Source organism: Hemiscyllium ocellatum, chromosome 29 (assembly GCF_020745735.1).
Source record: "Hemiscyllium ocellatum isolate sHemOce1 chromosome 29, sHemOce1.pat.X.cur, whole genome shotgun sequence".
Taxonomy (NCBI): domain Eukaryota; kingdom Metazoa; phylum Chordata; class Chondrichthyes; order Orectolobiformes; family Hemiscylliidae; genus Hemiscyllium; species Hemiscyllium ocellatum.
Window position 1 is genome coordinate 15,349,719 of NC_083429.1, and position 268,480 is coordinate 15,618,198.

The following is a 268,480-nucleotide window of genomic DNA, read 5'->3' on the forward strand; positions in this document are numbered from 1 at the left end:
GGTCAATCCTCAAACTCCTATTCTCCAGTGAAACAAGTCCTAACCTATCTAGCAGCTTCTCATAACGCAAATCTTTCATACCTGGCAACATCTCGATAAATTCCTTATGAACCTTTCCAGCTTAACAATATTCTTCTAATAAGAAGGCGACCAGAACTATAGAGAATATTCTAAAATAAAATTCACCTAGGTCCTTTACAACCTCCACATAACGCCCCAATCCCTATACTCAAAAGTCTGAGAAATGAAGGCAAGTGTGCTAAACACCTCCTTAACCACCCTTACAATATGTGATGCAAACTTCAAAGAATTATGTACCTATTAAACTTCTGAAGTTTGCATAATCACAGTTGCTGTAGGCAGTCCCAGAAAATAGGGAATGAATTCCAGAATTTGACCCACGACACTCATGTAATTGTGATGTATTTCCAAGGAGAAAGTGAGGTCTGCAGATGCTGGAGATCAGAGCTGAAAAATGTGTTGCTGGAAAAGCGCAGCAGGTCAGGCAGCATCCAAGGAGCAGGAGAATTGATGTTTCGGGCATAAGCCCTTCTTCAGGAATGAAGAGGGTGTGCCAAGCAGGCTAAGATAAAAGGTAGGGAGGAGGGACTTGGGGGAGGGGCATTGGGAATGCGATAGGTGGAAGGAGGTCAAGGTGAGGGTGATAGTCCGGAGTGGGGGTGGGGGCGGAGAGGTCGGGAAGACGATTTCAGATCAAGAAGGTGGTGCTGAGTCCAAGGGTTGGGACTGAGATAAGGTGGGGGGAGGAGAAATGAGGAAGCTGGAGAAATCTGTATTCATCCCTTGTGGTTGGAGGGTTCCTAGGCAGAAGATGAGGTGCTCTTCCTCCAGGTGTTGTGTTGCTATGGTCTGACAATGGAGGAGGCCAAGGACCTGCATGTCCTTGTCGGAGTGGGAGGGGGAGTTAAAGTGTTGAGCCACGGGGTGGTTGGGTTGGTTGGTGCAGGTGTCCCAGAGGTGTTCTCTGAAACGTTCCGCAAGTAGGCGGCCTGTCTCCCCAATATAGAGGAGGCCACATTGGGTGCAGCGGATGCAGTAAATGATGTGTGTGGAGGTGCAGGTTAATTTCTGATGGATATGGAAGGATCCCTTGGGGACTTGGAGAGAAGTGAGGAAGGAGGTGTGGGTACAAGTTTTGCATTTCTTGCGGTTGCAGGGGAAGGTGCCAAGAGTGGAGGTTGGGTTGGTGGGGGGTGTGGACCTGACGAAGGAGTCATGGAGGGAGTGGTCTTTCTGGAACGCTGATAGGGGAGGGGAGGGAAAAATATATATTTCTCTCCCCTTCCCATCAACATTCCGGAAAGACCACTCCCTCCCCGACTTGGTCCTTGGCCTCCTCCATCGCCAGACCATGGCAACACGATGCCAGGAGGAAGGGCTTATGCCTGAAACATCAATTCTCCTGCTCCTTGGATGCTGCCTGACCTGTTATTCTTTTCCAGCAACACATTTTTCAGCTGTGATGTATTTCCAAGTCAGGATGTGCATGGAGTGGAATATGTTAGATGCTGGTGTTCTCATATTTTTGTTGCCCTTGCTATAAATGGAAGTTGTCATGAGTTTGTCTAAGAATCATGCATGAATTTCTGCAGTGCATCTTGTAGATGGGCCATACTCTGCTACTGAGTATCAGTGATGGAGGTAGTAAATGTTTGCGGACTCTAACCAGCAGATGGATTTCCCCCAGTTCTCATTGACTCTGGTTTTGCTGTGTCTCCTTAACAGTACACCTGGCCAAATGTCATCAACTGCAGTCATTCTCACCTCATGTCATCATTGTTGCCTGTTGAGCAGTTGCACTCCATTGGTCCTCAGTTTGGGTCTCATTCCAGACAGTAGTGAATTTTTAAATTGTTCTCAGAGAGTAAGGTCTCTCAGAACTTCATACATAACACATCTGTTAAAATTACCTTATTTTAACATCTTGAATTAAATATAGGTTTCTCCAACCTGTTTTCTTAAATTCTAGAAACTTAGCCTTTGTATCTCAGGCACTAATGTGTATGCAGCTGATATTTACGGTCAGATGATCCCAAGATATCTCCTTGGACAGTAAAGTATACCTTTCCTGTGCTTTACATTTTAAAACAACTGTTCATGTGCAAGGTCCCGCCCTCTTTTGCCCAATTTCTTTGCCTCGTCATTTTCTGAAGAACACTGCCCCAGTCTTTTTCTCAAACTTTGATAAGGCCTGTGCAAACTTAAACATTTCTGCACTGGAACTGAAATTGATTCAAATTCTCCAGGGCCTCCATCTGTACCTGGCATATCCTGCTTCAACTGCATCATTTTAAACTGATATTCATGTTCCCTCATTTTATCTTTCTTTTGTGCTTCTAATTTTAATCGTCTCACTTCCATTTTTGACCACTGCACCCCATCCCCCATGTCTAACTCCCCCACTGCCTCCTGCCACCTCCCAGGGAAATGTCATATTTATATCCATCCTATTTAGAATCTAAGAAATTTGAAATAAGATCACTTCTCATTCTTTTAAACTGTCTCCTCTCTTAGTCTCCTCAATCTCTTCACAGGGCAGTCTCAGCATTCCAGCCATCAGCCTGATAAACTTACACTGTACTGTCTCTGTGGCAAATACACCACTTGGCACATCCGACTGTTCATAGAATCATAGAGATGTTCAGCATGAAAACACACCCTTCGGTCCAACTTGTCCATGCCGACTAGATATCCTAAGCTAATCTAGTCCCGTTTGCAAGCATTTAGCCGTTATCCCTCCAAACCCTTCCTATTCATATACCCATCCAAATGCCTCTTAAATGTTGCAGTTGTACCAGCCTCCACCACTCCCTCTGGCAGCTCATTCCATACATGCACCACACTCTGTCTGGAAAAGTTGCCCCTTAGGTCCTTTTTATATCTTTCCCCTGTCACCCTAAACATATGCCCTCTAGCTCTGGACTCCCCCACCCAGGGAAAAGACTTTACCCTATTTACCCTATCCATGCCTCTCATGATTTTATAAACCTCTATGAGGTTACCCCTCAGCCTTTGACGCTCCAGGGAAAACAGTCCCAGTCAGTTCAGCCTCTCCCTATAGCTCAAATCCTCCAAACCTGGCAACATCTTTGTAAATCTTTTCTGAACCCTTTCAAGTTTCACAACATCCTTCCATTAGCAGGGAGACCAAAGTTGCACATAATATTCCAAAAGTGGTCATCAACAACTATTGTTCTTGGACTTTTCATGTGGACGCACTGGTTACAAAGGCCCAACAATGTCTCTTTTTCTTCAGGCAGCTGAGAAAATTTGGCATTGCGGTGAATACACTTGCCAACCTTTACAGGTGTGCCATCAAGAGCATTCTATCGGGATGTATCACTATCTGGTATGGCAACAGTACCATTCAGCCCAGACAATCACAAAGACCAATCTCCCATCTATAGAATCCATCTACCAGGCCGGCTGTCAAGGAAAGCTGCCAACATTCTCAAAGATCCATCTCAACCTGTCAATGCTTTTCTACAACCTCTACCATTGGAGAGAAGGTACAAAAGCCTGAACTCATGCACCAGCAAATTTCAAAAGTTTCTACCCTGCTGTTGTTAGAATACTGAGTGGACTCACATATTCTTAGCATTCTCCTTTAGCTGTGTTTTGTTTTTTGCTGCTATTTCTCTACTATTTACTTACCTATGCTATTTAACTATATGCCTATATTTCTTGCAAGACAAAGCTTTTTATGTGCCTCGGTACACGTGACAATAAATTCAATTTAATTTAATTCAATCCAACTCAATTCAAATTGCCCTCCAACATCCTGTATAGTCACAACATGATCTCCCAACTCCTGTACTCAATACTCTGACTAATAAAGGAAAGCATACCAAATGTCATCTTCACCATCCTATCTACCTGTGACTCCACTTTTAAGGAAATATGAACCTGCGCTCCAAGGTCTCTTTGTTCAGCAACACTCCCCAGGACATTACAATTAAGTGTATAAGTCCTGCTAACATTTGCTCTCCCAAAATGCAGCACCTCGCATTTATCTGAATTAAACTCCATCTGCCACTTCTCAGCCCATTGGTCCACCTGATCAAGATCCCATTGTAATCTGAAGTAACCTTCTTTGCTGTCCACTACACCTCCAATTTTGGTGTCATCTGCAAACTTAACAACATTACCTCCTATGTTCATATCCAAATCATTTATATAAATGATGAAAAGTAGTGGACCCAGCACCGATCATTGTGGCACTCCAATGGTCACAAGCCTCCAGTCTGAAAAACAACCTTCCACCCTCTGTCTTTTACCTTTGAGCCAGTTCCAACCCTGCTAACCAGTCTCCCATGGTGAACCTTGTCGAACACCTTACTGAAGTGCAAATAGATCATGCGCATATTGGCATGATGAGAAGATTGACTAACACGAAACAGCAGATCAGCAGAAACGAGTCATTTTCTGGTTGACAGGGTGTTATGAGTGGTGTGCTACAGGGAACAACGTTGGGACCTCAATTCTTACAATTTACATAAATGATTTGGATGAAGGGACCAAAGGCATACTTGCTAAATTTGCTGATCACACTAATTTGGGTAGGAATGTAAGTTATGGAGGCCATAGGAGGCTATAAAGGAATATTGAGAGGTTTACTGAGTAGTCAAAGATTTGGCAAACAGAATATAATGTGAAAAACATTGAAATTGCCCATTTAGGCAAAAAAGTTTTTTTAAAAAAAGCATATTATCTAAATGGTAAGAGATTGCATAGCGTTAAAATGATAATTGGTAATGGGTTGAAGAGTTATGGAAAAAAGGCAAAAAAATGGGTGTGAGGAGCATATCAGCCATGGAGCAGACTCGATGGGTCAAATGGTCTAATTCTGCACCTATACCTTATGAACATATGGAAAGGGATCTGGGTGAACCAGTGGATGAAACATATAAGGTTTGTATGCTGATACAGCAAGTAATCAGGAAAGCTAATAGAATGTGATCATTTATTGTGAGAATATAACACAAAAGTAGGGAGATTACGCTTCCACTATATATGGCATTGATGAGATCACATCAGGAGGATCATTTTAGTCTTCTTATTTAAGGAAGGATATAAATATGTTAGAAGGGGTTTTGAGATGGTTTTACCCTGATACCTGAAACGGGCAGGGTGTCTCATGAGCAAAGGTTGCAGAAGCCTTTTCTTTTGCACTGAGCTCATCAATCATTAAAGTTTATGGAGACCCCTTCTCCAATAAATTAATTTCCACCACCATTCATGGCTGGATGTGGCAAGATTGCAGAATTTAGATCTGATCTGCTGGCTATGGAATCACTTATCTTCTATCATTTGCAGCTTATGCTGTTTAGTGTGCAAGTAATCTTGTTTAGTAGCTGCATCAGGTTGTCACTTCATGTTTAGGTATGTTGGTGCTGCTCCTGGCATGCCCTCCTGCACTTTCCATTGAAGCAGAGTTGATCCTCTGGCATGGTGGTAATGTTTGAGCAGGTATAGACAGGGCCATGAGGTTGCAGAGTGTGTTGGAATACAATTCTGTTCCTGGTGATGACCTGTTACACCTTATGGAGACTCGATCTTGAGTTGCTAGATCTGTTTTCTTTAAGATATTTTTATTAGAAATTTAACATTTTTACAAGTTTACAAAAATTAAACAAAACTCTCAGATACAAACATTGATATACGATTAAATCAAATATGCAATAGTCAAAATTTAACAAAGGGAAATAAAATACCGAAATAGAAAAAAAACAAAACTCAACTTTCTACTAATCTAACCTATAACTAACCAGACTGTATACTTAAGTCTCTTACATGCTCGGAATGTATTAACATCAAATGTAATAAAACCCATATTCGTGCGGGATTCCTCTCCTAAGGGGCCCCGGAGCAGCCAGGTTTGTAATCTCCATTAAGTAAAAGCCCTTGTTAGGATGGCCGAAATATCTGCATTTATGTAATTCAAGAAGGGCTGCCATATTTTATAAAATAATTCAGTCTTTTGGTGCACCATATTTGTAAGGAAGTCAAGGGGAATACATTCCATAATTAATCTGTGCCAATTTGAAAGTCCAGGGGGGCCCTCAGCCACCCAGTTCACCAAAATATTTTTCCTTGCACAGAAAGAGAGAATAGAAAATAGTCTCTTCCCGTGCATATCCAGGGAGTGAAAGTTCGAAAAGCCCAAAAGGAGAGACATAGGGTCCACTCTAATTTCCGTTCCTAAAATTTCTGTTAGGGTACTTGCTACTTTAGTCCAATATCTACGGATCTTATGACAAGTCCATAGGCAATGTACCAGAGTGCCTACCTCTATTTTGCATTTAGGACACATTGGAGATGCTCCTGCCTTAAATTTTGCCAATCGAGCTGGTGCTATATGGGCCCTATGAAGTATCTTCAGCTGGATAGCCTGAGTTCTGTTACAGATAGTAATTCTTCTAGCATTTTCCCAAATATCATTCCACATTTCTATAGATATTTCTAGTCCCAAATCCTGATCCCATGTTTTAAGCAGATTGTCCATATCTCCCGATACTTCATCATGTAGTAAATGATAAATAGTACTGACGGAGGATACCCCCACTGGTCGTAGGACATTACACTCTCTATCTGATTTATAAAGAGTATCTAATAACGTAGTCTTCTTCTGTATATAATCTCAAATTTGGAAGTATCGAAAGAGGTCTCCATTAGGTAATCCGAATTTCTGACGCAGCTGTTCAAAAGACATCAGGACCCCATCTTTAAATAGGTCCCTTAAACATGAGATACCCCTGGATCTCCAGAGTTTAAAAGTGGCATCTGTAAACCCCGGTTGGAATCCCCATGCTCCTACTATCGGTGCATGGGGGGATGTTTTATGTAAATTACCCTCATTTTGCCGCATTATATTCCAAGCCTTAATTGTGTTTAGTATTATGAGGTTTTTACAGTGATCTGTAATGATTTTCCTCTTGTCTGAAAATAAAAGGTTAATAAGTGGGCATTTTACTTGGGAGGCCTCGATGTCCAGCCAGATTGATTGTGGATCAGACAAGACCCAGTCAGCTATGTAACTTAATAGGGAACTTAACTGATATTTCCTAAAGTCTGGGAAGCCCAGTCCTCCCCTGGTCTGTGGAAGCTGTATCTTCTTCAGCTTAATGAGGGGCCATCTATGATTCCAAATAAAGGAACCCAGCCAGCCATATAATTTACGTAGTGCCAGCCTTGGCAGCATCACCGGACGCATTCTCATAGGATATAGGAGACGGGGCAGGACATTCATTTTAATTAGTGCTATTCTACCCAACCAGGAAATTGGAAGGTCTCCCCATCGCTGGAGGTCCTGTCTTATCCTTTCCAGTAATTGCACAAAATTAGCCCTATACAACTGACCAAATACTGGAGTAATAAAAATACCTAAATATAAGAAACCCTCCAGGGACCAACGAAAGGGAAAAAGGGATCCGTCCACTAAGTGGGGTGTCATAGCCAGGCCACCCATTGGCATAGCCTCCGATTTTGAAAAATTAATTTTATAGCCTGAGAATGCACTAAATGTATTAATAACTTGGATTAGACGAAGTACGGACATCAGAGGATTACTGAGGAATAAAAGAACATCATCTGCATAAAGGGTAATTTTATGTTTACCTGTACCAATCCTCGGGGCCGTTATATTAGGATCAGTCCGTATAGCTTCTGCTAGTGGTTCAATGACTAGCGTAAATAACAATGGCGAGAGAGGACATCCTTGACGGCAGCCCCTACCCACACTGAAGCTATCCGAACCTAATCCATTGGTAACCACAACTGCTTTGGGATCACTATACAATGTTGAGATCCATTTGGTAAACACCTGTCCAATGCCAAACCTTTCCAATGTGTAAAACAAATATGACCATTCAACCCTGTCGAATGCCTTTTCCGCGTCTAATGAAATTACTACTCCTGGTATCTTTCCCTGATGACAGGCTTGAATCATATTCAAAACCCTTCTAATATTATTGGATGATCCACGGCCCTTAATAAATCCTGTCTGATCCTCCTTTATAATATGTGGTAGTACCCTTTCTAGTCTCAGTGCTAACATTTTAGAGAGGATTTTAAAATCTACATTTAGCAAGGATATTGGTCTATATGATGTACAGTCTTCTGGATCTTTTCCTTTTTTAAGGATAAGAGAGATATTTGCCTCTTTCAGCGAAGGCGGGAGACAGCCCTGACTATATGCAAAGTTATACATGTCCATAAGTGGATCAGCCAATATTTCTGTAAATTCTTTATAGAATTCAGCTTGAAAACCATCTGGGCCGAGTGCCTTTCCGCTCTGGAGTTGCCTAATTGAATCAAGTATTTCTTGGACTGTTAGAGGAGCATTTAGGACCGATACCTGTTCCGGAGTTAGACCCGGAAAGGTCAAATTTTTAAAAAATGACTGTCCTCCTAGTCCTATCTTCACAATCCTGCGATTTATATAACTCAGAATAAAATTCTCTAAAGGTCGCATTAATCTTTTTATGATCATGAGTCAGAGTACCTGTACTTCCCTTGATAGACGTAATAGTCTGAGGAGCCTTCTTTTTCTTTACAAGAAATGCTAAGTATCTACCCGGTTTGTCGCCATATTCATATAACCTTTGGTTTGCAAATAATATTTCCCTCTTAGCAGTTTGAGTAAGCGTAGTGTTTAGAGCTGTCCTGAGAGCCGTAATCCTTTGCAATTTTATAATGGAAGGTCTATCAGCGTATGCTGTTTCAGCTGCTTTTAAGCGAGCTTCGAGCAGGCGCTGTTGTTCTCCCTTCAATTTTTTCTGGGTCGCTGAGTAGGAGATGATTAAACCTCATGCATAAGCTTTGATGGTCTCCCACATCATTGATGGATTGCTAGCCGTACCTGAATTAATTTCTAAAGAAGTTTTAAATTCTTGGGAGAAGTACTTTACAAATTTACTATCTTTTATCAGGAAGGGGTCCATACGCCAATGCCGAGCGGATGTCCCATTGTTCCTTGCCTTAGTTTCCATATATACAGCAGCGTGGTCGGAAATCGTTATACTACCTATTTTACAGGATGATATGGAATTTTAAAAAATCGAGGGGGCAAAAAGCATATCAATTCTAGTATGACATTTATGTGGATTAGAGTAGAAAGAAAAATCTCTGCCCTGTGGGTGAAGACATCTCCATACATCTACCAATCCTAATTCTTTATTCAGATCCGCCAGTTGTCTAGATCTGGGAGATACTCCGGCAGCACTCTTGGGAATCCTATCTATTTCCGGATCCATAATACAGTTAAAGTCTCCCCCTATAATTGTATGACATCAAGGCCATCAATTTTGAAAAAGCTTCCGTTATAAATTTAAAGGGGTGTGCCGGGGGGCAGTACAAATTTAAAATCCCATATTCCTCTCCATTTATGAGGGCTTTAATCAAATCATATCGTCCAAATTCATCTTTTATCTGATTTAGGATTTTGAAAGGGAAATTCTTCCAAACAAGAATAACAACTCCCCTGCTTTTTGAGCTAAAAGAAGAAAAAAGGCCTGATCAAATCCACCCTGTCGTAATTTTAAGTGTTCTTTATCCGACAGGTGTGTCTCTTGTAGGAGAGCTATATCAACTCTCTCTTTCTTAAGGTTTGATAATATTTTCTTCCTTTTAACTGGCGAATTACTCCCCCTGACATTCCAGGTGCACCACTTAACCGACTGATCAACCATAATCATCTGGGCAAATCCGAGACCCCTCAGGAGGGGAAACCCTATCTGGAACATCCCGAGCATACAGCATATAAAATTTACAAAAATAAAGGCTTTCAAATACACTCACAACAGTATAATAAAAAACTATTTCTAAATAAAAAAAATATAAAATGTACCTAAGTGGAGATTTTCCCCCTTGTTCCCAGGGAGTGTCACTTCCTCTCCAAAAGTCCATCTTATCCTCTCCCAACCAGTGCCCCACCCTTGACCCAGGTGCTCCTCAATAAAATGAGGAGAATTCAAATATAATACAAAGCTAGAATTAACAGTGAGCACCCCACCCCCGCTCACACCAACACCTGGATATATTTGGGAATGTTAATACCATATATAAATATATAACTATAAAATTACAACCTCAACAAGTAATAATTAAATATAATAATAAAAAATAACAGGGGAGAAACAACTCCGCTCCTAAAGACAGAGGTAAAATAGAATAAGGTAACCACCTCCCCCCACCAACATTAACCAAACGCCCCAACATATATATACATACATACATACCCACATATATACATAAAGTAATAAAAGAAAACAACCCCAAGCAGGGGGGGGAGAAAATCAAATCCCTCTCCCCACCCCCCATGATAATATTAAACAATAAAGTAAGAAAAAAAGAGAGACAAAAAAAAGGGGGGGGATATAGACCAAAGTGGGGGGAAAGGCAAACCAACATCCACTATCTCTTACAGTTTATCTACGAGAGTCCAAGAATTCCTTAGCCTTCTCTGGTGATCCAAAGTTATATATGGATCCTTCGTGGTTAAAGCGTAGCATCGCTGGATAGTGTAGGGAATACTGAATATTTAAGTCCCTTAAACGCTTCTTCACCTCATCGAATGCCTTCCTCTTTCAGACCAGAGCTGGGGAAAAGTCCTGAAATAGTATGATCTTGGATCCTTTATAGATCATGGCTTGGGGGTCTTTTAGATTAGATTAGATTACTTACTTTTCCAAGATTTCTTGAGGCTTCTAGGAGCATCTGCCTCTCCCTATAGCTCTGCAGCTGGAACAGGACCGGGCGTGGGCGCTGGTTTGAGCCGGGCCCACGTATTGCGACCCGGTAGGCCCATTCCACCCTTACCTGGCCTGATCCAGCCTCCAGATTTAAAAGCTGTGGCAGCCACTGCTCCAGGAATGCTGTAAGCTGGCCTTCCTCTTCCCGTTCGGAAAGGCCCAGCAAACGAATATTTTTTCGACGACCGCGATTATCGAGGTCGCCAATATGATTTTCTAAGGTCCGGACTCGCTGCTCGAGAGTCCGGACCTGATCCGCGGCCGATTGAGCTGCAGTCTCAGAGGTCGCGGCCTTTAACTCCGCCCCTCCGACTTGGCGCTTGAGTTCCTGGATGTCTCGGCCGTGCTTCTGCAGCGCGGCCGAGAGTGATTCCCATCGATTTCGGGACTCCTCGATAAATGCGTCGATCTTTGCGTCCAGCTTGGCGATCATCTCCACAAGGCTTGTTACAGTCGGTAAGTCCCCCGGGGCGGCTGCGGACGCCTCTGCTGCAGCTGAAGAGGGAGAAGGTGGGCGAGGGGATCCTGCTTGTTGAGAGCTTCGGGCTCCCTTCCCTTTGGTCATTTTTCACTAAATATTAGACTATTTAAATGTAATACTAAACAACTATTTAAATTTAACAGCTATTATGAATGATTTGGTGAGTGTGGTGGGGGTGGGTGACCCACTTTACCCAAGTCTTGGGAAGAGCACTATAGACTCAGACTTGCTGGGTCGCCGCCATCTTGGATCCCCCGCTAGACCTGTTTTGAAGTCTGTCCCATATAGCATGGTAATAGTGGCACACAACACAATGGAGTTATCCTCAATGTGAAGATTTCATCTCTACAAGGATTGTGTGGCGGTTACTCTTACTGATACTGCCACAGACATGCATCTGTGGCAGGCAGATTGGCAAGGATGAGATCAAGTATGTTTTTCCTCGTTAGTTCCCTCACTGCAGACCCAGTCCAGTAGTTATATCCTTTAGGACTCAACCAGCTCAATGGTGTTACTGCTGCACCACTCTTGGTGGTGGACATTGAAATCCTCCACTTAGAATACTTCTATGTCCTTGCCAGTGTCAGTGTTTCCACCAAGTGATTTTCAACACGGAAGAATACTGATTCAACAACCAAGGAAGGATGGTACATGTTAATCAGCAGGAAGTATCTTTGTCCATGTTTAACCTGATGCTGTGAGATTTCATGGTTTCTGGATGCAATGCAACTCCTTCTCAACTGTGCTGCCACCTCTGCTGGGTCTGTCCTGATGGTCGGACAGGACATATATCCAGTGATGATGGTGTCTGGGACTTAATAAGCAATAATTCCATGAGTATAACAGATTGTAGTTTTACAAGTTTGTGAGATAGATCTCCCATTTTTAGATTTTGCAGGGTTGACAGGACCATACTTGCTGCTATTGGTTCTATTGCCAAGATCGATGCCAGATGTCTGTCCAGTTTCATTCCTGTATTTCCTTTGTAACAATCGATACAACTGAATATTTCACTACTCTTTGTCATTTACATAAATGATTTGGATGCGAGCATAAGAGATACAGTTAGTATGTTTGCAGATGACCCCAAAATTGGAGGTGCAGTGGACAGAGAAGAGAGTTACCTCAGATTACAACAGGATCTGGACCAGATGGGCCAATGGGCTGAGAAGTGGCAGGTGGAGTTTAATTCAGATAAATGCGAGGTGCTGCACTTTGGGAAAGCAAATCTTAGCAGGACTTATACACTTAATGGTAAGGTCCTAGGGAGTGTTGCTGAACAAAGAGGCCTTGGCGTGCAGGTTCATAGCTCCTTGAAAGTGGAGTCGCAGGTAGATAGGATAGTGAAGAAGATGTTTTATTGGTCAGAGTATTGAGTACAGGAGTTGGGAGGTCATTTTGTGGCTGTACAGGACATTGGTTTGGCCACTGTTGGAATATTGTGTGCAATTCTGGTCTCCTTCCTATTGGAAAGATGTTGTGAAATTTGAAAGGGTTCCAAAAAGATTTACAAGGACGTTGGCAGGGCTGGAGGATTTGAGCTATAGAGAGAGGCTAAACAGACTGGGGCTGTTTTCCTTGGACCATCGGAGGCTGAGGGGTGACTTTACAGAGGTTACAAAATTATGAGGGGCATGGATAGGATAAATAGACAATGTCGGGGAGTCCAGAACTAGAGGACATAAGTTTAGGGTGAGAGGGGAAAGATATAAAAGGGACCTAAGGGGCAACTTTTTCACACAGAGGGTGGTAAGTGTATGGAATGAGCTGCCAGAGGATGTGGTGGAGGCTAGTACAATTACAACATTTAAGAGGCATTTGGATGGGTATATGAATAGGAAGGGTTTGTAGGGATATGGGCCGGGTGCTGACAGGTGGGACTTGATTGAGTTGGGATATCTGGTCGGCGTGGACGGGTTGGACTGAAGGGTCTGTTTCCATGCTGTACATCTCCATGACTCTATGACTTGGCCATTTCAGAGAGCAATTGAGAGTCAACCATGTTGCTATGGTTCTGGAGTCACATGTAGACCAGACCAGGTAAGGGTGGCATTTTCCTTCCTAAAATTACATTCATGGACCATTAGCTCACTCGGGTATTTTTTGATATCGTATCAATTGAATTAGCTAAAGACGAGCATCTGTGCTGCAAGAGATACTGTAAACATGTTCCCAAACACAGCCAGATTAGTAATCAAGGAATGTCCCTAATCTCTCCACTTAACACAATTTTCTTGGTCCGTGCCATCAATCTTTTATTCACTGACATCATAACATAAATTAAAAAACCTCTGGATCAATCAATATCCAAACAAGACATGTGAACAGGACTCAAACATTGTCTTAAACTTACTAAATGGTTTAGTGATAAACAAAACGTGATTGGAAGATGCCTGTGACGTAACAGTTGCTGTCATTGAGCTGTTACTGTAGACTGACATGTCATCTATCCTGAACCTGTGTGGTCGCTGCTTCATGGACTAGTTTGAGTTGATATCTTTAAATGTAGGAAAATAATTATTACAACAGTTCCAAATTCATTACAGCTTCCCCAGTACCTATAGATACTTTCAGTTTAACTGCAGTGATAGAGGATATAAACATAGAACACAGATCAATACAGCCAAAGAATAGACCCTTCAGCCGACAACTTTGTACCAAACATGATGCCAAGTTAAACAGATCCCTTCTGTCTGCCGTTGGTCCATATCCCCCATTCCTTGCATATTCATGTGCTTATCTAAAAGTCTCTGAAAGGCCCCAATCATATCTGGCTCCACCATCACCCTTGGTAGCGCATTACAGACTCCTATCACACTCTGTGTATACATCTTGCCCCCTCACAGTTCCTTTGAACTTGCCCTCTCTCACCTTAAATGCATACCTCCTAGTATTAGACATTTCAAATTTGAGAAAAAGATTCTAACCATCAACCCTACCTGTGCATCTCACAATTTATGGATTTCCATCAAGTCTCCCCTCAGCCTCTACCACTCCAGAAAAGACAACCTGGGTTTTTCTAGCCTCTCCCTATAGCTCCTCCCCTCTAATCCTAACCAAATACTTAACTACACCAGCAACCATCCCAACACACACAACAAAGCTGTATCAGAACACTATTCCAATGAGCCACCACACACTGCAGCACAGACGAACTTTGGAAAACAGAGGAGAACCACCTATACAACGTATTCAAGAAGAACGGATACTCAAAAAAATACAGTGCGCAGATTCCTCAAGAACAAACCATGACAAGCAGACCAAACACAGTTAGAAACCCTAACCACCTTACCATACATCAAAGAAGTTTCAGAAATGACAGCCAGATTACTAAGACCCCTCGGAATCCTAGTAGCACACAAACCCACCAACACTCTCAAACAAAAACTAACAAACTTAAAAGACCCAGTATAACCCATGGACAAAACCAACGTCGTCTACAAAATTCCATGCAAGGACTGCCACAAACACTACATAGGACAAACAGGAAGAAAGTTAGCCATCAGGATACACAAACACTAGCTAGCCACAAAAAGACACGGCCCTCTCTCCCTCATAGCCCTACACACAGATGAAAAAAAGTACCATTTCGACTGGGACAACACATCTATCCTGGGACAGGCTAAGCAAAGAAGTGCCAGAGAATTCCTAGAGGCCTGGCATTCCAACCACAATACCATAAACAAACACATCGATCTAGATACCATCTATCAACCCTTCAGAAAACGAAGAGGAAATGATAAACCCCAGGAACCCCATCCAGGAGAAAGCTATAAATAGAAAGCAGGAGACAACAGCTTTGCTTCACTTGGAGGTCGCCACTGATGATATTACCTAGCCAGGTAATGAAACATCTGGATATCAAACCTACAGCTCAGCGAGCAAACCTACACCGAAAACCTCAACCTGAATTACAAACCTTCACAAAACTTGAGGTAACCTTCTTCGCTATTCACTACATTTTCAATTTTGGTATCATCTACAAACTTACTAACTGTATCTCCTATGTTCATATCCAGATCATTTATATAAATGACAAAAAGTAGTGGACCCAGCACTGATCCTTGTGGCACTCCACTGGTCACAAGCCTCCAATCTGAAAAACAACCCTCCACCTCAACCCTCTGTCTTCTACCTTCGAGCCAGTTCTGTATCCAAATGGCTAGTTCTTCCTGTGTTCCATGAGATCTAACACCGCTAATCAGTCTCTCACAGGGAACCTTGTCGAACTCCTTACTGAAGTCCATATAGATCATGTCCAGAGCTCTGCCCTCTTTGTTACTTTTTCAAAAAACTCGATCAAGTTTGTGAGACATGATTTCCCATGCGCAAAGCCAGGTTGACTATCCCTAATCAGTCCTTTCTTTTCAAAATACATGGACATCCTGTCCCTCAGGATTCCCTCCAACAACTCATCTGCGTCTGCGTGGGTTTCCTCTCACAATCCAAAGATGTGAGGGTCAGGTGAATTGGCTATGCTAAATTACCCATGGTGTCAGGGGTAAATATAGAGTAGGGGGTCTGGGTGGGCATTTTACACTTATGCGAGGAACAAGAGAATGATCAAAGAAAGAGTAGGGCTGATCAGGGATAGCATAGGGAATTTGTCTGTGGAGTCTGAGGAGGTAGAGGTAGCCCTAAATGAGATTTTTGCTTCTGTCTTTATGAAAGAAACTAACTTTGTAGTGAATGAAACCTTTGAAGAGCAGGTGTGCATGCTGAAATGGATAGAGATAGAGGAAGCTGATGTGCTGAAAATTTTGTCAAACATTAAGATTGACAAGTTGCCAGGCCCGGACCAGATTTGTTCTCGGCTGCTTTGGGAAACGAGAAATGCAATTGCTTCGCCACTTGCGAAGATCTTTGCATCCTCGCTCTCCACTGGAGTCGTACCTGAGGTCTGGAGAGAGGCAAATGTAATTCCTCTCTTCAGGAAAGAAAATAGGGAAATCCCTGGCAATTACAGACCAGTAAGTCTCACGTCTGTTGTCTGCAAGGTGTTGGAAAGGATTCTGAGGGATAGGATTTATGACCATCTGGAAGAGCATGGCTTGATTAAATGCAGTCAACACGGCTTTGTGAGGGGCAGGTCATGCCTCACAAAACTTATCGAGTTCTTTGAGGATGTGACTAGAAATGTTGATGAGGGTCGAGCTATGGATGTGGTGTATATGGACTTCAGCAAGGCATTTGATAAGGTTCCCCATGGTAGGCTCATTCAGAAGGTCAGGATGAATGGGATTCAGGGGAATTTCGCTGTCTGGATACAGAATTGGCTGGCCAACAGAAGACAGCGAGTGATAGTAGAAGGAAAATATTCTGCCTGGAAGTCTGTGGTGAGTGGTGTTCCACAGGGCTCTGTCCTTGGGACTCTATTGTTTGTAATTTTTATTAATGACTTGGATGAGGGGATTGAAGGATGGGTCAGCAAGTTTGCAGATGACACAAAGGTTGGAGGTATCGTTGACAGTATAGAGGATTGTTGTAGGCTGCAGCGGGACATTGACAGGATGCAGAGATGGGCTGAGAAGTGGCAGATGGAATTCAACCTGGATAAATGCGAGGTGATGCATTTTGGAAGGTCGAATTTGAAAGCTGAGTACAGCATTAAGGATAGGATTCTTGGCAGTGTGGAGGAACAGAGGGATCTTGGGGTGCAGGTACATAGATCCCTTAAAATGGCCACCCAAGTGGACAAGGTTGTTAAGAAAGCAGATGGTGGTTTGGCTTTCATTAACAGGGGGATTGAGTTTAAGAGTCATGAGATCTTGTTGCAGCTCTGTAAAACTTTGGTTAGACCTCATTTGGAATACTGTGTCCGGTTCTGGTCGCCCTATTATAAGAAAGATGTGGATGCTTTGGAGAGGGTTCAGAGGAGGTTTACCAGGATACTGCCTGGACTGGAAGGCTTATCTTATGAGGAGAGGTTGACTGAGCTCGGACTTTTTTCATTGGAGAAAAGGAGGAGAAGAGGGGACCTAATTGAGGTATACAAGATAATGAGAGGCATAGATAGAGTTGATAGCCAGAGACTATTTCCCAGGGCAGAAATGACTAACACGAGGGTCATAGTTTTAAGCTGGTTGGAGGAAAGTATAGAGGGGATGTCAGAGGTGGGTCCTTTACACAGAGTTGAGAAAGCATGGAATGCGTTGCCAGCAGCAGTTGTGGAGGCAGGGTCATTGGGGACATTTAAGAGACTCCTGGACATGTATATGGTCACAGAAATTTGAGGGTGCATACATGAGGATCAGTGGTCTGCACAACATTGTGGGCTGAAGGGCCTGTTCTGTGCTGTACTGTTCTTTGTTCTATTTTTCCCACATTATATATCTTTCATGTCCTTCTCCACAGTCAAACGCTGATACAAAATACATGTTTAGTATTTCCCCCATCTGCTGCGGCTCCAAACAAAGGTCACCTTACTGATCTTTAAGGGGCCATATTTGTTCCCTAGTTACCCTCTTGTCCTTAATGGATTCTCCTTAACCCGATTTGCCAAAGTATCTCATGTCCTCTTTTTGCCCTAATTTCCCTCGTAAGTATACTCCTACTGCCTTTATACTCTTCTAAGGATTCACTCGATCTCTCCTGTGTATACCTAACATATGCTTCCTTCTTTTTCTTAACCAAACTCTCAATTCCTCTAGTCATTCAGCATTCTCTACACCTACCAGCCTTTCCTTTCACCCTAGCAGGAATATACTGTCTCTAGATTCTTGTTATCTCATTTCTGAAGGCTTCCCACTATCCAGCCATCCCTTCATCTGCAAACATCTGCCCCCAATCAATTTTTGAATGTTCTTGCCCAAAACGGTCTAAATTGGTCTTTCTCCAATTTAGAACTTCAACTTTTAGATCTGGTCTATCCTTTTCCATCACTATTTTAAATTTAATAGAATCATGGCTACTGGTCCCAAAGTGCTCCCTTACTGACACCTCAGTCACCTGTCCTGCTTTATTTCCCAAGAGTAGGGCAAGTTTTGCACCTTCTCTAGGAGGTACATCCACATATTGACTCAGAAAATTTTCTCATACACTCTTAATGTCTTCCAATCTCAATTCTATTTTTCCCCATATGCAGTCTCAACTACATCCATAATTCCTCCAAAGCCCTATGTCATTTCCAACTTTCTGGCTCCTCACGCTGATGGTCTTCCAACTTCTCTAAACCTCCATTTAGGTAATTTAGCATGGCCAATTCACCTGACCCGCACACCTTTGGACTGTGGGAGGAAACCGGAGCACCCGGAGGAAACCCACGCAGACACGGAGAGAACGTGCAAACTCCACACAGTCAGTTGCCTGAGTCGGGAATTGAACCCGGGTCTCAGGCGCTGTGAGGCAGCAGTGCTAACCACTGTGCCACCGTGCCGCCCACAAATAGTTCTCTGCTATTTCCTCCATTGAAGACCAACAAGACCCCATACCCCAGCACCACCGCCCCCAACTGTCTGAACATGTTCTGGCACTGAACAACTTTTCCTTTAACTCTACCCACTACATCCAAGGTATCTGTGTGGCCACACCTACCTCTGTCAGTCATGTCATACATTCTTTGTTCTAGTCTTCTGGAGGCACCAACTCATCTATTTGTCTGGCACTGTGAACGCAGTGTCAGTGTCATTTCCTGCTCTTACCCGGAGCCAGAAAGTGTTGTCAATTTTGTTTCCAATTTCAATCCTTCTCATCTTCACTTCATTTATTTTCAAATCTTTCCTTCCCCAAGTTCTCTAACTTCATTGCTGGTGATAGGATATCAACGAATTTTCATGCAAAGCCAGTGTTCTCTCATAGTTATTTCGACTACATTTCTGCACACCCCACTTCCTGCAAGATCTCTATTCCATTCTCTCAATTTTTCTGAAATGCCTTCCTTTTTTTTTCTAACTGAGGAATTTTGTTGTGGTTGACAGTCCTCAAGTGTATCTGTTCCATTTTTCTCTCACCCCTTCTCTACATTCTTGAGGCCATGATGAGCTTGGCCATATCTTCACACTTGACCCTGCCAGCTTCAATATTAAATAGATCGTTCTGTGCCATTTATGCTACCTCTAATGTGAGATTATCAAACACATTAATCTCTGCTGTGCCCAGAGTCCACAGCAACCCCTAGAATGCACGGGCAAACCTATATCCGCCAAGACAGACATAATGGGAATTCGTGCAGGATCTGAGACATTCTGGTCAATCACCCCCATTCCTTCCCACAGTACTTTTCAATGTGGTCTGCGGAGCAATGGTGAGACCAAGCACAACAACTCTGCTCAGTGAGCAATTATAACTTAATCTTCTGGTCACCAGTCATTTTAATTCAGTGTGCAGCCCTCACGCTGATCTCTTGGCCTTCTGCACTCATCCAAGAAGTTCAAAGTAAATTCAAGGAACAACACCTCATCTGATTAGACAACCTGCAGCTTTCCATACTCAACACTGAGTTCAACTATCTCGGTTGGAAATCTCTGCTTGCCTTCCTAAATTATGATTCCCTTCGCTGAGTTTGGGTGTTTTGCTTTTGCTTTCAGCTAAATACTGTTCATTATTCTGCCATTCACACCTCCACCAGACATGTCTTTTATTTCTGCTCCCTTTGACCATGCAGCACCAAAACCTTGTCAGTTAATCTTCCCAGTTTTACCATAGATTTTCCGTGCTTTGTGTTTCTACAGAATAGGGCAACAGACTATGTTTTTAACTAATTATTGATAAAGGTTTGGCAAAATGGCCTTGCTTTTGTATTGCATGCCTCTATTTATAAAGCTCAAAATCTAGAAAAAAATAAAAACAGCTTAATTTCCTGTGGGATAGTCATTTCTTTAAATTATGATGATGTCAGCAGTGACACAAATCTGATAGAAGTAAGGAACAAAGCACCAGATTACAAAAAGCTAATGAAGACAGAGAAATCTTAAAGCACTAAAGAATTGTATTTGATAATCTATTGTGTACACATGTTAATAAAGAAATATTATGGTGCGTTAAGAGTTGAAGAACCTTACACAAGTATGATAAGGAAAAAGCAGCCCCAGGATAGTGTACATGCAGAAACTCAATTTGAAATTCTCCAGATTGATATCTCAGTTTGTGGGGAGCAGTACTGCCGGAAAACATTGGCCACACCTCCATGTTTCTCTGCCCTTGTACCATCTTTGAAGATGCAGCATTTCAATTGTTCTTTCAATTTTACCAGTTTTGGTCAATCCAATTTCTCTAGGTCCTTTGTCACACTTTTGCCTTAATAGCAATCTAATAAACAATCGAGTAATCAAACAATCTAACAGCAGAAAGAGTCTTTCACTCTGATTGTCAAATGGTTTGTTGGATATCCAATTAAATATTACAAAGACTGAGGCCATTGTCTTTGATCTTTGCCACCATAACCACTAGTTCCATCCCCATCAACTGTCAGAGACCAAACCTGACATTTTGTTCATCCAGAACTGGATGCCTGATCATTCAAACTGCTGATTTTATCCTTGGTGACAATGCCTGACTCCACCCTGTATCAGCGCAACTACTTTGTTTGCTATTTACACTGGTGCTTGGTTATGTGCTTGCTGATCACACAGTCTCCTAGTTATGAACACCTCAATTTCAAAATCCTCATCCTTATTTTCATACCTGTTAATAGTGTTGCCTCCTTAATTCAGTAATCTCCTCCAGTCTCAGAAACTTGATTCTTCTGTAGCTGAGAGCTATACTTTGTTTTCTAATGCTTCTGTCAAATGCCCTTAGATTAGTTTATCACATTAAACATTGCACATAAGTATAACTTGCTGTTCATTGGCAGCAGCCAAGGACAAATGAAAGCTATTAAGTACCTCAGTTATGCCCTCTGCGTCCCGAAGATTACCGTTAAGGTTCTTAATCATCCTCACCTTTCCTTGACTATTTTCTTAGATATCATATGTTTGCAGAAGATTTTGTTTTGCAAATCTATTCTCATTTTTTCCAGGCACAGCTCAGTGGCTCAGTGGTTAGCACTACTGCCTCACAGCAAAAGGAAACTGGATACAATTCCAGTCTTGGGTGGAAACAGGCCATTTGGTCCATCACTTCAAAAAGCATCTCACCCAGACCCACAACCCCATAGCTAATCCACCTATCCTACACATCTAAACTGGCAATTTAGCTTGGCCAATCTACCTAACCTTTGTCATTTATCTCAAGAGGGTTGGAATATAGAAGCACCGTTGTGCTAGAGACTTTATAAAGCTCTGATCAGACCCCATTTGGAGTACTGTGTCCAGTTTTGGTGCCCACACCTCAGGAAGGACATATTGGCACTGGAGCATGTCCAGCGGAGATTCACATGGATGATCCCTGGAATAGTAGGTCTAACATACGAGGAACGGCTGAGGATCCTGGGATTGTATTCATTGGAGTTTAGAAGATTAAGGGGGGATCTAATAGAAACTTACAAGATAACACATGGTTTGAAAAGGGTGGACGCTAGGAAATTGTTTCCATTAAGTGAGGAGACTAAGACCCGTGGACACAGCCTTAGAATTAGAGGGGGTAAATTCAGAACAGAAATGCAGAGACATTTCTTCAGCCAGAGAGTGGTGGGCCTGTGGAATTCATTGCCGCAGAGTGCAGTGGAGGCCGGGGCGCTAAATGTCTTCAAGGCAGAGATAGATAAATTCTTGATGTTACAAGGAATTAAGAACTACGGGGAGAATGCGGTAAGTGGAGTTGAAATGCCCATCAGCCATGATTGAATGGCAGAGTGGACTCGATGGGCCGAATGGCCTTACTTCACTCCTATGTCTTATGGTCTAACTTGTACATCTTTGGACTGAGGAAAGTAACCCTCGCAGACATAGGGACAATGTGCAAACTCCACAACTCTACTGACCTTAGTGTCATCCACAAATTTACTAACCTATCCTTCTATGCCCTCATCCAGGTCATTTATAAAAATGACAAACAGCAGTCGACCCAAAACAGATCCTTGCAATACACCACTAGTAACTGAACTCCAGGATGAATATTTCCCATCAACTACCATTCTCTGTCTTCTTTCAGCTAGCCAATTTCTGATCCAAACCACTAAATCACCCGCAATCCCGTGCCTCTGTATTTTATGCAAGAGCCTACTGTGGGGAACCTTATCAAAAGCCTTACTGAAATCCATCAACCACTTTTCCCTCATCCATTTGATTGGTCAGCTTCTCAAAAAATTCAAAAGCTTCGAGAGGCATAACCTACCCTTCTCAAAACCGTGTTAACTATCCCTAATCAACTTATTCATCTCTAGATGATTAGAAATCCTATCTCTTACAAGCCTTTCCCCAGAACCGAAGTAAGGCTCACTGGTTTCTCATTTTCAGGGTGTCTCTACTCCCCTTCATGAACAAGGGAACAACATTTGCTCTCTTCCAGTCTTCTGATGCTAGTCTTCAGTCGGTCTTCTGACTTCCTGTCAGTTCACCTGGCCAGTTTCCAATACAGTTTACTAAACCCAGCTCTCCTCCCTCTAACTAATTTTATTTTAGTTAGAGATTATCTGAACCTTTAAGAAGCTCTACTTAAGCTGCAAGGAGAGTATTGCATCTGAATCCGGTAATCGCGGTCAGAAGGATCGGAGTCTATTTGAGATAGTACAGAAGAAATTTACTTAAAAAGTTCCAAGGCTGAGAGATCTAATGGAGATGTAAAAGTTTATGACATGTTTAGATAAGATAGACAAAGAAGCTGTTCCATTTACTGAAATAAGGACTAAGGGACCATAGAGTCATACAGCATGGAAACAGATCTTTCATTCCAACCAACCTATGTCGAACATAATCCCAAACTAAATTAGTCCCAACTGCTTGGTCTTGGTCCATACCCTTTCAAACCTTTCCTACATTGATGAAAGATTTTCAGTTAGAGATGAAAAGCAGATGTAAAGAACATTTTCTTACTCAGTTCGTGATAATGACCTGGAACTCAATGCCTACAAGGGTGATGGAAATGAAACTAGCAGTGATTTCAAAAAAGAATGCAATTGTCACTGAGAGAACCTTTGATTTCCAAAGGAAACACTGGAGACTGATCCGAGAGCCTTGACCATCAAATGGACAAGGCCAGTGCTTCTACATTTAATGGGTTAAGAATGTTCACATGAGGACCAGGGGACTGCCAGGAAGGTAAATTCCTCTTTTAAAAACTTACCTCGTGAATAAATGGAGTGCACACTGAGCAGGAGCAGACTTGTGAACAGCTGAATAAGTGAGGTAATATATTTGGGTGGATGCTTTACCTAAAACATTACTTAGTTGTGTCTCCCACCCATCCTCCTCCTCTAACCAAAACAAAAGGTTCTGTGCACCGATTCAGTAAGGTTACAGTTTTTTTTCAATAGTCTCTTTGGGAATTCAGAACAGTGGGAATGGACGTTAGGCCAGTTGCACGCTCTTCCTGTAGGATGTGGGAGATAAGGGTCACCATTAGTGTCTCCACGGACTTCATCTGCAAGAAGTGCACCCAATTCCAGCTCCTTAGAAACTGCATTAGGGAACTGGAGCTGGATAAACTTCGGAACATTTGGGAGGCGGATGGGGTTATTGAGAGGAGTTATAGGGAGGTAGTCACACCTCAGGTACTGGAAAAAGATAGATGAGTTACAGTCAGGGGATGGAAAGGGAACAGGCAGACAGCGCAGGGATCCCCTGTAACTGTTTCGCTCAATAACAAGTGTACCGTTTTGGGTACAATTGGGGGGGGGGGGGGGGGGGGGGATGACCTACTAGAGCAAAGCCATTGTGGCCAGGTCTCTGGCACTGAACCTGTCTCTTTGGGCCAGAAGAGAACAGGGAGAATAAAAAAGAGCTAGTGGTAGGAGACTCAATAGTTAGAGGAATGGACAAGAGATTCTGTGGTCACTAACAAGACTCCCAGAAAGTATGTTGCCTGCTAAAGTCTGGAATGGCTCTGATTGAGTCTACAAGATTCTGAACGGGGAGGGTGAGCAGCCAGAAATCATGGTGCATGTTGGCACCAATGACATAGTTTGGAAAAGGGATGAGGATCTAAAAAGTGATTTCAGAGATTTAAGTTGGAAACTAAAAAGCAGGCGCAACAGAGTAGTAAATCTCAGGATTACAAGCAATGTCACGTGCTAGTTAGACGAGGAACAGAGCGCGAGTCCGGCTAAACACGTGGCTGCAGGGCTTCAGATATGTAGATCTTTGGGGTATCCTCTGGGAAAGGTGGGACCTGTACATGAAGGACCAATGTCCTGGATGGGAGATTTGCTACAACACTTGGGAGAGTTTAAACTAGTTTAGCAGGGGAATGGGAACCAGAGCTGCAGATCAGAGGAGAGGGTTGTTGTTGAATGGGCAGAAATAGAATGCAGAGTGTCTGTCAGGAAGGATAAACAGTTGATAGGGCAAAAGGATGGGTTAAAGTGTGTCCGTTTCAATGCAAGGAGTGTTAGGAATAAGAGTGATGAACTTAGAACATGAATCAGTACTTGGAAGTACGATGTTGTGGCCATAACAGAACAATGGATTTCACAGGAGCAGGAACGGTTGCTGGATATGCATGGGTTTTGATCTTTTAAAAATAACAAAGAGGATGGTAAAACAGGAGGGGGAGTAGCATTGTTAATTAGAGAGTGCATCACAGCTTCAGAAAAGGAGTTGTTGAGAAGCGTTTGTCTACTGGCTCAGTACGGGTGGAAATCAGTAACAGGAAAAGAATGGTCACTTTATTGGGGGTTTTCTATAGACCCTCCCCAATAGCAGCAGAGAGATGGAAGAACAGATTGGACAGCAGATCTTGGAAAGGTGCATATGTAACAGTTGTTGTTATGGGTGACTTCAACTTCCCCAATATTGATTAGAATCTCCTTAGTGCAGATGGTCTGGATGGAGCTGTTTTTGTGAGGTGCGTCCAGGAAGGATTCCTGACTCAATATGTAGATAGGCCGACTAGGAGGGAGGTGATATAGGATTTGGTGCTAGGCAACGAGCTAGGCCAGGTGTCAGATTTCTCAGTGGGACAGCATTTCAGAGAAGGATAGGAACAGATAGTGTGGGAAAGTATTTAATTGGGGAGGGGAAATTATACTGCTATTAGACAGGAGCTATGGATTATAAACTGGGAACAATCGTTCTAAAAGAAGTGCACAACAGAGATATGGAGGCTGTTTAAGGAGCACTTGTTGCGAGTGTTGGATAACTTTGTCCCACTGAGGCAGGCAAAGAATGGTAAGGTGAAGGAGCCTTGAATGACAAGAGCAGAGGAGCTTCTCCTAAAGAGGAAGAAGGAAGCTTACTTAAGTTGAGGGAGCAAGGATCTGGCACAGTTTTAGACGATTACGGGATTGTTAGGAAAGAACTCAAAAATGGACTGAGGAGAATTAGGAGGGGCACAAAAAAGCCTTAGGTGTGAAAGATGAAACCCAAAAGCATTCTACAATTACATGAGGAATAAGTCATGACTTGGAGATGCCGGTGTTGGACTGGGGTGTACAAAGTTAAAAATCTCACAACCCCAGGTTATAGTCCAACAGGTTTAATTAGAAGCACACTAGCTTTTGGAGCGACGTATAGTGCAGGCTACAACAAGACATTGACAGGATGCAGAGCTGGGCTGAGAAGGGCAGATGGAGTTCAACCATGACAAATGTGAAGTGATTCATTTTGAAGGTTGAATTTGAATGTTGAATACAGGGTTAATGATAGGATTCTTGGCAGTGTGAAGGAACAGTGGTATCTTGAGGTCATTGTAAATAGATTTCAGTAAGGCATTTGATAAGGTTCCCCAAGGTGGACTCATTCAGAAAGCAGCCTCTCAAGTTGATAGGGTTGTTAAGAAGGCATATGGTGTTTTGGCTTTCGTTGACACAGGGAATTGAGTTTATGAGCTTAGAGGTTTTGTTGCAGCCTAATAAAACCCTGGTTAGACCACACTTGCAATATTGTGCCCAGTTCTGGTTGCCTCAGTATAGGAAGGATGTAAATGCTTTAGAGGGCGCAGAGATGATTTACCAGCATGCTGCCTGGATGGAAGACTTGTCTTATGAACAGAGGTTGACTGAGCTCAGGCTTTTCACACTACAGAGAAGGAGGAAGAGAGATGACTTGATAGAGGTAGACAAAGTAATGAAAGGCATTGATAGAGTAGATAGTCAGAGACTTTTCCCTAGGGCTGTCATGGAGGGTCATAATTTTAAGATGATTGGAGGAAGGTATAGGGCTGATGTCAGAGGCAGGTTCTTTATGCAGAGAGTGGTGGGTGCGTGGAATACACTGCTAGCAAATATTGCTACGTAACGCAGACAGAGACATTAAGGCCATTTAAGCAACTGCTGGACAAGCAGATGGATGGCAGTAAATTTACCTTAGAATAAGATAAGTGCTCAGCACAACATCGTGGGCTGAAGGGCCTGTACTGTTCTATGTTCTATTTCACACATTACGCATCCAATAGGGATGTTCTCTGCTTTGGGGATTTCAATGTTCACTACCAACAATGTCTTGCTGGTACCACAGGCTTTCAGTGCTGAAGTACATCAAAGAGGCATGCAACACGAATCTATTACCCTTCTGTGGAAGGAAGAGAGCATACCAGAAGATCTTAAGAGATTCTGTAATTATGCTAATAGTGAAAAGAACACACAGAATCCAGTGTCCCAGCCTCTGCCTCAAATACTACCTACCCCATTTGTGGCAGAATCTGCAGCTCCAAGGTTGGACTATTCAACCACCGCAGATACTCCATCCCAGCATGAAAGCAAGTCATTCTTGACCCTGACGCCCTGCCCAAAAAGACACCGACTAACTGAACTGCTCATGTCCTAAATGACATGCGCCAGACTTTATTTGCAGGAGGTGGTGGGACATCAAAGTGAGGGAAAATCCTACTTGACCTTGTTCTCATTAATCTAAAATGTATCTGTCTATGATGGTATCAGTTTTCACCTTGAGGATACCCTTTATCGTGTTGTGTGGTACTTATATTAATGGGATGGATTCAAAACAGATCGAACAACTCAAAACTGGGATTCCATCAGAAGCTGTGGGTTTTCAGTAATAGGATTGTAAACAACTGGCTAGGTATTAGAAGCAGAGAGTAAGTGTAAATAGGTCTTTTTTCAGATTGACAAGGTGTTAACTAATCATAATTTATATTTGGATGAAGGAACAGAGGCATGAACGGCAGAATGACAGGTATGATTCTGCTGATTACAGAAAAATTACACAAAATAGTGAATAGGCAAGGTCTTTTCCCCAGGGTAGGGGAGTCCAAAACTAGAGGGCATAGGTTTAAAGTACAGCAGAGAGAAAGGGGCAACCTTTCATGCAGTATGAATGGAATGAGCTGGTACAATTACAGCATTTAAAAGGCATCTATCTGGATAGGTATATGAATAGGAAGGATTTTTAGGGACATGGATCAAATGGGACTAGATTAATTTAGGATAAATGTTTGGCATGGATGAGTTGGACTGAAGGGTCTGTTTCTATGCTGTATAGTTCTATGAGTAGGAAGGTAAGTTGTGAAGACAGCATAAAATGGTTAAAAAAGATATAAAGAAGATGCTGGAGAATTTTAGGCCCAGCAACATCTGTTGAGAGAAAAACAAGGCCAATAGTTGGATTCCAGTAACCCTATATTAATAAAGTAATTGGACTGGATGAGGTGAACTCAAGAATTTTGAAGGCAGGTGAGAAATTGCCGGAAAAAAACACTACTCTTCTCCGGACTCCAAGGAGGTACCACAAGACAGGAGAATTGCAAACATTATGGCCTTGTTCAAACACAGATTGTAAGGTTAATCCTAGCAGTAACAGTGACTTCATGGTGGGGAAACTTTTGGGATAGAATCAAAGGTGACATGGAAAAGGTGAGTTGATTAGGAAGAGGGCTGGATTTCTAAAGGAGAAACTGTGTTTAACTTGAGTAGTGTTTGAAGAGGAAACGGAAAGGTTGATGAGATGGTTGACATGAATTTCCAGAAGGCATTTGATACACAACAGATTCAAGAGGAAAGTTGTAGATCATGATATAAAAGGGATACAAGATTGGCTGAATGGTAGAAAACACCCAGTAATGGTCAATGGGTGTTTTTATAAACACTGGAGGTAGGTTTGTAGTAGAGTTCCTCAGAGTAACTACTGGGACCCTTGGTCTTCCTGTTACATTAATTATCTATATCTAATTGTGAATGGGACAATTTCTAAACTTGCTGATGACATGAGGTGGCACGGTGGCTCAGTGGTTAGCACTGCTGCCTCACAGCACCAGGGACCCGGATTCAAATTCACGTTCTCCCCCTGCCTGTGTGGGTTTCCTCTGGGTGTTCTGGTTTCATCCCACAATCTAAAGATGTGCAAGCCAGGTGAATTGGCCATGCTAAATTGCCCACAGTGTTAGGTTTATTAGTCAGAGGTAAATATAAGCAATAGGTCGCTCTTTGGAGGGTTGGTCTGGACTTGTTGGGCTGAAGGGTCTGTTTCCATACTGTAGAGTATCTAAGCTTGGAAGAACTGTAAACTGATGAGGATGACAATGTGGAACTCCAAAAGAACATTGACAAGTTGGAAGAGTGGGCGGTTAGATGGCAGATGAGATTCAATGCATGAATGTGACAGTTGATGCACTTAGGTTGGAGAAACATAAATGACATTATAAAATAGGGGGCAAAATTCGAGAGGGATTTCAAAAGTGACCTGGGTGCACAGATCATTGAAGGTGACAGTTGGAGAAAGCAGTAAAGCATACAATATCCTTGGTTTTCATAAGAGAGGCGTAGTGTACAAGACCAAGATGATGATATTGAATTTGTGCAATACATTTGTAAGAGCTCAGCTGTAATACTGTGCAGTTGTGGGTGCCATATTACAGGAAAGATGTGAACAGTTTGGAGAGAGTGCAGAAACATTTTATTAGAATGGCTCCAGATATGAGAAACTTCAGCAATGAGGATAGATTGAAGAAGCTGGGACTGAGTGAAGGTAACAGCGAGGAAGTCTGATTGAAGTTTCGAAAACCCTGAGTGGGCTGGATATGATAGGGTGTACTGTTTCCACTTGAAAAAGAAAGCAAGGGGCCATAGATCTAAAGTGATGTGCAAAGTAAGGGTGATGTAACACAGTAGGGCATTGAATGCACTGCCTAGAAATGTGGTAGAGGCAAGTTCAAGTTCAATTAAGGCATTCAAGAGGGCATTGGATACTTTTTGGATTGTAATTGTGTGTCAGGATATGGAGAAATGGCAGGAGATTGCCATTAGATAATAGAGCTATACTGCTGTGGTTCTGTTTGCCGAGCTGGAAGTTTTTGTTGCAAACGTTTCATCCCCTGGCTAGGAGACATCATCAGTGCTTTGGAGCCTCCTGCGAAGCGCTTCTTTGATGTTTCTTCCGGTATTTATAGTGGTCTGTCCTTGCCGCTTCCGGGTGTCAGTTTCACTGAAACAAACTCTAAAGTACTGATGATGTCTCCTAGCCAGGGGACGAAACGTTTGCAACAAAAACTTCCAGCTCGGCGAACAGAACCACAGCAACGAGCACCCCGAGCTACAAATCTTCGCACAAACCTTGAATAGAGCTATACTAGATAATAGAGCTGGTGCAACTATGATGGGCCAAAAAGCCTCCTCCCACACTGTAATACTTGTGATTCTAAATTTTCAGGACCCTGCACCTAGTCCTCCAGAACTTTCTTGATATCACATGGAGTCAATCAAATTGTCTGCAGACTGATATTATTGATGCTGGGGAACTCTGGAGGAAGCTGAAATGGATCATCTTGGCACTTCTGGCTGAAGTTTCGTGAATGCTTCGAACTTTGGTTTTTACGTGGATGTGCTGTTTTGCTTTCAATCTTTCCAACAGTGGGAATAACTTATTTCCATCTACTCTGTCCAGATACCATGATGTTGAACACCCCCATCAGGTCTCCTCTCAGCCTTTCCTTCTCCAAGGAATAGAGAGTTCCAACTTGTTCAACTGACACAGCTGAAGCTCTTTTTACTTGGAATCATTCTGGTGAATCTTTTCTGCACTCTCTTTCATGCTTACACTGTCAGACTGTAGTGTCACAATACTCCAGTTGAAACTAGAGTTTTATATAGGCGTAACACTATCAATAGGACAGAGTATAATAGCAAAAAGATACTATATACTTTATTAATTGTTTTTTCAATTTATCCTATCACCTTCAATTTAGAAGAACTAGGTCCCCCTACTCTGCATCTCCTTGAGAATTACTACCTTTTATTTTTTGTCCTCTCTTCATTATTCTGAAGAAAGTTAATCATCTCACATTGCACTGAATTTCATCTGCCACTTGTCTGCTCATTCCATCAACCAGTTTACATTCTATTGAAGTTCTACACTATTATCCACACAAATAACAATATTTACAAACTTTGTAAAATTCCACAAATTTATTAAATTATGCCTTGTTCACCCAAGGTCTAGGTTATTAATGTATATCAGAAACAATGGACCTAACATCCAGCCCAAATAATTTGACTGCAATCATTTCTCCCGTCTGAAAACTAATCTATGTCAACAATGGCCTTTCCTTCAAATGACAGAAGTGTGGCCATTTGTTGCTACTCAAACACTGAATCAGGCTATGCCTACATCTAGTAGCTTTTCAACCATGTATCACACTTGGTCTGATCAGTAGAAAGTGACAAGCATGCCACAACTGTGACCTCTATCACCAAGAAGAACAAGGCAACAAATTAATCAGATCACCATAATATGCAAGCTCCCCTCCAAGCACACACCATCCGGACTTGCAACTATACATTCATTCATTTAACTCTTGCTGGGTCTACATCCTGGAGCTCCCTTCTGTGGGCATACCTGCACCACATGAAGATTCATTAGCGCCTTTGTGCATATCCAAATATTTGAGCCTCTTTTCAGATAGAATTTCTTCTCAACTCCATTTCAATCCTTCTGCCAATTACTTGAAATTACACCCCCTTATTATTTATTACCCCTTTTAATAAAGGAAATGCATCCTTCCTAATTCTAAGCCCCTCATAATTAAATCTCTTTAGTACGTAACTTCCTTCCTGTATTTCACAAAACAGTTTTCCTTGTATAATGTGGTCCTCTTTGGAGGGAAATTAGCTTCAGAAGCAACAGATGACATCGAAGCAGCAAGTGAATGGCATCACAACCATTTAACACTATATGCATACCACTTTTTAGAGTCATCAGTCAACAATCAATGATTGGTCTACAGTCAATACAGTGTCCTTCCCATTGTTCATGTTGGGAAAAATATTCCTCAATACATTTGCCAACTTCTGTGTTCCTTGCTGAACAACTTTGGAAGAACTAAGTAAATCCAGACTGTAGCTGAAGCAGAAATTGACTCCACTCAAACACAAGAAACATGCTGTTATACCAACTGCACTACTACACATCTCATGGCCCTTCTTTTTCAGTTGCAGGTCCAAATGGTTATTCTGTATTAATGAATATTCACGCCAAATTTATTACAAAAACTCACCTCCCAGGGTGGTTACTTTCATTGCCCTTTTCTGTTTCCCACATAGACTTTGTACAAGTCCTCCTGTAAAAAGGTTCATTGAAATTACAATACATGGGCAACATGTAAGACCTTCAACAAATATCTTATCCAGCTAACAAATCTTGACCAGTCCAAACCAGGTTCCCTCTCCACAGTTGGGAAGGCCAGTTTGTACTTTTACCTATCCAACCAAGTAATTACACAGGTTTCTACCCAGATCTCCTGTAACAGAACCAGGCAAAGTCAGATGTGAGAAAATACAACATGCAAGGGCGTGGCACATTTCTGGAAGTAAAGTTTATTGATGAGTTTGCCCTCAGTAGCCCTGCAAGTTAAAGCTACCACAGTAATACAACTGAAAAATGTGCATATTTTGACAAAACAAATAAGGAATGTGCAGGGGAAACAAGCCACAGGTTTTCAGAACCTCAGAAATTGCGACGTGAATTTACAATTACACAGACGCACAATGAAAAATGGAATGATCACCTCCTGGTCAGCTGCCTATCACAGTGTTAACCATTTAAACATAGATTACAGCAGAAACTCCTGCAGGTTCCATGAGATAAATCAGTACAAATCCCCTTCACATATGGTGCTCCATTAAGTAGAAATCTACAGCCTCTATTTATAGATCTTTGTGACACACAAATAAAACTGATTTACAATAATTTTAAAAAGGAAATAACTATAATTCATCAGGTAATAGACTTTCTTACGATTATACATCATATATATTGTATTACATTTCAAGCCCATTTAAAAGAATGGGAATCTTACAATCTACAGTAATAAGTGTTTTACACTCTGAATTGTGTATGTGAAATGGAGACCTCTAAGATTACAGTTCAGTAGTTGGAAGGTTGGCTGAATGTGTTGCATTTGGCCCGATTTAGCATCTGGTGTTAGATCTGCATCTGCTCCAGATACTTGTAGGTTGGGTTTTCATAACCATGATTTTGCATCTTGTTCAGGTGGCGCTCCTCTGGAGTCAACATGGGGTCAACCTGTAAAACCCAAGAACTTACTTATACAGAATCTATAACTCCACTTTTAGCTGTGGAAACAAACCAGAAGAGTTAAGACTGAAATTCTGAGAGAATAAGACACTCACATACTGGCATCACTAAGTTTTACGACTTTGCTAAATTGGTGTCTGAAGAACTGCTGCTGCACGATGATAAAATGGTTAAGATTACATGCCAATAAATGATTATGAACAGATTATGGTAGATCAAGCAAACACAGAAAGATTTGTAATTGCTTTCGATACAAGACAGAAGTGCTCCTTTCTTTTTTATTCCTACAAAATCAAAGGAACTTTACATCTAACAAGAAGCTTGTGTTTATCAAATTAATTAATTTGACTAGTGCAGCTTCTCAAATGTACCTGTTCCATTGAGCAATGCTATAAAATACACCAGTGAAATTCAGTTCCCTTGAATGGTCACAATACCAAAATGATCCAAAGTGGATTGAAGGTCTTAAATTTGACGTAAATAAGGTTGTGTATGTTCTGTGTACATAAACTAGAAGTGAAAATGGCACAAAGGTAGTTTTGGGACAAGCAGAAAACAATAAACTGCACAGAACTTATAATAGTGAAAGCACAACATCTCAGTTGATCTGGTGGAGCACACTCCCAGTTGGCTTCATAAAAGTGAAGGTCAGAAATGAGCAGGGTTTCCTTCTCTCAGCCTGCTTTCCCTTTCCTATTCTCTTACCTTCTCAACCCTTTCTCTCTTTTGCACAACTTGCCCCCTCCCCCACTCTCAAATATTCTCTCAGTTGGTCACTCTACCTAACCACCAGCATTACAGATCCATTATCAAATATTTCAGATTGAACTGAAAATGGTTAAGTTTCTTTTTTTTCCAAGCGAAACTTAAATACAATCAATTGCCACTCATTGGCAAGGAACAGCCAGTAAATCCCCTCCACCCTGTGGTATGACTCTCATCATCTTCACATCCTCTCCAATGCAAGTGTCTCCCTGGAAGCTTCCTATTTCCAGAGCCATGCTCCAGTCTCTCCACCCGGTTCCAGGCCTCAAGCTGTTTGCTGCTTCGCCAATCACTGATTAATTCCCTCTTATGTTTGCTGCTGCTAAGTTTACTGGTGAACTGACAGCACAAAAAATGGGACAGAAAGGGCTTCTGATTGGAGGAGCAGCACCCTGTACAATCTTCCACTTATACTTAGCTGTGGGGTTAGTTAACTCCGTTGGATTGTCGGCTAGTTTGCGATGCAGAGTAATGCCAACAGGGTGGGTTCAATTCCTGCACCAGCTGAGCTTACGGTGAAGGACACACCTTCTCAGCCTCTCCCCTCACCTGAAGCTTGGTGACATCCTATAACAATCTCCAGTCATGGAGACCTCTCTCGTGAGACATCAGCCCTATGGTCCAGTAAGAGTGGTACAGCAACTTTACTTTTACTTACATGCATTTGAAACTCTGGCTTCAGATTAAAACTCTTTCTTAGATTAGATTAGATTATTTAGTGTGGAAACAGGCCCTTCCGCCCAACAAGTCCACACCCACCCGCCGAAGTGCAACCCACCCAGACTCATTCTTCTACATTTACCCCTTCACCTAACACTACGGGCAATTTAGCGTGGCCAATTCACCTAACCTGATGAACCTAAATTTCCTGATGAAGGGCTTATGCTCGAAACGTCGAATTCCCTATTCCTGAGATGCTGCCTAACCTGCTGTGCTTTAACCAGCAATACATTTTCAGCAATTCACCTAACCTGCACATTTCTGGACTGTGGGAGGAAACCAGAGCACCCGGAGGAAACCCGCGCAGATACGGGGAGAACGTGCAAACTCCACACAGTCAGTCGCAGAAAACAAACTTTCCACTTCAAAAACGCAGTTGGCTCGTTGGTCCAGTGGTGTCTTTGACACTTTGTATCCATGCAGTATGTGAGAGAAGTCCCGGGTTCATATCCCAGATGAAGCAGAGGTTTTCACAGTTAGCTCCCTCTCGTATTGGTTGGTTAGCTCAAATGGTTACAGCGTGGTACTAATCCCCATAGAACATAGAACAACACAGCACACAACAGGCCCTTCGGCCCATGATGTTGTGCTGAACATTTGTCCTAGCTTAAGCACCTATCTATGTACCTATCCAATTGCTGCTTAAAGGTCACCAATGATTCTGACTCTGCCACTCCCACAGGCAGCACATTCCATGCCCCCACCACTCTCTGGATAAAGAACCTATCCCTGACATCCCCTCTATACCTTCCACCTTAAGTTTATAAAACCATAAGACATAGGAGTGGAAGTAAGGCCATTCGGCCCATCGAGTCCACTCCGCCATTCAATCATGGCTGATGGGCATTTCAACTCCACTTACCAGCGTTCTCCCCGTAGCCCTTAATTCCTCAAGACAACAAGAATCTATCAATCTCAGCCTTGAAGACATTTAGCGTCCTGGCCTCCACTGCACTCCGTGGCAATGAATCCCACAGGCCCACCACCCTCTGGCTGAAGAAATGTCTCCGCATTTCTATTCTGAATTGACCCCCTCTAATTCTAAGGCTGTGTCCACGGGTCCTAGTCTCCTCGCCTAATGGAAACAATTTCCTAGCGTCCACACTTTCCAAGCCATATATTATCTTGCACGTCTCTATTAAGTCTCCCCTTAATCTTCCAAACTCCAATGAATATAATCCCAGGATCCTCAGCCGTTCCTCATATGTTAGACCTGCCATTCCAGGGATCATCCGTGTGAATCTCCGCTGGACACGTTCCAGTGCCAGTATGTCCTTCCTGAGGTGTAGGGACCAAAACTGGACACAGTACTCCAAATGGGGCCTAACCAGAGCTTTATAAAGTCTCAGTAGCACATCTCTGCTTTTATATTCCAACCCTCTTGAGATAAGAGACAACATTGCATTCGCTTTCTTAATCACAGACTCAATCTGCATGTTTACCTTTAGAGAATCCTCGACTAGCACTCCCAGATCCCTTTGTACTTTGGCTTTACTAATTTTCTCACCATTTAGAAAGTAGTCTATGCTTTTACTCTTTTTGCCAAAGTGCAAGACCTCACACTTGCTCACGTTAAATTCCATCAGCCATTTCCTGGACCACTCTCCCAACCTGTCTAGATCCTTCTGTAGCCTCTCCACTTCCTCAGTACTACCTGCCTGTCCACCTAACTTCATATCATCGGCAAACTTCACTAGAATGCCCCCACTCCCCTCATCCATATCATTAATATATAATGCGAATAGCTGTGGCCCCAACACTGAACCCTGCGGGACACCGCTCGTCACCGGCTGCCATTCTGAAAAAGAACCTTTTATCCCAACTCTCTGCCTTCTGTTAGACAGCCAATCCTCAATCCATTCCAGCAGCTCACCTCGAACACCATGGGCCCTCACCTTGCTCAGCAGCCTCCCATGTGGCACCTTATCAAAGGCCTTTTGAAAGTTTAGATAGACCACATCCACTGGGTTTCCCTGGTCTACCTACTTGTCACCTCTTCAAAGAATTCCAACAGGTTTGTCAGGCATGACCTCCCCTTACTAAATCCATGTTGACTTGTTCTAATCGGACTCTGCTCTTCCAAGAATTTAGAAACCTCATCCTTAATGATGGATTCTAGAATTTTACCAACAACTGAGGTTAAGCTAATTGGCCTATAATTTTCCATCTTTTGTCTTGATCCTTTCTTGAACAAGGGGGTTACAACAGCCATCTTCCAATCATCCGGGACCTTTCCTGACTCCAGTGACTCTTGAAAGATCTCAACCAATGCCTCTGCTATTTCCTCAGCCACCTCTCTCAGAACTCTAGGGTGTATACCATTGGGGCCAGGAGATTTATCAATTTTAAGACTTTTAAACTTTTCTAGCACTCTCTCTTTCATAACGACAACCATACTCAACTCAGCCCCATGACTCCCTTTAATTGTTGGGATATTACTCACGTCTTCCACTTTGAAAACAGAGGCAAAGTACTTGTTATGTTCTGCTGCTATTTCCTTATCTCCCATCACTAGGCTTCCTGCATCAGTTTGAAGTGGCCCAATGTCTACTTTTGCCTGTCGTTTGTTTCTTATCATTTCTAATATTACTGGCTAGCCTACCTTCATATTTGATCCTCTCATTTCTTATTACACTCTTTGTTATCCTCTGTTTGTTTTTGTATCCTTCCCAATCTTCTGATTTCCCACTGTTCTTAGCCACTTTATAGGATCTCTCTTTTTCTTTAATACATTTCCTGACTTCCTTTGTCAGCCATGGTTGTCTAATCCCTCCCCGGATAATCTTTCTTTTCTTGGGGATGAACCTCTGTACAGTGTCCTCAATTATACCCACAAACTCCTGCCATTTTTGCTCTACTGTCTTCCCGGTTAGCCTCTGCTTCCAGTCTATTTTTGTCAGTTCCTCTCTCATGCCCTCATAATTACCTTTATTTAACTGTAACACCATTACATCTGATTTTGCCTTCTCTCTTTCAAACTCCAGACTGAACTCTACCATATTATGATCGCTACTTCCTAAGGGTTCCCTTACTTTAAGATCTTTTATACAGTCTGGTTCATTGCAAAGCACTAGGTCCAGAATAGCCTGCTTCTTTGTGGGCTCCATGACAAGCTGTTCCAAAAGGCCATCCTGTAAGCACTCCATGAATTCCCTTTCTTTGGATCCACTAGCAACATTATTTACCCAGTCCACCTGCATATTGAAGTCTCCCATGCTCAATGTAACCTTGCCTTTCTGACATGCCTTCTCTATTTCCTGGTACATGTTACGTCCCTGGTCCTGACCACTGTTAGGAGGTCTAGACACATCTCCAATTATGTCCCTTTGTAACACTCTGTTGCACCCGGGGAAAAAGTCTCTGACTGTCTACTCTATCTATCCCCCTGATCATCTTACAAACCTCTTATCAAGTCACCCCTCATCCTTCGCCATTCCAATGAGAAAAGGCCTAGCACTCTCAACCTATCCTCGTACAACCTATTTCCATTCCAGGCAACATTCTGGTAACTCTCCTCTGCACCCTCTCCAAAGCTTCCACATCTTTCCTAAAGTGAGGCGACCAGAACTGCACACAGTACTCCAAATGTGGCCTTACCAAGGTCCTGTACAGCTGCAACATCACCTCACGACTCTTGAATTCAATCCCTCTGCTAATGAACGCTAATAACCCATAGGCCTAGCCACCTGAGTGGCAACTTTCAAAGAGCTATGAACATAGACCCCAAGATCCCTCTGCTCCTCTACCTTACTAAGAACCCGACCATTAACCCTGTATTCTGCATTCTTATTTGTCCGTCCAAAATGGACAACCTCACACTTGACAGGGTTGAATTCCATCTGCCACTTCTCAGCCCAGCTCTGCATCATATCTAAGTCCCTTTGCAGCTGACAATAGCCCTCCTCACTATCCACAACTCCACCAATCTTCGTATCGTCTGCAAATTTACTGACCCACCCTTCGACTCCCTCATTCAAGTCATTAATAAAAATTACAAACAGCAGAGGATCCAGAACTGATCCCTGTGGAATTCCACTTGTAACTGGCCTCCAGGCTGAAAATTTACCATCTACCACCACTCTCTGACTTCGACTGGTTAGCCAGTTCTCTATCCAACTGGCCAAATTTCCCACTATCCCATGCCTCCTGACTTTCCGCATAAGCCTACCATGAGGAACTTTATCAAATGGCTTACTAAAATCCATGTACACTACATCCACTGCTCTACCCTCATCCACATGCTTGGTCACCTCCTCAAAGAATTCAATAAGACTGGTAAGGCAAGACCTACCCTTCACAAATCCGTGCTGGCTGTCCCCAATCAAGCAGTGTCTTTCCAGATACTCATAAATCCTATCCCTCAGTACCCTTTCCATTACTTTGCCTACCACCGAAGAAAGACTAACTGGCCTGTAATTCCCAGGGTTATCCCTATTCCCTTTTTTGAACAGGGGCACAACATTCGCTACTCTCCAATCCCCTGGTACCACCCCCGTTGACAGTGAAGATGAAAAGATCATTGCCAATGGCTCTGCAATTACCTCTCGTTTCCCACATAATCCTAGGATATATCCCGTCAGGCCCGGGGGACTTGTCTATCCTCAAGTTTTTCAAAATGTCCAACACATCTTCCTTCTAACAAGTATCTCCTCTAACTTACCAGTCCGTTTCATACTCTCCTCTTCAACAATACAGTCCCTCTCGTTCGTAAATACTGAAGAAAAGTACTCATTCAAGACCTCTCCTATCTCTTCCGACTCAATACACAGTCTCCCACTACTGTCCTTGATCGGACCTACCCTCATTCTCGTCATTCTCATGTTTCTCACATACGCATAAAAGGCCTTGGGGTTATCCTTGATCCTACCCGTCAAAGACTTTTCATGCCTTCTCTTAGCTCTCCTAATCCCTTTCTTCAGCTCCCTCCTGGCTATCCTGTATCCCTCCAATGCTCTGTCTGAACCTTGTTTCCTCAACCTTATGTAAGCCTCCTTCTTCCTCTTTACGAGACATTCAACCTCCCTCGTCAACCAAAGTTCCCTCACACGACCATCTCTTTCCTGCCTGACAGGTACATACATATCAAGGACACGTCGTATCTGTTCCTTGAATAAGTTCCACATTTCAATGACATCCTTCCCTGACAGCATACGCTCCCAACTTATGCTCCTCAGATCCTGTCTTCCAGCATCGTATTTACCCTTCCCCCAATTGTAAAATCTACCCTGTTGCAAGCACCTATCTCTCTCCATAACTAAGGTGAAAGTCACAGAATTGTGGTCATCATCACCAAAATGCTCACCCACTAACAAGCCCATCACTTGTCCCGGTTCGTTACCGAGTACCAAATCCAATATGGCCTCACCTCTGGTCGGACAATCTACATATTGAGTTAGAAAAGCTTCCTGGACACACTGCACAAACACCACCCCATCCAATCTACTTGATCTAAAGAGCTTCCAATCAATATTTGGGAAGTTGAAGTCGCCCATGACTACTACCCTGTGGCTTCTGCACCTTTCCAAAATCTGTTTCCCAAGCTGTTTCTCCACATCTCTGCTGCTAATGGGGGGCCTATAGTAAACACCCAACAAGGTGACTGATCCTTTCCAATTTCTGACTTCAGACCATACTCCTTCCAAAGGCAGATCCCCCTCGAACTGCCTTTCTGCATCATTATACCATTTCTAATTAGCAACGACATACCCTAATCTGACTGAAACATCTGTAACCAGGAATCTCCAACAACCATTCCTATCCATTTTCTATCCACGTTTCCGTGTTGGCCACAACATCGTAGTACCAATCCATGCCTTACGTTCAACCACCTTATTTCTGATACTCCTTGCATTGAGCCCATCTCCGTGTCCGCAAGTATTCCCTGTCAGTGTTACTTTCTCCACAGCCTCCCTACATTCTTGGACATCCTGAAAAACAGCTAACCTACCTGCTGGACTACAAGTCTGGATCCCATCCCCTGCCAAATTAGTTTAAACCCCCCCCCCCCCCCAACCGAAGAGTGCTAACAAACCTACCCCCCAGGATATTGGTGCCCTTCTGGTTCAGGTGCAACCCGTCCTGCTTGTACAGGTCCCACCTTCCCCAGAATGCAGTCCAATTGTCCAAATACCTGAAGCCCTCCCTCCTACACCATCCTTGCAGCCATGTGTTCAACTGCACTCTCTCCCTATTCCTTGCCTCACTGTCACGTGGCATCGGCAACAACCCAGAGATGACGACTCTGTCCGTCCTAGCTTTTAGCTTCCAGCCTAACTCCCTGAGCTCTTGAATGACCTCCCCACCCCTCTTCTTACCTATGTCGTTGGTGCCAATGTGCACCACGACTTCTGGCTGCACACCCTCCCCCTTAAGGATTCTGAAGACACGGTCCGAGACGTCTCGGACCCTGACACCCGGGAGGCAACAAACCATCCGAGAGTCTCGCCCATGTCCACAGAACCGCCTGTCTGTCCCTCTAACTATAGAGTCTCCTATAACTAGCGCTCTCCTCCTCTCATACTGACCTGGTGTAGCACTGCAGTTTGCAAGTGGCAAGTTTGCACTGCAGGGTCTATGTTTGGCATTGCTTTTGTGCTGCTTGATAGGTCAGTGGTTAGCAGTGCTGCTTCACAGCGCCAGGGACCCGGGTTCGATTCCAGCTTCAGGTGACTGTGTGGAGTTTGTGCATTCTCCCCATGTCTACATGGGTTTCCTCCCACAATCCAAAGATGTGCAGGTTAGGTAAATTGGGCATGCTAAAACTGCCCATAGTGTAGGGTATTGGTCAGGGGTAAATAAAGGGTTTGGGGGGATGGGTCTGGGTGGGTTACTCTATGGAGGGTCGGTATGGACTTGTTGGGCCGAAGGGCCTGTTTCCACACTGTAGGGACTTTAATTCTATGTTTTTACGACCAATGATCCTACTCTGTAATGTCATGTAATTATTTATTTGTTATGAGAACTCTATGAATGAGTTTTAAAGTTATGAGTAAAGTGTAATATACCATGATGTGTCATATGTAGCCCACTGGGAGTAGGTTGGGCTCTTCCCATCTGAAATAACACAAAACCAAGTTTGACTGCTCATCTGTTGAATTTTGTAAAAATTACAAGATGAAAATTTGTAAAGTAAGAATTTGAGAGCCAGAAATTTGAAGACTTAAAGATAACTTTGAAAAATCTGAAATGAAGATATGAAATTGAAATCATCCATGATTATATTGAAAGTTAGAGAGATTGGGAAAAAAGAAACAGAAATAATACAAATGGTGACAGTCATGAGACTCAACAGGTATCCAAAAAGCAAGGGAGAAATTAGAATGAGTGAATGGCATGATGAATAAAGGGCTCAAAAAAGAAAACGGCTTTGCTGAAGGGCACAGAGATCAAAAAAACCTGTGATATCTGTTTACTCAATATTCTGCCATTGGGAACAGATTCTTCTCATACCTTCACTAAAATCACTCCCAACTTTGTACAACTTTATTTGTCCCCTTTAACATCTCTGCTCCAAACAGAAACACTCCACTTTCATTAATGTCTGCACTTCACTGAAGTTCCTCATCCCTGATACCATTCTTGTATATCTCCTCTGCGGCTTTGCTGAGGACTTAACATCCTTCTTGAATATGGTGCCCAGGCTTGGATACAGTATTCCATCAGAGACTTAACCAATGACCAGGTTAGCAAAACTTGTTAGTTGTGGTACTCTATCCTTCACGTCAAGTCAAAGAAACAGATCTTGATGCAAACCTCCTGCATTTTCTCCATATTTCTGCACACCATTATCCAAATAACCATCCAATACCCTTTGAATGCTTCAATTGAAGTTGTCGCCTCCACCACATTTCCAAGCAGTGCATTCTGTACCCTAACAGTTTACTATGAGAAATGGTTTTTGTCACATCATTTTAAATTGATGCCCTCTCGTTTACAAGCAGAAACAGCTTTTCCTTATCTACTTCGTCCAGGCAGCTTATGAATTTAAAAGCCGTAAGCAGGTCCTCTCAGTCATTCCTCTCCAGGGAGAACAGTCTCAACTTCTTCAATGCATACTCTTGGTTGAAGTTTCTCATCCTGGAACCATTCTAGTAAATTGCATTGCACGCTCTCCAATATATTTGCACCTTGTCTATAATGTGGCACCCATAACTGCCCACAAAACTCCAGGTGAGATCATAGAATCCTACAGCACAGAGACAGTCCCTTTCACCCAAACTAGTCCATGTCAACCAAAATATCCATCCCCTCTAACCCCATTTCCCTGCACTTGGCCCATATCCTTCTAATCTTTCCTATTCATGTCCAAATGCCTTTTAAATGTTGTTAATATACCCGACTCAACCACTTCCTCTGGCTGCTCAATCCATATGCATACCATCCTCTATGTAAAAAAGGTGCCCCTCAGGTTTCCTTTTATTCTTTCCTCTCTAACCTCAAACTGATGCCCTTTGGTCTTCAATTCCCCAACCCTGAGTGCATTCACCTTATCCGCGCCTCTCATGATCTTACACGCTTCTTTAGGATCCCCCCTCTAAGCTTTAAAGAAAACAGCTTGTCCAATCTCTCCCTATAACTCAGACCCTTGATTCCTGGCAACATCCTTGTAAATTTCTTCTGCACTCTTTCCAATTTAATAACACCCTTCCTAGAGCAAAGTGACCAAAACTGAACACTACTCCAAGTGTGTTCTGTACAACTGCAACATAATGTCCCAACTTCTATTCTCAATTCCCTGACTGATAAAGGCAAGTGTGCCAAAAGCCTTCTTCACTGCCCTGTCTACCTGTGACTCCACTTCCAGAGAACTGTGAACCTGAACTTCAAGATCCCTCTGTTCCACTACACCCTTTAAAGCCCTGCCATTCACCATAAAACTCCTGATTTGACTTTTCAAGATGCAAGACCTCACACCTTCTCAGCTCACTTCCCCAACTGATCAAGGTCCTGCTGCAATTTCCGAGAACATAGAACACAGAACAATACAGCACAGAACAGGCCCTTCGGCCCACGATGTTGTGCCGAACATCTATCCTAGATTAAGCACCCATCCATGTACCTATCCAATTGCCGCTTAAAGGTCGCCAATGATTCTGACTCTACCATTCCCACGGGCAGCGCATTCCAAGCCCCCACCACTCTCTGGGTAAAGAACCCACCCCTGACATCTCCCCTATACCTTCCACCCTTCACCTTAAATTTATGTCCCCTTGTAACACACTGTTGTACCCAGGGAAAAGGTTTCTGACTGTCTACTCTATCTATTCCTCTGATCATCTTATAAACCTCTATCAAGTCACCCCTCATCCTTCGCCGTTCCAACGAGAAAAGGCCGAGAACTCTCAATCTATCCTCGTACGACCTATTCTCCATTCCAGGCAACATCCTGGTAAATCTTCTCTGCACCCTCTCCAAAGCTTCCATATCTTTCCTAAAGTGAGGCGACCAGAATTGCACACAGTACTCCTAATGTGGCCTAACCAAAGTCCTGTACAGCTGCAACATCACTTCACGACTCTTGAATTCAATCCCTCTGCTAATGAACGCTAATACACCATAGGCCTTCTTACAAGCTCTATCCACCTGAGTGGCAACTTTCAAAGATCTATGTACATGGACCCCAAGATCCCTCTGTTCCTCCACCTGACTAAGAACCCTACTGTTAACCCTGTATTCCGCATTCTTATTTGTTCTTCCAAAATGGACAACCTCACACTTGGCAGGGTTGAACTCCATCTGCCACTCCTCAGCCCAGCTCTGCATCATATCTAAGTCCCTTTGCAGCTGACAATAGCCCTCCTCACTGTCCACAACTCCACCAATCTTCGTATCATCTGCAAATTTACTGACCCACCCTTCGACTCCCTCATCCAAGTCATTAATAAAAATTACAAACAGCAGAGGACCCAGAACTGATCCCTGCGTAACTCCACTCGTAACTGGGCTCCAGGCTGAATATTTACCATCTACCACCACTCTCTGACTTCGACCGGTTAGCCAGTTTTCTATCCAATTGGCCAAATTTCCCTCTATCCCATGCCTCCTGACTTTCCGCATAAGCCTACCATGGGGAACCTTATCAAATGCCTTACTAAAATCCATGTACACTACATCCACTGCTCTACCCTCATCCACGTGCTTGGTCACCTCCTCAAAGAATTCAATAAGACTTGTAAGGCAAGACCTACCCTTCACAAATCCGTGCTGGCTGTCCCCAATCAAGCAGTGTCTTTCCAGATACTCATAAATCCTATCCCTCAGTACCCTTTCCATTACTTTGCCTACCACAGAAGTAAGACTAACTGGCCTGTAATTCCCGGGGTTATCCCTATTCCCTTTTTTGAACAGGGGCACAACATTCGCTACTCTCCAGTCCCCTGGTACCACCCCCGTTGACAGTGAAGACGAAAAGATCATTGCCAACGGTTCTGCAATTTCCTCTCTTGCTTCCCACATAATCCTAGGATATATCCCGTCAGGCCCGGGGGACTTGTCTATCCTCAAGTTGTTCAAAATGTCCAACACATCTTCCTTCCTAACAAGTATCTCTTCTAGCTTACCAGTCCGTTTCACACACTCCTCTTCAACAATCCGGTCCCTCTCGTTCGTAAATACTGAAGAAAAGTACTCATTCAAGACCTCTCCTACCTCTTCCGACTCAATACATAATCTCCCACTACTGTCGTTGATCGGACCTACCCTCGTTCTCGTCATTCTCATGTTTCTCACATACGCATAAAATGCCTTGGGGTTATCCTTGATCCTATCCGCCAAGGATTTTTCATGCCTTCTCTTAGCTCTCCTAATCCCTTTCTTCAGGTCCCTCCTGGCTATCCTGTATCCCTCCACTGCTCTGTCTGAACCCTGTTTCCTCAACCTTATGTAAGCCTCCTTCTTCCCCTTTACTAGACATTCAACCTCCCTCGTCAACCAAGGCTCCCTCACACGGCCATTTCTTTCCTGCCTGACAGGTACATACATGTCAAGGACACGTCGTATCTGCTCCTTGAAAAAGTTCCACATTTCCACCACATCCTTCCCTGACAGCCTATGCTCCCAACTTATGCTCCTCAAATCCTGTCTTACAGCATCGTAATTTCCCTTCCCCCAATTGTAAAATCTACCCTGTTGTGCGCACCTATCTCTCTCCATAACCAAGGTGAAAGTCACAGAATTGTGGTCACCATCACCAAAATGTTCACCCACTAACAAGCCCATCACTTGTCCCGGTTCATTACCGAGTACCAAATCCAATATGGCCTCCCCTCTGGTTGGACAATCTACATACTGAGTTAGAAAAGCTTCCTGGACACACTGCACAAACACCGACCCATCCAATCTACTTGATCTAAAGAGCTTCCAATCAATACTTGGGAAGTTGAAGTCGCCCATGACTACGACCCTGTGGCTTCTGCACCTTTCCAAAATCTGTTTCTCCACATCTCTGCTGCTATTGGGGGGCCTATAGTAAACACCCAACAAGGTGACTGCACCTTTCCTATTTCTGACTTCAGCCCATACTACCTCCAAAGGCAGATCCCCCTCAAACTTCCTTTCTGCAGCCGTTATACCATTTCTAATTAGCAATGCCATCCCCCTCCTTTTTTACCACCCTCCCTAATCTTACTGAAACATCTGTAACCAGGAACCTCCAACAACCATTCCTGTTCCTCATCTATCCACGTTTCCGTGATGGCCACAACATCGTAGTCCCAGGTACCGATCCACGCCTTAAGTTCACCCGCCTTATTTCTGATACTCCTTGCGTTGAAGTATACGCACTTGAGCCCATCTCTGTGTCCGCAAGTATTCCCTGTCAGTGCCCCCTTCTCCACAGCCTCCCTACATTCTTGGACATCCTGACAAACAGCTAGCTTACTTGCTGGACTACAAGTCCGGATCCCATCCCCCTGCCAGATTAAACGCCCCCGAAGAGTGCTAGCAAACCTACCCCCCAGGATATTGGTGCCCTTCTGGTTCAGGTGCAACCCGTCCTGTTTGTATAGGTCCCTCCTTCCCCAGAATGCAGTCCAATTGTCCAAATACCTGAAGCCCTCCCTCCTACACCATCCTTGCAGACACGTGTTCAACTGCACTCTCTCCCTATTCATTGCCTCACTGTCACATGGCACCGGCAACAACCCAGAGATGACGACTCTGTCTGTCCTAGCTTTTAGCTTCCAGCCTAACTCCCTGAGCTCTTGAATGACCTCCCCACCCCTCTTCCTACCTATGTCACTGGTGCCAATGCTTACCACGACTTCTGGCTGCACACCCTCCCCTTTAAGGATTCTGAAGACACGGTCCGAGATGTCTCGGACCCTGGCACCCGGGAGGCAACAAACCATCCGAGAGTCTCGGCCATGTCCACAGAAGCGCCTGTCCGTCCCTCTAACTATAGAGTCTCCTATAACTAGCGCTCTCCTCCTCTCCCCCTTTCCCTTCTGAGTCTCAGAGCCAGACCTCACACCACAGACCCCGTCACTGCAGCTTACACCTGCAAGGCTGTCTCCCCCAACAGTTTCCAAAGCTGCATACTTATTGTTTAGGGGAACGACCACAGGGGAACCCTGCACTGCCTACTTCTTCCCCTTCCCACCTCTAACTGTTACCCAGCTACCTCTGTTCTCCGGCGTAACTATGTCCCTGTAGCTTCTATCAATCACCCTTGCCTTACACCCCACAATACCGCTTATTTTAATGTCATTGTCAAACTTACCAATCATGCCTGACAAGTGAGGTTTAACAAGTGTTTTGTACACATTCATAACCCTCTTGTACTTTATGCCCCTATTAACAAAGCCTAGAACACTGGATGCTCTGTTTACTGTTCTCTTCACCAGTCCTAACATCTTCAATGACCTGTGCATTGATTATCCATCATCTGTGCAATGTGTGCATAGATTATCCTTCTTTAATGATCTGTTGCAGATAAATTATACTGAAAATACAAATCATAGTGAATACAGGGACAAAGAAGAGACAACTGAAAATTTGGAAGTTAAGACTTTGAAGAGATGAACATACAGGAAATGGAGTTTGAAGGAGGAAAAGAGACACGAGTGGGAAGGGATATCAGGAAGTGTTCAGAGATGGCATTAGTCGCAACAAAACAAGTCCACTGGAGCCCAAAGTTTAAATATCTTGTTTATCTTTTCTTAAATTAACATGTCAGGGGTTCAGAATATTATTCCCCTTATTCCCCTGCTTTCACTAACAAATGTTGTTATTTTTGTTTGTTTTCAGGTTCAATTATGAAGAACCCTTCTCAAATAGTTAACATTTCTCCATATTATCTACTTCCAATGTTACTGGTTTTCACTTCGAATTTCTCCAATTGTTTTTTTGCCTCCAATTGTAGGTGGCACAGTGGTTAGCACTGCTGCCTCACAGCGCCGGAGACCCGGGTTCAATTCCTGCCTCAGGCGACGGACTTGTGGAGTTTGCACGTTCTCCCAGTGTCTGCGTGGGTTTCCTCTGTGCGCTCCGGTTCCCTCCCACAGTCCAAACATGTGCAGGTTAGGTGAATTGGCCATGTTAAATTGCCCGTAGTGTTAGGGGCAGGGGTAAGTATAGGAGAATGGATCTGGATGAGTTGCACTTCGGCGGGTCAGTGTGGACTTGTTGGGTCGAAGGGCCTGTTTCCACACTTAAGTAATCTAATCTAATCTAGTGTTGCCTGACAGAATATATACTCACTTGTCTTTATTGACACAAGTAAATGGAGGGAAACATAATTTCTCATACCTGTGCAGCTACCTTAAATATATCAATACAAATGAAATCAGAACTGAATAAATCCAATACTTAAGATATATTTAAAACAAACTACAAACTAGCTTTTTACATGTGAAATATTCTGCCACGTTGTATCACAGAGTTCCTGCCCCATACACAGCTTCCCCCTCAACACACAACTCCAACCACCCACCATGCACAGATAAGTGTAGTGGCTCAGGCAGATCTTTTATATATTGAGTGCAGGACAGTGAGTTAGACTGTGCGTGTGGTACTCTTCCTTTATTTCTGATGTCTTAGACACACAACATTAGGGGTTGATGTGGTGCAAGATGACACAGCCCCAAATGACAGCTTTTGAGTTCGACTTTGCCTGGAGTATACAACAAATTCAGAACCTCACTTAGAGAAACAAAGAAATGGCTGGCTCATAACAAAATAATTCAATGCCAGCCGGGAGCACTTATCAGCAAACATCTTCATGGTAACTCTGATAATGTAATTATTGACTTGGAATTGCTATATGCTGAGTTGCTGGTGAGAGAGTCCATTCCATAATCAGTGGGTACTACGTGGAAAAAGCGTACAATTCAGCATTGGGTACCAGTGTGCATGCACAGAAAGGTTGGGTGAGGAGGGCACATGGGGTTGATCAGTGTAAGTGTGGGGATTGCATGGTGGGTGATTGGAGTTTCTGTTGAGGGGGAAGCTGTGTATGGGCAGGATATTTCACTTCCCAGTGGGAGATTCTTCTGGCATCCTTAACTTTAATCAAAATTAACATACCATCAAAACACAGAGACATGCAATATTAATTCAGCTTACACTCCTCACCTCTACAATGCCATGGCTGATAGTGCCATATTGCCTCTTGCGCAGCATCACCAAGCTGATGACAATTACTGTGGCTACTGCAACTGCGATCACTAACATGCCAATAAGAGCACTGCTACTTAAGCTGAAGCCGTCTTGAATATTCCCATCAGTGTCCTGGAGAAGCACAAACATTTAGCACATTAGTCTATCATGGCTCTCTCCAAATTTCACAAATATTTATTATTTTAGCTATATGCTAGGAGAAAAATAAATGAATGCACACTTTTGATCAAATTAAACAAGAGCATAATTAAAATCAGTTGAAATTGTCAAGAAAGGGTAAGTCAGACTAATAATCATATCCATTATTACAAGTCCTTTTAGCACAAAGACTTTGCATCAGAAGTGTATACTATTTAATTAGTAACAACATTACTTCCTAAAGCAGGTACACCTGGTGGAGTCATTGGGAAAAATGAGTAATGGAAAGAAAACATAAATCAGGTCCCATAATCTGAATCAAATCTCACACAGGGTCTTCTGACCAGGAGATGCTACTCATACCATGTTGTCTTCTCCACTGACACGTTCTGCATTGAAAATCATTTCTTTCACATCAAAACTTTCATCAATCACCTGAGAGGATCAAGAGAACAACAATTAGAGTTAACACTTAGAATTCCCATGAAGCTATTCCTCCTGAGTTGCTAAATTAGCTTCAGGAATCCAAGGAATAGAAGCAGGCCATTATGCCCCTTGAACTTGCTCCACCAATAATCAGATTCCAACTGATCTGTAAAACAACCCATTTAGTCTCCTTATTGACATTATGTTCTGGAATCCACCAACGAAGGGATAGTTTCTAGTTAGGAACATAGCAATAGGAGTAGACCATTCTGTGCTTAAAGCCTGTTCTACTATTCCACAAGATCATGGCTAAACTGTGACCTAACTCCACATATATCTCTTTGGCCCATAACCCATAATATTTTGTTTACAAAACCAACGCAGTTTTAAAATTAACAACTGATCCTGCATCAATTGCCATTGTGGAAGAATGTTCCAAATCTCTACCACTCTGTGTAGAAATGCTTCCCAACATCTCTTCTGAACAGCCTGACCCAAATTCTCAGACTCTTCCCTATCGTTCTAGAAACCCGAAGCAATGCAAGTAGTTTTTTTCTGTTATTATCTGGAAGATTTCAATCAGATCACCCAGAGAGAAAACAGGTTTAAAGTGCATAATTTCTCATCAAACCTTAACCCCTGAAGTCCAGGTATGATTCATGAAAGGCCAATATATCCATCCTAAGGTGTAGTATCCAGATCTGCTCCCAGTTCTCAAGTGGGGTTGAACCAGTATTTTGTACAGCTGCAGTATAACTTCTGCATTATTGTTCTCCAGTCCTCTCGATATGTACAGACCAGCATTCCATTAGCGCTCTTGATTATTTTCTGCACCTTTTTGTGGCATTTTAAAAATCCATAACCCTAAGTCCCCAAATCTCTTTGAACATTCACTATTTATTTTCATACAATCTAGCATGTACCTTGATCTATGCTTTCTTGGCCCAAAATGGATAAACTAACACTAGCTTACATTGTCGATAGGCGTAGTGCCAGAAGACTGGAGGATAGCAAACATTGTTCCCTTGTTTAAGAAGGGGAGTCAAGACAACCTGGTAATTATAGGCCAGTGAGCCTTACATCTGTTGTGGGTAACGTGTTGGAAAGGATTTAAGAGATAGGATTTATAATCATCTGGAAAGGAATAGTTTGATTAAGGGTTGTCAACATGGTTTTGTGAAGGGTAGGTAATTAACCTTATAGAGTTCTTCGAGAAGGTGACAAAACAGGTGGATGAAGGTAAAGTGGTTGATGGGGTGTATATGGACTTCAGTAAGGAGTTTGATAAGGTTCCATACGGTAAGCTATTGTACAAAATACTGAGTTTCAGGATTGAAGGTGATTTAGCGGTTTGGGTCAGAAATTGGCTAGCTAAAAGATGACAGAGGATGGTGGTTGATGGGAAATGTTCATCATGGAAATCAGTTACCAGTGGTGTGCCGCAAGGATCTGTTTTGGGTGCACTGCTGTTTGTCATTTTTATAAATGATCTGGAGGTGGGCATTGAAGGATGGGTTAGCAAATTTGCAGATGACATTAAGGTAAACAGAGTTGTGGATAGTGCTGAAGGACGTTGTGGGTTACAGAGAGACATAGATAAGATGCAAAGCTGGGCTGAGAAATGGCTAATGGAGTTTAATGCAGAAAAGTGCGAGGTATTTCATTTCAGAAGTAGTAACAGGAGGGCAGAGTACTGGGCTATTGGTAAAATTCTTGGCAGTGTAAATGAACAGAGAGATCTCGGCGTCCAGATGCATAAATCCCTGAAGGTTGCCACCCAGGTTGGTAGTGTTGTTAAGAAGGCATATGGTGTACTGGCGGTTATTTGGAGGGGGATTGAGTTTTGGCGCCATGCGGTCATGCTTCAGGTGTACAAGACACTGGTAAGGCCACACATAGAGTAGAGCATACAGTTCTAGTCACTGCATTATAGAAAGGATGTGGACGCTTTGGAAAGGGTTCAGGGGGGATTCATTGGCATGTCGCCTGGTATGGAAGGAAGGTTTTACAAGGAAAGGCTGAGGGAACTGAGGTCATTTTTGTTATAGAGAAGAAGGTTGAGAGGTGACCCAATCGAGATGTATAAAATAATCAGAGCATTAGATAGGGTGGACAGTGAGAGCCTTTTTCCTCGGATGGTGAAGGCTAACACCAGGGAATATAGCTTTAAATTGAGAAGTGTTAGATTTAGGACAGATATCAGGGATAGTTTTTTACTCAGAGAGTAGTAGGGGTGTGGAATGGCCTGCCTACAACAGTAGTAGACTCGCTGACATTAAGGGCATTTAAATTGGCATTGGACATTTACATGGATAATAATGGAACGGTGTAGGTTACATGGGCATCAGATTAATTTCACAGACTGGCACAACATCGATGGCCGAAGGGCCTATACTGCGCTGTAATGTTGTATGAAATCCATCTGCCATAGCTATTTCTATTCATTAAAAGATTATAGGAAAAAGGAATCAACCGTTTAGCCCCATGAGCCTTGTCTGCCATTCGTAGGATTGTGACCAATTGGACATTCCGTATTTCCGCTTTGCTGTGTTTTCCTGTAACTTGATTCCTCTACTGCGTCCTACGCAAGGCCTCTGCCCCATAGCTCAGTGGCAAGGAGTTACAAAGACTCTCAACCCTCAGAAGAAATTCCTCTTTATCTCAGTCTTCAATCGACACCGCTTTTAATATGAGACTATGCCATCTGGTCCTCGACTCTCCCATGTGGGGAAACACCCTCTCAGTATTTACCCTGTCAAGCCCCTTAAGAATCCTGTATGTTTCTATGAAATCAAATTTCATTCTTTTAATCCAGTGAGTCGCGTTCCAACCTATTTAACCTTTGCTCATAAGACAATCCCTCCATACTGGGGATCATGCCAGATAACCTCCTCTGAACTGCCTCTAATAAATAACTGGACTAAAATTGCTCTCAGCACCCCAGATGTGGTCTCAATAGCATCTTGTAAAGTTCAGTAAAACTTCGCTACTCTTATATTCCAACTCTCTTGAAATAAAGGGCAACACCCCTATAAGCCTTCCTGATGATCTGCTGCACCTGTGTGCTAGACTCCTTAATAATCATTATCCCTTTGTAGTTTTATGTTGTCATCTACACTGTCTTAAATGCTGCCTTACTTTGTATCATCAGCAAATCAGATATGTGACTTTCCATGCCAATATCCAAGCCGTTAATAAATAGGAGGAATAATTGAGGCCGTAACATAGATCCTTGAGACACGCTACTGGCCACATCCTGTCAATTTGAGTACATACCCATTATCCCTACTTTTTATCACCTGCCATTCAGCCAAATTCTAAGTCACTGAAAGACTGTTTCCTGCCAACCTCATGATTTCGCATTAGATTAATCATTGCCCCAGTAGTCTATTTCAAACATGCTGTGACTGCTCTCCCGATGGTAATTAGTGAAACAGGCATATGCAGCTTAATGTGGAACGTAATACACTGTGGGAGTACAACTGGTGTTGAGGGAAAGTGGATGGAATTTTTGCTGGGTGGCCCCAGCAGGTGTCAGGTTGATTTCTCAATCTATTGTGATCCATTTGTGCTTGCAGTGGCCCACTGATTAAGGGCCTCTTTATGAGGAAGGGTGAGGTGGTAGAAAATAGGACAAGGTTCTGGTTTTGATGCTGCCAGTTAAGTACAGGGGTTCCAGACACTGGATGGAGGATAGCGAAGGCGGCATTTGGTATGCATGCCCTTCATGGTAGTGCATTGAGAATGGGTTTGGGAGGTCATGTTGTGGCTGTGCAGAACATGGGTTAGGCCACTTTTGGAATACTATATTCAATTCTGATCTCCCTACTATAGGAAGGATGCTGTGAAACTTGAAATGGTTCAGAAAAGATTTAGAAGGATGTTGCCAGGTTGGAGGGCTTAAGCTATAGGAAGAGGTTGAATAGGTTGGGGCTATTTTCCCTGCAGCATCGGTGGTTGAGGGGTGACCTTACAGAGGTTTATAAAATCATGTGGGACATGGATAAGGGAAATAGACAAAGTCTTTTCCCTGGAGTGGGGGAATCCAGAACTAGTGCGCAAAGGTTTAAAGTGAGAATCATAGCATCATACAGTAATATAGCATGGAAACAGGCTCATTCGGCCCAAACTGATCATGGTGCCCACTCAACTCATTCCAATTGCCCGCGTTTGGTCCATATTCCTTGAAAACCCTCCCATCCATGTACCTATCTGAATGTTTTTAAGATGTTGCTATTGTACCTACCTCAACCTCTATCTCTGGCAGCCCATTCTATATATGCACCACTCTCTATGTGAAGAAGTTACACCTTAGATCCTCAAATTTTTCCCTAAACCTATGCCCTCTAATTTTCAATTCCCCATCCCTCGGAAAAAGACTATATGGATTCATCCGTTCTATGCCCCTCATGATTTTATACACCTCAATAAAGTCACCCCTCATTCTCCTACATTCCAAGGAATAAAGTCTTATTCTGGCCAACCTCTCTCAATAACTCAGGCCTCCTGGTCTTGGTAACATCCTTGTAAATCTTCTTTGCACTCGTTCCAGTTTATTTATGTCTTTCCTATAACAGGGTGACCAAAACTGTACACAATACTCCAAGTGCAGCCTCACCAACTTATACAATGGCAACATAACGTCCCAACTCCTATACTCAATGCCTCGACCGATGAAGGCCAGCTGACTAAATGTCTTATTCACCATCCTGCCTACCTGTGTCGCTGCTCTCAACAAACTATGTACTTGTATTCCACAATACTTTTCAGGACCTTACCATTTACTGTATAAGTTCTACCTTGGTTTGACTTTCCAAAGTGCAAACCTCACAGTTATCTCGACTGAATTGCAACTGCCAATCTTCAGTCAACTTCCCCATCTGATCAAGGTCTCTCTGTAATTTTTGATAAGCTTCCTCACTGGCAACTATATCTTCTAATTTTGTATCATCTGCAAACTTACTAATCATGCCTTGTACATTCATATCCAGATCATTTATGTAAATAACAAATACCATAGGTCCCAGCACCAACTCCTGTGGCCTTCAGTCTGTGAAACAACCGTTAACCATCATCTTCTGCTTCCTATCTTTGAGCCAATTTTGAATCCAATTAGCTATTTTCTCTCTGGATACCATGCCTCCCAACTTTCTCGACTAGCCCGCCATGCCGGATCATTTGGGGGGGGGGGGGGGGGGGGGGGGGAGGGATTTAAAAGGGAGACCGGAAACACAGAAGACAGGTGCAGGAGGCGGCCATAAGATAAGAATGCATGGAGTTGCAGGAAATGTACTCGCATGGATAGAGGACTGGTTAACCAATAGAAAGGAGAAATTTGGGATAAATGGGTGTTTTTCTAGTTGGAGATCAGCGGTGAGCAGGGTTCCACAGGGGTTGGTGTTGAACCCGCAACTGTTCACCATATATATAATTGACTTGAATTAGAATTAGAATCACTACACGTGGAAACAGGTCCTTTGGCCCAACAAATCCACACCGACTCTCCAAAGAGTAACCCACCCATACCAATTCTCCTACACTATTATCCTCTATTTACCCCTGACTAACCTACCATCCCTGAACACTATGGACAATTCAGCATGGCCAATGAGCCTAACCTACACACCTTGGGACTTTGGGAGGAAACCCACGCAGACAAGGGAGAATGTGCAAACTCCACACAGCCAGTCACCAGAGAGTGGAATTGAACTCGAGGCCTTGGTGCTGTGAGGCAGCAGTGCTAACCACAGCCACCGTGCCGCCAAGAAGAAACTGAGTGTAACATAACTACGGTTGCTGATGCCACTAAATTGAGTGGAAAGACAAACCGTGCAGAGCATGGAGGGTCTGCAGAGAGATTTAAATAGGTTAATTGAGTGGGCAAAGTCTGGCAGATGGAGTACAATGTTGGTCAATGTGAGGTTATCCACTTTGGAGGTCAGAGTATTATTTCAATGTTGAAAGATTGCAGCATGCTGTTGAGCAGAGGGACATAGGAATGCTAGCACAAGAATTGCTAAAAATTGATGTGCAGGTGCAACAGTTAATGAGTAAGGCAAATTGAATATTGGCTTTCATTGCTAGAGGGACTGAATTTAAGAGCAGGGTGGTTCTGTTCAATTGTACAGGTGTTCGTGAGTATTGTGCACAGTTCTGGTCTTTTGACATATACTGGCTTTGGAGGTGATGCAGAGGAGGTTCACCAGGTTAATTCTGGAAATAAGTGGGTGACCCTATGAAAAGAGGATGAGCCACCTGGGACTGTATACGCTAGAATTTAGAAGAATGAGAGAGGATCTTATAGAAATGTATAAAATTATGAAAGGGACAGATAAGATAGAATAGGGCAAGTTGCTTCCGCTGGTGGGCGAGACTAGGACTAGGGGACATGGCCTCAATATTAGGGGGAGTAGATTTAGGACAGAGAGGAGGAGGAACTGTTGTTCCCAGAATTCTCTGCCCAAGGGAGCAGTAGAGGCAGCTTCATTAAACATATTCAAGACACAGCTAAACAGGTTTTTGCATGGTAGGGAAATTAATAATGCAGGTAGGAGGAGCTGAGACAATAAATAGATCAGCCATGATCTTAATGAATGGTGGAGCAGGCTCAGCTGGCCAAAGGCCTATGCCTGCTTCTATTACTATGATACTACGATTCGGCCATTTGAGCCTGCTCGTCATTCATCATGATCGTATCTGATCGTTCAACTCAGCAGCCTAATCCTGCTTCCTCCTCATAACCTCCCATTCACCCCAAGTGCTATATCTAGCCATCCCTTGAATACATTCAACGTTTTGGCATCATCCAGTTCCTGTGGTAAAGAATTCCACAGGCTCACCACTCTGGGTGAAGAAATGTCCCCTCATCTCCGTCCTAAGTGGTTTAACCCAAATCGTCAGAACCCTGGTTCTGTACTTATCCACCATTAGGAACATCCTCTCTATCTAGTCCTGTTAAAATTTCATAAGTCTCTATGAGATCTCCCTAATTCATCTAAACTCCACGGAAAACAATCCTAACCTAGTCAATCTCCTCATACGTCAGTCCCGCCATCCCTGGAGTCAGCCTGGTTAACCTTTGCTGCTCTTCCTGGAGAGAAACAGCAACCTTGTTCAGAAAAGGAGACCAAAACCGCACACAGTACTTTAGGTATGGCCTCATCCTTTATGACTGGAACAACACATCTCTGCTCCTGTACTTGAAATATTTCACAACTAAGGCCAACATGCATAGAACATAGAACAATACAGCACAGAACAGGCCCTTCAGCCCTCAACGTTGCGCCAAGCTGTGAACCATCTTCAGTTCGTCCCCCTATACTATCCCATCATCATCCATGTGCTTATCCAAGGATTGTTTAAATCTCCCTAACGTGGCTGAGTTGACAACATTAGCAGGTAAAGCATTCCATGCCCTTACCACACTCTGAGTAGAGAACCTGCCTCTAACATCTGTCTTAATCTATCACCCCTCAATTTGAAGTTATGACCCCTCGTACAAGCTGACTTCATCATCCCAGGAAAAAGGACTTTGTCTCCCTTATCTAATCCTCTGATCATCTTGTAAGTCTCTTATTTGGAAAGGCAAGGACTATTTGGGATAGTCAACATGGCTTTGTGCATGGGATATCATATCTCACAAACGTGATTGAGTTTTTTAAAGAAGTAACAAAGAAGATTGATGAGGGCAGAGCAGTAGATGTGATCTATTTGGACATTAGTAAGGCGTTCGACAAGGTTCCCCATGGGAGACTGATTAGCAAGGTTAGATCTCATGGAATACAAGGAGAACTAGCCATTTGGATACAGAACTGGCTCAAAGGTAGAAGACAGAGGGTGGTGGTGGAGAGTTGTTTTTCAGACTGGAGGCCTGTGACCAGTGGAGTGCCACAATGATCCTTGCTGGGCCCTCTACGTTTTGTCATCTACATAAATGATTTGGATGCAAGCATAAGAGGTATAGTTAGCGAGTTTGCAGATGACACCAAAATTGGAGGTGTAGTGGACAGTGAAGAGGGTTACCTCGGATTACAACAGGATTTGGACCAAATGGGTCAATGGGCTGAGAAGTGGCAGATGGAGTTCAATTCAGATAAGTGCGAAGTTCTGCATTTTGGGAAAGCAAATCTTAGCAGGACTTATACACTTAATGGTAAGGTCCTAGGGAGTGTTGCTGAACAGAGAGAGCTTGGAGTGCAGGTTCATAGCTCCTTTAAAGTAGAGTCGCAGGTAGATAGGATAGTGAAGAAAGCATTTGGTATGCTTTCCTTTATTGGTCAGAGTATTGAGTACAGGAGTTGAGAGGTGATGTTGCAGCTGTACAGGACATTGGTTAGGCCACTGTTGGAATATTGCATGCAATTCTGGTCTCCTACCTATTGGATTTGATTACCTACAGTGTGGAAACAGACTCTTCGGCCCAACAAGTCCACACTGACCCGCCGAAGTGCAACCCACCCATACCCCTACACTTACCCCTTCACCCAACACTACAGGCAATTTAGCATGGCCAATTCACCTGACCCGCACATCTTTGTACCGTGGGAGGAAACTGGAGCGCCCGGAGGAAACCCACGCAGACACGGGGAGAACGTGCAAACTCCATACAGTCAGTCGCCTGAGGCGGGAATTGAACCCGGCTCTTAGGCGCTGTGAGGCAGCAGTGCTAACCACTGTGCCGCCCACATGTTGTGAAACTTGAAAGGGTTCAGAAAAGATTTACAAGGATGTTGTCAGGGTTGGAGGATCTGAGCTACAGGGAGAGGCTGAACAGGCTGGGGCTGTTTTCCCTGGAATGTCGGAGGCTGAGGGGTGACCTTATAGAGGTTTACAAAACTATGAGGGGCATGGATAGGATAAATAGGCAAAGTCTTTTCCCTGGGGTCAGGAAGTCCAGAACTTTTTCATGCATATGGTGGTACATGTATGGAATGAGCTGCCAGAGAATGCGGTGGAGGCTGGTACAATTGCAACATTTAAGAGGGATTTGGATGGGTACATGAATAGGAAGGGTTTAGAGGGATATAGGCCAGGTACTGGCAGGTGGGACTAGATTGGGTTGGGATATCTGGTCAGCATGGACGGATTGGTTCGAAGGGTCTGTTTCCATGCTGCACATCTCTATGACTCTGACAGTCGTCCGAGACTGGAATCGAATTGGGTCCCTGACGCTGCGAGGCAGCAGTGCTAACCACTGAGCCACTGTGCCTGTTTCCATACTGTAGGGAATCTAATATAAGGAAATTGACAATATCCCCACTTTCAATCTTTAGTGGACCAACATTGCTCCTGACCACCTACTTTTCATTTATGTAACTATAACATTTCTTGTTGATTTTCATTTTCCTTGCACGTTTCCTTTCATCATCCCTTTTAGTAGTCCTACACAAAATGTTTTGTAGTGCTTTGCTATTCTTTGTATCTTTCCCATTCAGCAGGATCTGCGCTGTGTTTTTGTATGCTTTTCTTTTCGTTTCATGCTGTCCTTTGTCTCAAAGTTATCCATGACTTAATTTTTTCTGTGGTATAAAATGGCTTTGCATTGTATTAAGTGTTTCTTTAAACATCTGTGTTCTTCAGTTGTTTTACCCAATAACAGATTTTCCCAGTTTACTGTGGACACTGTCAGTCTCATCCCATTAAAGTGAGCCTTACCTAAATCCAAATTTCTAGTTGCCGATTCATCCTTGTCATTTTCAAATGCAACACTGAACTCGAGCATATTATGATCAGTATGTGATAACGGTTTGTGCACAATTTGGTTACTAATTAAATCCAACTTTTTCCTCATTCCTAAATCCAGTATTGCTTGTCTCCTTGTTGTATCAAGGACACATTGCTGAACCCCAATCCCCCTCCTCCTCATTCACTCATTTTAATTCCATGTGACCACCCAAGCCAGTTTAAGGTGTGCTTCAGCTTGGCATCAGGTAGGCAACACATCATGCAGGACTCTCAATCCTGCTTACAAAGGATGCTATCTGTACCCCTAATTATCAAGTCACCTATCAGTACCACTTATCTTTTTGCTCTCCTCACTTCAATGGCCTCCTGTACCCATTCAACTTCTCTCATCATTTTAATTAAACAATTAGATAACCCCATAATCTTTTATACAAGAGAACATAAAAATCAGTAGCAATAGCAGAGTTTATAGATCTCATTTCATCCCACTACATAGTTTGAAGTCTACTTCGACATTCCTCACCATTTACTGTTAGAGGTTAACTGTACATATAAAGGCTGACATTTTTCAAGCATTCTGTCTGGAAAACCTACTTTTCATTGCAACTTTGTAACTTAAAAACTGTCAGTAATAAGAGGCTACACGAGAGAATAGGTGACCTCGGTGAACTTGCAGCTGGAATCCTTTGTCTAAAAATAGGCCTGGCTGTTAGAGATTAAAAGGAGGCCGAGATTGTTTTGTTGTGAAGGAGTTGCAAAATATTCACATTTGGAAAGGAAGGCAGCATGTTGACAGTCTGAGAAAGGTGGCGAGAGTGTCAGATTGTAAAGATTGATGCTTTAAAACACCCATTTACTTCCAACATAGAACAAAGTGTATCTAAAGAGTAGCTAGTCAGCATTTTCATCAGGATTGAAGGCCAATGTGATTCATGATGACATGTTGTTGGGTCAATATCCTGGAACTCTTTCTGTAACTGCAGTTTTTGAGCAACATAAAATGTTTCTGCAAGTACAAGTTCACCCCACAAACTTATATATGGATGTGGGTGGATATGCGCGCGCGGTGGGGTATGAGTATGTGTGTGAGTGAGTGTAAAGGGGCGGAGGTCTGTTAGAGGGTACGTGTGTGGGTACGAGTGTGGGAGTGTATAAGTGAGTGTATGAGCAGGATAGGAGTGTGCGTGTGAGACACACAAATACACCCATGCTGATACACTCCCCAACACACACCCTCTCTCTCAGACTGATACCCCTTTACATTCACACACATACTCTCAGAAATACTTATCAACCCCCTTGGCACACATCCGTCCACATGCACACACACATTTGTGAAGTGAATTTGTACTTGCAAAATTACATTTTATTTTTCTCAAAAACTGCACGAGTCCATGTAAGCTTCTGTAAATCCCTTTTCATACATAGAATCAGTGAGAACATGGGGGCACAGACAGCTTCACACAAGGCATACCTTCAATGCATTATCTGGGCCGACATGGCACCTTATGTTAGTTCACTTGAGAATGTAACTTTAGACGAGTTCTGGGATTTACAGAAGAAAGAACTGAAACCAACATGGTCATTCTAAAAGATGAGAGACTTAACAAACAATCCAGGTCTTTTTCAATTTATAGCGTCAGTTACATCATACTGTTAACTTTTGCTATAAATTCTGTGTCTTACAATCTTATGCTCCACAACCACCTGACAAAGGAACAGTGCTCTGAAAGCTAGTGCTTCCAAATAAGCCTGTTGGACTATAACTGGTGTTGGGTGATTTTTAACTAAAATATTTGAAGTTCTGTATCCATTGCCTTTTGAGGAAGGGAATTCCCAAGATTCAAGGATTTCCCCAGCTTGCACTATAGGAATAATCACCAGGAAGTTATACTCAATTTGGAAGAAAATTGTCAAGTTAGAAATTACCAGGCTGGGAAAAGAGTAAAAATCCTTGGGAACAAAGAACCTGGGAAAATTGAATGAATACTTAAGAGAGACTACAAAGTTCAGCTGCAGTGTGGGTTTTTTGGGTGTCCATTTTTTAAAAAGATCAACCTTTGGCCATGACATGCTGAGGGAGGCCTTCTGTCTCAGAAGTAGGGATGGTATCACTGCACCACAATACCCAAAATTTTCAGTTGCCTGAAGAGGGGAAACCTCTGTTCTGTAAAGCTTATGTAGAGAGCAAAAACAGTGCTGAGTCAAAATGGATCTTAGCCTGTTTGTTACAGTGTCTTAAAATATGAAATGTTGTCATTTAATTTTTTTAAGTATCATTGGGAGTTTGAATTTATCTTCTTTAAAGTTACCAGTGTCTAAGGGGAACATAACAATCTACTGACCTTCACTACATTAAATCAGCACATATAATACAAATGCCATATGTCGTCAGTCTACCCTGTTTAAAGAGCTGAAAAAGGAACACAGGGCAACAAAGACCAGCATGTGTATCTGAACGATACAAATCAAAACATACAACTCAGTCCACTTTCCTGTAAGCAAACAAAACCACACAGACTAGAAGAAAGATTTTCGTAAACATGGTCCATACCACATTTCCATTAACATTGTTCTCGCTGCTACCAATTGCATTCTCATCAGGCATCAGTCCTTCAGGATCAATCATCCCAGAACCTGTTCAGAAAATAGATACTGTTACTATGTGTACACATGAATTGTGAGAAAGATTATGTAGTACTGAACACACAAAAAATTACAAACGTAGCTGCAAAACAGATTCTAACAGGCTGCAGCACATTTCCAAACTAAAATCCAAGATAATGGGAATGGATAATGGGAACCACATCACAGAGAAGTGGTTACAGGGAGGTCAGGACTGGCAGTTAAACATCCAAGGATTTTCAACTTCTCGAAAAGACAGGGAGGCGGGCAGAGGGGGTGGGGTTGCCATGTTAGTTAAGAACAAAATTAAATCTATGGCACTGAATGACATAGCGTCGGATGATGTGGAGTCTGTGTGGGTGGAATTGAGGAACCACAAAGGCAAAAAAACCATAATGGGAATTATGTACAGACCTCCTAACAGCGATCAGGACCAGGGGTGCAATATGTACCGGGAAATAGAGAAGGCATGTCAGAAAGGCAAGGTCACGGTGATCATGGGAGACTTCAAATATGCAGAGGGACTGGGTAAATAATGTTGCCAGTGGATCCAAAGAAAGGGAATTCATGGGGAATGCTTACAGGATGGCCTTTTTGAACAGTTGTCATGGAGCCCACAAGGGAGCAGGCTATTCTGGACCTCGTGCTATGTAATGAACCAGACTTTATAAAAAAAAACTTAAAGTAAGGGAACACTTAGGAAGCAGCGATCATAATGTGGTAGAGTTCAGTTTGCAGTTTGAAAGAGGGAAGGCAAAATCGGATGTAATGGTGTTATAGTTAAATAAAGGTAATTATGAGGGCATGAGAGAGGAACTGACGAAAATAGACTGGAAGCAGAGCCTAGCGGGGAAGACATTAGAGTAAAAATGGCAGGAGCTTGCGGGTATAATGGCTTGTGTACAGTGGTTCATCCCCAAGAAAAGAAAGATTATTCGGGGAGGGATTAGACAACCATGGCTGACAAAGGAAGTCAGGAATGTATTAAAGAAAAAGAGAGATCCTAGAAAGTGACCAAGAACACTGGGAAATCAGAAGTTTGGGAAGGCTACAAAAACAAACAGAGGATAACAAAGAGAGAAATAAGGAAGGAGAGGATCAAATATGAAGGTAGGCTAGCCAGTAATATTAGAAATGATAGTAAAAGTTTCTTTCAATACATAAGAAACAAATGACAGGCAAAAGTAGGCATTGGGCCACTTCAAACTGATGCTGGAAGCCTAGTGATGGGAGATAAAGAAATAGCTGCAGAACTTAATAAGTACTTTGTGTCAGTATTCACAGTGGAAGTCAGGAGTAATATCCCAACAATTAAAGGGAGTCATGGGGCTGAGTTGAGTATGGTTGCCATTACAAAAGAGAAAGTGCTAGAAAAGCTAAAAGGTCTTAAAATTGATAAATCTCCTGACCCCGATGGGCTACATCCTAGAGTTCTGAGAGAGGTGGCTGAGAAAATAGCGGAGGCGTTGGTTGAGATCTTTCAAAAGTCACTGGAGTCAGGGAAAGTCCCGCAAGTTTGGAAGATCGCTGTTGTAACCCCCTTGTACAAGAAAGGATCAAGACAAAAGATGGAAAATTATAGGCCAATTAGCCTAACTTCGGTTGATGGTAAAATTCCAGAATCCATCATTAAAGGAGGAGGTTTCTAAATTCTTGGAAGAGCAGGGTCGGATTAGAACAAGTCAACATGGATTTAGTAAGGGGAGGTCGTGCCTGACAAACCTGTTGGAATTCTTTGAAGAGGTGACAAGTAGGTAGACCAGGGAAACCCAGTGGATGTGGTCTATCTAGACTTCCAAAAGGCCTTTGATAAGGTGCCACACGGAAGGCTGCTGAGCAAGGTGACGGCCCATGGTGTTCGAGGTGAGCTACTGGTATGGATTGAGGATTAGCTGTCTGACAGAAGGCAGAGAGTTGGGATAAAAGGTTCTTTTTTGGAATGGCAGCCAGTGACAAACGGTGTCCCGCAGGGTTCAGTGTTGGGTCCTCAGCTGTTCACGTTATATATTAATGATCTGGATGAAGGGACTGGGGGCATTCTAGCGAAGTTTGCCGATGATACAAAGTTAGGTGGGCAGGCAGGTAGTACTGAAGAAGTGGGGAGGCTGCAGAAGGATCTAGACAGTTTGGGAGATTGAATTCCATCAGCCATTTCCTGGACCAATGTGAGCAAACGCGAGGTCTTGCAATTTGGAAAAAAAGAATACAAGTATGGACTACTTTCTAAACGGTGAGAAAATTCATAAAGCCAAAGTACAAAGGGATCTGGGAATGCTAGTCGAGGATTCTCTAAAGGTAAACATACGGGTTGAGTCCGTGATTAAGAAAGCGAATGCAATGTTGTCATTTATCTCAAGAAGGTTGGAATATAAAAGCACTGTTGTGCTACTGAGACTTTATAAAGCTCTGGTTAGGCCCCATTTGGAGTACTGTGTCCAGTTTTGGTCCCCACACCTCAGGTAGGACATACTCTGCACTGGAGCGTGTCCAACAGAGGTTCACACAGATGATCCCTGGAATGGTAGGTCTAACATACAAGGAACGACTGAGGATCCTGGGATTGTATTCACTGGAGTTTACAAGATTAAGGGGAGATCTAATTGAAACTTTCAAGATAATACATGGCTTGGAAAGGGTGGACGCGAGGAAATGGTTTCCGTTAGGCGAGGAGACTAGGACCCGCGGACACAGCCTTAGAATTAGAGGGGGTAAATTCAGAACAGAAATGCGGAGACATTTCTTCAGCCAAAGAGTGGTGGGCCTGTGGAATTCATTGCCGCAGAGTGCACTGGAGGCCGGGACACTAAATGTCTTCAAGGCAGAGATTGATAAATTCTTGATGTCACAAGGAATTAAGAGCTACGGGGAGAATGCGGGTAATTGGAGTTGAAATGCCAATCAGCCATGATCGAATGGCCTTACTTCCATTCCTATGTCTTATGGTCTTATGGACATAACCCTCACTTCTGTCATTATCGGTCACCTTTGGAGACCTGCATTTAAAATAAGTGATGGAGATCTCACTTCAACAGAGCTACCAACAGAAGTTTTAAAAACAAGCGGATTCCAATGTCCTTAAGGGACATGTCTGAGCATGATAACTTCAGTGTGGAAATGATACAAACAGTGGGGAATTTCAATAAAACTAAAAAGGGCAGCCAATGAACAGGTTAGAATCATGAAATAGAATGTCAAGTCAAATTTGAGAGAGATTGTAATTATATTACAGGTTTTAAGACAATAAATAAATGAAACTAATTTGCACTGGTGGTCAATTGATGGCAAGTGCAATATAAAGATTGCCATTCTCTGGGTTATTAAAGCAGGGAATTGTTTACAAGAGTTCCCAAAATTTTTAATAGGCAGTTAAAAAGGATTTGGACAATAAGGGAAATGTGATTCAGATTCACAATTCAGGCTCAAATCCTGATATATTGGGACCAATGGCCTCTTCCTATTCTCTAAATCTTATTGAAGTCCCTCAAGGTAATGATAAATCTACAAAGCTTTCTACTTGCCTGATATGAAGCATACTATCTCCCAAAGGGATGCTGTCGTGGCCTAAGTTATGCCAATATAGACATGCTCATAACTCAAAACAAAAAGGTGCAGTATATGAAGCTTCTATCAAGTGTCCAGCCAGGAGCACCCTCTCCATGGATCACCAGAATTTACAGTTCATTGAAGCAGAGTCCTCGGGTCATAACAGACCAAATTCTGCAGTATTTTGGAGCACTGCAACCTTCATATTGAGTGATCAGTCTTTTCCAGTGAGCCCACTTGATTCTACTAGCTATTTGAATCACATTTTTTGTTCTACTAGAATAGTAAGTACAAATTAGGATTAATTAAGACTCTTGCACTGGTGGTAATCTTACAATCAAACCAAAAACACAGACAAGTCTCTAAGTTTATTACAAATCTTGGGCCTGTAGGGCAAGGATCAGAATTATCAGCCTCCTGCTCAAGCACTGACTTAATTTTCAGGACTTGCTAAAACAAATGACTGACAGTTTATCAATTCAATATCAGCATCAGGATTCCAAGAGGATTAGAGAAAAGCAGGATATTGTAAAGGATGATTTGAGAATTAGGACAGAACACATCAACAACTTTAGAACAGCAGCCAGCTGCCTGAGCCAAATGCTTGGGTTCACACTGCATTTACACTGAAAACAGCCAGTGATTGATGGCTTTTTAACCAAAAGCAATAGATTATGATGTGATTCGTAAATCTGGCAGTGGCTTTGATCATGGACTGGAAAAGTTAACAACATTCCATCATTCAGGGAACACAAACATTCCAGATATAAACTTCAAACAAGACACAATAACTAACCATTGTAACAGGATAGCATGCAGATCAGTGCAGTGCCAAAGTGGACCAGAATTACTGATGGGAGTAACAACATTATTATGAAATGCTAAAATAAAATGAACAACTGCAGATGCTGGAGATCTGAATCAAACAAAAACAGAAATTGCTGGAGAAGCACAGGTGGTCTGGCAGCATATGTGAAGGTAAAACAGACTTACCCTTTTGAGCTCAGTGGCACTTTTTTTTAGAACTGAGTCTGAAGAAGTGTCATTGGACTCAAAATATCAACTCTGTGTTCCTCAGATGCTGCTAGACCTGTTGTGTTTTTCCAGCAATTTCTGTGGTGTTTGCTACATATGATATGCAGCGACTGAGGTGGGAAGGGGATCGCAATCAGGACAGATGTCTGAGGAAAAAGCACGGGTCTGTGAAGCGACATCTGGAACAATCTCAAACCAACCTTTCTTAGCTGCTGACCATGAGTCCGACACTGTGCCTGGCAGCGTAGAAATTGAGAGAAATCAGATAATGCAAAAATTAAGAAATAATGATCAGGACTGATTTAAATCCCCACTTATATTTGCAAAAATTCACTACTCTACAAAGAGTCCAAACACGCTGTGTGTTAGTGATTTCCTTTCATCAAACACCAGATGTAGAGACAGTGGTAATGTCACTGAACTAGTAATCCAGAACCCAACCAATGCTTTGGAGACACGGGTTTGAATCTCACAATTGCAGATCGCGGATTTTTGATTCAATAAATATCTGGAATTAAAAGCTAGCTTTTGATGACCACATAACCATTGTCATGAACACCCATTTGGCACAGAGGTCTTTTAAATGATAATGTGTATGCCATCCTTACCTCAACAGGCCGACATGAAATTCCAGACCGCAGGCAACTGGGTGAGTTTTAACCACCTATTGAAATAGCGTAGCAAGCCACTCAAATGTATCAAACCATTACAAAATCTAAACAAAGGAATGAAGCTGGACAGACCAAACAACTTAGGATAAGAGACTAGAAATGATGACAACAAACATAGCCCATATCCTCCTCATTGCCATCTGAGGATTCGTGCCAAAACTGGGTCAGCTATTTTACAAACTATTCAAATAAAAGCCTAACACAGACATTCTGAATCACAGGAATAAGAAATCCCACAGCTAATGGATCAGACATGAATTCTGTAGTCCTGCCAATCCAGTCATTAATGGTGATGGACAATTAAACAACTAACAGGAGATTGAAGGCTTCACAAATTTCCCCCACTTGCAATGATGTAGAGCTCAGCAAGAGTGCAAAAGGAAAGACAGAAACATTTACATCCACTTTCAGCCAGAAGTGCCAAGTAGCCGATTCACCTCAGCCCTCTTCCCCACATCCCCAGCATCACAAATGCCAGTCTTCAGCCAATTTGATTATTTTGATATTATTTGTCACAATAATATGGCTTTAAGAGGTTATCTTGCCCTGTTTTCTTTTTGAGAAGGGTTTTAAGGAGGACGTGGCGAATTGTCAATCAGAGCCACTGTGGTAAACAACTTGACAGGTCCTGTTTTTTTTTAGCAGTCGGAATAACAGTAGCAGCCTGAATGGGTGTAGTCAAGCTCCCACAGAACCAGGATTTCAGTTTACTTTTTAAATTTTATTCAGTGACAGTTGTTGTTAGGGTCTTGAAGATACAGAAGCTGTTTTTTCCTCCCTCTCCATATCTGAATTGAATTAGAATTAGCCTTTATTGTCACATGCACTTGAATGAGTGCAGTGAAAAGCTTGTAATGTTGCTATTTTGGCACCACCTTAGGTAGAGGATACCAAGGTGCAGAGTACTTAAGTACGTGTTACAGACTTGAGAGAGAATCATAAATGTTCAGCATAAGAATAAAGAATAAAGATATTTTCTTTTTAAAAGTACATGAATTTTAGTCCTTTTATCAAGTCCATGCCAGCCTTCAGACCACCTGGGCCAAGTCTCTTGAACACACTGGGCTTCAAATCTTCAGGCTTTGCTTCCAGTCCTCAAGGGCCTTGCTGCTCCTGCAGAGGCCTCTGCTCCACTTGTCTCCTGGACTCACCATCCTCAAGTTAGCCTGGCCTGGGACTCGTCTCTGAGATAGATCATAATCTTCAGTCTCCACCATTTGCCTCCAGCAAGTTAAAGTTAAAACAGAGAAAAAAAGAAAAAGATGCTCCAGCTGGAGCCGCTTCCTCTGCCACCATCTTGAATCCAAGATTCAGTAATACAGCTAAATTACAGCCAAAAGCTGGGTGTTCTTTCCTGTATGTGAAACGATCTGTTTTCTGAATGAGCTTTTAGCCCAAGGGTGTGTTTATGGGATATTGCTCTCAGTAACAGTTAATCAATAATAGCTATTGTATCTATTATTCTGTTAAGTTTTCCGATATAGTATTGGAAAATGAGCCTCATTCCAATTCCTTCTTTTGTTGAATTTTAACTGTCGTGGATGAATAAAGTGTGTTTTGCTTTAAACCTGTTTATTTGACCAATTGAATTGCATCTGAAATGCAACCTTACATTTACCTTTAAAATAAAGGTAAGGTCTAGATTATCTTCTGAATATTTTGAGGGGGTTTTGTTTGGTCTATAACGCGTTAACTGGCTGGATACTATAAAAGGTTATGAGCCCTGACAATTTTCTGGGAATACCACTAAAGATTTATGCTCCAGATAAGCTGGACCAGATAAGTTGGTCCAATATAGTTACATGGAAATAGTGAGGACTGCAGATTTTAACACTGGCACTTATCTGAATGTGTAAAACTGCCCAGGTATGTCTTGTCCACAATAGGTAGTACAAATCCAATCTGGCCAATTACAGCATTATCAGCCTACAGTGATGGAAAGAATCATCAACAGTATTATCAAGTATCAACGGAATAACCTACGCACTAATTCTCAGTTTGGGTTCCATCAAAACCACTCAGCTCCCAACTCATTATAGCCTTGGTCTGAATATGGTCAAGAGAGCTAAACTCTGAAGGTAAACAGAATTGACTGCTCTTCACATCAAGGCAATATTTAACAAAGTGAGGTATCAAGATGCCTGTGAAAAACTGGAGTAAACAGAATTACGTGGAAAGCTCTCTGAAGGTTGGATTCATACCTAGGGCAAAAGAAGGTGGTTGTGATTGCTGTAGACCAATCATCGCAGCTCTAGGATATCACTATGGAAGGTCCTCATGATAGCATATGAGACCGAACCATCTTCAGTGGCTTCATCAATGATATTCACTCCATCATAAGGCCAGAAGAAAGATGTTTACTGATGATTACACAATAGTCAGCATCATTTATGACTCCTCAGACAGTGAAGCAGTCATAGAGGTGTACAGCATGAAAACAGATCTTTCAGTTCAACTTGTCCATGCTGACCATATGTCCTAAATGAATCTGGTCCCATTTGCCAGTAGTTGGCCCATATTCCTCTGAACTCTTCTTATTCTTATAACAATCCAATGTCTTTCAAATGTTGTAATTGTACCAGCCTCAACCACTTCCTCCAGCAGCTCATTACACACATGCAACACGCTTTGCAAGAGTAAGTTGTCCCTTAGATCCCTTTTAAATCTTTCCCCTCTCACCCTACACCTACGCCTAGTTCTGGACTCCTCAATCCAGGGAAAAGACCTCGTCTACATACCATATCCATTCCCTTATGATTTTATGAACCTCTATAAGGTCACCCCTCAGACTCCAACACTGAAAGGAAAACAATTCCAGCCTACTCAGCCTCTTCCTATAGCTCAAACCCTCCAACCCTGGCAACATCCTTGTAAATCTTTTCTGAACACTTTCAGTTTTACAACATCTTCCTGCAAGGTTTGTGAAGGTTTGTAGATCAGGTTTAGGGTGTAGGTTTGCTCGCTGAGCTGTAGGTTTGATATCTAGTCGTTTCATTACCTGGCTAGGTAACATCATCAGTGGCGACCTCCAAGTGAAGTGAAGCTGTTGTCTCCTGCTTTCTATTTATATCTTTCTCCTGGATGGGGTTCCTGGGGTTTATCATTTCTTCTTCGTTTTCTGAGAGGTTGATAGATGGTATCTAGATCTATGTGTTTGTTTATGGCATTGTGGTTGGAGTGCCAGGCCTCTAGGAATTCTCTGGCATGTCTTTGCTTAGCCTGTCCCAGGATAGATGTGTTGTCCCAGTCGAAATGGTACTTTTTTTCATCTGTGCGTAGGGCTACAAGGGAGAGAGGGTCGTGTCCTTTTGTGGCTAGCTAGTGTTCGTGTATCCTGGTGGCTAACTTTCTTCCTGTTTGTCCTACGTAGTGTTTGTGGCAGTCCATGCATGGAATTTTGTAGACAACGTTGGTTTTGTCCATGGGTTGTACAGGGTCTTTTAAGTTTGTTAGTTTTTGTTTGAGAGTGTTGGTGGGTTTGTGTGCTACTAGGATTCCGAGGGGCCTTAGTAGTCTGGCTGTCATTTCTGAAACTTCTTTGATGTATGGTAAGGTGGTTAGGTTTCTGGCTGTGTTTGGTCTGCTAGTCGTGGTTTGTTCTTGAGGAATCTGCGCACTGTATTTTTTGAGTATCCATTCTTCTTGAATACGTTGTATAGGTGGTTCTCCTCTGTTTTCCGAAGTTCGTCTGTGCTGCAGTTCGTTGGAATAGTGTTCTGATACAGCTTTGTTTGTGTGTGCTGGGATGGTTGCCGGTGTAGTTAAGTATTTGGTCAGTGTTTGTCGGTTTTCTGTACACGCAGGTTTGTAGTTCTCCGTTGTCCTTTCTTTCGACTGTGACGTCCAGGAATGCGAGTTTGTTGTCGGTTTCTTCCTCCTTGGTGAACTTTATGCCTGTGAGGGTGCTTTTGATGATGGTAAATGTCTCTTCTATCTTGTTTCGTTTTGTGATGACAAAGGTGTCATCTACGTAGCGGACCCAGATTTTTGGTTTGATGGTTGGTAGGGCTGTTTGTTCTAGTCTTTGCAAAGTAATGTGAGCAAACCTACACCCTAAACATCTTCCTAGAGGAGGGCGACCAGAATTGCACACAATATTCTAAAGTGGCTAACCAATATCCTGTTCAGCCGCAACACGACCTCTCATGTCCGTAAGACAACAAGACTTGAACAACATTCAGGTTTGGACTTGGAGCAAGTAAAACTTGTGCCAGGCAATGACCAAAAAGGGAAACTAACTGTCATCTCATGGTGTTCAATGGCATTACCAACACTGAATAGCCCATCATCAACATTCACTGACCAGTCATATATATATAGTGTAGCTACAAAAGCAGGTTACATATTAGGAAGACTGCACAAGCAACTTACCTCCTGACTCCCCAAATTCCACCCACCATCCATAAAGCACAGGACAGGAGTGTGATGAAATACTGTCCACTTACCTAGATGCAAGCAACTTCAACGACACTCAAGGAAGCTGACAACGGCTCTATGACTCTATAACATCAAGAATAAAGTAGCCAGTTCAACTGGCACAAAAACCACCATTCACTCCCTTCACCATGGAGGCATGGGGCAGCAGCATGCATCATCTACAAGATGCACTGCAGTACCTTACAACCCCTGACCTCTCTCATCTAGAAGGATAAGGGAAGCCGATGCACTATCATCTGGAAATACAATCACCGGAAAGCCTGCATCCTGACTTTGAACTATACTAATGTTCTGTCATTTATGCTGCTTCAAAATCCTGGAACTCCCTTTTATAAAATTTCTGTGGGTACACTTATATCAGAAAGACTGCAGTGATGCAATAAGAGATGGGGAATAATTGCTAGCATAGCCAGTAACATCCACACCCCATGAGCAAATAAGACCATGACCTTTAGGCTATTTACAGTTCATCCAGCGAGTCGTGCATCACAGAAACCACAGACCATGCTGATCATGGAAATGCTGTGTTGAAAAGTTAACAAATGGTAGGGAAATGCAAATTAATTAAAATTAACTTTATATTCTGAAAAAGAGAAACGCATGCTTGTCAAAATAGGCTCAAAGGAAATTAGTTATTACACATGATCTGACTGGAGTTGCTTCAAATTGATATACAAATCCTGAAAGGGAAAGGTACATTATCTACAGTCATTAATTATAAACATATAGTGATAAAATATTATTAGCTAAACTCCACAAAAATGGAAAATGTTTCTTACAATGAAATATATTGTTAGTTGAAACATAATCCATTAGAAGTGAAAACCACTTTATGTCTGGTTCTCAAGAAGCCCTTGAGTTAGTCAAATACAATATAAAAAATCTGACCAGTAGTTGAGTTTATCGCACCAGCTTGGCAGTTTCCTTTTAGGTGCTCTCTTATCCAATGTAGACAGGGTTCCAACAATCTCAACTTGTTTCATGTGGGCCTTAGAAACTGAGAGTTTCAGCCCAATCAACAGAAAATCCAACTTCGAGATCCCGTGGAGCTGGAATGATGGTGTACTACATTGTACCACAATATGTATCAATTCTCTCCTATTTAAACAGGTTTGCTCTCTAGAGTTAAGAACAATTTGTTTGTGTATAGTGAATAATCAGATGTCATGGGGAAGGCTCAAGCCTCTCTAGTTTGCCTGTTGAGACGACAGAAGAATATGGAATAATCTCAATGTACTGGTTTCTACAGTGCTTTGGCACTGGACAGGTTAGAGATTAGATTACTTACAGCGTGGAAACAGGCCCTTCGGCCCAATAAGTCCACACTGACCTGCCGAAGCGCAACCCACCCAGACCCATTCCCCTACATTTACCCCTTTACCTAACACTACGGACAATTCAGCATGGCCAATTCACCTAACCTGCACATCAGCCCCAAATGACTGTGGGACGAAACCGGAGCACCCGGAGGAAACCCACGCAGACACGGGGAGAATGTGCAAACTCCGCACAGTCAGTTGCCTGAGGTGGGAATTGAACCCGGGTCTCTGGCGCTGTGAGGCAACAGTGCTAACCACTGTGCCACCGTGCCGCCCACAGATGCGAGAATAATGTTCTCTATGTTGGGGAAGTCCAGATCTGGGGTCACAGTCTAAGAATAAGGGGGTAAGTGAGGAAGAATTTCTTCACTCAGACAATTGTGAACCTGTGGAATTCTTCCCCACAGGAAACTGTTGGGGTCAGTTCATTAAATATATTCAAGAACGGGCTGGACATGGCCCTTGCAGCTGAAGGGATCAAGGGGTTTGGGGAGAGGGCAGCAATAGGAAACAAATTGTACAATCAGCCATGAATATATTGAGCAGTTGTGCAGGCTCAGAGGGCTGAATGGTTACTGGAGCATTTATTTTCTCAGTTTATACTGAGATGTGGACTCCTGCACATACAATCCAATACGGTACCTACCTTTCTTTGGGGAATTTGCAAATGCTGACAAATTATTGCCAGGTTTAGCCACATAACAGCTATCAGAAAGAGAGCCATTCAGTCAACAGTATATTAGGTCTTTTCTGCTTTAAAAAAAATTGCTTCTTTTCTTAGAAGCTGAATGGCCAGACAGTTTGGGAATTGAACCCTATGCTGAATCACCATTGGAAGATTTTACCCCCTGCCATTAATTGTCACTGATGTCAATCACTTTTAACCTGCAGCTTTCAAGAGCTTACAACACGATAGATTATTTTAGTTAAAGATTCTATTAGTTCCAGGTTGGAAAGGGTTCAAATAATTGACACAAAATAATGACTGGGATGATACTGGCTGGAGAGACATGGAAGCAATCCTCAGGATGAAGAAAGTCAGTAAGGACAACAGCAAGAATTCCATTCAATATTATATGTACACGAGGGATGTAAATCACTCATTTACCTTTTAAAGCTTGTTACCATATAAGGTGAAATACCATGAATCTATGAATGAGTCAATGAAGGGTTTAGTCTGATTATTAAGCTCAATCTAAACAGAGTAATTTGAGAACAGATGGCAATGTGGGCACAACAACCAAGGAGCATTGAGGTGATGAGAGAGGAAAGAGAGAAAGCAAAGAGTAAAAGTGTGAGTGTGTGGAGGAGGCAGTTTCATGAGAGAGACAGAGAGGGGGAAGGGGGAGAGGGAGAGGAAGAGTGACATGGACAATGAGGACTGGCACATACTGACCAGTGAAATGTTTTATATACAAAATATCCCATTCTCCCCATCCCAGATTTTAGGATGGATCATTATCTCCCCTGCTCTGTCACTACCTGCAAATTACCTTAAGAACTCTAATCTAAACTACAAAGTGAGCTGCATTTTTAACAAACGCTTTAAATTCTTGACCATACTTTGAAAAATCTCTCTCATAAGGTTAGATGCCTTTGTTTAAGTTTTATTACAAAAAAGTCGATTTCTTAATCGTTTTAATCAACAACCAAATAATTTTGCATTCACATACCTTGGACATCAGTGATAGCTGGCATTGTCTTAACCTGAATAGGTCGGAATGGTTTGCCGTCAACGAATGGTGCTTCGACAGAATCAAAGGCAGTTTGACTTTCTGAGCTGGAAGCAAGCTGATCCACACTGAAATGTTGCTCCTGCAGTAGCTCATCTAGGGAAAGTGCATTTCACATTTTCACATTTTGCTGAGACAAAGCAAACTCTCAGAATAAATTCACTACACAAAAACGAAACAGCAGCTGAATTACAAATAAGTTGCAAACATTCACAATAATAATCTCATCTATCCCCTGGATTGTCTTAAGCTTTCTTCACCATCCATACATTATTCTCAAGCAGCAAGGAGCCCAATGTTGCACAGTTACAGCTGTCTGGTCCTGCATTATTGGGCTACTGACTTAGATTTCGTATGAGAGTGAGGACTGTAGCTGCTGGAGATCAGAGTCGAGAGTGTGGTGCTGGAAGAGCACAGCAAATCTTCCTGCTGAGGCTCATTCCTGATGATGGGCTGTCATCCGAAACATCGATTCTCCTGCTCCTCGGATGCTGCTTGACCTGCTGTACTTTTCCAGCACCACACTCTTGACTTAGATTAGGTGCCAATTCAATTTACTTACTTTGAGCAAGCGTTTGTAAAGTCATTGAAGACTAAGACTTCAAAATGTGGGTACAGAATATAAGTTAGAAACATGCAGATCATAAGAAATTGGAAGAATAGGCTGTTCGGCTCCTCAAGTCTGCTCTGCCATTCGATAGGATCGTGTCCCTGAACAGGCTGGGGCTTTTTTCCGTGGAGCGTCGGAGGCTGAGGGGTGACCTTATAGAGGTTTACAAAATTATGAGGGGCATGGATAGGATAAATAGACAAAGTCCTTTCCCTGGGGTGGGGGAAATCCAGAACTAGAGGGCATCAGTTTAGGGTGAGAGGGGAAAGATATAAAAGAGACTTAAGGGGCAATTTTTTCATGGAGAGGGTGGTACACATATGGAATGAGCTGCCAGAGTAAGTGGTGAAAAGGCTAGTACAATTGCAACATTTAAAAGGCATTTGGATGGGGATATGAATAGGAAGGCTTTGGAGGGATATGGGCTGGGTGCTGGCAGGTGGGACTAGATTGGGTTAGGATATTAGATTAGAGTACTTACAGTGTGGAAACAGGCCCTTCAGCCCAACCAGTCCACACCGACCCGCCGAGGCGCAACCCACCCATTCCCCTACATTTACCCCTTATCTAACACTATGGGTAATTTAGCATGGCCAATTCACCTAACCTGCACATCTTTGGACTGTGGGAGGAAACCGGAGTACCCGGAGGAAACCCACGCAGACACGGGGAGAATGTGCAAACTCCACACAGTCAGTCACCTGAGGCGGGAATTGAACCCGGGTCTCTGATGCTGTGAGGCAGCAGTGCTAACCACTGTGCCGCGGTCGGCATGGGCGGATTGCACTGATGTGTCTGTTTCCGTGCTGTACATCTCTATGACACTATGACTGATCTGACATTCTTCATACCCACTGTCCTGCCTTTTCCCATAACCCATGACTTCGCCTGCTAATCAATCAATAATCTATCCATCTCAGCTTTAAATGTACATAATGACTGTGCCCCACAGCTCAGTGGCAAGGACTTCCAAAGACTCTCAACTCTCAGCGAAGAAATTTGTCTTTAATGCAGTCTTAAATTGGCACTCTTTACTGAGGGTATGCCCAATGGTTCTATAGACTCTTCCATGAGGGGGAACATCCTCTTAGCATTTACTCTAAGAATCTGAGTTTCAATGAGACCACCTCCCGCTCTTCTAAATCCAGTGAGTAGATTCCCAAACCGTTCAGCTTTTCCTCATTTCTCAAGACTAGTAAACCTTCTCTCAACTACTTCCACAAAATTTCTAAACAACTATATTTTCTTAGGTAGGGAGACCAAAACTGCTCCAAGTCCTCCCAATATGGTTTCAACAGCACTTTGTACAGTTGCAGTGAGACTTGTCAACTCTTTTGCTCCAACCATTTTGAAATAAGAGCTAAAATTCCATTAGCCTTCCTGAATACCTGCTGCACCCATGTGCTAGCTTTCTGTGTTTCATGCACAAGTAACTCCATATCCCATTATGTTGCAGCTTTCTACAGCTTTTCTCCATTTAAATAACATTCTTTTGTTGTTCTTCCAAAATGAATAACTTTACATTTTCCTTCATGATAATCTGTTTGGCAACATTTTGCCAACTTACTTAAGGCGCAGGTCAGGCAGCATCAAAGAAACAGGAGAATTGACGTTTCGGGCATAAGCCCTTCTTCAGGAAGAGCTTATGCCCGAAACGTCGATTCTCCTATTCCTTTAATGCTGCCTGACCTGCTGTGCTTTTCCAGCAACACATTTTTAAGCTCTGATCTCCAGCCCTCACTTTCTCCTAATTTACTTAAGACCCCTCCCACCCAGATTATAATCTGTTCCACCCTCTTCCATTGGACAGAGGAATACCACTCTTTTTAGTATCCCTCTCGCAATATGCCTTTCCACCTGTTTTTGTCATCTGCAAATTTAGTGACAGTACATTTGCTTCCTGCCTCCAAGTCATTAATATATGCTGTTAACAGTTGTGGTCCCTGCACTGATCCCCATGGAACCCCGCTATTTCCAGGTTGCCAACCTGCCGAAGAATCCTTTAACCCACTAACTGTTTCATGCTCTTTAGCCATTTTGTTATCCATGCCAATATACTATCTCCAACATCATGGGCTTAATGATTTAACATTTTTGAGAGACATCTTGTCAAATTCCTCCTGGAAGTCTAAATATATCTACGGGTTCCCCTCTTGATTTGATTTACTATTGTAATGTGAAAATCATACCTTACATAAGTATATCAGGGAAATAAAACAGAATGTAGAACGGTGTTACAGTTACAGAAAAGTTGCAGAGAAAGATCAATTCTAATATGACAGATCTGTTCATAACTTGGATAACAATGGGGAAAGAGGCTGCTTTTGATCACAAACAAAAACAGAAATTGCTAGGAAATCTCAGCAGGTCTGGAAGCATCTATGGAGAGAAATCAACATTAATGTTTCAGATCAAGTGACCCTTCCTCGGAACTATTTCTGAGGAAAGATCACTCGACCCGAATCGTTAACTCTGATTGCTCACCACAGATACTGCCAGACCAGCTGAGCTTTCCTAGCAATTTCTGTTTTTGTTTGTGAGTAAAAAGGAATCTGACGTAGGTGTCCTTGTTATCCAGACATTCCTGGGATGAGTATAGGGTCGGGGAGATGGTGAATCTATTGCGGCGTAACGTGGATTGCAGTGGAACGAGACAATCTGGCAGGCTGGAATTGGTGTGTGCCATTACTAATGCCTTGGAGCACTTAATAATGATAGATGTCACTAATGATGCCTCACAAGCCTTACTGAATTATTTAAGGATATCACAAAGGATATGACACTGATGAAGGTAGAGCAGTGGATGTGGTGTATATGGATTTTAGCAAGGCATTTAATAAGTTACCCCACTGTCGGCTCATTAAGAGGCATGGGATACAGGGAAATATGGCAGTCCAGATACAGAACTAGAAGATAAAGGATGGTAGTAGATGACAAATATTCAGCCTGGAGCTGGGTGACCAGTGGTGTTCCGCAGGGATCTATTCTGCTCTTTGCGATTTTTATAAATGACTTGGGCAAGGAAGTGGAAGGGTGGGGTTAGTAAGTTTGCCAATGACATGAATGTTTGTGGAGTTGTGGATAATGTGGAGGGCTGTTGTAGGTTGCAATGGGACATTGACAGGATGCAGAACTGGGCTGAGAAGTGGCAGATGGAGTTCAACCTGGAAAAGTGTGAAGTGATTCATTTTGGAAGGTCAAATTTGAATGCAGAATACAGGGTTAAAGAAAGGATTCTTGGGCAGTGTGGAGAAACAGAGGGATCTTGCAATCCACAACCATAGATTCCTCAAAGTTGCCACCCAAGTCGACAGGGTTGTTAACAGGTGTGCTGTCTTTTATTAGCAGGGGTATTGAGTTTAAGACCTGTGAGGTTATCCTGCACTCTATAAAACCCTGATTAGACCATACTTGGAAAATTATATTCAGTTCAGTCATTATGAGGTGGCTGTGGAAACTTTAGAGAGAATGCAGAAGAGATTTACTAGGATGCTGCCCGGACCAGAGAGCATGTCTTGTAAAGAAAGCTTAAGGGAGCTAGAGCTTTTCTCATTGGAGCGAAGGAGGATGAGAGCTAACTTGATAGAGGTGTACAAGATGTTGAGAGGCATAGACAGAGTGGATATCCAGAGACCTTTTCGCAAGGTGGAAATGGCTATCACGACGGGGGATAACTTTAAGATGATTAGACGAAGGTTTAGGGGAGATGTCAGAGGTAGGTTCTTTACACAGAGAGTGGTGGGCGTGTGGAAAGCACTGCCGGCAGTGGTAGTGGATTCAGATACATTAGGGACTCTAGAATAGGAGCATGGATGAAAGGAAAATATAGGGTATGCAGGTTAGTGTGAGTTTAGAGGAGGATAAAGGCTTGGCACAACATAGAGGGCTGAAAGGCCTGTATTGTGCTATACTGTTCTATGCTCAATGTCCTATGTACTCCCGAAACATCGATTCTCCTGCTCATCAGATGCTGACTGTTCTACTGTGTTTTGCCAGTGCCACACTTTATCGATTGCATCTGCAGTCCATACTACTCCCTTTCATGAAGCCATGCTGAATATGCTTTATTATTTTCCAAATGTTCTGCTATTATTTCTTTAATAATCGATTGCAAAATGTTTCTAACAATAGATAATATGCTAATCGGACTATACTTAGCATATTTTTGCATCCCTTCCTTTTAGAATAGGGGTGTCACATTGTCAGTTTTCCAATCCTCTAGTACACTGAATTATTCTGTTACACCGCTCAAATATTCCAAAAATCTGCAATTAAAATGGAGGATTGAGGATATACTCTGAAGTTGTAAAACTCAATATGGAGTCACAGAGGTCTGTCTATTGGTCTGTGCTAGTTTAAAACAACCACCTAACTATTCTATTCCTATTTATCAGTACTTGGTCCATAGCCTTGTATATCTTGGCATCTAAATACTACTTATCCGTTGAGTGTTTCTTTGACCACCCTTACAGGCATTGAGTTTCAGATTTCTGCTGTCGTCTGGGTATTTTTTTCTGACATCCCCTCTAAACCTCCTGCCCCTTACATCAAATCTATGCCCCCGGTCAATGATTTCCTCAACCAAGGAGAAATGTTCCTTCCTGTCTTTGCAGTCTGTGTCCCTCAATTTTATATATCTCAATCATGTCCTCTCCCTTCCCCTCTGCTCCAAGGAAAATAACTTCAGTCTGTCTAATCTTCCTTCATAACCTAAATCCAAGCAACATCCTGGTAAATTTCTTCTGCGCCCTCTGCAGTGTGATTTCACCCCTTCTATAACATGGATTCCAGAACTGCACACAATACTCTACTTACAGAGAGGTTACGGCCTAGTGGTATTATTGCTGGACCCAGAAAAACTCCAGGGACCTGGGTTCAAATCCTTCCACAGCAAATGGTGGAATTCAAATCCAACAAAAATCTGGAAATAGAGTCCATTGATAACCATGAAACCACTGATGATAGTGTTACAAAGTCAAAAGAGTGTATGATCACTTAAAAAGAGGGATGCCTTTTCTGAGCTAAGAGATTGAGCACATGTGCCTGTGATTAGCTAACAAGTGCAGAGAGTGCTGAAAATTGGTAAAATGTAACAATCAGCTTGGGATTGTGTTTTGATGTTAAGGCAATCCGTTTTGAATTTAAGTAACGTGCCCAGGATACCAAAAACCATTTGAATTTGATTGGACTGACAACTGCAGATCAATGACAGGGTACGAGTCTGGGTGATAGAGAAAGGGAGGGCATTTGAAAATTAGTCACAAAAATCATCTAAATGCTCTCAAATAAACCTCTCAGAAGGCATCACTTATAAAATTTATACAAAGACACTCGCAATAAAAAACAAATATCATAGAAGACGACCCAGGGAGAAAAGAGCAGAATTGGAAGGATGGAAGGAAGATAGCACAAGAGACTATATGAGTAAATCCTATCCCAAAGAATATTCTCCAACAATGTTCCTTTTTTTAAGGCCTGTGAACAATGTTGGCTAACCTCCACTTCTCTGGGTCCTTGCCTGAGACGAAAGAGTAGACAAAGATTTCATACAAGGCTCCAACAATTTCCTCAGCTGCCTCCCTCAGCATTCTGGGGTAGATCCCATTGGGTCGAGGAGACTTACCTACTTTAATGCTTTTTAAAACACACAGCACTTGCTTCTTTTTTTACACTGACACGCCTTCAGACATCAACATCCCCTCCTGAGACACACCATACTCTATGCCCTTCTCCTTTGTGAATTATGGACGCAAAGTATTTGTTAAGGACCACACCCATTTCCTCCGGCTGCATGCATAATTTTCCTTTGTCATTGAGTGGACCAAACCTTTCTCCAGCCACCCTCTTGCTCCATATATGTGTGTATAAAATGCATTTTCCTTCATCCAGTTTTCAAAGACATTTCGTGGCCCCTTTTAGCTCTCCTAATTTCTTGTTTCTTGAGTTTCTTCTTACTATCTTTGTATTCCCTGTCTCTCTTCAGTTTCTCAAACCTTTCTGTATGATTCCTTTCTCTTTTTGACTAAGCTCTCATTCAAGGCTTCCAAATCTTGCCATCATGATCTTTCATTGCCACAGGAGCACAATGGTCCTGAACTTTGATCAACTGGCCTTTGAAAGACTTCCACATGCCAGTGGATTTATCCTCCAGCAGCTGCCCCAGTTTACATTCTCCAGTTTCTGCCTCACATTGTGGTAGTTAGCCATTCTCCAATTTAGTACTTTCACTTGAGGACTACTTATGGAGTAAATTATGTACACTGTTTCCAAAATACTCTCCCATCAAAGTTCCAATCATCTGGCCAGGCTCATTCCCTAATGCCAGGTCTAGTATACTCCTCTTTGAGTTGGACTATTTACATTTTGTTTTAAAAAACCATCCTGGACATACCTAACAAATCTGCTCCCATCCAAGCCCCTGGCACTGAGTCCCAGTCAATACAAGGAAAGTTAAATTCAACCACCATAACAACCCTGTTGTTTTCACATTTTTCCATAATTTATCCACATACCTATTCCTCGATCACCTGCAGGCTACTGGTAGGCCTGTTGTGCAATCCCCTCAAAGTGATTGCACACTTGCTTTTCTGAGTTCTATCCAGGACCCTCACTGGATGAGCCCCCAAAATGTGTCCTTCCTCAGTACAGCTGAGATATTCTCCTTAATCAGTAATGTAACTCCTCCATCTCTTTTATATCTCTCTCCATCTCACCTGAAACTTTTAAAACTCAGAATGCAACCTTGTCCTTCTCTCAAGCAAGTCTCTGTAATAGCTACAAAACCATAAATATATGTGCTAATCCAGGCTCCAAATTCATCTGCCTTTTCTTTCATACCTCTTTCATTAAAACAAACATACCTCAGACTGTCAATCCAGCTGTGTTCAGTAATCCTCGTAGTCTTACTGGCCTTGGTCTCAGACTTCCCAGTCATTTTACTGCTTCACCTACTGCTCTTGTTCCTGCTCCCCACCATCCCTAGTTTAAACCCTCCTGAGTGCACTTGCAAACCTTCTCACCAGGATATTGTTGCCCTTTCCGTTTAGGTGCAAGCTGTCCTTTTTGTATAGGACCCACCTGCCCCAATGATCCACATTTCTGAAGCCCTCCCTCCTACATCAGCTGTTTGACCACATATTCAACTGTACTATCGTCCTATTCCTAGTCCCTCTGGCACATGGCACATGAAATAATGTTGAGATTACAACTCTCGAGATCCTGTTTTTCAACTTCCAACCAAACTCTTTGAACTCACTTTCTATGACATCATCCCTCTTTCCTGCCTATGTCGTTGGGTCCAATGGATCATCCAATCGGCACTCCTGGCTGAACATTGTTGCAAATGCTTTAGTTTTATCTTTTGTACAGATGCGCTTGGCACTTTCATTATTAAGGATGGGAATATTTGTGTGGCACCCTTCTCCAATGAGTTGTGAATTGTCCACCACCATTCATGACTGGACGTGGCTGGACTGCAGAGCTTGCATCTGATCCTTTGCTTTGTCCATCACTTGCTGCTCATGCTGTTTGGCATACAAGTAGTCTTGTTTGGTAGACTCACCAGTTGACACTTCATTTTTAGGTTTGCTGAGCACTGCTCCTGACGTGCCCTCCTGCAATGTCCATTGAACCAGGGCTGATCACATAGCTTCATGGCAATTGCTGAGTGAAGGATATGCCAGGCCATGAGGTCGCAGATTGTGTCAGAGTATAGTTCTGCTGTTGATGGCCAACAGTGCCTCATGGATGCCCAGTTTTGTGTTCAAAATCTATCCCATTTAACACGGTGGTAGTACCACACAACCCAACACAACGGAGGATATTTCAATGTTGGGCGGGACTTCATCTCCATAAGGACTGTGTGGAGTTCATTCTTACTTATACTGTCAGGGACAGAAGCATCTGCAGCAGGCATACTGGTAAGGATAAGGTCAAATATGCTTTTCCTTCATTACCTGCCACCAACCTAGTCTAGCAATAGACAATAGGTGCAGGAGTAGGCCATTCTGCCCTTCGAGCTAGCACCACTATTCATTATGATCATGGCTGATCATCCTCAATCAGTATCCTGTTTCTACTTTATTCCCATAACCCTTGATTCCACTATCCTTAAGAGCTCTATCCTTTAGGAACCTACCAGTTTGATCAGCAGTGCTGTTGCCAAACCATTCTTGGTGACAGACATTTAAATCCCCCAACCCCCGCAGTACATTTTGTGCACCCTTAGTGCTTCCTCCAAATGTTTCAGTTATAAGGTGGAGTTGAAAAGGTTGGGATTTTTTCCTGGAGTGTAGGAGTCTGAGGGGTGACCTGATAAAGGTCTATAAAATCATGAAAGGCATATATAAGGCAGATAGACAATACCCGTTCCAAATGATAGGGACTCCAAAACTAAAAAATATAGGGTTAAGTTGAGAGGGGAGAGATTCAAAAGGGGCAATTTTTACACACAGACGGTGGTGAATGTCTGGAATGGGCTGCCAGAGATTGTGGTGGAGAATCCGAACTAGATGAAGAGACTTGAGAAACTTGGATTGTTTTTTTCTGGAGTGGCAGAGGCTAATGGGAGACATGACAGAAGTCTATAAAATTATGACATGCATAAATAGGGTTGACAGTTTGAATATTTTCCCCTCAGATTTGCAATGTCTAAAACTAGGGAGAATGTATTTAAGACGAGAGGGGAAAGTTCAAAAGAGATGTAATGGGCAAGTGTATGAAACGCATTGCCAGGGGTGGTGATGGAGGCAATTACGATAAGGATATTGAAGGAACTTTTAGATAAGCACATAATTATACAAGGATTGGAGGGATATGGACCAAGAGCAGGCAGAAGGGATTAGTTTAATTTGGCATCATGTTTGGCCCAACGTTTCGGGCCAGAGGTCCCATTACTGTGCCGTCCTGTTCCATGTATCTCATCATATGCCTCTGCAATGTTCTTTACTGCTTGGGAGACATTACAGGACTCGTAAAATTCCTTTCAATTTTTACCTCTGTGTCAGATGCCTTACTAGCTTAAGAAAATGCCCAAGGAGGTCATAGGCCTTAAAGGAAGCAATGATACTCTGTTCCACAGGCTGAGGTACAGAGGTTGTGTTGGGTGACAAGAACACAACCTTAACATTGGGGTAAAAATTATTCAGCTATGTACAGCGCCCAACATTATCGAGGATGAATAAAGTCTTGGAGATTCTTGGAAACAGTGTTTCTCCTCCTCAGGTACAACATGATGCCAGAACCAAAAAAGGCTCATAACCATCCCTAATGTTTTTACTGGACTTCCTTATGACTGGAAACAACTTTCCAGATTACCTTCAAAGCCCTCTGGTTTTCAGCATGCCTTAAGCTTGCAATCACCACTATATTATCGCTGAGCAATGAGGTCAACCAATCTTTCGCCCTTTGGCCCAAACTGTTCCACGCTGACCAAAGTACCTGGCCTCACGAACCCCATTTCCCTGCACTTGGCCCATATCCTTCTAATCCTTTCCTATCCATATATTTGTCCAAATACCTTTTAAACAGTATTAATGTACCTGCCTCAGTCAATTCTGCTGGCAGCTCATTCCACATGTATGTCACCCCCCATGTAAAACATTTGCCCTTCGGGTTCCCTTTTTTTTCACCTCTAACCTTAAACTGATGCCCTCTAGCCCTCGATTCCCCAACCCGGCTAAAAGACTGAGTGCATTCACCCTAACCATGCCTCTCATGATGTTCCAATGTGACTTCACATCCATAGCAGTCTGCTTGGCTCTAAAATGACCAAGAAAACCACTCAGTTGTGTCAAATTGCTGAATGTACAAACTAGGAGCAGAAGTCCTTCTTTCAAGCCACCTCTACCATTTAATAAGATCAGGGCTCATCTGTTTGTATTCCCAATTCCACATTCTCATCTAAGCCTGAGACTATTGATCCCTTGCCCAACAACAATCTATCTCCAACTGAAAAATATTCAATCATCCTGCTTTCATTGTCTTGAGGTAAAACATTCCATAGTTGTACAACTCAAAATTTTTGCCATTATCTCAGACCCAAGGGTTACCCTAAAACAGTGCCCTCTCATCCTGGACACACCCACAAGTGTAGACATCCTGTCCACATGCATCCTATCAAGACCATTTGGAACCTTATTAACTTTGTTCAAATCACTATATTCTATATTCCACTGAAAATAAGCCCAGCCTGTTCACCTTTTCCTGATAAGCCAATCTGTTCATATCAGATATTCTGAATTGTTTCCATTTAAATTTTTCCCTAAATAGAGTGATAGAGATGTACAGCATGGAAACAGAGTCTTCGGTCCAACCCGTCTATGCCGACCAGATAACCCAACCAAATCTAGTCCCACCTGTCAACACCCAGCCCATATCCCTCCAAACCCTTCCTATTCATCTACCCATCCAAATGCCTCTTAAATGTTGCAATTGTACCAGCCTCCACCACTTACTCTGGCAGCTCATTCCATACATGTACCACCCTCTGCATGAAAAAGTTGCCCCTTAGCTCTCTTGTATATCTTTCTTCTCTCACCCTAAACCTATGCCCTTTAGTTTTGGACTCCCCAGCCCCAGGGAAAAGACTTTGCCTATTTATCCTATCCATGCCCCTCATAATTTTGTAAACCTCTATAAGGTCACCCCTCAACCTCTGATGCTCCAGGAAAACAGCCCCAGCCTGTTCAGCCTCTCCCTGGCAATATCCTTGTAAATCTTTTCTGAACCCTTTCAAGTTTCACAACATCTTTCCAAAAGGAAGGAGATAGGAACTGCACACAATATTCCAACAGTGGCCTAACCAATGTTCTGTACAGCTGCAACATGGCCTCCCAACTCCTGTACTCAATACTCTGACCAATAAAGGAAAGCATACCAAATGCCTTCTTCACTATCCTATCTACCTGCGACTCCACTTTCAAGAACCTGCACTCCAAGGTCTCTTTGTTCAGCAACACTCCCTAGGACCTTACCATTAAGTGTATAAGTCCTGCTAAGATTTGCTTTCCCAAAATGCAGCACCTTGCATTTATCTGAATGAAACTCCACCTCCCACTTCTCAGCCCATTGGCCCACCTGGTCCAGACCCTGTTGTAATCTGAGGTAACCCTCTTCGCTGTCCACTACACCCCCAATTTTGGTGTCATCTGCAAACTTACTAACTGTACCTCTTATGCTTGCATCCAAATCATTTATGTAAATGACAAAAAGTAGAGGGCCCAGCAGCGATCCTTGTGGCACTCCATAGGTCACAGCCCTCCAAACTGAAAACAACCCCCCACCACCACCCTCTGTCTTCTACCTTTGAGCCAGTTCTGTATCCAAATGGCTCTTTCTCCCTGTATTCCATGAGATCTCACCTTGCTAATCAGTCTCCCACGGGGAACCATGTTGAACACCTTACTGAAGTCCACATAGATCAATCTCTGCTCTCATCAATCTTTTTGTTATGTCTTCAAAAAATTCAATCAAGTTTGTGAGACATGATTTCCCACACAAAGCCATGCTGACTATCCCGAATCAGTCCTTGCCTTTCCAAGTACATGTACATCCTATCCCTCAGGATTCCCTCCAACAACTTGCCCACCACCGAGGTCAAGCTCACCGGTCTATAGTTCCCTGGCTTGTCTTTACTGCCTTTCTTAAACAGTGGCACCATGTTTGCCAACCTCCAGTCTTCCAGCAACTCACCTGTGACTATCGATGATACAAATATCTCAGCAAGAGGCCCAGCAATCACTTCTCTAGCTTACCACAGAGTTCTCAGCTACACCTGATCAGGTCCTGGGGATTTATCCACCTTTAACCGTTTCAAGACATCCAGCATTTTCTCCTCTGTAATCTGGACATTTTGCAAGATGTCACCATCTATTGCCCTACAGTCTTGCACCTTCTCTAGTAGGTACATCCACATACTGAATCAGAAAATTGTCTTGTCCACCCTTAAGAAATTCCTCTCCATCTAAACCTTTAACACTATGGCGGTCCCAGTCGATGTTTGGAAAGTTAAAATCCCCTACCATAACCACCCCATTAATTCTTACAGATAGCGGAGATCTCCTTACAAGTTTGTTTCTCAATTTCCCTCTGACTATTGGGAGGTCTATAATACAATCCCAAAAAGGTGATCATCCCTTTCTTATTTCTCAGTTCCACCCAAATAACTTCCCGGGATGTATTTCCGGGAATATCCTCCCTCAGCACAGCTGTAATGCTATCTCTTATCAAAAAGGCCACTCCCCCATCTCTTTTGTCGCCCTTTCTATCCTTCCTGGAGCATTTGTATCCTGGAACATTAAGCTGCCAGTCCTGCCCATCCCTGAGCCATGTTTCCATAATTGCTCTGATATCCCAGATTCCTAACCCAGCCCTGAGTTCATCTGCCTTCCCTGTTAGGACCCTTGCATTGAAATAAATGCAGTTTAATTTATTAGTCCTACCTTGTCCCTGCCTGCCCTGACTGTATGACTCACTTCTGTTCTCAGCCATACCCGTCTCAGATCGATCTCGTTCCTCACTATCTCCCTGGGTCCCCTCGCCCCCCCACCTTACTAGTTTAAATCCTCCCAAGCAGTTCTAGCAAGTTTCCCTGCCAGTATATTAGTCCCCTTCCAATTTAGGTGCAATCCGTCCTTCTTGTACAGGTCACTTCTACCCCAAAAGAGATGCCAATGATCCAAAAATGTGAATCCTTCTCCCATACACCAGCTCCTCAGCCATGATTCATCTGCTCTATCCTCCTATTATGAGTCTGAAAGTGTATACAATATTTGAGCTGTCCCATCTAGCTGAAGCATGACATTTTTACTTTTGTGTTCAATTCCTCTTGTGATAATGCAGTATTCCATTAGCCTTCTAAATCACTTTATGTACCTGCACATTAACTTTTGGTGACTCATGCACTAGAACATTTCAAAGCACAAGCAATTCTGCAGTTACGCTCTGTTATAAACAACAGAACTTTTTTATTCTTCCTGGTAAATTGAACAACTTCATACTTCTCACATACTCCTTCTGCTGGATTTTTGCCCACTTTTCCTTTTTTCTTTCAGTTTGCATCTTTGTTGTGTTATTCTACAACATTCTTTTTGTCATAAACCAAAAGTTAAGCTCAGAAACTGAGTCCAATTCCAGCACAGCATCTCACTCTAGTAAGGATATCAAGATCTTTGGAAGGGTACAGTGCCCATTTACAAGAGTGACAGTAATGATGAGGGTTGTCATAATTTTGACATTGATATTAAATTTTCCTATCTGCTTGAAGTAGGTAATTTACAAATAACTGAGGACTCTCATCATTGTTTTGCTTGATTAAGGAGAAACTGCTTCCAGTGACTGAAGAAACATTAACCAATGGAGACAGATTTCAGAAAATGTATGAAGTGATTTACATTCATTTGAAATGTTCTGCCTCAAAGGTATGTGGAGGCAGAATCAATACTAACTGTCTGAGGGGAACAGGATAATTGACAAGGAAATAGCAGACCTAAATTTCCAAATGGTAAAATGACTTGTTTCTTGTTGTTTCAAAGCACAAAGATAATTATAGGCTAAGAATGTGAATGAATTTAACAAGTGTACACGTATTGGTATTTCAATCACCCTCAGTTTTTGTCTTTTGAAGATCAAATCTTAATCAACTTGAAGATGCATAGAACCATAAGGTAGAGTTACACAGCAGTCTTGCTGGCTGACAACAGTTATTTTCACTAATTATTATTTTCACTAATATTCAATTAGTGTGAAAATGAATCCTATTAAATGGTAATATATAAATACCCATGGATATAAGATTTGCTGTTAATTTGCTGTACTTTCCCAATACAGACATCTTAATACCATCCTATTATTACTTGCTGAAATCCATCATCATGGAGAAAAGGGAGCTCTGCCTAACTCTAAAGGTTTTCACAGGTGAACCTTGGGAGATTCATTAAAGTTGTCACAAAATTTCCCTTCATAAAGGGGCAAAAAAAGGCTGAGGTTTCCAGTTAGAAGCTGGCAAATAGCAAATCACAACAGGAGATTATGGGTAGTCACATGGATCAAAGTTCAAGGCTACCAATTAAAATGTTACGGATTAGTTCTCAGTTCAGTGAGGCACCTCCTTTAGTTTCGAAACTACCAAAAAGTGTTGCAATAGCTATAAGAAACAACTAAGACTGTGTCAAGACTGGTGCCCACCAGTACCAATCTGTATTGAGAGAGTAATTGAAATATTTTTCTACACTGTAAGCATTCCCAAGCTATCAAACAAAAACAGATGATTATGCTGCAGGCCTTGTACCCACCAATCTCATCTTGGATTTCCTCAGCAACAAATGGCACCTGGTAAAGCAGAGACAGGCTCTGGTTCATCCGCTCCTCAATAACACGGAGGTGGGTCACCACCTAGACGTGAAAGACAATCATATTAAGCTTTTCAAAATTTGCTTGCACATGCTAACAATCATGAAATCCAAATACAGATAGTTCTCAGAGAAAGGGCGGCACGGTGGCACAGTGGTTAGCACTGCTGCCTCACAGCGCCTGAAGACCCGGGTTCAATTCCCGACTCAGGCGACTGACTGTGTGGAGTTTGCACGTTCTCCCCGTGTCTGCGTGGGTTTCCTCCGGGTGCTCCGGTTTCCTCCCACAGTCCAAAGATGTGCGGGTCAGGTGAATTGGCCATGCTAAATTGCCCGTAGTGTTAGGTAAGGGGTAATGTAGGGGTATGGGTGGGGTTTCGCTTCGGCGGGTCGGTGTGGACTTGTTGGGCCGAAGGGCCTGTTTCCACACTGTAAGTCTAATCTAATCTAAAAAAAAAGCATGATTTGACTATAATGTCACTGAAGAATTAGGTAACGGTATTTTCGAGAATGCTTACCTGTTTGCAAAAGCGCAATTTCAGAGGAGATTGTTTCACATGCTCCATTCTGTGTGTGTGCTGATGACAATGCCCAAGTCTCTATGCCATTCTGTGCATGCGCAAATATCAGCGTCAAAGTCTCCATGCGTCTCTGCACACGCGCCAATGCCAGCACCAAAGTGCCCGTGCCATTTTGCACATTTGAGGATATCGGCGTCAAAGTCTTAAAGCCGTTCTGCACATGCGCCGATGTCAGCACCAAAGTCTCTGTGCTGTTCTGTATATGCGCCAATGTCAGTGACAAAGTCTCCATGCCATTCTGTGCATGCACTGATGTCTCTGCGCCACTCTGCACATGCAACCTTGTCAGCACCATAGTCTCTGTGTCATTCTGTGCATGCGCCATCAGCGCCATAGCATCTGTGCCATTCTACGCATGCGCCAATGTCAGCAATAAAGTCTCCGTACCATTCTACACATACACTGATGTCAGATGCTGAAAATTTAACAGCTTCATCTCAAAAAATTAAACTAATGGATATTCATTGCTCTCCCTCTGAGACAAGAATATTCTTATTTAATTCCTGTACATTTCCTGCAGGGCTGCATTACTCTTGTACATGCCATTTGTCTTTCTAAAGTGTTCTTGTATCTGCATATCACACAAGCTGAACCAACCCACAAGGAACAGTCTGAAGGCAATCAACCACAACTATCCACTTCTGCAATCACAAGTGAACCTGAAAGTCATGATGATGGCAACTCTCTGCCCCACATTAACAATATTTTTCCATTGTCATGTGTTAAATATATATTTGTTTCGTTAACAAATATGACATAAACCTTCATTCAGACTATGCTATAATTTGTGTTGGGCTTTTGGGTGATTTTTGAGTGATTGTGTCATATTTTCTGGGTCTATCCTCACTTTTCCCATAGGCCCATTATTTTTATTAAGCAATTTTGTATTAAGTATGGTTTCATTGGAATGCAACTACAGTGACATAGGAGAAATTCCTGTATAATCAATCACAGCATCAAAATAGTTTCAGTTTTCACTGTGATTGGCTCACTTTCATCTTTAAGTCAGACAGTGTGGATTCAAGTTCCACTTCACACATGAGACAAATCTAGAACAAAGTGCCAGCATTGTAATTGCTGTCCTGGTGGTGTCATCCTTTAGATAATTTCATGAATACTGGAGAGATCTGCATGTGTTCAAGCTAAAATATCTCTTAACATCCACAACCAAAGATGAATGCTATTTGTCTCACTCTCGTGTGTTCCATCTTGCAAATTGTTCTGGTAATAGAACAGTTGCTGCGTCTTGAAATACAATATTGATGTGAAGTCATAGACACGTTGTCAGATTAAAATTCCCATTTATCACTTTAACGAGCTCCTGCTAAGCTTACACAAGACACTTGCTAGGCCTCAGCTGGAACTGCTCTTTTGTTCTGGGCACACATTAAGAGGATATCAACTAGTTGGAAAGTACACAGAAAAGGTTTACAAGAATGGCTCCTGGATAAGAATAGCTTTGAGGTTGGAAGTACTCCCTTTGATGAGTGGAAGCTTAAGAGATCAGATAAAAGTTCTCAAAATCATGAGAGGTTTGGATAGAGTAGATAAGGGTAGGGAGAAAGTGTTCCTGCTTATAAAAGGATCAAGAACAAGAGGGCACAGAATTCAAGTATCACAGTATTAAAGGGTCAAATGAGATGAGCAAAAATACCCTTTCATGTAATGAGTGGTTTAGGTCTGGATGGCAGATTCACTTGAGGCATTCAAGTGGGTATTGGATGATTATCTGGATAGAAATAATGTGCAACAGGTCTGGGGAAAGACAGGAGATTAGTACCAAGATAAAATGCTCAAAGAATCAGCGCTGACACAAAAACAAAACAATGGGCAGAATGGCCTCCTTCTGAGAATATTACTGTATATTTCCAGGTTTACTTTAAAAAAACATATTTAACCTTGCATTTATTTAACTATATTTAATTTGAAAATCGGAAACTATTCCGGCCTCAGGATAGCTTGCATTTGAAGCCTGTGGCTCAGGAGCATCCTAGAGAGAAACCTGACACTGAGCAGAAAAAATTTCCTTGCCAGTTGGTAACAGCAGCATTTAATCTGTGTTTCATAACATTTTACTCACTTGTGATTTCATCTGTGCTGCTTTCTCTGGATCTACAGCCATGACATGCTGATAGTGTCGAAGAGTGTGCTGCCGATCTTTCTGCTCTGCTCGGATATAGCGCTTCAGGGCCTGCAGGATCCGATGAGGCTACAAACGAAGAAATTTAAAAACATGAGTGTCCATCAGAAGGCCAGGATTGAAATGTTGAAATGCCGACATTAACAAATTCTATTCTTCAACAGAATTCCCATTTTTCTTTTTTGTGTTTACTTTCTACGCCTCTAAAGACCAGAAGACATAGGAGCAGAAAATAGGCCATTCAGCCCATCGAAACTGCTCCGCCATTCAATCATGGCTGAGAAGTTTCTCAAACCCATCGTCCTGCTTTCTCCCCTTAACCCTTGATACACAAGAACCTATTCTCAGTCTTAAATATACTCAACGACCTCCAGTGGTACCACAGCCTTCAGCGGTTATGAATTCCACAGATTCACCATTCTCTGGCTAAAAAAGTTTCTCATCGCCATTCTAAAAGGTCTTCCCTTTAAAGGTGCCCTGAGGTCCTAGTATTTCCTAACAATGGAAACATCTTCCCAACATCTACTCTGTCCAGGCCATTCAGTATTCTATATGTTTCAATTAGATACCCCCTCAACCTTCTAAACTTCATCGAGTATTGACCTAGAATTCTCAAACATTCTTCTTACATTAAGCTTTTCATTCCTGGGATCATTCTCATGAACCTTCTCTGAACACACTCCAGGGCTAGTACATCTGTCCTGAGATACGGGGCCCAAAACTGCGCACAACATTCCAAAAATAGTCTGACCAGAACCTTTTCCAGCCTCAGAAGTACATTCCTGCTTTTATATTCAAGTCCTCTCAAAATAAATACAATCATTGCATCTGCCTTCCTTACTAATGACTGCAGTTTACCTGGAGAGAATCCTTGACTAGAACTCCCAGGTCTCTTTGCACTTCAGACTTTTGAATTTTCTCCCCATTTACAAAATAATTTATGCCTTTATTCTTCCTACTAAAGCGCATTATCTTATTTGGAAAACTGTCAACTTTAACTTCTCCAAGCGATCACGAAACACTACTGGCCTGAGACACATCATGTTTCTCGTTCCACAAATTCTGCCTCATCTGCTGAGTACTTGCAGCAGCTTGTCTGATTTTAGCTTTCCAACATAAGTATAGTTTTGAATTTAATAAAGTTATCTGCAACTGATCAAATGCCAGCTCACACTCTGAGCAGCAAAGCAAATAACTCTCAACCTCACATCTCTGGACCTCTGGCTCAGTTTTGGAGCATTTGCCTCCACTATGAGGCCAAGTTGTTGAATGTAGTTAAGAATGAGATAGGTTTTTAAGGGAATCAAGGGTTATGGGGAGGAAGGAGGAGATGGTGTTGAGAAACATATTAGCCACGATCAAATGACGGAGCAGACTCAATGGGCCAAATGGCCTAACTCTGCTCCTAACTCTACAATGTTACCATAATAATGAGCTCCATTTCACAGTTTGGTCTTTTCACTAACTACTCAACATGAAGTCAGGATGCTTTCCAATCCCTACATCAATCACTGTTTTATTTTGTCACTGATTTTATGGAAGGAACAGAGGTAAATCTGAAGTCAAAATATAAATCAGTGTTCAGCACAGTGCACAGGAAGAATGGGAAGTTGACAAGGAGAATGAAATCAGATTTTGCTCAAAGAGGGACAAACAGATCATTAAAAAAAATGAAGTAAAGATATCAAAGAAGAGGAAGCAATAGAGATTACAGCGAACACGGGAGTAACTGCAAAGATAAAATAGAAAAGCAAGGCAATGAGAGAAGTAACAAGGGAGGGAGAAAGGATAAGAGATGGGGAAGAAAACAAAGCCAGGTGGAAAATGGAAGACAATATTTTTTTCAAAGAACTTTGCAAATTCATGTGTCTTGGGTAAGGTGGAAACAAGTATCAGCAAATAGGCACAATTTTCACAACTGACAACTGTAGGAAGCAGTGTACACCATGCTATCACTCCTAGATCAAATCAAAGATCTGAATGAACAAACAGTGGAACAAGGCCCAATCTGCAGCACTAAGATCATTATTTATAACCATGTTATCACTTGTCTCTTGCTGCCATGCTCAGCCTATAGCTGTAGACATCCTACACCAGGATTAGATATATGCCCCAAGCTCTTTTTCATGGCCAGGAATTGGAAGAGACCTTTACTCAGAATGACTTGGAAAGTATGACACAAGTATTTCAACCAAGAATTCTTGATCTTTTGCATTTTGATGTGATCATAATATTCAAAAGCTGAATTTTAATGGTAAAATCACCTACAACAGTACAGCCACAGGATTATTTGGAGCTATTTCCCTGGTTGATACCAAATTAGAGCAGTCAATTCTGGGTATTCTAAAGGCGCCTTCTGAATGAGGTATAGCTGAAAATCCTAACCATTTTGTCGATTGGAGCATGCATTAACAGCAATATTATTTAGACATTAGAAATTAGATAGCTGCTCTCCTGATGATACCTGAATTGCCAACTGTCCTTCATCTGGGAACAGGCACTCCAGATAGAGGTCTTTCTTACTTTTAAGACATGCAAAATTAATTTATTATTCCTCAGAAGTCATCAACTCGAACTCATTACAAGTACAAGTGCATGGGAAACTGTGGTTACCCAGCCTTGCTGGCTTATTTTATTTCACACAAGAAAGATTGTGTATGAGAAAGGGAGGGATTCATTAGATCTAAGTTATGAGCATGAAATAGCCAAACCAATACCTCCCACATTCAATAAGATTTCAGATAATCAGACTGTGCCTGCAACTTCACATTCAAAATTACCCAAATGCATCAACTCCCTTGTTAGTCAAGAATCTACCTCTGCCTTAAAAATGTACAATCAACCTGCCTCACTACATACTGAGGAAGAGATCAGAAACCCTCTGACCCTCAAAGAAAACAAATCCTGCCTAATAATGGGAGACCACTTATGTTTTAACTGTGGCTTCTTGTTCCAGCAAGGGAAAGCAACTTATCAGAGTCCAACCTGTCAAGTTCCTTCAAAATGTTGTATGTTGCAATAAGATCACAACACATTCTTCTCAACTCCAATGGATGAGGTCCAGCTGTCCAGGAGGAAAGACATTACCCCCATCCCAGATTTCAATTCAGTAACTTTCTCTGAACTGTTTCAAACCAATTTACATCCATTCTTATATAAGGATACAAAAACTGAAAACAGTACTACAGATGTAGTTTTAGCAATGCTGTTAGGCACCTGCAGCAAACATTCCTATTGACATATTCCATTCCCCCAAACATATCATTTCCCCTTTCTGTTATATGCTTTACCTGCATACTAATTTTCTGCAATTCAAATGTAGCTCAGTTCTGCAATCTCTCTCCATTTAAATAGCATATTGCTGCCAGTTTCTCCCTGCCAAAGTAGACAAGCTCAATTTCCAATACTGTACTCCAGCTGCCAAAGTAATCTATCTGTATCGCTTTATAGAACATAGAACATAGAAAAGTACAGCACAGAACAGGCCCTTTGGCCTACAACGTTGTGCCAAGATTTAATCCCAATGTAAAATACAGTAACTTAACCTACGCACCCCTCAACTCACTGCTTTCTATGTGCATGTCCAGCAGTCGCTTAAATGTCCCCAAGGACTTTGCTTGCACCACCACAGCTGGCAACGCATTCCATGCATTCATAACTTTCTTATAAGGAACCAACCTCTGACGTCTCCTTTATATTTTCATCCTAATATCTTCAAACTATGACATCTCGTACCAGTCCATCCTGCCTTGGGGAAAAGTCTGGCTATTGATTCTATCTATTCCTCTCATTATTTTGTACACCTCGATCAGGTCTCCTCTCTTTCTCCTTCTCTCCAGAGAGATAAGTCCAAGCTTATTCAACCTTTCTTCATATGGCAAGCCCTCCAGTCCAGGCAGCATCCTGGTAAACCTTCTTTGCACCCTCTCCAAAGCCTCTGTATCTTTCCTATTGTAGGGTGACCAGAAGTGGACATAATATTCCAAGTGTGATCTCACCAGGGACTAGTAGAGCTGTAGCAAAACCTCACGGCTCTCAAACTCGATCCCCCTGTTAATAACCATATGCTTTCTGAACAACCCTATCCACTTGGGTGTCAACTTTGAGGGATCTATGTAAATGCACACCTAGATCCCTCTGTTCCTCCACACTGCCAAGAATCCTGTCTTTAATCCTATATTCAGCATTCGAGTTCCACCTTCCAAAATGCATCACTTTGCATTTATCCAGATTGAACTCCACCTGCCATTTCTCAGCCCAGCTCTGCATCCTGTCCATGTTGCGCTGCAGCCTGTAGTAGCTCTCTATACTATCGAGGACACCTCTAACCTTTGCGTCATCTGCAAATTTACTTAACCATCCCTCAACCTCCTCATCAAAGTCATTTATAAAAACTACAAAGAGCAGAGTCCCAAGAATAGAGCCCAGCAGGACCCCACTCAACAATGACCTCCAGGCAGAATACTTTCCACCTACAACTACTCTCTATTTTTTGTCAGTCAATTCTGAATCCAGATAGCCAAATCTCCCTGTATCCCATACCTCCTGGCTTTATGAGTGAGCCTACCATGGGGAACCCTATCCAATGCCTTGCTAAAGTCCATATACACCACATCTACTGTTTGACCATCATCGACCTGTCTTGACACCTCCTCAAAAGAACTCAATGAAGATTTGTGAGGCATGACCTGCCCCTCACAAAGCCATGCTGACTGCCTTTACTTACACTACGCTTTGTCAAACAGTCATAAATCCTATCTCTCGGAGTTCTTTCCAAAACTTTACTGACCACAAACGTAAGACTGACTGGTCTGTAATTGCCAGGGAATTCCTTATTACCCTTCTTGAAAAGAGGAACAACATTCGCCTCCTCCCAATCCGCCGATAAGACTCCCGTGGACAGCGAGGAGGCAAAGATCTTCGCCAGTGGCTTAGCAACCTTCTTTCTCGCTTCCCGGAGCAGCCTTGGATAAATCTGGTCTGGCCCTGGAGACTTATCAATCTTAATGTTTTCCAAAATTTCTAGTACATCGACTTCATCAATCTTGATCTGGTCAAGACTGTATCCCAGCTCCTCTAAGTTTTCATTTACAACAAGTTCCACTTTCCTTGGTGAAAACCGAAGTAAAAAACTCATTTAGGGCTTCCCCCATCTGCTCAGACTCCACGCTCCATGCTCTTATTCCTCGCGTACGAGTAAAATGCCTTTAGGTTCTCCCTAATCCTTCTTGCCAAGCCTTTTTCATGCCCCCTCCTGGCTCTCTTCAATCCATTTCTGAGCTCCTTTCTAGCAAGCCTGAAATCCTCTAAAGCTGTGCTAGATCTTGCTTCCTCCACCTTACGTAAGCTGCCTTCTTTCTTTTGATGAGAAGTTCCTCTGTTCTCGCCATCCAAGGTTCCTTAATCTTATCCCTTCTTAACTGTCTCAGAGGAACAAATTTGTGCATCACTTGCAGCAAATGCTCCTTAAATAGTCTCCAATATCTGTTGTGCCCAGTGGAACAATTGCTCCCAGTCTGTACTTCCCAACTCCTGTTAGATAGAGTCATAATTTCCTTTTCCCCAATAAAATATCTTCCCTCGGTAACTGCTTCTTTCATTCTCCAAGGCTATGCTAAATGTGAGGCAGTCGTGATCGCTTTCACCAAAGTGCTCTCCCATCGCAAGATCTGACAACTGTCCTGGCTTGTTGCTGAGCCCCAAATTCAAAATGGCCTCTCCCCTCATCAGTCTATCTACATACTGGGTAAGGTATTCCTGATGAAGGGCTTTTGCCCGAAACGTCGATTTTACTGCTCCTCGGATGCTGCCTGAACTGCTGTGCTTTTCCAACACCAATCTAATCTAGACTGTGGTTTCCAGCATCTGTAGTCATTGTTTTTACCTACATACTGAGTAAGGAAACCTTCCTGAACACATCTGACAAAAATGGCTCCATCCAAACCACCTGCACTTAGGACGTTCCAGTCGATATTGGGAAAGTTGAAATCACCCATAACAACCATCCTGCATGGTCCCATTCAAGCAAGCTTTGCAGACACATTATGGGCGTTTCAACCTAGTTTCCCTTTTACTTTTGTAAGACCAGAAAATTTACAACAATGCAATCAGTTCCTTCATCTGAATTATACATATCTATTTTATTCTTTGGTGGGATGTGGGTGTTACTGGCTGGTCCTAGTTCTTTTGAGAAGGTGCTGGTGAGCTGCCTTCTTAAACTGCCGCAGTCCATACGCCATAGGTAGATTTGCAATGCTGTTAGGGAGGGAATTCCAGACTGACCCAACCTAAGGTAATGCTATTTAAGGATCTTTGGCAAATTTATACAGTCCACCTTGGAGACAGTACACACTGTTGCTACTGAGTGTTGGTGGTAGATGCAGTGGAGACTTCAGGACATGGTTCCATTCAAGTGAGCTGTTTTGTGCCAGATGGTGTCAAGCTTCTTGACGGTTATTGGAGCTGCACCAATTTAGAAACTGGGTGACATTCCAACTTGTGTCTTGTAGATGATGGACAGGCTTCGGGGAGTAACGAGGTGAATACTTGCTAAAGTACTCATAGTTTATGAGCTGGTCGTGTAGCTACTGTGTTTATGTTGCAAGTCCATACGCTCATAGAAAGGCCAATAAGATGTTGATAGGGGGGAATTCAGTGACAGTAATGCCAATGAATTCTGTTACTTTTGAGTCGTAAATTCGTTCTTCGAGCCAGTGTGGTTATCTGCAGATGTTTCATCGCCTGGCCAGGTGACATGTATTCGTTACAGAGAAGGATAGGCCTGGTCTACAAATTAAAGTTCTCAACTGGGGCAAGGTGAATTTCGATGCTATTAGGCAGAAACTTTCTAAAGTTGATTGCGGGAGGCTGTTCGCAAGTGAGGGGATGTCTGGCAAGTGGGAGGCTTTCAAAAGTGCAATAATGAGAGATCAGGGCCAGAATGTTCCTGTCAGTATGCAGGCTAAGGCTGGCAGGAGCAGGGAACACTAGATGGCAGATACTGAGGCTCTTATCAAGAAAAAGGTGGCAGGTATCAGGTATAGACAGCTGAAGTCAAATCAATCCCTCGAGTATACGAGGTATAGCAGTACACTTAAGGAAATCAGGGAGATAAAAAGTAGACATGAAAAGCTTTGGCAGATTGGGTAAAAGAGAATCCAAAGAGAGATTCTACAATTCCATTAAGGGTAAAAGAGTAACTTGGGAGAGAATAAGGCCTCTTAAAAATCAACAAGGTTATCTATGTTTGGAGTCACAAGATATGGGTGAGAGCCTAAACGAATATTTCTTGTCAGTATTTACCAACGAGAAAGACTTGAAAGCTAAGGAACCCACGGAAATAAGTAGTAATGTCTTGGAAAGCATTCACATTACAGCAGAGGAGGAGCTGGAGGTTTTAAAATGAATAAAGGTAGATAAATCCCCAGGACCTGATAAAGTTGGAGGCTGAGGTATAACCTTAGAGGTTGATAAAATCACAAGGGTATGGATAGGGTGAATTGCCAAGGTATTTTTCTCCAGGATAGTGGCATCCAAAACTAGAGGGCACAGGTTTAAGGTGAGAGAAGGGACCTGAGGGACAACGTTTTCACACAGAGGGTGATGTATGTATGGAATAGGCCAACAGAGAGGAGGCTGGTATAAGTACAACATTTAAAAAGCATCTGATTGTGTACACGAATAGGAAGCGTTTAGAGTGAAATGAGCCAAATGCTGGCAATTGGGACTACATTAGTTGAGGATATCTGGTTGGCATGGATGAGTTGGACCAAAGTGTTTGTTTCTGTACTGTACAGCCCTATGAGTCTATGAAGAGTATCCCAGGAGATTGTGGAAAGCTAGGGAAGATTTTGCGGGGTCGCTAATTTGCATCAACAGTTACAGGTCAGGTGCTGGAATATTGGAGGGTGGCTAATTTTGTGTCATTATTAAAGAAAGGTTGCAAGGGAAAAACTAAAGACCAGTGAGCTTAATGTCAGTGGTGGGTAAGTTGTAGGGAGCAATTCTGAGAGACAGGATCCAGATGCATTTGGAAAGGTAAGATTGATTACGGGTAGTCAGCATGGCTTTGTGCCTGAGAAACAGTCTCAAAAATTTGAATTTTTGAAGAGGTAACCAAGATAGATAGATGAAGGCAGAGTGGTAGACAATTTCAACAAGGAATTCAGCAAGGCCTTCAAAAAGGTTCCACATAGTTCTATTAATTTTTAAATAGTTATGGAGAGGAACAAAACTGGTCCACAGGTTTAAGTTCTAAATTGGGGCAAGGAGAATTTTGATGGAATTAGACAGAAGCTTGTAGAAATTGATTAAAGTCATTTGTAGGCAGGCAAAGGGACCTCCGGCAAGCCTTTATAAGTAAGATAGCTAGAGTTCAAGGTCTATATGTTCCTGTGAAGGTGAAAAGCAAGGTTGACAGGAATAGAGAACCCTGGATAGCAAGAGATATTGAGGCTTTGACCAGAAAAGAGGAGAAGGTATGGCTCAGGTACAGACAGCTGGGATCATGGGAATTCCTGGAGGTATACAGGATTTTACAGGAGAGGGAAATCAGGAGGGTGATAAGGGGGCACGAGATAGTCTTGGCTGAGAAGATTAGGGTGAATCCCAAGAGGTTCTTTAAGTATATCAAAGGAAAAAGAATAGGACCCTTCAAGGCCAAAGTAAACATGTACGTATAGAGCTGCAAGAGATGGGTGAGATCTTCAATGAATATGTATCCTCTGTGTTTACTATGAAGAAAGACATAAAGACTTGGAGAGGATATTGGTGATATCTTGGGGACAGTCCATATTGCAGTTGAGGTGGTGTTGGATGTATTAGAATTTATGAAGGTGGATAAATCGCCTGGTCCTGAGCAGACATATCCAGCAGCACTGCAAGAGGCCAGAGAAGAAATTGCGGGGGCTCCAGCTGATATTTTTGCATCATCGTTAGCCACGAGTGAGTTCCTAGAAGATTGGAGGGTAGCGAACGTTTTGTCCTTACTCAAGAAGAGCTGCACAGAAAAACCTGGAAACTATAGACCAGTAAGCCTAACTTATGTGGCAGGTATGTTAGTTAAGAATATTCTGAGAGATAAGACATACATGCATTTGGAAAGACAGGGTTGATGAGGAACAATTAGCATGGCTTTGTGGGTCAGAGATCACGCTTCACAAATTCTTTAGAGTTCTCTGATGAAGTGACTAGGAAGGTTGACGAAGAAAGGGCGGTAGACGTGGTCTGTATGGATTTCAGTAAGACCTTTGATAAGGTTCGACTTCATACGCTGCTCTTGAAGGTTAGGTCACATGGAATCCAGGGAGACCTGGTAAATTGGGTACAAAATTGGCTTGATGGTGAAAAGCAGAGGGTAACAGTGGAAGGATGCTTGTCCGACTGGAGGAATGTGACTCAGTGGAGTGCCTCAGGGATCGGTGCTGGGTCCATTACTGTTTGTAATCTATAATGATTTGGATGAGCATGTAAGTTTGCAGATGACACTAAAGTAAGCAGTATTGGGCCAGTGAGGAATATTATCAGAAATTGCAGCAAGTGCTGGGCGGCACGATGGCTCAGTGCTTAGCACTGCAGCCTCACAGCAGCAGGGTCCCAGGTTCGATTCCAGCCTCAGTTAACTGTCTATGTGGTGTTTGCACATTCTCCGTGTCTGCGTGGGTTTCCTCTCACAATCCAAAGATGTGCGAGTCAGGTGAATTGGCCATGCTAAATTGCCCATAGTGGTGGGTGCATTAGTCAGAGGGCAATGGATCTGGGTGGGTTACTCTTCAGAGAGTCGGTGTGGACTGGTTAGGCCGAAGGGCCTGTTTTCACACTGTAGGAATCTATTTGGGGAAGTGGGCTGAGAAACGGCAAATAAAGTTTAATAAGTGTGAGGTCTTGTATTTTGGAAAGTCAAATCAAGGTAGGAGATTCATGGCCAATGAGAGCGCCTTAAGAGTGTGGTGGAACAAAGGGCCCTTCGAGTTCAGGTGCACAGTTCTCTGAAACTGGAGCCACAGGTAGACGGGAAAGTGAAGACAACTTTCAGCACACTGGCCTTCATCAGTCAGGGCACTGAGTACAGAAGTTGGGAAGTTATGTTGTAGTTATATAGGACATTGGTGAAGCCATACTTGGAGTATGGTTTTTCAGTTTCAGTCACCTTGCGATAGGAATGATGTTATTAAATTGGAAAGAGTGCAAAAAAAATTTACAAGAACTTGAGGGCCTGAGTTATCAGGAGAGGTTGGACAAGCAAGGATTTTGTTTCTTTAGAACGCAGGAGACTAAGGGGGGATCCCATAGAAGCGCACAAGATCATGCAAGGGTAAGGCCGATCAGGCATAGTGGAGGGAACTTGCACCTGGAGTTGGAGAAAGTAGGGAAGACCCTTAATGAATACTTTGCTGATAGGGATCTTGATGTTTCTGAAGACAGCGGAGAACAGACTGATATGTGAGAACAGGTTGATGTTAGGAAGGACAATTTGCTGAAAATTTTGAAAAACATAAGGACAGATAAATTCCCTGGGTCAGACAAGATGTACACTAGGTTACTACAGGAAGCAAGAGAAGAGATTGCTGCATCTTTGGCGATGATCTTTGTGTCCTCACTGTCTACTTGGATACTGCCAGATGGTTGGAGGGTGGCAAACGTTATTCCCTTGTTCAAGGAAATAGGGATAATCCTAGGAATTACAGACCTTAAGTCAGTGGTGGGCAAAGTATTGGAGAGGATTCTGAGATACAGGATTTATGATTATGTGGAAAATCGTAGTTGGACTAGAGATAGTCAACATGGCTTTGAGAGGGGCACATCATGCCTCACAAACCACACTGAATTCTTTGAGGATGTGACAAAACACTATGATGAAGGTAGAGCAGTGGATATGGTGTACATGGATTTTAGCAAGACGCTGGATAAGGTTCCCCATGGGAGGCTCATACAGAAAGTAAGGAGGCATGAGATACAGGGAAATGTATTTGTCTGGATACAGAACTGGCTGGCCCAAATTCGACAGAGGGTGGTGGTAGATGGAAAGTATTCAGCCTGGAGCTCAGTGACTAGTGGTGTTCTGCAGGTATCAGTACAGTGTTCTCTGCCCTTTGTGATTTTTATAAATGACTTAGATGAAGAAGTGGAAGGGTGGGTTAGTATGTTTGCCGATGACATGAAGGTTGGTGAAGTTGTGGGTAATGTGGAGGGCTGTTGCAGGTTGCAACAATGCATTGAGAAGATGCAGAACTGGGCTGATAATTGGCAGATGGAGTTCAATCTGGAGAAGTGTGACGTCATTCACTTTTGAAGGTCAAATTTGAATGCAGAATACAGGGTCAAAGGCAGGATTCGTAGCAGTGTGGAGGAGCAGCGGGATCTTCGGATCCATGCCCACAGATCCCTTAAAGTTGCCTTCCAAGTTGACAGAGTTGTTAAGGAGGACTGGTTTTTTGGCTTTCATTAGCTGGGGGATTGAGTTTAAGAGCTACAAGGTTATGCTGCAGCTCTATAGAGTCCTGGTTAGACCACACATGGGATATTGCATTCTGTTCTGGTCACCTCATTATAGGAAAAATGTGGAAGCTTTCGAGAGGATGCAAAGGAGATTTAGCAGGATGCTGCCTGGACTGGAGGACATGTCTTATAAAGAAAGGTTGAAGGAGCTAGGGCCTTTCTCACTGGATTAAAGGAGGGGGAGAAATGACTTGATACATGTGTACAAGATAATAAGAGGCATAGATAGAGTGGATAGCCAGAGACTTTTTACCAGAGTGGAAATGTCTATCACAATGGGGCATAATGTTAAGGTAATTTGAAGAAGGTTTAAGTGAGATGTCAGAGGTAGGTTCTTTACATAGAGTGTGGTGGGTGTGTGGAATGCACTGTCAGCAGTGGTAGTAGAGTCGACATTTAAGCAACTCTTGGATAGGCACATGGAAGTACGTATAATGAAGTGTATGTCGGGGAGTTTGATCTTAGAGTAGGATACAAGATCGGCACAACATTGAGGGCCAAAGGGTCTGTACTGTGCTGTACTGTCCTATTTTGTATGAGAGGAATGGTGTGATTGCACTCAAGTCTGTTTCTGAGGGTTGGGGAATTGAGGACTAAAGGGCACCTGCTTAAAGTTAGAGAGAAAAGAATACAAGGGAACCTGCAGGACCATTTCTACACACAGAGGCTAATATGCATATGGAATGAGCTGCCAGCAAAAGTGGTTGAGACAGGTACATTCAAACATTTAAAAGGCCCTTTCGCCCAAACTGGTCCAAAATGTCCATCAACGCCAACCCCATTTCCGTGCACTTGGTCCATATCCTTCTAATCCTTTCCTATCCTTGAATTTGTCCAAATGCCTTTTAAATGTTTTGTAATGCACTTGCCTCAATCACTTCCTCTGGCAGCTCATTCCAGTTGCATTCCATCCTCTAAAAAATTTGCCCCTCAGGTTTCTTTTTATTCTTTACTGACCAACCTTAATCTGATGCCCTCTAGTCCTACATTCCTCAAGCCTGGGAAAAAGATGGAGTGCATTCACCTATCCACGCCTCTCGTGGTCTCACACACCTCTATAAGGTCCCCCCCCAGTCTCCTAAGCGCGAAAGAAAAAAGTCCTCGCTTGTCCGGTCTCTCCCCATAACTCGGACCGTTGAGTCCTGGCAACATCCTTGTAAATTTCTTCTGCACTCTTTCCAATTTAAAAACATCCTTCTTATAGCAAGGTAATCAAACCTGAACAGAATACTCCAAATGCAGCTTCACCAATGTGCTGTATAAGTGCAACATAACATAGGGTTCAGTGACCCTTCTACAGAACTATCATGAAAAAGAGTCAGTGAGCCTGAAATGTTAACCCTGTTGCCTGTCCATGGATGCTGCCGGACCTGCTGAGAATTTCAAGCACTTTCTGCTTTTGTTTCAATTTTACTCATTGACGGGTATAATAGAATCCCTACAGTATGGAAAAAGGTCATTCAGCTCAACAAGTCCACACTGACCCTCCGAAGAGTAACCCACCCAGGTCCATACCCTATTACTCTACATTTACCCCTAACTAATGCACCTTACCTGCTCATCTTTGGATTGGGGGAGGAAACCAGAGCATCTGGAGGAAACCCATGCAGACACGGGGAGAATGTGCAAACTTCACACAGACAGTCGCCAGAGGCTGGAATTGAACCGGGTCCCTGATACTGAGAGGTAGCAGTACTAACCACTTAGCCACTGTGCCACCCCAGGATGCTTGTGGGGTAGCTGCAATAGAACAGCTTGGCTAAGGTGTGACCAATTCTGAAGAAGAGGTCTTCAGCAAAATCGCTGGAGTATCGTCAGGTGCCATAGCCTTTGCAATATCCAGTACCTCCAACCATTTTTTTTAACGTCACATGGAGTGAGTTCAATTGACTGAATTCTGTCCTGTGATTCTAGGGATGTCAGGAAGTGGAGATCGAACCAACGGATCTGGCTGAAGATTGTGATGAATGCTTCTGCTTTAACATTTGCACTGATGTATTAGTCTCTTTCTCATTGAGGATGGGCATATTTGTTCATTGTCCACCATCATTCATGACTGGATGTAGCAGAAATGCACAATTAAGATCTGATCATTTTACTTTCCTCACTCATGGATCATGGGCCTCACTGCATTTATGGGCCAGTATTTGTTGCCTATCCTTAGCCACTCTTGAGAAGGTGGTGGTAAGTTGTCTTCTTGAACCCACTGCAGTACAAGTGCTGCAGGTAGACTCACAATGTTCTTTGAGAGGCAATTCCAGGATTTTGACCCAGCTACAATGAAGGAACGGTCATATATTTCCAACTCAGAATGGTGACAGGTTTGGATAAGAACTTGCAGCCCTTGACTTTCTAGATCAAAGTTGTCATGGGTTTAGAAAGTGCTGTCTAAAGATCTGTGCTGATTTTCTGCAGTTCATCATAGGTAATACACAATACCACTATTAGTGTAAGCTGTGAGAACGCTGTCTATAAATTGCTGCTTATGCTGTTTGTCACGCAACCACTTTCACCAGGTTGACTCTTCATCTTTAGGTATACTTTGAATTGCTCCTTCATTGTCCACTGAACCGGAGAATACACCTGGTTTGATGGTAACGGTTGCATAGTGATAATGCAAGGCCAATAAGTTGAAGATTGTCTACTGCTATTGATGGCCCACAGCCTCACATGGATGCCCATTCGTGACGTGAGACATCTTTTCAAAGTCTGTCCCATTTAGCATTGTGACAGTGCCACACAATACCATGAAGGGTATTAGCAATGAAGGTGCGACTTTTGTGTCCACAAGGACAGTGCGGCAGTCACTCTTACTGATACTGTCACGGACAGATGAATCCGCAGTAGGGGACAGAGATTTGAATCTTATCATGCAAATGGCGGAATTTGAACTGAATTTTTAAAATATCTTGAATTAAGAATTTAATGATGAAAATGGTGTATCAATAGTTGTAAAAAATCACCCAGTTCACTAATATCCTTCAAGGAAGGAAGTCTGCCATCCTCATATCATCCAGCTGACAACCCATAGCAATATACTTGACTCAAGTGAAATCCCACAACTCACTCTGAAATCTCCTAGCAAGCCACTTAGTTGTATTAATTGTTACAAAGTCTGAACAAAGAAATGAACCCAGAAGGACCAACTAGCATTGGATATGACAACAGCAAAAACAGTCCTGAAAACGCTGCAAATTCCACCTCAGTAACACCTGGGAGCTAGTGGGAGAGTTGTCTCTCACAACAGCCGACAGCCTGACAGTCAAATGCGTGGAAAAGTATCTTACAGACAATGTCCCAGGCACCACCATTAATATCCCTGGATGCATGCAGGACAGTCCCAGAAGTGGCAGCACAGCAGCAAACAGTCCAAAGAAGTTGCTCTGTGAATCCTCAACATTGACTCCAGATCCCATGAAGTCTCATGACATCAGGTTAAACATGGGCAAGGAAATCTCCTGCTGATTACCACCGACTCCTCCATGTTGAACAACAATTTTTAGGAGCATTGAGGGTGGCAATGGTGCAAAATGTACTCTGGGCAGGGGACTTTAATATCCATCACAAAAAATGGCTCAGCAGCAGTACTACTGTGGGGTCTTAAAGGACATAGCTGCTAGACAATACTGATCAATAACTGATGTCCCAACATTGATTCCTGAAGTACATTATTTACCACAGCCTGCCATCCCAAAAATTAACCTTAATGCTTCACCTGCTTCTGATTAGCTAATCAGCCCTCTATCCATAATACACAACCCCAAGACCTTGAGCTCTTATTTGCACAGCATTCTTTGATATGGCACTTTGTCAAAAGCCTATTAGAAATCTAAGAATGCTACATCCACTGGTTCCCTTTAATTATGTTGTCTGTTATTTCCTCATTGAACATATTCTTACAAACTCTCTATCAAGAACTAAAAGCAATGAGTACTTACACGTGGTGGATCTGCCTGTAATGCAGAGAGGTAGTTCTCCAAAGCAACACGACGACGATCATTGAGCAAAGCTTCTACACGAGCAAGATGTGTCTCAACCAATTGCAACTTCTCAGTGGCTGCCTCTTCCTCTAGAGCCTCAACCATACTCTGGAAATGCTGAGCAGTAAGAAAAGCTCATTAGCACATTGTATAGCATGCCCAATTCCTATCAAAGATCTATTTACTTCTCCAGAGTAGCAGTCAGGTACATTTACTAATATAAATATCAAACTATATCAAACTTGACAGTGGACAAGGAAGAACACACAGTTAATAGTTTAATGGTTATATCAGTTGTAGTTCAATAACACTGATATTAAAAGATTCTGCTTAAATTCTCACTTCAGAGAATCCACTAAGCTGACAGTCTAGAGCAGTACTGAAACAGTCACTATTGAAGGGTGATGTCTTTCAGCTGAGATGATAACCGAGCTCCACCTTCCCTTGCAGGTGGATGTAAAATTCCACAGCATTATTTCAAAGATGACAAGGGGAAGCTTCCTCCAGCGTCCTGGCGATGTCTATTCTTCAACCAACATCACTACACCAGATATTCATTGTATAATTGCTAGCAATGGAACACTGTGTGGCAAACTGGCCGTTACATGTATTGACTTATACTGGGACATGCTTTCATTCTATGTAAATGAACCATTGGTTCCTTCAGAGATGTCTTGGTCTGAATGAAGATGGGAGGAAGTAAACAGTTTATTCAGATATGTACATGGATGTAAAAGAACTCACACACAAAGAAAAAAACTAAGATTTTAGCTGTCCAGTGTGAATGTCCTATATTCAACATTGTAATCATAGGACCAATGTGTCATCATATATACAAATAACACACTGTAGCCACTTCTGCCCCCTTTGTGATCATAACATAAGAGCAGTAGACCTTAAGCTATTTCTCCATTTAATGAGATCAGCATTGATCCAAGATCTAAATTAATATATCTTAACACTGTTGGTTAACAAAAAGCTGTCATCTTGATTTAAAACTTAAAATTAATCAACATCAATTGGCATTTTCAAAAAATGTTCAAAATTGAAATCACCTTTTCTTGTGAAATTAGTAATTCCTAATTTCATTCTCAAACGATCAAATAGGAAAGTGAGAATTTAGTGTTAGACCAGACAAAAATTCATCTTCCAGTAGACAGTTTCTGTCCATCTACCCTAACTTTTGCCCATAATATCTTGAAGGCTGCAATATTTGAAAGCTTTAAATCTTAACTTAACCTGCAAAATTCATGAAATACAATGCTAGTTTTTCCATGCTTTTGTTGGACGTTAACTCTTGAGTTTAGCTACCATTCTGATAGTGTGTCTAACTTTAGTAACAATGCACCATCTGTATAAAATGTTTTCGAATTACTAGAGTTCTAGTATATCCAAAGTAGTAAAAGTATGCTATTTATGACTTTGGACAGTGAGAAGGGAGAAGACAGAAGAAAGAAAAGCAGTTGATAAAAATTTTTTTCTCAGGACATGGGCATTACTAGCACGGCCAAAATCACTGGCCCTTGAGAAAACAGCAATGAGCTATCTCCTTGAACGACTGCAATCCATGGGTTGCAGGGACACCTATAGTGCTCTTAGGAAGAGAGTTCCACAAATTTGAACCAACGACAGCAAAGCAATGTTGATACATTTCCCGATCAGGATGGTGTGTAATTTGGAAGGGAAGTTGTCTGTGGTGGTATTCACATACATCTGCTGTCTTTGACCTTCCAGCTGGGGGAGGCTGCAGGTTTGAAAGATGCTGTTGGAGAGGCCTTGGTAAGTTATTATAATGCATCTTGCAAATGACGTACACTACTACTGCTCTGTAATGACGAAGGAATGACCATTCAAAGTTGTGATGGAGTGTCAATCGAGTGGTCTTGTTTGTCTTGCATGGTACCAAACCTGAAATGCTGTAGGAACTGCACCAGGCAAACTGATGACATTTCATTACATTTGTGGCTGCGTGTTGAAAATGGTTGACAGACTGCGGGGATAGGTGGTGAGTTACTTACTAGTGGATTGCTAGCCTTTGATCTGGTTTTGTATCCACAGGTATGTATATGGCTGGTCCAGTTCAGTTTCTGTTTAATGGTAACCCCTCAGAATGTTGTACATGGGGGAGTTCAGCAATAGTTAGATTCCCTCTTTTTGCAGATGGTCATTGCCTGGCAAATGATTCAGAGGAGATTCACCTGGATGATGTCTGAGATGAAAAGTCTGAGTTATGAGAAGACAATGGACGGACTGGCTTTGTTTTCTTAGGAGAAGAGGAAGTTGAGGGGAGAATCTAATTGAAGTATACAAAATAATGAGAGGCTTGGACAGAGTAGACTGTGAGAATCTCTGTCCCATGGCAGACATGCCAAAGACCAGAGGGCATAACGGTAGCATGAGGAATAAGTGGTTTAAAGATCTGAGGAAAACGTTTTATCAGCCAGGTGGTAGAAATGTGGAATGTGCTGCTGAAAGTGTGTTGGAGGCAAGTATTCTCATAACTTTTAAGTAGTACCTGGATGAGTTCTTACAATGCCAGGGCATTATAAGATACGAACTAAGTGTAGGTGGATGAAGGTAAAGCCGTTAATGTGGTATTTATGGATTTCAGTAAGGTGTTTGATAAGGTGCCTCATGGTAGGCTATTGCACAAAATATGGAGGCATGGGATTGAGGGTGATTTAGCGGTTCGGATCAGAAATTGACTAGCTGAAAGAAGACAAAGGATGGTGATTGATTGGAAATGTTCATCCTGGACTTCAGTTCCTCGTAGTGTAACGCAAGGATCTGTTTTGGGGCCACTGCATTTGTCATTTTTATAAACGACTTGGATGAGGGCGTAGAAGATGGGTTAGTAAATATGCAGACGACACCAAGGTCAGTACAGTTGTAGATAGTGCTGAAGGATGTTGGTTACAGAGGGACATTGATAAGCTGCAGAGCTGGGCTGAGAGATGGCAAATGCAGTTTAATGCAGAAAAGTGAGAGGTGATTGACTTTGGAATGAGTAACAGGAATGCAGAGTAATGAGCGAATGGCAAGATTCTTGGTAATGTAGATGAGCAGAAAGATCTTGGTGTCAATTTATATAGATCCCTGAAAGTTGCCACCCAGGTCGATAGGGTTGTTAAGAAGGCATATGGTGTATTTGTTTTTATTAGCAGAGAGATCGAGATTTGGAACCAAAAGATTACGCTGCAGCTGTACAAAACTCTAGTGCAGCAGAGTATTGTGTGCAGTTCTGGTCACCGCATTATAGAAAGGATGTGGAAGTACTGGAAATGGTTCAGAGGAGATTTACTAGGATGTTGCCTGGTATGGAGGGAAGGCGTTACGAGGAAAGGCCGAGGCACAGGAGGCTGTTTTAATTGCGGGGGGGGGGGGGGGGGGGGGGGGGGGGGGTTGAGTGCTGACTTAATTGAGACATATAAAATAATCAGACGGTTAGATAGAGTGGACAGTGACAGCTTTTTTCCTCAGATAGTGATGACTAGCACAAGGGGATATAGCTTCAAATTGAGGGCTGATAGAATAGGACAGATGTTAGAGGTAGTTTCTTTACTCAGAATAGTAGAGGCATGGAACGCACTGCCTACAGCAGTTGTAGATTTGCCAACTTTACAGACATTCAAATAGTCATTGGATAGGCATATGGTTGAGAATGGAATAGTGTAGGTTAGATGGGCTTCAGATTGGTTTCACAAGGCGGGGCAATATCGAGGGCCAAAGGGCCGGTACTGTGCTGCACTGCAATGTTCTATAGACGGTAAACATTATAGCTAGACCTTGTAAGGCTGAATATAAAAACTCTCTCAACACACGCGTAAAAGTTTGCAACTATTAGTATTATGGACCAGACCAAACCCCCTCAAAATATACCAAGAAGGTAGACCCTAATGTTTTCCTTATTTTAAAGCCAGATGATGCGTTCCAGACACAATTCAATTGGTCAAGCTACCAGTCTTTCAGCGAAACACACTTTATTCCTAAACTATAGCTAAAATACAAAAGAAAGAAGAAATTGAAGATGCTACCTCGTAGGGTGATGAAACGTCTGGAAAAAACCTTCCAGCTCAGCGAGCAAACCTACATCCAGAACCTCAACCTGAGCTACAAATCTTCTCGACACTTGCTAATGGCATCATGGTTGGCACCAATGCAGTAGGCCAAAGGTCTTGTTCCTGCACTGGGCGTACTGTTCTAATTTCTATGACACTTGCAGCAATTCTGAGAACACTTGCCCCCACCCTGTTTCCAATAAGGAATTCTATTCCATTCCAACAATGGCAGAACCTATATTTCTGCTTGAACTATATCTTAATTTCCTGAAATTGTGCCTCCAATTTGGTTAATCATGTTCACTATGTTGTGGGCGGCACAGTGGCACAGTGGTTAGCACTACTGTTTCACAGCGCCAGAGACCCGGGTTCAATTCCCGACTCAGGCGACTGACTGTGTGGAGGTTGCACGTTCTGCCTGTGTCTGCGTGGGTTTCCTCCGGGTGCTCCGGTTTCCTCCCACAGTCCAAAAATGTGCGGGTCAGGTGAATTGGCCATGCTAAATTGCCCGTAATGTTAGTTAAGGGGTAAATATAGGGGTATGGGTGGGTTGCGCTTCGGCGGGTCGGTGTGGACTTGTTGGGCCGAAGGGCCTGTTTCCACACTGTAAGTAATCTAGTCTACATTTCCTGCAATTATTTTTGATACCCTTTCTGTCCAAGCACATAAATATCTAGTTAAACTCATCCGTGCCAGTGAGAATTTCCTCCTAAAATTACAACTTTCACCACCTGGTAAAACAAGGGCAGCGGATGCATAGGAATATTACCACCTTCAAGTTCTCACTCCAAGATGCACATCATCCTGATTTCAAAATATTTCTTTATTCCTTCAAGACTTCTGTATTCTGGATACACAAAAGATCCATAAGCACATGACAGTTCAGGAGTATCTTTACTATGTGGACTGTAGAAATTCAAAAGGTGGCTCCATTACGATCTTGTCAAATGTACCTATGGATAGTCAATGAGTTCCAACTTCACCTAAGTCCACATTTCTCCTCTTCAGTCCTAAAACGTTAACTTTTATCCTTAAAAGGCTCTCGCTCTGGACTCCTCCACCATTGGAAATATCTGCGTGCTTGTAACCTGTTGGAATTTTATAGATTTCTGAGATCCCTCCTTGTTTTTCAAAACTCCAGTGAATATAATCCTCAGTGATTCAATCTCTCCTCATACATCAGTCCTGCTATCACAGGAAATAGTTTAGTAAACCTTTACTGAACTTGCTTCAGAGCAAAAACATTCTTCCTCAGATGAGACCAAAACTGCATACAATATTCCATGTGTGGTCTCACCAAAATCTTGTACAATTACAGAAGTGAGAAACCTTTTTTCTGTGCTCCAGCCCACTCACTACGAAGGCCAACACAGGGCTTGCCTACTTGACTGTCTGCTACAACTGTGTTACTTTCAGCCACTGATACACGTGGACATAAATGTCTCATTAAGCATTCTCCTCTCTCAATTTATAGCCTTTCAAATAATAATCTGCCTTCCTACTTTTGCTATCAAAGTGGATAACCTCACATTTAACTAAAACAAACTGCTTCTGCCACTCACTCAGCCTGTCCAAATCACACTGCAACATCCCTGTCATTCTCACAGCTCATTCTTCATCCAGCTTGAGGTCATTTTCAAATTTTGATATGTTAGACATAGTTCCCTCATTTCAATCATATACATGGCATAAGAGTAGCTGGGGTCTTTGTACCAATCTTTGCAGTACCCTACTAATCGCTGTTTGCCATTAGAAAAAGACCCAGTTATTCCTCCACTTTGCTTCCTGCCTGCTGAGGTATATTCTATCCATCTTAATACACTGGCACCAATCTCATGTGCTTTAACTTTACATATTAATTTCTTATGTGGGACTACGTCAAAAGCCTTCTGAGGGACTATGTCAAAAGCCTTCTGAAAGTCCAAATAAACTGCATCCACTGGCTGCTCTGATCAATGAAAGATATGAGAGTTCAAAGAAAGTATATTCCTGTTAAGACAAGGCTGGTAAGTGTAGGGAATGATGAGAGAAATTGAGATTTTGGTCAAGAATAAGAAGGTATATGTCAGGTGTAGACAGCAGGAATTAAGTGAATCCTGAGAAAAGTATTTGCCTTACACTCAAGAGGGAAATCAGGAGGGCACAAAGAGGATATGGGATAACTTTGACAAATAGGATTAAGGAAAATCCAAAGGGATTCTACAAATACATTAAGGACTAATGAGTAACTAGGGAGAGAATAGGGCCCTTTAAAGATCAGCAAGGCCACCTACGCGTGGAACCGTAGGAGATGGGGGAGATAGTTAATGAGTATTTTGCATCAGTATTTATTGTGGAGATGGATGTGAAAGATAGACAACATGGAGAAATAAATGGGGACATCTTGAAAAATGTCCTTATTACAGATGTGGTGGTGGTGGACAACTTAAAATGCATAAAGGTGGATAAATCCCCAGGACCTGATGAGGTGTACCCTAGCACTCTGGGGGAAGCTAGGAAAGTGATTGCTGGGTCCCTTGCTGAGGTATTTGCATCAACAGCCACAGATGAAGTGCCAGAAAACTGGAGGTTGGCTAATATGGTGTCACTATTTAAGAAACATGGTAAGGAAAAGCCAGGAAACTATAGAATGGTGAGTTTGACATCGGTGGTGGGCAAGTTGTTGGAGGGAATCCTGAGAGAAAAAGTTTACATGTATTTGGAAATGCAAGGACTGATTAGGGATTTGTGTGGAAAATTGTGTTTCACTAACTTGATTTGAGTTTTTTTAAGAAGTAATGCAGAAAATTAATGAAGGTTGAATGGTAGACATGATCTATATGGACTTCATGGTAGACTGGTTAGTAAAGTTAGATCACATGGGATACAGAAGAAATTAGTCATTTCGATATGGAACTGGCTCAGAGTGTGGCGGTGGAGGGTTGCTTTTCAGACAGGAGGCCTGGGGCCAACGGTGTGCCACAAGGATTGGTGCTGGGTCCACTGCTTTTCTTCATTTATTTAAATGATGTGGATGTGAACATAGGAAGCATTGTTAGTAAGTTTGCTGAAAACACCCAAATTGGAGGTGTAGTGGATACCGAAGAATACCTCAGAACAACAGGATCTTGATCAGATGGACCAATGGCCGGTGAGTGGTAGATGGGAGTTTAATTAAGGTAAATGTGAGGAGCTGCATTCTGGTAAGGCAAATCATGGCAGGATTGATAACACTTAATGGGTAAGGTCCTGGAGGAGTGCTGCTTAAGAGACCTTAGGTTGCAGGTTCATAGTTCCTTCTAAGTGGAGTCCCAACTGACAGGATAGTGAAGGGAGTAATTGGTATGCTTCCCTTTATTGGTCAGTGGATTGAATATAGGAGTTGGAAGGTCATGTTGTGGTTATACAGGACATGGATGAGGCCATTTTTGGAATACTGCCTGCAATTCTGGTCTCCCTGCTCTAGGAAGGATGCTGCGAAACATGAAAGGGTTCAGAAAAGATTTACAAGGATGTCGCCAGGATTGGAGGATTTGAGCTACAGGAAAAGCTGAATAGGCTGGGTCTATTTTCCCAACAGCATCAGAGGCCAAGGGGTGACCTTACAGAAATGTATAACCTCATCAGAAGCACAGATAGGGTGAATAGCCAAAATCTTTTCCATGGGGTGAGGAAGTTCAAAATAGAGGGCATAGGTTTAAGGTGAGAAAGGCAAGATTCAAAAGGGACCTGAGGAGCAACATTGTTATGCAGAGGATGGTGCATGTATGGAATAAGCTGCCAGTGAAACTTACAACATTTAAAAGACATCTGGATGGAGTTACGAATAGGAAGGGTTTAGAGGGATATGGCCCAAATGTTGGAAAATGGGACTAGATTTATGCAGGATATCTGGTCAGCAAGGACGAGTTGGACCAAAGGGTCTGTTTCTATGCTATATAGCTCGATGACTTTATCTACTAGATTCATCCTCAAAGAATTTCAGATTTGTCAAGCATGATTTATTTTTGTAAATCCATGCTATGTCTGATTCTACCACTATTTCTAATTGCCCTACTAGAAAATATAACATCTTCCCCATTATTGGCGCAACTGGTGGATAATTCCCTGCTTTCTCCCTATTTCTCTGTTTAAATAGTGAAATTACATTACCTACCCTCCAATCTGTGGACTATTCCAGAGTTTAAAGAATCTTGGACAATAACCACCAATGTACCCAGTATTTCTAGGGCCATTTATTTTTAAAATAAGCTCTCTCCAATACAGATCATCAGGACCTGGGGATTTATCAGTATTCAATCCAAAGTTGAAAATCCCACTGGTCATGAATGCAAAGGTTTCCTTCAAACAGATATTAAGGATTCTTGGAGCATCCTTGTTCAGAGAACGAGAACAGCAAACTTTCATGTGAAAATGATATGGGATATAATTCACTTTAAAATGTGTTACTACCAGTTCAATAAAATATAAACTGTTTGTCAAGTAACTATTTATATTAAATATTTGCTGTTCTTACTATGTAGAATTCCAGACCAAGAATTCGAGCTTCCAAGATAAATGGTCACATGGTAATGTGCTCATACCTGAACCAAGAGCTGTCTCTCTGCTTTTGGCAGGTTCTTCGCTTGTCGTTCAGCTTCTTCCCACTCCTCTCTCACCTAAAAAAAAAGACAAAGTCAGTCAGCTAATAACCTCACATTTACCCACATTATACTGCTTCTGCCCACTCCCTCAGGCTGTCCAAATCACACTGCAACATCTGAGTCATTCTCACAGCTCACTCTTCCACCCAGCTTTGTCTCATCTGCTAATTTTGAGATGTTGGATTTAGTTCCCACATCTCAAGCATTAACACAGATTGAGGATATCTGGTGTCCCTGTACCAATCACTGCAGTACCCTACTAGTCACTGCCTACCATTCCTGCACTTGGCTTCCTGTCCGCTGACCTTTCTTTTCCATCTCAATATACCGGCCACACTCACATATGCTTTAATTTTACATATTAATCTGATGTGGGACTTCTGAAAGACCAAATAAACCACACCCACTGGCTTCCCCGAGAGCCTGGGGAGATGTGCTGAACAAAGAAACCTTGAAGTGGGGTTTATAGTTCCTTGAAAGTAGAGTTGTAGGTTGACAGGATAGTGGAGGTGGTGTTTGGCATGCTTTCCTTTATTGGTCAGTGCATTGAGTAAAGGAATTGGAAGGCAATGTTGCAGCTGTACAGGACATTACTGATGCCACTTTCGGAATGATGGGTTCAGTTCTGGTCTCCCTGCTATTGGATGGATCTTGTGAAACTTGAGAAAAGATTTACAAGAATGTTGCCAGGATTGAGCTATTGGGAGAGGCTGAATAGGCTGGGGCTATTTTCCCTAGTGTCAGAGGCCGAGGGGTGACCTTACAGAAAGTAACAACACCATAAAGTGAATAGCCAAGATCCTTTCCCCAGTGTGGGGAGTTCAAAACTAGAGGGCATAGATTTAAAGGTGAAAGGGGCAGGATTTCAAAGGGATCAGAGGGTTAACATTTGCACTGAGGGTGGTGCGTGTATGGAATGAGCTGCCAGTGGAAGTGGTGGAGGCTGGAGGCTGGAACAATTATAACATTTCAAAGGCATCTGGATGTGTATATGAATAGGAAGGATTTAGTGGGATGTGGACCAAATGCTGGCAAATGGGATTAGATTTGTTTAGGATATCTGGTTTTCATGGACAAGTTAGACCGAAGGGTCTATTTCCATGCTATATACTCTATGACACACCAACAATCCCTGCCAAAAGACCCAATCTTAGAGGACTCAAAGACCACAGCACCTGCAGGGTTATCCAGTGGCCCTGAAATGACATCCCCCATTACAGTGACAATGCTGGAAACATCTGCTACATACACAGCTATCAGTAAACTATTATCGTTTAAAACAGAAAATGCTGGAATACTGAGCACATTAGACTGTATTTAAAAAAAAGTCATCAACCTGAAATGTTGTTTTTCTGCATAGTTTCAGATTTCCATCTTTAATATTTTACTTTTGTCCACCTGAAATATTGCGCGGTTATAGCATGGAAGATTTTGACAAGATGATTGAGGTTGATTAGGAGCCTGTTTACCTTCTAAGAGGGGGCCTTGAGTATAAACACAAGTGCAGATTGGTTGGACCAAATGGTTTGGTTCTAAAATCTATATTTTTTGAAATCCAAGTAATCGCTCAATACTACCACTCAAAAAAAAACTCCTACAGACAGCAGTAAGATACCATTTACAAGTCTCAGATTTACAACTGTATTCATCCTAGTATAGTCAAACCTCATTGGTAGGGAAACTGAATGCAAATTCAAGAAAAAAAATTGGAATTAAGAGTCTAATGATGACCATGAGTCCATGGTTGATGGTCAGTAAAATTCACCTGATGTCGTTTCGGGAAGGAAACTGCCATCCTTACCTGGTCTACATGCAACTTCAGACCCACAGCAATGCGGGATAACTGCTCTCTGGACAAATAGGGATAGATAATAATTGCTGGTCCAGCCTGTGATAGCCTCATCCCATGAATGAGTATAATAAAAACTATTGAAAGCAATTTTGATACCTCTTAGTCACCTCTGCTGAGAAAACAAATCCAGCTATTGCTTCTCATAACCGAGACTTTCCACCCCAATCAACATCTTGGTGAATCTCCTCTGCGCCATCTCCTGTGCAATCACATTCCTCTGATAGTGTGGTTACCAGAACTGTATATTGCATACCATCTGAGGCCTAACCAATGCTCTGTAAAGTTGCCACAAGGTCCTTGCTCCTATATTCCATAATACAGCTAATGAAGAAGGCATGCCTTCTTCACCATCCTGCTGACCTGTGGCGATAATTTCAAGGATCTATGGACTTAACCATTTATCTGTTCCTCCCTTTGTTCCTTAGTATTCCCTCAATTGACCTCAAATTTACCAGGATTAAATTCCATCTGTCATTGCTATGCCCAGTTTACCAGCTGATCAATATCAGGCTCTCGCCTGACACTATCCTCCTTGCAATCAACAATATCAATCTTCAGTTCATCTGCAAACTTATTAACTATACCTCCAATATTCAGATCCCAGTCACTAATATATGTATTAGGATCCCAGCACCAATCTGCAATGTTGTTTAGGGAAAATTAGATGGAATTCTAAAAGTTATATTCTCAGAATGCTTGCATTTAAGTTGAAGTGCATACAGATGGAGGACACTGATTCAATGACTCCTTCAGCATATATAAAAAACCTATGTCAGAGGCTGTCACTTGTTCATTTAGTTTAATTTGATTTGATTTGGCTTATTTGATTCCAAAAGGAGTATAAAGGAAGACTGGGCTCTTGTCAATGTCCTGACGTCAAGGTCAGGTGGTTTTGGTTGAAGTCCTCCTTGTTCCAGAGGCGTATAACAACATCTCTGAACAGGATGAAGCTGAAGGGAAAATATTTATAAAGCGACAAACAAGGCCAGAATGGAGTCAGGAGCTTTTTCCAAGTAACATTTCATTGTGAATAAATCTATTCAAAATAAAGGTTGGCTTCAGCTAATGCCCTTCACCATAGAACACAGAACAGTACAGGCTCTTTGGCCCTCTATGTTGTGCCAGGCTTTTATCCTATTCTAAGGTCAGACCTTCATACCCTTCATTGTACTAACTTCCATGTGGCCATCCAAGAATTGCTTAAATGTCCCTACTGTTTCCGACAAATGAGGAACACAACAACACTATCTTAGGTTGATAGACCAAGAAGGCTGATCAGAATGTTCCATGCAGCTTCCTGGCTAAATTTCATTTCAGCAAAAAGTTAAGACAACATGTGCGCCTAATACCTTATCCATGCGGTCACGATGTCTGACCTCGAGTTGCTGTTTTGCCTTTGCGAAACGTGCATGTTCATTTTCATCTGCGGGTGTTTCAAAATAAACATCCACTTCATCTGCCGGTTGAGGAGTTGAGAGAACTATAAAACAGAGAATTAGTCAGCTTTTGAGCCTGTGCACATTCAAACTTAGACAATGCATACCCTGAATAATACAACAAATCCTGTAAGATGCTTCCAACGATCCGTTGCGTCAATTTACTAAAGTTTTGCGGCTAGCTTAGAAAAATTAGCTTAGTGCCAACCAGGTAGGGACAGTGACTCAAAATGAGGCATGCACATTGTTACAATCCTTGTAGACATGGCTAAGCTTTTAAAAATCAAAAATTTCAGATTTTAAGACACTCACTTTAGCAACCAAACTAAATGCAACACTGACTAAACACTACTTTAGTACATAAGTTATACTTTAAAATACAGAACAGAATTCTCCTCTATTGCTTCTTACCTAACCAGAAAACCTGCTTCATCAGGTAAACTGTACTGTCACTCAAGTGGTCATTTGATTTTCCTGTACACAATCCAAAGTGATCCCCAGCTCTCGAGGACTCACTTGCCTTCCTTCCATAGTTTTGGAACTTATGACTCGAAATATTTTTCACAGTATGGGTTTTCCTAGCCATTCTCCCTTCAGCGCAACTAGGCAAATTTAAAATCATTGCAAATTTGGTATTTTCGATCAGAGGGCAAGGCCTCACCTCTGATTTGGGTTGATTAATTACAGATACCTTTTAACTGCTCTTTTTCTTCGAGATCCCCAGCAAACTATGCCCAAAGTTCACAGATATCTTCAAGACCTTTCCCTATTCAAAGCCCGTCTCTTCACAGCAAGACATATCACATGGGCCTTGTATCAAAGTAGAAATGTGAACTGGCTTGCCTCAATAGCTCAATTCTCTTTTATCTTGGTAAAAGAGGGACAACTTAAAAGCATAAAAGTTTACAACCCAACATTCTCACACTTGCCTGGGACTTTGGAAAGGAACAACTGTAAACACAGGTGATTCCCCACCACCGTCCCAGCAAAACAACCATGGCCTCCCCTAAATCTTTAGGCTGCGCATGGTTCAAGCACCATCTCTAGGTGGCGCAAAGAGCACTCCTGCCCAAAAAGGATTTAAATTTAAATGATGGCTGCAATAAATTGAAATTCTTCAAGTAAAAGAAAAATTCTAAACACCAGAATTTTATTCTTTAAGTTATTTAGGTTGATTCCTGGAGTGCAATTTTTAAAAACAAGATTACCAACTCCATAGTTTAGCAGAAAAGCCAGAGTAGCATTATTTACAGAGGCTCCAAGGTGTATTAAATCATTAATGCAAATATTAAAAAGTAGGAAAAACAATCACCAAAGGGGAACTAAAAAGTGAGGGGGACCAGCTGGTGATGCTGCCTGCAACATGAACTGAACTGAGGGGAGAACCGGGATGAAAGGCAGGAGAAAGCAGCCAAAGGGATTACTAGTTGTTCTAAAAAAAGAACATGAAAGCTCCTAAAAGTGTTTTTAAAAGTAATAATATGAGAATTTGGGGACATTCCCCTAGAATGAATGGTAATGGCATCAAGATCAGGGAACCCTAGATGTCAATTGATATCAATAGTTTGATAAAAGGAAAACATGGGAGCAAACATTAGATACAGAGCATTAAAAACAGGTGAGGCCCTTCAGTAGTATAGTGTGTGCGTGGGGAAGTGCTGAAACAAGGCAAAGAAGGCAAAGAAGGGCCACAAATGCCTTTACCAGATAAGATTAGGGTGAACCCCAAGGCATTTTATATGAAGAGCAAGAGGATCATCAGGAATAGAATGGGGACTATGAGAGAACAAAGGGGCAATTTGAGTGTGGAGCGAGAGAATGTGGATAAGATTTTAAATGAGTATTTCTGATCAACATAGGAGAAACATAGTAACAGGAGATTTTAATTATGATGGTGAGGTTCTGAAGTGTGTTAAGATTAAAATGGAGGAGGTATAAGATGTTTTAGTGGGCATTAAGGTGCATAAATCCCCAGGACCTGATGAAAGGTATTCCAGGCTGTTATGGAAGGAAAAGATGATTGCTGGGGCCCCGACAGAGATATTTTGTTCAAGATAGCAACATGGATAGGCCAGGTAATTACGGACCATTAGTCTGACGTCAGTGGTAAGTAACTTATTTGAAAAAATTCTGAGGGACTGGATTAATCAACAATTGGAACAATAGGTAACAAGAACAGCAATTGCTGGAAACACAGCAAATCTAGCAGCATTTGTGGTGAGAAAACAGATTTAATGTTGTGTCCAGTGATCTTTCTTCAGAACATTTCTGAAGAAGGATCACTAGATCTAACATTTTAACTCTCTTTTTCTCCACAGATGCTGTCAGACCTGTTCACTTTTTCCAGCAACTGAAGTTTTTGTTTCTGATTTCCAGCATCTGCAATTCTTTGACTTTCTTGGAAAGGCAGGGATTGAACTGGGATAAGCATGGATTTGTTGGAAAGAGAACCTATCTGACTAATTTATTTGAGTTTTTTTGAAAGGGGACAAAATATATTGCTAAGGGTTGTGCAGTTGATGTGGCTTCAGTGAGGCCTTTGATAAGGATCCACATGGGAAGCTGACCCAAAAGCTCCAAGGCAAGTTGGCAAATTGGGTCAAAAACTGGCTACACACAGGAGACAAAGGGTGACAGTGCAGGGTTATTTTTGAGATTGTAAAGTCGTGACCAGTAACGTACTACAGAGATCTCTGCTTGTTATTAATGATTTAGATTTGAACGTAGAAGGCATAATTAGTAAGTTTGCAGATGACACAAAAATTGGTGATGTTGTTGATGTTCAGGAGCTGATGTAATTTGGAAGGTCCATTAAGGAAAAGATCAATGAACATCCCTCAGCAGTACTGCAGAATAAAGGGATCTCGGTGTACAAGTCAGTAGATCTCTAATATGGAATGCTTGCTTTCATGACTAGGGGCACAGAATATAGGAGCAGGGAAGTCTACTTGCACCTTATAGAGCATTGGTTAGGTTACAAATGGAATACGGTGTGCAGCTTTGGTCGCCATACTATCAGAAGGATATGACTGCACTGGAGAGGATGCAAAGGAGATTCACCAGGACATTCTGAGGAAAGGTCACTCGACCCGGAACATTAATTCTGATTTCTCTCCACAGATGCTGCCAAATCTGTTCAACTTTTCCAGCGATCTCTATTTTTGTTCCTGATTTACAGCATCCATAGTTCTTTGGATTTTTATTTTTGCTTCACTGGGATGTTGCCTGGGATGGATAACTTCAGTTATGAGAAGAGTATGAGGGGTTGTTTTCCCTGGAGCACAGGAAACTGAGGGGGGATCCAACTGAGATACACATAAATTATGACAGGCATAAAAAGGGTAGACTGAGAATCTTTTCCCCATGGGCAACATGTCTAAGATCAGAGGGCATGAGTTTAAAGGGAGAGGAGTAAGTGGTTCAGAGGGGATCAGAGGAAACATTTTTTCACCCAAGTGGTAGAAATATCAAACATGCTTACTGAGGGGGTGGTCGAAGCAGGTACTCTCAACATTTAAACAGCATCTGTATGAGCACTTAAAAATGCCAGGGCATAATAAATTATGGACCAAGTGCATATAAATGGGATTAGTGCAGCTTTGTGTTTGTTAACTGGCATACACATGGTGGGCTATAGAGCCTACTTCTATGCTGTATGACTCAATTACTCTATGAAAGTAAGGTAGGGTGGTATGCACATGCCACTGTGCATGGACATGATGATACCTGCAGTCCAGACACATCCTTAAGCCTGCTGGGGTCCAATGTCACCAACTCCATCTAGTTCCCATTTTGGCTTGGGAGTAATAACTCCATAATCTTTAATAGCCATCTCACCCAGGCCTGTTGTTGAAAAGAGTTCAGACCAAGTCCTATAATCCCCTTTATTTAAAGGAAGTCTTGAAACAATATTACAAAACCTCAACTGTGACAAGGGCAAAGTCATCATACTTCATTATTTTTGATGTGGGACATAGTAATAGGGAAATTCTGTCAAAAATGTCCTTGTCATTCAAGTATTCGTCATTAGCCTACCTTCGAGAACAAACGAATTATGCTCTTGTGAATCCCAGAGACGACAATGCCAAATACATGCAAATTCTCACTGTTAAAGCACTAGGTCATAGCTTTATCTACTTGGATACTTGCAGTCAAGATAAGTTGCTGTTGTTACTGGAGGTGTCATTCACTAGTAAGAATGATGCTAAACTTGAGAAAATATTCAGCACAGTTGTAAAATTGTTAACAGTGTACACGATATATTATCCAGTGAAATAAAACTTAGGATGTTGGCTCCACATGGCAAAGCCAGTCTTTATAGACCAGCCCTAAATGGTCGACATGATGATGGTAGGCCTTTTTGTTGAAGTAGAGAACACAGCTAACTGACTTGTTCTTCAGAGGGCAATGAAGAATCAACTAGGAATGTAGAAACAAGTAGCCAAATCAACCAAGAATGGGTTTCTTTTCCTGAATAACAATACCTTTGATTACTGTTTATTATCAGAATTTTTTAAAACCCGAATTCAATTTCTTAAACTGCCAGAACTGGATTTCAACAGTGCCTTGCAGTTATAGCCTCATGGTATAGTTGGAAAGAATGTGCAAGGACCATGAATCTGGATGCTTGCATACATCAATCTTCAAAGTGCAAAGGCAAATTGAGGGCAACTTAGCAAAGTACAGAGGATCTTGGGCATTACAAATAGAGGCACTGAGTATAAAAGTTGGCACGTTTCACAAATAAAGCTTTGTTGCACCTCAACAAGAGAATTATATCCAATTCTGTCATCACATTTTCTTTTCCTTGGTGCCCAGAAGATTGAAGGGATATTGAATAATGATTACAAAATTGTGACAAGGTTTGATAAAGTTAGCAAAATAAACATTCTATCAGCTGATGGTACAAGGACTGCAAAGACACTGATTGAAGAATTTGATAAAAAAAAGCACGGAACTGTAATGAAGAGCACTTTTAAAAAAAAATTCATATCTTGGAACTCACTACAAAGAGGGTTGTGGGAGCAGACTTGATGAATGAGCTCTCAAGAAAATTCCTCTGACCTGGGCAAGAGTTTCGCCTTTTCAGTGATTGCCACCAGTATTGACTAAACAAGAAGCATACAGCAGCACTCAAAATATATGAGTGTGACAGGGCAAATCAGGCTCTGAAAACAACACCCCTCCACAACTTACCTCCATTGTCTATGACTAAGCCAATTTTAGATCTATCTTGACAAGTTACTATGGATCCTATGTGTCTTAATCTTCTGGACCAGCCTACCACGAGGAACCTTGTCAAATGCTTTACTGAAGTCCACGTAGGCAACATTCACTGCCCTACTTTCATCAATTATCTTTGTCAATTCTTCAATAAGAAACTCAATAAAATTTGTGAGATAAGCTCTTCTCGACAAAGTCATGCTGACTATTTTCAAAAACAGACTCTTGCTTCTAACTTTTGCCAATTTAAAGCCTGTGGGATCTGTGAGATTAATGTTTTCTTTGTGTTTTATGGCTTTAAATAACAGAAGTGATAATTGAGGATATTGATGAATTAATAGAATCACAGAATCCCTCCAGTGTGGAAGCAGGCCATTTGGTCCATTGAGTGTACACCAACACTCCAAAGACCATCCCACCCAGACCCAACCCTGCATTTCCCATGGCTAGTCCACCTAGCTTGCACATCCCTGGATACTCTGGACAATTTAGCATGGCCAATCCACTTAACCTACACATCTTTGGACTTTGGGAAGAAAACCATGCAGACATGGAGAATACACAAACACGACAGTCACCTGATGGTAGAATCGAAACAAGGTCCCTTGCATGGAGGCAGCAGTGCTAATCACCGAGCCATCATGCCACCCATTATAATTCTTCTAAGAAATTAGTAGATCAGCACAAATACAGAAGGCAACATTAATTGAGTGAATCAATGAATTCATGAGCAAATGAGAATGAGAAAGGAGCCACTGAAAATCAAAAACAGCCCCTGAAATCAAAAGGTTTCCTTCAGAAAAAATCTCAAGTCGAATCCAGGGTGGGGGAATTTTGTCCTCTGCTGTCCAATAAACGGCTCAGTGAATTTATCCAGTTACATCATACAAATTAGGTTCCATCTACACTTTTAGCTCAACTCGTAGATTTGCCACATTGATCAGATTCATGAAAGGGGAAATATAGGCTTGAAATGCTGATTGTTACATCCTAACCTGTGACCTGCAAATTGAGCTCAATGATGGGCAATTTCAATGCTCAATGCAAGACATGATAAGGGTTGGCTTATAAGATAACAATAAACATCAGCAGTTTCCCCAGGTATCACGTCAGAAAAGGAGAAAACTTGATGGAGACGAGACGAAACGAAAAAGATATACACTGGCAGGCAGCTGAATCAGTAAATAACACCTCTCACGTCAACCAAAATACTCTGCTCAGACTTGGTGTCAGTGGTGAATCATATCCTGTAGGCACTGATAAAATAGAAGAAATAAGACAGGCTATAGTGAGTGAAAGCTGAAGGATATGAAACTGTTACGTTCTATCTTGGCAAATAATTAAAGTTTAAAATCATATCAAATACCTGAAACTTGAACAAGGAGCTCGAGCTCCACATACTGTGAATTTTCCACCCAGAAGGACAACTGCATATTTTTACACTGACTCAGAACAACATATGCCTCTCCACACTTACCTTGGATTTTCAAAAGTTGTTGATCAGACATAACACTTGACAGCAAAGCTGATTACATACATAGACTGAATGACAGAAAGGCATCATAGGAAAGGTGTGAAAATTGCCCAAGGAAATTATCACCAGGGGTTTCAGATCTGGAAGGATGCAGACCTACAAAAGGGTGACAGCAAAGCCCAAGACGGAGAATTAAAGTTTTATATCACTAGGCAAAGAGTACTGCAGATGCTGGAGATTAGAATCGAAAGTGTAGTGCTGGAAAAGCACAGCAGGTCAGGCTGCATTCGAGCAGCAGGAATATTGACATTTCAGGCAAAAGCCATTCATCAGGAATGAAAAGTCGATTTTTCTGCTCTTCAGATGCTGCCTGACCTGCTGTGCTTTTCCAGCACCACACTCTAGACTTTTAAATCACAAGGACTAGTGAGGTACAAGGTAAACTGGTTGATTGGTCAGGAAAGAGCGATACTAAGCAGGTAGGCTGCTGCAGCAAGAAGCTGACTTACTCATTTGTTTACATACAGCCATACAGTATTCCTCGGACTCAAAATTGTTTCTGTTGCCTCCACAACCTCCATAGGTGAACCGAAAACATTTCTTCTCGTTGACGTTGAAATACCAGCGAGGCATCATGGCCCGACAGGGACCAGTCACAGCCTCCTGAGAGCAGACAACTGTGTGGAGGAGATAGGACACAGCATCAGAGAGGACTTATAGGCAGACTAATCCTGGGACAAATTCTACAGGCAAAGCAATGAGGCACACTAAGTTAAATAACAAAGAACACAGTAACAACCTTGGGAAAGCAGATCATTAAAGACCATGTCTCAGGAGCAAATTTAACAAAGTACAGTGCAATATTCACACTCATTCAGATGCAGCTAGCACAAATTAGCACGCTGCTCTGAAACCATAGTAGTTGCAGTAAACTGTTTAACCTTTGATGGTTATTTCAAAGAAATTTGCAATCTTAATACAGAAGCTCACACAAACTCATGGTGACTGAAGCAGAAAACGCAAGCATCCCATTGTGTCTTTTACCTCATGGTCAACTCAAATCTTGGCCCTGTACAAGTAAGTTATGGCAGCTCTGAACCAATGTACTCTGTAACAACATTTTTCACAGGTCTCTTATCATCAAGAACTTGAATTCCCACAGCATCTTTACACAGTAAAATGTCCCAAGGCACTTCAGAATTGGAAACTGGTACTAGTACAGGTTTGAAAGAGCTTAAGGAATGAGCAAGACAGGAGGGTAAATAATTTTTAAAAACAAATTGCAGAGTTCAAAATCTGAACAGCTGAAGGCACACCTGCCAATAATAATGGGATTAAAATCGTGGAAACATAAGACACCCAAATCATTATAGTTACTACAATCGGAAACAGCAAGACTTTGGAGGGATTTAAAACTAAATTGTTGTCAAATCAGGAGCCAAATAGGTGAGGAGTTCGATAAGTGCACTGCACTTGGAAAGATCTAGGACATGGACAAGTGGAAGTTGAAATGACAAAGCTGCTCTGTGACTGAAAGCAAGCCATTTGATAAATATGTCTCCAATTTTGTAAACAGTCCTGTTCAGCCTCAGTCTATTTCCAGGGAGAGGGATGCAATCAGTGGAAGAAAATGGCACAGATCTTATAATCAGTAGCATAGTGGAAACTTTTCCCCTCAATTAAAGGTTGTTTCCAATAGGAGGAGGACTGGGGAACTAGGGCCAGGGTATAAATAGAGCTAGAATGGCTGGGAGACTCAGATGTGACAAAGGGTTGGTCCAGAAATGTATTTCTGTTGATTGAAACAAAACCACACCACATAAAAAGGGACATACATTCTGTACAATCAGTCCGTGTTTTTGTGTGTTCTGATAGAACCACCAGGTGGGTTGCTCCGGACCCTATTCTAGAATAGCACCACTTCTAGATCCATGTGGTACTGGCTGTTCACAACTATTGAAACAGCAAGAACCAAGCATTATTTTCAAGCTTTCCACTATTTTGTTGGAAGAAAGTTAGGTCATCAATCATTGGACATCAGACATGCATTATGATCACAGTCATGCAGGAAGTCATTTATGAGATAAGGGTTGTTTAAGTTTTCCGGCAAGAGCAGATAGCCCACTGGAAGGCTTCAAACTTGGAATTTCAGCAAAGGTAAGCAAGGATTTCAAAATCAACCATATTATCAAGGGTTTTGGATAAAGCAGATGAAGCAGACATGAACCATGACAAATTGAACAGATTAAAATGTAAAATTCTGATAGCAACTATCAATTAACAGTTAACTTCCATATTTCATACCATAGGTATAGGGGCAGAATTAGACGATATGATCTATAAAGTCTGCTATGCCATCCAATCAAGGCTGATATGTTTCTAAACCCCACTCCCTTGCCTTCTAACCGTAACCCTTGATTCCTTTGAACAAAAGCCTATCTCTGTCTTAAATACTTGAAATGACTTGGCCTTCACAGCTCTCTGCAGCAATAAATTCTACAGATTAACTATACCCCACCCCCTGCCTTTCTCACCAGCTGTACCATTGTATCCTGCACTCTGTCCTGTGACCCTGATGCACTTGTTCAGTATGCTCTGCCTGTAAAGTGGGTAAGACAACACTTTTCACTGTACCTTGGTACACATGACAGTAATAAATCAAATCAGGTGGGATACAGATCAAATGGAAATAAAAAAGAGCAGGGCAAGGGAAGAATGAAGAAGTCGGAATGTCTAAGACTTCTGGAAACAGAGATCAGGGTCAAGTATGAACCATACTAGTTCATTGCATCAAAAAATCCTACTCAGAAACCCATTATTGCCTCATGATTAAGATGTGAAAAGTAACTCACATGCAGATTAATTCTCAGATTAAAAACAAACAACGATACAGGCAAACTAGAACAAAGGCCAGGAATATTAATAGTCAAATTGGTTTGTTAATTGTTAGCAATTCTAGACAACAGATTAAACAATTAAAAGTGCAAAAACTATGTTTTATAGGTTAGTTTCTAGGTTACAAACATCCACATCATCCAGCCTGCATTTGACCACACCCATTTGGGCCCTGGGTGCACAACCTACCTCATTCCCAAAAAAACACCACAAAAACTATCTGTATTCCCAATTGTTCACTGGACAATCCACAGAGAGCACTGACAAAGGTCATGCTTGACCCCACAGAGAGAGAAGTAATCAAAGACAGAATGACCTCGCAGACAGCACTGACCAAGGACAGCTTGACTCCACAGACAGCTCTGACCGAGGACAGCGCGAGCCCATGGGACAGGGGCGATACAGTTTACATGGTCCATGTGTGTGCCAATGACACAGGCAGAACTAGGCAAGTGGTTCTGCAAAGTAGATAACATTTAGCACAAGAGAGACAGATGATTTTTCTTCAGGAAACCAGAGTGTGGAAACAGTTTGGTTAGAGAAGAAAGAGCGCTGACAGGCAACATCATGACCCTTCAGGTCATCAAAATGACCCACAGACATCCAACAGGAAACAGAGAGAGAGAACAGCCAGGATATATTACGCAAGATGTCACAATGAACTCAGAAGCCAACAGAGGACCAAAGTCACGTATACAGATCCTGACCCCATGAACCAGATATAGTATTATACAACTAACTTTTTTTACAATATGCATTTTCAATTAAAGGCCTGAACATTGATGCAATTATCTACAATTGCACATTTAACCTAAATCACCCAATGTTTCTAAATTTATTCCATGAAAACCATTCTAGATTTAACCAAGGAAACAAATCTTTAGCTGGTGAGTATGTGCATCATTCTTCTTTAACATTCAGTTGATACAAACTAAGCATTTCATCAACTGAAATCACTGTACATGGATCAGGAACAGTCCCACAGATTCCACATACAGAAACTCTAAAACTCTGAATGGCACCCAAATTCTCTTCAACTTGTGCAATGGAGTGTAACCTCAAATGTTTTTTATTAACAGAAATCTAATCTAAGCTTAGAATTAAAGACACTGACAAGTAGAATTAACTTGTGCCTATCGGTCAGTTCGATGTATTGTCTAAGACTGTTATCATTAAATCTCATTCAGAAAATATGAAGACATTGGTAAATTTCAAAAAAGACTTTGTCCATTGAAGACAGAGTCACCATGATCAGGAAACAGAGCACTGAGGCTGGGGCACACACAGAGCTTGTACATGTTCCTGGCCTCAGGTGCTTTAGTTTTGCTACAGCACCTTTGACTGTAGGCATTAAGTTTGCACAGCTTACTTCCAAAGGAGTGAGCTGGAATTTTCTGCCTCAACCTCAAAAAAAAACTGCGGAGCGTAAGCTCCAGGTTTCAAAGCCTGAACAGTAGTTTGATTGCTGTGTATACCTTGTTTGGCTTACATGACCCACAGCAATGTGGTTGACTTTTGACTGCCCTCTGGACAATGAAGGATGGCAACAAATAACTGCATGGTCAGTGATGTCCTCATCCTGTGAATGAATTAATAAGTGAAAAAAAGTCTGAGATACTGGGGCACACCATGTGAGACTGAGATTTACATGGATAGCAGGCTCAGAGGAGTGGTCACATCACAGCTGAGGGATCTGAAGGCAAGAAGGGAATGAGTGACCATCAGGCAAAGAGAAACAGGCAGATAGTACATGAGACCCCTGGAGTCCCGTTCACAAAACCGTTTTCCATTTTGGAAGCTTATGAGAGCACTGATTCCTCGAAGGATTGCGGACAGAACCAGGTATCTGGCACCACAAGCAGCCTGACTATACAAGGAGGAATGAATAAGAAAGCAGGAGTAATAGTGATGGGGGATTCATTAGTTTGGGGAACAGGAAATGTTTCTTATGGCCGCCAATGTGACTCCAGGATAATGTGTTATCGCCCTGATGCCAGGATGTCATCAACTGGCTGCACAGCATCCTGAAGGGAGAGGGTGATAAGATTAAGGCTATGGTGCACATTGGTAATAGAGAGTTCAAGGGATGGGGTTTTGCATCAAGAGTTCAGGTAGCTAAGCAGTAGACTAAAATGCAACACCTCAAAAGTTGCAATCTCAGAATTATGCATGATACCATGTGCCAGCAAGTACAAAAACAGGAGAATAGAAAGATGAATTCATGGTTCAAGAGATAGTGCAGGATGGACAGTTTTCAATTCTTGGATCTTTGGAGTTGTTTCTGGGAATGTGGAACCACAACAAACGACCCAGGCCTTAACTTTTCTAGTTGTCTTGAGGGGTAAAGTGGATATTCCAGGAATGATGCAGCTGGCCCAACCACTTGGTTTTAAACAAAATAGAATTTATTTACAGACTAATGAAATACTAAATAAAAAAACAACTGAATTTAGAATAGCATAACCTATCTGAAAACCCAAATCGACTCTATCACAACTAAATAATGGTGCTGTACCAAAGACTTGTAACATCCCTATAAACATTCCCTTGGCAAAAAATAAAGGTAAAAATTAAATACAGGTTCTTCCGAGAGAGATGTCAGATAGAGAGGATTAACATAGAACTGCTGCTCTGGGTTCCCAGTTAAAATGTGACCAGCAGGTGAAAACAAAACAACTTGCTAAAACCAAATCAAACCAAACCAAACCAAACCCTTGAACTGGGGGAACAGGCCACTCCTCTTTCATTGTTCAAATGTTTAAAAAAAACACTTAAAAGCTTTTCAATAGATATTTCCAGACATATCGGAACCTTTGCCTTTATGATACTTCTGAAGAAAAAAAAATAAGGTCAGACTAATCTTGTTAAAACAGCAGCACAGTCATATGTTCCCCTTAAAGAAAACCTATCAATACCAAAGATGGCTTTATTTCAAAAACCTTTAAATTGTCAGTACACTACAATACACATATACATTACATTGACTATAAATATGTAAACATGTAATACCACATTCTATTTCAGTTCGTTTACTCCTGCCATCAAATGCCTCCATTTCTCATCCAATTCTTGATAATGTGTCAGCAATCACATTTTCTTGTCCTGCCACATGCACAATTTTCAAATTGAATGGTGGTGACAAGAAGCTCCATCTAAACAGTCTGGAATTTTTGTCCTTAAATTTCTCCATAAACTTGGGTTACGATCAGTGCATATGATTGTTTCAGACACGTGACTGGCAACATAAATGTTTAAATGTTGTAACGCCAACACTAAGCTCAAAGCTGCCTTCTCAACTGCCGAATATTTCTGATGAATGTTCAAGTTCCTGGAGAAAATTATCGATGGGTTTTTCTATCTTCTCGCCGTCTTCCTACAAGAGCACAGAACCGACACCCACATAACTCTGATTGATAGCTACCTTGAATGACTCTTCATAATTAGGTGTGGCTAACACTGCAACAGTGGATTACACAGCTTTCAGACCGCCAAATACCTTCTGACAGTCCATTGTCCACTAAAACTCCTTGCCTTTCTTTAGTAATTCTGGGAGTGAAGCAGCCAAACTGCTAAAATTTGGTCTGAATTTCTGATAAGACCCACTCAATCCCAGGAATCGCAGTACTGCGCTTTTTGTGAATGGTAAGGGAAACTCTCCAATTACTTTTGCTTTTATATTTTGTGGGGCCATTTGTCCATGTCCAATAACATGGACCAGGAAGGTGACTTGGGCTTTGGCAAATTCACCAAGGTGCCCCTGATCGAACAATTTTCATAAATGTGGCAAATACTCCTTCCCTGTGTGACTACAAATCACCAGGTCATCAATATAAACTACACAAATGAGTAATTGGGCAATGACCTTATTGGTTAGTCTTTGCAATGTGCTGGCGAATCTTTCACACCAAACAGCATGACTTTAAACTGATATGTTACGAAAGTCAATATTGTCTGTGTTCTTTCGGTCAAAAGTAGCTTCCAGTATCCTCTGAGCAAGTCCAACTTCGAAAAATAAGATGCGTGTCCCACCTTTTCAACACAAATGTGGAATTGGATATGCATCAGTCTTTATAACTGCACCAACTTTGTAATAATGCACACATAACCACTGGGTACCATCTAGTTTTGGTATATTTACTATGGGTGAGCTCCAGTCATTGTAACTCATTTCAATTGTGTTATCTTGGAGCACGCATTCAATCTCCTTTTGAAACCGTGCCAACTTTAGAGGGTTATGCCTGTAAAGATGTTGCTTAACCAGAACAGCATTTCCTATATCTACATCATGCATAACTAGGTTAGTATATCCCAGTTTATATCCACATATCTTCCCATGCGACTGCAATAACTCTTTCAGGTCATTTTGATTTTCCTCTGGAAGGTAACTCAGCAATTTATCCCAATTTTGGACAATTTCCTCACTGACCAATTTCATTTGAGAAATGTCCAATTCAGAATCTCTGAACTTGGTTCTTCCCTCTGTATTGTAACCAATAACACAGTTTCCTTTGGCTTTCCTTCCTTGTCAAAATACCTTTTGAGCATATTCATATGATACACTCAGATTTCTCTCTGTCTGGAGTCCTGATCATAGAGTTCACCTCACTCACTTTCCTTTCGACTTGATAAGGTCCACTAAACCTTGCTTTTCAAGGTTCACCTATCACTGTAAGTAACACTAACACCTTATCTCCAATAGCAAAATTATGGGTTTTTGACTTGTCTGCTTCCTGTTTCATTGTATACTGTGATACTTTCAAATGCTGTCTAGCCAATTTCCCTCCTTTATTTATTCATTCTCAAAAATTTGACACAAAGTCCAAATATGTGCTCGCTGAATTCTGACTTATCAATTTCTATTTAATCAATTTTAGCCATCCTCTCACTTCACGCCCAAAACCTAACTCAACCTGAATAATTTGGTTGATTCATTTGGTGCTTCTCCAATGGCAAAAAGTACAAACAGAATTCCTTTGTCCCAATCATCTGGGAAGTCTGAACTATAAGCCCTCAACAAGGTCTTTAATGTCTGATGCCATCTTTCAAGCACTCCCTGCAACTCTGGATGGTAGGCAGTAGATTTGACTCATTTTATTCCTGAGATATCCATAATCCCTTGAATAGTTATGATGTCAAGTTTGACCTTCGATCTGATTGTGGGTAGTGCTTATCTAGTGAAAAATTTGAGTAATTCCTCAACAACCCTTTTAGCTGTGATATTGCGAAATGGAACAGCCTCTGGAAATAATTTACAAATAATGATCCCCACTCTTTGCTTTAGGTAGGTGACCTACTCATTCAGTTAAGACTCTTGCAAAAGGTTCCTCAAATGCAGGAATAGGTATGAAAGGTGCAGATTTTATTACTGCCTATAGGTTTCCAATTACTTGACATATATGGCATGTCTGGCAAAATTCAACTACATCCTTGTGCAGTCCAGACCAGTAAAGATGTTTTTATATTTTGGGTTTTTCTTACCCCTAAATAACCCACTACGGGTAGCTCGTGTGCTATCCTCAACAACTTTCTATAACTCAATGGCAATACGACTTATAGAGTCATAGAGATATATAGCATGGAAACAGACCCTTCGGTCCAACCCGTCCATGCTGACCAGATATCCCAACCCATTCTAGTCCCACCTGCCAGCACCCGGCCCATATCCCTCCAAACCCTTCCTATTCATATACCCACCCAAATGCCTCTTAAATGTTGCAATTGTACCAGCCTCCAGCATTTCCCTCTGGCAGCTCTTTCCATAAACGTACTACCCTCTGCGTGAAAAAGTTGCCTCTTAGGTCTCTTGTATATCTTTCCCCTCTCACCCTAAACCTATGCCCTTTAGTTCTGGACTTCCCGACCCCAGGGAAAAGACTTTGTCTATTTATCCTATCCATGCCCCTCATAATTTTGTAAACCTCTATAAAGGTCACCCTCAGCCTCCGACGCTCCAAGGAAAACAGCCCTAGTCTGTTCAGCCTCTCCTTGTAGCTCAGACCCTCCAACCCTGGCAATATTCTTGTAAATCTTTCCTGAACCCTTTCAAGTTTCACAACATCTTGATGAACTGCTGCCCATTTCTCATCTGCATGAATGTGTGATGGTCTCCATTTCCTCATTAAGATATCATTTTTAAGACAGTAGCATTCTGGGACACATTCAGATTCTTTTTCTGTGTATACCTTGTGATACAATTGCTTTAATTTCTCATCTCTCTGCTGTAACTCAGTTAATTCTTTTGAACTAAAAATTTCCACTTTGTCATCCATTTGCTCCTAGTTGTTTCAACCATTTGATCAAATAGGAATTCTGATAATTCCATTTCAACTTTCCTACCTGTCTTCTTTGATCTCTTTGTGACCTTGTTACCATAGTCAGGATAAGCTTCCTGTAATTTCAGTTGCCTGAGTTTCCAGTCTTTTCAACCACAGTAGGCAGCACTCCCACTTGTGATCCAGTTACATTATTACCAAGGACAAATTATATTTCTGGAGCTGAGAATCTGTCCAGTACTCCTATCATGACTTCTCCACTCTTCACTGGACACTCTCATTTCATTCTTGTCCCACCATGATTTCCCATTACTAGAACTTCTCTTGGCAATAGTCCTTCAGAGGTTCATATCTCATCTTTCAACATCAAAGATTGTGTGAGGATCTTGTATGCTCTCAAATGGCAGTGCAGTGGCTCAGTGGTTAGCACTGCTGCCTTACAGCAGCAGGGACCCAGGTTCAATTCCCACCTTGGGTGACTGGAGCTTTTCAATTTTTCTTTCTCCTTCAAGGGTTTCCTTTTTACCCTGAGCAAAGTTATTCTTATGATCTTCACCAAAATCTATGTTTCCCTTTCCATGTGAGAATTCTTCTTTTCCCCAATTTCTATCCCTCATGGATTGGAATTGATTATGGAACCAAACTTGGATTTGTGAATAAACTCATAACCAACAGCCATTTCAGCTGCAAATCATGCCGTTTTAACTCTCTGCTCTTCCACGAGTTCTCACTACCTCAGGAAGTGAATTTTTGAACTCCTCCAAAATAATCATCTCTCTACGAGTGTCAAAGGTTTGTTCTCTTTCTAATGCCCTTATCCACCTACCAAAATTACTTTGTTTGATCCTTTGAAACTTTTTGTAGGTTTGCCTGGGGGCCCTCCTTAGATTCCTGAAACATCTGTAAGCTTCTAGCACAAGCTCATAGACAATTAAGATGGCTTTCTTCACCTCTTCATATGACCCAGATCCCTCCTCTGATACTGATGCAAAAACAAAGACCAAAAGAAAATTACAGCACATGAACAGGCACTTCAGCCCTCCAAGCCTGCACTTGGAGGGTATCATACCTGCCTCTACTACCTCCATTGGTAATGCATTCCAGGCACCTATCACTTCTTGCATACAGAACTTTCCACACATATCTCCCTTAACCCTTTCCCCGTCACCTTGAACTCATGGCCCCTAGTAATTGTCCCCCACTCTTCCTGTCCATACCTCTCATGAGTTTGTAGACTTCAATCATGTCCCACCCCAAACCTCCATCTTTCTAATAAAAATAATCCTAATCTACTCAACCTGTCTTCATAGCTAGCACCTGCCATACCAGGTAACATCCTGGTGAACCTCCTTTGCACCCTCTCCAATGCATCCACATCCTTTTAGTAATGTGGCAACCAGAATTGTACATAGTATTCCAAATGTGGCTGAACCAAAGTCTTATACAACTTCAACATTACTTGTCAACTCTTGTGCGCAATACCCCATCCAATGAAAGAAAACATGCCATATGCCTTTTTGACCACCCTATCAACTGACATTGCCAAATTCAGAATACAATGGACCTAAACCCCCAGATCTCCCTGTATATCAATTTTTTGGTTGTATCAACAAAAGCATACGGTCACTGCATTTGTTTAGCAAGCTTTTCAAATAAGACATAAAAAAGGCTTCCACACCCTCCTTATTAAATATAGGCAATGTTTGAACAGATTTAAACAGATCGCCGCCAGATCTTTGGCTACTCGCTTCCTTCAGAAACTTACCTTCAGCCTTCATCGCCATTCTTTGAAGCAGTCTTTTTTCAGTCTAAGTGCCAATTTATGAAGTTTAACCTCCCTCTCTTTCTTCCTTTTCTCTCACTGTTGTCCTGCTAAAGTAATTCTGTCCTTTCCTTTGTTTTGCTAGGGCCTTTCATTTCTTTTCCTCTTTCTTTTGTCTCCAACTCAAGCTGCTTCATTGTCAATTGTATTTTGACCATCTCCAAAGAAACTGATGGTGTTGCCAGCAAATTTAAATGCTGATTATTACTGTAAAATCTCTCCTTTCATCACGGAAGAGACAGCTCCAATTCCAGCTTGATTGCAATTTCAGCAGCTTTTCCTTGTTCACCTTTTGTAAAACTCACAAAGTTACTTCTTCCACACCCAGAAAATTCCTAGTGACTGAAAGAGCCATTACCAGACCAAGCACTATTTACACCAACTAAATTCAACACCTAGAACAAAAGACACTAACACCTACCACCCGCTGCCTTTTGAGTTCAGCAATCCTAATCCCAAGCATAACCTGGCATGCTGCATACAAAACTGGCTTAGAGGAAGGTGACAAAGGACAGTGGTAGAAGGCAGTTTGCTTGACTCAAGGTAAGCAACCCTGGCATACCAAAGTCGTCAGTGCTGGGTCACTTATTGCTCACAATATATATAAATGATGTAGATGATAACGTGGGGGGGGGGGGGGGGGGGGAAGAGAACATGATAACTTAAGTCAGCAGATAACAAGAAGATTGATTCTGAGTTTGACAGGGTGGAGGGAGGTCTTCAATTCTCGGACACCACTTCAACATCAATTCTAGAACAAGCCAAACCAAGACACACACAAGAATTCCTAGAAGCATGGCATTCCAACCAAAACTCTATCAACAAACACATCAGTTAGATCTCCATCTACCACCCCCTGAGAAAAATAACAGGAAACTATATCACAGGAAATGACATCGCCCCAGGAAATGATGTCACCAACCCAAAGAAACCCAAACATATAAATAGAATGCAGGAATTATCAGCAGTGCTTCGCCTGGAGGTCCACTGAAGATGTTATCTTGTACAGTGCTTAAACGTCTGAAAATGAACCTTCCAGCTCAGCGAGCAAACCTACATTCAAAATTTATGCCAGTTTTAGAAGTCTATAACTGAGGATGAGATTACCATGTAAAGTAAAAGTAAACTAATTGAAAACATTCAACGCTCCACGAAGTTCCCTTCTGTTCACCGTATACGTTATTCACTTAGATATAGACTGAAAGGGAGTTGTGGTGAGATTGACACATGATACAAATATCAAAGATGTATTGGAGTAATCAGAACCACAGTTTATCTTGACCTTTCTCGCTCGCACATGCATAACATATCCACTGAAAAAGAGTAGAAATTGCAAAGAATCGGGTTTCCTCCGTTTGTTAATTTTTTTTAATAGGTGCAAATTGTACTGGACGGCACATAAGCACCTATTTTACATTTTGATCCAACTGCATTTACATGTCTACCAATGCAAACATTTCAGCCTTCCCTAAATATATTTTATTACACAATGAGTAATCAATTACCTTTCACATCACTGACAACGTCTTTTTTGTACAGTTCCTCCTCACTGCTTTCCTCCTCCCAATCTTCATTGTACTCATCTTCTTCAGAGTAGACATAATTCAGGTCATCATTTTCCTCCTCCTCAAAAGCCATTTTCTCAACTTCAGCAGACTCCTCTTTGCTAAAGAATTAAGCATTGAAACGTTAAAAGGATGTCTCCCCCATTAGAAAATATTAGCATTGAGAGATTACTTATTCAACCGTATTTACACATCTCAAAATTGACAGCTTTCAACAAACCAAGGGAACAATTTCAATGAAACAATGCTGCTACCCATAGGACACTGCCTAACAGATTTTAACTCAAAAATTGCCAGATTAATGCAATTGTCACATCTACACAAGGACAAAGGACTGGAGTCCCAGAACAGAGATAAACTGCTCAATCTCCATCCCAGTTTTCCCATTCCTTACTCCACAAAATTTCAAAAACAAAATCAATCTCAGAAAGATCCTTTTTCCATACGAGATGATGATCTCCACCAATGGCTAGTATGCAACTTGACTGCTGCAGAAAACTACTACCTATACAATATATAACACTGTACTCCAATTTGATATGTTGTGAGATAGATATTTTAACAATAAGGCACTTGATAAGTGAATAGCATAACTTAACAGAGATTCTTAACAGGTGTGGGTGCCAGGGGGAAGAGAAGAAAACAGAGTTTGGCCAAGGAACAGTTGCCAAGATTGAGAGTAATGGAATGCAAACCATTAGGACATTTTTGACGTTTTGTCAACTTCTGGTACCTGTGCGATATGGGCATGCCATATTTGATAGACTCAGGTTGTCAGTTTGCTGTCTTGAGCTGGTGGATTTGTTCTTTGTCACCACACTAGGCAACATCAGTGAGTCTCCGATGAAGCATTGTCCCACTTGCTATTTATGGGTCTTGGTTTGCTGTGGTGGGTGATAACATTTCCAGTTCTGTTTTGGACAGGTTACTAAATGAGGCCCAAATCTATGTTTGTTAATGGAGCTCCGGTTTGAATGCTAGGCCTCTAGAGTTCGGCTTGTCCCAGGATGGATGTAGTATCCAAGTTGACTGGGTCCCTCTTGGTCTGCATGTCTGGATACACACTAGCCACCAGGATGCATGAGCACCAACTAGTCACCAAAAGATATGACCAACAATCACTGGAATCCAAACATACAGATAAAGAGAGACACCAGTCCAACTGGGACAATACATCCATCCTGGGACTGGATGAGATGCTCTTCAGAGAATCAGTGTGCAGTTGATGAGCCAAACAGCCTGCTTCCACACAATAGGGATTCTATGATCATCAAGTAAGTTGCAGAAGTAAGCCATTTGGCCAATCGAGTCTGTCCAGCCAATAAATGAGATCATAGCTAATCTGATAATTTTCAACTCGACTTTCCTGGCTTTTCTCCATAACTCTTGATTTCTTTAGTGATTAAAAATTAACCATTCTAACCTTGCACATCCTCTACATCCCAGTCTCTACAGCCAAAACGAAGTACTGGAAAAACTCAGCATGTCTGGCAGCATCTGTGGAGAGAACAAATGAGTTCAGTTCTGAAGAAAGGTCTCTGGCCCCAAAGAAGATATTCTGCTTTCTCTCCACAGATGCTGCTAGATCTATTGTCTAGTGTGTGCAGACTGGTGGACTAGCCATGGGAAATACAGGGTTCATGGTTACAGGGATAAAGTAGGGCATAGTCAATGTGGAATGCTGTTCAGAGGGTTGGTGTGGACTGGATGGGCTGAATGTCCTGCTTCTGCACTATAGGGGTTCTATGATTCTATAAGATTAACCTTGAGAACCTTCACTGGTTATGCCTCCAATGCCAGTATATCTTTTGTTAAATAAGGAGACCAAAACTGTTCATTGTATTCCAGATGTGGTCTGACTAGGGGCCTTGTATAATTTTAGCAAGGCCTCCCTCTTTTTATACTCCATTTCCTTTGAAATAGTGGCCAACATTACAACTGACTTCCCTATTACCTGAACTTGTATGCAAGCTTTTTGCAATTCGTGATACATTAAGTATCTGTTGTAGCCCGTTCAATCATGTTAGCAATCAAGCAGCTGTTAAGGACTGTAGTAGCTTTTTCAGTGAAGATTCAGTTGGACTGCATATTATGTGGTATAAGGTAAAGGGTTTAAACTGCTAGTCTACATCAGTATTCACCATACAAGACCATGTTTGGTTATCAAAAAAATTATTAGGTCGATGGTCCAAGTCAATGGGCATCTGATCCTCATCAGAACAGTATTAAATCTGATCACACTGCTGGGCTTACAACATATGTTAGTTTGTGCTCCAAGAAATGGAAGCTGTGCTGTTACAGTCTTTCAGCTCTTCTATGTAATACTTCGTTTGGTCTGGAATTTTTCCGTTGGTTTGGAGGCAAGTTTGTGTGAAACTTGGCTGTTGTTAAAGGACCTACTGATCAAGGTTCAGGATCAGTATGGTCCAGTTAAGCGGAAGAACAAGCGTGGCAAGGCATGGGACCCTTGGATAACAAGGGAGGTTGTGAATTTAGTCAAAAGTTAAAAAAAGTGTACGTAAGAGTTCAAGAAGCTAAAATCTGACAAGGTAGGTGAGAAACAAAGAAAACAAGAAAGAACTCAAGCAGGGAATTAAGGAGAGCAAGAAGGGCCAGCAAATGACCATGACAAATAGGGTTAAACAGAATCTCAAAGCATTAAAAACAAGAGGATAACTAGGGACAAGGTAGGGCCACTCAAGGATAAAGGAGGGAACTTGTGCTTAGAAACAGAGAATGTCAGCAAGATCCTAAACGAGTACTCTGCATTAGTTTTCACCCTGGAAAAGGATATGGAGGATAGAGAGATTAGTGTGGAGCAAGCTACTATGTTGGCACATCAGTGGTTGGGAAACTATTGGACAGAAATCTTAGGGATAGGATTTACTTGCATTTGGACATTCAGAATGACTTTCTGCTGGGCAGGACACATCTTGCTAACTTGTTTGAACTTTGAGGAGGTGAAGGTGATGATCGACAAGAGTAGAGCAATGCAGTCTACATGGACATTAGTGAAGCTGTTATGCAAGTTCCTCATGGTAGACTCATCCAGAAGATTAAGATGCACTGGACCTACAGTGATGTGGCTGCGTGGATTGAGAAGTGGCTTGCTCATACAAGACAGAGGGTTTCTGGCTAGAGGTCCGTGACGAAGGACGGTCCACAGGGATCCATGCTGGGACCTCTGCTGCTTGTGATAAATGACTTAGATAAAAATGTAGATGTGTGGATTAATGAGTTTGCAGATGACACAAAGATCAGAAGAGTTGTGGACAGTGTAGAAGACTGTTATCAGGACATAAATCAGTTGCAGATATGGGCAGAGAAAAAGCAGTTGGAGTTTAATCTGGGTATGTGGTGCTGCACTTTGGAAGATCAAATGCTAAGAAAAAGTATACTGTTAGTGCCTGGGCCCTCAACAGCACTGATACATAGATGGATCAAGTCCCTGAAAATGGCAATGCAAATAAATCAAGTGGTAAAAGTATGTGGTATGCTTGCCTTCATTGGTCAGGGAATTGAGTGCAAGAGTCACGATGTCATGTTGCAGCTTTATAAGACTTTCATTAGACCATACAATATTGCGTTCAATTCTGATCGCCACGTTAGGAGGAGGATATGGCAGCTTTGGAGAGGATGCAGAAGAGGTTGACTAGGATGCTGCCTGGATTAGAAAAAATTGGGTTGTTTTCTATAAAATTATGAAATGCATAGATAGGGTTGACTGTCAGAATCTTTTTTTCCCCAAGAGCTGAAATGTCTAGGAGTCATGCATTTAAGGTTAGAGGGGGATGTTCACAGGAGATATGAGGGGCAGGTTTTATCACACAAAGGGGTAGGAGTCTAGAACGTACTGCCAAGAATGGTGGTGGAGGCAGATACGTTACTGGTGTTAAGGGACTTTTAAGCAAATGAAAATGCAAGGATTGGTGAGATATTGACCGAGGGCAGGCAGAAAGGATTAGTTTAATTTGGCGTCACGTTCAGCATAACACCGTGGGCCAAAGGACCCGTTCCTGTGCTGTACTGCACTGTTCTATGTTCAATGATATTTAGAAGACCAGCAAGCTGGAATTAGCAGATTGTATGTCTGGTTGGTTTCATAGTTGTTGCAAATAAGCTGCTAAAGGTCAATGAGATGTGGAATAGCCAAAGTAGAGAAAGGATCCTGAAGAAGCGCCAAAGCTTCTAGAATAGTACATGCTCATCAAATTGGTTGAACTGATGAAATATTTTATTACAGAGGAACCTCGATTATCCGAGTATCGAATTATCCGGCAAGATCGCAAGGTCCCGACATTTAGCTAAACTATGCTATCCAGCATTTGATTAACCTAATGAAATACTGTCTGCCCGCGTCCTTCGGATAACCGACGCTCCTCTGTAATTAGTGGATTTTAATCATTTGCTTGGGAAATCAAAATTTGCGGTATCAAAGAGGTTTAGGCACAGAAGCATATTAATCAAATCCTGCTAGATTAGCTGTCAAGCTTTGACTGTCTTAAGTAATTCCAAACATACAGCATATCATTAATGATGTTTTACAGGGACTGTCGGTGAGGCTACTGCATTTCACCATCAATGATCTGGATTAAGGTATTGAGCTAGCTGGCTGGTAGGACACAGATGATGTTAAAAATTCTATAGATTTATGACCAGAGAGGACAAACCAAATCTTTGGCAAATTTAGATGTGGTGAGGGAAGTGAATCTGCAAGGATTGTTGAGTGGGATGTGTATGTGTAATATATGAAAGTGTATGTCCACAACCAGTACTCAGATGAGAACATAGAAAAGTAACAGGTCCTTTGGCCACGATGTTGTGCCGAGATTTAAGCCTAATGTAAAATATAGTAACTTAACCCACGCATCCCTCAACTCACTGCTATTCATGTGCACGTCCAGCAGTCGCTTAAATGTCCCCAATGGCTCTGCTTCCACCATCACCGCTGGCAACGCATTCCATGCACTCACAACTCTCTGCGTAAAGATTCTTACTCTCACACAATTTTGCTTTTCTATGTACTGCCATATCAATTAATGGCAAAACAAAAATGTTGTACAGTTCTTACGCGGTTCTTCAGAATTTAGGTCACATTTGAAACTGTGCCCAGTTTTAGTTTGTTACCATGTGAATCGTTAATATGCTAATAATTAAGAAACTGGTTGAAAAGCCCTTAACAGTTGAGAAAAACCGAACTTTTTATTCCAGAATATTCCAGTGATTTCAATGAGGTCTTCAAAATAATTAGTTAGTTAATTAGTGACCCATATGAACAGATCAACAAGAGTTAGAGGGGTTAGGAGACAAAGATTAGTTATATAAATCAGAACCAGACAGCAGAAGCTGTTTCTTCTTCAAGAGTGTTGACCTATGAAATATGGATATCCTGAGTTGAGCCACCCAAGTATGGCTATCATTACTGGAAACAGAATACATGCTGTTGGGCAACGTTTCTCAGTCACTGTTGGTCACCTGAGCCTGTGCTGTTGGTCACCTGAAACAGGTTTGATCACCTCTGGGCTTAACCAAGGAATTTCTTAAATATTCCTTCCTGTTCATTGCAGGCCAGTTTTGACATCTCTCAGGAGATTGTTTAATGCTTGCCTGAATTTTTGGGAGACAGTAGCTGGAGCAGGGAGATGGAAGGAAGGTGAGGATCATGTGTACACAAATTGCTCCAGAACAATGAAGAGTCGGATGAATTAGCAGACCTTGTACTGCTGTTGTGATACTCTGAACTTGCACCAAAGTTCTCTTTGCTTAGATTAATGGCATGTACCCTACAGGAAGTCTGCATGTATCTCATAACTGACGATCTCTTGACATCTGGCCTTGTTATCTGTTTGGTTTGGTATCCTGTGAAGATACACCACTGCCAGATACCACTCAAAAGAAGGATAAAGGGGTAGCTGATATTGTATTCATTAGAAAAGATAGGACATGATGCAGGATAGCTCCGCATCTGCTGATCCTAATTCTGCAAAGTGAATCTCATGTCTGCTTGACTGGCTACAAATAGAACAACCAACAAGCTCTTACTTCAAGTTTTAACTGGCAAAACCATTCACAATTAACAGATCCTGATATGTACCCCTTTGGATATTTTTCACCTGAGCCTGTGCTGTTTGAATGCAGGAAGTCCCAAGATAATGTCAACTTTTTCACGCAGTGTTAGTTTACTCTCTTGGGTGGCATGGTGGAACAGTGGTTAGCACTGCTGCCTCACAGCACCAGGGATCCAGGTTTGATTCAAGCCCTGAATGACTGTGTGGAATTTACATGCTCTCCCGTGTCTGTGTGGGTTTTCTCCGTGTGCTCAGATTTCCTCCCACACTCCACAGATGTGCAAGTTAGTTGGATTGGCCATGCTAAATTGTCTTTAGTGTCTAGGGATATTCAGGCTAGGTGGGTCAGGCATGGGGAATGTGGGGTCTGGGTTTGGAGGGTTTTCGCAGACTCGATGGGCCAACTGGCCTCTTTCTGCATGATGGGGATTCTATGATTCTATATTACAGATCTTCTATCATTTTCATTAACCGTGGGTAACCAAAAGCAAGGTACAAAACAGACACCAACATGCACCTGTACAATCCTAAATGAAAATAATTGAAGAGTACTTCCTGCCAATCCCAAGGCTCCCATCAAGCTTGCATTCAAGATCTTAACTACAAGAACAGGCACGGTATGACTTGTAATATAATCAGATTGTTACTTTTAATTACTCTTGAATTAAAAACCTTTAAAATTGAATGTAAGAATTGTGCTTATAGCCAGTCTTATAACCTGAAAACAACCAACAGTCAGAAAGTCCATAAACCCAACAGCTTTATATTAGTATTGGTGTAATGAATTGTGGAACAATTGAGATAATTACCCCAATGAAAAATATTGAAGGTAAACCAGCATGGTTTCAGAAGGGGATACTTTCACTTGATTTTTTGACAAATATACAAATACAATTGGAATCTGAAAGCAGTAGTGAACACCCCAGTAATGCAGATGACATTCCAGGGTAGAAATCAATAGTGACTAATTGTGTAAAGTCTCTGAGTCTACCTAATCTCCTCTAAAACTATCTTTTTATTTTCCAAAGTGCTAGCACTACCTGACTCCAGGAATTTCATCCTCTTCATCTTCATCCAGATTCTGAAGGTCAGGCTTTTCAGAGCTCACATCATCAATTTTGTTTTGAGGGCAGCAAACATACTCAGTGCCACGAAACCTATCGATGCCACATGGAAGTAACATTCCATAGCTGTGAAGATTCATAGACGCAGCAGCACAAGCCTGAAACACAACAGCAGCAAGATATTCACACTTCAGGTTCAGGAACCACTTGAAATTACAAATACTTGGTAATAATTCAAACAGTCAAATCATCAAAATATGAACAAAACAGAAAATACTGGCACTAGCATAGCAGAGAGGATATCAGTTGAAGTTAATAATGTTTAGTCACCTGAATTTTGGTGAATTATATGCTGCACATAGCACATGGATCCCAGCATATATATAAAGTATAAATCAGTCCTTAGAGAGACTACCACTGGTACTGCTGTTTACAATTACTGCCATTTAAGTACAGAACAGCTCAATTTGATGTGGGCCCCACAGTTATAGTGAACCAGAGTTAAAATGGCAGTGTCTGTAAGGGAATATGCTTGAATGATCAGCATCTAACAACCTGTCAAAATACAGAATCTGAGCCGTCACATTGTATATGATCACTTCATCAGTGTGCCCCCAACTGAGGTTAATGCTGTCAGGAAAGGAATTTAGAATCCTTACAGTGTGGAAACAGGCCATTCGGCCAAAGTCCACACCAACCTTCTGAACAGTAACCCACCCAGACCCATTCCCCACCCTATATTTGCCCCAGACTAATGCACCTAACCGACATATCCGTGAACATTATGGGCAATTTAACATGGCCAATTTACCTGACCTACGCATCTTTGAATTGTAGAAGGAAACTGGAGCACCGGGAGGAAACTCACGCAGACATGGAGAACATGCAAACTCCACACAGATTCCCAAGGCTGGAATTGAACCCGGGTCCCTGGCGCTGACAGGCAGCAGTGCTAACCATTGAACCCATGAAAGAGGGAACAAATGAAAGAGCAAGCACAGAAAAATCAAACCAACAGACCACACACATGACCACAAACATACCCTTAAACCAATCTGCGCTCAACAAATGAAATTCAAATCGGTTGGGCCTGTTCAATTTCATGGGGGGAACAATGTCAGCATGCCCTGCACAGAAACTTTTAGTTTGCTATGTGGCTGCACAGTTGAGAGGGAATATTGCTGTCCATTTCACAACCTGTACTTCGGCCCTTATCTGGTATATTGAAAGGTAAGATTCCCTAAGTATGACTATGTCAGATTGCTATTTGACCAGTCTGTGGGTTATTTCTCCCAACTCAAGCACAAGCCCTCAGGACTTGCAGGGTTGAGGGGGCTGATTCATTGTTGTCATTTAAAGTGCCTTGGTTGATATTAAATTTTCATCCAGTTTCATCCCCTTGAATAAAACTGTGATGCATGCTGAATTTTTGAGTGCCATAAGTGCCGATTTCAGAAGGAGATTAAGAGTCAGTCACGTAGCTGCAAGTCTGGAGTCCACAATTGATGACGGCAAGTGATATTACCATCCAGGTAATTTTCTGGAGACTCAGGTTCAAGTAATGGAATTTAAATTCAATTAAAAAAAGTCCAATCCATTGTCAAAACAAATCCATGGTCAATTCCCAGAAATAAACAATCTGGTTCATTAATATCCTTTCAGGAAAATAAATTGTCATCCTTACTTGGTCTGGCCTACATGTTACTGCAGACTCAGTGCAACGTGGCTGACTTTTAACTACCCTCTGGAAAATTAGAGATCAGCAATACATGCTGATTACTGATGCCCTCATCCTGTGAAAGAACTTCCAACAAGTTACACATAGGCCATACTAGTAAGGATGGCGGTTTCCTTCCCAAAAGGATAACAGTGAACCAAATGTGCTTTTGACACAATGCCAATAAGGATAAAAACAGCTCACAAGAACTTCTTACTATTAACATCCACCTCAGATCTTTTATTTAATCACAAACACTATGCATTTTTACACTAAGAAGAAATTTAGGCCAAATTAGATCAAAGGCCTTCAAACCTTGAAGTAGAAATGAAAACCTTCCAATTTCAATTAAGTTTTGCAAGATTTTAGCTCCCACCTGAATGCAAACCAGACGCTTCAATTAAGCTAAGACCTTCCTGACAAACAGACATAAATCCTAATAAATCTTAAGTTTACAGCAAAGCACTCAATCCAGCAAACTTTCACCTGACATCCTACCACCAGAGGAAAAGGCAGAAGAAAGGCCCAGACGTTAGACTTCATATTTAGATTTGCAATCCAACATGTACACTTCCTGCATGATAATGGGAAAAGGAGGAGCTTAACCTCTACACGGAGGTACAATCTGCAATTACAATTCCCACAATTTTAGGCTGGGTTGAATTCTAATTTCACCATCTGGTTTGAATCCCACCATGACAAAGTCCCCAGAACATTAGACAAAAACCAAAAGAACTGTGGATGCTGGAAATCTGAAAAAAAACCTTCAGGAAAATCTTGGGTCTGGCAGCATCTGTGGAGAGACGCTGCAAGACCTGCTGAGACTTACCAACAATTTCTGTTTTTCTGCCCAGAACATTAGCCTAGGTTCTAGATTACTAGTCCAGTGACATTACACCACTTGCATCATCTCCCCTTATCTGGTCATTCCCTCTTCTCTTGAATGGCCTGCTTGCACCAAAGAGATTATGGCTGCTCTAGTAACCATAAGATCCAATTGCCTGCCTTTCCCCATAACCTCTGGTTCCCTTGCTGATTAAAATCTATCTCATTCTTGAATACACTTAACTACACAACATCAACAGCCCTTTGTGGTAAAGAATTTCACAAAATCTCTACCTTGAGAAGAAATTCCTCTTCACAGAATCATACTGCACAGAAATGGGCCATTTGGCCCACCATGTCTATCTTGACAAACCAGTACCGAACTATACGAATTCCATTTACCTGTTCTTGGATCAGAACCTACTATGCTCGAGCATAATAAGTACTCATCCAAATTCTTGTTAGATATTGCAAGCATACTGCAAATGTGTTGCTGGTCAAAGCACAGCAGGCCAGGCAGCATCTCAGGAATAGAGAATTCGACGTTTCGAGCATAAGCCCGATGATTCCTGATGAGGGGCTTATGCTCGAAACGTCGAATTCTCTATTCCTGAGATGCTGCCTGGCCTGCTGTGCTTTGACCAGCAACACATTTGCAGCTGTGATCTCCAGCATCTGCAGACCTCATTTTTTACTATTGCAAGCATACTGCCTCCACAACCCACTCAGACAACGCATTTTACATTTCTACCATAATTACATCTCTGTTTGAAAAGTTTGACCCCTTATTCTGGTCCTACAGTATCCCACAAGGAGAACAACTTTATAATATCTACCTGATCAAGTCCTCTAAGAATCTTGTATAGCTCAATAAGCTTCATTCTTCTAAACCCCAAATGAATATAGACACAACTGACTCAAATTAAAAAATACACAGCTGCAGATTCTAGAAATCTAAAACAAAAGCAGAAATTCTGGGAGAAACTCAGCATGTCTGGAGGGAAAACAAATTTGGCATTATAGAAATTGGGAGATAATTTTGTGGCTGCACTGGACATTTTATTTGGCCACTTTTGGACTATTGCATTAAACTCTAACCTCCTTGCTGTAGGAAAGGTGTTGTGAAACTTGATTTACAAGAATGTTGCCAGGGTTGGAGGGTTTGAGCTAGGGAGAGGCTTAATAGGTCTGGGGCTTATAAAAGTTTACAATATAATGAGGGGCATAGATAGGGCAAATAGCAAGATAGATGAGTCCAAAACTAGTTTTTCACTTCCTTAGCTCTCGAGATTCTGAATACCTATTACAAATCTTTTCTCAACCTTTTAAGGAAAAGAAGTTCCTGAGTATTCCTTCAAATTACCTTAATCTGCGGAACCATTCTCGTGAAGTTCTTCTGCACTCCTCAAATGCCTCCACATCTTTTGTCAAGTGTGATATCCAGAACTGGATGCATGTTGCAACTCAGATTAAAGCAGTATTTTACACAAGTTAAACAAAACCTTGCGCTTTTGTGTCCATTGATTAAGCCTAGAATATCAAGTGGGTATATAAATCGAGGACCCTTTGCTCCTGCATTCCCTTTGGAATTATACCCTTTACTTTCTCTCTGCCTAAACAAATCGCTTCAAACCTGAAGTGCATCCCAGGACTTTGTGGGAGGCAAAGGAGGAAATCGCAGGGTCCCTTGCTGAGATATTTCTATCATAAACAGCCATGAGAGAAGCGCCCAAAGACTGAAGTGTGGTTGATGTTGCGTCATTATTTAACAAAGGCTGCAGGGGAGTGCCTGGGACCTACAGGCAGGTGAGCCCTAACATCTACAATGGGTAAGTTGTTACAGCAGATGCTGACAGACAGGATCTACGCACACTTGGAGAAGTGCAAGATCACATCTGAGATAGTTAACATGGCTGTGTGTGCAGGAAATCATGTCTCACGAGTTGACTGAATTTTTTGAAGGGGTGACCAAGAATGTTGTACTAGCTGTTGTCTATATGGACTTTGATGGGGAAGTGTTGGTGTTGGACTGGAGTGAACAAAGTCAAAATCGTTGTGTGATTTTTGACTACATGGACTTTCGCAAGGCCTTTGACAAGGTACATTGGTAGGTTGTTGAGTAGCATTAAATCTCACAGGGTCCAGGGAGAGCTAGCCAGTTGGTAGCTTGAAGGTAGAATACGGAGGACAGTGGTCGAGGGTTGTTGTTCAAACTGCGGTGTACCACAGGAATTGGTGGTGGGTCCGTTGTATTTTGTCATTTATATGGGAATTTAGGAGGTATGGTTAGTAAGTTTGCTGATGACACTTGGTGATCTGAGTTGAGAACTGAATTGATCAGAGTTCAGTTCCAGTTAAGAGGAGGGACAAGAATAGCAAGGGACCCTTGGATAAAACAGGAGGTTGTGAATTTAGTCAAAAAGGAAAAAAAAAATCTGCTGGGGTTCCCTGAAAGGAAACTTACAAAGGGATATAGGAGACAATAAGAGGAGCAATATAAAGGGAAAGCAGCTGGTTAAGAATACAATTGGCCCACTGAAGGTTGAGAGTGGGGATATTGTCAATGACCATGGGTAAAAGGAAGACATTAACAGTCAGAAGCTGGGACAGCACGGTGGCTCAGTGGTTAGCACTGCTGCCTCATAGCACCAGGGTCCCAGATTCGATCCCAGCCTGGGTGACTGTCTGTGTGGAGTTTGCACATTGTCTGCCTGGGTTTCCTCCGGATGCTCCGGTTTTCTCCCACAGTCCAAAGACTGTGAACTGACCATGCGAAATTGTCCAGTGTTACGTGCATTAGTGTATCACGGGAGTAGGTTACTCTTCGGAGGGTCGGTGTGGACTTGTTGGGCTGAAGGGCCTGTTTCCATACAGCAGGGAATCTAATCTAATCTAATCATACTGAACAACTATTTTGCTTCAGAATTCACAGCAGAAAATGAGGATAGTTTGCTGGAAGTACTAAAGAAATTAACAGAGGATCAGAGACACAGCCTAAATAAAATTATCTTAAGTACATCAAAAATAATGAGGATATTAATGGAACTGAAGAGTGACAAGTCCCTAGAATTTGACAGTTTCCATCCATAATTATTAAAGGGTGTTAGATAGTACATTGCCAATGCCCCAACCATAATCTTTCAGGGTTCTTTGGATTCAAGAGTTCTGGATTGGAAATTTGCTCATGTCATTCCACTCTTTAAGGGGGACAGAAAGAGCCCAGGGAAGTGCAAACCAATTAGCCTATCACATTTGAGGTGGAGAATTGTTGGAAGTCTATAATCAAAGACAGGATAACTGATCACCTCAAAAAAATTTCAATTAATCAGGGAGAGTCGACATGAAATTCATGAAGATCGGTCATGCCTGGCAAAACTCAGTTTTTGTTTCGAAGAGTGAAAAATGCGGTTGACAGATGTTGTTTATCCGGACTTGCAGATTTTTCATCAAGTCTTACTGGGGAGGCTGATAGTTAAGGTGGAAACCCTTCGAATGGAGGGAAAATTACTGATAATGGTAGGAAACAGGTGTTGGAATAACGTGTAAGTACTCAAATTGACAGGACGTGACTAGTGGTGTCCTGAAGGGATGTGTGTTGGGTCCTCAATTATTCAAAACAATCATTGACTGAGATAGCAGCATAAACAGGCAAATTTCTAAATTTGCTGATGAACACAAAATTGGGCAGCGTTTCAGACCATACTCATAGAAGCCCTACAGTGTGGAAACAGGCCATTCGGCCCAACAAGTCAACACCAATCCTTCGAAGTATAACCCACATAGACATATTCTCCTCCCCTATTACTTTACATTTATCCCTCACTAATGCACCTAACCTACACGTCCCTGAACACTGTGGGGCAATTTAGCATGGCCAATTCACTAAACCTGAAGTTATGCTGCAGTTATACAAAATCCTAGTTATACCTCAGGTGGAAGACTGGGCACCACATCTTAGGAAGGATATTTTGATGCTGGAGGAAGTTCATGAGTTAAATTTGGGGATAGCTTATACAAATTATGCCTTTACTTCTTTGAATTTAGAAGGTTAAGGGAGTGATCTAATCAGGATTTTCAGGATTTTAATAAGAAAAAGCAGGGTAGATAAAGATAAATCATTTCCACTGGTTGAAGATTCTTGAACCAAGAGGCACTGCCTAAGAATCAGGGCTATGCCATTCAGGATATATATTTAAAAACACTTCTACAGGCCAAAAGGAGTGGAGATTTGGAATTCTCTTCCTCAACGGTGGTGAACATAGAATACAGAACATTAAACACAGTACAGATCCTTCAGACCTCAATGTTGCGTCGACCATTTGAAGCCCATTTAACCTACACTATTCCATTTAGTCCATGTCTATCCAATGACAGTTAAATGCCCTTAAAGTTGGCGAATCTATTACTGTTGCAGGCACACCCTACTAATCGGAGTAAAGAAACTACCACTGGCATCTGTCCTATATTTATCGCCCCCTCAATTTAAAGCTATGCCCACTCGTGTTATCATCACCATATGAGGAAAAAGGCTCTCACTGTTCATTCTATATAACCTTCGGATCATCTTGCATGTCTCAATTAAATCACCTCTCAACTTTCTCTATAACAAACACTCACGTCCCTCAGCCTTTCCTTGTAAGACCTTCCCTCCATTCCAGGCAACATCCTAGTAAATCTCCTCCGATTCCTTTCCAAAGCTTCCACACCCTTCCTATCATGCAGTGACTAGAACTGAATGCAATACTCCACGTGCAACTGTACCAGAGTTTTGTATAGTTGCAGCATGACTTCATGGTTCCGAAACTCAGTCCCTCTACTAATAAAAGCCAACATACTGTATGCCTTCTTAACAACCCTGTCAACCTGGGTGGCAACTTTCATCAATGTACATGGACCCACAGATCCCTCTGCTCATCTACACCACAAGAATCTTACCATTTGACCAATACTCTTCACTCCTGTTGCTGCTTCCAAAGTGAATCACCTCACACTTTTTCTCATTAAACTCCATTTGCCACCTCTCAGCCCAGCTCTGCAGCTTATCTATGTCCTACTGTAACCTACAGCATCCTTCTGCACCATCCACAACTTTACTGACCTTAGTGTCTACTGCAAATTTAATAACCCATCCTTCTACACCCTGACCCAGGTTGTTTATAAAAATGACAAACAGAAATGGACTCAAAACAGATCCTTGCAGTATACCACTAGCAACTGAACTCAAGGATGAACATTTCTCACCATCCACCACCCTCTGCATTCTTTCAGCTAGCCAATTTCTGACTCAAACTGCTAAATCACTATCAATCCCATGCCTCTTTATTTTGTGCTTTAGCCTATCGTGGGAAAGCTTATCAAACGCCTTATTGAAATCCACATCAACCACTTTCCCTTCATCTGCCTGTTTGGTCACCTTCTCAAAGAAGTAAGGTTTGTGTACCCTTCACAACACCGTGTTGACTATCTCTAATCAGCTTATTCCTTTCTAGATGATTATGTACCCTCTCTCTTATAGTCTTTTCCAATATTTTACCCACAACCGAAATAATGCTCACTGGTCTATAATTACCAGGGTTGTCTCTACTCCCCTTCTTGAACAAGGGAACAACATTTCCTATTTTCCACTCTTTTGGCACTGTTCCTGAAGACAATGACGACAAAGATCAAAGTCAAAGGCTTGGCAATGTCCTCCCTGGCTTCCCAGACAATCCTAGGATAAATCCCCTTCCGGCCCAGAGGACGTATCTATTTTTACTCTTTCCAGAATTGCTAACACCACCTCCTTGTGAACCTCAATCCCAGCTAGTCTAGTAGCCTGTACCTCAGCATTCTCCTCGACCACATTGTCTTTTTTATTGTGAATACTGACGAAAAAAATTCATTCAGCACTTCCCCCATCTCCTCTGACTCCATGCACAACTTCCCACTACTGTCCTTGATCGGCCCTAATCTTACTGTTATCATTCTTTTATTCCTGATACACCTGGTAGAAAGCTTTGGGGTTTTCCTTGATCCTACCTGCCAGCGACTTTTCATGTCCCTTCCTGGCTCTTCCTAACTCTTTCTTTCGGTCTTTCCTGGCTACCTTGTAACTCTCAAGCGCCCTAACTGAGCCTGCATGTCTCATCCTCACAAGCCTCCCTCTTCCTCTTGACGAAAATTCAATTTCTTCAGTAAACTACAGCTACCTCACTCGACCACTTCCTCCCTGCCTGACAGCTACATATTGTCAAGGACACACAGTAGCTGTTCCTTGAATAAGCTCCACATTTCAATTGTGCCCATCTCCTGCAGTTTCCTTCCCAACCTATGCATCCTAAATCTTGCCTAATCGCATTGTAATTGCCTTTCCCCACTATAACTCTTGCCCTGCAGTATATACCTATCCCTTTCCATTACTACAGTAAATATAACCGAATTGCGATCACTATCACCAAAGTGTTCATTTATCTCCAAATCTAACATCTGACCAGGTTCATTATCCAGTACCGAATCTAATGTGGCCTTGTCCCTTGTTGGCCTGTCTCCATACTGTGTCAGAAAACCATCCTGCACACACTGGACAAAAACTGACCCATCTAAAGTACTGGAACTGCAGTATTCCCAGTCAATATTTGGAAAGCTAAAGGCCCCCATAACAACTACCTTGTCACCCTCGTTCCTTTCGAGAATCATCTTTGCTATCATTTCCTCGAAATCTCTGGAACTATTTGGAGGCCTATAGAAAACTCCCAACAGGATGATCTCTCCTTTCCTGTTTCTAACCTCAGCCCATTTTACCTCAGTAGATGAGCCCTCAAACGCCCTTTCTGCCTCTGGAATACTGTCCTGGACTAACAATGCCACACCTCTCCCTCTTTTACCACCTTCCCTGTTCTTACTGAAACATTTAAATCCCGGAAGTTGCAACAACCATTCCTGTCCCTGTTCCACCCATGGCCATAACATCGAAATCCCAGGTACCAACCCGTGCTGCAAGTTCACCTACCTTGCTTGCTGGTGCCTTCTTGCAAATTTAAAATCTTACTTAAGACCTCGCTACTCTCAACCTCCTGTATACTCGTATAACAATTTGGATTCCCATACCCCGACTGGATTCATTTAAATCCACCCGGAGAGCATTAGCAAATTTCTCCGAGGATATTGGTAACCCTCTGGTTCAGGTGAAGACCATCCTGTTTATAGAGGTCCCACCTTCCCCAGAAAGAGCCCCAATTATTCAGGAATCCGAAACTCTCTCTCCTGCACCATCCCTGTAGCCACGTATTGAACTCCTCTTTTTCCCTATTCCTCGTGTTTCTCACACATGGCACAGGCAACAATCCAGAAATCACAACTCTTTGTCCTAGCTCTAAGCTTCCACCCTAGTTCCCTGAATTTCTGCCTTAAATCTCCATCTCTCTTCCTTCCTAGGTCGTTGGTGCCTACGGCTTGGGACTGCTCCCCCTCCCCCTCAAGCATTTCGAAAACACAATCAGAGACATCACGAACCCTGAAGCTGGGAGGGAACACACGATCTTGTTCCCACAGTACCTATCTTTCCCCCTAACTGTGGAGTCCCTCATGACTAATGGTCTGCGCCCCTTCCCCCTTCCCTTCTGAGCAACAGGAACACACTCTGTGCCAGAGACCTGTGCACCATTGCTTACCCCTGGTAAGTCACCCCCCCACCCCTCCAAGTGCATCCAAATGGTACACTTGTTGAGGGGAATGGCCACAGGGGATCCCGGCACTGCCGGCCAATTCCTTTTCCGTCCCCTGACAGTAACCCATCTACCTTCTTATTGTACCTGAGGTGTGACCATCTCCCTGTAACTTCTCTCAATAACCGCCTCCTGAATGCTCCGAAGTTCATCCAGCTTCATTTCCGGTTCCCTAACATAGTTTTCGAGAAGCTGCAGTTGGGGGCACTTCTCACAGATGCAATCAGCAGGGACACTGGTGGTGGAACTTACCTCCCACATTCTGCAGGAGGAACATTCAACTGCCCTAACCCCCATTCCCATTATTCTAAGTTCCCAACGAGACTACTGAAAACTTTAAAAAAAATAAAAAACTAGCCCACTTACCAATCTGGTGCACAGAACCATTGTTTTGGTTAGACGCGGATGGTGGATGGGACACACGATTTGAGGACTGTTTTAGGTAAAGCATCCACCCAAATATAAAGCTTCACTTACCCAGCAGTCCCATGTCTGCTCCCACTCAGCGTGCGCTCCGCCTATACACGGGGTAAGTTTATATACTTTAAACTTACCTTCCCATTGAGCCACTGGTCCTCACTGTCACTCCTCCCACTTCAACTGCCGCTGAAAAAATGAGGACCATTGAACCCCCAAGGTAAGTTTATATACTTAAAGTTACCTTCCTGTTGGGCCTCTGGTCTGCGCTGTCGTTCCTCCCACTTGAATTGCCATCGAAAAGTGAATATTAACTCAATTGTTTAGTTTAAATCGGAGATAGAAAACTTTTTTATTAAGGGTATCAAGAGATGTGGGCCCAAAGCCATAAATCAGTCATGATCTTTTTACATTCAACATGGTGGCGACTGGGTCTGCCTTGATTTAAAAGTCGCAGCGTTATGAAACATTTTCAGTCTAGGTCTGATATTTAGGTTAGAACCAGCCCAATACTAATTGTCATGAGTTATTTTACCACAATATTTTCACCTCTGGTGTACATCAGAGGTTGAAATACAGGATAAAACTATAATTAGTTATCAACAGCCAGGCTCGTTCTTAAGATAAATTCACAGAAAACAGAAGGACTGAAGTTGCAGAGAGCACCAATTGTTGACAAAAATTATTCTTTAAACAATGAGTAGTGTAAACATTCCTAAAATGGCACACAAAATAAAATAGTGCAACAGATGATCAGCTACAGCATTGGCATATTTACCAAGTCTGTGTATCTGAGAGGCAACACATGTTTGGTAGCACTCAGGATATCCCCAGGTAGTTCGTTCTTACCGTTTTGGCAACGCTCTGCCAGTGCTGGTGACTTCGACAGTCGTCCACTTGTTCTTTGTGGAAGAAATGACATTTTTCCGGTACCAATAGCACATCACTTACAAACTCACCAACTGTCAAAGAAACAAAATTGAAACAGTTGTTATTCCCAAAATTCCAAACCCATCAGTGGATACTTAGATAGTTTTTTGATCAATATGATAACAATCATATGAAATTTTGTCAGAGACTTCAACCATTCATGTTCAACTTTTGTTTGAGGTATTTTCAGGAAAGGTGGTGGCAAAGTGATAATGTCACAAGACAAGCAAATCTCAGGCTCGTGTTTCAGAGACAGAAATTCAAATCCACCACAGCAGATAGTGAAATTTCAATTCAACAAAAATCTGGAATAAAAAGCTCATTTAATATAAATCATGTAACCATGTGCAATTATGTTCTTTAAAAAAGGGTATCTATCTTCCTTACTTATGCTCTGCCTTACATGTGACTCCGAATCCACAACAATATGTTGACGCTTAGCTGTCCTCCAGGCAATTAGGGATGTGCAATAGATGCTGGCGATTATGATAACCAGTGACACTATAGACAGAGGAGATGGATTTACCTGGATGGGTGCATCTCCAACAACGCAAGAAGCTTGACACCATTCAAGGATAATGCAAACTATTCAGATCATTCATCCACAAACATCTACTCTGGCCACCAATGATTCGTAGCAGCAGTGTGTACCATCTACAAGATGCACTGCAGATATTCAAAAAAGATCCTCAAGCAGCACCTTCCACAATAATGATAACATACATGGGAGCACCACCACCTGTCAGTTCACTTTCAAGTGACTCACCACTCTGATATTAAAGTATATCACCATTCCTTCATTTTGATGGGTCAAAATCCTGGAATTGTGGGTCTACCATCAGCACATGGACTGCAGTGGTTCAATAAGGCAGCCATCATGAGTTAGAGTCATAGAGGTGTACAGCATGGAAACAGACCCTTCGGTCCAACTTGCCCATTCCGACCAGATATCCCAAACCAATCTAGTTCCACCTGCCAGCACACAGCCCATATCCCTCTAAACCTTTCCTATTCACATACCCATCCAGATGTCTTTTAAATGCTGCAATCGTACTCGCCTCCACCACTTCCTCTGGCAGCTCATTCCATACATGTACCACCCAGTCCGTGAAAAAATTGCCCAAGGTCTCTTTTATATCTTTCTGCTCCCACCTGAAATCTATGCCCTCTAGTTCTGGCCTCTCCCAACCCAGGCAAGAGACTTTGTTGATTTATCCTATCTATGCCGCCCCCCCCCATGATTTTATAAACCTCAATAAGGTCGCCCCTTAGCGTGTGACACTCCAGGGTAATCAGCCCTAGCCTATTCAAACTCTCCCTATAGCTCAAATTCTCCAACCCTGGCAACATCCTTGTACATCTTTTCTGAACCCTTTCAAGTTTCACAACATCTTTCCAAAAGGAAGGAGACAAGAACTGCACGCAGTATTCCAACAGTAGCCTAACCAACATGACTTCCCAATTCCTGTACTCAATACTCTGACCAAAAAAGGAAAGCAAACTTCTTCACTTCCTCCTCCTCAGATGTTGCCTGACATGCTGTGCTTTTCCAGCACCACTCTGATCTAAACTCTAGATTCTAGCATCTGCAGTCCACACTTTTGCCTCCTTCACTATCCTATATACCAGCGACTCCACTTTCAAGGAGCTATGAACCTGCACTCCAAGGTCTCTTTGTTCAGCAACACTCCCGAGGACCTTACCATTAAGTGTATAAGTCCTGCTAAGATTTGCTTTCCCAAAATGCAGCACCTTGCATTTATCTGAATTAAACTCCATCTGCCACTTCTCAGCCCATTGGCCCATCTGATCAAGATCCCGTTGTGATCTGAGGTAACCTTCTTCACTGTCCACTATACCTCCAATTTAGTGTCATCTGCAAACTTACTAACTGTACCGCTTATGCTCACATCCAAATCACTTCTATAAATGATGATAAGTCGTGGATTCAACACTGATCCTTGTGGCACTCCACTGGTCACAGGCCTCCAGTCTGAAAAACAATCCTCCACCACCACCCTGTCTTCTATCTTTGAGCCACTTGTGTTCAAATGGCTAGTCCTCCCTGTAGTCCATGAGATCCAATCTTGCTAACCAGTCTCCCATGGGAACCTCGTCGAACGCCTTACTGAAGTCGATATAGAGCACATGCATTGCTCTGCCCTCATCAATCCTCTTTGTTACTTCTTCAAAAAACTCAATCAAGTTTGTGAGATATGTTTTCTCACGCACCAAGCCATGTTGACTATCCCTGATCAGTCCTTGCCTTTCCAAATACATTTACATCCTGCACCTCTGGATTCCCTCCAACAACTTGTCCACCACTGAGGTCAGGCTCACCAGTCTATAGTTCCCTGACTTGTCCTTAGTTTGGGAAACTAAGCCAGCATTTGTCCCATATCCCCCTCAACATTTTCTGTTCATTTTCTAACTATCCAAATTTCTTTTAAATGTTTCTAACTGTGCCTGCATCTACCACTTCCTCAGCAGCTCATTCCACATAAAAACCACCCTCTGTGTAAAAAACAAAAGCTGCCTCTCATGTCCCAAGTAAGTCTTTCTCCTCTCACCTTAAAAATATGTCCCCTGGTTTTGAACTCCCCCAATGTAGTGAAAAGATATTTGCTGTTTATTCTATCTATGCCCTTTATGATTTTATAAACCTTGAAAAAGTTACTGCTCAACCTCCTATGGAAGGTGTGCAAGATAAGGAGAAAGTGAGGACTGCAGATGCTGGAGACCAGAGTTGAAAAGTATGGTGCTGGAAAAGTGCAGCAGGCACAAGATAAGGAAATTGCACTAAATTTGATAGAATCCTGGAAAGTACTGATGATCAGAGGAGTCTTGGTATTAAGATTCCTGAAAGCAGCAGAACAGATAGGCTAGACAAGGGATTGAAGAAGGCATACAGGATACTTGCCTTTATTAGCAAGTGGAATACAAGGGCAGGGAGGTTATGCTGGATCTGCATAAAATGCTGTTTTACTAGAGTACTGACAGATACTGCTCATACATTCTATGAAAGATTTCATTGCACTAGAGAGGGTGCAGAAGAGATTTATCAGCATGCTGCCTGGTCTGGTGGGTCTTGGTTTGGATAAAGACAGGATAGGCTTGTGTTCTTTTCCTTGGAGCAGCAGCAAGTTGAAAAGGGACTTGAAAAAAAGTCTAAGTTTGAGATTAAGAGTAGATGAGCTATTAACCAGGTATCAATTTACAGTAAGAGGTTTGTAGGCTAAGACTGAAGTTAGGGAGGAGGTTTTTCACTCTGAAATTAGTGGGAGTCTGAAAAGTTGGTCAAGCCAGAAATTCTTCGAACATTTAAGCAGTATTTATATATTCTCTTGCATCATTTTTAACTGTGATTTATCAACAGTTAAACCTAACATATTTACAATACAATGCAATAAAATTACTCATTTATCCTCACTGATTGTTTTTCTTTAATTCAATCATGAATTGTTGGTCATCCCTAATTGTCTTCGAGAAGATGAACTGCTTTATTGAATCGCTGTCATCCATGTGCCAAAAGTAGACCCAGAGTGCTGTTAGGAAGAGAATTCCACAACTCTGACCCAATAGCATTCAGGGAATAGCAACGTGTATCCAAGTCACTCTGGTGAGTGGCTTGGAGGAGAATTTGCAGATTTGCACTCCCATCTATCTGCTGTGTTCTTCTAGGCGGTAGTGGTTGTTGGTTTGGAAGTTGTGGTTGAAAGAATTTTGGTAAACTTTTGCAATGCATTTTGCCAATGATACACACTGCTGGTAGCATCAGTGACGGTGGGAGAATATCTCGTTGAACGCAGCAACAATCAAATGCATTGCTGCGTATTGTCTTGTCAGTTTGTTTCCACATTTTTAAACCATTCCAGCATACAGATGAACCTCGATTATCTGAATGAGATGGGTGGACACTATTTCGTTCGGATAATTGATTACTTGGTTAATTGATTCAATGCCTTTCCTCTGGGACTCAGGGTTTTCTGTTAAGTCCGCTCCCTGGTCAAGAGACGAAGCAGCAGCGCACCATGAGCGAGCCCCTGCTGCACTGTCTGCCATCACCTCCATGCGCCCCCCCATACACGATCCAACAGCGCGCCCCCCATACACAATCCAACAGCGCCCCCCACCCTCCTCCAAACCCCATCCAACACAGCCCCCACTGCGCCAACACCGCCATCCCGCCCCCACCCTGCCAACACCCTGCCCGTCTGCCACCAACACCCAAACAAACCCGTCCAACACCATCCCCGCCCACCTGCCCCACACCGTCCCCGCCTGTCTGTCCCCGCCCCCCGCCCAAAGACACCCCGTCCACCTGCCGCACCCCGCCCAACAACAAGCCCCCTCCCGTACACCTGCCCCCACCCCGCCCAACAACAACCCCCCCACCCAACGGCGACCCCTTAGTGTGTTACTTCTTCCTTGGGATGAATAACTGCTGTGCCTCCCAAATCATTCCCAGAAATTCCTGCACTGTCTTTCTGCTAGACTCCTTTCCCAATCAACTCCGGCCAGCTCCTCTCTCATGCCTTTGCAGTTACCTTTACTCAATTATAATACTGTTACATCTGATTCCAGCTCTTCCTGCTCGAACTGCAGGGTGAATTCTAATCATATAATGGCCCTTGCCCAATAGGGGTTCATTCACTTTAAACTTCCTAATCAAGTCTGTCTCATTACACATCATCAGATCCAGAACTGACTATTCCCCAGTGTGCTCTACCATATGCTGCTCCCAAAAAAACTTAGACATTCCATAAATTCCTTTCCTTGAGATCCACTACCAATCTGATTTTCCAGTCCATCTGTGTCTATGTGGAGTTCGCATATTCCCCCAGTGTCTATGTGGTTTTCTTTCGGGTGCTCCGGTTTCCCCTCTCAATCCAAAAATGCACAGGCTAGGTGAATTATCCATGCTAAGTTGCCCATAGTGTTAGGTATATTAGTCAGGGGTAAATGTAGGGGAAATGAGTCTGGGTGGGTTACTCTTCGGAGGGTCAGTGTGGACTTGTTGGGCAGAAGGACCTATTTCCACACTGTAGGGAATCTAATCTCATCTAAATCAAGAACACACAAGTTTAGATCTCAGCAAGGTTATATTATCAAGAGTTCCTGGAGAATTAATTAACTGCACGTATGCTGTATGGTCACAATGATTAGTGAAAAGACGAAGTCGTTTCCACAACTGCCTTGTGTATAAATCTTTACCCTTAACGTATATCATGCCATCTTGGGAAAATAAAATCCCTCGTCAGACCTTGACCATCCAGGGTAGAGTGTATGGTTCTGGAAAAGAACAGCAGGTTAGGCAGCATCCAGGAGCAGAAGAATAGACATTTCAGGCAAGAGCCTTTTATCAGGAATGAGGCTTGCTAGCCAAGGGGGCTGAGAGATAAAGTAGGAAGGTGAGTGGGGCGGGGGGGGCGGCGTAGAAGGTAGCTGACAGTGTGATAGGTAGAATGAGGTGGGGTATTGGTGATGGGTCGGGGATGAGGGTGGAGCGGATAGTTGGAAAGGAAGATGGACAGGTGCCTATCTTGACTATCCAGATCTGCCCCTCAGAATCCTCTCCAACCACTTGCCTACCACTGTTTTCAGGTTCACTGGCCTGTAGTTCCCTGGCTTGTCTTTGCGACATTTCTTAAACAATGGAACAATATGAGCCATCCTCCAGTCTTCCAGAACTTCACCAGTGGCTAAAGATGAACCAAAAATCTCTGCAAGGACCTTTGCAATATCATCCCTTGCCTCCCACACCTGAGGATGGACTTAATCAGGCCCAGGGGAGTTTTGCACCTCAAGCTCCTTAAGGCTTCAAACACCACCTCTCTGATCATATGTATTCAGTCCAAAACATCCTCACTTGTTTCCCTTATTTCTTTAACATCCATGACTCTCTCCTCAACATACACAGAGGAGAAATATTCATTACAAATCTCCATCTCCTATGGCTCCACATATAGATGGCAATGCTGATCTTTAAGGGGACCAGTTCTCTTCTTAGCCACCCATTTAACTCATAATTTAGCTGTAGAACCTCTTGGGATTATCTTTAACCTCATTTGACAGACCCATCTCATGCCCTCTTTTTGCTCTTCTGATTTCCCTCTTAAATGTGCTCCCATATTTATTATAGTAATATCAGGATTCACTGGAGCCCAATTGCTTAAAACTGACATATGCCGCCACCTTTTTCCTGACCAGAGCCTTAATGTCCTGCGTACTGTCCCTAAACTCTTGATATCACATGTTTAAAAGCCTCTCATTTGCAATCATTCCTTTTCCTCCAAACAAACTCACCCAATCGACCTCTGCTGGATCCTCCCTCATGGCCCAAAACTTTGCCCTGATCCAGTTTAGCACCTTAACTTGTGGATCTGTCCTATCTACATTCATAACTATGCTAAAACTAAGAGAGTTATGGTCACTAGACCCAAAGTGCTTTCCGATTGACACTTCAGTCACTTGCCCGACCTTGTTTCCTAAGAGGAGGTCCAGTGTTGCACCCACCCGAATAGGGCCCTCTCGATATTGATTTAGGAAACTTCCCTGGACACATTCGACAAATTATGGTCCCATTTAGGCCTTGTACACTCTAAGTGACCAATCAATACAGGGGAAATTAAAATCTCCAACCAATACTACTCCAGTATTCCTACAGGTATCTGCACACTCCCTACACATCTGCTCCTCTAGTACCCACTGGCTAGTTGGAGGTGTATAATACAGTCCCCAACAAAGTGATCATATCTTCTTCTTGCTTCTAAGTTCTAACCATATGTTAAGTCGCCAGTTCAGCCCTTCACTCAACTATATTTCTCTGATAGTGGATAATGAGTTAAACTGGAAAAAGCACAGCAGGTCAAGCAGCATCAGAGGAGGAGAGGAGTCTATGTTTCAGGTCAGAACCTTCCATCAGGACTAGGTTTCTGTGATGGCAATAATATCATACATACTTCCATGCGTCAATCCATGCCATTAGCTTATCAGTCTTGCAGACTGCATGCCTACCCTTAAAGATTTTTCAGCCTTGCCTTATTCACTTGACAGTGAACATAGGTGAACAGCTGAATAGGCTGGGTTTTTTTTCTACCTTAGAGCATCGGAGGCTGAGAGGTGAACTTATAGAAGTTTATAAAAATATGAGGGGCATGCAGAGGGTGAATAGTCAAGGTCTTTTTCTTCAGGTGGGGGAGTCCAAATCTAGGACATAGGTTTCAGGTGAGACAGGAAAGAATTAAAAAGGCTCTGAGGGGTACTTTTTCATGCAGTATGTGTATGGAATGAGCTGCCAGAGCAACTTGTGGAGGCAGACACAATTATAACATTTATAAGACACCTGGATGGGTATATGAATAGGCAGGATTCAGAGGGAAATGGGCCAAATACTGCCAATGAGCCTGGTCAGATTGGGATTTCTGGCCTGCATGGACAAGTTGGACTGAAATGTCTGTTTCCATACTGTATGATTGTATGACTCAAAGCATTTCTATCGTCTACAAGGCACAAACTAGAAGTGCGATAGAAAACACTCCCGTTGCCTGGAAGAATGCAGTTTCAACATGACTGAAGCACCTCAACACCAACCACACTAAAGTAGTCCACTTGACCAGCAACCACGTGAACACATATTCCTTCTAGTGCCTGCAGTGCACATCAGTGACAAAACTCACTGCAACAACTTGCAAAGACTTCTTTGAAAACACCTTCCAAACTCTCAATCTCTAGACAGACAAGGGAGCAGGGCTACCAGAACACTGACATCTGCAAGATTCTTTCAAAATCAGAAAAATCTTCACTTGGAAATTACTTCATTGTTCCTTCATTGTCACAAAGGCAAATCTCTGGAAATTCTTCCATACACTACAGTCGACGTACCTTCGTCACACAGCCCAGAGGCTTACTATCATATCTTATCACTACTTTCTCAGTTAAGACAATTAGGATGCGTGATAAACGTTAACATAGCAAACAATATCCATATTCCATTGATGAATTAAAATAGGAATTGCAGACTGACACAGGCCCCGATTGAATTAATATCTTATTGTGCAAAGTAATCTCAACATTTTCCTACATCAATCCAATAAACCAATCTGATTCCATTTCCTCACAAACCAGCGTCCTCTATCTAAATAGTACAAATCACAGAGTCATTGAGATGGACAGCATGGAAACAGACCCTGCATGCCAACCAGATATCCCAACCCAATCTAGTCCCACCTATCAGCACCCAGTCCATATCCCTCCAAATCCTTCCTTTTAATATACCTATCCAAATGACTTTTAAATGTTGCAATTGTATCAGCCTCCACCACTTCCTCTGGCAGATCATTCCATACACGTGAAAAAGTTACCCGAGGTCTCTTTTATATCTTTCCCCTCTCACCCTAAACCTATGCCCTCTAATTCTGGACTCCCCCATCCCAGGGAAAACACTTTGTCTATTTATCCTATCCATGCCCCTCATGTTGCCTTTGTGATTTGGTACTTCTGCACCTTTTGCCCTAATGAACCCAAGATGAAAAGCTTAAACAGCATTTTGGTTTGTGCTAACAAGCATCTGTTATACACGCATAATGCTAACTTTCATGTGCAGAAAGTCCACTAAATTGGTACAAACGAAGTAAATTCTTTCACTGCAGCAACCTTTGCAGATTCACTTTTAAGAATGTGTGAAGAGATAAAAACAATTTCAAGGCTGCTATCCATTATGTTACGTTTTGGTTCATAGTAACACCTTACTTACCCAGACATTTAACAGGAATCACCATATGAGTGTGACCTCGACACCGTTTCTTTCCCACTTTACACCAGTTATCAATGCTGACTGGTTTATTTGCTTCCACCACATTAGTAATTTGAAGCTCTGAATAAACCTAAGAAAAAGTAAACAACATTAAATTTATTAACATTTTGATGATATTCTTGGAACAGAACAACTCATGTGCAATTTGATCAGAGGCACCACATTACATGAGACAAGGGAGACAGTGGTCCACCAAGATGTCCAATGTTAAAATTGTGGGTTTTGTCTTAAACCTGCAATGACTGATGCTTCCAGTCAGGTTGCGCCTCAGTAAAAACAGAATTAATTTCTGGCAACACTTCATTCCCAGGCTCACCTCTCGACAGTACTGCAGAAACTCTTCTTTGGTTTCTAGACAGCTTTTGGTTCCCGAAGGATCAGGTTCCCATTTTCCAGTCTGAATGTTGACATGCATATTCATCTTCCCACAGAACATAGCAATTTGCGGTTCTGCAACTGCAAATCCAGCTCCAGTATTGGCTGCCAATGCCTGAAACATAAAGGGAAGTAATCAATCATCCCACCATGATTTTTCACTCAGGAACTCCCTTCCCTTTTCAAACCTTTTCAAGCATTAGAAGTTGTTATTCCAACTGCAACAGCAAAATATAAACCAGGCTCTGAGTTTTCACCATGGCATTCCACCTCACAATTCAGAATCCAGGATTACAATTAAATAAATATCAGACATTTATCCCATAGTACCCTATATATCACCATCAGGCTTATTTTAATTTTGTCTTTTACCAAAATGTCATCCCATGACCAATCAATCTTATTCAATACCAACCTCACTTCACTTTATGATCATATGAGGTTCCATTGTACCTGTCACCATAACAGAAGCTGATTTAACTGCTGAATTGTATTCTGTGTTTTTGTAAAGGGTCTCTCTGATGAGTAAATATTTCACCATTTATCAGCTTGGATCATCCTAAGAATATGAAAAGCATAATCCCCATTTTATCAAAGCAATAAACACAGATGTTTACCACTATAACATAACCATTAGATGACATTTATAGTTTATGATTGCTTTTAACTAATTGTCCTGTAAATTCCTGCACAATCAGCACGTGAAATCATCCAACATTCTTTCAAAATCATCTGCCTTCAGAATACCACAAGATTTCAAAAGAGGGATGCAGGGCACCAATGGAGAATAAAGAAGATAGTCACCAAAGGCAGCTGAAACTGCAGATCTGAAATCATTACATTTAATCCATGCTCTAAGACCTCTCTGACTATATAGTCAGCTATCATATCCAATCTTTTCACCACTATATATCAATTCATTGCAGTGTCTAGCATGTCTGAAGTGGAAAACATATTTCATTTTAATTAAGAGTGTTGAAAAATGTCTCAGCTGCTGCTTAAAATTGAGCTTTGGCAGGAAGTATTGTGTTGAATGCTCAGTAAACAAGCACCACCCATGCTGTGCCCAACTAGGTGGGGCTCTCTAGTCTAAATATAACTGGAAGTGCCTCATTACTGCTGAACTTGAGACCAACAGATAAGAAATTGATGCCAACTGTTTTACTGCATCTAAGTGCAGGGACATTAGATCAAAATTGTAATTACTTTTGAAGTAAATAAAAATGTACAAGCTCTCTTTCCTTCTCCCTCATTAGCTGCTCTTCCCAACCACCTCAGGTCTTGCACCAAATTAGCATGAGACATTTCCCATGTTGCAATCTCCAGCATTTTTTCAGAGTTACTCTTTACATATCTTAGACAGTTGAACATTTTCACTGGGTTGATCTCCAATCCATCACTGAAGTCCCGTGACAGTTTCCCAGCACAGCGCAGTGGTCTTCCAACAATATGTTGGAAGTTTCTAGGCCTGGCTTGGCCTCAGTGTGGTCTCCAGGCAATTCCAGAGCGCTCTCTTGGCCTCATGATTGATCCATGAGGTGAAGACTGGCGCACTCTGGAACCAAGGTCCAGTGCAAACTGGAGCCTAGGTGCCAGTATGGTCTAGGTTGGAAGACTCCTGTTCTTATCTTTTATTTCTGCATTGATGGTCTTGTTATTTCTCTATTTTCTAAGATCTTGTAACTGAAGAAGTTGTACCTAGGTACCACTGTACCTAAGATGGCGCTGTAAGTGATGACTCATAAATTTTTCACTTACTCATTTGAGCACAGTTAAAAGTCAGACAACACCAGGCTATAGTAAAACAGATTTATTTGGAAGCACTAACTTTCAGAACGCTGCTCCTTCATCAGGTGGATGTGGAGAATAAGATCGTAAGACACAGAATTTATAGCAAAAGTTTAGTGTGATGTAACTGAAATTACATATTGAAAAAAACCTGGATTGGTTGTTAAGTCTCTCACCTTTTAGAACGAACGTTGGTTTCAGTTCTTTCATGTGTAAATCCTAGAACATTTAAAAGTTACATTCTCAAGTGAATTTTAACAATTGGTGTCATATCAGCCCAAATAATACACTGAAGGTGAGAGCTGCCGTGTGAGATTGTGTCACAATGGTCAGACTGATTCTAATCGGAAAAATAGATTTACAGAATCTTACATGGATTCATGCAGTTTTTGAGCAAAGCAACATGTAATTCTGCAAATACAAATTCACCCCACAAACTTATACTTGCGCGTGTGTGTGTGTGTGTGTGTGTGTGTGTGTGTGTGTATGTGAGTGTGGTTGAGGGTATGCAGTGGTTCTGAGTGTGTGTGTGTATATGTATGAGAGTGTAAAGGGGTATAATTCTGTGAGAGGGTGCATGTGAGTGGGGGAGTGTACGTCTGAGCGTCTGAAAAAGGATCTGCGTAAGTGTGTGTCTATCTGCCTGCCTGTGTGTGAGCAGAGTGAATGGGCACACCTCCACTTCCTCACCTTTAAACAATCACCAAACCTCAAACAGATCATTGCTTGCAGCAAACTGCCCAGCTTTCAGAACAACTCCATACAACCCTGTCACGGTAGACACTGCAAGACATGCCAGAGTGTTGACATGAATAGCACCATTATGCGTGGGGACACCTCCCACCACGTATGTGGCAGGTACTCGTGCCACTCAGCTAACGTTGTCTATCTCATACACTGCAGGCAAGGATGCCCTGAGGCATGGTACATTGGGGAGACCAAGCAGAGGCTACAGCAACAGATGATTTTTGGCCATTTTGGATTTGGTGCATGGCAATGAGCCAAGACAGGTGTCAGATCTCGCGGTGGGAGAATATTTTGGTGACAGTGATCACAACTGCCTAACATTTAACATAGCCTTAGAAAGGGGGAAAGGAGCAATTACCGAGGGAAGATATTTAACTGGGGAAAAGGAAATGATGATGTTATCAGACAGGAGTTGAAAAGTACAACTGTTCCACAGAAAGGGCAGAGCAGACATGTGGAGACTGTTCAAGGAGCAGTCGTTGCGAGTGATGCATACATATATTCCTCGGAGACAGGTAAGAAGTGATAAGATTAAGGAACCTTGGATGACTAGAACAGAGGAGCTTCTCATCAAAAGGAATAAGGCAGTTTACGTAAGCTGGAGGAAGCAAGGATTTGGCACAGCTTTAGAGGATTACAGGCTTGCTAAAAAGGAGCTCAGAAATGGACTGAAGAGAGCGGGGGGGGGGGGGCGCACAAAAAAGGTTTGGCAAGAAGGATTAGGAAGAACCCAAAGGCGTTTTACTCATACGTGAGGAATAAGAGAATGATCAGGGAGAAGGTAGGGCCGATCAAGGATAGCGTAGGGAACTTGTGCGTGGAATCTGAGCAGATAGGGGAAGCCCTAAAATGAGCATTTTGCTTCAGTTTTCTCGAAGGAAAGGGACCTGGTTGTGAATGAGAACTTTGCGGAGCTGGGATACAGGCTTGACCAGATCAAGATTGATGAAGATGATGTGCTGGAAAGTCTGGAAAACATTAAGATTGATAAGTCCCCAGGGCCAGACCAGATTTATCCAAGGCTGCTTCGGGAAGCAAGCAAGGAGGTTGCTAAGCCACTTATGAAGATCTTTGCCTCCTCACGCTCCACAGGAGTCAAACCGGAGGATTGGACGGAAAAGGGTAACAGGGAAATCCCTGGCAATTACAGATCAGTCAGTCTTACGTCTGTGATCAGCAAAGTTTTGGAAAGGATTCTGAGGGATAGGATCTATGACTATTTGGAAAAGCATACCGTGATTAATGGCAGTCAGCATGGCTTTGTGAGGGGCAAGTCATGCCTCACAAATCTTATTGAGTTATTCAAGGAGGTGACAAGGCAGGTCAATGAAGGTTGAGCAGTGGATGTGGTGTGTATGGACTTCAGCAAGGCATTTGATAAGGTTCCCCATGGAAGGGTCATTCATAAAGTCAGGAGGTATGGAATACAGGAGATTTGGCTACCTGGATTCAGAATTGACTGACTGACAGAGGGCAGAGAGTGGTTGTAGATGGAAAGTATTCTGCCTGGAGGTCAGTGTTGAGTGGGGTCCCGCAGGGCTCTATTCTTGGGCCTTTGAATAGAAAAGGGGTGCGTAGGTGAAGTTATTATTTTTTACATTAGGATTAAACTTCGGCACAACATCGTGGGGCTAAGGGCCTTTTCTATTCTTTGAATTTTTATAAATGACTTGGATGAGGAGGTTGAGGGGTGGGTTAGTAAATTTGCAGATGACACAAAGGTCGGAGGTGTTGTCGATAGTATCGAGGCCTATTGCAGGCTGCAGCGCGACAGACAGGGTGCAGAGCTGGATTGAGAAATGACAGATGGAGTTCAACCTGGAAAAATGCGAAGTGATGCACTTTGGAAGGTCGAATTCGAATGCTGAATATAGGATTAAAGACAGGATTCTTGGCAGTGTGGATGAACAGAGGGATCTGGGTGTGCAAGTACATAGATCCCTCAAAGTTGCCACTTAAGTGGATAGAGTTGTTAAGAAAGCATATGGTGGTTTGGCTTTCATTAATGGGGGATCAAGTTTAGGAGCCACGAGGTTTTGCTACAGCTCTACAAGTCCTTGGTGAGACCACTCTTGGAATATTGTGTCCAGTTCTGGTCATCCTACTATAGGAAAGATACAGAGGCTTTGGAGAGGGTGCAAAGGTGGTTTACCAGGATGCTGCCTGGATCGGAGGGCTTGCCTAATGAAGAAAGGTTGAATAAGCTTGGACTTTTCTCACTGGAGAGGAGGAAGAGATCAAGGTGTACAAAATAATGAGAGAAATACATAGAGTCAATAGCCAGAGACTTTTCCCCAGGGCAGGATTGAAGGGTACGAAGGGTCATAGTTTTTAGATATTAGGGGAAAGGTATAGAGGAGATGTCAGAGGTAGGCTCTTTATGCAGCAAGTTGTGAATGCATAGAATGCATCGCCAGCAGTGGTGGTGGAAGCAGAGTCATTAGGGACATTTAAGCAACTGCTGGACAGGCACACAGAGAACAGTGAGTTGAGGGGTGCGTAGGTTAAGTTATTATTTTTTACATTAGGATTAAACCTCGGCACAACATCGTGGGGCTAATGGCCTTTTCTGTGCTGTACTTTTCTATGTTCTTTGTTCTATGAATGGACACCACAACAATCAACAGACAGGTGTGTTCCCTCCCAGTCGGAGAACACTTCAGCTGTCCAGGACATTCGACCTCGGACCTTCATGCAACCGTCCTCCAAGGCGGACTTCGGGACAGGCAACAATGAAAAGTGGGTAAAAACAAGGACTGCAGATGCTGGAAACCAGAGACTAGATTAGAGTGGTGCTGGAAAAGCACAGCAGATCAGGCAGCATTCAAAGAGCATGAAAATCAAATTTTCGGGCAAAAGGCCTTCATCAGGAATTGAGGTAGGATGCAGGTACCATGGGGATGACCTCAACCTGGACCTTGGGTTCATGTCACACTACAGGTGACCCCATTGCACTATACACACACTGACAGACTCGCACACACAGTCCTACACACACACTCCTACAGACCCTCTCTCATACGCTCACACATACACTCCCACATGCACCCTCTCACAGACTTTGCACTCACACACACACTCTCATAAACAACTCCCCTCCCCTTTAATTTTGTAAACCACGAAGATCACCCCTTAGCCTCTGACGCTCCAAGAAAACAGCCCCAGCCTGTTCAGACTCTTCCTATAGCTCAAATCCTCCAACCCTGGCAATAGCAGAGCGGCACGGTGGTTAGCACTGCCGCCTCACAATGCCAGGGACCCGGGTTCAATTCTCGCCTTGGGCAACGGTGTGTGGAGTTTGCACATTCTCCCCATGTCTGCGTGGGTTTCCACCAGGTACTCCCGTTTCCTCCCACAATCCAAAGATGTGCAGGTTAGGTGAATTGGCCATGCTAAATTACCCGTAGTGTTAGGTGCATTAGTCAGGAGTGAAAGTAGAGAAATGGGTCTGGGTGGGCTGCTCTTCAGAGGGTCGGTGTGGACTTGTTGGGCCGAAGGGCCTGTTTTCACATTGTCAGGAATCTAATCTAATCTAATCTAATCCTTTTACATCTTTTCTGAACCCTTTCAAGTGTCACAACATCTTTCTGATAGGAAGGAGACAAGAAATGCATGCAATATTCCAACAGTGGCCTAACCAATGTCCTGGACAGCCATACCATGACCTCCCAACTCCTGTACTCAATACTCTGACCAATAAAAGAAAGCATACCAAACACCCTCTTCACTATCCTATCTATCTGCGACTCCACTTTCAAGGAGCTGTGAACCTGCACTCCAAGGTCTTTTTGTTCAGCAGCACTAATATGAAAGCTGTCAGGAAAAAGATTTCAAAAATCTGGAACAGCAAGAAAACAAGAAAAGGTTTCCTGTGCTTCAGCAATTGAAGAGGCAGTTCCAGTTCAGATTTGAATCTCAAACAGTCATGGGAAACAAATGCAGAATATATTAAAATAAGTTCTCCACACTGAAACTTCCCAAATAAAACAGTTGGAATTAGTGGCAACTTTGGTAGAGATCGACATTCTCTGAATTTGCGATACGAAGGTCTTAAATTATTAACCATAACTGAAACAGCTCAGCCTCAAGTTCTATATTATCTAAAATCTTAACAAAACATCAAACTCGAAATGCATTCTTTTTGTGAACACTCTGTATTACAAACACAGCAAAGATATTTTAATACAATACTCTTATTGGACTAAAGCATGACCACTGACCCAACTTTTTTTTCAACAGGTATTGTAGAATTTCAAACAAATGAGGGGCTCAAGGCAGTCAATTATTTTTAAGCTGACAAGTTTGATAATTTTAAAAAGGACATAATGATATACAATTTCAATGTGAAAACAAAATCTGCCTCATCACATAGCCCACAAAACACACTGAATTGAGATCCTGATTCAAACAAATTACTTACAGGGATTTTCTGAAGCAGGATTTTAACAAACCAAATCTTTTAAGTATCAAACACTGCACCACTTGTCTTATTTACCAAGAAAAGGTCAAGTTTTGCTCTTTTTCTAGTGGGAACATTTGTACATTGATAAAGAAAATTTTCTTTAACAAATTCTTCACCAACCAAACCTTTAACTCTGTGGCAGAATCAGTCAATGTTTGGAAAATTAAAATCACCAACTATAACAACGTTTTTATTCTTACATGTATCGGAGATTGCTTTAACAATTTCCCACTGACTATTCAGAGGTCAATAGTACTCAATACGCCATTTATTGTCATGTGTATCTTGTTACAAAATGTGAAGTGTTATCTTGGGTATGAATTTAGTGAAGAAGGGCTCATGCCCGAAACGTCGATTCTCTTGCTCCTTGGACGCTGCCTGACCTGCTGCGCTTTTCCAGCAACACATTTTTCAGCTCTGATCTCAAGCATCTGCAGTCCTCACCTTTTCCTATGAATTTAGTGAACAACTTCTCATCCAAGTATATCTTTTCTGAATGTGGAGACCAAACTGAACACAGTATTCAAGTTGCATTCTCACTAAACCTCTCTATGCCAAAGTCTTTGCAACCAGGGACAACATGCTCCTTGCCTTCCTCCAGTGCCACGATCCGGCACCATCTTAAAACACACCAAAATAAACCAAAAAATAGAATATAAAGGCAGAAAAATGAAGAATTAAAGAAAAAGTGTCCAACTTTAGCCCTTCTTGTTAACTGCTCAGTCATGGGCCATAGGCCTGATGGTCAGGCAGAAGTCTACTTTGTCATGCCGCCACTCTTCAGCACCATTTCGCCTCCCCCAACACCCTCACCACTAAGAATCCTTGATGGGCCTCAGCAATGCAGATGTCATTGACGCTACCAGGTTCTGCACTAGCCCAAACTAGACTACACTGCCATGAGTTAATTTTGGGGCCATCACGCCGATGCAGCTGCAGATGCCGCTGGGTTTTATACTCACGCACGGCTCCATGACACCTAATTCAAAGCAGACGCTGCTGGGAACCCAAACTTTCCTCCGCCACAGCAGCTCCCACAAGTCGGCACTAGGACCACCTCATCAATGTACAAGTTGCCATGCACCCAAACCTGCCTCCGCCATGACTGCCATGAATCCATGCTACTGAGCCTGTACACCACAATAACCGAGCTCTTCATTAAGAGGTAAGTAAAATGAAATAAAAGAGAGAAGGTAGGAAATAAAACAAGACAACAAAGACAAAAGTAACAAAAAGAAAAGTGGACAGAGCAGAGAATCATAGAGATGTACAGAATGGAAACAGACCCTTCGGTCCAACCCATCCATGTCGACCAGATATCCCAACCCAATCTAGTCCCACCTGCCAGCACCCGGTCCATATCCCTCCAAGCCCTTCCTATTCATAATGTTGCAATTGTACCAGACTCCACCACATCCTCTGGCAGCTCATTCCATACACGTGCCACCCTCAGTGAAAAAGTTGCCCCTTAGATCTCTTTTATATCTTTCCCCTCTCACCCTAAATCTATGCCCTCGAGTTCTGAACACCCCAACCCCAGGGAAAAACCTTTGTCTATTTATCCTATCCATACCCTCATAATTTTGTAAACCTCAAAAAGGTCACCCCTCAGTCTCTGACGCTCCAGGGAAAACAGCCCCAACCTGTTCAGCCTCTCCCTGTAGCTCAGACCCTACAACCTTGGCAACATCCTTGTAAATCTTTTCTGAACCCTTTCATGTTTCACAACATCTTTCCGCTAGGAAGGAGACCAGAATTGCAAGCAATATTCCAACAATGGCCTAACCAATGTCCTGTACAGCCACAACATGACCTCCCAACTCCTGTACTCAATACTCTTGACCAATAAAGGAAAGCATACCAAACGCCTTCTTCAATATCCTATCTACCTGCGACTCCACTTTACCAAGGAGTTATGAACCTGCACTCCAAGGTCTCTTTGTTCAGCAACACTCCCTAGGACCTTACCATTAAGTGTATAAGTCCTGCTAAGGTTTGCTTTCCCAAAATGCAGCACCTTGCATTTATCTGAATTAAACACCATCTGCCACTTCTCAGTCCATTGGCCCATCTGGTCCAGATCCTGTGGTAATCTGAGGTAACCCTCTTTGCTGTACACTACACCTCCAATTTTGGCATCATCTGCAAACTTACTATCTGTACCTCTTATGCTCACTTCCAAATCATTTATGTAAATGACAAAAAGTAGAGGGCCTAGCACTGATCCCTGTGGCACTCCACTGGTCACAGGCCTCCAGTCTGAAAAACAACCCTCCACCACCACCCTCTGTCTACAGAACCTTTGAACGAGTTCTGTATCCAAATGGCTAGTTCTCCCTGTGTTCCATGAGATCTAATCTTGCTAATCAGTCTCCCATGGGGAGACTTGTTGAACACCTTACTGAAGTCCATATAGATCACATCTACTGCTCTGCCCTCATCAATCTTCTTTGTTACTTCTTCAAAAAACTCAATCAAGTTTGTGAGACATGATTTCCCACACACAAAGCCATGCTGACTATCCCAAATCAGTCGTTGCCTTTCCAAATACATGTACATTCTGTCCCTCAGGCTTCCCTCCAATAACTTGCCCACCACCAAGGTCAGGCTCACCGGTCTATAGTTCCCTGGCGTGTCTTTACCGCTCTTCTTAAACATTTGCCAACCTCCAGTCTTCTGACACTTCCCCTGTGACTATCGACGATACAAAGATCTCAGCAAGAGGCCCAGCAATCACTTCTCTAGCTTCCCACAAAGTTCCAAGTACACCTGATCAGGTCCTGGGGATTTATCCACTTTTAACCATTTCAAGACATCCAGCACTTCCTCCTCTGTAATCTGGACATTTTGCAAGATTCCACCATCTATTCCCCTACAGTTTATATCTTACATATCCTTTTCCACAGTAAATATTGATGAAAAATATTCGTTTAGTATCTCCCCCATTTTCAGCGGCTCTTGCTGATCTTTGAGGGGCCCTATTCTTTCCCTAGTTACACTTCTGTCCTTAATATATTTGTAAAATTTGGATTCTCCTTAAAGCTATTTCATGTCCCGGTTTTGCCCTCCTGATTTCCCTCTTAAGTAGACTCCTACTTTCTTTATACTCTTCTAAGGATTCACTCGATCTATCCTGTCTATACCTGACATATGCTTCCTTCTTTTTCTTAACCAAACCCTCAATTTCTTTAGTCATCCAGCATTCCCTATACCTACCAGCCTTCCTTTTCACCCTGACAGGAATATACTTTCTCTGGATTCTTGTTATCTCATCTCTGAAGGCTTCCCATTTTCCAGCCATCCCTTTACCTGCGAACATCTGCCTCCAATCAGCTTTCGAAAGTTCTTGCCTAATACCATCAAAATTGGTCTTTCTCCAATTCAGGACTTCAACTTTTAGATCTGGTCTATTCTTTTCCATCACAGACAAGTCTTGGGCTTAGAAAGCTCTATCCTCCATCATCTTACCAGCAATGAATGGTAATTCGTTCACTGTTGCTAGGGCAAAATCCTGTGATTCCCTCCTTCGTGGCATTGTTGGTCCACCTACAGCACTGGACTGCAATGGTTCAAGGAAGCTCACTACCACCTTCTCAAGGGCAACTGGGGATGGGTAATAAATGCGACAAGCCAGCTATCCCAAATTCCATTAAAAAGTTGGCTAACACTGAGCATCTTAGCTATGAAGAGAGGGTGGATAAGATGAAGGTATTTTCTTTGGAGCAGAGAAGGTTGAAGGAGTACTGAGAGAGCTGTATAGGATTGTGAGGGGCATGGACAAGGTGTATAGAGAGCAACTGTTCCCCACAGCTGAAGTGTCAATAACAAGGGGACATAATTTTAAGATGGAAGACAGAAGTTGCTGAGGGGACTCAAGGAAAGAAAAATTTCACCCCAAAGACAGTAGGTGCACAGCCTGGGGACAATATTTGAGGTGGGTAATCTCATTACCTTCAAAAAGTACTTGGATGAGCGCTTGAAATGTCATAACTTTCAAGATTATGGGCCAAGTGATGGAAAGTGGAAACTTGTATAAATTTAGTGCATTTTTGGCAGTACAGGCTTGATGGGTCTCTTTTGTCACATATGTTTCAAAACTGAAAAGTAAAGTTCGATACTTTTAACATCTGTAACAATCCACTCTTTGAAGCAATCAGACTGCTCACTTATGACTATTCACTTTGAGCTACAGAAGTTGATTTGCAGACATCAATTATTGCATCATTAGGAGGGCACTCACGCTTTCAGTTACTACTTAGCTATGCAGCTATTAACTTAATGGGTTATTAACGTGCAAATGTAGCAACTTTATGAAAATCACAGGAAGGTTAAGGATGAGATGAAACTTTTGTTAAGCTAATGGTGAGATAAATTAAATCAATCACCAACTTATAACAATTCAAAATTCATTAATATTTCTGCCTTGCTACAAGAAGCAGGCTGAACTGCTCAGCTTTTAACTGAATGTTGTTCACATCATTTTACATAGTCTTTATAAACATGAAATTATGCGGGTCTGAGGTTTTAAACTCGCCCCAAGATGACCTGCCCCTTCTTTATGTAGGCCTAACATGGGAACTGCACAGACATGTACAGTGACATTGATGTGAAACAGCTGTGTAATGTGAATGCACAACAACACAAGTAGGAGCAGTATTGGACCACATGGCCAATTAAATCTATTCCACGAAATCAATCCATCATTGGTTCATATTCAGCTTCAACTTTACTTTCTTTTCCGCTCCCTTTCTTTGATTCTCTAAAAGACCAATAAAACAAAGGCTTTCAATGGTGGAGACTCCACAATCCTCTGGGAGAGCATGTTCCAAAGATTCACATTCCTGAGTCAAGTCATTTCTCATATCAGTCCAAAATGATCAGCTCCTTATCATGAGACCATACTCCACTTTTACATTCTTTCAGCGCATGCAATCTCTCAGCATCTACCCTGTCAAGCCTCTTTAGAATTTGAATGTTTCAATGAGGTTGCATTATTTTGAATTCAAGAGAATTTGCTCAGTCTATCATAGGTGAATACCTTCATCTCGGGTACCAATTTAGTAAACAACCTCTCATTCAAGTATATCTTCTCTTAATGTGGGGATTAGAGTGTGCACAGGATTCAAACTCTGGCTTCACCATAATTTTATATGCCAATTTCCTTGCACCAGGGACAACATGCTATTTGCCTTCCTAATTGCTAGCTGTACCAGCATGCTAGCTTTCTGTACTTCTTTCATGAGAACACCCAAATCTCTTTGAACATCATGCACAAGTTTCATACGTTTCAAAAAATATTACTTTCCTATCACGTGAATAACTTTGTACTGCCCTATGTTATATACACTATCTGCAATCTTGTTGCCCAGTGTCATGACAATCTATTTGTGTCCTCCCTACAATTTAACTTTCCATCTAGCTTTGTATCATCAGCACATTAAGACTGCTTTCTGACTTTTCATTAAGTTATTAATGTAGATTGCATTTGGCTTTAAACCTCAGCACTGACCCTATTAGCACTTCACAATTCACTGCCTACCAGCCTGAAAATGCCCCATTTATGCCCACTCTTTGCTTCCTATTTGTTAAACAATTTTCAACTCCATGAGCCTTATTTTATCTATTAACCCTTCATATGGTATCTTTGCAAATACCTTTTGGATATTCAGATATACATTTAACAATTGCTCATTAGCTTACTAGCTTCATCCTCAAAAAATTCCAACAAGTTTGTCAAGCAGGATTTTCCTCAGGTCATGTTGACTTGTCACACTATAGTTTTCTCAGTGCACTGTTAAGATTTTCTTAAGGATAAATTTCAGCATTTTCCCAAAAATTGATATTACATAACTGGCCTCTAGTTCCAGTTGTCTCTCTCCTTCCTTTCTTGAAAAAAGATGCATCTCTCAACATCTAATCTGATAGAATATTTTTGAATTTAAGGAGTTTTAGAAAATCATAGCCAATGTATCCACAATCTCCACAGTTGTCTCATAACTAACCCTGGGTTTAGGCCATCAACCCATCAGATCTTGCAGTGTTTGAATTGGAGAGCAATGTTAATACAAAACAAAGCTCTGCAGGGCCAACATTAAAAAGGGATCCTGAACTGGGAGAACAGGCCACACCCTTTCACTGTATAAGTTTTTCAAAAAATACTTGAAAGCCTTTTTAGTATCTATAGCTATAATTAAATTGCCCCTAAAATCCCATACAGACCAGACACATTGGAACCTCTGGATTTACAACCTCTTTCTTGAAAAAAGGACAAAATAACCCTGTCAAAGAAGCAGCATCATCACACTATCCATGCCGAAATCAATACAAACAGGAAAAGACATTATTTCTACTGTAATAAAAAACGCAAGTCAGTTGAATGGATAGGTTCAGAATCTGATGTCTGGGAATGAAAAGGACTCAACTTGTTCCAAAATTTCCATCTGATGAACAATTCAAAGCTCCATTTGTGAGGTTGACTGTTGGAAATACTCAAGAGTCAAAACTAAGTAGTCTTCTCCTTTCCGATTTCATTTGATCATAATTACGCTGTTTACCTATTGCAAACAATGTAATTAATATCCAAGTATTCTAAATGCAGCCAATGTTGGGAAAATGTTTTCCATTGTCAGGAGAAACAAGGACCTGAGGGCACAGCCTTCGAGTAAAGGGAAGAGCTTTTAGAATGGAGATAAGCGAGAGAGTTGTGAATCTGTGGAATTCATTGCCACAGAAGACTGTGGAGGCCAGGTCATTGAGTACATTTAAAATAGAGATAAGTTCTTGATTGTCATGGGATTCAAAGGGAGAAAGCATGGAAGTGGAGTTGAAAACTCTATCAGCCATGATTGAATATGGAGCAGTGTCGATAGGAGCAGAAATTAGGCCATGCGACCTATGTCTTATGGTTTTATTGACTGTGCAGGAGGAAGCACATGCAGGATGAATAAAGCAAAACCCAAAGGTGTTTACAGAAAAAAACTATAATGAGCAAGCAGAAAACTTGGGAAACAGTAGGACATGTTAGGGACCATTGAGGTAATCTGTGCATGGCCCCAGAAAACGTGGGCAATGAATATTTTGCAGTTGCCTTCACAATAGAAAAACACGGTGCACCTAACTAAATCAGGGTGGAGGCCTGCAATATCAGAAGAAATGAACATGGAGTACAAGGAGGTACCAGCAGATTTAATCCTGTTAAAAGGGGATAAATCCATAATGTCAAATGAAATGTATTTCAGGCTGTTGATAGAGGCAAAGGAGAAACTTTCAAGTCCCCTGGCTATAATTTTGAGATCCTCTCTGGGCACAGGTAAGGTTCCAGAGGAGTGGTTCTAGGGTTAACATTATCTTCTTAACATTGGTGGTGAGAAAGGTATTCAATTTCTGAGGAACCTACTATATCTGCACTTGGATAGACATGAAGTTATCAGGTGGTGAGCACAGGGTTGTTGTGTTTAATTGATCAAATGTTTTTGAAGAGGTTACAGGAGTATTGATAGGGGTGACACATTTGATCGGCCCCACAGACTTCAGCATGGTTCTTATTTTTTTAACCAGTCTGACAATTAAGGGTCCTTGGGGTTGAAGGCAAAATGACATAGGTTTAAAATTGAGAAAGAGGTAGGAAGCATAGAGTGCTGGCAGAGATGTCTCTGTGACGAGAGATTTGTAACCGGTAGAGTTTTGCAGGGCTCCATGCTGGGTCGCTTGCTGTTTGTGGTGCAGATTAATGAGTCGATAAAGTGTAGCACTGGAAAAGCACAGTCGGTCAGGGAGCATCTGAGGAGCAAGAGAGTTGATCTTTCAGGGTTCACCCTTCTCCAGTCCTTATCGATTCATTCTTTTCCATCTTCTGCAGTCCTTAATATCTCCTACTGCATAGTAACAATTTGGACTTAAAAATGGGGTATTATCAAGAAGCTGATGGATGAGTCAAAAATAGTTTGGGAAATTAATGAGAACATCATCAGATTTTGTCAGCTAGGCAGAGCGATGGCAAACAGAATTCAATATGGAATAGTGTGAGGTAATGCACTAACAGAACCACCTAAGACCAATGAGCCTTCCTTTGGTCGAAAAGAAGTCCAACCAAGGTTACAGAGCAGATTCAAACAATTACCAATCAAATTTAATAAAATGACATTATTGACAGCAACTTCGCCCAATGATATTTCCTGGGAATCAACCTTGCTTTACACATCCAAGCTTCTTTATCTCCTCCTGCACCTGCACTTGCAAGGTTAGGTAGGGTGGCTAGTAATGTCTTGTCTTGTCTAGTTATTTCTATGCTGTAAAGGAAGCATTGTCTGCTCCGCACCTGCATGCATAGGAAGGGAATAGAAGGACATAAATCCTGTAAGAGAAGACAGTTTTAATATAGAAAGGAAAAATGTATCAGCGCATTGGGTTGGAAGATGCTGTTAACATGCTATATTGTCCTTTATCCCCTCTACTGGCCTCAACAACCACGACTATGTGCTAGATATGATTCCAATCTGCAGAAAATTCTCCCTGATTTCCCTTTTGCTAGCACTCCTTAATGTCACCTGATGTCACACCCAGTCAAAGATGTTCTGATGTCAATGGCCACCACACCTCACCTCTGGAATTCAGCTCTTTTGTCAATATTTGAACCAAGGCTTAGGAGGTCAGGAGCCGAATCGCCCTGGCAGAATCCAAACTAGACAGCAGTGAACAGATACTTTGCCAAGTGGCTGCGCTTGCGAGCATTATTGATAACACCTTCCATCGCTTTATAATCGATCAAGAGTCGATTAATAGGGCAGCAGTTGGCCGGGTTGGATTGACCTGCTTTTTGTGTACAGGAGATAGCTGGACAATTTTCCACATTGTTGGGTAGATGTCAGTGCTGTAGCTATACTAGAATAGCTTGTTGAAGGGCATGACAAGCTCTGGAACACAGGTCATCAGTACTATTGCTGGAATGTTGTCAAGGTTTATAGCCTTTGCAATATCCAATGCCTCCATCTGTTTCTCCAGCTCACATGAAGTGAATTAGCTGAGGACTGGCATGTGTTGCTGGGGATATCTGGGGAGATCGAAATGGATCATTCACCGGCACTTCTGGCTGAGGATTGGGATGAACACTTCATCCTTTTTTTTTGTGCTGATGTACCGGGCTCTTCTATCACTGAGGAAACAGGTACTTGTGGAGCCTTCTCCTCCTCCACTGAGAGTTGTTTAATTGTCCACTTTTCTTCACGACTACATAGTTTAAATCTAGTCTGTTGGTTTTAGGATTACTTAGCTCTATCTTTCACTTACTGCTTATGCTGTTTGGCCTCATTTTTAGGTATGAATCATAGATTCCCTACAGTGTGCAAACAGGCCATTCGGTTAAGGCCACACCAACCCTCCAAAGAGCACCCCACGCAAACCGATTCCCCTACCTTATTATTATACATTTTCCCCGACTAATGCACCTAACCTACATATCCCTGAACACTTTGGGCTATTTGGCATGGATTCTGGATTAGAGGTGCTGGAAGAGCACAGCAGTTCAGGTAGCATCCGAGGAATGGTCAATTCACTTAACCCGCACACCTTTGGATTGTGGGAGCAAACTGGAGCACACAGAAGAAACCCACACAGACAGTTGCCGGAGGCTGGAATCAAACCTGGGTCCCTGGTGCTGTAAGGCAGCAGTGCTAACCACTGAGCCACTGTGCTGCCCTTCATACATAGTGCTACTCCTGACATGCCTATAGCATTTTTGGATTTCCAGTCTTGAATTTCTAGATGAGCTGGAAATCTAGCTGGAAATCATCCAGTCCCTGTACACCTCCATCCCCCATCACGAAGGACTCAAAGCCCTCCGCTTCTTCCTTTCCCGCCGAACCAACCAGTACCCTTCCACTGACACCCTCCTTCAACTGACTGAACTGGTCCTCACCCTGAATAACTTCTCTTTTCAATCCTCCCACTTCCTCCAAACTAAAGGAGTTGCCATGGGCACCCGCATGGGCCCCAGCTATGCCTGTCTCTTTGTAGGATATGTGGAACAGTCCATCTTCCGCAGCTACACTGGCACCACCCCCCACCTTTTCCTCCGCGACATCGATGACTGTATCGGCACTGCCTCATGCTCCCACGAGGAGGTTGAACAGTTCATCAACTTTACCAACACCTTCCATCCCGACCTCAAATTCACCTGGACTGTCTCAGACTCCTCCCTCCCCTTCCTAGACCTTTCCATTTCTATCTCGGGCAACCGACTCAGCACAGACATCTACTATAAACCGACTGACTCCCACAGCTACCTGGACTACACCTCCTCCCACCCTGCCCCCTGTAAAAACGCCATCCCATATTCCCAATTCCTTCGTCTACGCCGCATTTGCTCCCAGGAGGACCAGTTCCAATACCGTACAGCCCAGATGGCCTCCTTCTTCAAGGACCGCAGATTCCCCCCAGACGTGATCGACGATGCCCTCCACCATATCTCCTCCACTTCCCGCTCCTCCGCCCTTGAGCCCTGCCCCTCCAACCGCCACCAAGACAGAACCCCACTGGTTCTCACCTACCACCCCACCAACCTCCGTATACAGCGTATCATCCGCCGTCATTTCCGCCACCTCCAAATGGACCCCACCACTAGGGATATATTTTCCTCCCCTCCCCTATCAGCGTTCCGCAAAGACCACTCCCTTCGTGACTCCCTCGTCAGGTCCACACCCCCCACCAACCCAACCTCCACTCCCAGCACCTTCCCCTGCAACCGCAGGAAATGTAAAACTTGCGCCCACACCTCCTCCCTTACTTCTCTCCAAGGCCCCAAGGGATCCTTCCATATCCGCCACAAATTCACCTGCACCTCCTCACACATCATCTATTGCATCCGCTGCACCCGATGTGGCCTCCTCTATATTGGGGAGATGGGCCGCCTACTTGCAGAACGCTTCAGGGAACACCTCTGGGACTCCCGGACCAACCAACCCAACCACCCCGTGGCTCAACACTTTAACTCACCCTCCCACTCCACCGAGGACATGCAGGTCCTTGGACTCCTCCATCGCCAGAACATAACAACACGACGGTTGGAGGAAGAGCGCCTCATCTTCCGCCTGGGAACCCTCCAATCACAAGGAATGAACTCAGATTTCTCTAGTTTCCTCATTTCCCCTCCCCCCACCTTGTCTCAGTCGGTTCCCTCAACTCAGCACCGCCCTCCTAACCTGCAATCTTCTTCCTGACCTCTCCGCCCCCACCCCACTCCGGCCTATCACCCTCACCTTGACCTCCTTCCACCTATCACATCTCCTTCGCCCCTCCCCCAAGTCCCTCCTCCCTACCTTTTATCTTAGCCTGCCTGGCACACTCTCCTCATTCCTGATGAAGGGCTCTGGCCCGAAACATCGAATTTCCTGTTCCTTGGATGCTGCCTAATCTGCTGTGCTTTAACCAGCAACACATTTTCAGAGCTGGAAATCTATCCTATTTCACACATTAATAGTGCCACACTCTTGTTGGCTCCCTCACCACCTGTCGCAGACCCAGTCCAGCAGGAATGTCCTTTAGGACCCAACCAACTCAATCAGTAGTGCTGCTGGTAAGTCACCCAAAAAATATTCTTCCACAGTATATTCTGCATGCTTACAACCATCAGTACTTTCTCCAAGTGTTGCTCAACACAGAGGAACATTAATTCATAGTTGAGGTAGATTGGAATGAGGTTGCTGATTGTTTCTTGCTCATGGTTGACTGATGTCATATTGCAGCTGTATAAAACTTTAGTTAGATTTCATTTGGAGTATCATGTACTGTACTGATCATCACAGAGGATAAATGTGGAGACTTTGGAGAGGATGTAAAAGAAGTTTACAAGGATGTTGCCTGGATTGAAGTGTATTAGCCGTATAGAGCAGTTGGACAAACTTGAATTGTTTTTGCTGCAGCATCAGAGGCAGAGGGATGACCTGATACAAGTGTACAAAATGATGAGAGGCACAGATAGATTGAATAGTCAGGAGTCATTTTTGTTCCCAGAAATATAAAATACTAGATGGCATAGGTTTAAAGCGAGAGGGGAAAAGCTTAAAGGAGATGCGCAAGGCAAGACTTTTTAAACAAGGGGCGGTAGATGCCTGGTTTGTGCTGTCAGGAAAGGTGACAGAAGCAGGATGTGAAAGCAAAGTTTAGGAGGCATTTAAACATACATGAACAGACAAGAAATAAAGGGATACAGACCACGTGCAGATTAGTTTCGAATGGCATTGTGGTCAGAGCAGACATGGTGGGCCAAAGGACCTGCTCCTCTGCTGTACCATTCTATGCTTTAACAGAAGACCTCTGGCACAGGTTGCTTCTTGTGTGGTGTACCAAGCTATTGCATTTTATTCATTCCAAATAGAACTGGAACTGTTTCACTTCGAGCACTGCATACAATTCTGGTCACCACATTACAAGGAGGAATGTGGTGGTTTTGGAGAGGGTGCTGACGAGATTTAAAGGGATGCTGCTGGGATTAGTGAGTATGATCTATAAGGACAGGCTAGAAAAATTCAATTTTTTCCTCTGGAACAGCAGAGGCTAAGGGGAGACTTGATAGAAGTCTATAAAATTGAGATGTTTCGAGAGGGTTGAAGGTCAGAATCTCCCCCCACCCCCAGAGTTAAAATGTCTCAAGGTAGGGGCATGCAGTTAAGGTGGGATGGGGAGGGAGTTCAAAGGAGATGTGAGGGGCAAGTTTTTTTTAAAACCCTGAGTATAGATGCCTGGAATGCACTCCCAGCGGTGGTGGTGGAGGCAGATACAATAGGGGTATTTAAGAGATTTTTAGATAAGCAGGTGAATATGTAAGGAATGGAGCGATATGGACCAAAGGCAGGCAGAACGAATTAGTTTAATTTGGCATAATGTTCGGCACAACACAGTGGCTGTAGCTCCCCTTCCTGTGCTGCACTGTTGTGTGTTCTAATTGAGGTAGACATCATCATTCACAAAAGACAGATGACTCAGTGATGGAGTGAATGCTTGGATTAATTTTGATCATCTTCATGGATCAGTGAAGAATTTTTCCATTACCTCACCCCCACCATGCAAAAACAGACCTGACTTTAATAGCTTTTTTTGCCCCTTCATACATAAATATTCAATTCCCCTTCCTGGTCCCATTATTTCAGAAAGTTCAGTGTAGATAGGAACTTGCTTTATGAAAATATTGCTCATCACTCTGATAGTTCTTTTGCCAATTATAGTAAACATAGATGCTAGTTACCAAACAATGCATCTGAGCCCAAAGGGATCAGTGCTGACGCCTCAACTATTTACAACCTAAATTAATGACTTGGATGATGGAACTAAATGTATGGTTACTAAATTAGCTGGTGACATCAAGGTAGATTAAACAATAAGTTGCCAGAGACAGTAAAAAGTCTGTAAAGTGTTATAAACAGTGAAGTATAATGTGGGAAACTATGAACTTGTCCACTTTATTACAAATAAAACAGCATATTATTTAACTGAAGACAGACTACATGGCATGGAGAAAATTTAGAGAATCAGGAGGATCTGGGTGGCCTGGTACATCAATTATAAAAGGTTATAGTCAGTACAGCATGTGATTAGGAAGGCAAATAGAATACTGGTGTTTATTGCAAGAGGAATGGATTTTAGAACTCGCAGAATTAGAACTGTACAGATCTTGGAGAGAGAGAGAGAGGCAGAGACAATTTTGGCCTCTTTATTTGAAAGAGAAAGTTAATTGTATTAGCAATTTAGAGAAGGTTCATTCAACTTATGACTGGAAAGAATGGCTTTCTCACGAAGAAACATTCAACTGATTGGGCCATTAACCATTTGAGTTTAGATGAGAGTGATTTTATTGAAAAAAAAGATCCTGAGGGGTGAATACTGGGAGGCTGCTTCCTTTTGGGGGAAAACTAAGAGGGGGTAGAGTTTAAAAGTAAGGGGTTTTAAGGTGAAATGAAAGAGAAACCTTTTTCAGGTCAACATGTGTAATTCGCTTTACAGAAAGCAGTGCAAACAGCTCAGTCAATTTATTCAAAGTAGAATTAAATTTTCAGTGAACAAGGGGGTATTGGTGTCGCCAATTTCCTAAGGTTCAACTAACAAATGCTAGTATCTACTAAAGTGAACACATACAGATTTTAAAGAACTGACATATGAACATTTCCTGTACTTATGAACAGCTATTTTATGCTGTCCTGAACTGTTTTCCAACTTGCGTACAAATCAACTTGTGGGCGGACTCACGAAGGGAACCTGTTGATAATCAGTAACTGCCTGTAAAGGGGAGTTCTGGTTGGTCTGGATCAGACATGTAAGTGAAGCTGATCTACCACCAGATTAGCCATGGTCCTGTTGAACGGTGAAGCAGACTTTAAGGACTCCTCCTATTACATCTCAGGATTACTGTGCATGTATCTCTAAGAAGTGAATGCTGCATTTACGCGAGTTATGTGGAGGCAATTCTTGTGCATGCGAGCAAGTGAAACTCTTAGTTCTGCTGGAAAAAAAAGCAAGGTGACCAAAACAAAAGTTGAAACTCATTGTAGCTGCAAGCCCAGTCACATTCCAGGCCTTGGTCAACATTATTCTGCACTCAATTGCAAGAATATAAATGCTTAAACAAATGCCTTTCTTGTCCAAGTGCCTTTTCACTTGGATGCTTTCACATGACACCAAAATTGAAGTTCACTGCCCAGATAGAAACACACTGTTCACCATGGAGGAGAAAGTGAGGACTGCAGATGCTGGAGATCAGAGCTTAAAAATGTGTTGCTGGAAAAGCGCAGCAGGTCAGGCAGCAAAGGAGAAGGAGAATCGACATTTTGGGCATAAGCCCTTCTTCAGGAATGAGGAGGGTGTGCCAAGCAGGCTAAGATAAAAGGTAGGGAGGAGGGACTTGGGAAAGGGGCGCTGGGAATGTGATAGGTGGAAGGAGGTTAAGGTGAGGGTGATAGGTCGGAGAGGTCGGGAAGAAGAGCAAGTGTAGCTGCGGAAGGTGGACTGTAGCACATATCCAACGAAGAGGCAGGCATAGCTAGGGCCCATTCGGGTGCCCATGGCTACTCCTTTGGTTTGGAGGAAGTGGGAGGATTGGAAGGAGAAGTTGTTCAGAGTGAGGACCAGTTCAGTCAGTCGAAGGAGTGTGTCCATGGAAGGGTACTGGTTGGTTCGGCGGGAAAGGAAGAAACGGAGGGCTTGGAGGCCTTCATGATGGGGATGGAGGTGTATAGGGACTGGATGCCCATGGTGAAGATAAGGGGCTGGGGGCCTGGGAAGCGAAAATCATGGAGGAAGTGGAGGGCGTGGGTGGTGTCCCAAACGTAGGTGGGGAGTCATTGGACTAAGGGGGACAGGGCTGTGTCAAGGTATGCAGAAATGAGTTCGGTGGGGCAGGAGCAGGCTGAGACAATGCGTCGGCCGTGGCAGTCAGGTTTGTGGATTTTGGGCAGGAGGTAGAAACGGGCGGTGCGGGGTTGAGGGACTATGAGGTCAGAGGCGGTGGATCGGAGATCCCGAGGTGATGAGGTTGTGGATGGTCTGGGAGATGATGGTTTGGTGGTGGGAGATGGGGTCATGGTCAAGGGGGCAGTAGGAGGAGGTGTCCGCGAGCTGGTGTTTAGCCTCAGCAATATAAAGATCGGTGTGCCAAACTACCACCGCGCCTCCCTTGTCTGCCGGTTTGATTGCGAGGTTGGGGGTTGGAGCGGAGGCTGAATGTTCCGAGGGTGAGAGTTTGAAGTGGGTGGGAGGGGTGGAGAGGTTGAGGCAGTCAATGTCACGGCGGCAGTTGGCTATGAAGAGATTGAGGGCAGGTAAGAGGCCAGCACGGGGTGTCCAGGTTGATGGGGTGAGTTCGAGGCGGGAGAAGGGGTCGTCAGAGGGTGGGCAGAAGTCTTGGTTGGAGAAGTAGGCGCAGAGGCGAAGGAGGCAGAAGAATTGTTCAACATCTCGCCGTGTGTTGAATTCATTAATCCGGGAGTGTTGGGGGATGAAGGTGAGGCCTCTGCTGAGGACTGATCTTTCATCCTCAGAGTTGGGGAGGTCTGGTGGGATGGTGAAAATACGGCAGGGCGGGGAGCTAGGACCTGGTGTGGGGCTGGAGCTGGGAGTGGGGGCGGGGTTAGGCACGGGGGCAGAGATCAGCACGGGGGCGGAGATCCTCATAAATTTCTGCGTCTCTTGTTTCAGTGGTGAAATTATTACAGTATCTTGAATATTAAATAGACAAGTATTGGATATACGGGTTTTTAAAAGTTGCGATGAAAAGCTAAGAAGCTTGATTCCATCAGAATCAGTAGTCTAACTGATCAAGTTTTAATTTTTAAATTGAAAATTTTCAAGATTATGAGAGAAGAGCGCAAATAGATGATATATTTATGGAAGAAGGTTCAACTTCCAGATACACTTCATAAATCATGTAAGAAAGACCATGGACACAGATGTGAAATAAAATACTTTTGCCTAAAGAGATTAAAGGTAGAAAGTCTAACTTGTGCCCCTGACAGCAGAGAAAGGTGCAGCCATTCCAATTGTTGACAGCATTGAGGATCATCCTGCATTTGATTTTCTAAGATAGTGAAATAATAGCTTTTCAGCATTTAAACTTATTTCTGCCAAAGTTGTCCACAAAATTCAAAAAAGTGGGGGTCAGAAGTGAGTTGACTTTCAGCCTGGGGTTTCCTCCTTTCAGCCTGCTTTTGATACTTTATTCCTTTCCCCTAACTAAATAACCCTCGCCTCACCATTATCCCTCACATCCTATCCCTTTGACTTTTCCAGAATAATCGAGAGGGCTTTGTGCTCCAAAATTCACTAACCTTTAATTCTCATCAGGGAAATGAATGACCATTAAAACCAAAACTGCTTCAGAAAGATGTTGACAGTGGACTGACTCTGAGGTCACGGGCGGCACGGTGGCACAGTGGTTAGCGCTGCTGCCTCACAGCGCCTGAGATCCGGGTTCAATTCCCGACTCAGGCGACAGACTGTGTGGAGTTTGCACGTTCTCCCCGTGTCTGCGTGGGTTTCCTCCGGGTGCTCCGGTTTCCTCCCACAGTCCAAAGATGTGCGGGTTAGGTGAATTGGCCATGCTAAATTGCCCATAGTGTTAGGTAAGGGGTAAATGTAGGGGTATGAGTGGGTTGCGCTTCGGCGGGTCGGTGCGGACTTGTTGGGCCGAAGGGCCTGTTTCCACACTGTAAGTAATCTAATCTAAAAAAGGTCACTGAGTTTACTGCAAGAACTTGGACATACGAACAAGCAGCACGATGGCACAGCAGTTAGCACTGTTGCCTCACAGTGCCAGAGACCCGGGTTCAATTCCCGCCTCAAGTGCCTGACTCTGTGGCGATTGCACATTGTCCCCGTGTCTGCTGAGGTTTCGTCAGGGTGCTCCGGTTTCCTCCCACAGTCTAAAAATGTGCAGGTTAGGTGAATTGGCTATGCTAAATTGCCCATAGTGTGAGGGTGAAGGGGTGAAATGTAGGGGAATGGGTCTGGGTGGGTTATGCTTCGGCGGGTCGGTGTGGACTTGTTGGGCCGAAAGGCCTGTTTCCACACTAAGTAGTCTAATCTAAAAAAAAGCCACCAACCCACTGGGGCAATGTGAGTGTTGCCAATTATTACCAGTGACTCAATGGGGCTGGGGGCCAGCAACTCCAGTGACTTACCTTCACAGGCAGATGCCATTCCCCTTCTCACCACCTTCCAATGGCAGCCCAGAAGCAGCTCCTGCCCACTTCAAACTCAGCAACCTGGACTGGTTTTCACTAGCTAGTAAAGACAAGCTGCTCAATCTGGCCCTTGTAGTCGTCCTCAGCATCAAGTGTCATGGCCATTCAGAACAATGCAAGAAGCTGACTCTCAGCCCATACATGGCCAATAGCTCCTCTTCTACAAGAAGAGCAAAGAAGGCTGGCAGAACTCTATGCAGCATTGCCTGTCCCAGAATGAAAATAAAATAACTGCAGATGCTGGAGATCTGAAACAAAACAAACTAAGAAATCAGCAAGTCTGGCAGAGTTTGTGGAGAGAAAGCAAAGTTAATGCTTCAAGTCCAATAATCCTTCTTCAAAAACAAAATCAAATTGCTGGAAAAGCTCAGGTCTGGCAGCATGTGCAGAGAAATCAGAGTTAACATTATGCGTCCTCCTTCAAAGCCTGCTCCTGAGCAACTGCTTCAAGGTGAGGAAAATGCAGATGAGAGGCCCACCTCCCGTCAATCTCCTCCTTTTCTCCTGAGAAATACAGTGGTTGCTGGAGATCTGAAAAGAAAGTTCAAAGTCTCATATTCCCAGACCCCGCCTCCAATCACCTCATCCCATCTCCAAATTTCAGGCTGCTTACTGTTTCTCTCAGTCACTGTTTCTCACTGCATTTTCTACTGATTGGCTCACAGTAAATGTTCAACAGTAGCAAGGGCCTGTGACTGAAGAAGCAGATCTTTGCAAAGTTTGAGTGAGCTGTAAACCAAAACAGACATTGGGTGCATGAAATACTTTGGCAGGGTGTATTTAGCAGCAGGCCAGACGACAGGTACCCCTCTCCAGAATTAAAACTCTCTACCCGTCTTCTCCATTGGTACTCTATCCCAGTGCACAAACATAATGAATTGTGTCCTCCATTATAATTCGCTCTGTTTTTACTTGTGCTCATAACTTCTATTCTAGCATTACTGTTCTAATGTTCAGAGCTTCAGCCATCTTCTCAACATTATGGGATGCTCAGGCAGAAAAAGCACCAAAATATTTCACATTTAAATTCTAAATCACTTCACGCTATTTCAACTCAATCTCAATTTCAAAGGTTTTTTTCTAAACATGCTCAACTTCATCAAGACTGCTCCCTGAAAAGTTTGTCTCACCTGAATGCAGTAAAACACAGGTAAACCACAGTACTAAATGGGATTGAACAGTGTTTGGTGCACTAAACCAAGGTTAAGCATATAAAATTACATCTGATGTACTTGAATAAAGTCAGACGTCCCATGACACCAGGCTATAGTCCAACAGGCGTATCAGAAATTACAAGCTTTTAGAGTGCTATTCCTTTGTCAAGACTTTACCTGACGAAGGAGCAGCATTCTAAAAGCTTGTAATTTCAAATAAACCTGTTGGATTATAACCTAGCATCGTGTGACTTCTGACTTTGTCCACTCCTGACACCTCCACAACATACTTAAATAAAGCAGAGTGATTGGATGTAACAAATACCCAGGTGATGTGTTCTGTTCCTTGAAGTTAACTATCAAAAGCAAGGCAATTTTTTTTTCCCTGAATCAGTTCTGAACAATCAACAAACCTTAAATGCACATCACTTCAACGGTGAAAGTATCTGTTATTCAATTGATGTTCCAAACATTACCGAAGATCATAAACAGTTTTTTAAAAATATAGATGGGGTGGAAGGCTGCTTTTCAGACTGGAGGCCCATGACCAGTGGTGTATCACAAGAATCGGTGCTGGGTCCACTGCTGTTTATCATTTACATAAATGATTTGAATGTGAACATAAGAGATAGGGTTAGTAAGTTTGCAGATGACACCAAACTTGGAAGTGTCGTGGACAACGAAGGAGGTTACCTTGGAGTACAACGAGATCTTGACCAGATGGGCCAATAGGCCGAGTAGCGGCAGATGGACTTTGATTTCAATAAATGTGAGGTACAGCATTTTGCAAAGGCAAATCAGGGCAGGACTTATACACTTTATGGAAAGCATAACTCAACAAAGAGACCTTGGAGTGCAGGCTAAAAGATCCTTGAAAGTGGAGTCACAGACAGGTAGAATATTGAATTAAGGCGTTTGATATGCTTGCCTTTATTGGTCCGTTCACTGAGTATATGAGTTAGGAGGTCATGTTATGGCTGCACAAAAGATTGGTTGAGCCATTTCTGGAATATTCCGGGTAGTCTGGTCTCCCTGCTGATGTTGTGAAACTTGAAAGGATTCAGAACAGATTTACAAGGATGTAGCTAGATTGGAGGGCTTGTGCTCAAGGGAGAGACTGAATAGACAGGGGCTATTTTCCTTGGAGCTTCAGAGGCTAAACGGAATCTTTTCCCTGGGGTGGAGGAGTGCAAAACTAGAGGGCACAGGCTTAAGGTCAGAGGAGAAAGATTTAAAATGGATACAAGGTCCATGTATGGAGTGAGCTGCCAGAGAAAGTGATGGAAGCTGATACAATTACAACACTTAAAAGGCATCTGGATACATATATGAATAGGAAGGGTTTAGAGGGATATGGGCCAAATAGAATCATAGAGTTGAGGATCTGGAACCTGAATACAGGCTGAGGTAACTAGTTGTTGTCAGGAACAACCACGTAATATATACTCTTACTAACTTAGGTGGAAATAAAATGTCTTAATGCAAATAACATAACAAAATGGCTTCTAGGCTGTAAACTGACAATTCTGCATAAAGCTGCATAAAATGGCTTTTAACCCTGCCAAAGCTGCACAATTGACTTAACCACAGTCTGTCTCAACAAAGATTAACTTCCTTTACAGCACAGAAATAATTAGACTAGATCACTGGCCATCCGAACTGACCTTTAAGCGCAGGTGCAAAAATTTGATTCAGTAAGGTTTAGTAAGGAATTGGAGTCCCTTGTGAAAGGGAAGAAGGCGGCATATGTAAAGATGAGGCGTGAAGGTTCAGTAGGGGCGATTGAGAGTTATAAGGTAGCCAGGAAGGAGCTAAAGAGGGAGCTAAGAGAAGCGAGAAGGGGACATGAAAAGTCTTTAGCTGGTAGGATTAGGGAAAACCCAAAGGCTTTCTATAGGTATGTCAAGAATAAAAGGATGACTAGGGTAGGTATCGGTCCAGTCAAGGATAGTAGTGGGAAGTTGTGTGTGGAGGCGGAGGAGATTGGAGAGACATTAAATCAGTACTTTTCATCAGTATTCACTCAGGAACAGGACACTGTTGCTGATGTGAATATGGAATCACAAATAATTAGAATGGATGCCCTGGAAATATGCAGGGAAGAGGTTTTGGGAATATTGGAAAGGATGAATATAGATAAGTCTCCTGGGCCTGATGGCATTTACCCTAGGATCCTATGGGAAGCTAGGGAGGAGATAGCAGAGCCATTGGCCTGGATTTTTATGTCGTCATTGTCAACGGGAATAGTACCAGAGGACTGGAGGATAGCGAATGTGGTCCCATTGTTCAAGAAAGGGAGTAGGGATAGCCCTAGTAACTATAGGCCAGTGAGTCTGACTTCAGTGGTGGGCAAAGTCTTAGAGAGAATGGTAAGGGATAAGATTTATGAACATCTGGGTAGGAATAACGTGATCAGGGATAGCCAGCATGGTTTTGTGAAGGGCAGGTCGTGCCTCACAAACCTTATTGAGTTCTTTGAGCAGGTGACTAAGGAAGTGGACGAGGGTAAAGCAGTAGATGTTGTGTATATGGATTTTAGTAAGGCGTTCGATAAGGTTCCCCATGGTAGGCTAATGCTAAAACTACGGAGGTATGGCATTGAGGATACATTAGAGGTTTGGATTAGGAATTGGCTGGCTGGAAGGAGACAGAGGGTAGTAGTTGATGGATTATGTTCATCTTGGAGCGCAGTTACTAGCGGTGTACCACAAGGATCTGTTTTGGGACCATTGCTTTTTGTTATCTTTATAAATGATCTAGAGGAAGGACTTGAAAGCTGGGTAAGCAAGATTGCGGATGACACAAAAGTCGGTGGAGTTGTGGATAGTGAGGAAGGAAGTGGTAGGTTACAGCGGGATATAGATAAGTTGCAGAGCTGGGCGGAAATGTGGCAAATGGAATTCAATGTAGCTAAGTGCGAAGTCGTTCACTTTGGTAGGAATAACAAGATGATGGATTACTGGGCTAATGGTAGGCTACTTGGTAGTGTGGATGAGCAGAGGGATCTTGGTGTCCATGTACACAGATCTCTGAAAGTTGCCACCCAGGTAAATAGTGCTGTGAGGAAGGCATATGGTGTACTGGGCTTTATTGGCAGAGGAATTGAGTTCCGGAGTCCTGAGGTCATGTTGCAGTTGTATATGACTCTGGTGAGGCCTCATCTGGAGTATTGTGTGCAGTTTTGGTCGCCATACTATAGGAAGGATGTGGAAGCTTTAGAACGAGTGCAGAGGAGGTTTACCAGGATATGGCCTGGAATGGTAGGAAAATCTTATGAGGAAAGGCTGAGGCACTTGGGGCTGTTCTCATTGGAGAAGAGAAGGTTTAGGGGAGATCTGATAGAAGTGTATAAGATGATTAGGGGTTTAGATAGGGTAGATAATAAGAACCTTCTACCGCTAATGGAGTCAGGTGTTACTAGGGGACATAGCTTTAAATTAAGGGGTGGTAGGTATAGGACAGATGTTAGGGGTAGATTCTTCACACAGCGGGTTGTGAGTTCATGGAATGCCCTGCCCGTATCAGTGGTGAACTCTCCTTCTTTATGGTCATTTAAGCGGGCATTGGATAGGCATTTGGAAGTTATTGGGCTAGTATAGGTTAGGTAGGATTCGGTCGGCGCAACATCGAGGGCCGAAGGGCCTGTACTGCGCTGTATCCTTCTATGTTCTATGTTCTATGAGATAAGAAGGGCTTAAGTTTTTGAAAACAAAGTTGGTTCCCAGGAAATATAATTGGGTTGAGTTGCTGTCAATTAAACCATTCCATTAATTAATTGGTAATTATGTACAATTATGGCCTGGACCTCTCTAAGTATAAAAACGTCTTTGTTTTAAGCAGTTCCTCTGAGGAACACTGAAGTGTTTAACCTCTGTTTTTGGATGATCCTGTGCCCGAGCGTGAGTGAGAGAGTGTGAATTCTTCCAGAAAAAGACCGAGTGTTAGTGTTTATTGACTGATTGCGGAACAGAGAGAACCCCCCACCCCCAAAACAACATCCTTCCGATAGAAAGGTGACCAGAGTTGCACACAATATTCCAAACATGGCCTAACCGATGTCCTGTACAGCCGCAACATGACCTCCCAACTCCTGTATTCAATATTCTGACCAATAAAGGAAAGCATACCAAACGCCTTCCTCACTATCCTATCTACCTGCGACTCCACTTTCAAGGAGCCAGAGCCTGCACTCCAAGGTATTCTTGTTCAGCAACACTCCAGAGGACCTTATCTTACCATTCAAGTGTATAAGTCCTGCTAAGGTTTGCTTTCCCAAAATGCAGCACCTCACATTTATCTAAATTAAACTCCATCTGCCACTTCTCAGTCCATTGGCCCATCTGATCAAGATCCCGTTGTAATCTGAAGTAATCTTCTTTGCGGCACACTGCATCTTCAATTTTGGTATCATCTCCAAACTTGCTAACTGTATCTCTTATGCTCGCACCCAAATCATTTATATAAATGACGAAAAACCAGCACTCCACTGGTTACAGGCTTCCAGTCTGAAAAACAACCCTGCACACCACCCTCTCTCTTCTATCTTTGAGAGAGTTCTGTATTCAAATGGCTAGTTCTCCCTGAATTCCAAGATGTCTAACCTTGCTAACCAGTCTCCCATAGTAAGGCATTTAAAATGACAAGGTTCCCTGAGGTCCATACAGATCACGTCCACTGCTCTGCCCTCATCAATCCTTTTGTTGCTTCTTCAAAAATCTCAATCAAATTTGTGAGATGTTTTTTCACGCACAAAACAATGTTGACTATCCCTAATCAGTCCTTACCTTTCCAAATGTGCGTACCTGTCCCTCAGGATTCCCTCCAACAAGTCCACCACTGACATCATGTTCACTGGTCAATAGTTTCCTGGTTTGTCCTTATCACCCTTCTGAAACAATGGCACCACATTAGCCAACCTCCAGTCTTCTGGCACCTCACCTGTGACTATCGATGATACAAATATCTCAGTAAGGGGCCCAGCAATCACTTCCTGGCTTCCCACAAAGTTCTAGGGTACACTTGATCAGGTCCCGGGGATTACAGGAAGTGGTGGAGGCTGGTACAATTGCAACATTTAAGAGGCATTTGGATGGGTATATGAATAGGAAGGGTTTGGAGGGATATGGGCCGGATGCTGGCAGGTGGGACTAGATTGGGTTGGGATATCTGGTCGACATGGATGGGTTGGACTAAAGGGTCCGTTTCCATGCTGTACATCTCTATGACTCTAGATGTCCAGCACTTCCTCCTTTTTAATATGGACATTTTTCAAGATGTCACCATCTATTTCCCCACATTCTATATCTTCCATGTACTTTTCCACAGTAAACACTGATGCAAAATACTAGTTTAATATCTCCGTCTCCTGTGGTTTCACACAAAGGCCGCCTTGCTGATCTTTGAAGGGTCCTATTCTCTCCCTCCCTTTTGTCCTTAATATATTTGTAAATTCCCTTTGGATTCTCTTTAACTTGCTTTACCAAAGGTATCTCGTGTTCCCTTTTTGCCCTCCTGATTCCCTCATAGGTATACTCCTACTTCTTTTATACTTTCCTAAGGATTAATTTGATTTATTTTATGTATATCTAATATATGCTTCCTTCTTTTTCTTAACCAAACCCTCAGTTTCTCAAGTCATCCAGCATTCCCTACACCTACCAGCCTTTCCTTTCACCCTAACAGGAATGTATTGTCTCTAATCTCTCGTTATCTCATTTATGAAGGCTTCCCATTTTTCAGCCATCCCTTTACCTGTGAACATTTGCCTCCAATCAGCTAATACCAGCTTGCCTAATACCATCAAGATTGGCCTTCCTCCAATTCAGAACTTTAACTTTTAAATCTGGTCTACCCTTTTCCATTACTATTTTAAAATGAATGGAAAAATGGTCGCTGGCCCCAAAGTACTCCCGCACTGACACCTCAGTCACCTGCCCTGCCTTATTTCCCAAGAGTAGGTCAAGTTTTGCACTTTCTTTAAGAGGTACATCCACATACTGAGTCAGAAAATTTTCTTGAACACAAAAATTCTTCTCCATCTAAATCCTTAACACTATGGCAGTCTCAGTCTATGTTTGGAAAGTTAAAATCCCCTACCATAACCACCTTATTATTCTTACAGATAACAGAGATCTCCTTACAACTTTGTTTCTCAAATTCCCTCTAACTATTAGGGGGTATAAAATACAATCCCAATAAGGTGATCATTCCTTTCATCCTGTTCAGCCCAAATAACCTCCCTGGATGTATTTCTGGGAATGTCCTAACTCAGTACAGCTGTAATGCCATCCTGATCAAAAACGCCACACCCCCTCCTCTCTTGCATCCCTTTCTGTCCTTCCTGTAGCACTTGTATCCTGGAACATGAAGCTGCCAGTCCTGTCGATCTCCGAGGCACTTTTCTGTAATTGCTATGATATCCCAATCCTTAACCATGCCCTGAGTTCATCTGTCTTCCCTGTTAGGCTTCTTGCATTGAAATAAATGCAGTTTACTTAATCAGCCCTACCTTGTTCTCTGCTTTGTCTCTGACTGTTTGACTTGCTTTTTTCTCAACTGAATCAGTCTCAGGTTGATCTCTTTCCTCACTAGAATTCTCAGTAATACGTAAACTCTCCTTAAACTTCCACATCTGACAAGAGCAGCATATTACTCTATTAAAGGCCATTTTTGCTTCATCCAATCTACAGACCCAGAAAATAGCACCATCTTATTGCTCTAAAAAAAAACTGCTCCAGGATAAAAATATAAACCAGAAGTATTAAGTTAAGTTTAATCAAGAGACATACCTCAATAAAACATATAATCAAGAAAAAACTAACTCTGCTCACACCTGCAGACTTTCTGGAGGCCACACTTAAAAATATTCACTTATCTGTTTCTGTGCTGTGACCTCTCCCTAACAGGTTCCTCCATGGTTAGTTGCGAATTTCACTGTTTGTTAATTTTCCCAGATGCACTCCAATGTCCAGCGATACATGAATTCAAACAGCAAAGGCAATAACGGTGCAGGTACAATGCTGTGTCAGTTAGTAGTGTGGGTTTCTTTTTCTTTCTCTCTCTCCTGCACCGGTGCTGCCTTTGTCTGTACCTCTCCTTTTTACAAGTGCTGTCATTTTGACTTTTTTCTTCAAAGTTCCAAAACAATACAACAGCATATAAAACAGTAATTGCTGCTCCTGAAATTTGAGGAAATCACCTCCAACACCTAAAATACCTCAAAAAAGCAGCCAGAAATTCTTCCCGTCCTCCATCTTGGATTACCCAGAATGCTGGCAAAAGGGATTAGATTTATATAGAATGTCTGGTTGGCATGGACGAGTTAGACGGAGGGGTCGGCTTCTGTGCTGTATACCTCCATGATACTATGACCCGGTGACTCTATGATTGTTCACTGAAAGACCTCAGCCTATCACTGACCTATACCCTTCTTTCTCAAGTCTGATCTATGTCCCCACCTGGAAGGCAGCTATCAGTCAGAGAAGATGCAAAGGAGATTTACTAGATTGATTTCTGGGCTTGAGACTTGAGTTTAGATGATAGATTGGATAGACTAAACTGTTTTTCTCTTGGAGCAGAGGAAATTGAGAAAGAACATGATTAAGATGCATAAATTTATGATGAGCACTAAGAAGATAGACATCAACTTTTCCCCTTGATGGAGGGATCGATGACCAGGGGCACAGTTTTGAAATCTGGGGCAGGAGATTTAGGAGGGACTTGAAGAGAGAACAGTGACAATCTGAAACTGTCTGAGGGGGTAGCTATACATTGAAGACATTGAAGAAATATTTAAATATGCACTTGTGATGCAAGATAAACAAGGTTAATGGGCCAAATGCTGGAAAATAAGGTAAGAATAGTTGGGTGGTTGTTTTTGACCGCAACAGTGTAAAGGGCCAAAAAGTCTTTATCGGTGCTGTGGAGCTATATGACTCAATCACAAGACTACACTGCAATAGTTATCTTCATAACAAATCCGCTCAGTGCCTATCCTATTTGAGAATGTGGATAGGGTATAAGCAGGTAAGCAAACCGTTAAGTTCTGTGTTTTGTGAAACAAGAGGTTCAGCTGAGCATGACTCAGATCAGGTAAGAACTTAGTTAACAATGGGATGCTGCAGGTAAGGGTAATAGGTTAACAAGACGGAATAGTTGTTATTATGTAGAGCCATTTAACAAAATTGCAAGGTCAGCTAACAAGGGGAAAGGTATTCATTGTATAAATCCAGTTAACATGGTTAAGAACATTCACGACATAAGAGTAAAGGGCTTGGTCTCTGCTACTGATACTCTGATTGTAATGGTCACCCAATTAATATCTATGTTGCCTTATCTGGATGCTCCTCCTGTAAAATGACTATGTAGTTAATTGAGAAACTGTTATGCAAGAGAAGATCGTGACCTCATGCCTTTGTGCATGTGGTCACGATTGTACTCTCTCCTTCAGGAACCAGAATAAAAACGAAGGAGGTAAAACTAGTGTCTCTGAACGTTTTGTTTCGACTGAGGGGGTAACGGGATGATATATTAAGCTATTTCAGAATCTTATGTTTCAATAAAATAAAAGTATATTCTAAACTCCAGTGAGTCTTTAAAAAAAACAGTCATCCAGTATATAAACTGCAAGAACTCAATGTGGGCAGATGCAATGCAAAGGAACATACACAGAAGCCAATGTCCTGATCAGTTAGGTCAACTGCAAGAAAATTAATGAACAGAACATAGGAAAAACAGGCAGATTAACAGAATATAACAGAATAACAATATATAACAGAATTATAACAGAAACTCCCTTTCTCAAAATTTGATGGGAGCAGAGTCTGAACATTTTTTAAACTATTCAAAATAGCCAACGTAATACCTCAGCCAACTTAATAAAGCAAAACACCAGGAATGAGAATACATCAGAATACTTAGCCATACAGCCATAGAGATGCACAGTATGGAAACAGATCCTTTGATTCAACCCATCCATGCCGACCAGATATCCCAACCCAATCTAGTCTTACCTGCCAGCACCCGGCCCATATCCCTCAATTTAAAATCCTCACCCTTGATTTAATTCCTGGCTGTGATCATCCCTAGCTCGCTGCATCACACACCCTTTGAGACCTCGACAACCCCATTCTGTTCGAGACTCCCAACGATCTGTTAGTTCATTACTTCACATGTGTGGCTGTTTCTACAGTTGCCAAAGCAACAAGGTCTGAAATTTGCAGCCAAAACTTCACTTTAAGAGATTCCTCAAAACCTCCTTGTTTGGCAATGCTTTTGGTCACCTGACCTAATATCATCCTTCTGTGGCCTTATGTCTAAAATTCCCAATAATATTTTTGTGAAACTATAAGCATGATAATAAACTACGAACTGTTCTTGATTTGGACACTATCTTCAAATCGTCACTGTTGCTGAATGAATAATCTGTAATGGCTCTTACCCAACCACAAGCACCTTCACCACACAAACTGTAGCTGTACAAGAAAGTCAAACAACACCCTCTCCACAGGCAACAGGGCTTTGGCATTAATCACTGGTATCGTATCCTTCGCTCCTCTTCGGTAATGTGTAGAGACAAACTTCAGAGGGAATGGAACAACCCATTTTTCACTCAGTTTGGTCAATATTTTGAATTCTGGACCTTGGAGGGCTCTGGCATCACTAAGCATGGTCAACATTCACGAAGTGTGGAATTATGGGACATAGTGCAGGGAAAGGTGCATCAAGGTAGATGATCAGCCACAATTAATGGAATAGCTGAGCAGGCTAAGTGCACTGAATGGTCTATCCCTGTTCTTATGTACCATCTGCTCAGCTCTTCAAGAACCAGCAGACTGTTCCAGATGAGCTGTATCCCAAGCTGATATTATTTTGTTATAAAGCAGACATAGAATCACCCGCCCGAGAACGAAAACTAAACACCCAAAGAGGAGCACCTCGCCCTGTAATCTGTGAAAAGAATGCAAAAAGTAAAGTAATCTGCTTTCTCAGCAACTTCCAGTGGTTAAATAAACCCCTGGCACTCACTTTAAAATCAACATGTAACAATTTACTTGTCTAACTCTAACAGTGAACAACTTAACTAAACTATTAACAAACCAAATAAATCTCTTCTAACTATTAATTATTCCCGAATATAACAATATTCTAATAATATGCTGTTCCAATAATTACAAGAACTACGCATAACAAAAACAGAATTTAGTCTTTCGAAATCACAGCCAGGTTGTCTCTCTTCCAGAATGTTCCTGCCTTCTCCGTCCATTCTTCTGTCAGGAATCCCTGTTCAGTCATTGGTACCATTGTTATTTAGCTGACATTTTCTCTCTGACATAGGTGAGATTGTGAGAACCAGAGATTCTCTCTTGAGAACTGAGGGCCATTAGCTATGCTGGATGGCAACTTATACTGGGGTCTTTGTTCAACCATTCCCTTTTATACCCTTGATGACATATCGTTATTTCTTATTTTTTCTTGGTCATTTGTTGTCAAAACTAGATTTAAATTCAATAGGTTTATGGTATCTAAGTGCCTGGTTGAAATTGATTGGCTAAATTCAAAAGCCTGATGTCTTTGTAAAATCACATGTTGGGCCTACGAACTGTACTGCCTTTCAATGTAAATGCTTCAATTCGGTCTTCGTGTACTTGCAACTTTCAAGCTAAGACTCATAGACATCCATTTTAAATCACTAAGCGCAGGAAAAACACCATCTTTTAAAAAGGGACCACGCAATCCTTTCCCCATTTTACAAACACCAAATTCTAACTTCCTGCCGCCCGATCTATAATTGCTCTGGGAATGTGGAAAGCAGGGAGGGAAAGAGATAAGTTCTGAGTTTTGTGAAACAAGAGGTTCAGCTGAGCATGACTCACATCTGGTAAGAACTTACAGTTAACAATGGGATGCTGCAGCTGAGGGTAACGGGTTAACAGGTGGAAAAACAGTCATTATGTAGAGCCATTTAACAATATTGCAAGCGTTCAGTATGTGAGGTCAGTTTAACAAGGTGAAAAGGATCCATCATGTGAAGCCAGTCATTCATTGCGTAACAGCAGATGGCTTAATCTTTACTATTGACACTCGCTGATTGTAACCGTCACCTAATTAATATGTACGTTGCCTTACTGGATGCTCTTCCCTGTAAAATGACTATATAGTTTATTAAGAAACTGCTATTCCAGAAAAGACTATGAACTCATGTCTCTGTGCACATGGGCAATCATTCTCTCTGCCTCCAGGGCCTAGAATAAAGATGGAGGTAGTAAAACTATACTGTCTCTCTGAGCATTTTGCTTTGATTGAGGGGGGGAATGGGATGACAGTTCTAGCGTACTTAGCAACAGTTTATATCAATTTTAACAAGGACTTTGACAAGGTCCTACATGGGAAACTGAAAGGAGGTAGGGAAACTTGGCAGGTTGAATCCAAAATTAGCTTAGTGACAGGAGACAGGGGGTGGTGGTTGGAGGCTGTTTGTGTGATTGGAACAGAGATCAATACGGGGTCCCTTTTTTGTGATATTTTTATAAACTTTTTTTTATCTGTAGATGAGAATGTGGGAAATGACAAAGAAAGCTGGGAGCAAGTGCTGCCAGATCTGAATATTTGCAGCATTTTCTGTTTTTGTTTCATATTACTACAAAAGATGTGCAGGAAATTCGTGAGGCCACTTTTGGAACACTACATTCAATTCTGGTCTCCCTGCTACAGGAAGGATGTTGTCAAACTTGCTAGGGTTCAGAAAAGATTTACAAGGATGTTGCCAGGCTTGGAGGGTTTCAGCTAGAGGGAGATGCTGAATAGGCTGGGACTATTTTCCCTAGGGCTTCCGAGGCCGAGAGGTGGCGCTCTAGACGCTCATAAAATCGACAGGGTGAATAGCCAAGGTCGTTTCCCCGGGGTAGCGCAGTCCAAAACTAGAGGGCAAGGTTTAAGGTGACAGGGGAAAAATTCAAAAGGGGCGTAAAGGGCAACTTTTTCATGCAGAGGGTGGTGTGTGTATGGAATGAGCTGCCAGAGGAAGTGGTGGAGGCTGCTACATTTGTAGCATTTAAAAGGCATCTGGATGGGTCCATGAATAATGAGTGGCATGGTGGCACAGTGGTTAGCACTGCTGCCTCACAGCACCAGAGACCCGGGTTCAATTCTCCCTTTGTCTGCGTGGGTTTCCTCCGGGTGCTCCAATTTCCTCCCACAATCCAAAAATGTGCAGGTTAGGTGAACTGGCCACGCAAAATTGTCCGTAGTGTTAGGTGAAGGGGTAAATCTAGGGGGATAGATAGGTTGCGCTTCAGCGGGTTGATGCGGACTTGTTTGGCCGAAGGGCCTGTTTCCACACTGTAAGTAATCTAATCTAATAGGAAGGGTATAGAGGGGTATGGGTTAAATGCTGGCAAATGGGGCTAGATTAATTTAGAGTATGAGGAAGAAAAAGAAGTTAAACCCAAGGATACAGGAAAGAAATACAAGAAAACTAATGAGCCAACAGAACTGAGATTGAAATGAGATCTTGAAGTGGTTGCTCACAAAGGAGAAAAGCAGACACAAGATGAAGTGATACAACACTTGCCTGTTAACAAGAATGACCAAATAGTTCGAGCTTTGGAAAATAATCTACAAGAATGTTCAAGAGCATACATTTGAGAATGAATTTGATGTTGAGTGGATAGAAGATTCAGGCAATAGGTAACAAGAACCAACAACTAGAAATCACAGCAGGAGACAGACACAATCAGGGTCAAGGCTAACACAATTGAAGTAAGTACCACACAAAATCAAAGTAGGATCTTGGGTTTGTTGTAAAGTTCGTAAAGGCATAGGAAAATCCATCAGACCATATAAGAGATTAGATTAGATTACTTACAGTGTGGAAACAGGCCCTTCGACCCAACAAATCCACACCGACCCGCCGAAGCGCAACCCACCCATACCCCTACATATACCCCTTACCTAACACTACGGGCAATTTAGCATGGCCAATTCACCTGACCCGCACATCTTTGGACTGTGGGAGGAAACCGGAGCACCCGGAGGAAACCCACGCAGACACGGGGAGAACGTGCAAACTCCACGTTATACTATAGATTATACTAGCAAACAGTTTCCAGGCACTTCTCAAAGTTGCAATTGGACTCAAGGTCCCTACAATAAACTCAGGTAGGACTGCAGAGAAAATAACTGCTTGCGAGTTAGAGACTAGAAGTGTGTAATTTTTTGATCAGGAAAAATGTGTCAGAAGATTACACTCAATAGTGAACTGGCTATTGGGAGCTAGAACATTATATACTCGGGAAAGGTTAGATAATAGAAACATAGAAGATAGGTAGTAGGTCTTTCACCCTGTTTCACCATTCAATATGGTCATGGCTGATCATCCAATTCTGTACCCTGCTCCCAGTTTCACCCTATACCCTTTGATTCCTTCAGCCCTGAAAACAGTACCTAACTCCTTCTGAAAATATGTCACATTTGGACCTCAATTGCCTTCTGTCTCAGAAAGGTCCACAAGCTCACTACTCTGGATGAAGAAATATCTCATTCTCAATGATCTATCCCCAAACTGAACATAGAACATAGAAAAATACAGCGCAGTACAGGCCCTTCAGCCCTCGATGTTGCGCCGACCGAAGCCTACCTAACCTACACTAGCCCAATAACCTCCATATGCTTATCCAATGCCCGCTTAAATGACCATAAAGAGGGAGAGTCCACCACTGCTCCTGGCAGGGCATTCCATGAACTCACCACCTCTTTGTCATAGGGAACAATGGTCCTGCGAGTAGCCTAAGCAAATCCTGTTAGATAGTGTATTGAAGGGAACACATAGAAGGCTCTTGAGTAGTAAGATGTCTGAAGCTGCGTGTGATGATACCTTGGCTTTAAGAAGTGTGTTTTGTCCTGGTTGTGTTTAGAAAGAGCTTGGGAAATAGGTGCCAAGCAATCTATGAGAAGATAAATAACTTATGAAGCTTTGGTGTTTTTTTAATTCTTCAAGTTGGAACAATAGAAGCAGCCTGAATGGATGTGGTTGAGCTCCCACAGAACCAAGGATTTCAGGTTTAGCTTTCAACAGTTGCTGTTAAGGTCATGAAGAGGTAAAAGCCATTTTCACTTTTCTTGTTTGCAGCCACAAGGAGGTTCTCTTGTGGCTTTGGGAGTTGCACATAAGACCATATGTGTTCTGAATCTGCCTTTTGCCAAGGCTGTGTATATTCGAATAGTTAATTAGTAATAGTGCATCTATTATTAGGTTAAGTTTTCCGATAGAGTTGTTATTCCAATTCCTTTTTTCTTTTATTGTATGTTATCTATCACCAAATTGTTATTAAAGTAGACAGTGAAGGAGGTTATCTCAGATTATAAAGAGACCTTCAGATAAGATGATTGGCTTAGCAGTGACAGATAGTGCTTAATCTAGATAAATGCAAGATGCTGCATTTTGGTAAAGCACATCAAGGTAGGATTTAAACACTTAATGGCAAGACCCTACGGAGTGCTGCCAATCAGAGAGACCAGGTGCAGGTTCCTTCAAAATGGAGTCTCAGGAAGATAAGATGAAGGTGGTATCTAGCTTGAAAGTGGCGTCACAGGTAGATAGTGATGGTGGCATTTGGTATACTTGCCTTTATTGATTAGTGCATTGAGAGGTCATGCTGTGGCTGTACAGGTCATTTGGTTTGGTTACTTTTGGAATACTGTGTTCAGTTCTGGTCTCCCTGCTATAGGAAGGAAGTTGTGACACTTGAAAGGGTTCAGAAAAGATTTACAAGGATGTTGCCACAGTTGTAAGGTTTGAGCTGTAGGGAAAGGCTACATAGGCTGGAGCTACATACCCTGGAGCCTCAGAGGCAGAGGGGTAATCTTACGTAAGTTTCTAAAATCACGAGGAGCATGAAAAGTCAAGATCGTTTCCCCAGGGTAGGGGAGTCCAAAGCTGGAGGGCAAGGTTTAAGATTAGAGGAGAAAGATTTAAAAGACACCCAAGGGGCAACATTTTCACAGAGGTACGTGAATGAAATGAACTGCCAGAGGAAGTGGAGGAGACTACTACAATCACAACACTTAAAATGCACCAGGATGAGTATATGAGTAAGAAGGGTTTAGGGGGATATGGGCCAAATGCTTACAAATGGTACTAGCTTAATTTAAGATACCTGGTTGGTATGGACTAGTTGGACCAAAGGGTCTGTTTTCATGCTGTACATCTCCATTACTCTATGATCATGACTCTAATAAAGTGTGCTTTGCTTTAAATCGGGCAGTTTAACCAGTCAAATTATATCTGGAATGCAACACTTTATTTCAAAAGTAAATGTAAGATAAAGTTAGGGTCCAGACTATCATCTTAATATATTGTGAGGGAGTTTGATCTTGTCCATAACAAACTGGGAGCACTCGTCGGGATCAAAATCTCTAATGCCAGGTTGAGTTTAGAATTATTGGACTCAAAGGTGGCGAGTGCTATGTGTTAGTATCTTTTATTCCAGGTATTGAAATCGGATGGGTTAAACTGGGGGTGCCTTGTGCAGTCATGGCTGTTTCAGTCACCAAATGTTTCCTGGGAGTTTAAGAGGTCACTTTGGTAGTTTTATGAAAAGCACGCAAAGCAAAGCTGATGGACTCGGCAAAGAATTTGGAGCTGTCGGAGTCTGAGAGAAAAGGAGAAAATAATTCCAGCAATCGCACATTTCTAATTGCCTGGAATGTCATTGAAATCTTTGGAAATGGCAGCATTTGTGTAATTGTTTTTTTTGGGGGGGGTGGAATGGGGGGGAGGAAGGGAGAAGCTGGAGTGGAGTGATGGGGTGAAAGGATGTTCATAGTTCAAATTAAGAGACCAAAATGTGAGAAAGGTAGAACAATTGTGTGTCTAACTTCCAGACTGGAAAGAAACAGGTGAGTTGGGGGTGTGGAGGGACATAGTGACAGAGAATCTAATGAGCAAAGCTAAAAGAAAGGGAAGGAATGGGTTCATAACTTTAAGATGTTGAACTCAGTATTAAGCACGGAAGATTGTAAATTGCCTAGTTTGAAGATAAGATACTGCTCCTCCAGTTTGTGTTGTGATTCACTGGAACACAGAAACATCTTGAAGATAAACCAGTGGGCATGCCAGCAGGATGCTGTGTTAAAATGACCAGCTACAGGAAGGTTGGAGTCATCTTGCACATGGACCAGAGGTGTTCTGCAAAGCAGTCATCCAGACTACGTTTCATTTTTCCAATGTAGAGTGGGCCACATTGGGTGCAACAAATGCAATACACAAGGTTTGGAGCAGGTACAGTTGAAATGCTGCTTTACCTTGAAAGACTGTTCAAGCCCATAGATAGTGAGCAGGGAGGTGAAGGTGCACGTGTTGCATCTTCTGCAGTTAGATGATAAGATGCCACGGGATAGTGTTGGTAATCGAGAAATGGATTAGTGTGTCCTGGAGGGAACAATCCCTGTGAAATGCAGACTGATGAGTGAGGGGAAGATGTATTTGGTGGTGGTGTTCTGTGGGGTTGTCTGAAATGGGAGAAAGTGATCCTTTGAATGCCTCAGCTGGTGAGGTAAAAAGTGAGAACAAGGGGGACCCAATCACACTCTCAGAGTATTGGAAAGGGGCAAGGGCAGAGCACGGATGATACATTGGATGTGGTTGATGGCCCTGTCAATCACATTAGGCAGGAAATTAGAGTTATCGAAGGAGGAAACCAGATCAGCAGCACTGTTCTGGAAGGTGGCATCGTCTGAACAGATACGACATAGGCAAAAGAACTGGGAAAATGGGATGGAATCCCTGCAGAACATGGGGTGGGAATAGCTGTCATGAAGATAACTGTGGGAGTTAATGGCAGTGAACAGGTTATTTCCCAAAATGGAGACAGCGATATCAAGGAAACGAAGGTAAGTGTCAGAAATGGACGATGTGAACATTAACGATGGGTGGAAACTGGAGGCAATATAAACAAATTTGTCAAAGTCCTGGCAGGAGCATGAAGCGGCACTGAAACAGTCATTGATATACCGAAAAAGATAAATAGGGGAGGGGGTTAGTGCAGCACTGGAACAAGAATTGTTCCACATACCTCAAAGAGGCAGGCATAACTGGGACCATGCAGATACCCACAGCCACTCTTCTAACTTGGCTGAAGTGAGATGAATTAAAGGAGAAATTGTTCAGTCAAGTTCAGCCAAGTGAAGGAGAGCGGTGGTGTGTGGGAATTGTTCAGGCCTCTGATCGAGGAAGAAACTGAGAGCACTCAGACCATCCTGGTGGGAAATGGAAGTGTAAAGGGATTGGAGAGCCATGGTGCACAGCAGGCAGTTAGGGCCAGGGAACTACAAATTGTCAACATGGCAGAGTGCATCAGAGGAATCGCAGATGTAGGTGGGCAAGGTCTGGACAAGTGGAGGGAGAATGGAGTCAAGGTAGGAGGAAATGAGCTCAGTGGGAAGGAACAGGTTAATACAACAGGCCTCCAGGAGCAGTCTGGTTTGTCAGTTTTGGGCAGGAAGTAAGAGCAGGCTCTGGATTAGTGGTGCTGGAAGAGCACAGCAGTTCAGGCAGCATCCAACGAGCAGTGAAATCGACGTTTTGGGCAAAAGCCCTATTCCTGATGAGGGGCTTTTGCCCGAAATGTCAATTTCGCTGCTCGTTGGATGCTGCCTGAACTGCTGTGCTCTTCCAGCACCACTAATCCAGAATCTGGTTTCCAGCATTTGCAGTCATTGTTTTTACCCAGTAAGAGCAGACTACCTGGGGTTGGGAGACTATAAGGTTGGAGGCAGTGGGGAAAAAGGTCTCCCCAGATAATGAGGCCGGTGACAGTCCTGGCAACAATGGCTTGCTGTTCGGATGTGGGGTCATGGTCCAGGGAAGGGAGGAAGAAGTGTCCGAGTGTTGGTGTTCAGTCTCGACAAGGTAAAGGTCAGTGCAGCAGACTATAACGGCACCTTTGTCAAGGGGCACGGCATGTGTGTGCGTGCGTGCGCGCATGGTGGGAGAGCTGAGAGCGAAGTGCAGCAATTTCAGAAGGGGACAGGTTACAGTGGGTGGGGAGAGCAGAGAAATTAAGACAGCCGCTGTCACATTGGCAGTTTTCAGCGAAGAGATCGAGGATAGGTAAAAGGCCAGAGGAAAGGATCCAAGTGGAGGATGAATACTGGAAATAGGTGAACATCTGAATGTCTTTGGCTAGAAAATCAAAGATGCCTCCCCCACCAAATATCCTGCGATCTTATTAGCTGTTTGTTCAATAACCTTTGGATATACTGAAACAAGACATCATATTAACTCTCCTTCAGTCTCAAAATTGGCAAACACAACCCTTATAGAACAAGCTGGGGGTTCCTGCAGGAACTAGGTTCAAAATTAACGGCTTCAAATACTTAGCATAAAAACTATCAATTAACTGGCAAGAACTAACAATAAAATTTGCTGCATTGCACAAACCAATGCAGACAAGTCTGAATTCCAAACTGAATGTTTACCATTCTGTGTGAACTGAAGTTTTTAATTGTTTATGTACCTTTATAGTAATGCTGAATCCCATTTGAAACATTTTCCATTACCACACTCCCCCTTGTAACACCCCTTTCACTTCTTTTCTTCAGTCTGGGAAGGACAGACTCACCCCTGCAAAGTGCCAAGGGACACTGCTTATGTTAAGGTAGGATGGAAACATGAGCTGTGGTAAATCATTACCTTGAAAGCAATGCAGTTAAGTACTATAAAAAGATTGATTGCCTTTGAACAACAAGCATTGTGCTGAAGGGCACACTTTAAACAACTGAACCAAAGAAAACAACCCAGCACTAAGCAACAGAAGCCAAGTCAACATAAGACATGAAAGGTAACGAAAACATAGGACACTTACCAGGTTAGCCTCCAAAGTTTCCTACGAGACATATTTTACCCGTCACAGAATACCAGAAGAGCAACAAAAACTGTTATAGACTCTAAGAGACATGTACAATCAACCACCTGGATGTCATATGTCTTTAGACCATCCCATGAATATAACAAATTTTCAAGAGTTCATATCAGCTAATCAAATGAACTGAATTTAGTTATTCAGTAAGAATATAAAACTGCCAGTAAAAAATAGAATTGTTCAAAAAGCAGTCTCCATTCCACTCTAATAAATAAATGTCAATGCACCCACATAAAACTTAGGTTGTTGATTTATATTCCATCTCAGGATTCTTTCCAAAAGGTTTCAGTTTCTGATAAAGTCATTCAAGTCAAAGGTCACAATCCAATTAGCAAATTAACAATGACTTTCATCTTCCATCCATCCCCACCTACACACTCAGTCCTGCTGCACCTCCACACACACCTCTACTATGCGCAAACCTCAACCAACTCTCATCATGTTGTGACAACTTTATTTTTAAATCAGTCACTCATCAACACCATGTAAAGAACTGGGAGCAGTCTTTCACTTTTATACCCTCCGAAAACCCTTGATAGTTTTCTACTCAATCTTCTTTGCTTCAATATCACAAGTATGCCTTCATAATTATCATGTTCCAACCTTATAATCATCCGGCTGAATCTAAGCTGGAGGTTATCGATGTTCTTTATGCCCTGGAGTGGTCAAAACTGTGCAAAGCTCAAATTGCACGTCACAATTGTGATGAACTTGACAACTTTATGTCCTTTTACATATCTTTTATAAGGACATATAGGTATTTAAGCACAATTTTCTAAACTTCACAAAATTACCATTGCTCCAAAGAACTTAATACTGCCTGCTAAAATAAATATATCATCGAGTTACAAATTCAAAAACTGATCTGGCATCAAATACCACTTTTTAACTCACTCATGAGATGTGGCTGTCACGGGTTAGGCCAGCATTTACTGCCCATATCTAATTGCCCTTGAGAAGGTGGTGAGTCACCTTCTTGTACTACTACGGTCCATGGGAGGGTAGGAACACCCAAGCTGCAATTCAGAAAGGAGTGCCAGATTTTGACCCAGTGACAGTTAGATAGTTCCAAATCAAGATGGAGAGTGGCTTGGAGGGGAAGCAGGTAGTGTGTTCCCAATTGTCTTTTGTGGAAGGCAGTCCCAAATTCCAACCACCCTGTTGTATTGAAATTTCATGTTTCATTCTTCAAAAGAGTGCAATCCAAACAATAGCACAAATAGATGAGAATGCAAGAAGGGGGAAGGGCAGAAAGGCAATTGTCATAGGACATTCCATAGGTAAGGGGCAGACAGATACTTCTGCAACTGTCATCATACCATAAAAGGTGCACTGACTCCCGGATGTTAGAATAAATTCCATAATGGAGTGAAACTGAGCTGGAAACTGTGTACATACTGGTGTCAATGACAGAGAGGGGACAAGTATTGAAGACTTATGGTCAGATTTTCAAGAACTCACGAGGAATCATAGAATTGCTATAATGTGGAAACAGGCCATTCAGTCCACACTGACTGTCCAAAAAGCATTCCCACCCAGGCCCCCCACCACCCTATCGCTGTTATCTTGCACTTCCCATGGCTATTCCACCTAGTCTGCACTTCCCAGGACTCTATGGGCAATTTAGCATGGTCAATCCACCTAATGTGCACATATTTGGACTGCATAAGTAGGTATAAAGTACAGCCTTGAAGGTAGTAATCTGTAAATTACTCTCAATGCCTGTACCAGCTGAAGTAGAAACAAGATGATAAGACGGGTCAATATGGTTTAAGTCTTGGCACAAGAGGACTTTAGACTCTTGGGACAGGGGGACCAATTGGGACAGGAAGCAACAAGTCAAACAGGACCAACTACACTTGAATTACATTGGAGTCAATGTTCTTGCAGAAAGGATCACTGGTCCACTTTGGGAGAGGTTAAAATAAATTGGTTGGGCATAAACATACAGAAGTAGAATCAAATCCATAAACAGAGTTGAATAGTACCAAAGATCCATTTGAGACAGGAGACTAAGAAGAGTTAAAGAAAAATGTAAGGAAGATTACAATGCATTGATGAAAGCATTGCAAAAGTGTAGAAAACAAAGATGACAAACTGTAAGCACAAACAGGAGAAAGTCAGTATTGCAGGTGCTGGATATCAGAGTTGAGAGTGTGGTACTGGAAGAGCACAAATCAGGCAGCATCTGAGGAGCAAGAGAATCGACATTTCAGGCATAAGCGCTTCATCAGAAATCCTGCTGTGCTTTTCCAGCACTACACTCTCAACTGTAAGCACAAATAGTCATGTGGGAATATCATATAGTGATAATAATGAGGAAAGCATAGCTTAAAAATGGAGCAAATGTTGAGGAAAGATAGAAGATAAAGATCAATTGCAGAACTGATTAGGAAACACACTGTAATGCTGTAATGAGAGAATGTGTATCAGGAGTTAAACACTAAATCCTTTTGGTTAAAGCTAGAAGCACGAGGTACATTCTACAGTAAGAAAGAGATAGATTTGCAAGAGATATAGACCATGATAGTGGGGCTTTAATCATTCGAATTTTGATTGGGATGATATCGTGAAGCATAGGGAGAGGAAAAAAATTTTGAAATCTGCTTGGAAGAGGTTCTTTGATTAGTAAGTGTTAGCCGGTAACTTTTTAAAGTATATTTGTTCAACAGATTTGGATTCACTAGCTTGGCCAGCATTTATTGTCTAATCCCTAATTGCCCTTGAATTGTGTGCCTTGCTACACCATTTCACAAACAGTTAAGGATAAACCACACAGCTGGAGATCTGCAGTCACATGCAGACCACAACAACTAAGGACTGCAGGTTTTCTTTCCTGAAGGACACTGGTGAACCAGATAGGTATTTCAACAATCGACTATGGTTACACGGTCACCACTAGATTAATTTTTAATTCCAGATATTTTTGTTTGAATGGAATTAAAATTTCATCAACCACAAGAATGGGATTCCAACCCATGACCCAAAAATATTAATGTGGGACTCTGGATAACTCGTCTGATATTAATACTATCCCACCATCTTCTGCCATATGAAGGAGTCAAGAGGGCGAAGTGTCAGTGGAGGAATGCTTAGGTAATAATGATCATAAGATTTAGATTAGAAATAGACAAAGTATGATGTGAAGGTGGTTAATAATGTAATTTTTGTAAATTTGGGTGTTAAAGTAGACAGAACCTGCCTAGCTTTTAACTTCAATTTGTATTTCTAGATTGCGCATTCAGAATGGAAGCACTTCATTTCATTTTGGAGTTCTCAGAGTGAAAGGTATGTGCAAAGGTATTTATTTGCATTTAAATAAACATTTTTGAAAAATCTTGAGGTGAAATATTTCAATGCGTTAGAAAAGCAAAGGTATAGGCTGCCCGAAGGTATTTGATAAAATGTCACACAATAGATTTTTTAAGCAAGTTAACAGACCGTGGAATCAAAGAGATCGTTGCAAAATAAATAAAGTTGACTGAGTAACCGTTAACAAAAATAGGGTGAACAGATGTTTTTCAGATTGAAGGGAAGTTTAAAGTAAAGTTCCATGGATATTAATTTTAGGATCTCTGTTCTTCTTGATATATTAATGACCCAAGACTTTAGAGTACGGTAATTTGCAGTTGATATGAAATTTGGAACTATGAATTATAAGGGTAGTGCAGAACTTCAAAAGGACAGATAAATTGAAGAAATGGGTGGACAAGTAACAGATAAAGTGTGGAGCGATTCCTTTTGACAAAAAAACAACATAATGCCATAAAAAGAGCCAATTCCATAAAATTAATGCCCAAAGAATAGAAAGATCACGTAGTTTGAATGAAAAATTGACTTAAGAACAGAAACTCGCGAGTTGTAGTAAATAGCTATTTTTCAGACTGGAGGATGGCTAATGGTATTATTTTCCAAACTTCAGGACTTGGACCATTGTTTTTTTTTTAAAAATCTGGAATTTGGAATTCAGTGTTACATTTCAAAATGCATCCATGACACCAGACTTGGAGTGGCAAACTGAGGATGACAATGAATTGCCTGCAACAGGGGTTATGCTTGCAAAATAAGCAGTTTTTTTTTAAACAGACAGAAGCACAAAGTGATGCACTTTGGTGGAAGGGACAGGGAGATTCAATATAGGCTAAAAGACACAGTTCAAAGTGTATAGAAAGAGAATGTTTGTTATCAGTGAAAGAGACAACAGATTTCCAGAAGGTAGTGATGCAGCTCCCATTATATGGTGGAAGAACTGGGGTACACAGATCCAAAAATTTGGGCAAGAGATCCAGGAGAAATCCAAGGAAGAAACTTTTGTGCAGCAAGTGGAAAACACACTGCCTTTGAGTGTGGTAGAAATAGTTTATGTAATCAAAACAAAAATTGGATGGACTCCTGAAAGAAATAAATCTGTATAACTACAGGGATTCAGCAGGGGAGTCAGACTTACTGAGGTGTTCCATGGAAAGACAACATAGGCTTAATGGACCAAATTGTCTCCTTTCAGTAATACAATAATAAAAGCTGAGGACTGCAGATGCTGGAAACAAGAGTTGAGATTAGAGTGGTGATGGAAAAGCACAGCAGGTCAGGCAGCATTCGATGAGCAGGAAAATCGCCGTTTCGGGCAAAGGCCATTCATCAGGATTTTCCTGCTCCTCGGATGCTGCCTGACCTGCTGTGCGCATCCAGCACCACTCTAATAATAAAAGATGAACTCAGGTCCTTTAACCAAGATTCTCCAACAACTTGCTATCCTTTTAATACCACGAAATCTTTATTTATACACTATTATCTCCGAACACTAGATTTTGGGAAATATAAATTCAGGTTATATAAAGTTTAGGGGTGGCACGGTAGCTCAGTGGTTAGCACTGCTGCCTCATAGCGCCGGGGACCAGGGTTCGATTTGAGCCTTGGGTGACTGTCTGCATGGAGTTTGCACATTCTCCCAGTGTCTGCGTGAGTTTCCTCCAGGTGCTCCAGTTTCCTCCCACAGTCCAAAGATTTGCAGGTCAGGTGAATTGGCCATGATAAATTGCCCATAGTGATAGCTGCATCAGTAGGGAATAGGGGAATGGGTCTGAGTGAGTTACTCTCCAGAAGGTCGGTTTGAACTTGTTGGGCCGAACCTGTTTCCGCACTGTAGGGAAACTAATCTAATCCAAACGTCTCCTCGTAACTTAAGGCTTGGAGCCAACCAACATTCTCATTCATCTACTCTATCCTCCTTCCAAAGCTAGAATGTCCCTCAGGTGGGTTCCCAGAACCGCTTACAGTGCTCCACTTAATTAATTCCTTGCATAGCTGAGACATAACATCCACTAACTTGTATTTGCAACTTCTAGATATAGAAGTCTGCTGGTTCAATGGAAGTGATGTCTGAGCCAGAAGGTTTGGGTTCAACTGTGACGTGCTGTGGAGACATGATCAAATAGAATCATTAAAAAAACTTAAAGGTAGGCAATATATCAGCCTTTTTGATTATGTTTGAGACCATACCACCTTTTCATTAACAGTATCTTGAAATTGTTTACTGCAGAGGGACTAAGGCCTGCATCGCTGTCCATAATAACATAACCACATACACATGGACTTGTAAATCTCTTTCAACCCTCATTGTTGAGCCTTAGACATTACAATACAGATCCAATCTGTGTTCTTCCCTGCTTTTATCCGACAATTTTATTTCCTTGATTTTTCCAATCAATTTCCTATTGAAATCACTGATTTTTTCTGCCACTCTCAGACAGCATGTTCCAGGTCATTACCACTCAGCGTGAAAATCTTCTTCCCTCCTTAATCTTTTGCTTAAATCCTTAAAGCTGTGTCCATTAGCCATTGTCAAAGTAGCTAATAACAACAGCTTTTGCGTGCTGATTTTCGATACCTTAATCAAATCTCACTTTCATCTCCTTTACTACAAAAACAACGATGCCAACTTTCTCATTCAATATATCACCCTCTTCACCTCAAATGAACATGTCTACCTTAAAGAAAATCCTGATCTGTCGACATGCCTGTAGGCAGATTCCCTTTTACATTCCAAAGAGTTACACTTCACTCAAAATGTTAACTCTCAATGCTCTTTGCTGAAACTGTGTTGCTGGAAAAGTGCAGGTCAGGCAGCATTCAAGGAGCAGGAGAATCGCCTGAAACGTCGATTCTCCTGCTCCTTGGATGCTGCCTGACCTGCTGTGCTTTTCCAGCAACACATTTTCAGCTCTGATGTCCAGCATCTGCAGTCCTCACTTTCTCCTCTCAATGTTCTTTTTCAATTTACTGTATTTGTCCTCTTTCTGGCTCAAAGAATTCTCCAGAAATACATTATCCACTTTTGTTATTTCATCATATTATCTATCTCCCCAAATTATCTAAGGAGCCTTGATTTTGGTTGTTTTACTGGAGTATACCTCGCCTAAACATGAGACATCACCTTTGAAGATGACCCACTGTTCGTTATTACTTTTCCTGTCAATCTTTTGTTCCATTTTAGCTTAGCTACATATCCTGACATCCCATGAAGGTTGGTTCTATTTCAATTCCAAATTGGAATATCTGCCTCTCTATCTTTCAAAGTCGTAATTTTTAAGTGAACAGTTGAGTACTCAGTGCAGCTCCCTATTGCATACCATTACCTCTATTTGGCAAAGTACCTGTGCATTATCCTTACTCATTTATTTTCTGTCAATCAATTTATTAATGCTTTGTCCTGAACTGTATGAAATTTAATATCACATAAGTCAGTTGGAACTTTGACATTCTTTCTCGAAGTCCATATAAACAACCATAGACATTTACGTGATCAGTGCTTTAGTCACTCCTCGAAATGTTCAATCAGGTTCAAGTATTGCCTACCCTTTGACATGACATGCAGACACTTTTTGGTCTACTGAAATCCCTGTGTTCAGTGACTTTATTTAATTATAGATTTGAGCAGTTTCTCTGACAAACAGATGTTTTGAGAGAGAAGTAAAAAAAAATAGATATTTTCACTGTGATTAAGGTAGGTCATCTGAAATTGCATTGTTAGTGGTTTAGAAGCAGCACTTGAAGGATGGATGTGGGCAAACAGGTTAAGCATGTAAGTAAGCACAGTGGAAGCTAAAAAGCTATAAAAGGTACAACACAACCAGGGATTCACTGAGAAGAAAGCGCAAGATCTCAAAAACTTTACTTGCAAGGGTAAGATTTACTCATGTATGTCAGGAGTAAGTAAAAAAAATTAAGATTTTAAAAGATATGGGAGCAAATCAATCTTTGGTGAGAGATTAAATATGTAATTTATAGAACATTACCGTGCAGTATAGGCCCTTCAACCTACTGACCTATGTAACCAATCTGAAGCCCATTTAATTTACACTGTTCCATTTTTGTCCATATGTCAATCAATTGACCATTCAAATGCCCTGAAAGTTGGCGAGTCTACTACTGTTGCAGGCAAGGCGTTCTATGCCCCTACTACTCTGAATAAAGAAACTACCTTTGACATCTCTCCTTTATCTATCACCCTTCAATTTAAAGCTATGCCCCTTCGTGCTAGCCATCACCATCCGAGGAAAAAGGCTCTCACTGTCCACCTTATCTAGCCCTCTGATTTTCTTATACATCTCGATTAAGTTACCTCTCAAACTTCTTCTAATGAAAACAGATTCAGGTCCCTCCAGCCTTTCCTCATAAGGCCTTCCCTCCATACCAGGCAACATCCTAATAAATCTCCTCTGAACCCTTTCCAAAGCTTCCACATCCTTCCTATTATGCAGTGAACAGAACTGTACGCAGTACTCTAAATGAGTCCGCACCAGTGTTTTGTACAGCTGCAGCATGACTTCATGGTTCCGAAACTCAATCCCTCTACTAGTAAAAGCTAACATAACTTCTTACAGCCCTATCAAACTGGGTGGCAACCTTCAGGAATCTAAGTAAATGGACCCCGAGATGCCTCTGCTCATTGCCCAGTATTCTGTATTTCTGTTGTTCCTCCCAAAGTGAATCACCTCACACTTTTCCATTTGCCACTTCTCAGCCCAGCTATGCAGTTTATCTATGTCACTCCGTAGCTTACGGTATCCTTTTATACTAACCACAAGTTTACCAACCTTAGCGTCATCAGCAAATTTACTAACTCATCCTTCTCCAGGTAGTTTATAAAAATGACAAACAGCAGTGGCTCCGAAACTCAATCCCTCTACTAGTAAAAGCTAACATAACTTCTAACGTTAACTGCCAGATCCTGGCAGTATACCACTAGTAACTGAACTTCAGGATGAACAATTCCCATCAACCACCACCCCCGTCTTCTTTCAGCTAGCCAATTTCTGATCCAAACCGCTAAATCACCCTCAATCCCATGCCTCTGTATTTTGTGCAAAGCTTATTGTGGGCAACCTTATCAAATGCCTTACTGAAATCCATAAATGCCACAACAACCACTTTCCCCTCGTCCAGCTGCTTGGTTACCTTTTCAAAGAACTCAAGATGGTTTCAGAGGCACAACCTACCCTCCACAAAACTGCGTTGACTATCCCTAACCAACTTATTCTTTTCTAGATTATAAATCCTGTCTCCTATAACCCTTTACAACACTTTATCCACAACCAAAGTAAGGCTCACTGGTCTATAATTACCAGGGTTACCTCTGTTCCCCTTCTTGAACAAGGGGACAACATTTGCTATCCTCCAGTCCCCTGCGACTATTCCTGTAGACAATGACAACTTAAAGATCAGGACTACTGCCAGAAAAAGTGGTAATGCATGGAATTCATGTTAAGAAGAGCAGTGTTCCATTATATAAGGTAACGTTGGAGAATCCAGTGAAAAATAGTGAAGTAGTGGTGGAGTAATAAAGAAATTCTCAGTTCCAGAAATACCGTTTATCCTTGATAATTATATAGCTGGATCACAGATGAGAGTGATGCCTATTGTGATTGAAAAGCTAGTGGAAAATCAGACAAATGACGTGTTACAGGAAGTGCATCCTGGAATTTTTCCTGACTGTGTGATAACAAAGCTATAAGTGTAAACAGGAGGAGAAATCAAAGAATAAGGACAAGGAAGTTGAAGTTCAATGATCAGAAACTACATTTGATCAAATGGTTGAGATACAAGCAACAACAGGTGGCTGATAAAGTGGATTTTCAGAGAAATTATTTGAATTACAACAGAAAGATGAAACACTAAAGCTATTATATAAAAAGGCACAGATACAGAAAAATCTGAGTGTACCCCAAATCATCATTATTTTCAAAGCAAAATCTTGATGTACAAATGGAAACCATCACATATTCAGGCAGAGGAGAAATGGACAGAAGTTCATCAAGACAATAATGACACTCTGGGATATACTCAGATTTTTCTGTGCTTATGCTAATTTATACAACTGCTTTAGTGTTTCATCTTTCTGTTGTTCACCTGCAGATTAGAGAAAGGAAGTGTTGTAGGTAGCACATGAATTATTGGGAGGTTGTCATTTGGGAGAACGGAAAACTCAAGCCAAAACACAAAAACATTTTTCTTGACCTGGACTGTACAAGGATGTAGTTAACTTTTGCCAGCTATGTCACACATGTCAGGTAATTGGAAAACTTCAGGCAGTGATAAAACCAGTGATAATACCTATTCCCACATTGGAGGAACCTTTTAAAAGGGCCTTATTGCGTAGGACCTCTATCGAAAACAAAAAGTGGAAATCAATATTTGTTGACCATAATGGATGTGTCTACATTTCCAGAGGCCATCCATTACGCAAGATCATGGCTAAAAGAAGTGTAGGAGAGTAACTCAATTTTTTTTTTGGAAACCAGTTACGGACTATCCAATTGAAATACAATTGGATCAAGGGTCAAATTTTACATCAAAATTATTCAAGGAATTATGGAAAGCTTAAGAATAAAATAATTCAAATCCACTGCATACCATCCAGAATTGCAAGGAGCACCACAACAATGACATCAAACTTTAAAGATTATGTTGACAGCTTATAGTCAAGATTATGCAGAGGACTGGGTCTAATGAATTCCATTTGTACTTCTTGCAACTGGGGATGTACCTAATGAATGAACTAAATTCAGTCCATTTGAACTAGTTTTTAGGGATGAGGTGAGAGGTCTAATGAAACTAATTAAGGACAAGTTGATGAGTCAGAATTCAGACACCACATATTTGGACCATGTGTCAAATTTTAGGGCAAGATTAAATAGAACGGGTGAGTTGGCTAGACTTAAAAGTAGCATAACATGTGGTGACACAGGAAGCAAGACAAAACAAAACAAAGATTCATAATTTTCCCAGTGGAGATAAACTTTTGTCGCAGTTACAGAGGTAATGAATCTTTAAAAGGCAAGGCAAGGTTTAGTGGGCTTTATCAAATCAAAGGGAAATTGAGTAAGGTGAATTATTCGGTAACAGCACCAGATAGAATGGAATCTCACTGTGTTGTCATGTGAAAATGCTCAAAAGGTATTTTGATTTGGATGAAAAGCAAAAGGAGAATATGTTACTGGTTACAATCCAGAGTAAAGAACTAAGTTCGGATGATTCTGAATTGGACTTTCCTCAAATTAAATTGGACAATGAGGAAGTTCTCAAAAATTAAGATAAATTACCGAGTTACCTTGCAGAGAAAAATCGAAATAACCCGAGAGTAATTACAATCAACATATGTGGGAATAAGCTGGGAAGTACTAATATAATTATGCATGGTGCAGATATAGGAAATACTGCTTAGATGGAGCCATTCTGTTTGAAAATTATACACATGGCAAGACAAGAGAAAGTAGTTGCTGACACATTGTCACGACTTTGATGAATAAAGACAGGGGCATTTGGTGGCGGGAAAGAAATAGACTCAAATGGACTGCAGTTGTGAATGTTTGCATGTTTAGAGTCAATATGTATGCATTGCAATGTATAACAGCATAAGGCTGAAGAATTTTAGAAGTAAAGCCATCTTTGCAAATAGATTTTCTTTTTTTTAAAAAGGGTGAAGTGCGACATGGTGGCACAGTGGTTACACTGCTGCCTCACAGCGCCAGAGACCTGGGTTCAATTCCCGCCTCAGGCGACTGACTGTGTGGAGTTTGCACGTTCTCCCAGTGTCTGCGTGGGTTTCCTCCGGGTGCTTCGGTTTCCTCCCACAGTCCAAAGATGTGCGGGTCAGGTGAATTGGCCGTGCTAAATTGCCCGTAGTGTTAGATAAGGGGTAAATGTAGGGGTATGGGTGGGTTGCGCTTCGGCGGGGCGGTATGGACTTGTTGGGCCGAAGAGCCTGTTTCCACACTGTAAATAATCTAATCTAATCTAATACTAGGGCTTTAAGAGGCTCATTTTGTCTTTTTTTTTAAGAAACGTTGAGACAGAGGTTGTCAGCAGTCTGCTCAAACCCAATGAAATTGTGACCTTGATTTTTTTTCTTTTAGAGCTCAAGGGTGGGGTGGTCAAGCTCCCACAGAACCAAGATTCAGCTTTCTGCAATTGCTGGGGTCTTGAAACTGGATTTGAAAGCTCTTATTCCTCTGTTACAGCTAAAAGCTGGGGCTCTCATTCTGCTGCTAGAATTACATGTGACAATCTATTTTACTAAATTTGCCATAGCTAAGGGTGTGTTTATGGGATGTTACTATGTTGGAACAGTTAATTAGTAATAGATTATATTATTTAGTTAAGCATTTCAATAAGAGTTACAGTTAAGTCAATTCTTTCCTTTCATTTTTTGCATCTGTATTTTAACTGTAATGTAAAAATTAAATGTTTTGCTCAGAATAGTCTGACCAATCGAATCACATCTGGTACATAAGCACCCTAAATGTATCTTTAAAATAAGAAAAAGTCAGGGTCTATGCTAATATCTCAAAATATTTTGAGGCTGCTTGGTCTGGTCCATAACAGAATGCAGAATTTGAAAAACCAAGTGGCCTTGCTTTTGATTCACTTGTGGGACATGGACACGGCTGGCTGGCCAGCATTGCATTGCCTAACGCTAACTGCCTTCTTCAACTCCTGTAGTCCATGAGCAGTAGGTTGACCCGCAATATTCCTAGGGAGGGAATGCCAGGATTCTAAACTAATAGTAAAGGAACAGTGATATATTTCCAAGTCAGGGTAGTGAGTGGTTTAGAGGGGAAGTTGCAAGTGGTGGCGTTCCCATGTATAAGCTGCCCTTGTCCTTCTAGATGGAACTGGTCGTGGTTTCAGATGACGCTGTCTAAGGATCTCCAGTGAATGAGTGCAGTGATTCAACAGCTTCAGCATCAGCTTCTCAGAGGCAATTAAGAATCTGCAATAAATGTGGCCCAACCAGTGAAGCATGCATCTCCTGGATGAGATTATATTCACATATAATGAATACTAAACATGCCTTGGTTGAAGTAGTTGGCTCAACATTAACTATGATTTAGAAGCCAACTCACCTTGTTGAGAACCAGTTTATTCACCTCTGTCTTTATAAATAAAGAAGCTGAGACATTGGTTTATTTCCAAATCTCAGACAGATTAAAACATTGTGACCACAGCACAACTAGATCCCTGTTGACCTCTTTCAATCGGCTCGAGTGTAGCTGTCCAGGCTCCAGTTACTTATTTACTTGGCGTTCTAATTATTTTCTGAACTAACTCTGCTTAGAATTCAACATTTTTTGTCATGTCTGTAGCCAGGTGGATATCTGTACTTCCATTTTTAAGGCAGTTTACAAATGCTGTATACTTGAAATAACCCTACCTCCTTATTCTCCACAATACTAATCTTCCATTTTGTGGCCATATATCAAACTGAACTATAATGTAACCTAGGAAACAAAAGGTCTTTGCACATACTGGCCTCTGTAATCCTGCGAATGCAATCACCTGCTTTAAAGGATATGACATGGCTTATCATGCGAACATAATGCAGCATAAATGTAAACCAACAAACTGGCTTAATTTACATCAAGTACAAAAACAGAGGACTACAATTTTCAAAGCGAAACAAGCTAACTTTCTACTTTACAATACATAGGCAGTTCTGCCCCCACTTAAAATGAACATTTATGTAAGATAACTGTTCAACACACTCAGCCTGTTACCAGTGTGCATATGTATGACAGACGGCACGGTGGCACAGTGGTTAGCACTGCTGCCTTACAGCGCCAGAGACCCGGGTTCAATTCCCGACTCAGGCGACTGACTGTGTGGAGTTTGCACGTTCTCCCCGTGTCTGCGTGGGTTTCCTCCCACAGTCCAAAGATGTGCGGGTCAGGTGAATTGGCCATGCTAAATTGCCCGTAGTGTTAGGTAAGGGGTAAATGTAGGGGTATGGGTGGGTTGCACTTCGGTGGGTTGGTGTGGACTTGTTGGGCCGAAGGGCCTGTTTCCACACTGTAAGTAATCTAAAACCTGTAAGGACAAAAGCTGAACTCCAAACACTTACACAGCTCATAAGAGCCAAAAGACAGCAAACTATCTACTTTGAACATAGAACAGTACAGCAGTGACAGTCCTTCAACCCACCACATCTGCACCAACCACAATGAATTCTAAACTAATCCCATCGGTCTGCACACAGTCTATATCTGTATATTCCCTGTCTGCCTGTGTGGAGAAAGTGAGGTCTGCAGATGCTGGAGATCAGAGCTGAAAATGTGTTGCTGGAAAAGCACAGCAGGTCAGGCAGCATCCAAGGAGCAGGAGATTCGACGTTTCGGGCATAAGCCCTTCTTCTGAAGAAGAGCTTATGCCCGAAACGTCGAATCTCCTGCTCCATGGATGCTGTCTGCCTGTGTGTCTATCTCAACTCATCTTAAATGTTGCTATCATATTTGCTTCTACCATCTTCCCTGGTAGTATGATCCGGTCACCTATTACCCTGTGTAAAACATCTTGCCTTTAAACTCTTCCAACCCCCAACCCAAACCAATCCCCACAACCTCCCATCACAACCACATCAACCCCCAGCCCACACACCCATCCCACCCCCACCCACAACCCCTTCACCTTACCCCTCCCAACACCATACTCCACACCGAGTTTTGAAAAGATTTGTTGCTCAGGTTGACGTTCTGGATGTGTGCTGCTCGTTGAGCTGCAAGGTTCATTTTCAGACGTTTCGTCACAATACTAGGTAACATCTTCAGTGAGCCTCGGGATGAAGCACTGGCGGTGTAGTCCACTTTCTATCTATATTTGGGTTTTGTTGGGAACCCAAGGAAACCCAAACATAAAATAGAAAGCGGGTACACCAGTGCTTCATCCGGAGGCTCGCTGAAGATGTTACCTGGTATGGTTACGAAATGTGTGAAAATGAACCTTCCAGCTCAGCAAGCAAACTTACTCCATCCCACCCCACGCCCCCAACCCTTTCACCCACTCCTCCTCTCCCCCACGCCACCTTAAACCTATGGCCCCTAATCATAGAGATGTACAGCACAGAAACAGACCCTTCAGTTCAACTCATCCATGCCAACCAGGTATTCTAAATTAATCTAGTCCCCGAATAGGAAGGGTTTGGAGGGATATGGGCCGGGTGCTGGCAGGTAGGACTAGATTGGGTTGGGATATCTGGACCGAAGGGTCTGTTTCCATGCTGTACATCTCTATGACTTGGCTCATATCCCTCCAAACTCTTCCTATTCATATACCCATCCAGATGTCTTTTAAATGTTACAATTGTACCAGCCTCCACCACTTCCTCTGGCAGCTCATTCCATACACATACCACCCTCTGCGTGAAAATGTTCCCACTTAGGCTCCTTTTAAATCTTTCCCCACTCAACCTAAACCTGTGACCTTTAGCTCTGGACTCCCCCCAACCCAGGGAAAATACCTTGTCTATTTACCCTATTCATGCCTATGATTTTATAAACCTCTATAAGATTACCTGTCAGCCTTCCACGCTCCAGGGACATCAGCCTCAGCCTATTCAACCTCTCTCTATAGTTCAAATCCTCCAACCCTGGCAACACCCTTGTAGATCTCTTCTGAACCCCTTCAAGTTTCAAAACATCCTTCTTATAGGAGGCAGACCAGAACTGCACACAATATTCCAAAAGCAGCCGAACCAATATTTTATATATTTACACCCTGGGGAAAAGTCTCCAACTGTCCACCCTATCTATGCCTCTCATTGGGTTATACATTAGTTTATCATTCTTCTTACAGGTCATCCTTTAGCCTCTGACACTCCAACAAAAACAATCCAACAATCCTTTCCCTATAGCTAATACCCTCCTACTCAGACAACATCCTGGTAAATTTCTTTTGCACTCTTTCCAAAGCCTCCACATCCTTCCTATGGTGTGGTGATCAGAACTGTACACAATATTCCAAATGTGACCTAACTGAAGTTTTATACAGCTGCAACATTACTTGCCAACTTGTTTACTCAGTGTCCCCAATTGATGAAGGCAAGCATGCTGTCCGCCTTACCACCTTATCCACTTGAGTTGCCACTTTCAGGCAGCTAAGGACTTCCACTCCATTCAGTGTATACTTTCCACTTGTACCTTCCAAAATACATCACTACACATTTGTCCAATTGAGTTCATTTGTTGTTTCTCTGCCCAACTTTCTAACTATTCTATCTCCTGCTGTATCCTTTGACAATCTTCCTTGCTACCCATAGCTCCACCAAGTTTCATATTGTCTGCAAACGTACTATTCAGACCACCCACATTTCCATCTTAATCATTCATATATATTACGAACAACAATGGTCCCAGTATTGATCCTTGTGGAACATCACTGGTCACATGCCTCCAGTCGGAAAACCACACCTCCACAAAGACCCTCCAACTTCTCTCAGTAAGCCAATTTTGTATCCAACTTATCAACTCACCGTGGATTCCATGTAATTTAATCTTCTGGACCTACCATATTGAACCTTGCCAAATGCTTTTGTAAGTTCTGTTGGCTAAATCCACTGCCCTACCCTCATTAATCAGCTTCACCATTCCATCAACAAATTTGGGTTGCAAGTTGCATCATCCAGTTGGCACTATCTTCTTTGCCTTTATTCCAAGCCACGGAGAGAGAGCAATCACTATGTACACAAAGACATGAGTTCTCAATCTTCTCTCGGACAGCAGATTCTTAAGGAATTATATAGTCACTTACAGGAGCAACATCCAAATAATGTAACACCTATATTGATTGGGTGACTGTTACAATCGGTGAGCATCAACAGTAAAGACCGAGCCATCTGGCATTACACAATGGAAGTTCTTTACCTCATTAAACCACTACCCTTGCCTCCCTCACCTCATTGTTTACTGCAAATTCTTATCTGGTCAAAGTCATGCAGGTTGAGCCTTTGTCAAGCAACCCTAAACTTAACTCTTTCCCTACCTGCTCATATCTTATACACTTTGTCTGTTGATGGCCAGAAAAGTTTCTCAATTATCTACCATTTAAACTATTTGACCCATAGCAACTTCCCATTGTTTAAAAATTCCAAGAGAAGGCAGAAATTATGTCTCATGACTATCCAACTTCCAGTAACAAATATGGCATACCAACAGTCACATTGTCATTCCATGCTTTCCTTTTTCAGTTTCAAAAAAGTTTTAATCTCTTTCTCCACAGAAAGCAACACTGTGATGCACTACAGAAACTTACTCATGCGTGGTGGCACAGTGGTTAGCACTGCTGCCTCACAATGCCAGAGATTCGGGTTCAATTCCCGCCTCAGGCAACTGTGTGTGGAGTTTGCACATTCTCCCTGTGCCCCTGTGTGGGTTTCCTCCGGGTGCTCCGGTTTCCAACCACAGTCCAAAAATGTGCAGGTTAGGTGAATTGGCCATGCTAAATTGCCCGTAGTGTTAGGTGAAGGGGCAAATGCAGGGAAATGGGTCTGGGTGGGTTGCTCTTCAGAAGGTCAGTATGGACTTATTGGGCTGAAGGGCCTGTTTATCTATCTATCTGAAGGTTTCCCAATCCTGATTCATTTACCAGCTTGTTAAATTTACTGGCCAGTTAACTTGGTCTACATTGCCACCATTAATCGTTGAACTCGGGCTTTATTCAGGCCAATACCTTTATCTTGGACTCTACGTTTTTCTATTCTTACAGTGAACTCAACCATATCATTGTTGCTGTTACTTAGCTGCTCTCCAACTAACATTAGCTATTTATTCCACTTGATTTCCCAGAAATCAATCAAGCAAGCCTTGTTGGAACGCAAAACAAGGCTCTTGGAAGCATTTCCTGGAGGCATGAAACAAATTTTGAGTATATAACCGATTTTGATTCAAGCTAATTATACCCCAAATTCATTAAAACCAATTCTTATCGTCCTGTTTCTCTTGAATCTCTTTAAACTGCTGAAAAATGTGCTGTATTCGCTCATCTCCATCATAAAGTGGTGCATCATCAAGAATTATATGACTAAACACTGGCAAAAGGAATAACAATGGCAAAGCTTCTTGTCTCTCATTCATCAGGATTCATACAGAAACCAAACTTAGAAAGAGGACACTAAATTATGCAAAGTATGAATGTGAAGGTTGGACCATGGTTGACATAGAGATGCACAGAACTGTAACTGCTCATCTTATTTAGCTCAAAAACTCATGCCAGGCAGGTTGACTTGGCCAGGATGCTGCCATAGGGAATACAGCAGGGATTGCCAGTGTCCATGACACTTTCTTTCATGAAAAAGGTGCAATATATAGATGGGCTTATGTTTGCCAGAGGGCCCTGTGTGTTTATATGTAGTTTTCATCATGTGCAAATGAATTTCACATACTGCTGAAGTGTTGATCTTAAATCTATTTCAAATGTAGTTCTTAGCAGGGTCAAAGCATTTAGTAATTAGTATTTTGTATACATTGCCGAATAACACAATCATACCTCATGTTTGACGCAGTATTGAGGTGCGCAAGCACAGGCTGTTTGTAACAGCATGCTGATCACTACAAAGATGTATTAAAAGATATAGTCTGCTAGTTGTATAGATTCCTTTTTCTCTTCTGTAAGTCTTCTGTTAATGCAATTTTGTATTAACTCTACAATGGAAACTTTTCCTGCAAATTGTTTTATTTTCTTTATCCATCTTTCTTTCAAGCATTAGAACCGTGAAAGCTTCATTTGTAATTATCTATCAATCCAAGTAACTCTAAATACCAAACTACACCCATCTACAGTTATTCATAGAACACACTCAGTGGGGGAGCACTTTGGGACCAACGACCATAATTCCATTAGATTTAAAATAGTGATGGAAAAGGATAGACCAGAACTAAAAGTTGAAGTTCTAAATTGGAGAAAGGTCAATTTTAGGAAAGAACTTTCAAAAGCTAACTGGGGGCAGATGTTCGCAGGTAAAGGGACAGCTGGAAAATGGGAAGCCTTCAGAAATGAGATAGCAAGAATCCAGAGAAGTATATTCCTGTTGGGGTGAAAGGAAAGGCTGTAGGTATAGGGAATGCTGGATGACTAAAGAAATTGAGGGTTTGGTTAAGAAAAAGAAGGAAGCATATGTTAGAAATAGACAGGATAGATCGAGTGAATCCTTAGGAGAGTGTAAAGGCAGTAGGAGTATACTTAAGAGGAAAATCAGGAGGGCAAAAGGGGGACATGAAATTGCTTTGGCAAATAGAATTAAGAAGAATCCAAAGAATTTTACAAATACATTAAGGACAAAAGAGGGAGAGAATAGGGTTCCTCAAAGATCAGCAAGGCGGCCTTTGTGTGGAGCCAAAGAAAATGGGGGAGATACTAAACGAGTATTTTGCCATCAGTATTTAACGTGGAAAAGAATATGGAAGATTTAGAAAGTAGGGAAATAAATGGTGACACCTTGCAAAATGTCCATATTACTGTGGAAGAAGTGCTGGGTGGCTTGAAACGCATAAAGGTGGATAAATCCCCAGGACCAGATCAGGTGTACCCTAGAACTCTGTGGGAAGTTAGGGAAGTGATTGGTGGGCTTCTTGCTGAGATATTTGTATCAATTGTCACAGATGAGGTGCCAGAAGACTGGAGGTTGGCTAACGCGGCGCCTCTGTTTAAGAAAGATAGTAAGGACAAACCAGGAAACTATAGACCAGTGAGCTTGACGTCAGTGGTGAGCAAGTTGCTGATGGGAATCCTGAGGGACAGGATGTACATGTATTTGGAAAGGCAAGGACTGATTAGGGATAGTCAACATGGCCTTGTGCATGGGAAATCATGTCTCGCAAACTTGATTGAGTTTTTTGAAGTAACAAAGAGGATTGATGAGGGCAGAGTGGTAAATGTGATCTATACAGACTTTAGTAAGGTGTTCAACAAGATTCACCATGGGAGACCAGTTAGCAAGGTTAGATCTCACAGAATACAGGGAGAACTAGCCATTTGGATACAGAACTGGCTCAAAGGTAGAAGACAGAGGGTGGTGATGGAGGGTTGCTTTTCAGACTGGAGGCCTTTGACCAGTGGAGTGCCACAAGGATCAGTGCTGGGTCCCTATACGTTTTGGAGAAAGTGAGGACTGCAGATGCTGGAGATCATAGCTGAAAATGTGTTGCTGGAAAAGCGCAGCAGGTCAGGCAGCATCCAAGGAGCAGGAAAATCGATGTTTCGGGCATGAACCCTTCTTCAGGAATCCTGAAACGGCGATTCTCCTGCTCCTTGGATGTTGCCTGACCTGCTGCGCTTTCCCTATACTTTTTTTATTTATATAAATGATTTGGATGCGAACATAAGAGGTATAGATAGTAAGTTTGCAGATGACACCAAAATTGGAGGTGTAGTGGACAGCAAAGCAAGTTACCTTAGATTACAATAGGATCTTGATCAGATAGGCCAATGGGACGAGAAGGTTAATGCAGATAAATGTGAGGTGCTGCACTTTGGGAAAGCAAATCTTTGCAGGACTTATACACTTAATGGTAAGGTCCTAGGGAGTGTTGCTGAACAAAGAGACCTTCGAGTGCAAGTTCAAAGCTCCTTGAAAGTGGAGTCGCAGGTAGATGGGATAGTGAAGAAGGCGTTTGGTATGCTTTCCTTTATTGGTCAGAGTATTGAGTACGGGAGTTGGGACGTCATGTTGCGGCTGTACAGGACATTGGTTCGGCCACTGTTGGAATATTGCGTGCAATTCTGGTCTTCCTATCAGAAAGATGTTGTGAAACTTGAAAGGGTTCAGAAAAGATTTACAAGAATGTTGCCAGGCTTGGGGGATTTGAGCTGTAGGGAGAGGCTGGACAGGCTGGGGCTGTTTTCCCTGCAGCATCGATGGTTGAGGGATGACCTTATAGAGGTTTACAAAATTATGAATTGGAGATGCCGGTGTTGGACTGGGGTGTTCAAAGTTAAAAATCACAACACCAGGTTATAGTCCAACAGGTTTAAATGGAAGCATACTAGCTTTCGGAGCACTGCTCCTTCATCAGGTGATTGTGGAGGACACAATTGTAAGGCACAGAATTTATAGCAAAAACTTACAGTGTGATAGAACTGAAATTATACATTGAAAAATACCTTGATTGTCTGTTGAGTGTTTCATCTGTTCGAATACCATGATAGTTTCACTTCTTTCATGTGTAAATCACAAAAACTTTTTTTTTAATTTGCATTCTCAGGTTAACTGTAACAATTGATGTTAGCTAGACAATATGTTGAAGGTGATAGCCCCCTGTGTTCTCTGTCTAAACAATAGACAAGCAAGGGATATGGACCAGGTGCTGACAGGTGGGTCTAGATTGCATTGGGTTATCTGGTCACATGCACGGGTTGGACCAAAGGGTCTGTTTCCATGCTGTACATCTCTATGACTCTATGACACAATGTAGAACAGTACAGCACAGCACAGAAACAGGCCATTTGGCCTATGATGTTGTGCTGAACATGGCACCAAATTAAACTCACCCCTTCTGCCTGCCTTTAGCCTATATCCCTCCAATCCTTGTATATTCTTATGCTTATCAGAAAGTTCCTGAAATGCCCTGCATATCTCCCTCCATCACCATCCCTAGCATTCTAGACTCCTGCCGTTCTGTGTAAAAAAAACTACCCCTCACAGTTCCTTTGATCTTTCCCCATCTCACCTTAATGAATGCCTCCTAGTATTAGACATTTCAACTCCAGGAAAAAGACGCTGACTCTCAGCCCTATCAATGCATCTCAATTTTATAGACTTCTGTCAAGTTTTCCCTCAGCCTCCGCCTCTCAAGAGAAAACAATGTGAGTTTTTTTAACCCCTCCTTCTAGCTCATATCCTCTCATCCAGGCAGAACTCTAGGGCAGCACGGTAGTTCAGTGGTTAGCACCACTGCCTCACAGTGCCAGGGACCCGGGTTCGATTGCAGCCTCGGGCAACCCCGGAACCTGCAACAACCATTCCTGCCCTTGCTCTATCCATGTCTCCGAAATGAAGTCCCAGGTACCATGCTGTAAGTTCACCCACCTTATTCCAGATGCTCCTGGCACTGAAGTAAACACACTTCAAACCACCTTCCTGTGACCTCAAAATCTTATTCACGACCTCACTCTTCTCAACCTCCTGTACATTGCAGCTACAATTCAGGTTCTCATCCCCTTCTGAATTAGTGTAAACCCACCCGAAAAGCATTATCAAATGCACCCCACCCTCCCCCCCACCAGCACCAAAGGATATTAGAACCCCTCTGGTTCAGGTGTAGACCATCCCATTTGAAGACGTACCACCTAGCCCAGAATGAGCCCCAAATTATATAGGTACCTCAATGCCTCCCTCCTGCACCATCCCTGTAGCCATGGGTTCAATTGCTCTCTCTCCCTACTTCTCGTCTCGCGAGCAGGTGAACATGGGTAACAACCCAGAGATAACATTATCCATAACTCCACCAGTCTTTGTGTTGTCTGCAAACTTACTAACCTACTCATCTACATTTTCTTCTGAGTCATTTATATATATCACAAACAGCAAAAGGTCCCACCACAGATCCCTGCAAACCACTAGCTATGGACTTTCAGTCTAAAAAACATTCTCCCACCACTATCCTCCATCTTCTATGGATGAATCAATTCTGAAACCACATGGCCAAATCACTGTGGATTCCATCCATCTTAATCTTCTGGATGACTCTACATGAAGGACCTTGTTGAAAGCTTACTAAAATTAACGTAAACAACATCCACTGCTCTACCTTCATCATTACATTCTTGAAAACTTCCATCAGGTTTGTAAGACATGACCTGCCCTACAACAAGGCCATGCTGACCATCCCTAATCAGGCCATGTTTTTCCACATGCACATAAATCCTATTCCTAAGAACTCTCTCCAACAGCTTCCCAACCACCAATGTGAGACTCAACGGTCTATAGTTTCCTGAATTATCCCTAAATTCCTTGAACAAAGGAACAACATTAGCTTCTCCTCCAGGAGCTCTCCAGTGGCTAGCAGGGATATAAAAATTCATGCTTCCAATTCCAATTGGGCGGCACGGTGGCACAGTGGTTAGCACTGCTGCCTCACAGCGCCTGAGACCCGGGTTCAATTCCCGACTCAGGGGACTGACTGTGTGGAGTTTGCACATTCTCCTCGTGTCTGCGTGGGTTTCCTCCGGGTGCTCCGGTTTCCTCCCACAGTCCAAAGATGTGCGGGTCAGGTGAATTGGCCATGCTAAATTGCCTGTAGTGTTAGGTGAAGGGGTAAATGTAAGGGTATGGGTGGGTTGCGCTTCGGCGGGTCGGTGTGGACTTGTTGGGCTGAAGGGCCTGTTTCCACACTATAAGTAATCTAATCTAATCAAAAGTAATCTAATCTAATCTACTTTTTCAACATAATAGCACAGATGTAAAAGCAAGAAGGTTGTATTAAACTTGTGTGAACACGGATTCCTTCACAACTAGAATGCAGTGCCCAATTCTGGGAAGATAATGAAGAATTAGAAGGGTGTTTAAAAAAAACCACCAGAATGGTTGCAAGAGTAAGAATCTTCAATTATGTCAACAGAAGTTGAAATTCTTTTCCACTGAGAAGGTTGAGAGGAGATTTAATAGACATATTCAAAATGAGGGTTCTGAACAGAGTGCATCAGAAAAAATTCCCATTGATGCAAAAATTAAGGACATGAAGGCACAGATGTAAAGTTGGTGGTAAATAAATCAATGGTAATATGAGAAAAATCTTTTTCATATAATGAGTGGTTAGAATATAGGATGCACTGTGTGTGTGTGGTGGAAACAGATTCAACGTGGCATGTAAGATAAAATTGGATCATAATCTTGAAAGGAAAAACGTGTAGGGCTTTGATGAGAAAGCAGACCAGGGGCATGAGGTAAATTGCTCCTATGGAAAACAGGTACAGGTATGACCTAATGACTGCTGTCTCTGCCTTAACCTCAATTGTCACAACCATTTTTTGGCCAACTTAATTCTTTTAAATTCTCCTTCCCTCAAATCTGTAATCTATTGTTTCATTAATTTTGTTTCTGCTCTCTGATACTGCATTAATGTCAACCCTACCTGAAAGACAATGCTCTCAGCCCTTTTTCAATTATCACACATCGCCCTTGGTACCCCATTTTTCGGAAGGCAGATTTCCTTCCCCATTTCACTATTTGTGTATTGATGAATGTGTATGCCCAAAATCATCATTCCAGAGATCCTGCTTCTAAAATTTCCTTTGCAGGAAATTAATTCTATTTCATCCCATGTCTTTGGTTTATTTCAGCATGAGTGGCTATGGAATTATTTTGAGTTAGTGCTTAAGGCAGAAAAAGTCACCATTCTGGATGAGATGAAAGAGGTTTCAAAGGAATTGGAACTGAGAAATGTTGGAATGAGTTGGAATGACTTACTACAATGACTTATAGTAAAAATTAAATGATCACCTGTGACCTCTCAGTTCACCCCTCAAAATATTTTACACTGCTACTTCGTATCACTTATCCTGGGACGTGAGGTGGATTACACCATGTCAAAAATTCCTATCTATTTCATACACAAACTTGCACTTCTTCACTCCTCTTTTGAAACTACTTATTCTATAGTTTTGCATTTGGTTGCTCCCCTCTATGGGTCATTGTTGCAGAAATTCAGCACTCATGGGATTTATGTTCTGCCACCTCTTCCTAACCCTAGCTTGTGCTAAGGAGGGGTACATGACATGATGTGTAAGCTGAATCTAGGTTTGCAATGTCATATGACAATGCACATGAAATCATCTGTATTTGTAAAAACAAATTTGTTTGAATTATCTATGCTTGAATTTTCCAATCTGATCAGAATAACTGTCCATTCACACTTTAACATGCTGTGAATTGCACGGAGTTCTTTAAAATGTATGAGATTTTGAATTATGATCAGCCAACTCTCACGAGTGTCAACACGTCTACTATTTACTATTTTATAATATGGAAATATGTATAAGCTGTAATAAAAACTTAAGCCATTTACTCCTACCAGAGTTGGTGTTTACCATTCATGAGTAAATAGTTCCAACACATTGATCCAGCTCAACTGCATATCCTTCCAAATCCCTTTAATCAAACATTGAATGGTGATATTGATTCTGCCTTCACCATGAACCTAACAAACAAATTCCACAGTCTCAAAAGAATTTATCCTCCCCATTCTACCATCCCTATTTTAAAGTTATCACAAATTAGCCCTGTAGTCTTGAGCCCTGAAAAAGCTTCCATAATTTTCAATACTAGTCTCACCCTGTAATTTGTTCAAATTAATTAAGGTCAATTTTTCCTAGTCTTCATTTTTGCTCAAGCCAAGTAAATGAAAAATGTGCTTGAAAACCTTAGTGTACTCCTTCTAGCTTGAAGCCCTGGGCTTTGTTCAGCAATTGAACCGAGCTTGTGTTATAATATTTAAGTGTACAGATCTTTCAAGAATATAAATCATGAGTATGCTTGGGAGACCACTGCTAGTGGTGCATTATTGCTACTAAGTACATGGTACCACGCTGTGTAAAAACACAGAAAGACAGTCCAATATCCAGTACTGTACCACGCTTATCAAGTCAGGGTACAAATCAGTCTTCTTGTCCTTGTTTTCAAAATAGTATGACACTCCCCAATATTGTTTTTCATTTGGTAATTTGATTTTATGAGCCATTGCTGAGTTAATTTTCAACAACTGGAGGCATCATGCTAAATCCTATTGTGTCTCCTCTCACTCAAAATTGCATAGCTCCCTGAATGGACCAATGAATAAGTGGTGGAGATTCTGGGTGACAGGTTTCACATTTTCTTTATGGAGTGGACGAGTGTCCCATTTACTACTTTCAAAAGTTATAAAGAGTATTCCTTTGAGTCAAGGTTTAACATTAATACCATACACTGTGAAACAATCAAACAAATTTCAAGTACGTCTCCAGCTTCACAAACATCTATACTTGAAAGTTGTTGGGTATGTTCTATAAAGGAAACCAACAAGATAACTTCACAACATTAGAAAGCTTTTAAAAAGTAGCGATCTCCAAAACTGCTCACAACAACCTTGCAGCTACTATCACATGCAGACAAAACAAACTAAATTACCTTGTAGGCTGTCTTTTGATCTTTTTGTAATGCATCACACAATATACTGTGTCATTAAACAACAGCACAGCAATTTAATCTAATACAAAATCCAAACTTTAACACTTTTAGAGCATGCAATGGGTACATTTGGTGAATTTCTCCTTTGTAAACCTGCCTCTCAGCCAAGATGTTTGATCTGATTGTTAAAGACCAATGCTTTTTGCAACATACATTCATATTAGTCAGGGTCACATATCAACATTTAACCTGCGTAGACATTCTTACACTATTCTGACTATTTTGGTATTGAAGAAATTAAAGTTTGTCCTTCACTGTGTTGCCCAGTAGCAAATGCAGGACATGGAAATAAGTGCAAGCAACAACTTGAAAACAATACTTTGCCAACTCATCAGCATTTCACTTCAAAGTTGCAAATGCCCCAAGTTACGTTTACCCCATCCTCTTCCAAAATCTCTTCATCAGTTCCTTTGCCTTCATCTATTTGAATATTAAAACTTCTGTCTCTTCAGCAAACACTCAAAATGAATTTCACAGCAGCCTCAACATTAAAATGTAGCCAGTGGAAAGCACACATCTGCTAAACAGGCATCCACTCTGCTGACTTTTTAAGTCAAAAGGTTTGATCCTACAGATGTTGGAAATTTGAAATTAAAACAGAAAATGCTGGAAATACTTAGCAGGTTCGTGTTTTAGGCTGATACTTTTCATCAGAATAATTCTGAAGACATGCCATCAATGTTTCTCTCTCCACAAGATGCTGCCTGAGATGAGTATTTTGCTTTTACACAAACCTTTAAGTCTGAAAACTTTTAATCTGAAATCAAAAACTAAATATACTAATATGAATGCTATAAAAGCCAACTAATAACAAATAGATGTTTGATGTGATCCAGATTCAAGGTTTCCATCAGTGGCCATTTGTACTAGGTTACTCCATGGGTTAAAGGCTCGACTGTGACTAATAGACTTCATCTCAAATATTCCAAAATGCTGACTTGCAAAAAGACATACCAGCAGCTGTAAACTTATGTTTTTCCAAAAAGATATGGTTAACAAAAGTGAAGAAACGTAGTAGCAGCTAATGTTTGTTTCTCAAACACAAGTAAGATTTTCAGTAGAGTTTGCCCTGGGACAATGTTAGGATCCTTGCTCTTCCACATGTGTTCATGTAACAAAATAGACCTTGTTGTACAGGGCAATTTCAACTTTTGTGGGTCATCAAAACTTAAGTATTGGTGTAAATTTGCTCGCTGAGCTGGAAGGTTCTTTCCAGACATTTCACCATTCTACTAGGTAACATCTTTAGTGGGCCTCAGGCAAAGCACTGCTGATAATTCCTGTTTTCTATTTATATGTTTGGGTTTCTTTGGGTTGGTGATGTCATTTCCTGTGAAGTCATTTCCTGTTCTTTTTCTAGAGGGTAGTACTTGGGGTCTTCAAAGGGACACATTTGAAAACCGGTGGAACGGAGAGCACAAGGCAGGTGAAATTTGATGCAGATAAACATGAAATTAATCTTTTGGTCAGATGAACCTGGAGAACAATACAAAGGGAGTGGAGAAGGGGTACCTGGGTGGAGATGTAAATAAATTACTGAAGTTGTAAGGGTAGGTTGAGTGGGTTAATAATGCATCTTGAGCTTGATCAATAAAGATACAGTTTTTTTAAAAAGGGAAGTTATGTTTAAGCCTGTATGAAACACTGGAGCATTGTACTCCATTCTGGGCATCCAAGAAGAAAGAAGTGAGCATCCAGAAAAGATTCAGAAAAATAACTTTAGGGTTGAAGAACCTCAGTCATATTAATAGGAGTTTTGCATGGAGAGAGATGGCTGAGGAGAGATTTGGTAAGGTATTCAAAATAGTGAATGGTCTGGGCAGAGTGGATACAGAAAACTGCTCCCCATGGTAAAAAGATCAAGAACCAGCAAGAACAGATTTAAGGTACTTTACAAATGAAGCAACATGAAAAAAAATATTTCTATGCTGTCAGTGCTTAGGATCTCAAATGCACTGTCTGAGAATGTGGAGACAGGGTCAATTGAGGAACTGAAATGAAACTAAATTACCTGAAAAGACATAATGCACTGTTTGGGGAGAAAGTGTAATCCAGTTGAATGAGGTGAATTGTTCCTTTAGAGAGCCAGAAAATTAGAAGAGCCTAAAGCGTTTTATGCTGTAATGAGTGGTTGTCCGGAAGTACAACTCACCTATTAATATATGCACGCAATGTTGTGAAGGTGAAAGGAGAGCAGAGAAAGCAGTGAAACAGCAGTGTGCCAAGTGCACCAAGTAACAGCCGCACCGCTGCATCATTGCCAGCTGGCACACCTGTATTTATACATCATGCAAAGTACACGCTTACAAGTCATTTTTTTCAGAAACGGTTTCAGATATTTGGTGATGTGTTTGATTAATAGCCTGCATTAACGGTGATGCCTGGAAAAAACGATTGCTCGCTCTAGCACATAGTGCAAGATCATCACTTGGAAATGACTATCCTTTTTCCTCAGAGGCAATCTTATTTGAGGAGGCTCCTCTGCAGACACAAAGATACGACTCAGGTCAATGAAAATAAAGGAAATGCTCTCCAACGACATCAAGCGAGAAAAGAAAGGAGCGCGACCATTTGCAAACGTTCAACAGCCCAGGACTTCGTTGCCAAAACAGTGTATAAGCAACATACGAACTGAATCACTGCTTAAACATTAAGCTGCACAGAATTAGGCAAAACAAAACATGAGCGATGTTCCAACAGAAACAAGCCCCGAGCCTGGCCAGGGATCAGTATGAGCTGCAGTACAGGCTCAGCGGCAATTTACTGGACACAAATCGGAAAAGGCCGTTTCCGACCGCAGCGAGACCCGGGGCTGGGATAGAGCTACACACCCAGCCCGGGAGCTCCGTGACCGCATTACCCTCCAGCCAGGGAGACCTAACCCGGACACCCCCGCCCCACCCCTCACCCCCCCATTCCCGATAACCGGGGCTAGCTCTGTTTACCGGGACACCCTTCATCCCCCCCCCCCCATTCCCGATAATCGGGACACCCTCACCACCCCCCCCCCCCATTCCCGATAATCGGGACACCCTCACCACCCCCCCCCCATTCCCGATAACCGGGGCTAGCTCTGTTTACCGGGACACCCTTCATCCCCCCCCCCCCATTCCCGATAATCGGGACACCCTCACCACCCCCCCCCCCCATTCCCGATAATCGGGACACCCTCACCACCCCCCCCCCCATTCCCGATAATCGGGACACCCTCACCCCCCCCCCCCCATTCCCGATAACCGGGACACCCTCACCACCCCCCCCCCATTCCCGATAATCGGGACACCCTCACCACCCCCCCCCCATTCCCGATAACCGGGACACCCTCACCACCCCCCCCCCCCCATTCCCGATAATCGGGACACCCTCACCACCCCCCCCCCATTCCCGATAACCGGGACACCCTTCCTCCCCCCACCCCATTCCCGATAACCGGGACACCCTCACCACCCACCCCCCCCATTCCCGATAACCGGGACACCCTTCATCCCCCCACCCCATTCCCGATAACCGGGACACCCTCACCACCCCCCCCCCATTCCCGATAACCGGGACACCCCGATAACCGAGACACCCTCTCTTCCCCCTCCCCCCCCCCCATTCCCGATAACTGAGGCACCCTTCCCACCCCCCTACTCCGGGCCAAGGTACCGCCCGTCGCGGCCCAGGGATTGGGGAGGGGGGCAGAGGGTTTGAGGCCTAGCGCAGCCCTGGCCTGGGGAAGGGGATTTTTCGGGAAATCCCGGCGATGGGAGACGGCCTTCAGTACCGCTGTCTGTAGGGACACTCCTTACCTCAACATAGGCGCCCTGGGCGGACACCGCCGCCAGCAACAACAAGGAGATCACCGCCGAGGCAGCCATCACCGTCCCTGTCCTGACCGCACTCCGCCCGTCTGACTGGACTGCGCGCTCCCGACCCGCCAGCGCGACACCGCCCACTGCGCGCTCCCGACCCGCCAGCGCGACACCGCCCACTGCGCGCTCCCGACCCGCCAGCGCGACGCCGCACACTGCGCGCTCCCGACCCGCCAGCGCGACACCGCCCACTGCGCGCTCCCGACCAGCCAGCGCGATACCTCCCACTGCGCGCTCCCGACCCGCCAGCGCGACACCGCCCACTGCGCGCTCCCGACCCGCCAGCGCAACCCTGGCCTGCACACAATCCTCGTAACTTGCATACACACCCAGTCCTGCGTGCAATCCTCCTCACACATACACACAGATCCCGTTATAGAGTCATACAGCACGGAAAAAAACCCTTCAATCCGACCAGTCCTCACTGAATATAATCCCCAACTGAATTCATCCCACCAACCTGCTCCTGGCCCATATCCCTTCAAAGGTTTCCTGTTCATGTATGCAACCACATTCCTTCTCCCACAAACACACATCTTGCCCTGGACACAATCCTGCTCTCCCACACACACACCCTGTCCTGCATACAACCATGCTCACATACAACACACCCTGTCCTGCACAAAATCCTGCTCATACACCCACATCCTATAGTGGACACAATCATTTTTTCACACACAATCCCAATCCTGCACACAATTTTGCTCTCACACACACACAACCAGTCCTGCACACAATCTTGCTCTCACACACACCATCCTGCATACAATCCTACTGACACACGTACATGTGCACACACTATCCTACACACAATCCTATTCACTTACACACACCCACATCCTATGAACAATCCTTCTCACATACACACACACAAACACACACACTGCCCTTCACACAATCCTGCTCACACAGACACAATCTTGCACACAAATTGTTCTGCACACACACACACACACTGTCCAGCAAACAATGCTGCACTGACATACATACCCTGCCCTGCACACTATCCTGCTCACATAGTCACCCCCCCCGGTTCTAAGAACAATCCTTCCCTCCATACCAGGCAACATCCCAGTAAATCTCCTCTGAACCCTTTCTAAAGCTTCCACATCCTTCCTATAGTGTAGTGACCAGAACCTACTCAATTCTCCAAATGCAGCCGCATCAGAGTTTTGCAAAGCTGCAGCATGACCTTGTGGCTCTGAAACTCAGTCCCTCTACCAATAAAAGCTAACACACTGTGTGCCTTTTTAACAGCCCTATCAACCTGGGTGGCAACTTTCAGGGAACTATGTACATGGACAGAGATATCTCTGCTCATCTACACTGCCAAGAATCTTACTATTAGCCCAGTACTGTTTATTCCTGTTGCTGCTTCCAAAGTGAATCACCCCACACTTCTCTGCATTAAACTCCATTTGCCACCTCTCAGCCCAGCTCTGCAGCTTATCTATGTCCCTCTGTAACCAACAATATACTTCAGCACTATCCACAACTCCACAGACCTTTGTGTCATCTGCAAATTTACTAACCCATCCTTCTACACCCTTATCTAGATCATTTATAAAAATGACAAGCAGCAGTGGCCTCAAAACAGATCCTTGCAGTATTCCACTAGTAACTGAACTCAAGGATGAACATTTCCCATCAAACACCACCCTCTCATCCAAACTACTAAATCACCCTCAATCGCATGCCTCCGTATTTTGTGCAACAGCCTACCATGGGGAACCATATCAAACGCCTTACTGAAATCCATATACACCACGAAGGAGAAAGTGAGGACTGCAGATGCTGGAGATCAGAGCTGAAAATGTGTTGCTGGAAAAGCGCAGCAGGTCAGGCAGCATCTAAGGAGCAGGAGAATCGACGTTTCAGGCATGAGCCCTTCTTCATGCCCGAAACATCGATTCTCCTGCTCCTTGGATGCTGCCTGACCTGCTGCGCTTTTCCAGCAACACATTTTCGGCTCCATATACACCACATCAACTACTTTACCCTCATCCACCTGTTTAGTCACCATCTCAAAGAACTCAATAAGGCTTGTGAGGCACAACCTACTGTTCGCAAAACTATGTTGCCTATTCCTTATTCAACTTATAATCAACTTATTCCTCTCTAGATGATTATAAATCCTATCTGTTACAACATTTTCCAATGCTTTACCCACAACTGATGTAAGACTCACTGGTCTATGAGTTCTAACATTGTCTCTACTCCCCTTTTTTGAACAAGGGGACAACAAAGTGTTCTGGCACTATTTCTGTAGACAATGATGCCTTAAAGATCAAAGATCAAAGCCAAAGGCTCTGCAATCTCTTCCCTGGCTTTCCAGAGAATCCTAGGATAAATCCCATCTGACCCATGTGATTTATCTATTTTCATATTTTCCAGAATTGTTAACACCTCCTCCTTGTGAACCTCAATCCTGCCTAGTCCAGTAGCTCGTATCTCAATATTCTCCTTGACAACATTGTCTTTTTCTAGTGTGAATACTGATGAAAAATCTTCATTTAGCGCTTCCTTGATCTCCTTAGACTCCACGCACAGCTTCCCACTGCTATCCTTACACATACACCCTGTCCTGCAGTCAATCCTGAACACAGACAAACACACCCTATACTGCTCACACACACACACCCTGTCCTGCACAAAATCCTGCTTACACACACAAAACATCTTGTCCTGCACACAATCCTACCCCTACCCCACACACACACACCCTGTCCTGCACCTAATCTTGTACACACACAAACACACTCTGTCCTGCACACACGCCTACCCACACGCATGCACATCCTGTCCTGCACACAATCCTGCCCTCACACAAATACCCACACACAGCCTGTCCTGCACATGATCCTGTTCATATACACACACCCTGTCCTGCACACAATCATGCACACACACACACACACACATATGTCCTGCACACAACCCTGCTTACATACACACAACCTGTCCTGGACTCAATCCAGCATGCAATCCTTCTCTAAAACACACCACCCTGTCCTTCAAACAATCCTGCTCACTCACATACATACCATCTGCTATACACAATCCTGCTCACATTTGCAACAATCCTGCTCACACACACACAATCCTGGTCATTCTCTCTCCCTCTCTCTCTGTGTCTCTCACTTACTCACACACACACATTCTATCCTAGACACAAACCTACCCATGCACATCCATCCTGTCTTACACACAATCCTGCTCTCACACACACACACTGTTTTGCACACTGTCCTGCTCACATGCACACACCCTGCCCTTCACACAATCCTGCTCATACACACACATACACACACACACTCTGTCCTGCACACAATCCTGCTCTCACACACACAGTTTTGCACACTACCCTGCTCACATGCGCAGACCCTGCCCTTCACACAATCCTGCTCATACACACACATACACATACACACACCCTGTCCTGCACACAAAACTGCTCTCACACCCTATCATGCACACAATCCTGCTCACACACACTGTTTTGTACACTGTCCTGCTCACATGCATACACTCTGTCCTTCACACAATTTGGTGTATACACACATACACACACACAAACACACGGCAGTTCAGTGGTTAACACTGCTGCCTCACAGTGCCAGGGACCCAGGTTCAATTCCAGCCTCAGGCAATTGTCTATATGGAGTTGGCACGTTTTCCCTGTGTCTGTGTGGGTTTCCTCCGGATGCTCCGGTTTCCTCCCACAGTCCAAAGATGTGCAGGCCAGGTGATTTGGCCATTCTAAATTGCCCATAGTGTTAGGTGCATTAGTCAGAGGGAAATGGGTTTGGGCGGATTACTCTTTGGAGGGTTGGTGTGGACTTGTTGGGCCAAAGAGATTGTTTCCATACTGCAGGTAATCTAATCTAACAACCTGTCCTGCACACGGTCCTGCTCTCACACACACAAATCGCATTCTGCACACAGTCCTGCTCTTTACACAGATCCCATCCTGTACATAATCCTGCTTACATGCATGCACACACTCTGTCCTGCACACAACACTGCTTTTACACACACAACCTGTCCTGCATACATACCTGCCACGCACAGACAGCCTGTCCTGCAAACAATCCTGCTCACTCACATACACACCGTCTTCTGCAAACAGTCCTGCTTACACATCCACACAACCATCCTGCACACAAATCTGGTCACACGCGCACACATTCTGTCCTGCAAACAATCCTGCTCTCAACCATATACACCCTGTCTTGTACACAATCCTGCTCACACATACAGCACACCTTGTCATGGCACACAATCCTGCACACATGCACATTCAGTCCTGTACACAATCTGACTCTATCACACACACATCCTGTTCTGCAGGTAAACCTACTCTGTCTCAACACACACACACACACACATGCTATCCTGCAAACAATGCTGCTCACACATGCACACAAACTGTGCTGCACACAATCCTGCTTACACACACACTTGGCCTGCACACAATAGTTCTCATATACACACACACACACACACACACACACCCTGTTCTACACACAGTCTTGCTCACACACATGCCCTATCCTGCACATAATTCTCCCCATAAACACATCCTGTCCTGCACAGAATTCCTGCTCACCCACACACACACCCCAGTCCTGCAACCTTTCATTCCTGATGAAGGGCTTTTGCCTGAAATGTCGATTTTCCTGGTCTCGGATGCTGCCTGACCTGCTGTGCTTTTCCAGCATCACTCTAATCTTCACACAATCATGCTTACACACAACTTGTCCTGCACACAATCCTGTTCACACACACTTCTTGTCCTGCACACAAACTTGTTCACTGAGCCCGCACGTTGTGCTCAGTGCTGCTCACACACGCACACACACTGTGCTGCACACAATCCAGCTCTCTCACACACACACACACGCACACACACATGCACCACACACACCCTAACCTGCAAACAATGCTGCTCACACATGCAACACACACACGCACGTGCACACACATACACACGCTATCCTGCAAACAATGCTGCTTACACACACACAACTTGTCCTGCACACCACCCAGCTCACACACATGCACACCCTGTCATAGAATTATACAGCACAGACATACTCCCTCCAGTCCAGCCAGTCCTTTTCAAGCATAATCCCAAATTAAGACCCAACAGTCTGCTTCTGGCCAAAATCCCTCCAAACATTTCTTGTTCATGTTATGATGAAGGTGTAGAGGTGTACTGTACCTATAAGAGAGTTGAATGACTTAGCAAGCCCACAGAATGTTGGAGAATTTACAATGTAACATTTGGTCTAGCAGCTGGAAGTACCTGGTTTGCTATGAGACAAAAACAAATTCAAATTGAGAAGTACCTGTTTGGAGAAAGAGTTTGCACAGGGAAAAAGATTGACACCGAACTGGAGAGCAAATCTGCAGAGGAAGGTACCAATAGAAGATTTGACACTTGGCTGGTTTTAAAATTTGAATTTTTCTGTAAATCTTAATTGGGGTTTTTATCGGACTAATATTGTAGATGGGAAGATAAAAGATAGGTTTAGATAAATGTGTTGTAAATAGTTATTTGTTAATTATTCTCTGTTAGACTTCAAAAAATTAAAGTTGTTAATTTTTACTTTAAATAGTGACTTTTGGGACAGTTCTTTGCCTCTCAAATTTTCACAGATTACAGCACAGGGTGAATCTTTTCCATGTATCAGGTTTAAATTAGCAGAGGGGATTTACCCTGTGTCATAATAGATTTGGAGGCTCATCATCAGGATTTGAACCAGTTTAGACAGATTTGAATAGATTTGGGTGTACGAAAAATCCCAGCAGATTTAAACACTTGCAGGTTAGTGTCCTAGATCTTTAAATAAAATATAGGTGAGACAATTTGTTTAATTTTGGTGACTCGTGGTTGATTAAATTAAAAGTGAGAAAAATGGCTCTTAAAATTGCTAAAGAGGTTCTGGGATTTGAAGATGACTCTCAAATTTGCCAAGAAAGTTTAGAAGAAAAAGTCCATGCTTTTAGAATTAGCAAATAAGTTAGATTTGGGTTTAACCAAGAACAAAAGTAAAGCTGAAATTGTAAGGGAATTATTCAAACACTTAAGTGTATCACAGAAACAGATAACTGCAGTAGAAGTAGAAAAGCTTAAATTACAATTGAGGAAGATGGAGTTAGAAGATAAACAAAGGGAGAGAGAAAGAGAAAGAAGAGGAGAGGGAGTGAGATGAAGAGAGAAAGAGAAAGAGAAAAGAGAGAGAAAGAAAAGAAAAAGAAAAAAGGTTCTTGGCTGAGCAAAGAAAGAGACAGAAGAAAGGGAGAGGCAACGAGAATTTGAACTTGAGAAGTTGTGACTTAGTCAGCAAAGTCAAGTTAACAGGATAGAGATTCAAAGAGAAGATAGTGATATATACAAATATGTCAAAACTCTGCTACATTCATATGAGAAAAATGTTGAAACATTCTTTATTTCATTTGAAAAATTGGCTAGGCAGATGGCACAGTCCAAGAGTTTATGTGTCATGCTAGTTCAGACAAAACTTGTTGGCAGAGCTAGTGAGGTATTTGCCACACTGTCTGATGAGGGGTCAAGAGATTATGAAGAAGTTAAACAGGCTATTTTGAGTGCTTATGAATTGGTACCAGAAGCATGTAGAAACACAAAGAAGGAACCAGGTCAGACTTACGTTGAGTTCAAAATAATTAAAAATAGTCATTTTGATAAATGTGTGTGTGCTATAAAAATAGACTGTAGATTCTGAGATTATTCTGGTGGAGGTATTTAAAAACTCACTTCCAGAGACATGGAGGAACATAAAATTCAGGAAGTGAGAAGGGCAGCAGAATTAGCAGAGGCGTAAGACAAGATTCTGGCCAGAATTCTTGCCAGAATCTCTCTTCTCTCTTTCTCTCTCCCTCTCTTCTCTCCCTAACTCCCTCTCTTCTCTCTGTCTTTCTCTTTCTCTCTCCCTTTGTTTATCTTCTAACTCCATTTTCCTCAATTGTATTTCTAGAAGTTGGGAGAAGGAGAGATCCTACACTATGAAACCGAGAATAGAGAACACTAGTAAGAATTTATCACAGGATAAAAAAGAAGCCCAAAGAGGAAAGGAAGTGAAAGGCCTCGGGTGTTTCCACTGTGATAAAGTGGGACATGTGAAGTTACAGTGGTTAAAGAAAGGCACTGTGGGAAAAGATGTGGTAAAAGAAGCTAAGCCAGTGGCATTAGTGAAGGTAGTAAAGGAGACCCCAAGAAGAGCTGAGGAGCTGCAGGGGTGTGCACAACCTAGGCAGGGGCTGGGTATGGATTCTGTAGGTAAAGTTTACTCAGAAAGAACAGGGGGAGAATGACAAGAAATTATAATTTTGAGAGATACAGGATCTAACCAGTTGCTGATAGTAAAGGATGAGCGAATATGCACTTTTTCTGATCTGTTACCGGACAGTGTGGTAATTTGTGGGATAGATGTACAGAGATTTAGTGTTCCCCAATAGAAGATCAGGTTGGAGTGCCAACTCAACACTGGGAAAGTAACAGTGGGAGTGATGACAACGTGTCAGTTCCAGGAATACAGTTTGTTCTTGGGAACAAATTAGCAGGGATCCAAGGCAGGAGCGACACCCCTTGTTGTGGAGAAGTCAAAGGAAAACCAAGGAACTGAGGAGTTAAAAGAAAAAGAAAAGTGCCCTGGAATTTTTCCAGACTGTGTTGTAAAAAGATCCCACTATCATAAGTCACAGCAAGAAGCAAAAACTAAAAATGAGTTGAGGTTCACTTAGCGGACACCCTGTTTGACGTAATGGTGCAGGAGAAACCTAAACAGGCAGGGGGTAAGGCAAAAGTGTTTTGTCCTGAAAGGCTAAGGGATTTACAAAAGAAATACCAGACAATAAAAGATATATATATTGATGCATACTCAAAAAAGGAGTCAAAACGTATTCCTGAGGGTTATTAAAGAGTTATAGAGATGTGTACAGCATGGAAACAGACCCTTTGGTCCAACTTGTCCATGCCAACCAGATATCCCAACCCAATCTAGTCCCACCTGACAGCACCCAGCCCATATCACTCCAAACCCTTCCTATTCATGTCTTTTAAATGTTGTAATTGTACTAGCCTCCACCACTTCCTCTGGGCAACTCATTCCATACGTGTACCACCCTCTGTGTGAAAAAGTTGCCCCTTAGGTCTCTTTTATACCTTTCCCCCTCACCCTAAACCTATGCCCTGTAGTTCTGGACTCCTCCACCCCAGGGAAAAGACTTTGTCTATTTATCTTATCCATGTCCCTCATAATTTTGTAAACCTCTATATAAGGTCACCCCTGAGCCTCTGACACTCTAGGGAAAACAGCCCTGGCCTATTCAACCTTTCCCTATAGCTCAAATCCTCCAAACCTTGCAACATCCTTGTAAACCTTTTCTGAACCCTTTCAAGTGTCACAATGTCTTTCAATTGGAAGGAGACCAGAATTGCACGCAATATTCCAACAGTGGCTTAACCAATGTCCTGTACAGCCTCAACATGACCTCACAACTCCTGTACTCAATACTCTGACCAATAAAAGAAAGCATACCAAACGCCTTCTTCACCATCCTATCTACCTGTGACTCCACTTTCAAGGAGATATGAATCTGCATTCCAAGGTTTCTTTGTTCAGCAGCACTCCCTAGGCCCTTACCATTAAGTGTGTAAGTCCTGCTATGATTTGCATTCCCAAAATGCAGCACCTCACATTTATCTGAATTAAACTCCATCTGCCACTTCTCAGCCCATTGGCCCATCTGATCAAAATCCCGTCATAATCTGAAGTAACCTTCTTCACTGTCCACTACACCTCCAATTTTAGGGTCATCTACAAACTTACTAACTATACCTCTTATGCTGACTTCCAAATCATTAATATAAATGATGAAAAGTAGTGGACCCAGCACCAATCCTTGTGGCACACCACTGGTCACAGGCCTCCAGTCTGAAAAATAACCCTCTACCACCACCCTCTGTCTTCTACCTTTGAGCCAGTTCTGTATCCAAATGGCAAGTTCTCCCTGTATTCCATGAGATCTAACCTTGCTAACCAGTCTCCCATGGGGAACTTTGTCGAATGCCATACTGAAGTCCATATAGATCACATCTACTGCTCCGCCCTCATCAATCTGCTTAGTTACTTCTTCAAAAAACTCAATCAAGTTTGTGAGACATGATTTCCCACGCATAAAGCCATGTTGACTATCCCTAATTAGTCCTTGCCTTTCCAAATACATGTACATCTTGTCCCTCAGGATTCCCTCCAACAACCTGTCCACCACTGCCATCAGGCTCACTGGTCTATAGTTCCCTGACTTGTCCTTACCACCTTTCTTAAACAGATTCTATCTTAAAGATAGAATCCTAAGACAACAATCGCGATCAAGGCAGGTTAGTGCAGAACTGCACCAGATTGCATTACCTGTAGCATACAGATAGGAAGTGTTACGGGTAGCACATGAATTACCAGTAGGAGGTCACCTCGGTGTAAGGAAGACTCAGGTGAAGGTATAAAAGCATTTCTACTGGAATGCACAAGGACGTAGTTAACTTTTGCCGAATGTGTCATACATGCCAAATGGTTGGTAAACCACAGGCGTTAGTAAAACCAGCACCTTCATTGCCAATTCCCGCATTCAAAGAACCTTTCATGTGGGTTATGATTGACTGCATAGGTCCCCTTCCTAAAACTAAAAGTGTGAGCCAGTACTTGCTGACTATAATGGATGTCTACCAGATTACTGGAAGTAATTCCATTACAGAGTATTACGGCAAAAAGGGTGGGTTGAGGAATTAGTAACTTTTTTCACACGTTATGGGCTACCTAGAGCGATTCAGTCAAACCAAGGGTCTACTTTTATTACTAGGCTGTTTAAGGAAGTCATGGGTAGCTTAGGGATATAGCACTTTAAGTCAAGTATATGCCATCCTGAATTCAAGAGAGCTTTGGAAAGGTGGCATTAGACCCTCAAGTCCATTTTAAGAGTGTACTTTCAGGATTACATGAATGATTGGGATAATCCCATTCATATTGTTTGTCATCAGAGATGCACCAAATGAATCTACTCAATTTACTCCCTTGGAATTAATATTCAAACATGAAGTAAGGGGGCCTTTGAAATTACTTAAAGAGAAATTAACAGGACCAAAGTCAAAGCTCTCACACTTGGATTATGTATCTGAGAGAGGGAGAGATTAAATCGGGTAGGTGAGTTAGCTAAACAGCACCTGAAGAGGGCACAACATAGAATGAAGCAAGTGGCAGATAAAATCACTAACGTTCGGACATTTTCCTGTTGGGATGACATATTAATATTGTTACCAGTAGTAGGAGATCCCTTCAAAGCCAGGTTTTGTGGTTTCTATCAAATTGAGAAAAAGTTGAGTCAGGTATACTATCTGGTAAAGATGCCAGATAGGAAAAAACTGTATTGGGTTTGTCATGTGAATATGTTGAAAACTTATTGTAATGCAGAAAGGGTACAGGAGAAACAGGTGTTAGTTACTGCCCCACAGAATGAGGTATCAAATCCAGATGTTGTGGAGTTTGACATGTCTCAAAATACATTAAACAATGAGGATGTCCTTGAGGGGTGGGATGCATTAGTGAACTATCTGTCTCAGGAGCAAAGAACCCAGTTGAAAAGTTTGTTACAGCAGTATGAGAACATATGCAGGATTAAGATGGGGAGGACTAATGCTATTGTGCATGAGGTAGAAACAGGAATGCTGTTCCAATAAAACAACATCCCTATAGGTTTAATCCTTTCAAACCCACACAGGTCCAGAAGGATGTGGTTGCAATGCTCAACAAAGATATTAGCAAACCAAGTCAGAGTGAGTGGAATTCGCCGATTATGTTAGTTCCCAAACCTGATGGGACTCAATGATTTTGTGTGGACTATCAGAAGGTCAATACCATAACAAAATCAGACTCATACCCAATACCAAGAGTGGAGGACTCTATAGAGAAAGTTGGACAAGCCGGTTACATCACCAATTTAGAGATGTAATCGGCTCTTCACTGAGCTCTTCAAACAATTAAGAGAAGCAAAACTGGGATTAAACTTAAAGAAAACAGATATTGCGAAGACAGAGGTGACATTCTTGGGACATAACATTGGTCATGGAAGGTTGACTCCAAATAATAGATTAGAGTGGTACTGGAAATGCACAGCAGGTCAGGCAGCATCCAAGGAGCAGGAAAATTGACGTTTCGGGCAAAAGCCCTTCATCAGGAACGAGGCAGGGAGCATCCAGGGTGGAGAGATAAATGGGAGGGGGTGGGGGCAGGGCTGGGGAGATGGTAGATAGAGTGCAATAGGTGGATGGAGGTGAGGATGAGGGTAATAGGTCGGAGGGGAGGGTGGAACGGATAGGTTGGAAGGAAGATTGGCTGGTAGGATAGGTCATGAGGATGATGCTAAGTTGGCAGATTGGAACTGGGGTAAGGTGGGGGAGGGGAAATGAGGAAACTGATGAAGTCCATATTGATGCCCTAGAGTTGAAGTGTTCTGAGGTGGAAGATGAGGCGTTCTTCCTCCAGGCAGTGGGTGGTGAGAGAATGGCGGTGGAGGATGCCCAGGACCTGTATGTCTTCAGCAGAGTGGGAGGGGGAGTTGAAATGTTCAGCCATGGGGCAATGGGGTTGATTGGTGTGGGTGTCCCAGAGATGTTCCCTAAAGCGCCCTGTGAGAAGGCCTCCAGTCTCCCCAATGTAAAGGAATCCACATCGGGAGCAACGGCTGCAATAAATGACATTTATGGAAGTGTAGGTGAAACTTTGATGGATGTGGAATGCTCCTTTGGGGCCTTCGATGGAGATGAGGTGAGGTGAGGTGAGGTGAGGTGGGGAGGTGTGGGCGCAGGTTTTGCAATTCCTGTGGTTGCAGGGAAAGGTGCCAGGAGGGGAGGGTAGGTTTTTGGGGGGTGTGGACCTGACCAGGACATCACGGAGGAATTTCCACAACCAACCTCAAAGAAAGAGTTGCTTTGATTTTTGGGACTAAACAGATTCTACTGGAAGTTTGTTCCAAATTTCACCAGTGTAGTGGCACTGCTAACAGATTTACTGAAGAACACAAAATTTTGGTGGATAGAACAATGCCAGGAGGCATTTGACAATTGAAAAGTTGTATTAACCACCGCACTAGTTTTAGCTACACCAAAGTTTTTGAAACCCTTCAAGGTTGCAATCAATGTTAGTGATATAGGAGTTGGAGCTGTTACTGCTACATGAAGATGATAGTGGAATTGAACAGCCAATTGGCTACTTTTCCAAGAAACTCAACAACCACCAGAGGAAATACTCTACCATTGAATAGGAATTATTGAGTTTGGTATTGGCCTTATAAGATTTTAATGTTTATGTCATGAACAATGATGAACACAGATCACAATTCTTTACATTCTTGGAACGATTTAAATACAAGAAACTGAGACTATTTCATTGGAGTCTTATGTTACAGACTTTTAATTTACAAATTGTACATGTTGCAGGTCATAAAAATGTGATAGCTGATGAAACATCTTTGCAATAAAAGACAAAAGATGATTCAGGGAGATCTTCTACCAAAATAAGAAGGATACCAGAGACAATAGCTACTGTATGCCTTTGAAATTAAGTTGATGTAATTTTTAATATGGGTTTTTATTGGAACAGTATATTGTTGTAGAGTTGGAGGCAGATAACAAGCAGTTAAGAGAAAGGGGTGGCTTAGAGTTGTGAATGGTTGTTGTTTAATGTTCACTTTTGGAGTTAAGGAATAAATTGATATTATTTTTCTTTAATAGTGGAATTTGGGAGTTCTCTGTCACTCATACTTTAACAGATTATGAGGCGAGTGAGCTTTTCTGAGTGTTTAGTTTAATTAACAGAAGGGTTCATCACCATGTTGCAGCAATACATATATCCTGGTGTGTTTTGTGTTTCTTGTGTGTTGCTTCCAGTGATGATGATCCTGATGAAGTAGACCTTGATTATGTTCCCTCTGGTCATAGTTGTTTTGGGGAGAAAATCAAGGTTGTTTCTTTAATTATTCTTGTCTAATATCTGAATAGTTTCAGACAGTTGTAATGCACATGCCCTAACTCTCCCCCACTTTTTTTGTTAAGAAATGGGAACTCCATATGGGATATTAATTCAGGTTTCGAAGCCTGGTAAGGTTTCAACCTTGGTTTCTAGTGGTAGGAGATTGTAGTTTTAAAATGGCTTGACCATGGAGTGGTCAGAAAAGATTGAAATGAAGTGGTCAAATGTGAAGACAGAGTGGTTATTGTGATATGTGAAGATGAAGATGAGACAGTCATTGTGACCATGGGCAGAATATGGAGATTATATCCAATGAATGACGAAAGGAAAACTGAAGAATTGTAACATGGTTAATCAGATCAGTGCTTACAGGAATAAGAGTTGGTCCCACTGGGACCATGGAGACGTGTGAAATGTGTGAGTTTGGACCATCAGAAACAGTTGCATCTTGCCTTGGATGGCTGTCAAGATCTGTTTCATCACCTAGATTAATGAATTACTGCATTCGTTAAATAGGCAGCCAACAGAGACGCATCAGTTTGTCATGAATTCTTTGTCTCTGGCTGCTTGATAATATTGTATCTTCCTGATTCCTGTGTCTGTGTCCCGTTATTCCCTCTAGTGGTGATGCAGAGTATTGGACGTTTTCATCTGACGGTCTGGGGGTCCCTTAGGAACTGAAGCTGCAGTTGGTGGTCCCTGTGGCTGTGAGTGTGACCCTGCATGGGTTCTACGTTCTTACACTGTGCCCGCAGTGGTCGCACTGTGCTGGCTATCGTTGTTCCCTTGCTGTGCCCCTCTGTCTCTTCCTGTGGCTGTGTAAGGTAGAACTGGGTTCCTATCCCCCTCTTCCTTCATTCCTCTACACCAGACTCTGGTTAGAAGTTCAGAAAGAAAATATTTTCTCTCCTTTCTCTGATTTACTCTTGTTTAGTTCATGGGATTCTTTCTCCCACACCGAAGACATTTTCCTCAGAATCCAAGCCTCCTTGTGGGTTGGCTCTGCGAGATCGAAGTTCACACATGCCTTCCTGCTCTCTTCAGTGGCATGGGAATCTAAATCCAAGATGACTTAGCTGGATTGGCCTCGGATAACTGACCCCTGATAGTCAGGTGTTCTCCCTTCTTTTGCCTATACTTATTAACCCAGCTATGGGATCTACTTTATTGTACCCAACAGCCATTAGGATTGTCTTCTTTATATCACCTAAGGGACATTCCCCTACATTTAGCAGGGCTAAGGTTGCAGACTACACTGACTGGCTCAGACGCATTGCTATTAGTTTTACTTTCTCTCTCATCTAACTCATGTAAAACCCTTTGTTATCTGACGCTTTTGAAAAGTACAAATGGATCAGCTAATGGCTCAAAATCATAGAATCACAGAAATCCTACAGGTTGGAAACAGGGCTTTTGGCCCCAACAAGTCCACATTGGCCCTTTGAAGAGTAACACACCCAGACCCATTCCCCTATATTTACTCCTGATCTAATGCATCTGACCTACACTTCCATGAACACTATGAGCAATTTAACAAGGCCAATTCACCTAACCTGCAAATCTTTGAACTATGGGAGGAAACCAGAGCACCAGATGAAACCCACGCAGACACAGGGAGAATGTGTAAACTCCACACAGACAGTCACCCGAGGCTGGAATCAAACCCAGGTCCCTGGAGCTGTGAGGTAACAGTGCTAACCACTGAACCACCATGCCTCCCTTTTTATTGGAATCGTTTTAGTGCTTTCCGCTAATTGTTTCACCGTAAATAGAGTGGTGTATGTTATTGCTGGGGCTTTGGTGTTCTGGATCCATCTTTCAGTTGTAATTGGGTTCATTGCGACAAGGGGCGTTGAAGGAGTTGACTCCTCTGGGAAGGGTGGGGACGGAACCTAATCTTCCACGCACATGGCGTACTGCTCAGCCCAGTCTACCTCCTGTCCTTTTTCCTTCCTCTTTAACTTCCCCATATGTGCACATTATTCCATTGCAGATTGAGACTTGGGCTTCTAACTGTCCAATCTCCCACAGACACTTCATGTGGTCTATAGCTGCCTATTTCTGCTCCTTATGTGCCTGATGTATTACCCTTACTGCTGCTTGTACATCTGCACATTTACTTCTTAACTGATTCACTTAATTCTCAGTAGCCTGATCCTGTTTCATCATTACAGCAAAATTCTGCCCATATGGCCCACTTTCTTAATAATATATTGCCTTAGCTTTATTTCCATATGGGACAACCATATACTCTGGTGCCTTTCTCTGCCATTCTCAATTAAACTAAGGGGTACTGGGGGGGTTGGAGTCAACTCAAGGTATGGCTTTTGCTATGTTCTGGACCTAATCCCACTGGGTCTCTGCCAACTTTCAAAGTTTTTTCAGCTGAGCGTACGATTTTTCCTATGTTCTCGTCCTAACCTTTCAATGTTTTTCTTTCCTATCCCACTAAGGATCTCGCTCTCTTTCTGTTCTCTCTCTCAGACACATACACACACGAAACAGTTGTTTGCTTGATCAGGAGTAAACACTTGTTGATTTTAGCATTTAAAGAACAGTTCAATGTAGACCTTTCTATTCCCTTGAATGCCTGGCCTCGTGTGGGACAGCTGTCCTCTAAATAACTGGCTCAGACAATGTACAACCTGGTCAGATGTTGGTTAAGGAGGAAGTGCCAGATCTTCCTGCCTACGAAGGTAGAATTTACTCACATAGGCCAGAAGCAGCAGGCAAACAGGTTACAATATTGAGATATACAGGATAATCTCAATCTGTGATGTTGAAAGATGTGTACCTCTGAAGGACTATTGCCAGAAAAGGTGTTAGTAACGGGAATTCATGGTGAGACAAGAAGCACTCAAATATGTAAAGTGATGTTAGAGTGTTCATTGAAGAGTGGAGAATTTAGGGGTACTCCAAGCTCCAAGAAAACAATTTGTCCATGCTAACGGTACAGCTGATACAACAGTAGGAGTGCTGCCTACGGTGGTAGGCAAGATCTCACAGATTTTGGTTCCACAGGATTTGATCTCGGAGTGACAAGAATAATAATAAGAACGGAGCAAGGGATAAACTGTGAAACTACAGGACTGTTTAGTCCAACCTTGGTGTGGGGCAACTATTGGAAGCAATTCTGAGGGACAGAATTAATCTGCATTTGGAGAGGCAGGAATTAATCAAGAACAGAAAGCATGGTTTACTTAAGGTAAAGTGACCAGGTGTGTTGGGGAAGGTAATGCTCTAATCCACTCTACTTGGATTTTAGCAAGGCTTTTGATAAGGTCCCACATGAGACACTCAAGCAAAGATAAGAGCCCATGGGATCCAAGGAAATTTGGCAAATTGGATCCACAATTGGCTGAGTGGCAGGAAGTAGAGGGTGATGGTTGAAGGGTGTTTTTCTGACTGGAGGTCTATGTCCAGTGTGGTCCCACAGGAGTCAGTGTTAAGGCTCTTGTTGTTTGGGGTTTATGTAAGTGATTTTGACTTGATTGTGGGAGAGTTGATCAGACAATACAAAAAATGGTAATTAGTGAGGATAGCTTTTTTTTATATAGATATTTTTATTGGGAATTTAACATTTTGACAAATTTACAAAAATAAGCAGAATTTTCAAGCACAAACATTAATATAAAAATAGATCTTAAATATATAATCATCAAAATTCAACTAATCCACAATCATCCAGAGTGTATAGTTGAGTCGCTTACATCCTTCAAATAAGAGAAAATGTTCTCTAATACACTCATACCAGTATGATAAAAAGGAAGCTATTTCCAAACAATAAGAACAAACAAAAAAAAATTAAACATGTTTGAATGGAGATCTTCCCCCTTGTTCTCAGGGGGCCTTACTACCTTTCCAACGTTCCACCATATCCTCTCCCAAACAGTGTCCCACCCTCGACCCGGGCGCTCCTTAATAGGATTTAGATATAATACCGAGCGAGAGTTAACAGTGAGCGCCGCACCCCCACCCCTCCCCACCCATACCTGAGTATATCTAATAGCATCAATGCCACGTACAAACACACATAACTATAAAATTACAACTCCAACAGATTACAGTTAAGTATAATAACATAGCAAGGAAGACAACCCCGCTCCCAGAGGCAAAAGTAAAGTAGAATAAAGTATCCATTTCTCCCCACGGAGTGTGGGAGAGGCAAGCCAACATAAATTGTCTCTTACGATTTATTTAACCGAGTCTAAAAGTTTCTTGGCCTCTTCCGATGATCTAAAATTATACTCGGATCCTTCGTGGGTAAAGCATAACGTCGCTGGGTAGCGTAAGGTGTATTGAATATCTAAGTCCCTTAAACATTTCTTCACCTCATCAAACGCCTTCCTTCTTCGTGCCAAAGCCGGGGAGAAGTCCTGAAATAACATAATCTTGGATCCTTCATGAATCATAGCTTTAGGATCCTTTCCGAGCTTTCTGGAGGCATCCAGGAGTATCTGCCTCTCCCTATAACTCTGCAGCCGGAACAGGACCGGGCGTGGGTGCTGGTTTGGGCCAGATCCGCGTGCTGCGACCCGGTAGGCCCACTCCACCCTTACCCGGTCAGTTTCAGCCCGCAGGTTTAAAAGCTGGGGCAGCCATCGCTCCAGAAATGCTGCTAACTGTCCTTTCCCTTCTTGCTCTTGAAGGCCCAGCAACCGGATATTTTTTCTCCGATTTCTGTTGTCAATATCATCCATGTAGATTTCAAAGGCCCGGACTCTCTGCTCCAGAGCTGGCACCTGTTCTGCAGCTGTTTGTGCTGCAGCCTCGGAGGTCGTGGCCTTTAGCTCCGCCCCCTCCACTCGGCCCTGCAGCTCCTCCATGGTTTGGTCCCTTTGATTTACTCATTATCCACTCAGTATTAGACTATTTAAATATAATATTCAGCAGCTAATTAAGATTAAAGAAATTTTTTGGGTGGTTTGGCAAGTGTGGTGGGGGCAGGAAACCCACTTTACCCAGGTTTTGGGAAGGGCTCTGTAGACTCAGACTTGCTGAGTCGCCGCCATCTTGGATCTCCAGTGAGGATAGCTTCAGACTGCAAGAGGTATCGAGAGCTTGTCAGGTTCACTGGTTAGTGGCTAACAAGGCATATGGTATACTTGTCTTTATTTGTTGAGGCAAAGAATTTAAGAGCAGGAAGGTTATGCTGGAACTCTATGAAACTTTACTTAGGCCATAGTTAAAGTATTGTGTGCATTCTGGAATCTACTTTATAGGTGAATGCAAAGGAGAATTTGAGGATATTACCTGGGCTGGAGAGTTTGATTATGAAGTGAGATTGGACAGATTGGGATTGTTTTGCCTCGAGGAGATTGAGAAGGGTGATTGAAAATGTATAAGATTTTGAGGGGCATAAATCATAGAACCACTGACTACAGAAGAGAACTTTTGGATCATTGAGACTGTGCTGCCAAAAATATACTGTTATGTACACAAGTTCCACTTTCCCCAAAAGACCCAGGCTCCAGGCTCCACCTCTACCAGGTTGCTGTGGGAGACAAGGGAAAACATTACAGGGATCTGACACAAACTTTCTAATCGTCTTTGGCAAAAAGTTAGGCACCAGAGGGCTGGAGGACAGCTATTGCATTCCACTTTAAAAGAAGGGTAGTAGAGATAGACAAGGGAACATTCTCTCTCTACATCTACATTAAGTATCTCTCTTTCACTCTCTCTCCTCTCCTCTCCTGGGTCTGTCTTATTCTTTCTTGCTATATGGTTGTCTCTCTCTCTGGATTTTCTTCTATATTGTGTGTCTCCTCTCTATATGGTCTTTCTTTTCTTCTGAGGTGGCCCTCCCTTTATTCTTCTCCTTTCTTCTGATTCCTTCTCTCCCATAGTGCACAGGTGGCATGGTGGCTCAGTGGTTAGCACTGTTGCCTCACAAACGCCAGGGACCTGGGTTTGATTCTAGCCTCAGGTGACTGTCTGTGTGGAGTATGCATGTTCTCCCTGTGTCTGCATGGGTTTCCTCTGGGTGTTCTGCTTTCTTTCCACAGTCCAAAGATGTGCAGGTTAGGTGAATTGGCCAAACTAAATTGCCCATAAGTGTCCAGGGAAGTATAGGTTAGGTGCATTTGTCACATGCAATTTAGGGGAATGGGTTGGCGTGAACTTGTTGGGCCTAATGGCCTGTTTCCACACTGCATGGATTTGATTATATCATTCTGGATAGCGCTTATGTGTCTGTCTCCACCTCTCTCTCCTCCTCTATGTTGGATATCTGTGTCTCTCCATTTGATTCCTGCCCCACTCGAAGTCCATATTGGATAACTCTCTCGTGTGTGCCCCAGTCTCGCTTTTTCTGTTTCTCTCATTTTTCCTCCTCTCTCTACCCCTATGTCTCTTTCTTTTCTCTTTCCCACCTCTAATTTTCTCTTTATTCCCATTCCTCATTCTCTCTGTCCCCATCTCTCGCTCTCTCTATCTTCAGCTCTCTCACTCTATCCTTCTATTCCCAGTTCTCTTTCCCTATTCCTATCTTTCACTCTCTATTCCCATCTCTCATTTACTCTTTGTGTTCCCACCTCTTGTTTTATTCTATCTCCATTGTCTCGTTCTCTCTTTATCCCCATCTCTTGTGCTCTCCTTCTATTCCCAGCTCTCATGTTCTGTCTCTATATTCCCATTTCTTTTCTATCTCTGTCCCCATCTCTTGTTCTCCCTCGATGCCTACCTCTCATTTTTCTCTCTATATCCCCACACCAGATTATTTTTCTCCCTATCCCCACCTCTCATGCTCTCCTTCTACTGCCATCTCTCAATTCCATCCCCCATCCATTTCTCATTCTGTATTCTAAACCTTATTTTCTTTCTTATTCTCTTTCTCAATCCACATCTCTCGCGCTCTCTATTCGTAAGGTTTACTTGTACATGCCATTAGAAAAGATATGGGAGCATGTCAATCTTTGATGTTGAGACATGAAGAGACATGTAATTCAGAAGGAGTATTGCCAGAAGAAGTGGTCATATGGGGAATTTGTAGTAAGATGAAAGGTGTTCCATTATATAAAGTGAGGTTAAAGTCCTGTGAAAAGTGGAGAAGCAATGGGAGGATTACTAGTGAAACTCTCGGCTCCAGGAATACAATTTGTCCTTAGTAATAATGTAGCTGAATCACAGGGGGGAGTGATGCCTACTCTAGTTGAAAGGCCAGTGGAACATCAGGCAACTCAGGTAGTACAGGAAGTATATCCTGCGATTTTTCTTGACTGTGGTAACAAGGTCACAAACTTACAGGTTGAAACAGGAGGAGAAATCAAAGAGTAAAGGTAAGGAAATTGAAGTTCAGTTGTCAGACGCTATGTTTGATCAAATGATTGAGATAAAAAAACAAGAACACATGGAGGACAAATTGGATAGTTTTAGTTCAGGGAAAGGAATTGTCTGACAACAGAAAGATTAAAAATTAAAGCAAGTGTATAAAAAAAAACATACACAGAAGGACCTGAGTGTATCCCAGCATGTTACTATCTTAAAAATGATTTCTTGATGAAAAAATGGAAACCATCACATATTCAGTTGGATGAGAAATGTGCAGAAGTTCATCAAATTGTTTTATCAGTGGGTTATACAAAGGAGGTGTTGCAGATAGCACATGAATTATCAGTAGGAAGTTAGTTGGAAGAAAACTCAAGCCAATACAACAAAAAACATTTTTATTGGCTTGAATTGCATAGAATGTGGTTGAATTTGTCAGAGATGTCAAATAATTGGAAATTCTCAGGCAGTGACAAAACCAGCACTTTTAATACCTACTCCTGCAATTAAGGAACCTTTTACAAGGGTCTTAGTTGATTGTGTAGAATCCCTACCTAAAACAAAAAGTGGTAATCAGTATTTGATGGCTTTCATGTTGACTAGATTTCTAGAGGCCATTCCATCAGGCAGTATCGCAGCTGAAAAGGATTGTAGAAGAGTTACTTTTTTTTAAAACTAGATACAGACTGCTCATAGAGATACAATTAGATCAGAGGTCAGATTTAACAAAATTAGTCAAGGAAGTTATGGATAGTTTAGAATAAAACAATTAAAATCCAAACGGCGAGAAAATAGGAAGCCTTCAGAAATGAGATAACGAGAATCTAGAGAAAGTATATTCCTGTTAGGGTGAAAGGAAAGGCTGGTAGGTATAGAAAATGCTGAATGACAAAAGAAATTGAGGTTTTGGTTAAGAAAAAGAAGGAAGTTTATGTCAGGTATAGACAGGATAGATTGAGTGAATCCTTAGAAGAGTATAAAGGCAATAAGAGTATACTTAAGAGGGATATCAGGAGGGCAAAAAGGGGACATGAGGTAGTTTTGGCAAATCGAATTATGGAGAATCCAAAGGGCCTTTACAAATACATTAAGGACAAAATGTTAACTATGGAGAGATAGGGCCCCTCAAAAATCAGCAAGGCAGCCTTTGTGTGGAGCCGCAGAAAATGGGAGAGATACTAAACAAGTATTTTGCATCAGTATTTACTGTGGAAAAAGACAGGGAAGATACAGAATGTAGGGAAATAGATGGTGACATCTCAAAAAGTGTTCATATTACAGAAGAGGGAGTGCTGGATGTCTTGAAACACATAAAAATGGATAGATCCCCAGCACCTGTACAGGTGGACCGAGAACTCTGTGGGAAACTAGGGAAGTGATTGGTGGGCCTCTTGCTGAGATATTTTATCAGTGTTAGTCACAGGGGAGGTGCCGGAAAACTGGAGGTTAGCTAATGTGGTACCACTGTTTAAGAAGCGTGGTAAAGACAAGCCAGGGAACTATAGACCAGTGAGCCTGACGTCGGTGGTGGGCAAGTTGTTGCAGAGAATCCTGAGGGATGGGATGTATATGTATTTGGAAAGGCAAGGACTGATGAGGGATAGTCAACATGGCTTTGTGCTTGGGAAATCATGTCTCACAAACTTGATTGAGTTTTTTGAAGAAGTAACAAAGAGGATTGATGAGGGCAGAGCTGTAGATGTGATCTATATGGACTTCAGTAAGGCATTCGAGAAGGTTCCTCACAGGAGACTGGTTAGCAATGTTAGATCTCACAAAATACAGGGAGAACTAGCCATTTGGACACAGAATTCGCTCAAAGAGAGAAGACAGAGGGTGGTGGTGCAGGGTTGTTTTTCAGACTGGAGACCTGTGACCAGTGGTGTGCCACAAGGATCGGTGCTGGGTCCTCTACTTTTCGTCATTTATGTACATGATTTGAATGTGAGAAAAAGAGGTATAGTTGGTAAGTTTGCAGATGACACCAAAATTGGAGGCGTAGTGGAAAGCGAAGGTTACCTCAGATTACAACAGGATCTAGGTCAGATGGGCCAATGGGCTGAGAAGTGGCAGATGGAGTTTAATTCAGATAAATGCGAGGTGCTACATTCTGGGAAAGCAAATCTTAGCAGGACTTATACACTTAATGGTAAGGTCCTGGGGAGTGTTGCTGAACAAAGAGACCTTGGAATGCAGATTCATAACTTCTTGAAAGTGGAGTCGTGGGTAGATAGAATTGTAAAGAAGGCGTTTGGTATGCTTTCCTTTATTGGTCAGAGTATTGAGTACAGGAGTTGGGAGTTCATGCTGCGGCTGTACAGGACATTGGTTAGGCCACTGCTGGAATATTGCATGCAATTCTGGTCTCCTTCCTATTGGAAAGATGATGTGAAACTCGAAAGGGTTCAGAAAAGATTTACAAGGATGTTGCCAAGGTTGGAGGATTTGAGCTATAGGGAGAGGCTGAACAGGCTGGGCTGTTTTCCCTGGAGCGTCGGAGGCTGAGGGGTGACCTTATAGAGGTTTACAAAATTATGAGGGGCATGCATAGAATAAATAGACGAAGTCTTTTCCCTGCGATGGGGGAATCCTGAACTAGAGGGCATAGGTTTAGGGTGAGAGGGGAAAGATATAAAAGAGACCTAAGGGGCAACTTTTTCACACAGAGGGTGATTCGTATATGGAATGAGCTGCCAGAGAAGGTGGTGGAGGCTGGTACAATTGCAACATTTAAAAGACATTTGGATGGGTATGTGAATAGGAAGGGTTTGGAGGGATATGGGCCAGGTACTGACAGATGCGACCAGATTGGGTTGGGATATCTGGTCGGCATAGACCGAAGAGTCTGTTTCCATGCCGTGCATCTCTATGACTCTATGACACTGCATGCCATCCAGAATCAAAGGAAGCATTGAATGGTGGCATCAAACTTCTAAGACCGCATTGAGGGCTTAAAATTAAGCCTATCCAGAGGATTAGGATAAAGGAATTCCATTTTTACTTTTTGTAATTAGGGATGCACCTAATGATTCAATGAAACACAGCCCATTTGAATTAGTTTCTGGGCATGAGGTGAGAAGAAATTGGTGAGCCAGAGTTTAGAGACCACAAATTTGGACCATGTGTCAAATATTAGTGAAAGGTTAAATACCGTGGACGTGTTGGCTCAACAACATTTAAAAGTAGTACAGCGTGATGGACAGGAAAGATTTAGAAGGGTATGGGTCAAGTGCAGGGAAATGGGATTAGTGTGGATGGACATTTTGGTTGGCATAGACCTGTTTGAGCCAAAGGGGCCTGTCTCCATGCTGTAGGACTCTCTGACTCTATGACTGCGATGAAAAGGAGGCAGATATCAAAAATTCAGTTTTCTCGTGGACGCAGTGTGTTAGTGTTAGTGTTACTGCCAGTTGTAGGTAAACCTTTAAAAGCGGGGTTTAATGCATTTTACCAAATTGAAAGGAAATTGAATGAGCTGAATTCTTTGATTAACATGCCAGATAAGAAGAAATTTCACAGATTGTGTCACATGAATATGCTCAAAAGGTATTTTGATAGGGAAGGAAAGCACAAGGGAAATGTGTTACTGCTTACAACACAGAATGAAGAACCAAGCTCAGATGACTCTGAATTAGACATTCATTAAATTAAATTGGACAATTAAGCGCTCAAAAATTGGGACAAATTACTAAGTTATCTTCCAGAGGAAAATCAAAGTGACATGAAAGAGCTATTACAATCTCATAAGGGGGACATGTGTGGAAAAAAGCTGGGAAGTACGAATTATGCACAAGGTAGATATCTGAAATACAGTTCCAATGAAGCAACATCCTTGGAGATTTAGTACTTTTTTTCTCATTGATATAAAATGATTTGGATGTGAACATATATAGTTTGCAGTAAGTATAGTTAGTAGTATAGGTATAGTTAGTAAGTTTGCAGATGACACCAAACTTGGAGGTGTATTGGACAGCGAAGGTTACTTCAGAGTGCAATGTCTTCTTGATCAAATGGGCCGAGGAGTGGCAAATGATGTTTAATCTAGATAAATGTAGGGTGCTGCAAATTGGATAGGCAACTCAGGGCAGGAGTTATACACTTAATGTTAAGATTTTGGGAAGTGTTGCTGAACAAAGACTTTGGAATGTTCATAGTTCCTTGAAAATGGAGTCACAGGTAGATAGTGAAGAAGGTATTTGGTATGCTTGTCTTTATTGGTTCATGCACTGAGCACAGGAGTTAGGAAGTCATATTGCAGCTTTACAACACATTGGTTAGGCCACTTTTGGAATACTGCGTGCAATCCTGGTCCCCCTGCTATAGGAAGGATGTTGTGAAACCTGAAAGATTTTAGATTTATAAGGATGTTGCCAGGATTGGAAGGTTTGAGCTATAGGGAGAGACTGGATAGGCCGGGGCTATTTCCCCTGGAACGTTGGAAACTTTGGGGTGACTTTAAAGGGGTTTATAAAATCAAGAGGGGCATGGCTAGGGTAAATAGTTATGATCTTTATCCTGGGGTGTGCGAGTACAAAAATAGAGTGCATAGGTTTAAGGTGAGAGGGGAAAAATTTAGAAGGGATCTAAGGGGCAACCTTTTCATGCCGAGGATGGTGTGTTATGGAATGAGCTTCCAAGGTAAGTAGGCTGGTACAATTACATTTAAAATGCATCTGGATGGGTACATGAATAGGAAAGGTTTAGAGAGATATGGGTCAAATGCCAGCAAACGGGACTAAGTTTATCTAGGATATCTTGTCAGCGAAGACAAGTTGGGCTGAAGGGTCTACTTCCATGCCAAAACCAGATGGTACCCAATGATTATACACAGACTATTCCTAAGTCAATGTAGTGACAAAGTCGGAGTCATATCCTGGTTCACATTTGGAAGACTGTATTGAGAAGGTGGGACAAGCTGCAAATGTGTTGCTGGTCAAAGCACAGCAGGTTAGGCAGCATCTCAGGAATAGAGAATTCAACGTTTCGAGCATAAGCCCTTCATCAGGAATGATGAAGGGCTTATGCTCGAAACGTTGAATTCTCTATTCCTGAGATGCTGCCTAACCTGCTGTGCTTTGACCAGCAACACATTTGCAGCTGTGATCTCCAGCATCTGCAGACCTCATTTTTTACTCGAAGGTGGGACAAGCACCTTACATTTCTAAGTTGGACTTACTGAGAAGATACTGGCAGGTACCTTTTTCTGAATGAGCGAAAACCATTTCGGCATTCATGACACCGGACTGTACTAATTTAAAGTCATGCCCTTTGGTGTAAAGAACATGCCAGCTACATTTCAAAAACTAACCAATAAAGTTATCTCTGGATTACCCAATTGTGTGGTGTACATTAACTACCTGTGATTTTTAGTCATACATGAAATAACTTTTGCAGCATCTATTGGAATTGTTTGATCAACTTCAGTAGGAAAGCTTGGTGATAAACCTGGTTAAAAGTAAGTTCACAAAAACCTAATTAACATTTCTGGGCCATGTTATTGGACATGGATAGACGACCCCATGGGATGTGGAATCAAAGGTTATGAGGGAAGTTCCCATATCATCGATGAAGGGGAAGGTACTACGATTCCTGGGAATAGTAGCTTTTATCAAAAGTCTATACTAAATTTTAGCAGTATGGTTGCTCCACTGGCTGACTTATTGAAGAAGTGCAGGAAATTTCATTGGATGGCAGACTGTCAGGAGGCATTTGACTGCCCAGTGTTAGCCACACCTAATTATACAAAGTCACGTAAGTGCTATACTCTTACTAGACGACGGGAAGATGGATAGACCTATTGGGTATATTTCCAGAAAACCGAATGATCATCAACAGAAATATTCCATGAATGAGAAGGAAACCTTGAGCGTGATGTTGGCATTACAATGTTCATATTGCCAATGATATGTCTGAGACAATTTATGTACTGATTATAACACATTAAAGTTCCTGGAGAAACTTCCATACTGATTAGATGGAGCTTATTATTGCAGTCATTCAATTAGAGAATTATAAACATGACATGATGCAGGAATATAATTGCCAATGCACTGTCGCAACTTTGATGAAGAAAGGTGGAAGTGTTTGGTGGCAGGGGTCTGGTATGGTCCGTAAAATTTGTTCTTTCCTCTATCCACATCTCTCTGCTCCCATCTCTCTTTCTCGTTCTCTCTCTATTCCATTGACAGTAATATTGCACGGAACATTATACTGGCCATAAAATTTCTCAAAATACATGAAGAGGAAAAGATTTGTAAAGACAAGTATAGGTTCCTTCCAGTCAGACGCTGTGCAAAATACAACAGGGAACAAAGAAACAGCAGAAGAACTGGACACATACTTTGGTTTTGTCTTCATAAAAGAGGGCACAAATAACCTTTGTTGTGGAACCAATGATTTAGAGAGAGTTGAATTGAAGAAAATCTGTATTTGTAAGAAAATAGTGCTAGCGGTATTAATGGTGTGAATGGTGACAAATCACCAGGGCCTGATAATTTACATTCCAGAGTTCAAAAGAAAGTGGCCTTGGAAACATTGGATGCACTGGTAATCATCTTCCAAAATTCTGTTGACTCTGCGTCACATTTCTGACAGATTGGGGGATGGCAATTGTAACCTCACTATTTAACGGAGAAGGAGAAATAAAACAGAAGATTACGGATTAGTTTGCTTAACGCAGCAATGGAGCAAGTGCTCAAGTTTATTATAAAAGGTGGGATAACAAAACATTTGGAAATCATTAATGGGATTGGGCTAAACCAGTTTGGGTTAAGAAGGGAAATTAGATTAGATTAGATTAGATTACTTACAGTGTGGAAACAGGCCCTTCGGCCCAACAAGTCCACACCGACCCGCCGAAGCGCAACCCACCCATACCCCTACATTTACCCTTTACCTAACGCTACGGGCAATTTAGCATGGCCAATTCACCTGACCCGCACATCTTTGGACTGTGGGAGGAAACCGGAGCACCCGGAGGAAACCCACGCAGACACGGGGAGAACGTGCAAACTCCACACAGTCTGTCCCCTGAGTCGGGAATTGAACCCGGGTCTCAGGCGCTGTGAGGCAGCAGTGCTAACCACTGTGCCACCGTGCCGCCCATAAATTATGCATAACAAGTTACTAGAATTTTTTGAGGATGTAACTTATTATATATAAATGAACAGAGGGAGGGAGAACACCAGTGAATATGCTGTACTTGATTTTCAGAAGGCTTCTGATAAGGTCCCTCATTGAGGTTATTTGACAAAGTTAAAGCAC

The 268,480-nt window shown here is 42.4% G+C and overlaps 1 protein-coding gene across 3 annotated transcripts; it reads right to left on the reverse strand.

Moving 5' to 3' along the window:
• Positions 1-32,030: 32,030 nt before the first annotated feature.
• aplp2 (amyloid beta (A4) precursor-like protein 2) lies at positions 32,031-240,969 on the reverse strand. 3 transcript variants are annotated; one of them, XM_060846944.1, is made up of 17 exons: positions 240,843-240,968; positions 166,713-166,886; positions 166,337-166,466; positions 157,501-157,613; positions 145,966-146,147; positions 138,798-138,958; positions 126,813-126,980; positions 119,520-119,650; positions 116,259-116,333; positions 107,597-107,755; positions 92,103-92,231; positions 89,385-89,484; positions 74,424-74,579; positions 61,675-61,757; positions 49,374-49,445; positions 48,828-48,983; positions 32,031-32,759 (listed from the first exon to the last, which is right to left on the reverse strand). In XM_060846944.1, the coding sequence occupies exons 1-17, from the start codon at positions 240,909-240,911 to the stop codon at positions 32,658-32,660; spliced, it is 2,160 nt and encodes a 719-aa protein (XP_060702927.1). In that variant the 5' UTR covers positions 240,912-240,968; the 3' UTR covers positions 32,031-32,657. The 3 variants fall into 3 exon arrangements, with proteins under 3 accessions (XP_060702927.1, XP_060702928.1, XP_060702929.1); XM_060846945.1 differs by lacking the exon at positions 49,374-49,445 and having other exon boundaries at positions 240,843-240,969; XM_060846946.1 differs by lacking the exon at positions 126,813-126,980 and having other exon boundaries at positions 240,843-240,967.
• Between the last annotated feature and the right edge of the window lie 27,511 nt (positions 240,970-268,480).

Excerpts from the sequence above, each read along its gene's own strand:
- aplp2 (XM_060846944.1), bottom strand. The coding sequence starts at position 240,911 with ATGGCTGCCTCGGCGGTGATCTCCTTGTTGTTGCTGGCGGCGGTGTCC. Across the intron at positions 166,467-166,712 it reads TTCTGCAGTACTGTCGAGAG|GTTTATTCAGAGCTTCAAAT; the intron begins GTGAGCCTGGGA and ends ACTTTTTCTTAG. Across the intron at positions 116,334-119,519 it reads ATCGTGACCGCATGGATAAG|GTGAGAGAGGAGTGGGAAGA; the intron begins GTATTAGGCGCA and ends CTTTTTTTTTAG.